Source organism: Bubalus kerabau, chromosome 1, assembly GCF_029407905.1.
Source record: "Bubalus kerabau isolate K-KA32 ecotype Philippines breed swamp buffalo chromosome 1, PCC_UOA_SB_1v2, whole genome shotgun sequence".
Classification (NCBI taxonomy): Eukaryota; Metazoa; Chordata; class Mammalia; order Artiodactyla; family Bovidae; genus Bubalus; species Bubalus kerabau.
Genome location: NC_073624.1, coordinates 74,505,432 through 74,755,178, shown reverse-complemented (window position 1 = coordinate 74,755,178; position 249,747 = coordinate 74,505,432). Strand labels below are relative to the sequence as shown.

General features: G+C 40.9%; 1 protein-coding gene and 1 long non-coding RNA gene across 2 annotated transcripts; one reads left to right on the top strand and one right to left on the bottom strand.

Moving 5' to 3' along the window:
* Positions 1-7,681: 7,681 nt before the first annotated feature.
* HMGA2 (high mobility group AT-hook 2) lies at positions 7,682-152,105 on the bottom strand. The gene is made up of 5 exons (XM_055579778.1): positions 151,719-152,105; positions 149,034-149,120; positions 138,631-138,681; positions 20,935-20,967; positions 7,682-7,784 (listed from the first exon to the last, which is right to left on the bottom strand). Exons 1-5 carry the CDS (start codon positions 151,827-151,829, stop codon positions 7,737-7,739), a joined length of 330 nt encoding a protein of 109 aa, XP_055435753.1. The 5' UTR covers positions 151,830-152,105; the 3' UTR covers positions 7,682-7,736.
* LOC129651059 (uncharacterized) lies at positions 86,295-89,340 on the top strand. The gene is made up of 3 exons (XR_008713984.1): positions 86,295-88,309; positions 88,524-88,584; positions 88,980-89,340. It is a non-coding gene; the product is annotated as an uncharacterized LOC129651059 (long non-coding RNA).
* Positions 152,106-249,747: the final 97,642 nt, after the last annotated feature.

Genomic DNA, 249,747 nt, shown 5'->3' with positions numbered 1-249,747 from the left:
GGGACCCCTAAAGTGAAAGTGAAAGTTGCTCATTCGTGTCTGATTCTTTGCGACCCCGTGGACTATACAGTCCGTGGAATTCTCTAGGCCAGAATACTGGAGTGGGTAGCCATTCCCTTCTCCAGGGCATCTTCCCAAGCCAGGAATCAAACCCAGGTCTCTCGCATTGCAGGTGGATTCTTTACCAGCTGAGCCACAAGGGTAGCCCTAAGACCATTGCTGTAATGCAGCCAATTTGCATCTTGCTGATTTTTCAGGGGATGATTCCTTTAAGTAAACAAATCCATTGAGATCAAATACAATGCAAATTGCAATGGGGAAAAAGGAGTCTGTAGTTATATTAATGATTTCTATGCATGGAATATACAACCAAAATGGGGTTGAAGACTTTGATATATTTTGGACAATGTCTGTGGATATTCTTGTGTGCAAAGATCAAATAGCCCCCTTGCAAAGGTGGTGATGACCAGGGACACAGGATGACAAGATATCCCGTTTGTTTTCCTCTGAGTTCTGGAGGAAAACATGCTAGTATTATGCCCACCCTGCAGCCAGAGGCTGGATAACAGAAATAAGAACCAATCCTGTATAGCATCTTCTATGTGCTGAGTGCTGTTCAGCATTTCACCTATATTGGCTTATTTAATCCTTACAATGATGCCTCTTTTTTTTTTTTTTTTTTTTTTTTGACCATGCTGCATAGCTTGTGAGATCTCTGTTCCCCAATCAGGGACTGAACCCAGGCCACGGCAATGAAAGCACCAAGTCCTAACCAGGGCATCAGGGAACTTCCCCAACAAATGTTTTTAGATGTATGCTGTTACTACTTCTGTTTAAAAATGAAAAAATTGATCCCCAAATAGTTATGTGACTTGCAAATTAGTGACAGAGACAGGATTCAAACCCAGGCAGTCTAGGTCCAGAGTCTGCAGCTCTTGCATCATATGGGGCAACAAGATGTCTTGTCCTGTGTCCCTTTGCATCACCACCTTTGCAAGCGGGTTGACCTACCTGCATCTTTTGGAGTGAAAGTGTTAGTTGCTCAGTTGTGTCTGACTCTTTGTGACCCCATGGATTCTAGCCCACCAGGCTCCTTTGTCCATGGAATTCTCCAGGCAAGAATACTGGAGTGGGTTGCCATTCCCTTCTCTTGGATCTTCCTGACCCAAGGATCGAACCTGGGTCTCCTGCACTGAGGGCAGAATCCTTACAGTCTGAGCCACCAGGGAAGCCCTCTTTTGGAGTGGTGCTGTCTAAACGGCAACTCCCTTCCCTAGATTCCTCTATGACATAGCTGACATGGCCTGCAGACCAGCAAATGCCAGTCAGTGCCATGGCTCGGGAGGTCACTGGAGCTTCCGGGATTTGGAATATTCAGGGAGACGTTGTGGCTGTGTCACAGGGCTCTTCTTTGCTCTGTCTCTCCAGATTCTCAGAGGAAGCAGACCTCTAGGGCTAGATCTGCATCTACTATTTTTCCTCCTATAGAAAGTCTCTTTGTACATATGTACCCGCCTCTCCCCACAGCCAGGTTCTGACATGGAAGCATTTTCAATGTCGTTACTCCATGTTTCTCAGAATATATGCCTAATCTAGGGTTGGGGCAGCCACAATACAGGTGGAATCCAAAAGTGAGAAAATAATTAATCAGATGAGAGAAGGAAAGATGGGACTAACAGATCACAAGGGGTTGGTTCAAGTACAGTGGGAGGATTGGGGTGCTGGGAGGCTTGCAGGAGTGAGGCAGGGATGACTCCTGGAGGACTGGGGTGGAGGTGGTTATTAAGGTTGTGACTCAGGCCTGGAGGCAGAGGACAAGAATCACCTATTGTAAACCGGAGATGCTGTTTACTGACATGGGGGTTTTTCCATAGGCTCTAATGGGACTTGGCTGCCTTAGTGTGGATGGAGTCCCGAATGTACAGAATGAAGGGCGTGGGGACAGGGGATTTTACCTCAGCCATTTCCCACCTCCTTGAGGAAGAGAGCAGTGAGCCAAGTATTATAGATGGCGAAACTACCTCTGTTGTTGCCTTTTGATTGTGGTCGTTGGCTATGTGTGTTTCCTATTTCACAAGTAGTTTTGATTTTTCAATTTCTCTTCCCCTTTTAGACCAGATCTCTTAAATCTGAGAGTAACTGCTCAAGGATGACCTTGCCTAACTTTAAGAATTACTCCTGTTCAAGAAAAAAAATTAATCTTACATAAATAAAACTTGATAAGGAGCACATTCATGCTGCCCTGGTCTCCTCTCTTGGGCTTCCCTTTTCTGAAGCTTCATTCACTAACCTATAGTCTCAGCTTGCATCACATCCCACTGACCAGATTGTTACTTATTCTGTAGTACTGTTTTTATTGCTTCCCAGGCAGCTCAGACAGTAAAGAATCTGTCTGCAGTGCACGAGACCCAGGTTCGATCTCTGAGTCAGGAAGATCCCCTGGAGAAGGGAATGGCAACCCACTCCAGTATCCTTGCCTGGAGAATTTCATGGGCAGAGGAGCCTGGTGAGCTCCAGTCCATGGGGTCGCAAAGTGTCAGACACGACTGAGCGACTATATTTTTCTTAAAAAAAAAAAAGAAAACCTAAACCACTTACCATCCCCGAATTCACCAGAGCGGAGCACACCCAGACCTGTTAGAACATTCCCCTCCCCGTTTATGAAATGCTACCCCAGCTGAGACTCACTGTCCATGAAGACCCGGGATCCGTCTCTAATGGTGGCGCTATAGCCCTTTTGTGGGAGGACCTACGATTTGTCCCTAACATTGGCAGCAAGTTCAAGATGCTTCCAGCCACTTTCAGGGTAACTTAGTAAGGTTCTATTTACACAGCTCTCCCTGAGTCTAGCTCCCTCATGAGAAGTTTTGACTCTTTGTAGGCAGGAATGGGGCTTCCCAGGTGGCTCGGTGGTAAAGAATCTGCCTGCCAGTGCAGGAAACGCGGATTCGACTCCTGGGTTTGGAAGATCTCCTGGAGAAGGAAATGGCCACCCACTCCAGTATTCTTGCCTGGAGAATCCCATAGTCAGAGGAGCCTGGCAGGCTACAGCCCATAGGTCACAGAGAGTCAGACACACTTGAGTGACAAACACTTTCACATACTAGAGGCTCCTCTGAAGTTTGAATATGTTGATATTTTTGGATACCCTCCTTGAACTTATATTTAAACTTATGAGCTTTCACAGGCGTACAACTTATTTTGTAAATGCAATACTTTAAACTTTTCTAACAAGAAACCTAAATAAGAGATCATTAATGAACATCATCTCTAAAATATGGGAAATTTTTTTATCTTGTTTTCCTACTTATCCTATTCTGGACATAATATGTCCTTTTTTAGTCTTCCTTTTTAAAGTCAAAGATTCTCTCTTGGCTTATTTTTGTTTTCAAGAATTAATTTTTTCTTATCTGCTTTTCTATATTAATAAAAATGAAGAGACTAAATATGGGTTCTATTAAATACATTTGTCCTATTATTAGGTTTAACTAATGATCCACTCCAGCAGGAAACAGCTTTCCCTCCTCCAAATTCTTGCAACTTGTTGCCTAAGCAATTTACTTGGGTCTTTTTGCATGCTGCCTGTCATTTCTGCACCTGCATAATTATTTTTTCCAAGGAGATAATATTTTGAAAGGCCTCTTGGTCTGGGATTTAGGCACAAAATAGGCACTCACAAAATATAGGCTGTGAAAATAAATAAATGAAGGAATGAAGTAGTAAGTTTGACAATAAATTTCCTGATAGGTTTCTTAAACTGAGCAAGCGCTTCCTAAAAAGCTAAGCAAAGAGGGCTGTAGCGACAACCGTGGCAGCACAACCTAGAGGACTTAGCTTTTTAAAAAATGCTGGATTTACTTCTAAAAGGCAACAGAGGTGTAAAGATGAACTTGGTGGAATAATTCTGACTCTGCTTATGGGTGTTACAGAATAAAAAGATGCCTGTTCGGCAGACACTCTGTGACTTTCAATTTCTTATTCTTTTCACCAAACTGTTGGACCTCTACAGATACCAATTCAAAGAGAATGACAGATCAGTTACAAACTTTGCAGATGCAAGCCTTCAGTGAAAACCCTCTGGTGTTAAACTATGATTATTCTTCCTTTACATTTCTTTGAAGATTGTCTTTGTGGAGTTAAATGTCAGATTATGAAATGTAAATTTAGGACAACTGATTCAAGAAGTTTGATATAGCTTTCCCTCAGACTCCTGGGGGCATGGGTTTGATCCCTGTGCTGTGCTTAGTGGCTCAGTCGTGTCTGACTCTTTGCAACCCCATGGACTGTAGCCTGCCAGGCTCCTCTGTCCATGGGGATTCTCCAGGCCAGAATACTGCAGTGAGCTGCCATGCCCTCCTCCAGGGGATTTTCTCAACCCAGGGATTGAATCCAGGTCTCTTGCACTGCAGGCAGATTCTGTACCATCTGAGCCACCAAGAAAGCCCATGAACACTGGAGTGGGTAGCCTATCCCTTCTCCAAGGGATCTTCCTGACCCAGGAATTGAAACTGGGTCTCTTCCATTGCAAGATTCTTTACCAGCTGAGTTACCAAGAAAGCCCCAATACCAAAATCCAAGAATGCTCAAGTTCCTTATATGAAATCACTTTATGCAGTCGGCTCTAGGGAATCCGTGGTTGGTTGAATCTGTGGATTGGGAACCCTCGGAGAGCTGTGCTTGAAAACTTTACATTGGTGTGTGCAGAGGTGTGGGTGCGCAGTGTGTAGCAGGTGCAACAAAATGACTTGTGAATGTCTCTCTCCTTCACCTGTTTTGACCAAACTTTATTACTCATTTAATGGAGTCATGACAAAGAGGAGGAATCAAAACACAGGGGGATCACAGAGGCTGTTATGTTTATTGTGCAGAACAGACAGTGATAATCCACTAGAGAAATATTTTCAACAAGCAAGCGATTCAAAGTACAATCATAGACAGCAACTCTACATGAAGAACAAAGTTAGAAGACACTCAAAGAAACAGGGAGAAAGTCAACTGCAGTTCAACGTCTTGATACTTTTCTCCTGGAAACATACCTAACTTCAGAAATGGTAGAAAAGTTAAATGTCCAGTCTTACTTAGCCTGAGACCAACAACAGCAAAGAACAGTCCTATAAAATTTATCTCCCACAAAAATAAACTATATATATAAAAATTTTATGATGTTCTTACTGTTCCATTGGCCACAAGCTTTTTTTCAGTATGAAAAATGAGGTATACTGGGGCTTAAGAGGTAGTAGTGTGTTTTGATTGTACAACGTATAGGAAATAAGAGAGTAACTTCATCAGAGATGGAAATGACTGGGTGTTCTGAGTTTGGCCAACATGAGCAACTGCTTCAGTTGTTGGCCAATGAGGTTTCAAAAGACCCAACCCAAGATAAGGAGTGGGACTTCCATTTTTATGAGCCACTGTTTATTTGCTTATTAAATGCATAGTTAACAGTACTGTTGGGTTTTAATTCTCTCCATAGCTCCTTTGGTGATTCATAACAGTGAGCCCGTCTCAGAGAGGTATGTGGTCTTTGAAACGACCTCCCTGAAGCGGCTGGAAGAGAGATGGTTTTGAGTTTCATTTGGTATCAGTGCTAAAAGCCAGACTGACACAAGCCGTCATGAGAAGCTACCTCTTGGCCCAGTTGATAATACCATGTTAAAAAGTCAGCACACTCACTAGGAGAGAAAGGAATAAAAACTCTACATAAGAAGCGTTTAAAATAAATCTGGTTGAGACATATTACAAAAATCACATTTGTGTAAAATACATGAAAATATCTGTCAAGCATTTTTTCATAGTCAACTAATCTTCAAAACATATTTTTGATTGCATCATGCAAAAGCTGAGCTTGTTGCATCTCACCTACAAAGCTTCAAGTTTCTTTGAAGGTTGGCTTTATTTTATTTGCAAAAAGTATGTAAAAACCTGTTCCTTTCTATCAAAAAAGCCTTTTACAAAAATAGTTTTGATGAGGGTTAGCTGCAGTCTGAAATATTTCAAACATTGACAAAAATGAAGGCTGCAAGTAACAAGTTCATTCCTTTTGAAGTCTGGAGGTAGGTCTTTGCAAGTCAATTAGTCCATTTCCTTAAACAATTCATGTGAGGTACAAACTTGGAAGGTAATATTTAAACATAACAGTCAAATTTTGTGTGATGTGTAGTGTGATGGAGGAAAATTATCCTTAAGAACCTAGGAGCGACTTGGTTAAAAACAAAAATTCAAGTTACTGTAGAAAATCTAGCAGAGAAGCTGAAACAAGTATTTGTAAAATTTTAATTAAAAAAAAAAAATCCCATAGAAAAATACATAGCCATGCTGAAACACAGTAAGGAGACTGCTTCTTTAACTGTAAATAAGTGGACAAAAAAGAACCGTAGATGATTTGTATCACCTACCCATTGCGTTTTCTTTTCTTGCATTGCTTGTGTATAGCAGCATGTAATAAGTACTAAACTGTAAATTAATTGTAACATTCAGAGGTAGTATTGAGCAGTGGGTTTGTATTGCATCTCTGGCTAAAAGTGCAGTTTGAATGAAGAGATGGTGAGCTGAGGTCAAGCACCTCATCCAACCATCCTATGTCAAAACGTATTACTTGACGTAACACATAAGCTTCATTTGAGGTAAGTGGTATTTAGGTCTTTCACGGAAACTGATAAACAATGAAGAGAGAGAAAGATAGGAGAGAGAGAGCCTGCTTTTTTTTTTCTGTCCTTTAAATTGTAGTATAAACTATAGCAAAAGAAATTTGGATTTCGCTCCTCCCACCTCATAATCCAGGTTAAATTCCTCATGCATTATTCTGTTGTACCTTTTCATTAAATTACAAAGAGGATAATTTTACTTGTCTAGGTTCCTTAAAAATGCTTTGAGGCTGACAAGTGTGATTTATTGCTAAATGGCATTTGGCTCTGTAGGAAGTAGATTCTACCCGGATGAGGGTTCCTGAAAATAAAAAAACAAGGGCTGTGAGTAAATTTATTACTCCTGCAGATATGTGGTGGCATCCATAAATAAAGGAGTTGGCAATCAGAGTTTGCGTACTTCCCTTTTTGAAAAGTGAATATCACCTTTTCTGGTTTGTTAAGCTGGATGAACGGATACATCAGCATTTCGTCTCATTTAGAAATAAAAGTAAAAATTAAAAAAAAAAATCATCAAGTAAGTGTCTACAAGGTTATATGAAAAAGAGAGAAGTAGTAGCTAGTCCTATCTTTGGTGTTCTACACAGAAGCTTCACTACTGAGCGGGCTGGGTGGCGTCTGAGGTGGCCAGTGTTTCCCACCACGCCTGGCCTGGAGGAATGCCCGGTGTCACGTGGGTGACACGTTTCTGGTTTGGATGCAGTGCAGTGATTGACTAAACCCGATTCAGAGGTTTTTTTCTCATCCACCCACTCCTGCTTATCAGATCCACAAACTATTAGTAGGTTATGGAAAAAGAAAACAGTAATTAAAAGTTGCATTGTTAAAACTGTGTCCCCTGTGTTTACAGCAGTTTCTCACTAAACCTGGGACTGTGAAGGGATTACAAAGAAGGTGATTAATATAGTCCTTTTTAAGGTTACGTGACTTCTCCCATCCCCACCCCCGCCCCGCCCCCGCCCCACCCCCTCACCCCCAACCCCAGATGAAAGTGGAAAGACCATGGCGATAGAGAGTAAGTGGTCACTGCAGTGTCTTCTCCCTTCAAAAGATTCAACTGCTGCTGAGGTAGAAATTGAATGTTGGCGCCCCCTAATCCTCTTCCGCAGACTCTTGTGAGGATGTCTCTTCAGTCTCCTCCTGGAACACACAAAGGGCACAACCATTACATTGTGTGGTTGCTCTGACTAATGGTTCAGAAGTGACCTGTTTCTACAGCACATTATGCTGGCTTCAAAAGAGGATGCGGATGACTGGCAAGCCCCTCGTTCCCAGGGCTTCTTAAACCATAATTGAGGAATCAAGGTGTTGTTTTTTCCCAGAGCCGTCATTAGCCACTGTTGACTTAAGGCTTGACATCATGGCGGCTGCTCAGCAGATTCAATTGTCTGCCATCCAGAGAATGTCAGGCCCGTGTGAGCTTACTCACCAACGAGAGGGAAAAAAGACATGGATAAATTTTTTCCCGATGGCTCACCAGTCATCAGTTTTAAAAACTAGCAAATCAAGTGGAGGGGATCCATTCCTGAGGCACAAAGGAAACATGTCCTGCAGATATTGGAAATCATAGCTGATGCTCTTAGGGTGCTTACTTGATGCTTTTAGGGACTGGCTGGTATTATTCCCATTCTACAGGTGAGAAAATCAAGGCACAAGAACTCATATACCCAAAGCTGCAGGGCCAGGACAGCCAGGCTTTGGGCAGAGTCAGATGGGTGTTGGCACTCCTGTGTGACCAAAATGCTACCACCACAGTGAGGGAGGCAGCATGAAGGCAGAGCCTGAGAAAGGGCTGCAAGAGCTGAGGACTCACTTCCTTTCCAAATGGATTTCCTCCTTGTATTTATTAAAGCACATTGTAAGACAATGACCACAGTCTGCCATTAACAGCTCAATCTCAGTACTAAATCCACACCAACCAAACATTTAATGGTAGGCTGACCAAACAGAGAAAATCTAATATATATGTTTTTGCAGGGCCTTCTCTTCATAAATCTAATTCTCCCTTCTCTTTCCCTTTTTTGATTCCTTATGGCTCTGGAATTTGTTGGAGTTTCTGCAAGCCGGCTTGAGCTGTAAAGTTCTCTTTCCTTTTGCTTATTTAACAAATGTGCAGTACCTTTCAGGACATGGGTGGTAAAGCGGAGACAATAAACATTTCTGATAAAAGCGTCCTTAGTGACAGGATGATTTTTATCAAATGCTGTACACTGTCTCATAAGACGGCATGTGAAAAAGATCTGGGAGAAGAAGCAAACATTTACTCCTGCAGCAAACTTTAGGAATGGCCAGCTTCAAACAGCTTATAACAGTCTTCATACTTTAATAGATTTGATTTTCCACATGGCTTCATTTTGTCTGGGTGGCTTACTGACACAATTTATACCTCTCTTCCTTTCCCAGGTCACTACAGTACACCATTCAGTAACGCATGCCTTAAAGCTTGTCTGCATTATATGACCAAACTTCCATTCATTAGTGTTTGAAGCACTTCAGCTGTGAAGGAACTCCTAAATGCTACCATGTGTGACGCTTTTGCGTAAAAGCAGCAAAAGGGAGGGGAAAAAAAAAGCCCACATGAAGGGGCACCCACAGGCTCACATGAATGCACACGCACTCACACACTGTATCCTGAGCTTTAATAGGCCACTGCTTATTGCAAACCCTTTGCCAAAGGTTTCCAACATTCTCTTCCCCCTACCCAAGATTGAGGGAGCTGTAAATCCTGGGAATAAACACACATACAAATGAATGGATTACAGCTTAAAAAATATAACCACTGCAGCATCAAGTCATGAGATTTCACACTGGTTTTGTTTAGTCTGCTTTGGGTTATGTAGGAAACGTGGAACGTTTGCAGCCACCTCCCCTCTGCTCCCAACGCCCAAACTGGGCTTCACATATTTAAGCAGCAGGTTTATACCTCTTGATAGGCAACAGGCCAGGATCCTGAGATTCTCCATGTATGGAGTCCTGGCCACAAAGGAGGATGGGAGGGGACGGACACAAGAGTTGAGCCAATGTTCAGCCGCCCTTTGACCTTGTCTTTACACTTAATATTTAAATTCCAGAAAGTCACTTAAGTTGTTCGGCAGATACACTCTTCAACCATCCCCAAAGGACTCACTTCTCATTAGGACAGGAGGTATGGACTTAGGTGGCTACCCTGAAACAGACTACGGCGTACAAGCTGGCAGATAGATTTGATTGCTTCTTGCCCTGGTTAACAAATTAACAGAAGGCTGTCAAGTTGGAAGGCCCCTGGGGCCCCAGATCAACCTGTAATTATTCCATTCCTAACTGTTCAATTTTTCTAGACTATCTGGAAAAAGGTCTTCCGAATCCAGAAGGACATCGAATTTTCAGGCCATGAACTTACAAAGATCTTGCAGTAGATAGGATGTGATCAGCTTCTCAAAACATTCCCAGAAACACTGCTTGATTTGAGTGAGCTCTTGTAGCTCACTCTTGTAGCTCCTGATATGGAAGTGGTTTATTTAGATCCCTTAGACACAATTCAGCCAAAAATGACGGTCCCTCATCCTCATATTGTTTCCTTTACTTAATGGTTCTTAACACAACACGGAGAGTTGTTTTATTTCCATGGACACTGAAATGCCTCTGCTAGTGCTGGCTTTCTAACCAGGATGCCAGAGGGTGGGAGCCTCACTGGGTCAAACTTTGGGAGGTCATGTAGCTCTCACATGCTCAGGATGAAGGTTCTCACAAGTGCTTGGTCTGTGGAGAGTTCTCTCTTCTTGGTATAGCCCTGACTGGCCAACCTCTAAAGGATGACACGGCTGCCAGGGGGATCATGTTGGAGGTGCATGTGAAAGGTGGCAGCTCTCACCTCTGCAAACCCCAGTTCTCACCCTTCCAGTAACTTGGCCTTTTGCTGTGACAGAAAGTATGTGTGTAATTAAGAGAAGAAAAATCTTCAATTTTTTTTTCTTTTTGGTTCCACAGTTTACTGACTGAATTGGGGCAGGTGATTCAATAGCAGATTGCAAAGTAAGGCTGGGAGAGAAGAGTTCTTGCTTTCCTTCTCAGGAACCATCTGGGTCGTGGATGCATGATGATGAAGTCAGAAGACTTCCCCAGTGGCACAGTGGATAAGAATCCGCCTGCCAATACAGGGTACATGGGTTCAATCCCTAGTCCAGGGAGATTCCACATGCTTCAGAGCAACTAAATCACAACTGCTGAGCCCAAGCTCTAGACTCACAGCTCCTGAGCCTGTGTGCCGTAACTACTGAAGCCTGTGTGTCTCAGAGCCTGTGTTCTGCAACAAGAGAAGCCACCACAATGAGAAGCCCTCACACTGCAACTAGAGGAGCCCATGCTTGCCACAAGTAGAGAAAGCCTGAGCTAAGCAACGGACACCCAGTATAGCCAAAAAAAAAAAAAAAAAAAGGATGGGGTCAGAAAATCCATGTTCAGCTGCTGACCAGACTTCATACAGGGCCCTTCTGTGGTGCAAAGAGTGGACAGACAGGAACCAGAGATGAAAGGAAGATGCATCTGGTCCTGACATCCCCCAGGAATCTTATTTTCACAGCAGAGTAGCTGGTAGGAACCCCTGAGATTCAATCCTCCTAAGTAACTTAAAAGACACTGCCATTTGCTGTAGGCAATAGATTGGAACTTGAAGTATTTAATTAAATTGCTTCATGTTCGCAGCATATGGCCAAAAGATCTTTGAGCTTGGGTAGCCCCCCAACGGCAGCTCTGAGGCAATACTGAGTCGTTGAAAGACTGTCGCCAAGCACTCTCCACATCTCATTAGGGGCTAGTTGGCGAGGTGGGAAAGCCAAGCAGCCGCAGTCTGGTCAAGGAGGCTTACTGTTGGAATGGCGCTTCAGGAATGTAGGATAAAAGGACTTTTCAAAGTGAAAGTGCACAGTGACATTTTTATGAGCACCAGCCACTAAGGCCTCTAAACACTGAACAGCCCCCAGCCATCCACTCAGTTACCTTACAAAGACCACTGAGGCTGCACCACACGGGGGTGAAACACGTGGATTTTTTTGGCAGAAAACTGAAGAGAGGGAAAAGAAAGTAGGCAGAGTTGGAGAACTATATTTTTATTATGACTGCTGGAAAAATTGCACTCATTTTGCCTAAAGTTTTTCTTTTGTTCCCCCCAAAAGGAATTTAATAAGTGTAACTCTTTCATTGCTTTCATTACGCTTGGGGGAAAAAACCCACTAAAACCTAGAAAGAGAGTTCTCACCTCTCCCCATTCTTTTGATTTTGTTCAGCATGATGCATTTGGCATATACCCTTGGATGCACTTTTGCTCACTGATTCAAAAGGAGGAAGAAGACATCCCAATATACATCCTGATCCCCTCATGCTGGATGGAATTTTTCAATGTGTTAGGCGTTTAACCATAGGTCTTACCACCACAGGCAAGGGTGAGGGTGTGCACTGGAGGAAGGTTTAAGGCAAGAGCCGAAGCTCTGGGTTTAATTTTCAGATGCAGACTAAACAGAAGATCTGCAGTGGAAAGGAGGCCAGCGAATTTTCAATGAAACTGAGAAATGGAAATACTCTCCCTGCAAATTACAGGGGTGTTGTCATCATCACGCCCCTCTTTGTGTGTAGAAGGAGGGCTAGTCACTGAAGTCCATGTTGCTTTTAATAAACCCTTATTTTTTTCCCCCATGGTTGCAAAGAATTCTGTGACTCTCTTATTAGAAAGTGCTGCAGGCTACAAATGCATCTGTAATTTAAGCTATGTTGCTAGTAAACCAAACAATACCTAGTCTTCCAGAGAGAGTAGTTATGGTTTAGTGACATTCTTTTTGTCATCTTAGTATGTTCAGTTCCTTAAGGACTTGGAATGACACACTCAAGAGTTTTTCATGTTTGTGAATATCTCAAGCCAGTCCCGCTGGAACAAAAATTATGGGTTCCCCTCCTCTGCAGCAGAGACCAGAAACCAAGTTTTCAAGTTCCATCTGCAGCTAAGTGACCCATGAGACCACAAATCGGACATTTTCTATTTTTTGGTCAGATATTTTAATTTAAAATGGATTGGGGCTGTTTAACTTCATGGAAAGTGATTATTTCCTTCAACTAGGAAAACTTTATGTCACATTTTAAAAAAACGTGTTCAACGGAACCTATATAAACCCTATGATCTGGCAAGTGCAAGGCATTCTGGTGGAAATATTTTTCAAAAGGATGCTTTAGAAGTTGGGATATTTATGGTACCTTATCTTTTTATTAATTTTAGTCTTATGTATGTAAAAATATACAAGCGTCTACCTTGCATGTGTTACCATCAACTTAATAAAAGTCAGTTTTAAGATCTTATTGTGTGTTCAGGTGATCAGTCGTGTCTGCCTCTTTTCAACACTATGGACTGTAGCCCCCCAGGCTCCTCTGTCCATGGGGTTTCTCAGGCAAGAATACTGGAGTGGGTTGTCATTTCCTTCTCCAGGGAATCTTCCTGACTCACGGATTGACCTGTCTCCTGCATTGCAGGTGGATTCTTTACCACTGAGCCACCAGGGGAGCCCTTTTAAGGTCTTACTGGAGGATGTTTGAGGTAAAGAAGGTTGATCCTAGAGATCAATGAACATGGGCACCAGCTCTAGCATTAATGTGTGCATAACTTGTGCCTGGTTCTCACTGTGTTACACAATAATGATAATACCCATCAGCAGGGTGTGAGAAAAAAATGTGACAATGAAATGGGAAAACTTTGAAAAAAGAGTAAAAATTCTGTAAGACTACAGTGTGGAGCTATGATGAGTAATTATAGCTACTCATTTTGTGTTTATTTCTTTATCTGTAGTTCAATGATAGGTAGCTGTGAAAGAAAGGGAAAAAAACCTGTTACTAAAGAATGCCTCCCAAAGAAAACAAAATATGACATCTTAGATTTGTAACACACTCCTGTTTGTCTCGTGCATGCCTCTGATCAGAGTTTCATCCCTGAAAATACTGCAAAGAGAGGTAACATTCATCTCTGGGATACTACAAATTCTTTTCTGGGATGGAAGACTATTTAAAAATATCTTCAGAAGGGAATCACATTTTTCAGATAGACAATTCATTTTATATATAAACTAAATGCAAATTTGGGGGGCTTCCTTTGTGGCTCAGCTGGTAAAAATCTGCCTGCAATGGAGGAGACCCCGGTTCGAGTCCTGGGTCGGGAAGATCCCCTGGAGAAGGGAAAGGCTACCCACTCCAGTATTCTGGCCTAGAGAATTCCATGGACTGTATAGTCCATGGAATTGCAAGAGTCGGACACGACTGAGCGACTTTCACACTAATTAACTGCAGATTTCAGGATCCTGTAAGATGATTTCTGAGGATCACAAACTTTATCAGTTTTCCATGCATACCTCCCAAGTTGCTTCAGTTGTGCCCGGCTCTTTGTGCCCCTACGGACTGTAGCCCTCCAGGCTCCTGTGTCCGGCAGTTTCTAATTCTTATTGAAGGAATATCATGTTTAAAAAATAGTTAAAGATGCAGCAAAAAGATTTTTATATGAAGGAATCACTCAGGAAAAGGAAATTCATTTTAACATTTCCAAAACTATTGAGGAATGTTCTTCTTTTTACAAAGTAGTTTTAAAATGGATAGATTAAAGGCTGCTTAATGGTTTTATTCGGGATGTGTTTATTGATGGCTCAGATTAGCAGAAACATTTTCTCTTTGTTTTCTATGTATATAAAATTGTTCATGATTTGTATTTGTTGCCAGGAAACAACATTTCTGAGTTTTAATCATTATTGCACCAAACATTATTTATTATCCTGAGACAAGGACTTTTGAAGATATACTGTTATTATATCAATAACAACAGTAAGTTAAATAATTCTTCAGTAGAAACATTTCCATGTCCAGCAAACATTCCCTCAAAGTTAAAAAAGTTTCTTGGACAAACCAACATACTTCTATTCAAACATTAAGGATTTTCTTAGAAAGACAGTGTTTTAAAGCCAGTTACTATTTATTCATATTAATTTGGGTTTAGATAATAAGAAGAAATCTTACATATTGAATAAATAATAGCTTTTTATACAACTCACATCAAAATGCATAGGAAAAGCACTCTGCAATATGCAAAGGAAAGCAGACAGACACGGCCATTTAATTTTAGCCTAATCCACAGGCTTTACCACACAGTTAAAGGCAATCATATTAAAAAAAAAAAACCTCTTACATGAAATCTGTCAAGTTCAGAAACACTATATTTTGCCTTTTGGAGTTTTATGTTGTGCCCCAAACTGAGTAATGTTCTTTCACTTCCGTTAGACGTTTATGTCATCTCTGTAAGACATCCCATGCCAAGAAACAGCTGACTTCATCTCGCCAATATTCCTTTATTAAAACTAAGCTAATGACTTCATATGTTTACAGTTGATGATCATTTTGATATGCTTCCTCTGCCCTACCCATGTGCTGTATCTCCTTGAGCTACTTTATTATAAGAGTTAAATGCTGCCTTCTACTTGGATCTCTTCTTTTTCCTTGACCTTTGCAATGTCAGAGGTCAGAGGTTAAATCAAAAATGTATTTCCTATACACAAAACAGTCCCACTCAAGGTGGGCTTTGATATAATTCTTTATGTTTTGCCAGTCGATACCGAACATTTACTGGCCCACAAACTGTTTCACCAGCTTGAAAGAGCATAAGTTGGAAAACAAATAAATCAGCACTCTTTATGACTTAAGCAGCATAAATCACTATTCTCCCTGAGTGAGTAGAGAGTGACTCTTTTTTGCAAGTCTGATTTATGATGAACTATTTACTGCACTGGCCAAGATACCATGTAAAAGATGAGTGTTAGAGAACTCTCCCTTTTTCCTCCTTCCTCCTTTGTATGTCTAGACTAAAAGCCCCCAGTAAAAATGCCTTCTTTGAGAACAAGATGCTGACTGCAATTCATCAACCTGCTTGTCCCAAAGTGAAATCTCTCATTTTGCTCCAAACAATGTTTAGGTTGTCTGAAATATAAACATCCTTAAAACTGCCCTTGAAGTCTCTGTAAAAGCATTCAACTTCTTTTTTTTTTTTTTTAAGGGGGGGAAAATCCCATGATAACCAAGGCTTAGATTTCTTTGCCCCAACACACACCACCCACAAATGATGTTACTCGCAGGTAAAAAGCTCTGTTTCGAAACAGAAAGCTTTGTTTCCAGTCTCTTAGAAACTGAAAACTTTCCAGTTCTCTCACTGGGAAGCTGAAAAGGAGCAGGTTTCTACCTGTCTTAATTGCTAGAGGTGTAGCTTGCCACGGCGCTACAACAATGAGGAAACTGGGTTGAAAGGAAGGAGAACGTAGGATTGTTTAAAGCTGTTTTTACCTTCTGAGTAGGGCTCACGTGAGAAAAAAAAATCTGAATTATATATAAGGACTCACTTCTAATTTCAGTTTAAAATTTTAAAAGGCGGAAATCAAGAAACAATAAGATAGCTAATAAATCAATAAAATCTTTTTAGAAATCTGAGATGGAGTGAGATTTTTCTTCTTATGAAAATTAACACTTGAGAAGCAAAGCCCCCTCTATCAGTAATAATAACCATATATCTTATAAGGTTTCTTTTATAAAAAGAACAACAGCAGCAACAAAACCTACCCATCTCCTACTCAAATTGAGAATGTAATCCATGTGGCTGAGAAATCAACTGCTTTTTTAGCAATCAATGGCTAAAAAACTAGGAAATTAGCTAACTTCTTACTTTATCACTTTAAATGAAAATATAGAATTCTCCAGTAAGCTTAGTTTTCAGTGGTTTTGGAACTTATAAATTTAATGTTAAATATTAGAGATTTTCCCCTTTAGATTTTTAAGGTTATTAACTTTCCCATCAGGGTTACGTGACACACATTGAGGTTTGCAGCTGATGGCACCTGGTGGACTTCCCAAGCACACCTCTGCAGAATGGTTTTCCTTAAATTTTTATTCCTCTCTTGATGTATGTACTTATATACACATATGCACATCTAAATTCTGAGATTTAGCCTAATTCTGAATTTGGCTCCTTGGAATGAATTACGACTTTCTTTAATCCATTTTCAAAAAGTTGCATTCCCAAAGTTCTGAGGAAATTTAAGAAGAAGCAACAGTTAGAATCGGACACGAACAACGGACTGGTTCAAAATTGGGAAGGAGTACGACAAGGCTGTATATTGTCAGCCTGTTTATTTAACTTGAAACACAGAGTACCTCATGTGAAATGCCGGGCTGGATGAGTAACAAGCTAGAATCAAGATTGCCAGGGAAAAAAATCAACAACCTCAGATATATGCAGATAATACTACTCTAATGGCAGAAAGCGAAGAGGAACTAAAGAGCGTCTTGATGACAGTGAAAGAGGAGACTGAAAAGGCTTAGAACTCAACATGAAAAAAACTAAGATCATGGCATCTGGTCCCATCACTTCATGGCAAATAGATAGGAAAAAGTAGAAACAGTGACATTTGTTTCTTGGGCTCCAAACTCACTGCGGATGGTAACTGCAGCCAGGAAATTAAAAGACGTTTGCTCTTTGGAAGAAAATCTATGACAAACCTAGTCAGAATATTAAAAAACAGAGACATCATTTTTCCGCCAAAGGTCCATCTAGTCAAAGCCATGGTTTTTCCACTAGTCACGCATGTATGTGAGAGTCGGACCATGAGGAAGGCTGAGCGTCAAAGAATTGATGCTTTTGAACTGTGGCTTGAGAAGACTCTTGAGAGTCCCTTAGACTGAAAGAAGATCAAACCAGTCAATCCTAAAAGAAATCAACCCCGAATATTCATTGGAAGGACTGATGCTGAAGCTGAAGCTCCAATGCTTTGGCTACATAATGTGAAGGGCTGACTCACTGGAAAAGACCCCGATGTTGGGAAAAAGTGAGGGCAGGAGGAGAAGGCGGTGACAGCGGATGAGATGGTTGGATGACATCACCAACTCAATGCACTTGAGTTTGAGCAAACTCCAGGAGATAGTGAAGGACAAGGAAGCCTGCCGTGCTGCAGTCCATGGGGTCGCAAAGACTTGGACATGACTTAGTGACTGAACAATGACAACAAGCATTTGATGGCATTAGATACTGTAGATGAGAGTCTTTGTAACTTCATACACATGGAATTACATTCAAGCCAGGTGCTTTAGTCCTAATGATAATATGTAGAAATCATCATAAAATTTTCCCTTTGTTAAAAAAATCCTTTATTTTAAAAAGATGCAGTGAAAACACTTAAGGTAAATAAAGATAGTAGTTTTGAACTAATTAGACCTTGGATATTTTTGAGAATACAAATCTCTAGAAATGAAAAGCCAAGCATCCAAAAATAAGTCAGAATGTAATAATATTCCCTGGAATTTATACAACTCTTAAAATGTCTTTTGGAGTACATGAAGATGCACTATTATTTTCCCAGTTCATAGATGGATATATAGGGACCAGAGAGATTAATTCATCCATTGACGGGGCCAGAAAGCAAAACCTAGGCCACCTTATACACTGCTGAGTTCTTTTCTTGGATGTAAAATATTTAATTGTCCTAAAATTTTTGCGACCTCAAAACAGGATCTGAATGTAACCCCTCAAAGTAGTGTTAGAAAGGATACGAGTCTGAGTTAATCCAGACTGCCACATGGAAAAGCCATCCAGGAGGGTATTTTGACAGAAACAGATGGAAAAGAGATTCTTTTGAATGTGGTGTAAAATTTACATTATCCTCCACAAACTTCCGTGTAGTCCCCATGTTTATATAATTCATCACTGTGTCCTTAAGACAATATAGATTAGGAAGCCCAGTGAGCTCATGTTCTTTTTTTCTGAGTCTAAACTCGCTTTTCAAGGGCAAATCTGGAGCACGGTCTGTAAGACAGCAAGACTGATCAGTGAGGACCAACCCAATCCATGTGATTTCTTTGATATTCCTGATTTTCTTGGGACAAAAATGTCTGATGTCACTTACATCATTTCTTGGTGTAGTATTGCCCAATTTGTAATCAGTTTCAGCCACGTGGATAACCTCCACCAGTGATTTACCTGTCTCTGCCTCTTTACTTTTGAATATGCCATTCATCTCATCTAAAACATCTTCTATTCTTTCCCTAAAGAATAATCTATGTCTTCATTTTCCCTTCTGCAACTCAACAATAACAAGATCAAAATTTTTCCGAGGATCATCCCCCTTAGGCGACACAGGGCATCCCACTCATTCATCTGTATCACGCTGTGCCTCATACAGACTCTCATTGTGCATTCATTTGCTCAACAAATATTCCAATGTCTTCTCATATGTGTTCACTGGGTATCTTCATCCATGGCTCTACGTTACTCACTTGAGGAGTTCATACAATACTAATGCGTGGGTTTCCAGACCAAATAATCAGTATCACTGAAGGGTGGGGGCCAGTGGTATGCAGGTAAAAGTTCAACAAGTTGCTCTCCAGTAAAATAAAGTCCTGACTTCTAGTATATATCAATTTTCATGGTGTAACTACTCCCACCAAAATGGATTTCAAGTCACCTACTTGACATCACTAAATATAGAATCTGGAAGAGATACAACTGCCTCACAAGGGCTGGCTCCAGCATACAGCACTGGGTAGGGTTCAGGATGTACACACATTTATAGTTGTCTGTTTTTCAGTATCCGAGGTGGGCTGATTCCAGGATTTGCCTTAGATACTCAAGTCCTATAGTTGGTCCTCACTCCATATCTGTGATTTTGCATCCACCAATTAAACCAACTATGGATCCTGTGGTACTGTAGTAGTTAGTGAAAAAAAAATCCCCATTTAAGTTGACCATCACAGTTCAGACCCATGTTGTTCAAGGGTCAACTGCGTATATTAATATATACAACTGGATATACATAATTATATTAATAGTATCTGTAGTTGACTCCAATATGCAGCCAAGGCTAAGAACCTCTGAACTAGATCACACATTTCTCATATGCAGTGACTGTGTTTTTGTTTGCCTTATCTTCCCTACAACCCCAAGAATAGAGACTGAATCAAAGCTTTAACAGACCACCTAAGATGATTAACCTGTCATTCACAGCCCATGATGTAACAGTGAACACTGCAATATACTTTGACCCCAGTGCACAAAATTATAAATTCATTTTCTCTTGATTTCCCTACTAATGAAGGATGAGAGGATAATATATTTGGGATCTCCTACTTAAAAATGTCAAGTTTTTGTTTATATTTTGCTCTGTTTAATATTGCTTAGAAACATCGTGTGCTTATTTTTAGTGTCCCCTACCGCTCTTGGCTTTTAGGAAAGGGAATAGCTATGATTACGATTTTTTTTTCATGGAAACTCTGTTTTTATTATAAAGCACGTGTGTAATTATTCAGATACATTTTTCCTGTATGCTTATATTTGATTAGAAGCTTCAATTCTCTTTCAAGCTGCATTTGCAAAGAACAGTAGATACAGGAGATTGTCTTTCCCGTGCAAACCAACACTGTCTCAAGAGAACAGGGTGAGAGGTACAGTTTTAGAGAACTCTAGGGAAAAGATCCTACAGATAAATTATATGAAAGATCAACAAAGAACTTGGTAACCTGTGATACTGCTTAATAATTTACTTCGGTAGGTTTTGCATGATACACCTAGGTCTCCTGGGCATTTCTTTCAACCCCAAAAGGGAGAACAGCAAGACATTTTTATATTTTATTATTCACGACATACTTTCTCAATAAACATGATTTTTATGCTTCTAAGTACAGATTATAATTGGAACAAGAGGAACCATAAAGATGGTTCCTAATTTTGATGTTGCCAAAGACTTCAGAGACTCATTCAGCTAAGATCGGAGGGTTCATCAATAGCAAAATTAGTATAAAAACTTTTCAATTTCCAAGCCTTCTTTGGGGGGAATAAGTCAATGAACAGGTATGTTTCTAGTCATGGATCATGATATACTTTGCAGCTATTAAGTCCTGTATTGAGTCAATGGGATGTGGATCATTAGAAGGAAAGGACAAAATTTGATGTTTAAGTATGGGCGAAACACCTCAGAAGATTAAGCATTTGTTTTATATGAGGCACTAAAAGGGTTTATTTTTAGAAGTATTTTTATTTGCTTTGTATACTTTAGGTCTTGACGTCTTTCAGAATTTTTGAAAACCTCAGACTATATATGCTTGACTATGTCTGAAGGATACAACCAGTTTTCAAGAACACTACAGTGCTGACATAATCAAAACTAGAGAAAGACTAAATAAAGGTTATTTGGGGTCATAATTTTTTTGTCTTACTTTTTACATTAATTGGGAGAAAAAAATCACAATGACTGTCTCTTACCTGAGCAGGCTTCTTCTGAACGACTTGTTGTGGCTGAGAAAGAAAAAAAAAAAAAAAAGAATTGTTATAATTTAAAAAGAAACACACACAATGAGAATAATTAAGTATACATGTTTTAAATATTGATACTTGTTGCGAAGACGAAAGTTTCTTCAAAGTTCAAATGGTTTCTTTCAGGTTAAAGGATGTTTAAAACAATTCCCAACTAAGGTCTGTAATACATAGCAGTTACATCAAAATAAACTTGCTATTCTATTCACTTTGTTTTAACTAGCATATCACAAAACTTAGGAAGTGAAAGGGCTTAATTTGTTACAATTTTGTTTAAAAAAACTCAGCTTTATTGAGATATAATTTATATACCATAAAAGTCACCCATATGAAGTGTATACATCTAAGCTTTTCAGTATAGTTTGAAGGTAGTATAAATATCACCATTATCCAATTTTAGAAGATTTCACCTCTTGGGAAAGAAACCTGTCCATTATCACCCACTCCCATTCCCTCTTCCCTCTTTAGCCAACCTCCAGTCCCCAATCAATTACTAATCTACTTTCTGTCTCTACATGTGTGTTGTGTTCAGTCACGTCTGACTCTTGCTGCAACCCTATGGACTGTAGCCCACCAGGCTTTTCTGTCCATGGGATTTCCCAGGCAAGAATACAGGAGTAGGTTGCCATTTCCTTCTCCAGGACATCTTCCTGACCCAGGGAAGGAACCTGCATCTCTGCATTGGCAGGTGGATTCTTTATCATTAGTGCCACCTGTAACTTGGCCTATTCTGGACATGTCACGTAAATATACAGTCTTTTGTATCTTTTGTAATCATACAATATATGGTCTCCTTTCACTTAAAATGTTTTCTAGGATTATTCATGCTATAGCATGTATCAGTAATGTATTCCTTGTTAATAATTTTATTTATTTACCTATCTTTTGGTGGTGTAGCATGTGGGATCTTAGTTCCCTGACCAGGGAGTGAACCTGTGCCCCCTGCATTAGAATCATGGAGTCTTAACCACTGGTCCACCAGGGAAGCCCCAGTAATTAATTTCTTTTTATTGACAAATAATATTCCCTTGTATGGATATATTTTGTTTACACATCCATCATTTCATGGACATCTGGGTTGTTTCCAACTTTTGGCTATCATGAATGATGCTACTATGAATTTCATGTATGAGTTTTCATGTGTACAAGTTATTTTGCTTAGGTATACAGCTAGGAGTGGCAATTCTGGGTCATAGAGGTTAACTATTAAACTTTTTAAAGAGCTGTCAGATAGTTTTCCAAAGCAGCCTCATCATTTTATAGTCTCACCAGCAATGTAGGAGGATTCCAATTGCTCCCCATACATGCCCACACTTGCTACTCTTTTTACATCCTGCTGGTGTTAAGGCGAATGTCATTGTGGTTCTGATTTGAATATTCCTAATGGCTGATAATGTTGACCATCTTTTCATGTACCTTTTGGCCATTTGTATATCTTCTTTAGAGAAATGTTTATTCGAATCTTTAAAAACTGTATTTGTCTATTCATTATTGAGTTATAAGAGTTCTTTATATGTTCTGGATACAAATTCCTTATCAGAATCTGATGTGCAATTTTTTTTCCCATTCTGTGGGTTCATTCACTTTCTTGATGGTACCATTTGCAGAATATTTTGTCATATCTGTATCTGCATATCTCTGTCATCTCTATTTAATTCTGGATATAATGCAAAGTCCCCCTTTTTGAGTGAACTATCTGAGCAAACTGTTTCCTGTCCAGCCTAAGTTAGCTGTCCAATATTTAGCATATTAGAAAAACATTTAAGCTATTCTTTGTTGCTATAAAAGGTGGATCTGAAGCCCAGTTTTCTTGTGGGGTGCACCTTGGAGCATGCAGGATCTTAGTTCTCTGACCAGGGATTGAACCTGTGCCCCCTGCATTGAGAACATGGAGTCTTAACCATTGGAGCACCAGGGAAGTTCCATAAAGCCGCAAATTTTTAATGAATTACTTCCAGTACTCACTCTCATGTTTGAATATAAGCCTTATTTATTTATTTTATCTAGACTTCCCAGGTGGTGCTAGTGGTAAAGAACTCGCCTGCCATTGTAGAAGACATAAGAGATGTGGGTTCCATCCCTAGGTCAGGAAGATCCCCTGGAGGAGGGCATGGCAACCCACTCCAGTATTCTTGCTTGGAGAATCCCATGGACAGAGGAGCCTGGCAGGCTTCAGTCCACAGGGTCTCAAAGAGTAGGACATGACTGAAGCAACTTAGCATGCGCACACACACATCATTGAGATTTGCAAATACAACTGAACCACCACCCTGATGTGGGCAATGACATGCTTTTGTGGTACAAATGAAAGAAAGAAACTTGCTACAGTTCTCCCAGATAACAGAAGTTAAGGTAAATTCACTCTTATCGTGAAGGGGTAGAACTTCTATTCATTTTCCTTCCTTTCAGTGATGGTATGATGTCTTACTGCTGCTGTAGTAGACATGTTTTATTAAAAAAAAAAAAATCAGAGCTTTTATTTTTGTAGATGAACAAGATAAAAACAAAAGAAAGGCAAAATACTTATGTTTACTGAAAAAAAAAAAACACAAAACACCAAAAGTTCTTCCCTCTGACTTTAAATCACTGTAGAGATGACATCATAAAGGCCCAGGCTCTGAGATGATGTTTTCTCCAGGTGGAATCCAACTGAGAATGATTAGGACTTCTTTGCCTCTTAGGATTCAAGAATACTCTGAGCGCTCAGAGAGTATTCATTTCAAAAGAGTCATTTGTAAGAACAGACCACTTTTCTTCCTCCCCCCTTTTTTTCCCTGCCGATTACACCTGTACACATGTTTACTCCCAAATCGTTTCAAATCCCCACACATTCTTCCAGGCTGACTGGTTCCTCCTGCTCAGAAGTCCCCCTCCCTTTTTGGCTGAGGAGCCCGCATTCATGTGACTCCTGCACACTGTGGGGCTCAATGAAATCCTCTGAAAGGGCTGCCAGCTCGCCCAATTTTCCATGAATTAGGTCCTGACACTTCAATGAGGGGAAAGACAATGTCTGAAACCCTGCCAGCCCTGGCTCCCGGCCTAGTCCGTGTCACAGAACTTCTTCCAGCTGCCCTTCCACACAGCACTTCATACTTTTCAGACCACCAAACAAACAGACCCTTGAGGACTTTCAATGGTGGTTGGGGCTATGGCTGCCGGGATGTCTGCCCAGCCTCTGGCACCCAGTGGCTCCAGGCTGCGCTGACGACGTTTTCCGTTGTTGTTATTTTGTTTTGTTTTTTATTTTTATGAATGGCTTTGGTAGAAAATGCAGACGGAAGCACAATACTACGGCCATTCATAAAAAGTGAGAGGAAACAAACTGCTGTCTGGAAATCTTCGGGGACACCAAACAAACTGCAAATCTCTTATCTTCCTTGGGGCACCTACTAGCTTAAATACCTAGAAACCAGTTGCCCCTTAGGGTTCTTGTCATTGAAACCACGGTCGAACACTATATTTTAATAAAAACTGACTAATATCAACTGACCACAGGGACCTGGAGTGTGGTTGGCAGTATATTTCCCTGCACCTTAATAAGTGAGTAATATTTTGCACGTGCATTTCCTGTATAGCAACTAAAATCCTGTTTTAAACATCAGCATCATTGTGACTGGAAGGTCCCAGGACTTGTTATTTTTATTCGCTTAGAGGGAAACTAAGGCAGAGGGAATTTAATTAACTCCCCTGAGATCATCTTCTAAAGCTACAACAACCGGGGTTTCCTAATTCTCTTAATCCCCTATATAATGCTCTGAGGAAACTTGTTCTCAACCTTTTCTTTAAAAAAAGAAAAGTCAAATCTGATTCAACCCTGGAGGAGAAGCTATTATTTCACGACTTTGGTTCCCACCTCCAGATTCACTCTGCTCTTTGGGATCTCTCGGGATTCCACACGCCACCACAGCCGGGAAGTCCCCTGGTTTTGTCAGCAGGGCCAGCTCTGACTCTCCTAGGCTACTGATGGAGAGTGAACCCTGGGGAAGACTCAGTCCCACAAGGTCCAGCTGCTCCCCCTCCCCACTTGGAGATTCTTCCGTCATTACCTACTGTGGAGGGTCTGAGGACTTCTCTCTTAAAGGCGTGTGCTATTGAACAGATAGCAAAGCCCTCCAAGTTGCCGGTTTAGACAGTTCTGATGGTTCCACTTCTAGTTAAGTCTATCCATGGGGGGAAGTTTACATGGTTTAGGCGCTCTGCAGACCTGGCATGTCAACCGCGCCTTGCACTGGGATTCTGAGTTCCTTATAAGATGGTTACACCTTTCAAATGGCTTGTAATGAAACTCTCTCATTCCACAGTGGCATTTTAACTTCTGAAATACAATTGGTGGAAGAGAGCTTCCTCCCAGAACAAAAGAATATCAACAACAAAGGACTTTGAAGAAATGCTTTGAATTAAGTTAATGTTAAATAAAACTGTGAAGGCAATTAAAAAACCCATCGACTGAATGAATCATAAAAAGATTAAGCAAGGCCCTCTCTAACCACTGGTACGTCAATGTGCAGTTTTCTGCAGATTAAACCTTGTATCTGACTAGCGCAGCCAAATTGAAAGTACAACCTTTAAGCAAATAAATAGTATTGTTAAAGTCTGTAAATAGCTTAGGAGACAGCACGCTAAACTAGATAATGCAAAGAATGTGAAAAAGGAAAGAACCTATTTTTGGATTTCTGAGATCATACAGCAAACCAGTATTTCTCCAAATGAAAGGGGAAAAATGATTGAATTCTTAATGTCCATAGAGTATTCTGGCTTTTAAAATTTTGTTAAAAGACACTGGTATAGGAAATTTATTTCAGCATAATTAAGGGGCTCCCAGGTCCTCCTGTGAATCCAGACTATGGTTCCAGGAAGTCTAGGTATTTTAAAGCTGATGCCTAGGCTGCTAAAGCCACCCCTTCTAGTAGGTATTGAAAGAAAATCCTTCATAATAAAGAACCTGAACATTAGTAGTTCATCTCAATACTAACCTAAACATTAAATGAAAAGAAGCTTGAATTGGGCTTAACATCTTGATGTTTTAAAAAATGAGGTACAATGTTTAGTAAAGTAAGGATGATCATTATGCAAAGGGTTGTAAGTTGACCTTTGGAAGAAAACAGTCCTTTACTGGATCTCCATGCAGATGGGTCTTTTGGTTTTATGTAAGTAGCAAACTTTTAATCTGATTATACTCTTTGTTTTATTGCCAGCTAGCAATAGATGGTTTTGCCTACTGGCTTTTAAAATCATAAGACCATTGTTCAGTTAAGAGGTACTTCTGTTCCCTAGCACATACTTTTTTTTTTTTTCAAGTTGACCCTTCTTTCATTCTCATAGCAGTACAGGGCAAGACAGATGCATCCCCTAGCTGTTTACTAAAAAAGAATTTTAAAACCCTCATTTCTTTTGTGAGACATGAAAGGCCCCTAAAATATTAACTCTCATTTCTCATTTCTAAATGAAAGTTACATTTTAGGGGCCTTTCACATCTCACAAAATAACAGCTCACAGGATAAGCTCAGTTATTTAAAAATTTTAATTAAATATGGTATCCCGCTAAAAAAGATATTTGTTTTTAAACTTCCTAAAGAGTCCTTTATGGCTTAATTGAAACAGAGGTGCTTATGATTATGTTTGTAACCACACAAGTGCAATCAGATTCATTTTCTGCCTGAGGTGACTTCTTATTGTTGTTTCGTCACTAAGAAGTCCAATTCTTTTGAGCCCCAAGGACTGTAACCTCCACCCCAACCCCCCACCCCCTGCCCAGCTCTTCTGTCCATGGGATTTCCCAGGCAAAAATACTGGAGTGAGTTGCCATTTCCTTCTCCAGGGGGTCTTTACGACCCAAAGATCAAACCCGTGTCTTCTGCATTGGCAGGTTATTTTCTTTACCAATGAGCTGCCGGGGAAGCCCATGGTGGCTTGTAGTTCAATTTAAAAATGAATGGTCAGGACTTCCCTGGCGGTCCAGTGGTTAAGACTCTGCACTTTCATGGTAGGGGGCATGAGCTCAATCTCTGGTTGGGGAACTAATATTCTGAATGGCATGGCCAAAAATAAATAAGTAAATAAAAACAAATTTAAAAATGAATAGTCAACCCTCAGTGACATCACTATAGGGAAGTTGAGTTCAGAGTATTCTCTAACACCAAGTGGTCAAAAAGTTATTTGATTTACCTAAGGAATCACCTCGGGCTTCCCTAGTGGCTCAGATGGTAAAGAATCTGCCTGCAATGTGGGAGACCTGGGTTTGATCCCTGGGTTGGGAAGATCCCCTGGAGGAGGGATCCCTGGGTTGGGAAGATCCCCTGGAGGAGGACATGGCAACCCATTCCTGTATTCTTGCCTGGAGAATCCCCATGGACAGAGGAGCCTGGCGGGCTACAGTCCACGGGATCACAAACAGTCAAACACGGTAGAGAGACTAAGCACTCAAGGAATGTTTCTGTTAATTAGATAGGACGATGTGTCTGAAGTTTGAAGAATTTCAGATCAAATGTTGGTTCAACAATGTGAGGATGAAACTCAGCTGTAGCTATACAAATCCCTCGCCTAATGAATATATTAGCCGCTCAGTTGTGTCCAAACCTTTGCGACCCAATGGAGCCTACCACGCTCCTCTGTTCATGGAATTCTCCAGGTAAGAATACTAGAGTGGGTTGCCATTCAGGGGATGGATCTTGACCCAGGGATTGAACCTTGGTCTACCTGCATTGCAGGTAGGTTCTTTACCATCTGAACCTCCAGGGAAGTTCTGCCTATTGCATATACCACTCTTATTGGGCTGAGAGTCTTTCTGTATTAACAGCTTCTTCAAGCTGAGAAGGATCCTGCCTCCTAGTGGTGGGAGGCCTTCATAAAGGAGAAGATATCCACCACAGTTCAGTAGTTAATGTCAATTTTTCTTCAGCTCAGAAAAAGCCTAGGTTGGATCACAACTTCTATGTCCTGTCCCTCCTGTGTGCACTCAGAGATGACGGTGCCACGTGTATACACATGTAGCCCCGAATGGTTACAATTTGACAGTAACATCTGGCCCTTAGAAAGTAAAGGAGATTTTGTAGTTCTCTGTACAAAGTCTCCTAACAAGTGATAAATCTATGGGGAGTTTTGGCAAAATCTCTGGAATTTTTGCTTGGTATTGGGGGGAAGGGGAGGTGTTCTTTATTTTCCACTCTACTTGGCTTTACTCTTGGACTTAATGCAAAAGACAAAAGTAAGCATCATTTCAAAAGTATTTATTGGATTATTATAGCAAAGTGCCCTCACTGCAGCTGGCCTTGTTTAATCTGTTCAAGGATGAGAACAGTCACAATCTGCTCTAGTTAGTGTTTATTAACATCAGCCTGTGTGTGTATGGCAATGAGCCATTGCAGTTCTCATGAAAACAGATTTGGGAGCTAATACTGGGGAGTTTTTGGTACCTTTCTGACTTCTGGTACCTTTCTGGTACCCTCAGAATGGAGGAGAAAGATCAATAAGGAATTCTTTAAAAACCTCAGTGTCCTGATCAGTTGTAAAAGCCAACCTTTTACAATTTGACCTGATGAAGTTATTCACTAGCTATCAAATTTGAATTGATATATGATAAAGTATACATCAGATGGGGACTGGGTGTACAAAATAAATAAGAAATGTTTCCTAGTTTCAAGAATCCTAGAGTCTAACTGGGAGACAAATGAGGAAATAGATATTAAGGGTATAATGTGCATTTTTAGATTAATTTTCTCCTGTGTTCAATGCAATCAAACATAGAGAACCATGTTCATCACATTACAAAAAAGGATAATTGTAAGAAAGAAGAGCTATTTTCCCTTCTAATGGGGAACATGAGAAAGCAGAGGTAAGTTCACTGAAGAAAAGAAAACACAAGAAATTTGAAGACTTGATGAGTTAAAATATCATTCATCTCTATCACAAAAAAATACAGATAGAAGTAAATTTTCTTTGCTTTCAGTTTGGAAAGTTCAAGATTAGAATTAAGTTTTAAAAAATCAGAAAACAAAACAAAATGCAGCAATGGCAGGAGTGTTGTTAAAATTATGACTAATTTTTAAATGATACTTTGGTATGCTCCTAAGTTGCAGCATTTAACAAGCACTGTTATCTTAGAGAAGATGGCTGCACTTTGGGGATATAAAGCATTCTGAAGTAGACAGTTACATACAGGTGGGGTAAAGGAATACATCGTCTCAAGAGTTGACTTTTCATTTCAATTTTTACAATTCTCCAAGATTTGGGGGGAAGAATTCATCCTTACGCAAAGGAGCTGAGTAAAAATTGCAAGGTTAGTGTTGCTTCACGGAAAAAGAATTACTCTTGTTTCAGATCTATTTCTTCATCCCCAATATTTTTAGACAGAAACGCTAACTATGTATTTTTTAAAGATGCAAATTATTTATTTATTCTCTTTACATATTTCTTGTTTTCTCTCTATAACCATTCACAAAGCCAGTTCATTTTGCAAATGCACACATGGCTAACAGCACCAAAGGAAAATGAATAAATATGTGAAACATTATGCTGTTGGGTTTTGACAAATCAAACACATGTGCATAGATGCTATGGACTAAATTCAAACTTTAGTTAATGTCAACTTTATCCTGACAAATGGAAAACGTAGACATCTATGAGATAATGGAAATTAAATTGTATACTATAGGATTCTGTTGTGTGTTTGTGTTAGTTGCTCAGTCATGTCTGACTCCTTGTGAGGAGATGATCGATAATCAATACTCCAAATCTGTTGGAGACATACTCGAAAGTCTACTTAAGACACAACGTCTTCTTTACATTCAACAGATTATTCAGTGTGATTATATGAAATTGGATTTGGACTTGATGAACTAGAGACACAATTTTTCATATCACATGTAATACCTTTTCTTGTGTGTTTGTCCATGTGCATAGGATAGAATGGAGAAGGAAATGGCAACCCACTCCAGTATTCTCGCCTGGAGAATCCCAGGGACAGAGGAGCCTGGTGGGCTGCCGTCTGTGGGGTCGCACAGAGTCGGACACGACTGATGTGACTTAGCAGCAGCAGCAGCGTAGGATAGAAATCATGTGACTTTTAAGTAGTTCTAATTACTTTTATTTTAATGAGCGAGATTTAGAATCAATACTCAGAAACCTTCTTTGATACTGAGAACATCTGTTGGGGTTGTAGGATAAAACATTTTAAAATGGCTTACCACTACTATACATAAAATAGGTAACTAATAAGGACCTACTATGTGGCACAGGGAACTCTTCTCAATATTCTGTAATGACCTATATGGGAAAAGAATCTACAAAACACTGGATATATGTCTATGCATAACTGATTCACTTTGCTGTACAGCAGAAACTGCACAACATTGTAAATCAGCCATACTCCAATAAAATTTTTTTTAAATGGTTTTACAAAATGATTTGAGGAGCCAGCATTTCCCAGCAGCTATAGTACTTATACATGGAAACCGAATTTAAAAAGCTGAATCATGATTTTAGGCATTTCCTTTCTTTAAGGAAAGAGTCAGTAAATTTATTTGTAATCTCTTATGCTCTCAAGGACTACAAAGGGATAGTTTATGGGTTGAGAGCTCTACGATACTTAACTGAGTCATATCTCTCCTAGAACCCTAATTTAGCAGTATTTTCTTGGCATTAGCCTGGGGCTGACTTTAGCAGTTGAGTTGTTTTCCTTGGAGGAAGTTTCATATTCAGTCCGAGAAATGTTAACTATTCCCGAACATTAGCTTAAATCCTTTAACGTTTTAAACAGTTGTAGAAGTGAGCTCTCTTTCTTTCACATTCTCACACTTTCAGAGTGTACCCAGCACACCCATCTTTCCAGAGAATACCTTCTTCCTGGATCCTCCCTGGAGGTTTTCTCTGGATTAATGTTCCTTTCTTCAGAATCCGTAAATTAAAATGTCTCCCTTCCTTCTTCAGAAAAACCTCACATTTCATTGGGCTTGTCTCCAAAGTCTCTATTTGAAACTTAAGGGAGTTTCAGGCAACCGACCCCCTAAACTACCTAACTCAGCTCAACTGCTCTACAACAGATGACCCTAGCATCGGTATATTCATTCTAAAAACTATGTATTTGTTTTGACCATTCCAGAAATGACTCTCCGAACTTTACTTTATGATCATACCCACTGAATCAAACTTTCTTTCATTACAATTCAGGGTAAGGTCATATGATGCTGCACTTTCTATTTCGATTGATCACAGAAGAACAATAATAAAAATAATACATTTTACAAAGTGATTTAATGTGTACTTTCTGATGTACTCCACAACAGCCATCTGCGGAAAAGTGTTGCTGTTCAGATTTATACATGAGGAAGCAGAACCCTAAAGACACTCAGTGACTTACAAAGGATTACAAAGCCGGTACATAGCGAAGGCACAACTGTAAGGCAGGGCACGTGCTTCCAGATCTTTTGCTCTTTCTGTCATCCCACACTGCTGCAGCAATCTGCTTATTCTGTGCTTCTTTTCTTATTAAAAATTAGTGCTATAAGCAACCATCATCCATAAAAAGAGCACACATTTAAAAAGATCATAAAGACCTAGCTTTCTGGAGCTATGACTTCACTGAGAAGAAAAATGATCAAACAAGAGGAAAAACTGAATTTTAATGTAACAATATTAAAAGATCTTAGTTCATAAGAATGCTTCTAATGTTCTTAAAGGAGAAGTCAGTATCAGAAAACTACTTTCAGTTCTGAAAAGTTTTGTTAAAAGTCTCAATATGTTTTAGAAATATAAATAGCAGCTTGTTTTTCACTAGATTTCTATAAAAGTTGAAATCCTGCCCTGCTATTTATATATATATATGTGTGTACATAAATATATATACCTATATATGTATATATACACACACTTTCCTTTACCCTTTTATTTCCTTTATTCTCTTTGAAAAGTTTATGGAAAAAAATTTCAGGCAGAACTGTGAAAGCTAAGATTTCTGTGATAAATGCTAATAAATTACTTTTGCTTTTTTACCCCATTTATCACATGCTCTATTATGTGATGTGTTAAAAACATTAGCTATAAATTCCATGGTGTCTACGATATAGGAAATAATAGACACAGTTCCTGTCTCTATGGTGTTAACAACTTCATGTATTATTGTCTGTGAGCAAAATGTGAGGAAGAATAAAGATGCCTGGTTCTCATCAGATGCCAGGTCCTTCCATCCAGCTTCTCATCTATATCATCAGACAGCTCTCCTCATTCCTTGTGGCTTTCTTTCTCTTTTTAATATTTACATTTATTTAATTGGAGTATAATTGCTTTCAATATTGTGTTTCTGCCATACAGCAACATGAATCAGCCATAGGTATATGTATGTCTGTTCTCCCTTGAACCTCCTCCCTGTGGCTTTCTGCTCAAGAAATCTCCCTTTAATCCCCTGTCCTGTATGGTCTCTGCATTCACTGGTGGGTGCTTTTGTGCATGTGTTCATTTCTTTGGAATGTGACCACCCGTGGCATGAATTTTTTACCCATGATATATGTAAATACACATTGCCATACAGAAGGAGTCATTTAAAACACTCCATTTAAAGCCGCATATAAATGTATAATATTTATATATATTTACATTAAGGCACAATTACTAGTCAAAGCTATGGTGACCATCCATGCTCCAACCTGAGATGTGTATCCGCAAACACTAAGCAGATCACGCCACCAATGGAAAATTCCCAGGGAAATTGCCCACCCACCTGACTCAGCTCCTAGCATACTTCCTGTCTTCTGCATGGAGTAAACCTTCAACAAAGGTTTTCGACTGATTTCTACGCCTTCTCTTTGCCTGGAGGAGGTCCTCCTCCTCTTCTAGCTTCTCTTCCTCAGGTGGTGGTAATAACCTTTCATAGATCTCATAAAAGAATGCTAGAGAAATGCAGATTCCTGACTCCACTCCTAGATTCAGGACAGATTTAGTAACCTGTTTCATAAATAAGCAACATGGTCCTCTGGCTGGTACTCTGAGAAGTATCATCATAGGAAAACAATGGTTAAACTACAATGCTTCCCTCCAACAAGGCTCCTACAAGGTAGTTGATGTGAGAGAGGTTTTTTTTTTCATGGATCCAAGAAAAAAGAGGAGAGGGACATGCTTTAGAATACAATAGGGGATTTAACCTGCTGAATTAACTCAACTGTCTTCTTAAGGATCAAAAAAAATTTTTTTTTGAGGAGCACCAGTTTTAAAGTCTTTATTAAATTTGTTGCAATATTTCTTCTGCTTTTACACTTTGCTATCTTGGCCCTGAGGCTTGGGGGATCCTAGCTCCCCGACCAGGGATTGAACCCGTGTCCCCTGCATTGGAAGGTGAAGTCTTAACCCCTGGACCACCAGGTAAGTCCCAAGGATGTTATGATGATGAACAGAAAGCCTGGAGATGATGCCTCTTCAGAACTGGTTAATTTAGCAGGTTAAATTCAGTTGGTAAAATCCTTGGGCCATCAGGTTCTTTCTAACCTTCTGCTCTGACACCTTATGTTTGTTCTCAGTGTATCTCCCCTAGAGTTACAAGACCAGTATGACTGCTCCTGGTGGCACTTTCAGGAAAGTTGATGTCTCCAGGAGGAGAGACAGTCTCTTTCCTATGGTCCCAAGCAGACTGCTCTTCTCTCCTCCTGCCAGAGGAATGGAATCGCCCACAAGCTCTGGCAAATCAGACTTACCCCTGAGCAAGGAAAGGGTCACTGTGAACAAAGGAAAAGAGGGACTGGATCTATAACAGCAATCAGTTGGCTTTGAGTATTTTACTCTTCCCCGTGCCTTTCTCTCTGTCTCTGAGCGCTGGCAAGAAGTGCCCTCTTGACTCCGAAATCAGTTGTACAAGATTTTTCTTTGCCCTGTTTGTCCTACTCTAGTGCATAAAAAGCTTTTGTCTTTGTCAAGCCTTTTCACAGGAGATAGAAGAAGAACAGGCCTCTTTGTAGACTGTACACATTGCAGTTTTACGATTATTATAAAGACGGTCATAGGTGGTTTTTGCTTTCCCAGCCTGTTTGGAATTTGCTTTTGGCGAATCCAGATCTGAGTTCATTTCATCGTGGACCGAAGGGTGTAAGCTGTTCCTGACGGCCAATTAATGAGTATGCCGCGCTGCCTAAAAACCAGCTGCAACTCATTGGTCATGTCCAAAAGGGATTCCAGAGATGGGGAGGAAATAACTCACAGGAGCTTCTGCCCATATTCTGGAAGCTGACTAAATGTGGACTTCGAACGAGAGTCAACCGGAGTACTGCCCGGCTGAACGGAAGGGAGCAGGACGTGGGCTGGGGCTCTGCTGGGTGTGCTGGGGGCCTTCGGCTGCCTGTCGGTAACTGCTCTTTGTTGTATGCTGCTCTTGCACCTCCCTGTCACTTCAGCAGGGGAGCGTACCTATTCGGGGAATGAGTTGTCTCTATAAATGCTTCTCTCTCTGTCGGACAGTGGGATTCAGGTCTTGGCTCTAGACAATACATGTTTTGATATGTCTGGGCTTATTGCCAGATCCGTGTGTGTATCTCTGATCTTAGGAGGGACTGTTGGTAGCAGTAGCTTTTTTTTTTTTAAATAAAGGAAGTATGTTTGTAAGGTGCTATCTTTGATTGTAGTTGCTGTTTTCAGGATGTGGAAGCTGCTTTGGAATACTCCAGAGGCAGCTCTTTGGCCTTGAGAAATTCTCCCCCAAGGAACTCTATTTACTTTGTCAAGGTTTGGAGGGGACGTCTTGGTATCCTACAGAGTTTTAGTCCCTATACACACACACACACACACACACACACACACACTCATAGACACATGCATGCAAAGGAAGTTTAAGGCAGTGGTGGAGAAGAAACTTTAGCACCAGAAAGGCCTTTGAAATCAGGTCTAGACCAGTCATGCACAAGCCCTGTGACTTGGTAGCAATTTAAACCTCAATTTCCTAATTTGTCTAATGTGGATACCTTCACTGGGTTGCTGCGGTGATTAAAACTGATTAACGTCTCTAAAATGCATGGCACAATTGCTGGCTGTAAAAACTTCATAAACATTATTTAATAGCACTAGGCGGGTAAGAGTGGAGTAGTACTAATAGTAACAGCAAAGGCAGCAGCAGCAGCAGCCCTCCTGGCCTGTGATTCGAATTGTTCAACATCAAAGAACTGGGTTTCACTCTGGTGAATGATTACCGGATTCTCTGCGATATAAATTTAAAACCCCTCATCTCTGATTTGCCAATGTGTCACTTCTGTGGCCTTCAAGATTCCGGTTTCAGCGGCACAGGAGTATGCATGGCAACCAGAATAGGATTTTTTATGTGCTTTGTTCACCGAACTTGCACAGGACAATGGCAATTTCCTTTGTATTGTGTGATGCAAAGTTCATTGGCATACATTTTACAAAGATGTTATCTAGCCCGATTTCCTTCGTTCAGCTCTCTCCTGGTTATTTAAAGCACTTGATTTGTGGATAGAGATGTCCTCCCCCGACATTCTTATAAGGCCAAAAAAAAAAAAAAGAATGGAACAAAAGATTTACAGAGAGCAGCAAAGTACACATGTAGTCACAATATTAGCTAGTAACCATTACTTAATGGTAAAACAGCTTAATAATAGTGGCTTGCAAGTTGCATCCGATCCCCAGATCCCATTTGTTGAATGGATCCAGCTATATGGACATTAAACTTACATGTGTTAGGCATGTATGAGAATTCCCTGTAGCTTTTTTTCCATAATATTACTGTAATATGACGCTGCATCAAGAATGCAGCGCCTAAAGCACTTAACTGTACCCCTGCAAGATGTCACAGCTTAAAGTACTTCCCTTGTTTGCCTGTCTTCAAAACACCCTGGGCTGCTGGGAAAAAGAGCTAGGCTTTAAAATGTACTATTGTCAGGGATTTCTTTTGAGAGGAACCTATATTTTATTAAATTTGATTAATGACTACCAATGAAGCAGGGCAAAGGCTAATAGAGTTTTGCCAAGAGAACGCACTGGTCAAAGCAAACACCCTCTTCCAACAACACAAGAGAAGACTCTACACATGGATATCACCAGATGGCCAACACTGAAATCAGATTGATTATATTCTTTTTCTTTGCAGCCAAAGATGGAGAAGTTCTAAACAGTTAGCAAAAACAAGACTGGGAGCTGACTGTGGCTCAGATCATGAACTCCTTATTGACAAATTCAGACTTGAAGAAAGTGGGGAAAGACCACTAGAACATTCAGGTATGACCTAAATCAAATCCCTTATGATTATACAGCGGAAGTGAGAAATAGATTTAAGGGACTAGATCTGATAGAGTGCTTGAAGAATTACGGACAGAGGTTCATGACATTGTACAGGAGACAGGGAGCAAGCCCATCCCCAAGAAAAAGAAATGCAAAAAAGCAAAATGGCTGTCTGAGGAGGCCTTACAAATAGCTGTGAAAAGAAAAGTGAAAAGCAAAGGAGAAAAGGAAAGATATACCCATTTGAATGCAGAGTTCCAAAGAATAGCAAGGAGAGATAACAAAGCCTTCCTCAGCGATCAGTGCAAAGAAATAGAGGAAAATAATAGAATGGGAAAGACTAGAGATCTCTTCAAGAAAATTAGAGATACCAAGGAACATTTCATGCAAAGATGGGCTCGATAAAGGACAGAAATGGTATGGACCTAACAGAAGCAGAAGATACTAAGAAGAGGTGGCAAGAATACACAGAAGAACCATACAAAAAAGATCTTCACGACCCAGATAATCACAGTGATGTAATCACTCACCTAGAGACAGGCATCCTGGAATGTGAAGTCAGATGGGCCTTAGGAAGCATCTCTACGAACAAAGCTAGTGGAGGTGATGGAATTCCAGTTGAGTTATTTCAAATCCTAAAAGATGTTGCTGTGAAAGTGCTGTACTCAATATGCCAGCAAATTTGGAAAACTCAGCAGTGGTCACAGAACTAGAAAAGGTCAGTTTTCATTCCAATGCCAAAGAATGCTCAAACTACTGCACAACTGTACTCATCTCACATGCTAGTAAAGTAACACTCAAAATTCTCCAAGCCAGGCTTCAGCAATACGTGAACCGTGAACGTCCAGATGTTCAGCTGGTTTTAGAAAAGGCAGAGGAACCAGAGATCAAATTGCCAACATGAGTTGGATCATCAAAAAAGCAAGAGAGTTCCAGAAAAACATCTATTTCTGCTTTATTGACTATGCCAAAGCGTTTGACTGTGTGGATCACAATCAACTGTGGAAAATTCTGAAAGAGATGGGAATATCAGACCACCTGACCTGCCTCCTGAGAAATCTGTATGCATGTCAGGAAGTAACAGTTAGAACTGGACATGGAACAACACACTGGTTCCAAATAAGAAAAGGAGTACGTCAAGGCTGTATATTGTCACCCTGTTTATTTAACTTATATGCAGAGTGCATCATGAGAAACACTGGGCTAGAGGAAGCACAAGCTGGAATCAAGATTGCCAGGAGAAATATCAATAACCTCAGATATGCAGATGACACCACCCTTATGGCAGAAAGTGAAGAAGAACTAAAGAGCCTCTTGATGAAAGTGAAAGAGGAGAGTGAAAAAGTTGGCTTAAAACGCAACATTCAGAAAACTAAGATCATGGCATCTGGTCCCACCAGTTCATGGCAAATAGATGGGGAAACAGTCGAAATAGTGGCAGACTTTATGTTTTTTAGGGTCCAAAATCCCTGCAGATGGTGATTACAGCAATGAAATTAAAAGACGCTTACTCCTTGGAAGGAAAGTTATGACCAACCTAGACAGCATATTAAAAAGCAGAGACATTACTTTGCCAACAAAGGTCCGTCTAGTCAAGGCTATGGTTTTTCCAGTTGTCATGTATGGATGTGAGAGTTGGACTATAAAGAAAGCTGAGTGCCGACGAATTGATGCTTTTGAATTGTGGTGTTGGAGAAGACTCTCGAGAGTCCCTTGGACTGCAAGGGGATCCAACCAGTCCATCCTAAAGGAGATCAGTCCTGGGTGTTCATTGGAAGGACTGATGTTGAAGCTGAAACTCCAATACTTTGATGAGCCACCTGATGAGAAGAGCTGACTTATTTGAAAAGACCCTGATGCTGGGAAAGATTGAGGGCAGGAGGAGAAATGGACAACAGAGGATGAGATGGTTGGATGGCATCACCGACTGAATGGACATGAATTTGGGTAAACTCCAGGAGTTGGTGATGGACTGGGAGGCCTGGTGTGCTGCAGTCCATGGGCTCCCAAAGAGTCGGACATGACTGAGTGACTAAACTAAACTGAACTGAACTGAACCAATTAGGCTGCAGTATTTTCTTCAAAAATTACCTCCCTCTAATAATAACTTTCAGCAAGTTATGAAGTTGGAATTTCAATAAAAGCAAACTTAATTCTCCTTTTTCAAAGTTACGTGCTGCTTGCAACCTCCATCTAGAATGCTTAGGCTGTTAAAGAGTCAGGAGACAGACTTCTCTTTAAGATACAACAGCATTTATTCACATTATGTCTGCATGAGTGTTGCAGTCAGAAAAAAAACCCAAATCAATCAGATGCCCTTAGGCTATAATGATCATGTATCTCACATTGCTGTTATGCAGTTATTTCTATCAAGGAGATTTGCTTTATTCAACAAAATTTCAAGTAGCTTACTTTGAGCTAAGCTATTCCTGGGTCAGGAAGATCCCTGGGAGAAGGGAGAGGCTACCCACTCCAGTATTCTTGGGCTTCCCTTGTGGCTCAGCTGGTAAAGAATCTGCCTATAATGTGGGAAACCTGGGTTCGATCGCTGGGTTGGGAAGATCCCCTGGAGAAGGGAAAGGCCAACCACTCCAGTGTTCTGGCCTGGAGAATTCCATGAACTGTATAGTCCATGGGGATGCAAACAGACATGACTGAGTGACTTTCACTTTCTACTTTGGGCTATGATGACTACCAGACTATTCTCAAACAACTGTTGAGCAAGGATCCAAAAGATGACATTCAACTACATGTTGACTCCTCAGCAATGCTTTTAATGGTTCTAATAATTGATAATATTCCCTGTATAAATATAATATTAAAATCAAGATAAGTTTCCAACCCACTGTTTGACATCAACAGAATGCAGAGCTGATGTGAAAGTGTGGCCATGTGCACAATCTAATTTTCCTAACATTTTTCCCCTCAAAGACTCAACAACTACAGTATCTTCAGGATGCTAAGCTGTGCACACTCTTGAGAGGTCCCTGCTACTAGCCAGCAGTCAAGCCTCCGCTTCTAGCTGTGGGGACAGGGGTAAATGAAAGCAGAATTCTACAGTACTACTTATGCTTAAAGGACAAACATTAAGGAAACTTTAAAAAAGATGTCTAGCCCGGTATTGTGTCTGGTCAGGTGTTTATCATCTTCTGATACAGGTGATAATAATAAAGGAACGAGATTCTGTGGAACTCTGCAAAGATCTTTCCTATATATCACTATGTTTATGAGGACTGACCAGTGGACCTTGGGTCCCCAAGGTAACCCACGTGCTAATAATGGATGAAACAGACACTGAAATCTATGCTATTCTATTCCAAAAGGCACACTTTGCCTCCAGGTTATATAGTATAGGAGTGTAAGGATGACAAAGTATTTGTACAAATAGAATTCATTTCCCGAAATATCCTGGCCCCAATTCTCAAAGTGGTGAGGAATGTTCCTCTGTCACACCCGAGAACAGACTTAGCCCACGGGGGACAGAAGCACAGGGAATAAACCGGCATGCTGGTGTCTGAGATGTGTGCTGAGGATGCCAAAACCCCAGATGTTTTGAAGGGCAGTGGCAAAGAAAAGTTCATTATTGACTGTAGCTGTTACAACAACTGTTTTTTAAGAAGTGAGGAAACCTTTGGAGGAGATGGCTGCTTTAGGATTCTACAGTCAGTAGCCTTGTCACAGTGCCCAGAGTCTGGTGAACGCACAGATTTCTTCCGATGTCATGAGAAAGTGGTTGCTTTCATGTTCGGAGTACTTTGCAAACATGGAACAGGGCACCATCAGTTTGGTGGGGAACACAGCCACTCCTGCATCCCACTCTTCTGTACCATCATATAACCATCCCCAGTTTCAGCGCGCACTGCGCTTGGTCCTACACCCACAACGATGTTTGCTAAACTGAATCTACCCTTCTAACTACCTACTGAGCTTGTTTACTCATCCTTTTTGTTCCTTCAACACACATTCACTGAGTGCCTTCTAGGACTAGGGTGGCACAGAGTTTGTTTCATACTCAAGAAATGAGAAAGGAAGAAAGGATGAAAGAACATGATCTTTGCCACTTAACAAGTCTAGTGATGCTTATGACAATAACTTAATGGCATCAAGAAACACCTGGAATTTCATCCACTGCATTTATATATGTGGCCAGAGACACATACACCATATCCAATAGCCAGATTTTCATACACGACATTATCAAAATTTCAAGTTAAAAATTTAAAGGTGTTAATATTCAACTGTCTGGAGAATTAACACTTTCTGAGAGTCCAAAGATTAGCTGAACTTTTATAGTCTCTGGTTCTGACTGTAGCTCTCACTTCTTTCTTCTGGGAAAGAGTCGGGCAGTAACAATGAATGTGAACCTTCAGTGAAATTTAATAAGTCTCTTGTTTCACACTTCTTAGGAAGAAAATGGAGATTTCTGGCAGTCAAAAACCTGGACCATGAAGCCAAACTGTGCCACAAACTGAAGGACAGAGATAACTATTTAAGCCAGCTAAATTTATTAGTTTAAGCTATTCAAACAACTCCAATGTCTTGGACTTGATAAATATCCCAGTCCTCCATTGGTTGCAGTGATTTGGCCTCTAGTCACCAATAGGTCCACCCATTCAGAATTTTTAGGAGGAAAAGAATACAAATGCCTGATCAGCAATATATATGTGGAAACTACCGTGCATATTTGGACACACAAAACTTTGTCTATGTATAAGTCTGCCTACACACATGTGTGCACATACATACATATATCTATAAACTTTGTTAGCTCCTGGATTTCATTCTTGTTGTGCTTGATAAACAAAGAAGTTATAACCATATAAAGGATATTTATAGGAGCGAGAACCTCTTAAGTCTTTCAACATTGGATCGCTTTACGTGGTTGTAAGATGATGGTTTCAGGAGGGAGTAAAGAAGGAAATTCCAAAATGTGAATGGTATTTAAACCTCTTAAATTTTTTTCTTCAAAGGCAAAGAAAAAAAATAAAATTAAGTTTTCCTTATTCTACAAGATGGGACACAGAAGGGCTGCTGGGCAGCAAAATAACTAAAAGGAATATAAAGATCTAGTGACTTGAATCCCTTTCATGAAATATGTGAGTTAAAAAAAATCCAATAACCATAAAACAACTTTGTCTTTGATGCTGAACAAAACACAAGCTTGAAATTTAGTGCTGCTGAGCAAATGAATGAAAAATACAGATGTCTTTACCTTCAGTTCAACTCAGATTCATCATCGGAACAGTTCCACGCCTAACTCTTTGTACAACTGACTAAATGTATCACAGCGTTAGTTAACAGCAAAGGTTTAAAGCAAAACTTAAAAGCACATATTTTCCCTTCTTAAAAAAAAATCTCAATGAGTTAGTAAATTCAGCTCTGCCATAGCCCTTCTTTTGTCCTCCATGAATTCAAACCTTAAAATAACCCATAAAAGTGAAACACGTTATGCCTTTTGCTGGTGAATTATTCCAGTCTAATGTTTTCAAATTAACTAAGATGCTGTTTTATTTAAAATGGAGGACTTCGATGCTATTTTAATTTTCCAAAGTCAGCACATAATACCAATTTCCCTGAAGGTCAAAAACAATATATTAAGGAAATACCACCTGCTACTTAGAGCTTCCATAGGAAATTTGCATTTCCACTTTGTAATGTATTATTTAGGGGAGGAAATGACAACCTACTTCATGGTCTCCCATGTGGTTCATGGTCTCCCAAAGCACAGTCTCCCATCCCTGCAAAGCGGCAGACAAAAAGGAACAAGTCCAGTGTCCCTTTTCCCACTGACTCTCTATGGAAATTAAAAATTCAGTAGGCGAAAGCAAAAAGCATGTGTTGAAAGATGTCAGGCCCACCCAAACTCTCTCTTCTGTTTCTATTAAAGCCAGGCTTGCTTTGCCAGCCCACTTGAATGAGGCTAGTTCTGCAGAGAGGGAGGGGATGGGCCCTGGGCACATTTTTCAGTCTTCTGTAAACAATTCTTGAAGGAATAAGGTGGTGGTCATGGCTGTGCCCTTTAAATGGCCTCTGAGAGTGAGAGGGAGCACATGGAGAAGGTCTTTTCAAAGTGCAACAGACCTTTTCTACCGTGTTATTTACAAGCCAAACAAGGTTGAAGATAGATTACTTCCTACTGTCCAGCTCAGAGAGAAAAAGCATTTTGCTTAGGTACATGATATGCATTACAGAACAAAGACACTGCAGAAAGTATCTCCCCTTATTTTATTGGTCACACTGTGAGGCATATAGGAACCTAGTTCCCCAACCAGGGATCGAACCTTCGTCCCCTGCACTGGAAGCACCGAGTCCTAACCACTGGATCGCCAGGGAAGTCTCAAAAGCATCTCCACTTATAAGCATTCAAATATATTGAGGTGTCCAATATATTTTACACTGAGAGTACTTCATAACTTTTCAGCTTTTCTTGAGGTTATCATTTCTTTCCTCTTCCTTCTCATTCTTTTCTATCTTTTACGGCTTCCCTCCCTATATGGTTCTTATCATCATTTACAAAATCCTGCTATTCCCTGCTGTATACCCCATACTTATGTTTATGGTAGTTAAAGAAAACTGTATCTTGATGCATTAGACAAATTTGTTAAATGGATCATCAGTGATTGGATCTGGGCAAGGGCAAGCAACTGGCTTGATCAATTGTTTTTCCCCACTGAGTTTACTATTCTCTTTAAAGTACAGAGTTATTTTCAGTTGAATTTAGTTAAAATTGAGTACAGGGGTATTCTTTGAAGTTACTGATGTATGGTACTTGAAGAACTGATGTAAGGTTTATTGGGTTGTCTACCTGTGAAAATTAACTACTTAAATATGTATATCTTCAGAAAAGATCAAGTTGGTAAGTTTTTTTAAACTTTTAAAGCAAAGGTGAGCTTATAGAGGTCTTTAAAATTAGCAAGAGCTTCCTTTGATCTTCAGAAATGAAATGATTTAAACTGTGTGGTCACAATGCATACAGCTCAAAAAATCACATGTGTTAAAGATACAAAGCTGCAATATAAGAATGTTTTGCTGTTGAGAGAAATGGTTCAACACACTGGCTGAAAGGATACCTAGTCTTTATCTAAGAAGTGGTTTTGAGAGCAGAGAAAGGCAGAATTCACTTACATGAACATAGATACAATATCCAAACACCTATACAAAACCTTGGTCAATTCCTTGAATATTTTCGTTCTGAATCTGAGAGTCTGTTGTGCACAGACTGATAAAATGGTGAAAAGGTTATATATAAAATGGAACTCTCAAAGGAAATGAAAAAAAGAAAACTGGATTGTTTAGTTCGAAGGGGATGAGGATGCTGTCTTGGGGATGCATACATAGCATAGGGACAAATAAGTCTCTCTCTTCCATGAGCACAAACCAGGAAATACTGGCTTCTAACTTCTAACTGGCTATGAGATCTTGGATCAGTCTCTTGAACATCCTAGATTTCCAATGTCTCCATCTTAAATGTCAAATGTCACAATTCTATAAAACAAAGAACTGTTCGTGTCTTTGCCTTCTTTGAAGCTGAAATAATGATCATGTTGGTCTATAACCCAGGCACTTAAAAGTGAAGGAATGTCTTTTCCAGTGTGGTTAATACATTTGGCAGCAAAAAGGAACCCCCAACAGAGGTAGAATGAGAAGTCAAAAGGCAGACGGTTTCTGGTGAAGGAGCAATTCATCTTTTCAGAAAGTTGTGATTTCTTCTTAGAGCCTGGCGTGATTGTGGATTGCAGCTCAGAGAATTACATTTCAGAAAACGCTCTTGGTTTTCCTACCACAAAGGGAAAACATTCAGTTCCTACAAGTAAAGCAATGAATAGGCACCTGTGACCATCCTGCTTGGAGAAAGAAAGGGGCCATTTTGTGCAAACCATGCAGGGCTGAAACTCAGGCTAGTTTGAAAATGGTGTTAAGTTGTGCCTTTAAAATGAGTGATAAAACTCCCACGTGTTGAAAGAAGGCTACAAAACACTGCAACTCTTCCCTTTACCAAAAAAGAAGAAGAAGGAGAAAGAAAACTAGGCCTTTGCCTAGAAGGATGCCATAGCACACTATCCCCTCAGACACTTCAGCAGCAAGAAGAACCCTGTGTATCTCACAGTTAACCATGATCCACAGAGCCAGGAAGAAGATTAAATACAAGAACACTCTTTTTTTTCTTTTGTTGAATGAACACAGGGATGCTTCTAGAATTGGAGGCTGCATTTTTCTTGCCACACAGCTCCCTGGGAGCTGCGTGTGTGTTGGGAAACAGCTGAAGGGGAGCTTATTTCGTGGGACAAGGGGGGCGTTTCAGAGCTCCCTGCTGCTGCTGGTGATCCTGCTAACCTTGCCTTCATGATCTCAGCAGTTAATGAGACTGTAAACTGGCTTCTGAACTTATTGAATGCAGGTTTAAAGGGCAAAAGAAAATGGTAGTTGTCTAATGATCGAAAAAAAAAAAAAAAAGTGAAAGAACATAGGATTTTAAAAGAAAATTGCTGAACATTGAAGTTGTTTTATTTTCATGTTTAAATCAACATACATGTTGATGTACACGGCGTTCAGGCTGAAATAGAACTTCACTGCACTGCTGTGCTCAGGGGGGACATATTACTTTAAAAACTCAACTTTGTAAACCGGCCTTGAAACCCTCTGCTCCACCCCTCCTCCTCCCAGGAATTAATTCCACAGAGACAAAGTTCAACACATAATTTGTAAAACTATTGAGAAGTACACGTCTGATTGTTCAGTAACTGAGAGTGGTTGCCGGATACAGATAAATCTTCACCCGGAGTAGAAGCCCCACACTGTTTAGAGAACAATTCCTTGACTTTTGCCACTGTTGAAACTGACTGAAGGCTCAAACCACCATGGGCACCACTGTGCTTTTAGGGGTGGAGTCCACACTTTTTCAAATATCAGTGGCATCCCTAATAAATAAAGTGATGTGGTGGAAATTCTGATTGTCTTGGGTCTGTGTCCCTGAGAGCAGACGCTTTCATTTATTTTGCTCTAAGCAGGTGTGTAATGAGAAGAGAGGCAGTGTTGATAAGAGAACCCTGGAAGCTGGTAATATATTATCCTCTGTAATTTCTTCCCAAAATAGACTTAATGGAAAGAGGATGCATAATATAACCCCTTCTCAAGGAAGCGTTCCCCAATACAACAGAAGCAGTCATTCTAAAAACAGCTTTATGGCTCTTCAGTCAATAGCTCTATTTTCTCCCCTCTCACAACTTCCTTCCTTCTGCTATGTAAGGATGCATGGGTGGACATAATACACTCTCATCCCTGAACACGCCACCGAGAATGCCCCCAAGATCCGCATCCTCCCACTTACTGAAAATTTAAATCATTATTTGAGGTGATTTAACCTGAGAACTTTCAAATGCTTTTGATTTAATTTCACTTTTTTGCTCCAAATCTGATGGTGAAGAACCGTTTATCAGCTTCGGGTGAAATTCAGTTCAAGGAGCAATTACTAACTGCTCAACTATGAAGCCTTGTGTGGGACTCAAAGGCAAATAAGGGCCCATGAAATAAGATGAGCTGCAAGCAGTACAGTTTCCTAGAGATAAAGACGGCCCGAGGAATAGAGCAGAACTCTGGCATCCAGAGAGCTGATTCTCCATCCTAATCACACCCCTAACTGCAAGTCGGATTACTTTCCAAGGTCTCAGAAGTGAAATTTCCTTGCTCTACCTGCAATGTTTTCCTTAGCTGTACTTCATAAGCTAGAGGACTATTTCTTCCTGCTCATTTGAGCCAATCAAATCCTCATTAGAATAGAAGCAGTCCAACAGCTGAGTTGCGTGTCAAATTTTTTCATATTTGGAAGATGTTTCCCCTTCAATGAAAAAAGGTATTAAGTGGTGGTAAGATTCTCAGGCTATCACTTGGGCAACAGAAGTCTACAACCTAACATGTAGCAGATTTGTAATAGACATGATAGGAAGAAATATTTTTGAGCTGTTCATAATTAATTGAAAGAGTTAAGCAAAAGTTCCTAAGAAAGAATTCTGAAATTCGTCTTGGAACCTGACATTCGAGGAATACCAGATTTTAATAAAAGACAGTGGATGGAAACTTTTGAGGAGGGTCTGAATGGGAGCTTCTAGGCATTTTCAAGGATTGGAGATTAATGGCATTCTTTCTTTATTCTATTAAATTTTACCTCAAAACATATGGTTGCTCTCTCTTTCTTCTTTGATACATGTATTGCCTGGGCCACTCTAGCAATATGACAAAATGGTAGAAGAGACACGGGAGAAAGTGGGAAGGCATCCTTTGAAAGAACTTGGACGAGGTGGAAGAGAGAAGAAAAGGGAAAGTAAATTGATTACTTGTGTGCATGAAAAAATATATATGAGGACATTATCTTGAGATGTGAAGAACCTCTGAACCCCACATTATTCTAGTGCACAGCAAAGTCCTCTTCAGGAGACCTCACAGATATTGTTACTTCGAGTGACCTTCAAGGGGGGTGTGTGTGTGTGTGTGTGTGTGTGTGTGTGTGTGTGTGTGTTTTGGGAGGCTGAACCAAGACAGAGAACAACTGGGATCTGTAACCACAAGCCATTTACAAAATTTGAGTCCCTGCCTTACATCCAATCTACAGCCCAGAAATTAACATGTTGGAGAAGTTGGAGAGTATCTTCAGAGACAACAAAGAGAACAATGAGATCAGAATCAGGTTAGATGAAGTATGAAAATAATTTTATTTGATTTGAAGTGAAGGATCTAAAGCCTCGCTTCAGTAACACTCAGGAGAGTAGGAAGCAGGCAAAGCTTTTCCCCAAATAAACCATGACAAAAGGAACAGGAGAAATTTTAAATAACAGCAGGAGAAATTTTAGTTACTATCAAGTAGTACGTTCCCAGGCAGGCTGAGGTTGCCACTGGGGAAAGATTTCTTAGGGGTGTGAAAGTTTGGCATCTTTGATCAGACAACCTCCAGAGCTCCCATTTGATGCCATAAAACGGCACTTCTATTGGTGTCGTAACACACTTATTCTCAGTTCTCCCTGGCTCTGGGAACCTACGGAGCTTAAGTTATTCACTAGATAAGTCACACAGTCTTCAGTATCCTAACACATCTTGTTTGCCTAGTTCAGGGCTAGGAGTGGGCACCGGGAGCCCACCATGGTACCAGCTTATTCCTTGAAAGCAAGGAACTGAGGGTGACCTGTCTAATACAGGGAAGCCCACTGTGGGTGACAAGTTTTCCTTCATCAAAGAATCCTTCGTCCCACACATAGTCTTGAAACATCAGTCTGTATAAAAATGATAAGGACAGAGGTGCTCTGGTTGTGGAGAAAGCACCCAGAATCTTGTCCTCTTATTCCCCGAGCTTTCCTATAAATATGGCTGTAGGGAATTTTTCCTTCTCTTTTACTGGACCCAGATTTATAATTAAGTCAGCCAGAGGAGCAAGCCACCCTTCTTCAGGGCACACCAGTTACTGAGGAGGAGCAGTTTCCCTTTGATCTATAGCTATGGTCAGACCTTTCCCAAGCCCACGTGGTTAGCAAGAGGGGAACTGGATCTAAAATACACATTTTGCAAAATCTTTTACATTTTGCTTGTGTTTTTCCATTTTCTCTATCATTTCCTATTATATTTTAGTAGACCCTTGATGTTTTTGAGGATTTGGCAAACCCCCAAATTCAGTCTCTAAATTTGGGAATCCAGGAAATATTGTGTTCAGGTTTGGAGATTGCTCTGGATTCCTATTGAGAGGCAAGCCTTTCCTGTGGGAGAGGTAAACTCCCGTTCTAACTTTTACCCAGGAGTAATCCCTCACATGATGGTTATTTTCTCAAAGAAACTGAAACAATTACTTAGTCTTCCTAAAGAGAATGACTAGGCTTCCTTTGTGGCTCAGATGGTAATGAATATGCCTACAATGCAGGAGACTTGGGTTCGATCCCAGAGTCAGGAAGATCCCTGGGAGAAGGGAATGGCAACTCACTCCAGTATTCTTGTCTGGAGAATTCCATGGACAGAGAAGCCTGGAGGGCCACAGTCCATGGAGTCACAAAGAGCTGAATGTGACTGGACAACTAACACTTTAAAAGAGAATGACTACGTAAACTCCAATTAGGGAATAACCAGGTTGCATTGCCATGGAGCTGTTGGCGATGTATCGGCTCCCTTCATCCATAAACTGAGTGGTTTTCTCCCAAACACCAGCTTCCAGGAGCCAGAATTTAACTCTGTGCCTAAGAAAAATGGCAAACCACTCAGAATCATGGATCTCACAGACCACCTCTGGTCACAGAAAACTCAGGTTGTCTGAGGTCCATCGTGTTCCTTTTACAGCTGATTGAAGTAAAACAGGGTCATGTTAAATAAGGCCATAAATAAACAGAGCAGATCTGAACACCACCTGATGAAAATGTTTGGTCCTATGTTGTCATTTATATACATATTCCACCACTTATTTGATTTTACGGCATGTCTTTCACTGGTGTTGATGAAGTCTCAGACATTTTAATTCTCATCAATTTAATGGAAAGTAATAAAACATGTCACACCTTTCCACATTGGTCTGTGTCTTTCTAGGGTTGGGAAAACAGCTAATGCACATAAATGTGGAAGAATTATTGCATTAGCTTTTGATATCATGTTTGGTTTCTGTTTTGTACATTTTATTTCACCTGCAAAGTTCTGCACTCAAGATGCCTGCCCTTATCCATGAAAGCACTTCCAGAGCTGTCAACTTCCTCTTGCTTCCAAAGCTGGGAATTAACTGACTATAGGCACCTGTCTCTTGCAGTGCAGCTCAAGACTCCTCCACAGTCTTAAGAAAGTCTGACAAAAGTGGAAATAGAAGAGTGGATCAGCACATATTTGGCTTTCCAGTATGTGGACCACTACCATCTTCTTATCTGATATCTAGCCTAATTTACCTGAACTTCCTTTGGGGCCAGAAGTCCACGGGCTACTACTGTACTTTCATTAGTCATACTGTCTTACGTGTCACTTAACAAGCATACCACAACCCCGAGTGTTCATATCTTTGTGACTAACGAAGACTGGCTATTGTTCTTCTCAGGGCACCAGTCTATATTTTTATAGTGCTGTCTGTCTTCCATGTTTGGGATTTAGCAAGTCTGCACTGCATGCTGTTCCCACAGAGATGTGGGCTGTAAAATTCATGAGGTCTGATAAACGTTCTTATCTGATATTCATCCATTTTCTGTGGGAACGTTCTATCAGATGAACCAAGACTGTCTAGACCTCCTTTTTCTTTCTTATCCTGAGAGATTTACCAGAGCAGTACCCCTTCCCTGCTACAGACACATTTTTTTAAAGTGAAAGATTCTTTAAATTCTGAGGTACTCATAATTTTCAAAAGTTTCACACATGATTTCATACAATCCCATAATAACCCTTTAAAAAACCCCCTACCCCTACCTTGCATCTCTCCTCTCCCCTGTCTTCACTGGTAACCACCAGTTTCTTCTCCATATCTTTGAGTTTAACTCTTTTTTGTTTTATTCACTAGCTTGTTGTATTTTTTAGATTCCACATATAAGTGATACCATATGTCTTTGTCTGTCTGATTTATTTCACTTAGCATAATACCCTCCATGTTCATCTATGTTGCTTCAAATGACAGATTTTCATTCTTTTTAATGGTTGAATAGTATTCCACTGTGTGTGTGTGTGTGTGTGTGTGTGTGTCTCTATATATATACATCACATCTTCTTTATCCATTCCTCTATTGATAGACGCTTGGATTGCTTACATATTTTGGCTATTCTAAGTGCTCCTATGAACACTGGGGTGCATCTTTTCAAAGCAGTGTTTTCACTTTTTCCAGATATATACTCAGAAGTGGAATTGCTGGGTCATACAGTAGTTCTACACTTTTTTACATCTAGAGGCACTTTGTTACGGTTGACTCACTGGTATTTCTTGCTCCATAGTATCACCGACATCACCCCAAAAAGCCAGAATGACTGCCAGGAAATAAGTGCCAACAACCCTTACAGATTTAATAAAAAATGTAACATCAGAGCATTTTTCAACAGTCTCTTCTTTGGCCTTATAGGAGCACTGGTGATACAGCACTCTCAAGTTACATACAGATGCCATTCCCAAGACTATTTCTAGACTCTCCAGCCTTCTGATATTTGTCAACACTTTCATTTTGATCTCCACCAAAAGGCAAATTTTATTTCTTTTTTTTAAGTTTGAGAAAAATACATGCAGATATTTTTGAATGATAAGAAAACCACATTTTTGATGCTTTCAAAGCCACTTTCTCATTCAGATCCTTGCTGCACACAAATTGGTAGAAAATTAAAAAGCTGATGTTTTCCAGGTGTTGGGATTCTTTAAAGGAGATCTTGTGGACTAAATATGGAGGCATTTCCCAGGTTCAAAATTAATTAACCACCTCCACCAAATTTTCTCACCAGCCCCTACTTATGTTTCCCACGTGTACACTCCACCTCAACATGCCTGAGCTCTCTTTGTAAGTCTTCCTATCACAGACTTACATGGACACTTCATTTCCCTCCAGAACAACACAGTCTTTAAAATTCATCTCCAAATGCTTCGAGTTATTCTTATGGAAACAGAACAAAAATTGGAATGAGGGAGGAGAGAAGCATATTTCAAATCCTTTAGGCAGGTGGGTCCCCATTTTGCTAAGATTAAGAAGGAAGCTTGTATGGTGGGCTCGGAAGGTCATTTCACAAGCAATGTACATTCTTTTAGAGGAAGAAGTTGGAGTAAATGGTTTAGAAAATCCAAGTTAAAAAGTCAACTGTGAATGGAGAAGGGGCGTTTTAGTTTATCAGAATTGGAGGTTTCATATGTGAAATAGATAACAGACAAAGACCTACTGTATAGCACAGAGAACTATACTCAATATTTCATCATAACCTACAAGGGAAAAGGGGCTTCCCAGGTGGCATTAGTGGTAAAGAACCTGCCCACCAATGCAAGAGACATAAGAGACACTAGTTCAATCTCTGGGTCGGGAAGATCCCCTGAAGGAGGCATGGCAACCCACTCCAGTATTCTTGCCTGGAGAATCCCATGGACAGAAGAACCTGACCAGCTATGGTTTATAGAGTCACAAAGAGTCAGACATGACTGAAGTGACTTATCACAAAGAAAAAGAATGTGAAAAAGAGAAAAAAAAAATATATAAAGCTCAGTCATGTCCGACTCTTAGCGACCCCATGGACTGCGGCCCACCAGGCTCCTCCATCCATGGGATTTTCCAGGCAAGAGTGCTGGAGTGGGGTGCCATTGCCTTCTCCAATATATATCTACACACACATATATAAAACTAAATCACTTTGCTGTACACCTGAAACTAACACAACATTGTAAATCAACTATACTTCAAAAAAAGGTTTCCCTTGATTAAATTTCTCAGTAATTACACACTTGTAGGAATGACTGAAAATGTGCCTCTCTTTCTTTCAATCTGTCATTAAGTGTAGAATAAATATTATACTGTATTAGGTACCAGAGAGATAGACAAAAGAAGTTTCTATCTCTGCCAAGAGGCTTAAATTTCCATCCGAGGGACAAGATGAATGTTTGGGAAACAGCTAGAGATAAAAATTAAAGGCCAAATCCCTACATTTAAGTTGTTGACCTCTCCAACTTCACACTCCAGGAATCCCCTGGTCATCTTTGCTCACCACCCATGTCTTCTCTTCTCCTCGGTGATACCTCTCTTTTCTCAACTCCTCTCCTCCCTTCTGCCTGTCTATGTGTTAGGCCTGTCAGTGACTTTATAGGCACTGTTGAGTACTATGCTATTATCCTCTTTTATGGGGAAAAACCCATGATTACTTGTATCCGTTTCTTTGACTGATTCATTTGTTCACTCACTCCCTTATTCACTCAAGATGATCAGACCCAGATTCTGCCCCAAGTTTGCCTCTTCCAGCAGTCTGAGCTTTTGTTCATCCCATTTATGAGCCATCAAACACCGAGGCACTTGACTGAGCTTCTTACCAGTGTCCCAGTTCTAGGGGTCCAGTCAACTAGTCAACTTCCAGAGTAGACTTCCCAACCTCCTCGTGGAGTCAGCAGCATAGGATTCAGGCCATGGGACTCTCAAATATCTCTACTTGCTTCTTCTTTCTTCCCTGACTCCCACCTCCTCCCTCTACCCAGCATTACTTAGTGCCCCCAGAGTTCAGCCCCAGGGTTCCTGGGTCTTCTCTTTCTTCTCTGCTCACTCCCTTGAGCACCCACATGGCTGCAATCAGGACCTATACTCAGAGGAGCCCCAGATCTCCATCTCTGGCCCTCACCTTTCACTTTATCTTTAGTCCCTTATTTCCTAATGAATACAAAAATACACAGACTAGATAGTTCATGGCTATCTAGAGCCAACATGTAAAAACCAGACTGCATGATCTCTTTTCCCAAAGCCTGACTGCTGGCCACCTTCCCATCAGCAAGAAAAGCAGTGGTGTCCCCAGCTCCTCAGATCTATCTTCCACCAGCCTGCTCTGCATTCATGGTCTCCTCTGCCCAGCTCTCTTCCCTCAAGTCTTCTACTGAGCCCTACTAATTCTTTTTCTGTAGTATTTCCTCAGATCCCATCTCTCACCATTTTCCCCACCAAAGAACTATTCCAGACCTTAACTATCTCAAAGTAAAAATATGTATGTATTAACACACTTGGAGAAGTTATAAACAGGCAAACTTCTCAGGATACCCTGCACAGCCTAAAACAGATCAGGAACGGTTTCTATCCCATGTTTTCTGGTGATTTACAGAGCATGAAAGAAATGCTTCCAGCTGAAGTTATATGAATACCTATTAGATTTTTCTATTTACTTAACTTAATGGTGGTTTTATTGTTATGTTCCCAGGCAAACACTGGCCAAACAGGCATGTTAGAAATAAATGAAGAAAGATGAAGGCAAGGCAAATTTAATAATGGCATTCCCAAGCATATCCATCACAGGACTTATCTGCAGTACAGTACATCAAGCTGTCAGGAAAGTGTGTCTCTGGTTTCTCATTTCTTAATTTAATCCCCCCCTTTTTGCACTAAAGTTTTCTTCTACCTTCTTGAGATGAATTTAAAAAGAACCAATAGTTACTGGATATGAGAACAAGCTGGCTGAGACTTATAACTTCACCAGAACTGGTTTGAGTAAGCTTTGGAAAATTTAATTGTTCACTGCATCTACTTACTGTTCTATGCAGCACTTACACAAAGTTGTAAACTTGATGGAAAAGGATCTTCTTTCCTGCTAAGGGAGAGAACAGAGGACTCCTCTCAGAACCTCTGAACTCCCATTCCTGTGAAAGTTACCACTGTGTAGATTATGAAGTCTCTTGGTGAGCCCTCCTCTTTGCCTTCCCATTAATTTGGTTTAGGCCATTTTAGATGTTCATTACAGTCCTCTCCAGAAGAGGAATGGAGAAGAGGCAGAAACAACACTGAAAGGAATGAACTATATTGATTTCACCAATTTGCTTTTAAGAAGAATCATGCGAAGAGTTGACTCATTGGAAAAGACCCTGATGCTGGGAGGGATTGGGGGCAGGAGGAGAAGGGGACGACAGAGGATGAGATGGCTGGATGGCATCACTGACTCGATGGACGTGAGTCTGAGTGAACTCCAGGAGTTGGTGATGGACAGGGAGGCCTGGCGTGCTGCGATTCATGGGGTTGCAAAGAGTCGGACACGACTGAGCAACTGAACTGAACTGATGAATAGAGTGTTGAAAATGTTAGGAACATCTATTTGGCTTAATCCCAAACTGCCTATAATTTAAACACAAAGAGTAACTCCACATGAAGTAAAGGCCACGCAGGTATTCAAAAGTGCAGGTAAAGAAGCAGCTAGAACCAGGAGAAGTAACTGGGGCAAATCTGAAGCAGGGAATGAAATGTTATTATACACTGTACCAAGAATAATAGCTATAGGAAAAGAGGAAGGCCAATGGAATGAGAAAGGAAGGTTAATGTTGGATGACATCAAAGAAACAAGCCAGTGTGTCATGAGCATCTGCCTTCTGACATTAAGCCACACCAGAGCCAGAACTCTGGTTTCTACAAAAAGGTTAAATCTGTACTAGTGTGCCCAAAGTTCAGTCCACCCTCCACCCCTCAGGCCATCCTTCCAGGCATGGCATTATTGCACCTGCTGAGAATGGATGCCTTTTCATAATTTGCACAAGGGCCACATGGATCAGCAGTGAAACTGCATCCTGGGATTCATCCAGACCTCAGGTGGAAACCCAGGAATGAGTAACTCAGTTCTGAAATGATCTGAAGGACATCTGACAGGTCCTGTGTTGGAAAGAGCTGCCAAGAAGCCACATAGAGCCAAACTGGGAAACTCTTCAAGGTGAAATGAAGTCAAGAGCTATCCTAGACTCCTCCAACAGATTAAAGGCAGGAGGAGAAGGGGACGACAGAGGACAGGAAGGTTGGATGGCATCACCGACTCAATGGAGATAAGTTTGCACAAGCTCCGGGAGATGGCGAAGGACAGGGAAGCCTGGCGTGCTGCAGTCCATGAGGTTGCAAAGAGTTGGACACGACCGAGCAACTGAATGACAAAAATGCCAATTCAGTCACTTTTGAGGGTATTGTTTCCTTGGGATGTTCTCTTTTCAGAGCTGATTCTTGGATGTAATTGTCCATGTGGACACAGTATCAAAGGGCATATGGAAATGGCATGAATACCTTGGAGGAAATCTAGTGATGAAACAGTATAATGGGGGGAAAATGAATGCCGTGGGGGATGAGTAAGTAGAATTATTTCAAATTCTATTTAATCCCAGGCTCCAAAGTAGTAGGAAATAAGTGTACTGACGTAGAGGAGAGTCACAGGAAAAGGGAACTCATATTTATCAGAGCACTGATTATACACTAGAAACATTATTTGCATCATCAATTCTGACAGGCATTGTGTAACACAGGCCCGTTAACCCTCTTGATAAATGAGAAAACTGCAGTTCAGACAAGGTTGGTGCTCCGAGTCACATGGCCCAGATTCAAACCCAGGTCTAACTACAAAGCCCATATTCTTCCTCTTCTTTTTAAACATTTATTTGGCTGCACTGGGTCTTAGTTGTGGCACGTGGGCTTAGTTGCCCTGTGGCATGTAGGATCTGAGGTTCCTGACCAGGGATGGAGCCCACATCTCCTGCATTGGAAGGCAAGACTCTTAACCTCTGGACCACCAGGGAAGTCCCAAAGCCCATATTCTTTCAATCACACCACAATACTTACTAAAAGGCTGAACAATATACCTGATGAGAAAAAGTGAAAGGAAGCTCTAGAACTCATGCTTGACAAAAAACACTGAAAAGTGAGATCACTTTACTGAAGTAACGTCTAGGAAGGGTGGACCTAAAGGATGGTAGTCAGCTCCTTTGAAACTTTGAAGAAATAAGAATAGGAAATGGGCTTCCATTGCAACACAAAGGAAAGTTTCCTTCTCAGATGGTTGCATGTAATGGGGTTTAGTGGCTAAGGAACATTGTGGAATCTTCTTCCTGTGCAGAAGTCAAGATGACTGACTCCAGGGAGAAGATGAAAAGTGAGGTTTGCTTAAAATAAAGGAAACCATTGAAGGAACTCACCAGGGAGAAGGAAGAGAAGAAAAGCTGCCACTGAATCAGTTCAGTTCAATTCAATTGCTCAGTCATGTCCGACTCTTTGTGGCCCCATGAATAGCAGCACGCCAGGCCTCCCTGTCCAACACCAACTCCCAGAGTTCATTCAAACTCATGTCCATCGAGTCAGTGATGCCATCCAGCCATCTTATCCTCTGTCGTCCCCTTCTCTTCCTGCCCCCAATCCCTCCCAGCATCAGGGTCTTTTCCAATGAGTCAGTCAACTCTTCTCATGAGGTGGCCAAAGTACTGGAGTTTCAGCTTTAGCATCAGTCCTTCCAATGAACACCCAGAACTGATCTCTTTTAGGATGGACTGGTTGGATCTCCTTGCAGTCCAAGGGACTCTCAAGAGTCTTCTCCAACACCACACTTCAAAAGCATCAATTCTTCAGCACTCAGCTTTCTTCACAGTCCAACTCTCACATCCATACATGACCACTGGAAAAACCATAGCCTTCACTAGATGGACCTTTGTTGGCAAAGTAATGTCTCTGCTTTTGAATATGCTATCTAGGTTGGTCATAACTTTCCTTCCAAGGAGTAAGCATCTTTTAATTTCATGGCTGCAATCACCATCTGCAGTGATTTTGGAGCCCCCCCAAAATCAAGTCTGACACTGTTTCCCCATCTATTTCCCATGAAGTGATGGGACCGGATGCCATGATCTTCATTTTCTGAATGTTGAGCTTTAAGCCAACTTTAGCATGCTACAAAAGAGCACAAAACGGTAGAAGGAATGGAGGAAGAAATGTTGGATGTGGAACAAACAGAAAACAAAACAATCATGCTGACAAAGAGTGAAAACACTTTAGTTTCAATAAGGTCTTTGTGGAACCATGTCCTATAGCCTCCCCTTCTCTGAAAGTGTTTCAAGCAATATAGGTTTTAATGTGAATGGAAGAATTTAAGTGTGGTCCTGCCTCAGAGCAGAAATACATAAGTGCTAAATGACCATATTAGGGGCTTTGGCAATCCTCAAAGCAGCTTATTCTTTTTTTTTTTTTTTTTTAACCTTATATTTATATGGATCTAATGGGACTTCCCTGGTGGCTCAGATGGTAAAACATCTGCCTACAATGCAGGAGATCCAGGTTCAATCCCTGGGTTGGGAAGATCTCTTGGAGAAGGAAATGGCAACCCACTCCAGTATTCTTGCCTGGAGAATCCCATGGATGAAGGAGCCTGGCAGGCTACAGTCCATGGGGTCACAAAGAGTCGGACACGACTGAGCGACTTCACTCACTCAATGGTGGTGCTAGTGGTAAAGAAGCCCCCTGCCAATGTAAGAGATGTAAAAGACGAGGTTTCGATTCCAGGGTTGCGAAGATCCCCTGGAGGAGGAAATAGCAACCCACTCTAGTATTCTTGCCTGGAGAATCCCAGGGACAGAAGAGCCTGGAAGGCTACAGTCCATAGGGTTGCACAGAGTTGGACACAACTGAAGGGACTGGCAATGGCACCCCACTCCAGTACTCTTGCCTGGAAAATCCCATGGACGGAGGAGCCTGGTAGGCTGCAGTCCATGGGGTCGCTAAGAGTCAAACACGACTGAGCGACTTCACTTTCCCTTTTCACTTTCATGCATTGGAGAAGGAAATGGCAACCCACTCCAGTGTTCTTGCCTGGAGAATCCCAGGGACGGGGGAGCCTGGTGGGCTGCCATCTATGGGGTCGCACAGAGTCAGACACGACTGAAGCGACTTAGCAGCAGCAGCAGCAGAAGGGACTTACTTAGCACACACGCAATAGTAATCTCATTTTAGTATACAGAATGCTCCATTTACTTTTCAAATTCAAGTCTATTAGGCTTTATCATTCTATGACAATTTTTATTTTTAGAGTTGTGAAAACTGTGGCCCAGAGGGTTAAGGGACTTATCTAGTTTATAACCAATAGAGCTAAGACTCGACTTCAAGTCTCTGAATGAACCCCCAATCCAGGATTCTTTCCAGAATCTTAACCTGCATTTTCAACCACATTCTGAGGGCTGGCTGTCAACTATACCACCTTAGGTTGTTCCCTTAACTTTGATGTGAATCACTTGTAAACTCTAGAGATTGCTTGCAAGAGTGGCAGGAGAATTGCTGCAAAGTATTTTAAGTGTCAGATTCAGAGAACAATAAAAATGACTCATGTGTCTTGGATACCCACGACCTTCTACAGACATGTTGAGGAAACCAGATTCCTCATGGTTCTAGAGAATGGGAAGCATTAAGGTTTTGTTCTTCTCTTTTTTTCCTTTGAAAAGGAGAAAGGAATCCCACCATACACTTCGTGGTATGTGGGATCCTAGTTCCACAACCAAGGATCCAACCTGTGCCCCTACACTGGAAGCTCGGAGTCTTATCTACTGGACTGCCAAGGTAGTCCCTAAGCTTTTGTTCTCTATGCTGTTGGAAGTTGGAACCCAGAGAACATTCTTTCCATGTGTTTATTCACCCATTTATTCAAAATTAAAACAGAGGAGGTCATCATTTTTCTTTTATCGCAGCTCTGAAAAATTTCACAGTATGTTCTCTGGAGAAATAAATGACAAAATATAAAAAATACGTCAAGTTCACGTTAACATTTAGAAAAGTTTTCATTGTTTAGTTTACCAAAATAATATGGAGAAATTTAAAGAAATTTAAAAATATTTATTATTTAAGAATTATTTTGGGAAATGTGCTAATAAGAATTGCAATTATTGATTGTTTTGAGATTATAAAGAGAAGATAAACAGGAAAGCTAATGGGAAGAAAATACAGTTATAGAAAATGAATTTGAAGAGAGCTATGGTTTCTAAGTCAGGAAGCATGGTCTGAAGCCCTGATTTATACTAGATACTTCATATAATATAGTATCTATTACTGGAAATATACCCAGATCCACAGAGAACAGAATTTGGCATAGAGATGCTACCATAATATAGCCTCTTTCCCGTTGGGACATGCTTGTAAAACAATTTGAAGCATGAGATCACTGATAAATAAAGAGCTCAATGTGATCCCACATCTTGGATATTTAGCAAGACGGAGCCTTCACCATGTACGGTGTTATTTCTATAAAGATGCCCTGGGTTTTAAGGAAGGCGGAGAAGCTACAGCATAAGGGATCCACATACTACAAGTATGACAGATGGAAAAGGTCTCAAATGAAACCGTTTGATATCATGAAAATTCAAATGACCCCGTGCTTATTAGGAGGTTCAGCGTTAGGCCTAAGCTGTGGAATTGACCATGCTACAGAGAAAGAGAAAACTTAGAGCCTCTCACCCAGCCCTGCTTCCTGCGTCCTAATCTCACTGTCATCGCACAGCTTTCCTTGGAGCTCTGCCAAGCAGTGTGCCAACAGAGAAGCTGCTCTGCGGAGCACACGATGTGGACAGTAACTACTCAGTCACCTGCTTCCGGGAAAGGCTGAAAGCATATTAAGGTTTTTAGAAGCCTGATCCTCCCAACAGCCAGCCCCATTATTAAGCTCTCCTTTCATCTAAAATTGACTTTAGAGTCAAGTGATAGTGTGTCTGCTATTCCAAGCTTTGAATATCCGTTTTCGAACAACAAAACCCAGCTCTTTCCCAGACTCAACATTTAGCACAGAGGCATTTTCTAAACTTGCTTGTGCCTTAAACTTGTTAATATAACTTATCATAGTATTCCAAGTGGTCTGGAGTCTTCCAAGATCGTAGAGTCTTATGTTGAAATAAAGAGTTGAGTTTCTATTAGATATACATCAGCTTTTAGGACTAGCCAATGTCTGTCATTGGTGTCATTCCCTGGTGGTTCAGATGGTGAAGAATCTGCCTGCAATGTGGGAGACCTGGGTTTGATCCCTGGGTGGAGATGATCCCCTGGAGGAGGGCATGGAAACCCACTCCAGTATTCTTGCCTGGAGAATCCCATGGACAGAGGAGCCTGGCGGGCTACAGTCCATGGGGTCGCAAAGAGTCCGACACAACTGAGCGACTTAGTACACAATATCTGCATACTTCTGAAGCCTTGTTTCTTGATGCTATTATTTATAAGGTTATTATTCATAAGGATCCATGGTTGCAGAGTCTGGCGGGGGGATCGTACGGAATAAACTTCAGTGGGATAAACGAAAGACGGAAAATCAGATCTCTTAACCAGTGACGTTCAGTGACTACTAATTGCTAGTTGTTCAAGTCTATACAGTTCAAAACTTGAATTGATTTTGCCTTCTGAATTCAGTCAACTCATGGAACAAAGGGCACTTAAGTTTTTTTTTGTTAAGGAAAGGGGAAGCATGTAAGAAAATCAAAAGAAATTGAGGTGTGCATTTCTGTTTGAGTTGGAAAGTGTTCCGAGAACTCATAAGGAACTACTGTAAAAAAGAAAAAAGGAGGGAACTGTAAAAAAGTGTCCCAGGATCCAGCACCCCATGTTCCTATTTGAAGACATCCATGGAAAATCAGAGTCTGCAGCAGAGGGGCAGAGAGAGATGCATATAGCTACAAAGGAAAAACAACAGGCTTTATGTAGAATTATCAATACACGTGTTTATATCCATGCCTATCTTACTGAGTAATCATTTAAGTTGCAATGACAGTATCTATTTTACAGGAGTAAAGACTGAGTAAGATATCAAGATTGTTAAGTAAGATATAAAAGATTTAACACAGTACTTAAGTAAGTGGTAACTATTGTTCATAATTGTAATATCTGACATCTAGAAAGAATACGTGGATTACTGGACAAAAAAGAAAAAGATTGGAACAAAGTAGCTCTTCCTAGTAATGGAGATCTGTTTTATGTGAATGGTAAGACAATGACTGAATTAAGAGATTACACAGAGCCCCCTCCTCCCCCTGGGGGCAGGAAAGGAGCATTTTTTCAGCTGTGGTATCCCACGGATAAGTGCTCAAGGCCAGATTGTGAGCTGAGTATGACTGAATGTAAGAACCATCTGGGGCGCAAAAAAGGGAGGCGCTAGGAGCCAATCTTTAGAGCTTTGCTCTTAGCTTCTCTAATCTTCCCTTCCTCCTTCCTTCTCTGTTTTTCTATCTCCTTTCTGCCTCTCTACATCTCGGTATATCCTCTTTTGTACTATTAACTTTAACCCATCTCTTCTTTTTTTGTTCTAGTGAAAGTGTTTCTTCTACACATTCAACATCCAAGACAATATGCACGCAGCAATCTCAAATCCTGGGCTTCCCAGGTGGTGCCAGTGGTAAAGAACCCACCTGCCAATGCAGGGGGCATAAGAGACATGGGTTCGATCTCTGGGTCGGGAAGATCCCCTGAAGGAGGAAAATGGCAGTCCACTTCAGTATTCTTGCCTGAAAAATCCCATAGACAGAGAAATCTGGTAAGCTACAGTCCATGCAGTTGCAGAGATTAGGACAGGACTGAAGTGACTTAGCACACATGCACACAGTCTCACATATTAGGACCAAATGGTCCCAAACGGCTGACCACAGGACACCAGAGAGGCCAGTCAGGGAGTCACTGAAGATGTGAATGTAACAGGAAGGCCAGAGTGCTCTACTGGCATATCTGGGTGGGTACGTGTTCCTGCCACGTGGTGTAGTCTAACATCTTGGTCCTGTAAGCAGAGTATAAAATTATATGCAATGGATTTATGAATATGGGGTTTATGTTTCCATAACCCTGCCCATGGATGTTCTACTCCTAAATTCATGTCTATGTAGGCAAAATAGAGACATGACATCAGGCTTGAAGCATGGTGATTTGGTTAAGTTAGGTCTAGGGCTCCTAATTTCGTCATTATTCATTTTTTTGGTAGGGCAGGGGCTGTTTCTAAATAGATTCAGATAATGGCATTTCTTCCCTAGATCACCAAGTCAGGCACAGCTTCAGTGCCACTGGCTTTAGACAGTTTTCATTTTCAAGTTAACCTGAGAAAATAAAAGGATTTTTGAATTTGTTTTCCACATGAATGCAAAATTCAAGATATGCTTATAAAAAGATTAAACAGAAATTAGGGATGCTAAGTATCCCATATTACAGGAACAAACAAAAGTTTTTGTTTTTTAAGGCAATCCATAGTTTAAATTTTCTGCCTGCTGGGCATGTTACACCTTACATCCTCTTAAATTCCACAGGTAATATAATTTATATTAAATGGGACAGGTCCCAGCAGAAATTTGTACAGGCGCCAGGCAAAACAATTACTTTGATGTACTCTTTTGAAAGTACTGCAGCTCTTAGGTACAGGGTTTACATGCAAACAAATACTAGAAGACTTAGATGTACTCTCTGCTATTAAAATTATTAAACTGCTAACATGTAATTATTGACTATAATACACAAACAAGCTAATCTATTCACATTTAAAAAAAATTAATCAACGGTTAAAAGTAAGAAAAATTAAAGTCAGACAGTCTAATAGTTTGCTAAGCTACAGTTTCCTAGAAAAGAAAAGCAAAATAAATCCTCTGCCAGCGGATGTGTTCAGAACTAAACCTTTTTAAGATGACGGCAGGATATATGTTGTAAAGGCAATTACAGTGGAATTCAGGTGGGGCCAAAGTACATCAAGATTACAGTTCTGTAACAAAAAGCCTTTTGCTGTAGTTTGACCACAATGCAGGAAGTCCTCAACCTACACAACAGTTGAGCTTCAAAAGTCTGTTTGTAAATCGACTATCTGGAAAGCAGAATAAACTTTCTTACTGAAATTATGGTGGGTAAAAACGGGAGCATTTATTAAGTTCCCATAAGAATCCAAGGGAACTGCTAAAGATGAAAGTCTCTTCAAGGCAGAGACAGATGCATAATCAAACAACTGCAGTTAGTGACCCTGAGCTGTAGGAAAAGCTGTGGATGAGCCAAGAGAAGACCATCTAATGCCACTTCCCAGAAACAATGGAGATCAGAGTCACCTCACAGTGCGATTGCAAAGAGGGAAAGAGTAAAGAGGACAATGGACAGGAAAGAAGAGATGTGGAGTAGGGAAATATGTAGAAGCCAAGAGAGTAAGACTTTAACAAGATAAGTATAGGAATATATGAGCAAGAAGTTACACAGAATAGAACAGACTTAAGAGCAATACTACAATGATGTGTGAGATAAACCAAGTTGAGAGGATGAGTTCATAGCCCAGGCCAACAGTTTTCTGGGCCTGTTCTTGAGCAGGGAGAGGAAGGCCAGGTCATATATAGCTGTCATTGGTATTCAAAGACTGTTTCAAAGTCAGGCATGAGCAAGTCATAGTGCCTTTTATACCGGACCATAATTCATCATAAAAATCAGGTAAGATCTCACAAATTTATTTATACCAAGTCTTTGTCAAATTCTTGGTCCACCTGATTATCTAACTGACCTTTCTCCTCCACAAGGAGAGAATGTAGTTTATTCTAAATGCTTAATCTTAAGTTATCGCTATGGTCTGAATGTGTGTCCCCAAATACATATACTGAAATCCTAACCCTCAGAGTAATGGTTTTAGGAGGGAGGCCTTTGTGAGGTGAGTAGGTCATGAGCAGAGCCCTCAGGAATTAGTGCTTAGAGGCCCCAGGGACTTGCCTGGTGGTCCAGTGGTTAAGAATCCACCTTGTAATGCAGGATGTGGGTTCAATCCCTGGTTGGGGAACTAAGATCCGATCGGCTATGAAGCAACTAAGCCTGAGCACCACAACTAGAGAACCTGGGAGCTGCAACTAGAGAGTTGGTGCACTGCAATGAAGATTCTGTGTGCTGCAACTAAGATGTGACACAGTCAAATAAATTTAAAATGTAAATCAATAAAAAATAAAAGAGGCCCCAGATTTGGCTTGCCTCTTCCACCACGGGAATACACAGAGGGCTCTCACCCAACCACACTGGCACCCTGATCTGAGACTTCCAACCTCTGGATCTGTGAGAAAGAAATGTCTGATGTTTATAATCGACCCAGTCTGTGGGACTGTGTCCTATCAGTACAAACAGGATTAAGACAGACACAGTGTCCATTTAATTTAAAGGAGTAAAAACTGAGAAATTTAGTGTCAAGAGGCAGTCAAGCTACATTTGTAAAGACTGACAAGCTGTGGTAGAAGCTGAAAGGGAATGCCAAAATGGAACTTAGGTCACAGCGGTAGTCCATACCACTCAGGCGCAGTAGGAGGGCTGGAAATGATGTCGGAAACCCAATGACATCATGGCTCTCCAGTGCAGCTGCCTAATCCCATGTCTACCACGTCCCAGAACCACTTAGCCACAACAGGATTGTTACCTAGAAACATCCCTACTGGAAAAATTAAGCGCTTGTCCAATAATTTCCCGTTAATGACCAATTTCCCTAAATGTTGGCTTGTGTATCTCCCCAGGGGCCACTCTATCTTTCAGCTCCCTATTCCCAAACTGCTGTCATTAACCAAGAACTCCCCAAAGGACAGGCCTTCCAGGTGCTTCCAAAGAGGGGCACAGACTCCTCTTTGAATCGCTCCATCATTTTCCCTCCTGCTCGTTAATCGTTGAATGATCTAACATTACACAAATGCTGAGAGGCCCAGAACACTCAGCACAAGACTCCACCAGAGGACTTCATTGAAGTGAACAGTTCACATGCTTGGTTTCCATCATCTTCAGCCTCAGAGACTGCCCATTCACCACTGGAACAAGTTGCTTACGTGGCATGGGTGTGGCACGTTGTAGATGAGCAGTAATTGTGAATGAAACCCAGCTTAAAAAGGTACTGATCTTTAATGTTTGTAGCAATTATACCACTATATTTAATGGTGAGCCTCTAGAATGACTAGGGCTTCCCGGTGGCTCTCAGTGGTAAAGAATTCGCCAGCAATGCAGGAGACCCATGTTCGACCCTTGGGTCGGGAAGAGCCACTGGAGAAGGAAATGGCAACCCACTCCACTGTTCTTGCCTGGGAAATCCCATGGGCCGAGGAGTCTGGTGGGCTACAGTCCATGAGGGCAAAAAGAGTTGGAGATGATTTAGCAACTGAGAATGAGCATGACTAGAATGACTACTAAGACTCTCACAGCAGCTCCTAAGCATATAAAACCTTATAGGCATGCTATTCTGCCCTCAAAGAACTTACAATCTAAACAAAGAATAACAAAAGAAAACTCAAAATCCTTCCCCCATAGGATTTAGTGTTCAGCATCATTTATTCTTAACCTCTTTCCTTTTGATCCTCCTCTTTAATGGCCTCCACCGCTCTGACCAGTACCACCAATTCTGATCAGCATGAAAACAAAGATATCCCCGCCCCCAACATTCTGCGCCAGTTTGAATTCTAAATGTTGGGGGTGGGGAAGACTCCAGAATCTCCTTTTTGCTCCAGTAGGGGAAGCAAAAACCACGTACCACTGAGGCTTCTGCTTAGCTTTTCCCTCCTAAAGCCACGGAGCCCACAGAGAAACACAAAGATGTACTTAAACACTTATTAATGAATATTGCTGGGCTACTGAATCCATTTCTGTAGCAATCACCCTTCAAGGGCTCTTGTGTAAAATGGCAACACATCTGTACGCCTACAAGATGCTGGCGCACACGCACTGACCCCCCAGTAGCCCCTCCCAGTCCCCCTCACCGCTCTCACCAGACTTCCAGAGAACCTCCCTCTGGCCATTGTTCCATGTGACCTCATGGCAACTTCCCGACAAGAGTTTAGCTGTAGGCTGATGTCTAAAAGTTCAGGCACTATAAAAACTGGTTTATTGGATGCAAAAGAGAATTAGGACTTCAAAGACTCTTACTCTGTCAAATTAAATTAACATATGGAACAGCAACTAAGCTATGATTGGTATTCATAGCATCAGCTCTTTAGTAAGGCTCTGGCTGGTTTTTAATGCAGCGTGTTCACTTGTTTTAAGTGAACTATTGCTGATCTACTCTGGTTACTCTGAAGAGTATTTAATGACGTGGGAAATGCTCACAGTATACTGTGAAGTGTAAAAAGCCGAATACAAATTATAGGTAAAGTATTATCCAAATTTTCTAAGTGAGATTGTCTCCATATTACATTTGGTTTTTTAAAACAATTCTTTCCTTTGTCTCTGAAAGAATTATACCAAAATATTAATGCTGACTGCCTCTGGAGAGTTAAGATTAAGGGCAATTTTTATTTGATTTCTTGTACTTTTATGAATTATCCAAAATTTCTTTAAAAAATGCTACTTTAAACAGAAAAAAGAATGTATGTGTTCAAAATACATGTTTAAAGAAAAATATTCCTTATGAAGAAGAAACATGCAAAAAACAGTGACATGTACAGAGACAAGCATTTACATGCACATTATTGCTTTGTGTGGCTATTTTCAAAGCAAGTGTAGTTGAGGACTCATCTGACTGTGATAACAGCAGCATCCAGGCACAGGACAAGTTTTGATATGAAGAATTTTATTTACTTTTTTGTTAATTTTTCTTCTATTCCTCAACCTAGAAAAAAGTAATGATGAACAAGCAAAGTGATAGACGAGTGGTAAGATTTTTCTTTTTCTTTTCCACTGAAAAGGAATTAGTTTCAAAAGCTAGTTAAAGGACATGGAAGAAGCTTGATAAAAAGCCTGATAAAGAATCAGTGGGCTGAAGCTGCAGAAACAGAAAATATCCAACCATTTTTGTCTTATAAAAACATCAGTTTCATTTGGTTTAACTGAAAATATCAACATCACTGATTCTACATAATAATAAATACTCTTTTAGTATTTATCCTTATTCCCCAGTCATAAAAACACACATATGTATTTAAGAGATAAAGTCAATTTGTTAGAACCTCCCCAAATAATCAGAAAGCCAAACCTCTAAGGAGAAAAAGAGGACATGTGCTGCAGAATCTGATGTAAATGATTTTCTATTTAACTGCAAATTTTAATTTTTGTAAAAAATGCTGTCTCACTCCTCAGTTTGCCTAATCAAAAACTCACTAAGCTATAGAATTATACATACAGTACATGCTTAAGAGTTTTAAAGTAAGTAGTCAAACTAGCAGGCAATGTAATCCCCCAAATATCCAAACAATTGTTTGAATTGATTAATAACCAATATTATTCTGAATCATCAGACAAATCAATGATTCTTGGGCATATAGGGATCATTCTCTGTGCACCTTGCTTTATTCATTTACAAAATAGCAAAACTTTACCTGCAAGACCGCAACAAAAAATGCAGTGAATGAACTATTGTTAAGGAACTGAGGGTCAGGAGTGGCTTGCACTGCCATCTTAATTTGGGATTTTCTACTGTGGAAAAATAGGATATGCCACAATTATTTGAAAGAGATTACCTGATAATTGTTACATGCTTGATATCAGAAGCAGTTTTAAAATGAATTGCTCTGCAGCTTGCAACTGTTAGGTAAGTTTATAATCTAGAAGCAGATAATAGTGATTCCAAAGCTTTGATCACTCAGCCAAAGGACAGTAATGCGTGGAAGCAGTAAATCCAGATTCTAGTCCCAGACAGTGACCTTGGAAAAAATCTCCCCAACCTCCCCAGCCCAGAGTTCCCTATAACATGAAACGAATGATTTATCTGTTGGATTAAGCAGTGCTTTGCAAATTACCCGACACATTCAAGGTATTATAATTACTACTCATGATAATCACAATGGGATGTGTTTGGTTTTGTTATTTACTCTTCCTGGCAGATCTAACACCACCTCCCTCAAATGAAACATGTCCCCTTTTCTTCCACCAGGAAATCAAGCTGCTCTAGGCAGTTACTGCGAATGTCAGTTTGTCAGTGTGCGTTCTGTCTCGCTCCAGCCATAGAAATGAATGTTATCTGTTTTCTGCTAATTATGCACAGAAGTCCGCGTCGCACCGATCTAGCAGCCAGAGGACGTGGCTGAACTTTGGGTTCAGAAAATTCTGTGATTTAATCCATAGTCATTTTCAAGGTGAAGAAGCACTGTGCTCAGAACACAAACAGCCTCTTCAGGCCCACCGATGCAGTGTTTGACAGGGCTGTCAGAAACATTTTGCTAACATTTGACCTATATAAATATTCACTGTGACACTTCGAACCTGTTCTATTCGCTCCTTTTTACAGGGACTGCTCCGACCCCCCCCCCCCCCACCCCATGTCTCAGTCTGCTCCTGTGACCGCAGGCTTTCCAACTTTCACCAGAAAGAATCCCTTCCCACCCACACAGATCACTTTTCTGTGTTCTTCAGTATTTCTCCAAAGTTTCCGAATAGACTGTAATTTATATCGCCTCCAACTGATGACTTAAACCAATTAATAATCATAATTTAAAAGACCAACAATCCTACATTCCTCTTCATTTCCTAGGGTACACTGACTATTTCTACATTCAACAGTTTCCCAGGCATTTCTTTAGTGAAGTGTCCCAAGTTTCAGCCTTTCTCATCAGCAAAGCCACGGTTCCAAATTGTGTGTTTTGTGGAAAAGATATAAAGAAAAAAATCCAGACCAATATACAGGGAGATATAAAGCAACTAAAGGGAGACAGTATTTCCAGTGATATCGCATGTCCTGATGTTTATTTCTTTAAAAATATGTACATGTATATATATATATCTTGGATCAGTATTTATAAATAACATATTCTCTCTTCTTTTATATCACACCTCAGTGTGGTTTATTTTCTAACTACACAACCTGGTTTATCTGATCATTTTACTTTAAACAATTGAGATATAAAATACTGGGTTAATGCTTTGGTAAGTAGCACATTGATGGAGAGTGAGGGGAGGAGAAATTGCATTAGACCATACTGTGAGGGGAGTGACTGTATCCTGTGGCATCAGTGGGGCAAAGACTTGGTTGTTATCAGAGATAAACAGCAAGATCAAAATATGGTTCCCCACTTTCCTCTCCATCAAAAAGAGATCTCAAGACTCTGTCTCCTGTTCCATGCTCTCATTCCTGGGCAGCTGTTTTCTCATGCTGTGCTATCTAAGGCAGAAAATGAATCTGGTCATCCAGAAGTTACGTGCTTTTATCCTCTCACTTGTTGAAAAGCATTTCCCCAGGCTCTGTGGGTGTTCAGTAATGATGTAAGAAAGAATATATTTTGTATTTGTTTTGTGTTATTTCTTACGGCCTCAGGGTAAAAACCTTTTCAGAAAAGATAGAGAATTTTTGGATCAGGAAGACCCGAACTCAAATCCCATCTCCAGCAAAAGTGAAGTGAAGTTGCTCAGTTGTGTCTGACTCTTTGCGACCCTGTAGCCTACAAGGCTCCTGTGTCCATGGAATTTTCCAGGCAAGAGTACTTGAGTGGGTTGCCATTTCCTTCTCCAGGGGATCTTCCCGAGCCAGGGATCAAACCCAGGTCTCCCGCATTGCAGGCAGACGCTTGTGTAAAATGTCTCATTTTGGTGTAAAATGTCTCATTTTGGTGTAAAATGGAGATATCAAAACCTCGATCACAGAATTTATTAAAATATTAGTTTTGAGGAATGTGTCTGCTACAGAATACTGCACAAAACCGATGGTCAATAGTGTTGACTTAGTGTTACCAGCGGAGAAGGCAATGGCACCCCACTCCAGTACTCTTGCCTGGAAAATCCCATGGACAGAGGAGCCTGGTAGGCTGCAGTCCATGGGGTTGCTAAGAGTCGGACACGACTGAGCGACTTCACTTTCACTTTTCACTTTCATGCATTGGAGAAGAAAATGGCAACCCACTCCAGTGTTCTTGCCCGGAGAATCCCAGGGACAGGGGAGCTTGGTGGGCTGATGTTCATGGGGTCGCACAGAGTCGGACATGACTGAAGTGACTTAGCAGCAGCAGCAGCAGCAGCAGCAGTGTTACCAGTCTATGGAAAACAAATTCAGATGAACATCGGCCTTTACAAATTCACATCAATTCTCCTTAAGACACTGAGACTGGTTTTTTTAATCTTCCTATGTATTTGGAATGGAAGAAATATCTTTCAAGTGGGATGATCCGTATTGTGAACACACATTTGAGCTTGACCTAGAGAACAAGGACCAAGTCTCCATGGACAGAGTCTGCCACCTAATTGGTTCTCAAAAAAAGAAACTGAAATTTTAAAGAAAGTTCATATAATCATTAATTTTTACTATTCTTGAAACACTATTCTATGGGCCTAACATAAAAGACTTAGTTTTCTGAAATAGTTAAGTGCATTTCAGATATAAGTATTGATTAGATTTTCAAAGATTAAATAGGTTCATGGTGATAGCTTTATTCTAAGGTGCAAATGTGTGTGCGTGTATGTGTGTGTGTGCATGTGTGACTTTTCATTCTGTTTGAAAGTTCCACAGGCGTCCTCGAAATGACAAGGACCTAAAAATAGGACTCAAGAGAAATTTGTGGAGGATTTATGGATTCGGGTCATAAAGCTTCTATTGTCTTCCATTATCTAGTAAATGGTTAACACCAGGCCCTCCAGGTGAAAAAACTGTGTGCACTTTTACACTTACACAAGTTGACTGTAAATTTTGTGATATGAAAAATGTATTGCAAACAATCTCAAATAATAATAATGAGACATATAATACTCTATTTGTTAATTCTAAACACCTGTAACTGTGCTTTGACTTGCTATTTCTTACAAAATTCATAATCACTTTTAAGAATTCTATCACCAAATATAGGGTCACAAAATCAGGCTACAAAGGCATGCTTGATTCCTATTCAATTTAGCGAAGAAAGAGCCATGCTGTTAACAAATGCAGTTCCAACACAAATATAGGTTGATATTTTCACTTATACTAACAAGTAAGACCAAAGTGAAATAATGAACTTCACTCATTCATCAATAATGTGAGTAATTTCTTTGCTGAATTAGATAATAGTTTCTGAAGAGTTGAAGAACATTTCCTCATTTTTTTTTTCTCTATTCACAATGAAGGCTACAGACACAGCATGCTTAAATTTAACCTGAACTGTTAAAATGTTGTCAATGATCGTATCTGAAATCTGGACAATCATCAAAACAATATGTCAAGCTCTATTTGTAGCATTTTTCAGTTTCTGTAACATAAATGTTCCCACTGTGGTCAGTTTCAAGCTACCACACTGTGTCATCACTGAATGTAGGGCTGGAAGAGAAGCATGCGTTACATACTGTTTTCTCCTGATGAACACAATAAACATAAATAACCTCAAGGCATAAATAAAAGTCCAGTAAAAACTTGGAAATAATGATCTTTGTGTATTAACTTTCTTTTTAATATATTTCATTATATGTGTACATACCTTAACTTTTTGATAACTGTTGTGTGTAATAACCAGCTCACAAAATTCCTGATAATTTAATAATCTGCTTCAACTGAGCACATCACAAAATCTCCCTTAATTGCTCTGGCTAGTGTGTGGATTTATCCAGCTTTATCTGTGAGCAGGTGGAATTTAGTGAGTCTCCAGAAATGACTGGAGCTTCTGATACAAAAATGGGGCGGATTTTGAAAGCCACAAAATCGTGGCCGTGTTCTCTGTAGCCTGCTCTGGGCACTCACTACAGTTCACAGAGTCATCAGTCTCCTTTGACCTGCTGGCCCTTGACTGGCAGCTGATGTGATTTCACTGCGGTAGCATTAATGCCATGCATCTGGTTCCTACCTGAACCCTGCACGAGATTCTTGTCTGATAAGCTCTGATCTCCAGTGCTTGGCTATGCCCTGAACAAGGAACAGATTCTATCCAGTTTGATAACACCCTGAGAAGGAATCTTGAGTAGAAGAACTGGAGCCTATCTTGGGCACAGAAATGAATCCCTGGAATTGCAGTGTGAGAAATGCTAAGCCATTTCACATCCGAAGATCTAGTATTTTCACAGCAAAATCTCATTATATAAAATGTGGAATACAGTAAAGCTCTACTAAAGAATGTAGAGACTGACATTTACCGTTCTTCCTATCATATTCAGAGGTAGCAATGACTGAAATAATCGAAAGGGAATTCAATTCAAATTATTTTCATTGTCAATAGAGCAAGTATGACCTGATTTGCTACCAGGAATTAGTAAAATAATCTAAATTGCATATACAACAAAATATACAATGGTGAAATAATTATTTTGTAAGTTGGAGTTTTGAAAAACTCGAAATAGCCAGATGACTGAGACAAACGTTTTCCCCTTTCCTTGGATTGTAATCTTATATATTTATCATTTTATTGAGGTCCCCACATAGCTGCCTCAATGTCTGACTTTGTGAGAAGCTGAAAAACCCAAGTATCAGGAAATGAGCTACTTTGATGGCAGAAATGTTGAAGGGAGATGTGATCATTCATGATGGAACTAGAAATGCCAGCTTTCCTAAGATTCAGTGAGGTGTTTATATATTACAATGAAAACTATCTAGAGATTAAAAAGTCTCCAATTCTCATCATAAAAATAACACGATCTGGGAAATAATCACTTTCCTCCCCAGAATTACAGAATCCTAAAGGCTACAGACCGTGGTAAAATGTCTAGAATGTAGAGAATTTGCTATAGATAGTGAATTAGGCTTTTCCTCAATAAGCATTCAAAACTTGGCCAGAACGCTTTCATTTAATTCCCCAGACCAGAATTCTTCTCATCCAGAGATAAAGTTGATTCAAGCCCTCACCCCCCTCTACTTAAACCTTTTGCAATTCAGAAAATATCTTGCGATTATCACATCATAAGGCAGATTTTCCCAAGTGTGCATGTCTTGTGATGATAAGGAAGAAAGCCAATGAAGTAATGGGGTGAATTCTGAAGCAGGGGAAAGAAGGATATGAGCCATTAGTTGGGGGAGGGGACAGTTAAATGTAGGTGCTATAGAGAATAAATAAACATTGAAAAGGACTTGCTCCCCAATGTGTCATAAACTAAAATCTATGAAACACAGATATTTGGCAACATTTGGATATTTGACCAAATTGTTAGGTTTTCATCTGTTTGGAAGCATGAGCTATAAATGAATGGACAAGAGGGCAGGCGGGGAAGAACACAGCCACTGCAGTTTGCCTGAGGTAGTTGGAATCTGGCTCCATTACCCTCTAACACTGTTGCCACACTCAGCCTCAGGTTCCTCACCTGTAAAGTGGGACTCAGAGGATTAAGGATAATGTGAAGCAAGTGCTTGACACAGTTGGTGCTCAAAATATAGTCATTATGGCTGGGACCCTAGTAGATATAAATGAAATTTATGCCCTTAAAGTACATTGAATATATTCAATAACCATATATGTAAAACCACAGAATATTAAATAAGATAAAAAAGTGAAAGTGAAGTCACTCGGTTGTGTCTGACTCTTTGCAACCCCATGGACAGTAGCCTGCACCAGGCTCCTCCGTCCATGGGATTTTCTAGGCAAGAGTACTGGAGTGGGTTGCCATTTCCTTCTCCAGGGAATCTTCTCGACCCAGGGATCAAACCCAGGTCTCCTACATTGTAGACAGACACTTTATCTGAGCCACCAGGAAAGTCCTTTTAAAAAACAAAACAAAACAAAACAACTTTTTGGCTATACCATATGGCATGCTGGATCTTAGTTCCTCGACCAGGGACTGAACCTGTGCCCCATGCAGTGGAAGTGTGCAGTCTTAACTACTGGACTGTGAAAGAAGCCTCTCATGAAGCTTTCCTTATGGAAAAAAAGAAAAATTCCTAGTTAGCCTTTTGGGAACTGGTGTGATGGGGCTCAGCAGGCAACACTAGCCATTGTAGGTTTCTACTGAGACTTGGAAGCTACACTTTGGAACAGTTGCAAAAGTCATTGAAAACAGATTTGAACACTGGTTTATGATTTCAATAGATTATATTGAACTGACTGTAACAAATACATGCATGCTTAGTTGTGTCCAACTCTTTGCGACCCCATGGACTGTAGCCCGCCAGACTCCTCTGTCCACGGGATTCTCCAGGCAAGAATACTGGAGTGGGCTGCCATATCCTTCTGCAGGAGATCTTCCCAACCCAGGGATCAAACCTGTGTCTCCTGGCCTGCATTGGCAGGCAGATCCTTTAACACTACGCCACTTGAGAAGCCCAAATAGCAGTAATTAAAAAACAAAACCTGAAAGAAAATGAATAAAACACTGATCTACCACAGATAATGATTCTCCATCCTGTTGTGCAGGCTGGCAAACTTTCCCCACTTGAACTACCAGCTGCTGCTGCTGCTGCTAAGTCACTTCAGTCGTGTCTGACTCTTCACGACCCCATAGACGGCAGCCCACCAGGCTCCTCTGTCCATGGGATTTTCCAGGCAAGGGTACTGGAGTGGGGTGCCACTGCCTTCTCTATGAACTACAGCACCTGTATATTAAAAAGCTTACTAAGGGAGGGATCTTTGGGGGCTATGAAACAGCATGACCATATCTTAGTTAGAAAGCAGCCTAATATGTTTGTTTCCTAGTAGGAACTGAGGTTCATAATGGAACACCCAGTTAACCAGGACACATCAAAATTAAAGAATTGACACAAATGGCTTGTGGAAACATGTAACCACTGTGCTGTTCTTTTCTATGGATGAATCATTTAACTTTCTTATTTCTTTAGGAGAAGTGGTAAGCATCGTTCCTTACCTACCAAACCAGGTCCTAACACCCCTTTTTAATTTTATTTTTTATTTTTTTGGCCTTATCACATGGCATGACCAGGGATTGAACCCAGGCCCCCTGCAGGGGTAGTGCAGAGTCATAACTTGTGGACTACATCTCTCCTTCTGAATTTTAAAACACTGTTCAATGCACTTCCTATTCTTTTTTGGTCCTTTTTCCTGGGCCCCAGTATGAAGCCAGAATATAAGACAATGTGTTGAAAATAAACAAGATATCTCTATTAGGATGCCTAAAATTCTACTTATTCCCGAGTTACATCACAAAGATTTCCATTCAAAATAAGACAGTTTTTTTTTTTTCCTGAAAGCTTATAAAATGATGTAGATAACATCACTGCACGTTCTCTAGCTCATGATGTCAGTCTCTTTTCATCAAAAACCAGTGTTGTGTCACCTAAAACAAATCTGATCCGCGCTTTTCACTTCTGTACTATTGCAAGGATCAGGTTTCGACAAACCAGTTCTACATTCCTCTCAGAAGCAAACAGGAACTGCCCTAAAAAGCATGACACTGACAACAGGTTAGAGGTATAACGTGTATCAGGCAGAGCAGCCACATGGAGTCAGATTCTCACTCTAAGTGTTGGTTCCCATAGCCTCATTCATCACAAATCCCAGGACTTAAATGCCAGTGCGTAAGAAAGATCTCTAAACCATATTCTTCATGCAGTGTTCCTCCAATGTTTAATCAATTAGGAAAACACAGACCTCCCCGCAGGCTGCGGGGCTACTGCAGATCAGTTTATAGAACCATCTTACATCCAACAAAGACCTGTAGCTGGCCACTGACTGGTGAGCAACGGCGAAGGTCAGAAGATCTGCTTCTGGAAATGGCCCTGCTGCACACACACAGAAATGTACATTCATAAAAAGAAAGGAAAGGAAAAGACTGAGAGGAAGGAGGAAAAAAAATAGAAAGAGAACGAGGGAGAAAGCAGTACACCTCCGACAAGAGCAGCTTTGTGACCCCTCTGGTAATGTTACCCAGTTTTGTTTATCATGAAAAGATCCCATTAATGCCTCAGCCCCATCAAACAGCAGATCAAGTCCATGAATGGCACCTATCAGAGCCCAGGGTAAATCCAATGATTAGAGGGAATTCGCCAAAGGGCCTTTGTAGCTGAGAAAAATGCCTACTCCAGAGAGGAATGCAGAAAATTCCTGGGAGTACAGGCCTTCCTTTGTTGGCAGTCTGGCGGTATTCTGGAGCAAATAAAAGGACAAAAATGGGACCTTAGATGCAATGAACATTTGAAGAAAATGTTTTTCAAAGACCTCCTTGAAACATTCCTTTAAAAAAAAAAAAACACCCTCAAACTATCACTCTGATAAAGATGAACTACAGAACTTCTTCCCAAAGCACCATTTTATAGGATTGCATAACCTTGGAGATTCTCAACAGGAATAGTGTTTTCGTTAGATCTCCTTTGTCCTGCTGAGTTTCCTGGTTAAACAGTAAGTCCAAGTTAAAACTTGACAGATAAGAAAACACACACATTCCCTCACTCCCCCTCAAACTGATTGACAGAATCCACTGAGATTTAGCATAACATAAAAGGACTGGGCAAGGAAAGAGGAGAACACAGAATACTGAATCAAGGGTATTAACCAAACTCAGACCGCAGCAAAACATACAGGATAATGCTGAGTTATCACGATTATCAAAACATGCGGACAACCAACCAGAAAGAAAATCCACCAGGAAGGCTAAATAGGATGAAGAAGGGACACTAAGGCACTAGCACCTGGACATCAGTAATTCTCCTTTATTCTGTACACAGCGGCAAAATTTTACTGAAAACCTCGTAATAAACTAAAGGATGCAAACATTACAGCCTTACGTTGTTGCTACTCTTCAATAGCCTGGATCTACCAGAGCGGACAGAAGGAATGCAAAGCCAACAACACTTCTCTGAGCAAATTTTCCTGAGGAAAACAGAATCTTCGGGTTTTGTTTGGTGCAAGGAAGCTGGCCTAACAGAAAATGGACCTGAACCTTAGGTACACTTGAGGTAGGCATCAGGCAGGCATTTGGTGCAGCTGAATTTCTCATTTTTCTAAGAAGGTTTTTCCTCTGCTTCTTCAGGCCCAAACAATTTTAATGACTTTTCTGCACAATGCGCCCCTAAGTGTAATACCTTTCCTCATAAATCTTGTTATAGACTTATTTTATGCTCCATTTTAACATTTTCTGGGTTGAGGGAGGAGCAAAATAATAATCATGTACTTCTAGTTGAAGGTTTTCCTCCCCTTTCTCCTGGGCTGAGATCTAATAAAATATTATTTATTTGCATCTTTAGAGAGCCATTTACTAACATTTTTCAAAACTGTAGTAAAGTGGTTGCAAAGGTGGTATCTTTATTGCTTTGCAAATGTTATTCATTTTATTATTTGTTTTAAATGCCATTTTACTGGTACCAGTGGATTTGCATTATAAAGCTTGTATCAGGATGCTATTTGGTGTAGACACAACAAATCCGAGCCTTTGGATTGTGGTTTTCCATCCTCACTTCTGTTTGTCTATGTAACCATATAAAACACTTTCCCCAGACTTCCCCTCCAAATAATTGAGCATACATAATTGTAGGATTATTGCATCACTGTTTATGATCAACTCTGTGCTTTCTAAGAGTTACTCCAAAAAGTCTCTACCTTAGGGTGTACTCCCATAAAGTTTATACATCTGTGCACCAAAGGGGAGAGGTCAATTTTACTTTTGCATCATTAAATATATAGTTTTGCAAGCACTAATGAATACAATAATTTCTCAATGTACATGATAGCTTGAAAAACAACTGGCATACTCTCCTGATGCATTTTGCAAATTTCCTCCTACGTCTGGACTGAAAAAGCTCTATTATTAGAGTACTTATGAATACAATGCTTCATCTCGCCAATGAAGGAAAAAAAAGACCCATTTGAAGAAATATCCAGAGCAGAAATAAATTTAAGCACAGAACCAGATAAACTCTCTCAACGACCCTGATTCAGGATTCCCTATAAATGCAGTGTACCTCTGCACCATTGTAGAGTTCTCTGAAATCTTGCCAAATGCATAAATCCTGGAAACATCTTCTAAAAGATAAGAACGAGCTTGGAAAATAGATCATCAAAGAAGTATGCAGTGCCTATAAAATAAACCACACACATACACACACAATTTTCATTTACCAGATCCTCTTTCACAAATCTAGCAGATGGTGGAGTTCTGAAACTCAGTTTTTCAAAAGGCAATCTGACTTTCTATTTAAACCATAATCTTCAGTATGTTAAAAAAAATGCAGTGGATATAATACAAACACCAGGAGCACATAACTATGCTCCCGTTAAGTTGGCCAAAGGTAAAGAAGCAAAATGAATAAGATCTGGAAGTTCAAAAACATCACAATTGTTGGCTCTGTAACTTCATACTCTTCTATATCATTTCTTCATGGTATTACAATTTTTTAAAAAAGTGAATTAAAGGACTTCCCTGGTGGTTCAGTGGTACAGAATCCGCCTGCCAATGCAGGAGACACAGGTTCGATCCCTGATCCAGGAAGATCCCACACGCCGGGAGCAACTAGGCTTGTCATGCACCACAGCTACTGAGCCCACATGCCCAGATCCCATGTTCCACAAGAAGAGAAGCCACTGCAGTGCAAAGCCGGAGTACCGCAACTAGAGCAACGAAGACCCAGCACAGTAAAAAATAAATAAAATTTTTAAAAAGTAAAATAAAAATATCTGTAGCAACTTTCAACTTCAGCGAGTGGTGTATTTGAGTACTCTGGGCAAAAACAATAACACAATGCTGAGGAAGGGCACTCTAGACTCTAAATGGAGTCAGAAAGGCAGACAACAATCAGTCTTGCTTTTTAGATTTCTTGCTTAGAAGGCTCAAACTGTTCTAACATCTTTCCCTATTGATCCCAGTCCCCCCCCACCGAAATCCAACCAATTAAACTGCCACTTAGTTGCTTAACACTTGAAATCATAGCTCTGATTCAGTTCTTTGTCAGCAGGGACTGTCGTTAAGCTGTAAACCATGAAGGTGCAGATAGAATAGAAGCGGGTTCTAACAAGCCGTTGCTCTGAGATCTACAATGTTCAAAGGACATTGAACATTGTAAGGACAAACAGCTCAGAGAAGGAGGTAGTTGCAAAAACAAATTCTGTTCTGTATCTGTTTGTAAATACTAATATACAGAACCTAAGTGGACTCAATCCTTCTCTTTTTCTTTCACACTTAACACGTGCTCTCTGGAAGAAAACGTCACGTCGGAGATATTAAAAAATGATAACAGAAGAGGTTATTTCTTCTTTGCAAAGGTACGTCTGGCCAGTCCTCAGACAACGTGAGGTTCTGAAGTGCCCTGTCCTGGCAGATCTCATGGTGAGAGTAAATGCCTGGGCTCTCAGGCTTAACCACACAGGGCGGGAAGAGATGGTGGATGGGGCTATGAAGAGAATGCAGCCCTTAAAGGTCCTCCTGTACTAACAGCAATTAGAAAGTGAAGCTGTAATTTCAGCCCTCCTTCCTTCACATTGGACCTTGTCTCCCCGTCTCCAGGAAATGGGGGCCAAGTTAGTGGGGCATGACTATAATAGGGATCTGTGACTACAGCGGGGTAGCCATCAGTATAAATCTGTCATAGACACACTCGCAGAGGAAGAGGGACTTCCATACACTGCAGCCTTTACACTTTTTGATGCAGATACAGATTTATGGCACACGGGAAGCAGAAAGCCTTTGAGCCAAAGGGGCCCTGTGAATCAAGGCCATTTTGTAGGTTTCCGCCGCCTGAAAAAGCTACACATTTATAATTGTGCTTGGAGTCAGCCCCCTTCCAGCCCCAGGAGGCAGCAGCATTTGGTTGAAATAAAACGGAGGACTTTTCCCAACAGCTGGCCAGCTCCAGTTTTAAGTTTTAACAACAGGATGAATGAATTGAGGACGGCTGAAGGGATCAAAAAGCATTATGCCAGACCTTTTTTTTTTCCTTAAAGACCCTTCCCCACCACAACCCCCCCACCCTGACTACGCTGTTCCCATGTATCAGATTCATTCAGAGATGATGAACTCTACTTTGAAGAGTTCCCTCCCATTGTTCAGCTGACACAGATGACTCTTTCACCAACATACTCAGAAATGATCCAGCGGAGACCTTCAGGAAATGTCTTAAAAAAAAAAAGTTTCCGGCAAGAAAAAGAGGGGGTGAAAAAAAAAGGAGTCAGCTAGAAGTAAATTAAAAACCAGCCCGGAGTTGGTGTTAATTAATTAAAAACACAATTTCAAAGCATCCTTAATAGAAGACTTCCTCCCTGCAGCCAGTATCTGATTCAGGGAGTGACTCAAGTAATAAAATCACAGTTGGGACGACTCTCGTGGTGCTGGCAGGCCAAGTTCAATATTTTCCCTATGAGGCATGCCTGTACTATAAAAAGAATGCGATGTTTGAAAATGAGTGTCTCTGCTCTCTGTACGCTGGCATTAAAAGCCTCTCCTAGCCCTCTTGCCACACTTCGCGAGTACAGTATGAATCACAATCATGTGGCGAGCACCTCCTTGCCAAATTCTTTCCTGCTGCTACCACGGTGCGTTCCCTCTCAGGCTCCTGCCAGCAGCCCCTGTCTCCCAGCCAAGAGCATCAGGGCGAGAGCCGATGGAGAGCCAGGGCACTCTACTCCGCAACCAGGACACAAGGAGGCACATTCTTGTACAACTCGGGATTGCTGAATGGAACGAGTGGGCAGGAGGGTACAAAAGTCAGCAGGGGGACACAAAGCGAAGAAGCTGGAGAGAACGGATGCCTCAAGAGTACAGCCTCTGTGCCAGGTGTGGGGCTGGGCACTTTAAATTCATGCTCTCAAGGAATACTCCTGAGATAGGATTGCCTGTTATCAGGGGTGAGGAAGCAAGAGACCCACGGGGATCAGAGAAGTGGCTTCCAGGGTTTCCTAGCCAAGAAAGGCCATGCTTAGGCTGGAGCCCAGCCTAGCGGTCCTGTCTCTTCCCTCTCTACTCTGATTCTGCAGCCCAAACGTGGAGGAGCCAGAAACTACTCTTCTGTCGTCTTGGGCTTTTTAATGTTTAAGCCACTCTCTTAACTATACAGTCCCTAGTTTCTATAGTGTTAGTCGCTCAGTTGTGTCCGACTCTTTGTGACCCCATAGACTGTAGTCTACCACTGTTCCCTAAATAAACACAGTGCCACTTTCAACCACATTTATTAAAGTATGCATCAGCCAGATTAACATCCACTGAACCAACCTTCACAGCTATGGCCACAGAACCACCACCCCCTCAAGCCCAATAGTCATCTCCAAATTCTGCTCTAGGGTCACAGAGGGAACTGGGAGAGAACACGGAGAAAAACATTATTATAGTTCAACATCATGAATCACTACTGATGGAACCACCTAAAGTTTATCCCCTACTTACATCTGCATTTCTTTGTGTTCATTCATTGTTGTGGTTAACTACAGATTAATTGCCTTGCCAGTTTTCTGGCTAAATCTCCCACGAACCTAGCAAGGCTTGGCCTCTAAGAGGCAGAAACAGATTGTGAAACCAGGAAACTTCCTGCGGTAACAGTGCTTCTAAATAGGCTATTAGGTGTAAGGGTGAGCAGCTCAGTGCTCTGTGATGACCTAGACGGGTGGGACTGGGGGTTGAGTGGAAGGTCCAGGAGGGAGGGTATATATGCATATATGTAGCTGATTGGCTTCACTGTACAGCAGAAACTGACAACACTGAAAACTAACTATACTAAACGAAACAAAACAGGGTTGGAAGAAGTTTCTATACTTTGCATTAAAGACAAATTTGTCCCACTGGCTGGGAAGAGGAAGACATGGAAGAGGCAGCAGAGGAAGGAGAGAAAGGCCCAATTCACATCGAAGAGTCTACAGGAGAAGCAGAAAGTGGTCCTTTCAATCTCATCCTAATCCAAGAAGGGACAGCCCCCCCTGGAGTTATGGTCTACCCGAAAGGACAGTGGGAGTGGCCCAACTAGCTAGCTAGCTTGAGTAGGTAGTATAATAAGGCTGTTAAAGAAAGATTTTCATCTTAAGAAATATAATATTTAGAATAATGCCAGGTGACAGTCTTACTCTATGTGGCACTGGCCAAATTCCAAGAATCTATTAATGAAAGATTAAGTAGGAATTTTAAAGGACTCCAAACCAAGACCTATTAATCAGTCCATTCATTATTTATTAATAATTAATTATGTAGATATTATGTCTCAGGCATTGTGTTAAGGCCTGGACATACAAAGATAAAATAAACATGCTCTCTGTCCTACTGGAGTTGAACCGAGTGGGATAATACAATGTGTTAAGTGCTATACTTCAACAGCGGCCTGTACTTAGTAACTACTAACTTCACAGCATAATAACTTCCAAGATCTGGCCGACTCTCACCTTGCTTAGTGTTTTTGCCGATAAAATTAACCTAGAGGAATTGGTAGGATTTTGTGCTAATTACTCTATGAGTTGGTAATGTTGTTGTTGTACGGATCCATTTTCGTAGTAATTGTGGAAGAAATAAAATGAGTAAGAATTGGGGGGTGGGGGGGAGAGCCTGTATTTTCTCCAGTGGAGAAGACAGAAGAATTTTTCAGAGTGATAGAAGAAAATAGGGGGTCAAATAGGACAGCTCTGAAGCTATCCTGTTTTGCCTGGCTCTATCACTTATTCAACTGTTGAATTCTCCAGTAGGTTACTTTACCAATCTATGCCTTGATTTCTTCATCAGCAAAAAGGGGATGATAAGAGTACCACTTCATTGAATTGTACTATTATCTGAATGGATGGTGGTTCATAGGGTAAAGTATCTGCTTGCAATGCAGGAGACACAGGTTTGATCCTAGGTCGGGAAGATCCCTTGAAGAAGGGAGTGGCTACCCACTCCAGTAGAATCCCATGAACAAAGGAGTCTGGCAGGCTATATAGTCCATGGGGTTGCAAAGTCAGACATGACTGAGCGACTAAGCACACACAAACACAATCACCTACCTATCTACCTATTTAAAGTCCTACCATTCTGCAAAGCTAAAATATTCTGTCCTACACTTTTTTGGCTTTGTGTACTGGGTTTTCAGGTAGCGTTCTTGGAATGGAAACTCTTTAAAGTATTCATCTCTTTTTATCTGTGTGTATTGATAGTTATTTACTACTCATGTTTTGGGTTGGTGAAAAGTTACAGCTTATAAAAAAACCCAAACAAACTTTTTGGCCAACCCAACAGGTATAGATCAGGTTGTCTGACCACCTATAGTGCATCTAAGATTATTGTGTTGGGAAAGAGAAGGAAAAAATGCCAGTTAACAAGGCAGCTTGTAGTGCACTGAGGATTGTTTGATCTGTTGAAAGAAAAGCCCTTTTTCTTTCTTGGAACTTGAGGGGGGAAAATAAAAAAACAATGGTGATACTGTACTAATTACAACAATAAATCTCACGAAAATCCAAATTAAAGAAGCCTTAAATATCTAATTGAGATCCTGGAGTTTATATAACAAGAATAATAAAAGTTCAGGAGATTAAAATGAGCACATTTAATATTTCTTTTAATTTAAATGTTTAATACTTTGCTATTTTGGTGTTGACTGGAGTAGGGTGCCAGTAGAATTCAACAGTATAATAAAACAACATATCAGGTGTGTTGTCCTTGCTAGTATGCACGTGGAGGGCAGCTCACCACTGGTAGAAAGAACACAGACTCTGAAGTCAGATAAGCTGGGCTGAGTGCAGCTCTAAAGGGATGTTGGTCCATGGTTCCTTGAGTCTTCTTTGCTAAAAATTGTGTGAGATAATTTGATCAAAATGTCTAGTGCTCTGAGACACTCTATATATACTGGTGAAGGAATCAATGAGTGAAAGATGTAAACAACATATTATTCAGTGTTTTCTTTTGATGAAAATAATCTGTGCCTCCCTTACTCATGCATGACATCTTATGCCCCTAAACCACTATGGAAAAGGTTATTAATGACCTCAGAAAAAACAACTACTATTTCTAGTAGTCTTTGTGAAGGGGTGTGTGCATGTGTCTGTGTAAGTGGGAGAGATCAAGAAGCAGCCATCCAAAAGGCAAAAAAAAGCCTTGTGGGGTTCAAATGCAAGGACGGCACAATTAAAATAATAAATTAAAAAAAATTTTTTTTAAAGCTTATCTGTGTCAGGTTGTACTGTGTACAGATATCTTACCATAGAGGTCCTAGGGATTAAACTCCAGGAAATCTTCACTGTTCAATTATTTTAATTATAAAAGTTAAGATCTGACTATGGTTCTTTGAAACTTTTAGAATTGCACAGAGTCCAAGTATAAAATATCTTTCTTAATATTCTTCCATAGGCTGATTCACTGGAACGCCACCTTTAAAAAGAAAAGTTAAAATTTTCATTGCTTTCGTCGAGCTGGCCTTAGAAGATCAAACTTCAGTCTTTGGAACTCCCCACTAAAATAACACTGATTGCACAGGGACCATTTGTGTAATGAGCTCTTTATAGAAAAGGCATCACTTAAATCGCCAAATAAATAGCGTGAGGTAATTGGCCTTCTATAATTCTGGGCCATGAGAAACAGGCATTACTTTCTAAATGAGCTCAAAGTCATTAAAAATCACAAGAACTGCATAATCTAACCTATTGGTCCAGAGAGTCTTTGCTTACTTATTAAGGGGTACAGGAGGAAGGCAGTGCATGAAACAGGAAATGAGGAATTCAATGGACTGTGCCTTCAAAATGCGAGAATGTGTTCCAGATAAGGCAGAGAGTGAAAGTGACCACTGCCAGTTGGCTTTTGGTTGGCAAACTGAGAAGCTTTGTCTGGAAATATCACTAGAATTCAATGGTATGCCCTGGTTGGATATCCGCCTCCTTCCCCAAATACCTCTGGTGTTGTCTTCTAGCCAACGAACTTCTCAGTAATTCCCTGCAAGAATGATGACTCAAAAGTAACCTCCCATCAGGAGGAGGAAACAGGGACTAAGGATGCCAGAGAATCTTTAACCTTCAGTGAACCGTCAGCTTGAAAACTGTTTGAATTCCTTGCAGCACTGTAACTCATAAAAAATGGCACTCGTTCTAGTCAATGAATCATTTTTAAGAATGGTAACAACAGAGTAACAAAGATATTTACATAAGCCAAGTTTAAGTTGTCTGATCTTTTAACCTAGTAATTCGGTTTTTTTTAAAGACATTTTCATAGTATAGATATTTGATATCATCAGGTCAAATTTTAAGATAATTTTGAAAATGTGGCTCTCAGTTTATAATCAATAGTTATAATAAAAATCTATATATATCATTGTCGTGATTATTATTATTTGAAGCAAGAAATATGGAGAGGCGGTGGCCTTGACATTACTTTTTAACCAGGAAATTGGGTTATTTAAAGTGTACTGTGTGTGTGTGCGTGTGTATATGTGTGTGTGTGTGTGCGCGCACGCGTGTGCGTGCATGCTCAGTTGTGTCTGACTCTTTGTGACTCCATGGACTGTAGCCCATCAGGCTCCTCGTCCATAGGATCTTTCCAGGCAAGAATACTGGAGTGGGTTGCCATTTCCTCCTTCAGGGGACCTTCCGGACTCAGGGATTGAACCTGCGTCTCCTCCGTTGGCAGGAGGATTCTCTACCACTGAGCCACCTGGGAAGCCCAGAGCGTACTGTAAGGTGCATGAATGCTTCTGCTGCCTCAAAGAAAACTTTGTTCCAACACGTTATTTATTCCCAGAGACTGTGCACATTCCAGATGACATCACCAGGGCTGCTAGTGCACAGAAAATAAGCAAATGAGACACACATTGGCTCATGTGGCAAATCACCGGGTTTGCCAAATGGAAAAGAACAAAAACGGGGAGGGAAAACATTTTGTTTTCAATCTACAAGGATATTAATAAAACTCAAACCCAGCATTCTGTGGCTACATTTCCCAGGAAGAGGAGTCTTTTCTGGCCAAAAGAACATAACAACAAACTTTTGTATCTGAGAAATATGTATCTCATGATGTCATTTAAAAACCCACTATTTACCATGACTAGGACCAAAAACATGTTTCTTTGAAACTTGGACACCAAGAAAAAAAATGAGGGCAAATTCTACCTATAATAATCTGCAGTTCAGAGTAAATCAATTCAATGAGTGTAATTTGATGCATTATATGTCACAGTTTAAAGTCAAAAGCTGCTCTAGATAAAATTCGAAGGATAAAATAAACAGTAAGTCACCACTTACTAAAGAGAGGATGAAGTAAAAGAAATATGAAAGTTTCTTAAAAGCCTTTCTAAGTAAATGCAATTTATAGACATCAGTGAGAAATGAAAAAAGCAAACTTTATAATGCTGAATACCAATAAAAACAGAATAAGCTGAAGGCTCATTATGATTGAAAACTTAATGGATACAGTTCTTAGCAAATTTGTTTGGAAATCATCAGTGATTAAAAATATTAGTTACTACTGTGTGTCAGGAACAATCTGGAGCACTTTACAAAATTAACTCATTTAATGCTCTTAACAATCCTTTATAATAATATGATGATCCCATTATAATTCCCATTTTGTGGCTGAAGTAACTAAGGCTCAGAGAGCTTAAGAAAATTGTCCAAGGCCACACAGGTAGTGATTATTAGCACACAGTAATCTCGATGAGGCTGCTGCTGCAGCTGCTAAGTCGCTTCAGTTGTGTCCGACTCTGTGCGACCCCATAGACGGAAGCCCACCAGGCTCCCCTGTCCCTGGGATTCTCCAGGCAAGAACACTGGAGTGGGTTGCCATTTCCTTCTCCAAGGCATGAAAGTGAAAAGTGAAAGGGAAGTCGCTCAGTCATGTCTGACTCTTAGCGACCCCATGGACTGCAGCCCTCCAGACTCCTCCGCCCATGGGATTTTCCAGGCAAGAGTAGTGGAGTGGGGTGCCATTGGCTAACTAACAAAATTTCAAAGATACTGATAAATATTGAGAACTTAGAGGCATAATTCCACTAGAACATAAAAATTTTTGATAGAGAAATTTCCCTTAGTAAAGTAATAATGCTGAGATATCTAGATGGCTTACCTTGGGGATATAAATTATTATAATATGCATGAACACACAGTCTTTCTTGAAATAAAGCCCAGCACAAATAAAGTTTACCGTTTGCTTCTGACAACAAAAGGAGATACACCTGTGCATTCATATACTTATCAGGATTAAACTATTAAACTTATCAGGATCAACTGGGCAGGCGTAATTTCGTAAAAATGTTCCTTTTTCATTAGAGTCACTGGGCTTGCACATATATCAAAATACCACATGACGGTTTTTCCCAGTTTTTAATCCCTTTCTGAATTCTGTAACTTGAATGACACATACATACCAAAAAAGAGGAAAAAGAAAGGCAACTGGTTCTTTGATTTTAATAGGGTAGAATTTATTTGGAAAGTAAGATTCCTTATTATAAACTGTACCTCTTTCTGGAAACATTTAGAATTTTGAAAGAAGTAGCCTTGGCAAGAATGTAGTGCAGTCTTAAATTTACAGGGGAAAAAAAAAAAACGGCGGGCCACAGAGATTCAGGTTAGAAGAAAGGTTACCATTAAGAGGAAAGCAGGGCATGGTACACTGGCTAAGGTAAGAGCATAGGAGCGTTTACTAGCTGCATGATCTTGGGTGAGTTATTTAACTTCTTCAAGCTTCACTTTTCTCATCGCAAAACAGGGAAATATTTCATGTGGCTGTTGTGGAAATGAAGTGGGATTACAAATACACTGTGTTTTTGCACAATACCTGAGACTCCAGTGAGGGCTCAGTACATGGTCACTGTTCTTGTATTGTGATCTCTAACTGATTGCCAACCAGCTGGTGTCAGAACTTGATGTAAAGCACTTTGGGAATTAAGTGTTACAAGTGAAGTGAAGGGAAGCTGGTTCCTAATTCCTTCCTTACACCTGGGCCTAAGGGGGCAAAATCATCTATCATTAGCCTTTTCTGCAAAATGCAGTATTATTCACCACTTCCTCCCTTCTTTTACCCCTAGAGCAATTCCTCAGCTTGTAGGAAGCATTTTTCAGTCAGAATGTAACTTCGAAGCCGACTATTCTAAACTCTCAGTCAGGAAGGTTCAGAATTGGCTTTCACAAAGGGGATAAACCCCGCATTCAGGAAGTCTGACCGGCAACAATTCCAGAGGTCTCACATTACCCGCTTCCTCCTCGTTATTGCAGTTGGGCTCTTCCTGGAAGGGGGAGTCTGCTGCTTGATTAAACATTCCAATCACATCAACACTGAGAAAAATCACAAAATCAGCCTGGTCTTAATCAAATGTGCTTACCTCTCCTTGGGAAAGGCCTTCAAATTAGAAAACGTTTCACAGATCAGATATGTAGGAACAATTCCCTATCTCTCTTTCTTGATTCAGTGGCATCTCAAGTCCCTGATCATAGGAGACCAGCCAACGTGTACCGAGCACTTCCTAACGGCCAGGCACGCCACCAAGTGCTTTTGCTTACACTTCCTCATTTAATTTTCAGAGCGACTCATAGGAGGAGGGAGGATCTAGTCTGATCCCCATTTTATAGATGAGATGACTGAGGTCCGGGAGACTAAATTGTCCAGGGCTGCACTGTCAACCCCAGAGCTATTAAAAATCCAACAGCGGTGTGGATAGGTCCTCAGCAGACCTGGTTCAGCCACTGCCCAGATATTGCTACTTTCTCTCTGGCCTCAGTTTCCCTTCTTGGAGACGATGTGGCCACTCTGAAAGTTCCCTTCTAGCCTGACATTCCACAGCCTGCTGCTGCTGCTGGCGGGCTTCTTTGTTTCCACGCTCAGCTGCTCTGGCCGGGGCCTCCCCCGGCTCTGCCCTGTTTTGTTTTTGCTGCTGGACCTACTACAGACGCACTCCTGGCAGAGCAGCCCGGAGCACAGCCGAGGAGGCTTCCTCTTTCGCTCAGTTCCTGGCCGCTTTAGTATGAACAGAAAAGGTGGGCAGGGGCCAACTGGCAGAAGCCACAGAAATAGCAGCACATGATTCTCCTACGAGCAGCAGAAAGGTCGGCACGCAGGACCCCGCCATCTGCTGAGCTCTCTCATTGACTAAGGTTGCTCTTGGCACGCAGAGCCACCTGGGGTTTCCACGCTCGTTTCCCTCCGGTCAGAGTAGACGGCTTTGCTGATAGACAACTTGGAGGGGGATGCTTCGTGGTCCCGTGCTAGCAACCGGCCAAGGACAGGAGATGGACAGCTTTAACTGCAAAGCCACACAGGAACACCCCCCTGCCACAGGCACACACATCTGAATCTCTCTTTCTGCAGACTGCAATCTCCTGGGGAGGTCCTCCCTGGGTCCAGGCCACCTCTGAGCACACAGGAAAAGGTGTGCAGTTCAAGGATGTGTAAGCGGTGGTGACTCAGTCATCCCAGCACGGGTGGGAAAGGCGGGTTCCCCGGATTAGCAGGCTCCCTCCACCGGCTCCGCGTCCTCATTAGCAATTGCCTGCAGGGATCGCATGCTGGGGCTGTCTGCAGCACAGTTTCTCCTCTCCCTGTCATCCTCCCCCACTCTCTCTCCCTCTCTCTCTCTCTTTCTGAGTCTAGGACAATACTCAGGCCAGGACAGTTCCAGTCATAACTGGATCTTTCCATGACTTAGTAGCACACACGAGGATTTGCTGGAGTGGTGTTTTGTTTTGTTTCACTACTATTAAGCAAGATTGCTTCATAATCCTTTAAGTGTTTTGTAGCCAAGTTTTATTTACATATCCTGGCCAGCAAGCACGTGATTAACCCAAGGATGTCACGGAGGGAAGGCAAATGCTACATCTGAACAAAATCGGATGCTGTTTCGGTGAGGAGACAGACACAGCTGAGCTGTCCAAAGGACAACCGTCTCTCGGGCCAACACTACACAAAACTCTCCGAGCCTGGAGACCCTCAGGGACCAGAAGGAGCTGCTGAGGTAGGGGCTCAGATGCACGTGATTCTGATTCCAATTCCTCTCTTTTTCTTTCACTCTCTCCACTCTGGGGGCACAGTGTTAGGAAAGCCGGATGCCCAAAGCATCTAATACGTGTGAATGGTGGTTAAGCTGTCTGTCCGTTTATCACAAGGTTACTCTTATGACGTGGGGTCTTCCTACAACGCACACCACCCAGAAAACAAGCTGCAATGGCGTCGACAGGAAGGAATTCTTTCAATCAATGTTTATGGAGTGGCTTGATGTGAAAGAATCATGCTAGGAACTATCAAAGAGCTTTTCATATCTTATCGTTCACCCCGTGATAAAGATAATTAGAGCTGGTTATGACCATTCTCATTTCTCAAAAATATATCTGGTGATAAATCTACCAGAAGGTTAAGTGGATGCTGATTTATCAGTGAATTTTTTTTAAAAGTAAAAGAAACTTAAACCCTGGGACCTAGATTCCTTGGTCCCTTCACTAATGAGAAATCCTTAAACATTAAAATAAGCATTTCCCAGGAAGTATTAATGAGGTCTTCACTCTGTATAGCCTGTGTGTGCGAGCATGCTCAGTTGCATTAGATTCTTTGTGATCTCCATGAACTGAAGCCCACCAGGCTCCACTGACCATGGGATTTTGCAGGGAAGAATCCTGGAGTGGGTTACCATTTCCTACTCCAGAGGGTCTTTCTGACCCAAGGATCAAATCCACATCTCCTGCGTCTCTTGCATTGGCAGGAGGATTCTTTACCACTGAGCCATCTCAGAAACAGCAACCTCCTATTTCTAACTCTCATCCCTCCACACTGCCTAGCTAATGCAACTTTAAAACAAGTAATTTATCTTCTCTGATTATACATTTTATTATCTTTAATACAAAGGGACTGTGTTAAGGATTTTTAATTTCTTATCTAGCTTAAAAATCATGTATTTGTTTAATGAAAGACTATTAACACTGTCAATGGCAGTTTTTATTTTAACCTTTAAATACAAAGGCTGTACAGCACAAAAAAAGATCATGTTGCCGTAACCTCCTAGAGAAATATTTTTGCAAAAATTTCCTTGCTCTTCTTGGAAGAAAAACATATCATGCCAGCAGGCTCTGTGATAAGATGCCAGTGATACAGGATAGAAAATAGTCGTTTTATTTGTTTGCTCTGAATGAGCACGGCTCTGAAAGCGCTAGTATCTTCCCCATGGAAAATGTGTTTGCCTCTAATATTATCTCTCGTGATTGTGATCGGGAGTCAGTGTCAAAGGCTTGTGAATGGATTTCAGAATGTGCAAGTGGCACCTCCCATCGTTAGCTGTCTACATTTTTTTATAACCACTTGCATACTTTTGGTCAACCACTGTAAAATAAACAGTCCTTCCCAAATGTTTTTGTTTTCTTTGACAGCACAGCAATAATTCACTTGGAATGCTGTAGAATAGAAGAGCACTTTAATGCTGTTCTAACATGGCTTTTTATGATTTCTATTCATCAAGTTGTTTTTAAGTTAAAAGATGCCAGACTGAAAAGAGCCTAAAAGAGCATAGTCCACTCTGGAGATGTACTAGGCTTATCCCTTCAAAACATACATATGTATAATATACGTGATAATCACACATGCGCACATGCATAAATTGATGAGTATACACATACTCAAAATGGATATGAAAAACAATACTCATCAAAAGCGTTGGCTGTTTTTCTTTCTGCACTTGTACTTTTGTTTCATGCTTGAGAAGTGTAACATTTCAGTGAAGGTATGGATTTGTGTTCATGAAAATTTAGGTGGAAATTAATATTTATTCCTGCCTAGAAAATATTTTAGGAAAAAATGTCCCTAACACACTCTTGGTTTATTTGATTAAATACTTTTGATCTCTTTTCTCCAGACACGCACATACTAAAGAAAGAGTTTAGAAGAAATAAATAGTTTGGCCAAGAGAGCTTTCTTTTCTTTTTTGAGGGGCTGGGGGATGATCATCTCAGACGTATGTAGCAGAATAAGGTATATATCTGTGTGTCAAAACGGAAGGATGGGAGTTAACTTGAGAACGGTGCACGTTTCTGTGTACCACCACATGCATTAGCTTTATATGGGACAACTTTGGACGTAACAAATTGGAGATTGGGCAGCGATCTATTTTCATCTTACCCATCTTCCTCTCTGAGAAACCCGTTCCTAGTCTGCACACCATGGCTTTTCAGCTGTGATCTATGACAAGCATGGGTAAGTCTTGTGTTAAGGTGAATTTCAGAGGCGGGGAGTTTATCAGCTGAGACATCTTACCTGCATTCCTTGCAAATGATTTGAGCCCTGGAAGCCAGGCCTAGCTTTGGGCTTCTCCAGCAGAGAGCAGTGAAACACTGTCAATAAACTTAATTCTGGAAGCCAGAGTAGCTTCTGAGCTAAGAGAAAAGGCAGAAGCAGAACTGGCAGGCTCATCAGCATTGTAAGGAATGGGAGGATCTGGGCTTGTAGATTTTCAAAGCTGGATGTGTGTTAGAGGTTTGATGCCGATGCGGACAGCATTGCATATATTTAGACATTTAAATATTAGTCAAAAAACAGCAGTTCAGAGCAAGACAGATGACCCACACACAAAGTGTATGCCTTCCAAAACTAGTCTCTCACTTTAATCATGCAATCACTGTATTATCATACATTTATTAGGTCACTTTCATTTGCATTCAGTATTATCACAATGTCAACTCTTCAGTCTTATTCTCCGACCACCTACCTTGGCAGTTCTTCCAGCATTCCTTGTTCGCAGCACAGTAACTGCTTGGCAAATCAAGTGCCAGAAGGAGTTTGTACACATGCCTTCTACAGGAAACGTGGTTGCAAGAGCCGTTTTAAGAAGCTGTGGCTCCAGTTCAACATGAGGTTCCTAGCGGGGATGTGTGAATGATGCTTCCAGGTGAAGGGATTTACGACAGGACACATGAACTTGTTAACAGTACAACACAAAAATGCTAAACTCCCTGGACACCAGCCCTTGGCTGGGGTGCGAATCGGTTCTTCTCCTTCCAATCAACAAAAGCTGATGACAGAGAATATTAGTGAATGGACTGTGTTTGTGCTAAGCTGCTCTCAAAGAAAACCTCTTGTTTTCACACAGGAAGTATGAGCACTAAGGATCCCATGAGGTGGTTTATATGATCTGACCTGTTACTTTTCTTGGATAAAAAGAAGTTTAAGCCATTCTGTTTTCTGAAGCAAAGTTATCAGAGAGATTATTCTGCAAAGATCTTTATAAAAAAATAAAAACAAAAGCAGCAGGCAGATCATGCATTTGTTCTGTGGAAACAGGAAGTAATATCCTCTGTATACATCAGTGGCTCTATGAGTTGCTATTCTGAAAAGTTCTACTCTCTTCAAGTGCTGGCCTCAGATGGCAGCCTGTGCGGGCTGCCAAAATACTAAGTGAGGCATGGGGCGCTACACATCAAAGGGGAGAGGTCAGCATGGCAGCATGCCCGAAGAGCACGCTCTACAAAGGATGAACTTCGAAGAGACCGGCTCACATCAAAAGTCACTGCGTGCTTTACATTCCCCAGTGCCCAGGGTCATTTTACCTTCCACTGGCAGCTCTTCTTAGCCAGTCTAGCTCCCATTTCTGAAAGGAAAACTCCCTCCTCTTCTTTACTCCTCCTGAAGCCCCTCTCCCGTCCCATCTCAGCAAAAAAGAGACACCTCACAACCAGAAAACGACTTCCGGGGTGCACCCAGAGCTGCACACCTCAGGGTGAGGCTTCCTGGGGCAGGAGAAGGTGGCGAGGCTGCTCTGCTTGGGAAAGTACAGCCTCGCTGCTCCACGTCAACGTTCCACCCCCTCGGCCTTTCCCAAGGTCTCAGTGAGAAAACTTTTTTTTTTTCATTTTCTTTTTTTTTGGGTTCTTATCGGTTCAAACAAGAACAATGAATTCCTCAAGCCCACAAGAATGTGACAAGGTGTCAACAAAGCCGACCAGGAAGGTGATGTATGGCCCGTGAGCTGCAGATCCCATAAATCACATCACAAACCAGAGCTACAAAGAACGAGCCTTGCAAGTGGAGTGCAAAGGGCCAGCTCCCTGCACCCTCCAACAGGCACCCCCACACTCCACCTCTCCCAGTGGCCTCGCTGGAGCACACCTGTCACCCCCACACCAACAAACTGGCCTACGCAAGAGTTAAGTTCTTTTCCTTCAGTGGCCAACATGGCTCGTACATGGGGAGCACTGTATAATGTAATGTGCTTCAGAGACATGGGTTGATATGGTTTTGTTGAGGGCTGTCTGGAAAGTTCGACGTGAGCCCCCAGCTTCAAAGGTTTATAAATGACAAAAGTATTTGTTCTTCAGTCGAAATTTGATTTAGAAAGTTTGGGCTTTGGTGGTGAAATGATTTTATGGTTTTCAAAAATCAAATGTCAGGAGTGGTTTTGCCTGCTTTGTAAATGATACAAAGAGAAATTGAGAATTACCCAGATAGAATCCTTTTCTGGGTTCCTAGGATGTGGCCTTCTTGAAAGAAAAACTAGATGTATAGTTGAATACAGGTCAAAATTAGGAGAGGAATGGGACTATTTGACATTGCCTTCTACAAAGTAACTTATTGGCAAATAAAGAATTATCAAATAAGATATTTTCCATCACTTTTTAAACATATCTGATTTATATTTGATACCATGATTTGGGAGTGAGTGTACTAATGGGCTTCCCTGGTGGCTCAGACTGTAAAGAATCTGCCTGTAATGCAGTGGGAGACCCGGGTTCAATCCCTGGGTTGGGAATATCCCCTGGAGGAGGGCATGGCGATCCACTCCACTATTCTTGCCTGGAGAATCCCCATGGAAAGAGGAGGCTGGTGGGCTACAGCCCATGGGTCGAAAAGAATTGGACACAGCTGAGCAACTAAGCACAGCACGGCACATCTCCTGAAAATATTGAAATACAATATTTGATGAATTTTGAGGAAATTAGAATTCATTCTATGAAAAACATTATACAGAACTGCTGTTTTATAGGGGGAAAAAAGTGTCTTTAATACATACTTACTTAATCAACAGACCAGCTCAGCTAAGGTGAATTATTTATAAACATGTATTAAAATGATCTCTAGTTGCTACATTCTTATATAGCAAGTAGTTTAGGGAAAAAAGAAAGACTTTCTAAAGAAACAGTGTTATTGAAAAACATGAAGCAACAATAAAAGAATAAATGGAGGCCAGGGGCAGCCTAGTTGAATCATAGTTCTATCGTTTCCATCTAACCATTTTTAAAAAATCAAAGCCTTTAAAAATAGCTGGAGTGGCGATGAGCTCTTTCTCTACTGACGAACCTTGCTCGTTTCTTAAGACAGTGAAGATAATTCAAATGAAAAGCAAATTTAAAAAAGGAAAGTCACTGCTATCACATTGGTAGTTCCACCTCATAGAGAATGGACTTATGACTGAAATAAGCCTTGGAATTAAAAAAAAAAAAAGTACAGTGATTTAAAGAAGGAATTCTCTGCAAGCCAGTGTGATGGTTGAAATAATAAACTGAGGTGTTATAAATGACATGGTCTTCGAGATTATGTCAATAGGTCAACTTGGAATAATACTATTTACTCATTTAAGAACATACAGCTACTCAATTACATAAGGTCCATCTGATATTACTGTCAATTAGATAACCAAAGAAAGCATGGGCTGAGCCACTGTCAACGTGTCTTCCAAGATGAGAATGGAGAAGTGAAAATTCAGTTTGGAGCTACTTTGGAATAATTACCTGCTGCATGAACCCTATTAAGATATAACTGTTCCTTTTTATTTTTACACATGTATAGTTTTGAAAAGTGAAATTCACTATGGCAATAGCATCAAGCTCCAAGATGGTACTTCTACAAGACTATTACTGCGGAAAATCTTCTTTCTGGTTGAGTAAAGAGGGAAGAGAAGACAGGAGTACATGCAGACCTGTGAGATTCCAATTTGCTTGCACTGGAGAAACTTGCAGAAAGAGCTACACCTGCTTCAAAACATGGCTATTTCCATAAGATGGAGTTCCAAACTGGAAAAGGCGAAGAAGAGGGCCTTGGGGATGACCATTTGAAATCCCTAACAGTTAAGCATACTTGTGAAAATATTAGGGGCTTCCCAGGTGGCATCAGTAGTAATGAACCTGCCTGCCAATGCAGGAGATGTAAGAGACTGGGGTTCAATCCCTGGGTCGAGAAGATCCCCTGTTGGAGGAAATGGCAATCCACTCCACAGTTCTTGCCTGGAGAATCCCATGGACAGAGGAGCCTGGTGGTCTATAGACTATGGGGTTGCAAAGAGTCGGAAATGACTGAGGGGACTTAGCATGCATGCACATGAAAATATTAACCTTTCTATATAGATACAGAAAAATAGATGAATTAGAACATGATCATCCATTCTTTTTTTTTTTTTAAGATACTTTGTTAAGCCATAAGGAGGTTCCATGGGTAAATCTGGGCTGCCTGGTAGGTATCACAAATTGGCAAAGATCGAGTGTACACAGGTTACCTGTATTCCACTGCAATGAAGCTGGTGAGGCACCTGGAATCACCCTAAACCTCCTTCTGAAAAAGACTAAAACAACTTCTAGAAGGAACCACATGTTTAGTTGGTTTCCTTCCTATTGGAAACCTACAATTTGTTGTCTGAAACAATTTGCTCCCATTGAAAAGACAACAGTTAAAATTTCCTGAATATTTGCCTCATGTCATTAAAGACTTTACACTTTCACCCAACGTGTTTCAGCAAGACTGACAAAGCCTTCAGTGAAGCAGCAGACTTTACAGAGCTTTAAATGATATACATTTTTATATATTTGTTACTTTTATGCTTTATGTATACACTTATTATTCACATTATATTTTATTAATTTGATTTCCAACTTGTAAAACAAAACTAAGCTTTATCTGAGATCTATGAAAAGCATTAAGGATAAATTCTTACTCTTACGAACAACTAACTAGTGTCAAAAATAGAGCAAGACCCGACTCCAGGTAAATGCAAAATGTGAAGGAAGGACAATTGAAAAATTATTACAAATTTGGTCTGTCCCATTGTCACTTCATTCACTAAGCAAATACTTATTAAACACCCACTGTGTGCACAGAGCTATAGTAAGGTGTTATTGGTGTTTAGTCACTAAGTCATGTGTGGCCCTGTCGAGACCCCATGGACTATAGCTTGTTAGGCTCCTCTGTCCATGGAATTTCCCCAGGCAAGAATACTGGAGTGGGTTGCCATTTCCTCTTCCAGGATACAAAATGGAATCTCATTTATTATTTGCCATTAATTGGCTTACTTTAAACAGCCTTATTACTTATCTTTTTATGTATATGATTTTTGAGTTCTATAAAGCAGGGACGATATGTTTAACCCCACAGGTTAACCCCATGAAGTCCCTTGTGTTTTTTTTTGTTCCTGTTTTTGGCTGCCCTGCTTGGCATGTGGGATCTTAGTCCCCTGACCAGGGATTGAACCCATCCCCCCTACACTGAGAGCTCGGAATCTTAACCACTGGACCACTAGGGAAGCCCCTAAAGTCCCCTGTGTTTATTATGGGGCTTACAATGATAATTTCCTGAGGATGACTATAATAAATTATAACTTATGTGAAGTTGCTCAGTCGTGTCCGACTCTTTGCGACCCCATGGACTGTAGCCCACCAGGCTCTTCCGTCCATGGGATTTTTCCAGGCAAGAATACTGGAGTGGGTTGCCATTTCCTTCTCCAGGAGATCTTCCCCACCCAGGGATAGAACCTGGGTCTCCTGCACTGTAGACAGATGCTTTACCGTCAACTTAGTAATGTTATAAAGCTGACATTTAAATATATATGTACATATACATATATTTAATATTACACATATTCACATACTTTATATGACTAATTAGACACTAAGCTTTCTACCAAGCTCTCTCTGTATCAGTATGAGAAATTAAACTTTAATGTATGTGACTCACTAATAATTACATTAGAAGTCTCTCCTCTTCTCTTTCACTCTGGTCTATTAAAATAAATACCAATCTTCCCACACCTGACTTCTAGAGTGACTATATATAGCCACATACACTCAGCCTAGATTCAACACAAATTAAATATTAAGAGAAGGAAATAAACCTTTTCTGCTGATAACTGGCCTACTTGGATTTCCTAGCACCATTCATTTCTAACATGCCTGGCAACATAACTGCACCCAGAGGACATGGTGTAGATACTGACATGCAGGTTGGACACATTCGTTTCTTGGATGCTTTTCCTGAGATAGACTGTGTGCTAAGAACTGAAAATACAGTGAGGGAGGAGACAGAGTCCTCTGTGTGAAAAAGGGTAAACAAACAATTATAGTACACTGTGAGCTGTGTTCTCCTCAGGGAGTGTGCAAAACTCCAATGATGGCAAAGAGGAGGGGGTGGTCATTTCGGGAGACGGAGAACCATATTTGAACTGGGGTTTGGGAGGTGTGCGAGATTTCTCCAGATGGAGACGAAGGTCAAGAATACAACAATCAGAGCGGAGGCGCGAAATAACCAATAGAGGTTTCAGAAAGACTAGGCTTTCCGTACTAATGGAGCGAAGATAACAACCAGAAGATGATGAGGCAAGATGAGAAACTAAGCCTAATGCCAGAAGCAACATAAGAAATGTAAACTTCTGCCCTTGGGTGAATGGAAGCCATTGGAGGCATTTGGTCTTGGAAACAGCGCTTGCAGGAGTATTGAGGGTGGTTGGAGACAGAGGACTAGAGTCAGCGGGGGAAACTAGCAGGAGACCAGTGCAAAGAGTTCAAGGGAGGGATGATGAGGGCCTGAACAAAGGAAGCAGCAGTGAGAACGGAGGAAAAGAAAACTCAAAACATATGGTACAGTAAATAAATGACAGGACTCTGTGCGTGTTGAAAATGCAGAAAGAAAGGAGTTCAGGGTGATCGGATGAGTGACAGCACACTCATGATAGCTATGGGTACAGTCCCCGAAATGGAGCTAACAGCCGAAACACAGATGTCAGGAGTCTACTCAGAACGGACACATCTAGTGAAACACAGTGGGTTCCACTTGTCTCCCTGGAGACAAGAAATGTGGGAAGGGCAGGTGAAAAGAGAAGCACCTAGCAGCTCCGAGGAGCTTTCGGGAAAAAAGAGAGCAAATGTCAGGACTAGATTTTGTTCTGGGAACCAAGGAGAGAGAGCGTGAAAGAGGGTAGAATGGTCAAAGTCCAGATCCTTCAAAAAAGACATCAGGATGAGGACTGAGACGCATCCCTAGGATTTGGCAGCCAGCAAGTTCCTGATGAAGTCGAGTGCTTTCCGTGGGATGAAGGGGATGGAAGCCAGATCACATTTGCCTCAGGGGTGAATGACAGACCTGACGAGGTGGGAATATTTTTCACTTTGGGTCCTGTTGCCTCCTTGATATTTCAGAATGGCTGCAGCTTTAGGCCCTAAAAGCTCCGAAAGTGATGATGCTGAGAAGTGCAAACAAAACCACAGTGCACAGATGGCATTAACACACCAAACAGGAAGGTGAAATATACTGATCATTATCCAAGGTTATTCCACTATCCCTGAGCCTTTTTGAGGAAAACTCCCCGGGTAAGACACTGGCAGAGGCCTCTGGAAGAGGTTTTCAAGAGATCCTAAAGGGCTTCCCCAGTGGTTCAGTGGTAAAGAATTTGCCTGCCCACGCAGGAGACATGAGTTTGATCCCTGATCTGGGAAGATCCCACATGCTGCGGAGAAACTAAGCCCGTGTGTCACAACTATTGAGCCTGTGCTCAAGAGCCCGCAAGCCGCAACTACTTCAGTGCTCTAACTACTGAAGCCTGTGTGCCCTAGAGCCTGTGCTCTACAACCAAAGAGGCCACCGCAATGAGAAGCCAGCACACCGTTACTAGAGAGTAGCCCCCGCTTGCTGCAACTAGAGAAAAGCTCGTGCAGCAACAAAGACCCAGTAGAGCCAAAAAATAAAAATTAAAAACAAAGAGATCCTAAGCTCATTTGACATTGTTCTGTGGAACTGACAGCCTGAGTGTGAACTAAAAATGGGATATGATTAGAAAAGGAATGCGGCTCTCTAACCTAAAGAGAAAACCATACTTGCAGGATCCCCATAGAAAAGGGATATACTAATGGATAAAACATATTCTATCTCATTATTCTTTAGCTTTGCAAATCTAGATATATATAGAACATTCAAGATTCTCAAGAGAAGGAGGGGGAAAAAAACCTGAAGGCAAAGCTACAAGTTTCTTGCTTCTAATGAACTGAAACTCATTTTCCATTTGCACAGAAAAGGAAGAAAGCCATATAAATGGATTAAGAAGGCCAGAAAGACACAGTCCAGCCAGGGTGAGCAAACTTTTTCTTGAAGGGCCAGAGAATAAATATTTTAGACTGTGTAGGCCAGGTGGTCTCTGCGACAATTGTTGAACTCTGCCACCGTAGTGAGAAAATAGTCAGAGACAGGACACAGGATGTGAGCAAGAGTAACTGTATCCCAGTAAAACTTGGTTTCTGCATAATGAAACTTGGTTTCTGTATCTTACTTGATTTTCACGTCTCAACATATTACTATTATTCCTTTTTTCAATTATTTAAAAATATATAAACCATTCTTTAAAAAAAGTTAATTTGACTGCACTGGGTCTTAGGGCTTTCCAGGTGGCACTTGTGGCATAGAATCTGCCTGTCAGTGCAGGAGACGCAAGAGACATGGGTTCGATCTCTGGGTTGGGAAGCTCCCCTGGAGATGGAAATGACAACCTGCTCCAGTATTATTGCCTGGGAAATGCCATGGATAGAGAAGACTGGTGGGCTATACTCCATGGGATTGCAAAGAATCGGACACAACTGAGAGACTGAGAAAATGGATCTTAGTTGCTGTGTGTGGGGTCTAGTTTCCAGACTAGGGATCGAACCTGGGCCCCCTGCACTGGGAGCTTGGAGTCTTAGCAACTGGACCACCAGGGGAGTCTTAAACCAGTCTTAGACTGCAGGACATGCAAAAACAGGCAATCGGCTGGATCTGGACCATGATTCACTGTTGACTTCTGTGCTAGAAAACCCTCATCCAGGTCAATCTCTTCCATCAGCCTAGATTTAGTGATTTCAAATTTATGTGTGTGGAACCCACTGATATGTAGATACCACGGAATTTCTCTATTTGACAATTTACAGAAACCTGGTTTTCAGAAGGCCCAAAGGCTTTCTCACTGTGGCCCTGGGTTAAGCATTCACCTTGATGCTGAGTGCAAATTACAGTGAAGCTAGGGGCTCTCCATTCAATTCTTCATCCATCCACCAAGTATTCACGAAGTAATAATGGTTTCTGCAGAGCTTGGGAGATATTAAAGAAAGCAAAAACCGCAGTCCAAATCCTCCAAAGTCTACATCTATTGGTGACAATAGACTCATGTATCAAAACAGTGATACAATAAATTCTATCAAGTTTACAAGAAGTAAAGGGAGAGGACTCATTGCTAATACTTAGACCAGATGGCTAGAAGGAGGAAAATTCTTTCAAGATAGTCAAAGCATGTGATTACCAGCTCCTGGCATTAGAAAACTATACAAATCATCTTATAAAATGCTGTGTGTGTGCTTAGTCGTTCAGTCGTGTCCGACTCTTTGCGACCTCAGGGACTCTAGCCTGCCAGGCTCCTCTGTCCATGGGGATTCTCCAGGCAAGAATACTGGAGTGGGTTGCTATGCCCTCCTCCAAGGGATCTTCCCAACTCGGGGATCAAACCCAGGTCTCCTGCATTGCAGGTGGATTCTTTACCATCTGATCCACCAGGGAAGCCCTCATAAAATGTTAATTACCTGTATTTTAAATACCTCTTTTTTAAAATGATGTTTTAAAGGAAATGACTGTAGCAAATAATTCTAATGCATTGGTCATGAGACAATCTATGGTTATTGATATAGGCTTCTGACTGACTTTTTTTCTGAATCAAATCAGATGTATCATTCTCTTATGACAAAGTCTTTAATAGCTTCCCATTTCCTATGATGCCTAATCTCTGGGCATGCAGGGCATGGTCTTCATGACCTATATTATCACTTCCTTCCCACACTATGGGCCTAATTTATACTATCCCATACAAACTATCTGTTCTCACTTGAACACGCCCTACACTTCCCTGCCCTCATTGATTTGTTCCTTCTTTTCACATAGCATGGAAGGCTTTCTCCAGGAACTTCATCTTCCAGCCATCCTATTAAAATCCCAGATACTCTTTAGGGCTCAGCTTGAAGTGCCATTTATCTTCTTGATAAAACTTTCCTTATTTTACCTAGTTGGAATACAGGCCTAATTGATCTTTGTTTACGATTTACATCTTGGCAAAAATATTTATAAAATATCTACTTTATAAGACTCTTAGAAAGATATAATTGTAAAGCAAGATAATGTTTGTAACGCACCTAGCATAGTTCCTGGCTCATAACTGGAGTTCCAAATAGAAGTTTCAAGTGTATGCATATCTACCCTTAGATTTTAAGTTCTTAATGCTAAGAACCATATTTTATTTACTTATGAACCTATTAAGTGCTCAATAAATGTTTATTAAATCTAACTGGAATATTGAGCACCACATTTTTGCAAAGCATAACCAATACTTTTAATCTGAAAGCCAAGTACAAGAAAGACTGAAAATTATAAGATTTTCAGATTTTTCTAATTGGATTGGCCACATAGTATTGAAAAATCATGGGTTTGTGAGTATGATAGATCTGGACTCTAGACTTATTTTGTTACTCCCTAACTTTTGCCAACATCCATTGGATCACAGATAAAGCAAGAGAATTCCAGAAAACTATCTACTTCTGCTTTATTGACTACACCAAAGCCTTTGACTGTGTGGATCACAACAAACTGTGGGAAATTCTTAAAGAGATGGGAATACCAGACCACCTTACCTGCCTTCTGAGAAACCTATTTGCAGGTCAAGAAGCAACACTTAGAATAGGACATGGAACAACGGACTGGTTCCAAATCTGGAAAGGAGTACGTCAAGGCTATATATTGTCACCCTGCTTGTGTAATTTATATGCAGAGTGTAGTGTTAGTCAGTGTTGTCCAACTCTTTGCGACCCCATGGATTGTAGCCCACCAGGCTCCTCTGTCCATGGAATTCTCCAGGCAAGGATACTGAAGTGGGTTGCCATTTCCTTCTCCATTATATGCAGAGTACATCATGCAAAATGTCAGGTTGGATGAAGCACAAGGTGAAATCAAGATTGCTGGGAGAAATATCAATAACCTCAGATATGCAGATGACACCACCCTTGTGGCAGAAAGTGAAGAGGAACTAAAGAGCCTCTTGATGAACCTAAAAGAGGAGAGTGAAAAAGCTGGCTTAAAAACTCAACATTCAAAAAACCAAGATCATGGCCTCCGGTACCATCACTTCATGGCAAATAGATGGGGAAACGATAGAAACAGTGACAGACTTTATTTTCCTGGGCTCCAAAATCACTGCAGATGGTGACTGCAGCCATGAAATTCAAAGATGCTTGCTCCTTAGAAGAAAAGCTATGACCAACCTAAAAAGTAAAGTAAAGTAAATAAAGTGAAGTCACTCAGTTGTGTCCAACTCTTTGTAACCCCATGGACTGTAGCCTACTAGGCTTCTCTGTCCATGGGATTTTCCAGGCAAGAGTACTGGAGTGGGTTGCCATTTCCTTCTCCAACCAGTATATCAAAAAGCAAACACATTACTTTGCCGACAAAGGTCTGTCTAGTTAAAGCTATGGTTTTTCTAGTAGTCATGTATGGCTACTAGATGTGAGAGTTGGACCTTAAAGAAAGCTGAGAGCCGAAGAATAGATGCTTTTGAACTGTAATGTTGGAGAAGACTCTTGAGTGTCCCTTGGACTGCCAGGAGATCCAATCAGTCCATCCTAAAGGAGATCAGTCCTGGGTGTTCATTGGAAGGACTGATGCTGAAGCTGAAACTCCAATACTTCAGCCACCTGATGTGAAGAGCTGACTTCTTAGAAAAGACCCTGATGCTGGGAAAGATTGAAGGCAGGGGAAGAAGGGGACGACAGAGGATGAGATGGTTGGATGGCATCACTGACTCAATGGACATGAGTTTGAGCAAGCTCCGGGAATTGGTGATGGACAGGGAAGCCTGGTGTGCTGCAGTCCATGGGTTGCAAAGAGTTGGACACGACTGAGAGACAGAATTGAACTGTGTATTTGTGCAAATTACTTTAATTTTCCGAAACTCAGTTTCATTTATAAAATTATGTCAATAAGGTACCCTTTGAAGGTTTATTCTGAGGCTTCTAGAATATAACCCGATATTTGGGAGTCATTTAATAAGTATTGATTATGAATATTAAGTGGGACTATGTTTAGATGCCCCATTTACATTACTTACATTGAAAAAAGATGCTCAAATAGTATATACCAGAATGAAATGTGCACTGTATTTCTTGACCATTCTTGTTTTTAAATTGAAGTATAGTTGATTCATGAAGTTGTTAGTTTCTGGTGTACAGCAGAATTATATATATATAATATATGATATATATGCATATATAAAATAATAAATGTATTTCATATATATTCATATATATGAAAATTCATTTCCATGTTCTTTTCCATTATGGTGTATTACAGGATATTGAATACAGTTCCCTGTGCTATACAGTAGGGCCTTGTTGTTTATCTGTTTTATATATAGTAGCTTGTATCTGCTAATCCCAAACACCTAATTTATCCCACTCTGACCCCTTTCCCCTTTGGTAACCATAAGTATGTTGTTATGTCTATGAGTCTGTTCCTATTTTGTAAACAAGTTCATTTGTATCATATTTTAGATTCCGCATATAAGTAATATCATATGGTATTTGTCTTTCCTTCTCTGACTTACTTCACTTCATATGATATTTTCTAGTGAAAGTTGCTCAATTGTATCCGACTCCTCGTGACCCCCATGGACTTGTAGACTTCCAGGCTCCTTTGTCCATGTTATTATCCAGGCAAGAATACTGGCACGGATAGCCTTTCCCTTCTCCAGGGAATCTTCCCAACCCAGGGATCAAACCCAGGTCTACCACATTGTAGGCAGATTCTTTACCGTCTGAGCCACCAGGGAAGCCCATGATAATCTCTAGGTCCATCCATATTGCTACAAATGGCATCATTTCATTTTTTTTCATGGCTGAATGGCTAACATCCCATTGTATATACACACCACATCTTCTTTATCCATTTGTCTATAAATGAACATTTAGGTTGCTTCCATGTCTTGGTTATTGTAAGTAGTGCTGCTATGAACATTGGGGGCGTGTGTATCCTTTCGAAATAAAAGAGTTTGATCATTCTTTCTTAAATACAGAAATGGAACAGGAATCTCTAGCCCATTTATAGGGAGGAGTGGTACAATGGAGGGTAGTTTACTATGATTGCTGAGGACTTACCCCATTGACAGAAGGTAACTTCAACTTCTCCCCAATTATGTCAGCAGATAACAAGAGAGGAGTGTGGTCTACAATGTCAGGTTAGACTTGAGGATTAATCAACCTATCAGTTCAGTTCAGTTCAGTCACTCAGTCATGTCCAACTCTTTGCGACCCCATGAGCTGCAGCACCCCAGGCCTCCCTGTCTATCACCAACTCCCAGAGTCCACCCAAACCCATGTCCACTGAGTCGGTGATGCCATCCAACCATCTCATCCTCTGTCATCCCCTTCTCCTCCTGCCCTCAATCTTTCCCAGCATCAGGGTCTTTTCAAATGAGTCAGCTCTTCGCATCAGGTGGCCAAGGTATTGGAGGTTCAGCTTCAACATCAGTCCTTCCAATGAACACCCAGGACTGATCTCCTTTAGGATGGACTGGTTGGATCTCCTTGCAGTTCAAGGGACTCTCAAGAGTCTTCTCCAACACCACAGTTCCAAAGCATCAATTCTTCTGCATTCAGCTTTCTTTATAGTCCAACTCTCACATCCATACATGACCACTGGAAAAACCACAGCCTTGACTAGATGGGCCTTTGTTGGCAAAGTAATCAGATGAAACTTCAAAAGCTATGATAACTACCATCTGTTGGGTAGGGTCCCTGAAATACAACCATTATGTTTTATTTTCTAGTCACTGCTGTCATCTTTCTCAGTTGCTCTGTGGTCTACCATGTTCCTCCTCTGGCCTTGCTCTGATTTATGTATAGATACATGATGACGATAGCAGCAGTGCCCTACTTCAATTGATAAACATGTGTATATAGCCAAGCTAACCTGGCCTAGGGAACTCTACACAAAAATGAATCCAAGTCTACTTGGTAGTGAGTGGAGTTCAGCAGGAGTGTTAGGAAACAGTAAACAGTTTTCTAGACTCATTTTAGTGAGCCATTTCATCAGCTGAGTGTTTTGCAAAGGTTTCTGCCTCTTTGATTAAGGAAGTGTAGCAGCTTACTGGGCTTCCCTGGTGGTTCAGTGGTAAAGAATCCACCTGCCAGTGCAGGAGATGAGGGTTCGATCCCTGGGTCGGGAAAATCCCCTGGAGAAGGAAATGGCAACCCACTCAGGTACTCTTGCCTGGGAAATCCCATGGACAGAGGAACCTGGTGGACTACAGTCCACAGGGTCACAAAAGTCGGATATGACTTAGCAACTAAACAACAACAACAATAAAGCAGCTTACTAATGTCAATCTCTTAAAATATATGGAACAGGAAATCAATGGTAATCTATTAGACTAACTTGTACACAATGTGTTGGTGGTTTGGGACAGGACTGGCACTTAAAATACAATAGTATCTGTAATTTGAGTTTTGGCACAAATTCTTGAGTTAATTTTTAATTTCCAAATGCCACGATTCCATTAGTTTATCAAGAATAACCAAAAAAGGGGGACTTCCCTGGCGGTCCAGTGGCTAAGACTCTGTGCTTCCAATGCAGGAGTGGGGAACTAAGAGCCCACATGGCTTATGGTGCGGTCAAATTAAAAAAAAAGAATAACCAATAAAATTTTTAAAAAAGAATAACCAATAAAACCCACGAATCACCTAGCTGATAGCATTAAAACTAATATAGATTAATTAAAACTAATCTATGGGAATGATGCTAACATTCCCATAGATTGTAATGAGGATTCAGGTAAAAGAGCTAGGTGAGAACATGCAAGACCAGTACAACCTGGGGTTTTTTCCTGATGAGTATCAGCATTCTATAAACTATCATTTAAGATGTACTGAATTAGATAAGAACCATGGAGAAAATAGTTAAAAAAAAAATTCTTGCCTCGATTTTTCTCCATATTCAAGGTAAAGGGGGCTTTGGGCCCAATGGATGCAACATTGCCTCCATCCTCCCTTTCCTGTTTCACATTCTGACACAGCCAAGCCTGGAACAATCTGACACCTCCCTGATGCTAGTGGACTGCTTCCAGGATGATAATTTAGTTTTCATTCTTCATGTGCTCTGTAAAACCACCTACTGCTAGAAAGGCTCTTTGACGTGTTCTTCACTCTAAGAACAAATGAAAATGGCATTTTGAAAAAACAAAAAAAAAAAAACAAAAAAAAAAACGAAGCCAGAACAAAGAAGTCAGAAACATGATACTGCGAGGTCAGGCACTTATCTGCGCTGCAAGTGCCTCAAAGAACTTAGCAATTTAACCACTAGTTTCCTCCTGAGACTTGACTGTCACAAGAGATCCTTACATTTCCAATGGCATTCAACAGAATTCTCTCCCCTTTCAGTGAGGCCAGCGGCAGAAGGTTACTGGATATTTGTTCTTTCTCAGACTCAGAGATTCCTTTGTGAGCAATGTTGGACGGAGAAGGAGCTCGAAAGCGAGTGGACATAGGAAGACAAAAGGGACAGGACCACAGTGCCCGTGACACTTGTTTCCACTTTGAGCTGTGGCCCGTGGCAGAGTAGAAGGCCAGTCTCTCATGGACTTAGCAACATGGTGCCCAAGTCCCTCATTCCAGCTCTTGGTAAACACTGCTATGGAGTAACAAGGGACCTCAGGGAACATATAAGAAAGAGATACTGCATTCTCAACCTCCAGGTGGTTCCAGTCTTCTTCAGGTGACAAGTTTTATGTATGTTAACTCCAGTCTTGTCCTCACTTCCTCCAAAACTCCGCCCAAAATTCTCCTGCAGGCAGCCTTACTGACCAATTGCTCATGCCTCAACTCTGTGTTCCCTACAAGACTCATATCCTCCCCTTTTACACAACTGAAACTTGGCAGAAGTGTTCTTTGGTTAATTCCTGTGTGCTCAGGCCAACTGATTTGTCAGTATCACGAGGATAGGGTTTTGGTCTTCTCTTTCCTTTGTGTCTACTCACAGTAATTAGCTCTGTAGCTTAAGCATAATAAACACTCACTGGCCAGCCAATTCCAACTCCTCCTGCTCAGACACCATTCCAAGTATTCTGAGTCCTGGCTCTCCCCAGAAGAATAAGTGTCTAGAGGTTCCTCTTCCTGAGAAGATCTCAAGGTTTTCATGCTACCTTTGTTTCCCAAAGCATAGATGTTCTCAACAGAGCAATATGTTCTCAACCTACAAAATATACAACCAACGATGAAGTCTATAACATCACAGAAGATTTCAGAGGAGATCTCAGAGGAAGAAGTTGGAAAAGAATTCAGTGCCTTGGGGGCTAGACCTCTGTTTATCATCAAAACAGGACAAGTCACTTCTTCACAGTTCATGCCATCCACTACCTCATGAGCACCAGCTAAAAACAACAGCAGATCCTAATTCACAGTGTCCACATTTTGTTGTTGTTATATGAGCTGGTAATTCAACCCACAACTAAGGAATCTGCTGCACCGCATTCTACCTCTTTCTTCACATATTCTGTTTCCCCCTCTACTATGTGCTTCTGCAGTGTGTAGAAACCAGAAACCAGAAGTGAGTTCTCCTTTCCCATCCCTAAACACATACTTTCTGTCTCTCTCATTTCTACAGGAAAAACAGCAGCAGAAAGAACAATCTGACTCAGATGGGTTTAAGGGGCACAAGGCCAAGCAGTGCTGATACATGTGGTCTACATCTCAACTAAGTGCCAGTGATTTTATTTTCTGAGTTAGCACTGCTAAGAAGAATGACTATTTTTAATAATGACTGCTTTGATTGCTTTCTTAAATCTGTGCTGAAAAATAAAAGGTGGACTAAGGTGGGAGAGGTAACCCTTATTATATTTTAAAGCTTACAAACGGTCACATAGGTATCACAAGAATAGACAGAGTGAATCCTGTCACCTTTTTCCTGCCTCTTATAATATCTCCAACAAATCCTTGGGTATTCTGACTATTGCATTCTTCATAATCCAAGGGATAAGAAAAATAAAGCTGAATGCTCAGCAAGCCCCTTCTAACCCCCCACCCCTCGTCCCCATCTGCTGTTAATGCCAGCCAGACCACCAGATCTACCAGCTGTGAGGCTGGTTTAGTCTCACTCGGGGCTCTCAGTTCACATGGCACCTCTTCCACGATGCCCACCCAGATTGCCCTATCTAAAGCAGCCTCCCTGACTCCTCTATTACATGAACATGGTTCACCTCTATCCACAACTCTCATCACGGCAAGAAATGATCATCTTGATTCTTGAGTAACTAGGCCGCTGTTCATAGTCCCTCTTTAGAATGTAAGATCCATGAGAGCAGGGGCCTGGAAGTGCTCACCAGTGTGTCCTCAATATCTGGTCGGTGCCCAGGATTAGCACTGATAGGAGAAAGGTGAGCTGAATGAGCAAATAGCTCTCCTTAGGGATGATTCTTGGTTTCCATTCTTTCTTATACATTTCAGAACTTTTTTTCTCTCCAACACAGAGGCCTGCCCTCCTTGCACACAAATCAATTATAACTAAATCTGATGTGATTCCCTAGAATTCACACATTTGATGCTCCATCATTTTAGCCATAATGACAGTTCGAATATTAGTGAAAAATAGATGTGGACTCAGATGCTTAGTGCAAGTGTCTTCCCATCTTGGCAATGGGGAAATGGAAAAATGTCACTCTGGTGCATTCCACATTGTATTTCCATTCAAATAGGAAAACTTTAGAAAGTCTGAGGACTAACTTAGATGTAAATTTAATATAACTATTTTAAAACAGCAGCTATAATATTTTCAGTGCATTCACACTTCATTTATATACAGTGCTTTCATTTCTACTTATAAATGTTTAGTATAAAATAAATTGACATGTACACACTGCTATATTTAAAATAAAATGCCTTTCCATGAAAAAAAAAAGTTCACCATCAGAAAATCAAGCAAAAATACACTAATGTTCAAAAAAACTGAAGTGAGTAAAATGCATCCCACTATTTCTGATCCCAGTTAAATGAGCTAAGAAATAAAGGCCACTGGCAATTGTATGCTGGGGCTCAAGTGGCCAGTGCACACACAAACAAAAGCACATCTACCATGTGTGTTAAATGCAAACACCATAGAACATTTGCAGGGTATCCTAGGGGTAAAAAAGGATATACAAACATTATAATATTAATGTCATTATTTTAAAGCATTTTTCCAGTATGTCAAATATTTCCCTGTCCTTAAAAAAAATGAACATTGCTATTAAGGTAACAAATCTAGCGATCTCTGCCAAGTGCAGGGTGAACACGAGCTACCTACAAAATATACAACCAACGATGAAGTCCATAACATTGCAGAAGATTTCAGAGGTGCAAGAAAAAGCTTTTATTTTCCTAATAATCGTAATTCTGTTGCTAGCTATGGAATTTTTGACTTTGGAGCACTCCTCAATTAAATTAACCCGTGAGTCAAAAATTATCATCTTGGTTGCTATGTGGTATTCTTCAAATCTCAAATCCCTTGCTTAAGTTTGCTTTTCTGAAAAGCACTTACCTACCTCTCTGGGTTGTTATAAGAATTAGGAATCCTGGAGCCCACAGAGTCAAAGTATGGCCAGCTAACAGCACAATGGAAATGGGCTCGACTTAGTTACCATGGATACCTCAGACATAAAGGATTCCTATTGGAGGTATTCATCAGCAACCACTAGCACAAAATCCCACATGCTGCCTGGACCTAAATATGGTCATAAATGTTTACTGCGCATACATAAGACCCATGGAACTAAGACTGCAGAGCTGTGGTGGGGGAAACCGTGTTTCTTTCCTTCAGTGGATTTGAGTATCCCATTTTCCATCTGGAGAAGTGAGCTTTGTTTTGCAATTAGCTCTACAGAATAGAGCCTTTCTGTTGCATTACTGAAACTGTTCAGCCAGTCGTAGATGCGAAGTCTACTACAGGTCAGAGAGACTGTGGTGGGCACAGATCCTGGCATTCTGACCCTTATGATCCTATTCATGTGAAAACCCTTCAGACCTTTTCTTGTGAATGAGTCCCAAATTACAACTCAGTTCATCATCATCTGATCCGTGCAAAGGATATCATCTTGGCGGGCCTTTTTTTTTTTTTTTTTTTGTCTTTGAAATCTAATGATCCTGAAAGCTAAGGCTGTCAGTTTAATCAACAACACCCCAGGGACATTTCTCTCTTCTTTACATTCACATCTACCTCAGAAAGGAAGGTGCACTCAACTGCTGGGGCCAGGACTTGCACTTGTGCCCATTTTGCTCAACAGTATCAGTAAACCAACAAAACCGCTCCATTCTGCAAAGCTAATTGCACAAGAGAATTTAACTTTTCCAGATGGAAAAAGGGATGTCATAGATAGGAGTTAATGATCTGGCCTCCAAAAGGATTCTCCTTGGTCTCATTCCCTTGCTGTCTTTGAGCACTGATGGCATCACCAGGATGCAGGGCTCACTGCTGTCTGTGGTGTGCTTATTTCAGTGAGTCTGTGGAGAACTTAAAGACCATGAGCTGAGCTTGGATGAGGAAGGGGCCAGGGAGTCATACAGACATCCTGTTCATGGTGCAACCACTGGGCCATAAACCATCCCTAGCAGCCTATTTCATCTCCTTTGTGTGTAATGCTCCCATATTCCCTTTCTTCTCCACTTTCTGCACCACCTCCTTTTTTTCCATCACTTTTCTTTTTCCACATTTTCTAGTGATCTTTATCCACAGCCATGGCTTCACTTACTACCACAAATAGCCCTCGTATCTTTATCTGTGGCTCAGCTTCCTTTCTCAAACGTCATCCATACATGACAAGGATATGATTATTTCATCTCTGCTTGGAACTTATCTAAACCCATTCTTCTCCTTCTTGGGTTTTTTGTCTCTTAGCTAAGGGCATATGGCCACCCTCCAAGAAGCACTAGACTCATGCTTCTAGTCCTTTACACTTAACGCCTTCTAAATGTTTGAAGCACATGAGATTTCTAACAACCAGCTTCTGTTTTGTACAACCAGAAGATTAACTATTTGAAAACAGTATTTTAAATGCACTTTCAGGAATAGTTTTTCTTCACTTCTTATGTAACATAAAAATGTGAAAGTACTTCAAATACTTAAGCCTATTGGTAGTCAGGGTGGTGGTGGGCTCCCCAGGTGGCTCAGTGGTAAAGAATTTGCCTGCCAATGCAAGAGATGCAAGTTCAATCCCTGGGTCAGGAAGATCCCCTGGAGTAGGAAATGACAACCTGCCCCAGTAATCTTGCCTGGAAAATTCCATGGACAGAGGAGCCTCGCAGGCTACAGACCATGGGGTTGCAAAGAGTCGGACATGACCAACTTGAATACCACGTGGTCGTGATACTGATTGTGGGAAGCAGAGAGAGAAGTGGGTAGAGAAAAAGCCATTTTCTGTTGTTTGAAGTTGTATAGGGTGTGCATATGTGTTTTGGTAAATTTCTTGTAAGAGTCTGAGAAAAAGTAAACATATCCAATGCTTATTCTTTTGTTACCACCCTTTAAAATCTAAAGTCTCATTGTGCAGTTAGGAACATGCCCATGCATAATTTTTAAATGTCGATTAATTAAATTTTAAAGAACTGTCTATTCATAAAATAGTTGCAATATTTCTTTACTGAATTTACTCTTAAGATTTTATCATTTTGTTTACCATGGACATATAAGATGCTTAAATCAAATATACAGAAATCTAGAATACAGTCAAAAGGTACAAACTTCCAGTGATAAGTCATGAGCATGTACTTACAGCATAGCAATTATAGTTAATGATAGATGTTAACTAGATTTATTATGGTGATCCTTTTGCAATATACACCAACATTGAATCATTATGCAATACACCTGAAACTAATATAATGTTATATGTCAGTTGTACCTTTTAAAATTACAATATAATTTTTAAAAAGAAAACTAATTTATTTTCTAAATTCAGTGTACCATATATATACAGAAAAAGGATTAAAAACAATAAGTATATTCACATATAAATTTTGCCACATGCAACTTTCTTTTGTCCATCCCAATCAACAAGTGTTACTTCTTTAAATGATCTTTTAAAAGTCATTCAAACACATTTTTTTTGGTTTTTATTTGGAGGAAAATCCCCCCAAACAGACACAGCTCTCTCCAGAAGTGCAGAAGAGTAGGCCACCATGTTATCAATCTTGTTTGGCAGTTTCATCTTAGACTGTGTCCCTGAACTAAACTTATAAACTTAGCAAGATTTTCTACATTTTGTTATCTTTGCAGGTATTTTTCTGATGTCTGCTTCTAAGTCTACTCTCTATTTTGTAATCTCACTGAATGCAGTGGTGGAGCTAATGTCACTTATATTTATGTCTCTAAGTATTGGATCCAAGCGATTAATAGCAGCGGTAATTCCTCTGAGTACTATAATTAATGGCATAAACTGTGGAAATACTTGAAAAAAAAATCTTCCAATTATACAGTTTTAAGAAATCATCTTTTGGGAATGACCTAAGTCACCCAGCCATAAGCATTTTAAATTTTATTCAACAAATATGTATTAAGCAACTACTGTATACCCCTATCCTGGGTTTTAAAGAAAATGCAAAACACGTGGTAGCTCTTCTCAAAGAGTTTATAAAACTGCTAAACAAAGATGGGAACTATTCAAAAAGTCTCAGTGCAAAGGAAAATGGATCATGCTTTAAGCAAGGCACTAACAACGTATGTTCACATTCAGGGGTGAGACAGCCCACTTCTGACCAGGAGAGTCAGGGGTTACTTCATAAAAGAGTGGTGTCTAGACTGGATGTGGAAGGCTGGAGAAGATTTTCAGCAGCTGGACATGCGAGAAAGAGATTCCAGTCAAAGTTAAGGTGAGAAAGTGTCTGCCTTGTTCGTGGAATAGGAAGCTTATTCACTTGGCTACATGTATGTGAGGAAAAAAACAGAGCTCAATAGTTCTATTTATGAGACTTGAAAAATTTATAATTGATTCAGGAGCTATTGGCAGTTTCCAAACAGAGGAATGACCCGATAGAGAAGTGACATGAAAGAAAAATCTGGAAGTAGCCTAAGAGCACAAATGCAACAAGATTAGGAGAGGCACAAACTGCATGTGTGTGTGTGTGTGTGTGTGTGTGTATAAAATTTAGGCAGACTGTAGGCAGGGGGATTATAGGATTTACCCTCCCAAGCCGGACACCTTGGAGACTGGCAGGGGTCCTACTGGTAGTTACACTGCAACAGGCAGCATAAACTGAAACTGTACTGAAAAAAACCATGACATACAATCACCTTAATTCTGAGGCACTAGTGTGGTATTTTAAGAGGTAATGGTGTTATACCTTATAAACTACCTCATTTAAAACGGTTTGAAAGTTTCCAACCTTTTTATAAATAAAATCACACTCTTTTGTAATACCTCCCATCTCAAAGCCATAAAGTCCTTCAGGAAAATCCGTAAATGGCTTACTCCTGGTTAATGCTGGATCGTGAGCTGTCTGTTCCCTATAACACAGAAAACTCTGGTTCTTTCTACTCTGTAAGCCCTTAGAGGAGATGAAATGGACTGTTTTCTTTTTTAAAAAAATTTTTGGCTGCACCACGAGGCATGTGGGATCTTAGTTCTTCAACCAGGGCTTGAACCAGCACCCCTTGTAGTGGAAGAGTAGTGTCTCAGCCACTGTACAATCAAGGAAGTCCCTGGACTATGTTTTCTTGCTCTATACTTTCTCCAGGTCTATGCACAGAGGCTTCTCGATTTTGTCATATCGAACTACGCAAGAGACCAAAGGCAGAATATGGCAAAGTTGAGGTTGAAGGGCATTAAGGTCTCCTCCAGGGGAAAAAGACACAATAGAATTGATATGCAGAGTACATCATGAGAAACGATAGACTGGATGAAGCACAAGCTGGAATCAAGATTGCCGGGAGAAATATCAATAACCTCAGATATGCAGATGACACCACCCTTATGGCAGAAAGTGAAGATGAACTAAAGAGTCTCTTGATGAAAGTGAAAGAGGAGAGTGAAAAAGTTGGCTTCAAGCTCAACATTCAGAAAACTAAGATCATGGCATCTGATCCCATCACTTCATGGCAAACAGATAGGGAAACAATGGAAACAGTGACAGATTTTATTTTGGGGCTCCAAAATCACTGTAGATGGTAACTGCAGCCATGAAATTAAAAGATGCTTCCTCCTTAGAAGAAATGTTATGACCAACCTAGACAGCATATTAAAAAGTAGAGACATTACTTTGCCAACAAAGGTCTGTCTAGTCAAAGCTATGGTTTTTCCAGTAGTCACATAGGGATGTGAGAGTTGGACTACAAAGAAAGCTGAGCGCTGACAAATTGATACTTTTGAACTGAGGTGTTGGAGAAGACTCTTGAGAGTCCCTTGGACTGCAAGGAGATCCAACCAGTCCATCCTAAAGGAAATCAATCCCGAATATTCATTGGAAGGACAGATACTGAAGCTAAAGCTCCAATACTCTGGCCACCTGATGTAAAGAACTGACTCACTGGAAAAGACCCTGATGCTGCAAAAGACTGAAGGTGGGAGGAGAAGGGGATGACAGAGGATGAGATGGTTGGATGGCATCACCAACTCAATGGGCATGAGTTTGAGTAAGCTCCGGGAGTTGGTGATGGACAGGGAAACCTGGTGTGCTGCAGTCCAAGGGGTCGCAAAAAGTTGGACATGACTGAGCAACTGAACTAAACTGAACTAAAGGTAAAAAGGACAGATAATGGAGGCAAGGCAAAGATATAATGGATCCAAGATGACTGCACTGACCAATACAGTAGTCACTAGCCATGTGAAGCTATCTAAACTTCAATTAGTTAAAATGAAATAAATCCAAATATTTAGTTCTTCAAATGCGCCAGCTACATTTCAATTGTTCAAGCAGCCACATGTGGCTAGTGACTTCCATATTGGATGGCACAAATACAGAACATTAACATTTCCATCAACGCAGAATGTTCTATTGGGCATTGCTGCTCCAGAAGAACTGGGAGAATCCTAGCACCTTCGACAAAAGTGAAAGAAAGCAGAGGAATAGTCAGAGAGGCAAAGCAGCATCTAAGCTTTCTGTAGATGGCAAAAGTTGAGGAGATGGAGAGAGAAACAGAATGGGGAGACGTAAAGACCTCTGCAAAGTAGGCTCAAGAAAATCTGAGCACAAATGAGTCTACCAACATGAACAATGACTTGTAGGCTACAAGCAAATTTGAAGAAGTGGGACAGGAAATTGCGGGCCAAATAGGACAGGACTTCTTAGCTTGATTCCTATTGCTTTTAGTGCACATCTGTGTCCTGCAATATTTCAAATTCCCCACTGAGTCTGGCCTACATCGGAGGTTTGACAAACACAGAGAGTCACTAACAGGTGAGACAGGTAAAAATGGCCCACAGGCTCATGCCTGCATGATGCTGACCACATTTCTCCATTAGGGCAAGGATGGCAATATTCCAGGACTGTTCAAGTTCTCCCTTTTATAACTTTTAAGAATGTTTCTAGGTTGGCTCTGCTAATAACTGAGATGAAAAACAATGCCAGATGATTAAGATCAGAAGGAAAAATACAAAAAAAAGCTACTTTTTAAAAAGAGAAAGGAGCATGGAAAGCAGCATTTTGACACTTTGGCTTCATTTTTAAGAGTTTTTGGTGTGTTTTTTGTATTAAAGGGTTTCCCATAGTTGCAATATTTAATATAGATTTTTTAAAAACCCTGCAGTGCTGAAAAACTAAGTTGTGCATTGTTGTCTCATGGATTCACTATGGAAAAGTATAAATATAAGCCTGTATCTTATACAAATGACAGCAAAAAAAAAAAAAAATCAAAGCAGCACAGCAATTTATTACAGGGCTTAAATTTTTTTCTTTCAGTGTTTCATTCTAAAAGAAAAAGCATTATCACAAAAATGGAAAATGAACTCTTATTTTTTTTCCTTTCAGCCCATGTGTGAAACCTGAATATTATTTGAAGTTGATAACAGAAACTGATGTTTTCAAATGTCAGTGAAACACAACACTTTGAAGCCTTGAACCAATGTAGAAATTAAGGAGTCAATTTTTTTTTTTTTTTTTGAGCAGGAAAGGTCGAGAACTGTATAACTCCAGTTATAAAACATATGGAATACTAAAGGATGATTCAAACAATCTGACTTACAATTGTATGTATACACAGTCATTTTCTCGAATTAGTACATACCATTGGAAACTGCATCAACCCATAAAAGTAACTCATACGCCTATTATGTTTTTCCATTTTAAGCTTGTAATAGCAGTAACGACCTCAGCAAAAGACATTTCCTCGGAATTAATGGCTGGCTGGGAGGCAGAGCCAAGGGCCACTGGTTCCTCCCAGCTGGTCATTAATCCTCAGGAAATGCCTGCACCTCCATCATTATTGCTAAAGCACCATTATAGAAAATTCTCACAGTTCTAATATATGGAAATTTGAGGCTATTTTGCAAGCCCATGGTATTCATGTTAGTTAATAGGCCACCACTGAGCACAGAGGACGTAATTATCAAAACGACAGAAGGGAAAATGTTGTTCTCCTAGGTCTGTAAGATTATAGGAAATGGGGACTAGCCTTATGGGAAGAAGTCAATTTGAAGCTAAAAGACATTAATTTAAAGAGAGATTTGGAATCACATATATAAAAGTTAATAAAAGACACAGCATAAAAAACAGCATACATTCCCATTACTTGCTTTAAAAAAGACTTTTTAAAAAAATGTACAAATTAAGGTTATATGGACATTTCCTCCAAGATCGATCAAATAGTGCTAAAGAGAATGAGGTCAGGAAGAATGTTTATGAACACAAATGACTGTATTCAACAAGGGACGTTCAGGGGAATGCAAACAGTGGAGAGTGCTGACTGCAGGTAGGATTTCTTTCTTTTTAATTTCTACTTAAAAATTGTACACACACCATGAAATATTTTCAGCATACATTCTGTTCTAGACTTTATTACCACAAAAGTTTTTGAAAAATTTGTTTTTTGTTTTTATTTTTTTAAATCTTAGCTAGAGGCTTTAGCACATGCAAACAAGCATCTAACAACTGAAGATAAGACTAAAGTACTACACAAATACAGTGCTAATGTTCTGTGACACAGTTTTCAATTCTTTACAAAAAACTTTTATTGGCTTCCAGGCTAAACTGAAAATTAGGTGTTTTCAGGTCTATTCATTCCCTCCTTTAAATAAACAGGACCCAACAAATGGTTTCAAAGTGGGGAATTAATCCAATAATCACACCCAAAACAGTCTATAAATCTTTTTAATGTGTTATTGTAACAAACTACAAATATTGGATATGATGCTTTACACTTAATGAAACTCACTACAGTTCTCATGGTGTGTTACAAAGCCTGCCTAGTTCTAAATATGGTTTGGAAGCTAAGTAGACCTATTATGGATTGAACTGTGATCCCCTTCAAAGATGCTGAAGTTCTAACTCTTTGTGCATCTATGGGGAAACAGGGTCTTTGTATATGTGATCAAGTTAAGCTGGGGTCATTAGGGTGGGCCGTAATCAAAGATGGGGCTTCCCCAGTGGCGCTAGTGGTAAAGAAACCGCCTGCCAATGCAGGAGACCTAAGAGACTTGGGTTCGATCCCTGGGTTGGGAAGATTCCCTAGAGGAGGGTATGGCAACCCACTTCAGTATTCTTGCCAGGAGAATCCCATGGACAGAGGAGCCTGGCGGGCTACAGTCCATAGGGCTGCAAAGAGTTGGACATGGCTGAAGCAACTTAAACACAACACAATCAAAGATGACTGGTGTTCTTTCAAGAGAAGAGACATGGGAACACACAGGAAGACAACAGAAGGAGAGACTGGAGCGATGCAGCTGGAAGTCAAGAACATCAAGAGTTACCAGTAGCACCAGAAGCCAAGGAAATGGCATGGAACACAGTGTCTCCTAGAGCCTTCAGATAGAGCATGGCTCTACTTTTTTTGGACTTTTGGTTGCCAGAACCATTAGAGAATAAATCTGTGTTGTGTTAAGGTGCCGAGGTTCACGCTCTTTGTCACGGCAGCCCTAGGAAACGAACACAGGACCTGAAGGAAGAGGTGGCGCCACACGACTGTCAACACTACAAATGGAAAACCAAGACGAGACTGGTGGGGTGACAGGAAGCTGCTCCCTGCAGTGAAAAAGCAATGGACTAGGAATCAGGAAACCTGGTTCTTGTCCCAGCTAACGAGGTTGTATGACCCTGAGCTGGACACTTAATTGTTCTCAGCTTTCATACTGTCACCTGCAGAACATGAGAGAATTCAATTATTTAATCTCTAAGTCTAGGGTTACTGACGGGCAGATAAAGCAGCAGACAGACCAACATTTTCATACTTACAAAAATCACTCTTCTGGCACTGCTTTGACAAGGTCTCAGTGACAGACAACAGGACACAGGACGGAGGACCGCTGGCTCTCGTTTGCCACTTCCATGGTCACACCAGCGGTTTCTACCACATTTATTTGGATTAAGTCAGGTCCAAAGAACTTTGCTATGGAAGTAATAGTAGCCTGTCCTGATACTCTTTTATAACACTTTCTTTTTAATACATAGTTTTTCTGCCTGTCCAAGATTTTCAAAATGTCTCCATCTGATTCAAAAGTAAGCCTGTGTTTAGACAAGATGATTGTTACCACCCAAAATAAAGGATGTCACTTGCAAACCATGATTTTTTAATTTCATTTTGCCAATAGGAAAAGTACTCATCCAGAGAAGAAAATAAGCACTTTATATGCTGTGACTTAGTTGGGATTTAGGATCCAATAGGACAGTGGCAATAAATACAGTACATGTGTTCTCTAAATGGTTACCATAGTGATCAGATTTACAGCTTTTTGCTCATTGGTTTTCATGTCCAAACATCAGCATCATCACCATAAATTCTGGTCATCTAATCAAACACTCAGATTCCAGGAGTGACTAGTGTAACATAACAGACCTTCATCATTCAGAAATTTTCATATTTACAGTTGGAGCTATTTACAATCCAGTTTTTCTCAGATTGGAGTATAGGATACTTAGCTGGTGAGGCATCCTGTTCATCTGCCTACTGTTTGCATCTCAGTTTAGCTTTGCTGTGTGTGTGTGTGACAGGTCCAATCTGTTTTAAAATTAGGGAATGTAATGCTATTGTGAGGCTTCCTAGGTGGGCACAGTGGTAAAGAACCTGCCTGCAATGCAAAAGACCCGGGTTCGATCCCTGGGTTGGGAAGATTCCCTGGAGAAGGAAATAGCTACCCACTCCAGTATTCTTGCTTGGAGAATTCCATGGACAGAGGAGCCTGGTGGGCTATAGTCCATGGGGTCACAAGCAGTTGGACACGACTGAGCACACATGCGCACACACACATACACATCTTACTGTGGCATTCTCAAGTGTATATATTCCTACAGGTCTCACGATAATAGGATTCTACTATAGTTCATTGTAGAGACTGGGCCAGATAGGCAAAGTGCAATTAACAGGACTTCTCCCCCAGTGAATATCTGTCCTCACGGACATCTAAAGATTGTGTGAAGCAAGGTTCTGGGGGTGGGTGGGGGGAAGCATTTATCCACAACCTCAGGTCTCTGGAGACATGTTTCAGTATATCCTACTAGGGCAAACAGGTACTCACGTCAGCCTGTTGTTTGTGGCCTGGGGAAAAGCAGGTGTGTTACACTCCTAGGCCAACTCTTTGCTTCCTGGCCTCTGAAATTGGCAGAACTCTTAATACAGTACAAAAGCGTAAGTTACTCCAGGCAAGTAGTTAGCTGTGTGCCAAGCCCACCTATGATTCTGTCTGGGCCAGCCAGCCCTTTCTAATGAGGGAATGTGAAAGAGTAACTACACAGCCACAGACAGGAGCCACGGGCCAGATTTCCACTCTCCACCTCCCTACAGTCACACAGAGTTCCTGTGTGTTTAGACGAGAAGACACATCTCCATGTCTGTCATCACCGGATGTGCTGAAAACTCTCAAGCAACTGACAGTCTTCAGAAAGAATACCTCTGGTGGTGGATACAGGAATCTGCACAGGTGGTAAAACTGTACAGAGCTGAAAACACACACATACGCACACAAGTGTGTTCACACAGAGCTGGAGAAATCTGGGGGGAATGTACTCATACAATATCCTAGCTGGGATATTGTACTACAGTTTCACAAAATGCCACCGTTGAGGGGGAAATGTGACAACCTGAGAAAGGAATTTTTCTGTATAATTTCTTGTAACTGCATGTGAATCTGAAATTAAATTAAAAAGAAAAATAAGAATATATTTTCTAAAATTTAAGGTCAAGGAAGAAAAGAAGAAGAAAAGGGTCTAATTTTTCTACCCAGAGAAAGAGCAAGAAAGAAATTTTTTGTTTTAAAAATATCTGTAAATGTGTAAAGCTGTCAAAAGCTTCCTTTCCAGTTTGATATTTTCCCTATTTAGAAATTTGGAAGCAAATGTGGGGGGCCTTCCTTCTGATCTTTTTTTGGGGGGCACAGAGTGAGGTCAGAAAAATGTGGAACACCAAGAGTCTCAAAACATGTACCCCCATCAGCTATTTTTCATTCTGATTGCTTTCAAATGTCACAATATTATACATAGTTTATCAATTTTGCATTAAGCTAAAACTCATTAATCCCGTAAGAGGTCTTTTTATGATTCATGAGAAGCCACGCTGTAAACCAGTACAGCCATCTTCTTAGGCTTACATTCCCTCACGACTGCCTCAGCTTTCTCCATGGATTTTAACTAGGGAGTCAGATGCTATGGTGGTGTTCTCAAATTTGGATATTCCTATTTGAGATCCAGGGAGAGACAGGAAAAGTAGCTAAATTTATTGAGCGCTCACGATGTGCCAAGCACTGTGTATTGAGCTGCCGAGACCAGGAAGGGTGGGACCTGTGTGTGGTGAGGGTAGAGGCTCATGCCCCAGACATGACATCACACCACCACTCTGCCCACTCAGAATCTCTGACTTTGGAGGCCAGAAACGATTACATGATTCAATGGCTAAGGTCACAGACAGCCACGGGAGAAAGAACTCCAGGAAGGCAGCATGTACAAATCCGAAAAGGACAGCTGGATCACTGTGGCTAGTTTTCTTAGACTCTCGAGTCATTTAAGTAATCAACAGGGATATTTAACCAAATTCCACTCTCTAGTACCCAAACTTAAGCACATTCAGTTCCATAATTAAACCTGACACCAAACTGAATTGAGGTAACAAAACAAAAAGATGAATCCAAATACAAATATGGGGAAAAGCTTTTGATTAACTACAAACTCTTAACTGTATATTCGATAGATTTAAACAATGAAATCAACAAAACATGTAAATATTTACTTAAATGTGGCTATCTCCTCTACTGCCCAGGTTCCCTCTAACCTCTAAGGTCACTTAGATTCTGAGCAGTCCCAGAAGTCCTAAAGTTCTCTTCTTACTCAGATGTGTTTGCCCACACTGTTCTTCCGTTCGGAACTTCGCAGTGGCTATCTTAAGTCTCAGAATCCTCTCCATTACTGTCCATCGCTGCAGAGATCCCTGCTGCTCATTTCCCCTGTCCTGGGTCATGTCATCTCTTTATTACACCTGGCCCTGTCTTTATGCACCTAACTCTGCTTATTGATTCAGCCTCTCTGTACACAAACTCAAGCCCTGTAATGTTGGAACTGTTTTAATATGTGTCTGTCGTACATCTTTGAAAGTTGTCAGTTTTAGCCTTCCAACCCTAAGAGCTGCTGAAAGTGGAAACAGAAAAAGAGTAAATGTCCTGTAATTGCTCTGCAGGATAAGGGTGAGGCTGAGTTCAGAGACCTATGTTTTAAAAGTTACATAAGTAACAAGACCAATTTCTTTCACCCTATTGTAAAGTATTAAATTTTTTACTTGCTGATTACACTTACGGCTATCATTCTATGATTGTGTGGTGCTTGGTGACTCATAAATGACTTTTTTAATCCTCACTCCAATCCAGTGAGGAAGGTAGAGAGGATAGAATTATTATCCCCATCTTACATATGGGCAAATGGACTCAAGGATGTTAGGTGACTTGTCCAAGGTCATATAGCTAGAAATTCATTAAGTGGGAAAAGAAGTCTGAGAGGCTATTCATTGCAGACCTTGTTCCACTACCATACCATCTGAAGCCTTGTGTAGAACCATGGTTGTGTGTGTGCACGCTTAGTCATGTCTGCCCATGTCTATCTCTTTGTGACCCCAAGGTCTACAGCCTGCCAGGCTTCTCTGTCCATGGAATTTTTCAGGCAAGAAATACTGGAGGGGGTTGCCATTACCTCCTCCAGAGCATCTTCCCAACAAGGCATCAAAGCCCCCACTCCTGTGTCTCTTGCATTGGCAGGCAGATTCTTTACCACCAAGCCACCTGATCACCAGAACCATGATCAGTGGGTTGGAAAAAAGAACACTGTCAGAAAGACCTGGGAATGTTATTACGCAAAATGAAAAAGCTGACAATAAAATTTCACAGATTTTAACAATAACAATACAAGAAACCACATTTTGAGGCTTTACCAGGAATCGGACATGTTAGCTAAAACTGCAAGAGAAGGATGATCAGCCTCACTTTACAAAAAAAGAAATTCAGGATCAGAGAGGTAACAATGGCCTAAGGTTAGTAAGAGATAAGGCCCAGACTCAAACCCACATCTGTTAGGACCCAACGTGTGCACACTTTCTGCTACTCCAAGTAGGAAGGTTTATTTTGAAAAAGGACATACCAGATGTTCTCTATCACCATTAGGAACAAGACGAGAGGAAATGAACTGAAAACCGTATAAGGAGAAATTTAGGTTGAACGTCTTAAGACCTTCCTGTCACAGGCGGAGTGATTAAACTTGCACGCCATTACCAAGGGTCCTCAAGAAATCTCCTTTCTAGATGGCTTTTTCACATACGTAAGTTCTCCCAAAGAGACTTTCATGACTGTAAGGAAATCAGTCTAAACATTTTCTCAAAAAATTCATGAGAAGATATAACCATAAAATAGGACACCTAAATTTTCACGCAGATTCAAAAAGCTGTGTTTGCCTTACGGATATAAAACGTCAGCTTCTCACACGGGGGTCTAAAATCTTATCATAACATATTACTTAAAACAATAGCAAATAGTAGTGCTGAATACACACCATATTTTAATAATCTCAGGCAGAAAATTCTTTATTCATTAAAAAAAAATTGTCAGTCACAAGGGAATTCTTCATACTGTGACCATGTATGGCCAAGTTCTCTCACACTATACAATCTATATATTAATATGATGTATGCAATTAATAGGAAACCATGCGTTGCCAAAGAGTATGCTATGAATGAGTTCTCTGTGAATACTAAGGAATCCTTGAGAGGTTTTGACAATGCAAGTAAGGTAACAGAGATATTTTGTTTCTATAATTTCTAAAAAGGGTCCCAATTGATCAACACTGAGATTAGGGATTTAACAGCAAAGCAGACTGGTTATGCGTTAGACAAAGTTGCCATTTTTCTGCTTATAATATTATAGAGTTCAAACAATTCTGTGTAGCTCATCAGCTGCCTGAATACCATGCAAACAATACACAAAATCCTAAGCCTGGCTGATTCATTGGTCAATTTTAATGCCTACAAAAGAAGTAGATTACCACTGGAGGAAGAGCATGACCAAATAAAAATACAGACTTAATAAACCATTGTTTTGGTTTGATAGCCTGGAAATGAGCACTCTAAATGGCAAATCCAAATGGAAAGTCAGTAAACTCTATACCACTTCTCTGAAAAGAATTATAGGGATGTGAATTAGGGTAGGGAATGAGTTCATTTTCATCCAATCCATATGGGAAATACATGGTCCAAAGATAAGAAAGGAGATGGAAGGATGTAAAAATCAAACATAACCTACTCCTAGAAGAGAAATGGAAAGTTGAGTAAGAGCGCAGGAGAATGTTATGGGATTTCATAAGTGGTATGAAAAGTCCAGTGGTATGAGAAGCACTACTCACCAAATGCCAGTCTCTCAAGAGAATGGGGGGGCCACAGAGGTGGTCATTTGTACTTGCAGTTCCACCCCAGATCTACCAACTGAGAGTGAGCCAGGTCTGCAAATTATGCTTCATCAAAATGCATTAGGGAATTTGTGTGTGGGTGCTCAGCCGTGTCTGATTCTTTGCAACCCTGCAGACTGTAGCTCACCAGGCTCCTCTTTCCATGGGATTTCCTAGGCAAGATAGTGGAGTGGGTTACCATTTCCTACTCCAGGGTATCTTCCCGACCCAGGGATCGAACCTAAGTTTCTTCTGTCTCCTGTATTGATGGCTGGATTCTTTACTACTATGCCACCTGGGAAGTCCATTAGGGAATTTAAAGACCATTAAAGTTGGGCCATCTGAGAGGACAATGGCAGGAAAGAAAATGTATTTTCTTACTGAGATTCTGTAAAGAAGAAATTAGATTCTGGGATCAACTTCAGACACACACTGGGGGATATACGTCTTCTCTGACGTCAGAATCATTTGAAACAGAGAATGATAAAAGACTGCAAAACAAATGGTATTTGATATAGAATAGTATCAGCTATAATCTTTACAATTCCCTGCTCCTCCATACCTCCCTCGGTGTTGGTGCTTCCTGCAATAGGGTGCTCCCTCAAGACTGAAAATATTTGGATTGTCTAGAAACTTGGCCGACCTGCACTTCCTTTATTGGTAATGTTAATGCTTAAACTTCTAAGTTATGTGACATTGCTACCTATGTTATTCCGACATGAAGTCCTTATGCCCACAGTGATGTAAACCTAGGGCATTAGATTTCCCCCCAGTGAATCCCTAGCTATAAACCCCACTGCTATATGTGTCACTTTAAGTGCTTCAAAACAGCCTTAAAAGAAGTCAAAGAAACAGTTATCAACTGATTCTCCTCATCTTTATTTGCAGGTTAGTACTAAAAATCAGGAGGGAAGGAAATGGGAGACAGACAATGAAAATGAGTTCATGTAGAAAAAAAATCCGAAACTATCTTTGAAAATTATCTTGTGACGTTTTGCCAATAAAGCTCTTTTCTGTTTTTCTGATGATCCAAAGCTGTGACAAAAAATTCTTTTAAGGTAGAGTGCCAGAGTCTATTTTGGAAAGCAGAATGCTATTTCCAGGGGTGAGCAAATGGAAACATTAATATAGAGCAAGGCGTTCAAAGTCTGCATTGGGCCTGGCTGATAGCGGCTCACAGCGTACTTCTTAAGTGGAAAGGCATAGGCTGGAATTCAAAATCATGATAAACACTGCTTTGATGCCTACAGGTTGTACTTTTAACCCTTGTGTGGGCTCTCCAAAAATACAAATCCTCTGGTTAAAGAAGGAACTCAATTCAGATCCACACTTATTACTGGAAACAAAAACTGAAAGGCCATGCTTTATGCACACTAATGAAATACTACATTCTGTTCACCAGACATGTATTCAGTCTTGCTATGGACCTGAAACTATACTAACATCTATGCTTATGATCTATTGAGTGCTTGTCTCTTGATGAATACAAATTTTTGAAGGCTTCTCATTTAATTCTTACGAAACAATCCTAAGGGATGAGAACTATTATTAACCTCTGTTTTGCACCCAGGGAGACTGGGCTGGTGACAATGAGCAACTTGCCTTGATAAGCTGATAAGGGAACCAGGCAGTCTGAGCTCTTAATCACTTTGCTGAATTCCTTCCTATGTCCTAGGTGCTGAGGGTAAAAAGATAACTACAATGTGCTCGCTACCCTCCCAGAGCTAATTTTTAAATACAAATGGTAGCACGATTCTGAAACATTAAAATATATAATCAAGTTGTTTTACCACCTAGTGATCTTTAAATTATTTGATAAATATAAATTAAATTCTTTTTGCAAGAACAAAGAGAGAAAACAAGATGAATGTATGCTAGAATGGCAGCTCAAGAGGATTACTCTGGTCTTTCTGTTTCCCTTCTTTTCTTTTCGGAGCCTGTATCTGACTATTTAATACCTATCTTTTTATTGCTGTTGTTTAGTTTCTAAGTCGTGTCTGACTTTTTTGCGACCTCATGGACTGAAGCCTGCCAGGCTCCTCTGTCCATGGGATTTCCCAGGCAAGAAGACTGGAGTGGGCTGTCATTTTCTTTTCCAGGGAATCCTCCCAACCCACAGACTGAACCCGAGTCTCCTTGCAATAGCACATGAATTCTTTACCACTGAGCCACCAGGGAAGCCCACCTAATTATTTTAAGTCTAACTTAACTAAATATAGGCTTCTCAGCTATTGGCTTCTCAGCTAATCCCACTCCAGTATTCTTTCCTGGAAAATCCCATGGACAGAGGAGCCTGGCGACTACAGTCCAAGGGGTCGTAAAGAGTCAGACATGACTGAGCACACATGTAACTAAATATAATTGAACTATTTTAATAAATCATACATCTGATATTAGCCTGGATATGTGCTGTGGTGATAATGAGAGAATATAACTCTGAGCCCACCAGTACAACTAATTCACAAATTATATATATATAGTTAAGTTCAAAGCAACATAATCACTTCTATGGAAGGTCTCTTTAATTCGAAAGAGCTCAAAATATTTGAAATCTGGGCTTTCATTTCCCCGCACGACATCTGAAGCACAGAGCAGTGATCTAATGAGCTGGCATCAGGTTTCCTATTTGGTTGCGAGCACCCCAAAGGCAGCCTCCACCGATTTTGTTGGCCTCTACATTCCCAGGACCTAGCACAAGCCCTGATCCATAATATTGCCAGAAGACTTTGTTAGACAAACGGAAAGTCATAAAGTCAACAGGTCTCAGAATTGAAGCCCTAGCGTTTAAATGGTCAAGCCAAGAAAGACAAAAGCAAACAAACAAGTGAACCAAAGTGCTTAAGTTTCTTCTCTATCCACACTGTCTGTCTTACATGCTGAGCCTTCTGCACAATATTATGTTCAAAGAGACACTCGCAGTGCATTTTTTGGCTTAATACAGTGAAACCACAGCACAACGTGATGACATGGCTTCCCCTGGTCATAGAGGTAGGGTGAGCTCTATGATCTTCTAACACCCCAACAGGGTGCCTCCTGCTTCATAAGGTAATCTCCATTTGCCAGAATTTGAACAACTGTCATTCCCCAACCTGCCTCTAATCCAAGAGTGCACTCAGCAGGTGGTGCTAGTGGTGAAGAACCTGCCTGCCAATGCAAGAGATGTAAGAGACACAGGTTCGATTCCTGAGTCAGGAAGATCCCCTGGAGAAGGAAATGGCAACCCACTCCAGTATTCTTCTCTGAGAAACCCCATGGAGAGAGGAGCCTGGCGGGATTCAGTCCATACGGTTGCAAAATCCAAGAGTAGACAGTGCAATTCCTCTGTCTTTGAACAGGGACAAAGCCTTGCTAAACCAAGCCTGATCTGCAGCCACTCATCAATACTAAGGAAAAACAAAAAAGAGACTTCACTTCCAACAGCATTCTGAAAAAGATATTTTACTTCGAAAATTATAAGAATGAAAATTACAAAGTTTTATAAATGTATTATAAGAATGAATAATGAATAAAAAACAAATTTCAATGTCATAGCTGCACTGAATTTACCCCTGAGGACAGGGTTTGGGGGTGGCTTGGATGTATCAAATCGACAGGTAATCTGAAAACCCTATGTCTGTCATTACTCCCAGCCTCCTTCCTACCAAGCCTTTTACCAGAGTTGAACCCTGTTCCCAGGCCTGCCCTGCATCTGGTGGAGGCGCTAATGAGCAGTGAAATGGCCAAAGGGCAGGCAGCAGAGGGGAGCAGGAAAAACACCACAAAAAAGGGAACAGGAGGCTGAACCTTCTACAAAATCAACAATCAGTCCCTGGATAATAGTGCTGGTAGTAGTAATAAAGGTTTTTATATTTTGCAACCCAAAATGCTTGACAGTCATTAATTATGGATAGACCATTCCTAGTTAAATGGGAGAAAAAGGATTGAGTACATTGAGCAACCTGCCCAAAGGTACATAGCTCATCAAAACCGTCTTTACCTATGTCCAGAAAAGAAACAGTAGGTTTGATTAAATCCCACTGGATTGACATTTTGCCAAAAAGAGTGAAATATTTGTGTCAAATATGGAAGAGTTTAGAATCAAGAACTCCTTGGTTAAAAAAAAAAAAAAAAAACCCTGAAAAACAGATTCCACTCTTTATTAAGAACAAAAACATTCTCTTGACATATGGAGTAATATTTTTACCTATCTTACCTTGTTGAAAAAATATATATGGCATATTAGTGTCATTTATACATGACAGGAGGGTTTCCAGGGTTTTAGAAATATTTACTGCCATCCATAAAAACTCAGATTTGGGGAAACATAAGTAAATAAGTGTATGATAGTATAGATAACGTCTTTAATACATTTACTGTCATATAAAATGATCACTGAATTTTATAGCACCTGCCATTTAATTAGAGTGAAACTGAGATAACTACCTTGGCCAAGATTTCACTGATCTGATTATTTGGGTAGAGAAACGGGACATTTATTTTAACTGCCTCCTGTCTATAACCTGCCACTCAGCCACAAGTGGATAACATATTCTTCCTGGATCATAGTTTAATAAAACCACATGGCCACTGTGGTAGAATCATTTGAGCAGTGGACCCGAAGGTCAATGTCTGAATAATCCTGAATGGTCAGCATCTGGTAGAAGCCAGTCATGCCAAAATGAACTGGATGACCAAGAAGAGCTAGTTATCAATCTCTTTGTTAAAAATATCATTAACTGAAAAATTAAGAACAGGACTTCAGTACTGAAACAAGCAAAAAAGAGACTGGATCAGAATACTAATGATCAAATCCAATTCTTCTATTCTGAGCATGATTTATTTATTAGTGTTTTCATTATTTCTGGAGAAGGAAATGGCAATCCACTCCAGTACTATTGCCTGGAAAATCCCATGGACAGAGGAGCCTGGTAGGCTACAGTCCATGGGGTTGCAAAGAGTCGGACACGACTGAGCGACTTCATTCATAAAAAACCACATGGCCACTGTGGTAGAATCATTTGAGCAGTGGACCCGAAGGTCAATGTCTGAATAATCCTGAATGGTCAGCATCTGGTAGAAGCCAGTCATGCCAAACTGAACTGGATGACCAAGAAGAGCTAGTTATCAATCTCTTTGTTAAAAATATCATTCACCGAAAAATTAAGAACAGGACTTCAATACTGAAACAAGCAAAAAAGAGACTGGATCAGAATACTAATGATCAAATCCAATTCTTCCATTCTGAGCATGATTTATTTATTAGTGTTTTCATTATTTAATCTTGTAATTTAAAATAAGCATTTTAGGGAATTTTGCAATAAGTTATTTAAAAAGAAAGTTAATTTAAATCACTTTCCCCCACAGAGTTCTGTTACGGTTTGCCAAAAAAAACTAAACTCCATTTTTATTACAAAATACTGCAAAGAAGGTAGTTTCAGAAAATATAGTTTATCAATACTGAACACCTTATAAGCATCAGAAAATTTGTACTATAATTACTGAGCATATGTCAAAAACTCATGTGTTTTAGAGGAAGCATCTCTAGGATTTTAAAGCATGTTGTTTTTACATGTTCAAATGAAAAATGGTTTTATCTTCACGTACTCCATTAATAGATGGTTTTTGATGTTCTATCAAAGTCATTTCTTTCCCTCAGTAAAATGTTACAATTATCTGCAATATGCATTATTGGATATTTCTTTCTAATCATAGAAGAAATATTTTCAGTTTAAACAAGCAAGTATTAAATTACAAGTGGCTAAAAGTTTTAAAAAAAGTAAGAAACATCTGGAGGGAAAAAATAATGGAAATGAAAACCCAATGTTTTCAACAGTAGATTTCCAGGTTCTTCAATACATCAATGCTTGGAATATTTAGAAGAAACCCAAAGAGTTTCAATCAGTCTAGTTGTAATAGGTTTTACTCTGATTTAGTTCCTCCCACTTGATTTTAAAATCATAATTTAAGTTTCTAGATTTCTACAAACTCAGAAAAACAAAAGCTCTTGCCACCTATCTAGAATGTTTGACTACAAATGAAATTACATCACTTTCTCGTGATCACAAGTTCTTTTATAAAAGAAAGACAACTGTCTCTCAAAAGAGACGGAACGGAAATGCATATTTTTAAATCAACATACCGCACACCCCATTACCAAAAGAAGAGAATCAGCAATCTGAGAAAACAGCTGGGGTTTGTTAGTAACTTTCTAGTGACCAATTGAAGTTAAGCTTCAGCATCTGGTACTTGGGTCAATTTCTAGGTCAATTTCAGTATCTCCAGAATGATTTTTTTTTTCCCTTTACAAACCATTAATTCATATTGGGGAGTATTTCCCTCCCGTTGTTAATTTCCTTTCTCATAAAGATACTCTGAAAACAAAACACCTAAAAACATCCCTGGTTCCCACTGATTTTTCTTTATTATTTTGTCCTCGCTTCTCTTCCTCCAGAAGCACTAGCTGCTTCACAAAGCAACATCTGGATGGAGCATTTCATACACAAGGTTAACATCTTTATTATCGCCATGTATTCTTGAGCCTTAGCTCCACTCTCTAAAACTTTTGCCAAATATTCTCCATCACTAAATCAGTTGTGTGATGGGCTCCTCTCTAAGGCCAAAATGAAGAAATACAAATAAACACGAAATGCCTAGTTTTACCTGGCAAAAGGATTGACTAACAGATACCTAAATAGGTTCTAAGAAGCCAGAACAGCTCTGCATGTGCCTATTGAGGCAAACAGCAGAAATTCTACTTTCTGAATTGATGAACAACATATGACATCAAACCTCTAGATTAGCAGGCTTATAAGCTGCAATTTAAATTATTTTCCTTAACTATAAGTAGATTTAAAATGTAATTTAGTATTATTTATAGGCTATTCTTAAACTTGATGATATTCAGCAGATATATTAAAGACACCACAAAGGGTACCTGGTGAGTTTGATACATAATTGTCACCTCAGTCCATGTGTAACTATAGGCAGCTATAAGTAATTAGGGTTTAGGCTGTCTGTAATATCTACATGAAAGTGTAGAGTGGAATTAATAATAATGTTGAACATTTATTGAGTACTTACTATATGCCAGACCTTCTATTAAGCCCTTTACATCAAGACCCTATTTAATCCTCACACAACTCTATAAGAAATGTACCACTCTTGTGATCTTTTTAAAGAGGAGGAAACTGGACCTTTAAAACTGAAAACAGAACTACCACATGACCCAGCAATCCCACTCCTGGGTATTTTTCAAAAATATAAAAAATAAATGAAAACACTAATTCAAAAAGATACATGCACCCCAATGTTCACAGCAGCATTATTTATAATAGTCAAGATACAGAAGCAACCTAAGTGCCCAACAACAGACAAATGGATTAAGATGTGTGATATATATAAAATGATGGAATGTTACTCAGCCATAAAAAAGAAAGAAAATTTTGCAGGTTATTGCATTAAGTGGAATAGGGAAAGAGACAAAAGACAAACACTGTATGATATCACTTACACGTGGAATCTAAAAAATAAAACTAGTGATTGTAACAAAAAAGAATTAGACGAATACACATAGAGAATAGGGGCTCCTAGTGGGGAGAGGGTATGGGGGAGGGGCAAGAGAAGGGTAGGCGATTAAGAGGTACAAAATACTGTGACTAAAACAACCTACAGAGATAGACAGTACAACATAGGGAATACAGCCAATATTTTATGATAACTATAAGTGAAATATAATCTTTAAAAATTGTGAATCAGCATGCTATATACCTGAAACAATTAATTACCTAAAATTAAATAATCTTTTAAATTAAAAGATTAATCACATATTTAAAATAATCTTTAAAGTGTTTTTTAAAAGGTCATGTAATTCTCCAAATTCCAGTGAATCAAGTGATGGACCAGAATCTGAACCCAAGCCACCTGAATCCAAATCCTGAGCTCCTGGCTCAAGAGACCAGTAGAAAAGTCAGGTCCCACTTCTCTCTCCTTCCTTTACCTCTCACTTCCTCCATACCCAAAAGATGTGAAAGTCCAAAACAGCTCATCAGAATAATGGATCTGAAATCTGATTCAAACTCACATTAAAAAAAGAAGGCAAAGGGGAATAAAGTAAACAGAATAAGTGAGCTTAAACAAAGTCTAGCTAGTCGTCACTGGATTAGTCAACACTCCATCCCCTGAAGAGCCAAGACTGGCACAAATTCTGCTTCTACAGCTACGTACTTTCGGTTAATCGACTTTGGAGTAACCTACCAAGTACTGATTCCAATCACATCGGATGAGAGGGTTACACTGTACATATCTTCTTCCAGGCCTGTTACAGGACACTATAAAATGTACAAGACTTCTTTTTAAAAGCAAAAGAACTTTTAAAACAAAACAAATGAGGAGAATAAAAGGGGAGCAATTTGTCTTTTAGGTCCTGTACCTAGTAAATCCTGTCAGTTCAAAAACATAGCTCTAATACAGGGAAATCAGTGAATGACACTGTTGGAAAAAATTGAGCTTACTATAAAGTACGAGGCTTATTTCCTATGGAAAATGCAATAATTTATTTCTTTAGTACAAGCTCTCCAGTAAAGAATGCCCTAGAACTGAATGCCTTGCTGTGACCGGCCATGCACACTCTACCCAACAGAATATATATGAGCAAAGAGGAAACACGCTGTCAAGAAAAAAAAATACACAATTTCCTTCTATTTCCTTTTCTAAGTAGAACAACTCTTCTTTGGGGAACAAATCAGGGTCTTGTAACAATTCACTACACAATATTTTCCATTCTCACAGCCAGTAAAAATCAGAAACCAGGAAGGGTCAATGAGGATGGCTCAATTATTCCCAGAAAGGCAGGGGCTTTTGTGGTGGGCGCTTCACATGGGCTCCTTATCCAGCCGGAATATCAGGTGCCTGGAATCCAGATCTCCCTCAAATAAGCAAGAATCCATTGAGAAAATAAAAACATGTAGGTCCTTTAATTATTACATATTTTATTCCAGCTTGGCTGAAACACTGGCTGTGTAAGAATGAGTAGTGGGAAATAAAGGCATAAAGGGAGGTGGATATAGACTGTGGGGACTTCAAAGAGCTAGGGAAGGTTGTAATCAGTTCAGTGCTCATCCAGGGGGAGTTTCCATGAAGAGCAGTGATGTGAGTATACCCTATGCAGGTTAACTGGGAAACACAGGAGAGCCGAAGGTAGAAAAGGTAGGAAGGCCACATAAGAGGCAGGATATGGAACTTAAGAGTCCATCGACAGATGAGTGCCTGAAGGAGATGTGGTAGACACAGACAATGGAATATTATTCAGCCAGAGAAGGAAGTCCTGCTATCTGTATGGATGGACCTTGAATACATTAATGCTAAGTGAAGAAAGTCTGATATTGTTGTGTGGAACCCAAAAATGCAAAATTTATCAAAGGCAGTTAGAATAGTGGTTGCCAGGGGCTGGGAGAAGGTACAGGGGTAATGAGGAAATATTGGTCAAAGGGTGCAAACATCCAGTAATAAGTTCTGGAGATCTAGCGTTGTGATTGGAGTTCACAGTACAGTATTATGGGCTTCCCTGGTGGCTCAATGAGAAAGAACCCACCTGCTAATGCAGGAGATGCTGGTTCGATCCCTGGGTTGGGAAGATCCCCTGGAGAAGGAAATGGCAACCCACTCCAGTATTCTTGCCTGGAGAATCCCCATGGACAGAGGAGCCTGGAGGGCTACTGTCCATGAGGTCGAAAAAGAGTCAGATAAGACTGAGCAACTAAATAACGACAACAATGACAACACAGTATTATATACTTGAAAGTTGCTAAGAGAATAGATCTTAGACGTTCTCACCACAAAAAAAGAAATGGTAATTATGTAAGGGGATGGAGGTGTTAACTAATGCCACTGGGGTAATTATTTTGCAAAAGATAAGTCAAATTAACATGTTGTATTCCTTACACTTACGAAAGGTCAAATGTCAATTGTTGTTGTTCAGTTGGTCAGTCTTGTCTGACTCTTTGCTACCCCATAAATTGCAGCACGCCAGGCTTGCTTCCCTGACCTGTACATATTTTATTCCATAAAATGTTTTGTTTATTCCTGTACCATACTTTATTTATCTCCTGGAGTCTGCTCAAACTCATGCCCATTGAGTCCGTGATGCCATCCAAACATCTCATAATCCTCTGTGGTTCCCTTTTCCTCCTGCCTTCAATCTCTCCCAGCATCAGGGTCTTTTCTAATGAGTTACCTCTTCGCATCAGGTGGCCAAAGTATTGGAGCTTCAGCTTTAGCACCAGTCCTTCCAATAAATATTCAGGGTTGATTTCATTTAGGATTGACTGGTTTGATCTTGCTGTCCACAGGATTCTCAAGAGTCTTTTCCAGCACCACAGTTTGAAAGCATCAATTATATCTAAATAAAGCTGGGTTGGGGCTTTATTTAGATAGAAGCTGTGTGCTGGCTAAGCCTCGTTGTATTTGCTTACAATGCATTTCATTTCGGGAGAAGGCAATGGCAACCCACTCCAGTGCTCTTGCCTGGAAAGTCCTATGGACGGAGGAGCCTGGTGGGCTGCTGCCTATGGGGTCGCACAGAGTTGGACACAACTGAAGCGACTCAGCAGCAGCAGCATTTAACTTCATTTTAGCAACATTAATCTCATTATTTCAAACAACTTATCGATTTCCTATCTTGTTGCCTATAAGAAAGTTTATACAGGTTTTCCTTATTGATGAGTTCAATTGGATATATTCCATTGATGCAGTTTTAGTTCTGATGCTTAGAAAAATGACAAACCTATATTCTCCTTGCTATAGCCAAGGCACCTTTTTGAAACACAATCTGGTCATTTCACCTCCATGAGCAAAATCATTCAAGCAAATAAATAAAATGTATATGATTTTTTAAACCCTTCCTTAACTTGGTAAGCAAAGTTTCCATCCACCTGTCCAGTCTCATCTCCCACCTGCACCCTTTGATCGCTCTGACCCAGTCACACTGGCTTTTCACCCCTATTCAATGTATTCCATCCAGCCACAGGGCCTTTGCAAGTACTACTTCTTTTGTCTAAGGTATATTTCAGCTGGTTAGTCACTACAGATCCCCAAGACCACAGCCAAGGATCACCTCAGGAAAGTGTTTCCCGGTCTCCCTGATAGCGATCACATCATGACTGCAAGCCCTGAGAGCACCCTTATGGCTCCTTCCCAGCACTGAACACAGATGGGAAAGTTACAGTTATTTGCATAACTCTTCAACTAATCACATCTTCCTCCATCAGGGACAGAGTCTGTTGTTCTTACCACTGCATCCCCTGGAAGAAAGTCAATGAATACTTGTTGAGTGAAAGAAAAAATAAAAAATAAAACGGCAGATCTATATTTGATATGTATGCCAACACCAGCTTACTCAATAGTGTGCTCACTAGTGTAATGGAATAGCACTTTTTGACATCTAAGTAAAAAAAGGTTTGGGATTTCCTGGGTGGTCCAGTGGTAAAGACTTTGCCTTCCAATGCAGGGGGTGTGGGTTCGATCCCTAGATGGGAAACTAAGATCCCACATGCCTTGTGGCCAAAAAACCAAAACTTAAAAACAGAAGCAATATTGTTACAAATTCAGTAAGATTCTAAAAATGGTCCATATCAAAAAAACAAACAAACAAACAAAAAAACCTTAAAAGGAAAAAAGAGGCCTTGCTTGCAGCTTTCTCCTCACTGGGGAGAACATGGAAGGCCAGAGTGCATGTTAGAAGATTGATTACCTACCCTGAGACCACCAAGGTGGAAAGGCTATGTGTGTGGATGCTCCAGAGGACACTCTCAGATGCATCCAGACTTTAAGCCAATTCTGCAAAAGCATCAACCCTGTGTGTGAAGATACTTCCCGATTCTGCCCCAAGCATGAAAGGTACCCCCCGCCTGCCCCACACACACATCCAGAGCCTCTTGAATCCTCCCTGCTGAAGTCCCAGACATCCTGAATCAGAAACAAGCCTTTCTGTTTCTGTTGTGCCCTTACCCATATTCCTGACACAAAGAATCCATGACGGTTGTTTTTTTTTTTTTTTCCTTTCTACATTATTAAGTTTTGGGGTGGTTGATGAAACAGTAATAGGTAACTGGAACCATATGTCTAACAAGAGAGGTAATAAACCCACTGGTTATGGAGCCCACACCTGGAATATGATACTAAGTTCTGGGTGACATATTACAAGAGACAAAGAAAACAAGCACACTCAGAGGAGAATAAGAAGAATGTTTCTTTATGGGGAAGAGCTAAAAGGTTTAGAGATATTCAAACCAGAAAAGAGAACAAAGAGTATATATGTTAATTGCCTTCAACTATCTGAGGAGCTATCACAAGTAAAAGTAACAACAATTACTCTGTATATTCCTAGGAGGGAGGCCTAGCAACAGTGAATGAAGTTATAGGGAGTCAGATGGAAGTATTTTCTAATGTCCAGAGCTTTCCAGGAAAGAAGAGGCAGCCTTAAGAGGACATGAGTTTCCTAACATGAGAAGTAATCGAGCAGAGTCTAGATGATCACCACCTGGTGGGTTGGTTTGGAGAGAATTCATTTCTGGACCAGAAGGTTTTGAATGAAATGCTCTTACTTTAAGTTTACCCTGCAACACTGAGATGTTTTTAATCTAAAGATCATCCCCATTTCCTTGTGCTAAGAAATCTAATCCTAATACATGTTGAGCAGAGGGGAAAAAAATACAAGAAGATGAATAAACTGAATGAAAGGCAATACCAAAGTATAAATAGAAAGGGATGCAGAATTCTTGATGGGAGAGGAATGGCAAACTAATAGGAAAATGCAATCCAGCAGAGCAGCAAAGGAACTTTGGAAAAAGATGAAGCATGAAGACGGAACCACAGAAGAGAGAAAAGGAAGGCTAAAGATCCCATCATAGATGATCCTGGGTAGGGAAGATGCCTTCATCTTTCTTGAGAAATGGTTTTATTCATTTTGAGACTTGTCTCCTCTGTCACTGGGAAAGACAGACCAGAAGAGCAAGGTAATGTAGCAGTATAAACAACAAGTTTCAAGTGGTAAAATTAGCAAAGCCATCCCATGTGGCTTAACCAGTAAAGAATCTGCCTGCTAATGCAGGGGACACGATTTCAACCCCTGGGTCAGAAACAGAGTTGTCATTTAGAATGACATCACTCCAAAGGAGGGCTTCCCTGGTGGCTCAACAGTAAAGAATGCAGGAGACCTGGGTTCTATCTAAAATCCCATGAACAGAGGAGCCTGGCGAGTTACAGTCCATGGAGTCGCAAAGCGTTGAACACAACTTAGCGACTGAGCATGCACTTTCAGCAACCAATGAATTTCTGACCTCAGAAAGAGTCAGGATCTGTGTGCCTATGCAGTCAAGTAAGCTTGCCTGGAAGCCACTGTCAGTATGTAAAAATGACCACTAAGGGAAGCAAGAAAATCTGGACATTAAAACCTGGTTTCCTAACAAAGGCAATGTGAAAAGGAAAACACAAACCACCTAGAAAATGAGATACGTCCAAAGCCAAGTCATCCAGGAAATAGTAACAATAAGAAATGAAAAGAAAGAGGTAAAAAGTTATCTCAGACACACATTTCATCTGAATTTTATCACCATTTGTAATCAACTTCCAACATTTCATAATACCCTTTAACCTTAGTTACTCAACCGACGGAACAAGTCATCTCATTGTTACCGCATTTGAAGAAAGAGTGGAGACTCTTTTCATGTTGATAAGAGGTAGAAAAAGGAGACACTCCCAGGAAAGAAAAGTGTTTTGAGTAAACTCCTGGAGCCTGAGGGTAAGGAATGGTGGTAATGTGCCTTAACCCTTTCAAAGATTCATCAAACCAGAAGTTAGAAATTAATGTAATTGATAAAATGAAATTTACTGTACAATGCAGGGAGCTCAAATCTGGTGCTCTGTGATAACCTAGAGGGGTGGGATGGGGTGGGAGGTGGGAGGGAGCTTCAGGAGGGAGGGAACATGTATATAGATAAGGTTGATTCATGTTATGGTAGAAATCAACACAATATTATAAAGCAATTATTCTCCAATTGAAAATAAATAAATTAACAACAACAAAAAAAACCCAGAAATATTTCATTACAAAAAAAGGACACGAATTTTATCTTATTACTCACCCATTTCCTAGGTCTGCCTCTTGGCCGTTTTTCTCCAGTGGCTTCTGCTTTCTGCAAAATGAAAAAGGAAGTCATATCGTTTCCTACCTGACATTTCTTGTAAGTGCTGCACCAAGGACCCATTCCAAGTAAGAATGTTCTGGTTTGCAGATGAGGTATTGACATTGCTTTAACAATCTCAGTCTTCCTGAAGGCTCATCTTCTTCATTATTCATTCCATGATGCAAAGAGAGATCTAGGCAACCCTCACCCTAATAGACTCTCCTGGAATGATCTCTGAAATGCATGAAAATGCTTTTAAAAAGCCATTTTGCAGTAGTTCCCTGGTGGTCTAGTGGTTGGGACTCCAGGCTTTCACTGCCTGGGCCTGGGTTCAATCCCTGGTAAGACAGAACAAGAGATCAAGAGAACAAGGATGGAACAAGGCAGAGATCCCATAAGTTGCATGGTGCAGGCCCCCCCCCCCCAAAAAAGCCATTTTATCCTTATTTCTGACTGTAATAAAAACAGGAATTCCCATATATCCATAATTATGTAAAGTAAGATTTTTAAAAAGTGTTTCTTAAATGATTTTCTTTCCATAGCCAAACTAAAATTATGAAAATTAGCACTATATATTACTGCACAATTTACAAAGTACACTGTTAATCAAAAGCAAATCTAAATGTGAGTGAAAATATACAGGCTTCCAAATCAAAGAAACAAATATTAGCACACCTCTACATAGTTCATTTCCTATTCTTTGCCTCAAACAATCACCTGTCTATCAGTTCACCCAAAGCCGAGAAAGCAAAATAAGCTGGCAGAAATCATCAATGTTTATCTCTGAGATAGAAACTAGGGATGCTAAAAATAATAATTAATAAAGAATGTATATTATTAACAATTTCATACCCAACATAGACCTGACATGAATATATTTCTAACTCCCTTGAGAGTTTGTTTCATTGCTTTGCTTCACTGAAGATTTTTCTGGTATCACAGCTATTTCTTCCCTTTTGAGTAAGATTTTAATACCATAAAGTAATTTCTCTGTTTATCACCCCTACTGTAATCCCAAAATTCACCAACACACACCATCCTATACTCCTATAAAAATACGTTTACAATTTTCATTTCCAGAGCAAAAAAACTTAGTACATACTCTTCTGTGTATGAGAATCTTCTCAAGGCTCTATAAACACAAAAATACAGGGAACCTGAGCCAGGATAACTTGTTTTACATTTTACTTCTGTCACCTGCGTTAGCAGACAGTGTATTTGGTACAATGATACTACAATTTCCTATTGTATAGTATCTGTCTACACTGTCGGATGACTCTCTCTCTCTTCAATCAGCCTGGTAAAAACAGATGGAGGTAGATGATAGATACAAAGATCCACAGGTACATAGGCAAAGTAAGACTTTTACATCACAAGATTTTTCACCAAATCGTCTTGACCTGGCATTAATCTAACAGGTTCCGCGAATTAACCGAAACTTCGTCTGATTAAAATACTAGTGCATATTTATCAAGTATTTAAAGTACCCTAGGCACTGGGCCAAGTCATTCGCACGTGTTACTTTAATCTTTACAACAGCTGTATAGGCAGCTATTGTTATTTTTCTTATTTTGCAATAAGCAATTAAGTCTTAAATAGACAAGGTGAATAACCCAGTCTGCACACAAAGCAGATTTGAACCCAGTTCTGCTGGACTCTAAAGTCCAGACTCTTATTCTCCTAACAATGCTACCTTCCTTTAGCATTCATATATTTGCTACTATAAAAAGACATCTTAGTTAACTGAAATTATCACTGATTCAGCTCCAGCTAAGCATCAGATTTGGGCACTCTGAATCACAGTAGTAGGGGTTACTACTTTGAATGGTTCCACAAAGGAATCATTCTTCTCAGGGATTGGTAGCCTTGTCTTAACCTTCAGTCAGAAGGGCATGAGTTAAGTGAAAACTAGAAGTGCCCAGCAAATCACATCTTCTTTCTGAGTGTTGTCTCCGAGAGAGAGGGAGGAACACAGACCCTGCTCCGGAAAGCTAAGGCTCAAATCTCTGCTCTGCCATGTTGGCTTTATGACTTTGGGCAGGTCCCTGAAAACCTTAATTTGGGTTCAGGTGTGAAATGGAGATAATGCCTCCAGTGAGAAGTGATGTGGCCTCCATAAAGGAGGTGTTCAATAAATGTTCTTTCACTTCTAATGCAATCGAACTCTTAAAGGGAAAGTTTCCCTTCAAGTTAGTCCAATCTCATAGAAGGTTCAGTCAATGCAAATATTCCATTACACCCATCTGTCACCTTAAGAATGAAGCTTTTAAGAAACCCTCTGGTTGGTACATTGTGAGTTATAGGAGTACAAAATTCCCTAATACAGAAGCAGTGTCTGATTTAATCTTTAGGAGTGACTGTAAGATTGCACAGTTTACTCAGTAGTAAATTATACAAACATGGAAGATAGAAATCCTTTTTAATGGGCCTGGGGATGGTAGGTGTGGTTGAGAGCAGGAGTCTGCTTGAGATCTTAAAGGCTAATGGCGCATCTATGCTAGGCTTTTCTGTATGGTGGTTATGCTTCCAGATCCATGATGTGATCGGGTGTATCTAAAATCTGTTGAAGAGGGCTGTTTTCTAAAAGAGGGTTGTTTCACTACATTTCAGAGTTAGAGAAAGCAAATCTCTCATAGAGCGAGAAAGCCCAGCAAAGGAGAAGACTTTAAACCGAGCTTCCCATTTACAAAAAGTCTCTTCAAAAATAAAATTTGCACCATTAACTGAAGGGCAAAGTATCCTGATTATCACTTGAACTTGTTAAAAGTGAACTTGCTCCTTGGTCTTGGGGCCAGTATTACATGTAAGCTGAAACCCTCTTCTGAGACGACATCTAGAAGAAGCACATTAGCTGTGCTGTGTGGCGGCGATCTGGGAGGTTTTCATTGTTCCTTAAAACCCACATTATTTAATCATTCTGATCAAACTTCACAAAGCCTGTAAAACCAGTTAGGATTTTCATTTGTAAACCAGCATAGATCCAGGAATTTTACATATTGGAAAACACTGGCTTTAACATTTTTTTTCCTGTGTTTAATGCTCTTCAGGATATTATTTTTCAATAGAAAACAAACAAAACATTTCGGAGGCCTGTTTTGTTTTTAATATAACAACATATGCAATACTGTGGAAGTGTATATTTGGTTTTCCTTTGCCAGACTGGAATTTGGTTCCACGCTACAAACCCATGTATAATTCAGACAATAACTTACTCTAAATACTTAACTGCTTATCTCAGAGTGGGTGAGTAGGGAGAGAGGGTGGGAATTCTGCATTTGTAAGAACTGAATTTCAGACTATTATCAGCACCGTTACATTAATATTTGCAACTGTCATTATTTTAGAAACGTTATTCGGTCTTGACTTGTCTTCATTCATATTTTTGCCTTTTTAAAGAAGTTCAGATTCAGAACTCTAGATTCATGAGGGTTGGGAAGAATTTTAAGTAGGAAATGTAATTATTTCTGCCCCTAAGAAGTTCTGGTACTCCAGGCTCTTAAATGTATTAGCACTAAAAATTAATTAAGAAAGGAAACTCATCTAGCAAATAGAACTCTTGAACTTGGAAAGGGTACTTAGCATTAGTGTCTGGTGCATAAGATGTGCTCACTACATATTTATTGCATGAAGGAAGGACGGAAAGTCATTCTGGTATTTATATCACCTGTGTGTCTTGTTTCCCTCTTGCCATCAGAATTCTACAGCTTGGGAGGGCTTTAGAAGACATTTCATCCAGCCCCTTCATTTAACAAATAAAAAAACTTCTGGCTGTGCCATGATCTTCAAAGATACAGCCTTCTGGTTTACTTGGGGGCCAGAAATTTGTGAGGATGGGTTGCAGTGGGCCCACACTTCCAATCCCTTTATAAGCTTGTATAGAACTGCCCAGCAAAGGTTTCTCAAAACCTAACTTCCAACCTGTTTCTGGTTACTGGAGAAAACATAATCTACCTTGTAGCAAATATTTCACAAGGTATTTGACAGCACATAATATGGATCGATCCTAAGTTTTAGAACTGGATTTGAACTCAAATCCAGATGCTCCCATTTAGGACAGCTGAATGTTAGACACATCACAGTCTACGTCTCTCAATCAGTTTTCTCATTTGTGGAATGAAGACCACAAAGCCTACATCAGAAGATTAACAGAGCTAAGGTACATGTAAGGTAAGGCTGATAAAAGTTAAAGCACTAGGTAGAAAAGTGTTAGTTGCTCAGTCGTGTCCAACGCTGCAACCCTGTGGACTGTGGCTGCCAGGCTCCTCTATCATGGGATTCTCCAGGCAAGAATACTGGAGTAGGTAAACCGGTGTAATTTCTTAATTCCCTCCATATTTTAAAATGTTACTCTTAAAAAAAATACCTCCCTGGGACTTCCCTGGGGGTCCAGTTTTAAGACCCTGTGCTCCAACTGCAGGGGGCACAGGTTCAATTTTTGGTGAGGAACTAAGATCAAGACCTCACACACCCAAATGAAAGGCCAAAAAGTAGAAAACAACAACAACAAAACCACCCTCCCAATTCTGTAAGTTTCCAAAGAAATGAGTGATTTTCTGAGCACTGTCTTACTTATGTAGGGCAGCTATTACTAACCCCCCAACTTGGCGATTAAGCAATCTATCCATGTGTTTAAGTGGTGGAATTGAGACCTCATCTGATTTTAAGGCAATAAAAGGTCTGTTCTTCTGGGAGACAGTCCCATATAAAGTAGCCATGGGGAAATGTAGGGCTTTCCTGGTGGCTCAGATGGTAAAGAATCTGTCTGCAATGCAGGAGGACCCAGGTTTGATCCCTGGGGGAATTTATATTAAAAAAAAAACAAAACAAACTTCCAGGGTGAAAATGAAATGAGTAGTTAAGACTAAAATATTTCCGAGTTTCCTATAAAGACATAGGCAAAAGCCGAGACTGGGAACCAAGAGCAATATCTACTTCTGACTTCTGGGTCAAATTTAGATAGCTATTAATCTTTTTGTTATTCTAAATGCTCACAGCATACTGTGATAAATGCATGGAAGTCAAAATGCCCCTACTCTAAATCAGTCAGCGAGTCTATACACAAACACACAAAAGAGCTAGAGAAACTATCAGCTTAGTGGTACCCTGCTTTGTTTTCATGTATTTTTACAAATATATGTATCTATGACTAAGACCAACAGACTTAAGAGCAAATGGAGCCACCTAAAAAAGTATAGAAAGTCACATTTATTTCTTTTAGTAGTTCTTTCAAAAATACAGTGTAAATCAATGTGCTGTGGTAATCAAAATCCACTGAACTGACTGTCACACTAAATGATAAGTAATTCTCACTTAACTTTTATGCTAATCTAGTTCGATGAGTTTCCAAACTGTACGTGCAACCATTTTCAGTGTTTAAAAAAAATTACAATCTTTCCATCAGTACATATTTTCGAAGAGGAAATAAAAGTGAATTCTATCATCCATTGTAGTTCATACTCATTTTCCCCAAGGAAGTCCTTGTTGTCAACTCCCATGTCATTATTTACACATGCCTGTCTTCACTTATACAAATACAAAATTAAAGCCAAGGCCAAAATGACAGGAAAAGCTATTTTCAAAGTTTAGGATTCTCCTCTTTAAATGGTTCTTTCTTCCTCTTTTGTAATCAGAGAAATCAACAGCAACGATATGAGAGTTCACAGGGGTGACCTTCCAAGCAAACTGTTCCTTACGTTATCCTGGAGAAAAAAAAATGGCTGTGACTGCTCCTTGCTGAATCAATTAGAAGATGCCATTCAGCAATGTTCAGTAGATTAAAGCAATATAGAATAATAAAGCAGCAGCCTAAAATGGAATCTGTTCTCCATTTACCTTTTTCTCCTGGTTGGCAGAACAAAAACTCAAGAGCTGAAAATTTCAGAATTAAGGATAGTAAAATTCATTGTTCCACCCTTGTGCCAAACTATATGGTTCCCAAGTGAGTTCTGGAAACTGCAGAAAGTCAGGTAACAAGATAAGATAGGTCTGAATGATTTAACTAACATAAAATGTTCTTCAGCACCCATCTAGTCTTTAAAAAGAACTGAAAAGGAAACAGAATACCAATCTGGAGTGTTCTCTTGAGCAAAACGATCTGTTGAGACCTTGAGATAAAAATGAGCCAGAGTTGGAGGTCAGTCAAAGTAATGAGAGGCTTTCGATGAAAAAGTTCGGAATGATAACTGCCAAAGAAAGAGATTTCTGGGTCCCCTAAAGTAAAGGGACTTCAGAAAATAACTCAAATGCATTTGAATCTTCCATATTTGGATCATAATCTACGATGACTCAAAGGCATTGTGAAAGAGAATTTACTGATACATTAAGGCTCCGTCCTCTCTGGCAAAGTGAAGTGAAAAAAAAGGAGGCAACTGTTTAGGTAGGACAGCCTAAAATACCAAGATAATGGAGAAACAACTGGGCTTTATGTAACTCCACCTGACTGGCCTCATCTGTATCCTTGAGCCCTGAGTCGCAGTGGAAATTGCTTGCATATAAAAACACAGAGGAGTTCAAACTAAGTCATATTAGTAACATAGAAGCTATAAGCTGAAATTGTACCACAACTTCCAATACAATCTTTCCCTGACTTACCTATAATGATGCTTTTGGTTCCTGTCTTCAGTTGGACCTACTATATCCTGCAAAAAAATCATGCCCTCACTCAGCATCTGTGCTTGAACATTTGTCTGAAATGATGAGGAAACCCCATTCTTTCCTCCTAAAATATCTGTGCATAGTGTTATTAATCATTTGTGAAAAATCAACCACTTTTCGAGGAAGGAACATGATTAGAAAACGAACAATTTCTTTATTTCTTTACAGTATCGAATTCATATCAGGTTTTCTTTGTATAGGCAAATGGAAAATATAAATCAAGTGTTTGTCTGAATACATTATTTGAAGTACACTTTACCTAAACCCTATTTTTATTTTGTGCTTTTTCTCTTTACTACACCTAAAGTCCAAAGGAAGTTCAGGAACGTCTATGATATGAAGGAAGGCTATCTCACACCTGAGATCTATTTTATGTGCAGTTCTTTCAATTAAGTTTAATTCAATCTCAGAATTTTTTTTTTCCTAAAAGTACCTGAAAGACAATTGGCTTGCGACTTACAGATGACTTTGACTTCTAAGAAACCCTGCCAGTGTTCTTTTATGATTAAAAAGCCACAACAAAAACCCTAAAGATTATATCTTTCTACTTTCCAAACATGAGAAATATGAAAATACAAAGTATTTTCATCCAGCACAAACAGGAGAGGAAAACAAAATAAAACAAAAAGGAAATTAAGAGGCAACTGGTCACAGGTATATCTCAAACTAACACATAAATAAAAGGGTCAAGACACACACATATGCATACTCAACATGAATAAATTATTTATTCAGGAAAACATTAACTTCTGATCTTTTATTAACATAACAATATGACTCTGGTTCAGGGATGAATTATGAGCACTCAGAATGGTGCTCTTGGGAATAACTAGAATTTCTACATAATGGTTATCCATGAGAACTTGTCATAATGGACTAGAAGCAAAGTCAAGAATAGTTACATTCTCTTCCAAAAGTTCCAAGCATAACAAATTGTATTTTCATAAATGTTTGTTTTTTGTATTACACAAATCAATTTTATATTGAATGTGGCCTGAAATTAAAGTGATAGCTAATTTAGTAGTCCTCCATTTGGTCTTTTAACTTTCCACACGCATTGTCAAGTTTCACATTGCTAATTTTCCAACAAGCAGTTTTGTTTTCAAATGCCCCAAGGCCAGTTACTGAGTCCAAACACTTACTTTTCTTTGTAAGTAAAGAAATTTTGAGCAGCAAGAAAATTTAAACACACAGCATCATCAGGATCCCAGTGTACATTGCATCTTCTCTAATTTTAGAGCTCTGTTCTCTTATATACTTACCAGTTTTTGTTATATATTTTCCATTATGATGAGCTTTGGTTTGCAGGAGAATTCCCAATTTATTAATCACAGAAGACTTCTCATCCCTACCCTGGTCAGTCTAGCAGGGTATGTTTATTTTACATGATATGAACAATGTAACTTTTTCAAAAAAAAATTGCTTTTCAAAGTCCTAACAAAAATATGCTTTTTAGAATACCATGTATGTTTGACAAAAAATATGTTTGATAATCATGTTTATATAAGGTAAAAGCAAACTCAATAAATACTGATCTGAAACTGAAAATACCTTAAGTTTACTCATGCCATGAATAATTCATCAATGTCATTCATTATTTTGTGAAGTATTATCTTTTCCAAATGAAGCGTAATTTATAAAACTGAAGAACTATAACAGTCATGTTCTGAGCAAAAATATTTATCCAGTTTTACTAGAAAGGGAACTTTTATAACAGAAGTGTGTGAAATAATTTTGTCTGGAAGAATGAAAGATTTCAGAGAAAACTTTGCTTGGGAAAAAGAAAGCCTACTTCTGGTTTGGAAGTTGTAATGTTATGTGCACACACATGAAGAATCATCAGAAAGATGAGTAGCCTAAGGGTCATTTATAAACACCTATCACCAAAGTAACTAAAAATAAGCTACACCTTACTTGGGAAGAGACCAACTTTCTGTTATTTTGCTTTAAGTGGTAAATTAGGTACAAGTCTCATCTTTCCTTTTGTCAATCTAAGATTTTGTTAGTGGCAAACTTTTCAAAATGAAGAAAAGGTGATAGAAGCATATCTTTAACTCATTCAGAAAATGTAATACAGTTAAATCTGAGAGATAATTTTTCCTCTTTTGTATTAAATTTTAAATAATTTATGATGAGATTTACAGATTTTTTTTCCTGGCAAATGTTATAATGATGCATTTTTCAGGGCAATTACATCATAGTTTAAATGTCTGTCAGCTAGCTACCAAGATATTCCTTTGGCATTCCATTAGAGTCAAATTAAGATAAAATTAACTTCTGCAACAACAACAAAAAAACTTCTTTGGTAAATTAGCCCTTTTAATTTAATTTAATAAAGCAGGTTAAATAAAAAAAAATTATTCATGTTAGTAATACCAGATTACATATTGTCATTTCTAAATGACAAGATAATTTAGAACTACTTCAAAGTGTATTGATTAAATATAAGTATGATTAAATCTTCACTCTGAGAAGCAATTATATTTAATTATATTAGAAATCTGCTCTTTCAGCTCTGTTCAAGACTTAAAACAGACAAGAACTCACAGTTGCTCCCTAAATAACTTTATATGTATCCCTGGTTGCTATGGTAGTTTACAACACTGAAAACTATCAAATATAATATGGTTAGTGCTCACAGTCATAGAGAAAACCACACAAAACATTAATTCCCCAAAGATGAGCATATAGTTATTCTTAACAAACACTGTACATAGTATACTCAAATCTACTGTAAAGATACATCAAAATTGACTTCTGAATTTTGAACCTTTGTTTTTAACGAGTATACAAACCTACAAATAAAATACAGAAACGTTTTTCTGATTTATTTGTAAAGCTTAAAAACTGTGATTTTTGTCTTCACCTTCACTTCTCTGTGTATGCACTGATCCTGAGATATTTCTTCTTTGCGAGTTCAAATACCATCAAACATGAAGTTTTTAAACTGCAGTTTAAAATTTATAAAGAAAAACACTGGAAGTTACACTTGGTTGGGTTCTATTCTGCCCCAAAATGTACAATAAATGAGTCAAACATTTGTTTTAAAACTTTCTCATTGTCCTATTCAGAACATTTCTGTATCACCTGAGATGGAAAGGCTTTTGAGAGACGATGATGTATTATATTGCAGGTTGATGGCAAACAAGCAAAATACTTTATCAGCACATTTAAAACTGTAAAATTCGTGAATTTTTCCCCCAGAATCCTATAATTGAATTTACTTCTAATTATCACCTATTTGGCAAAGTCCTTAACTTGAAGAGTGGGATTTGGTTTTCCAGTAATCATGTAAATAAGCACAAAGTAAATTAATCTTTATTATTTTTTAAGGAAATTGCAAAAACTTCACTGCCAAACAAAATCTATACTTTTTTTTTTTTAACTATTTCACAACTGGTGCAAATCTTTTTTTTTGTTTTGGTGCAAATCTTATTTGTTTATTCTCTACTCGCTTACCTCCCCCAACCCCCATCTCTGCTTTAAGTTTCTTATTATTTGGTGATTGTTTAAAAACAACCCCAAGCAGCTTCATGAACTTTTTATTCTAAGAATATGCTTGGAAATCTCACCAATAGTAAATGTAGGAAATGAGTCTTGGGTTACCCACTTGGGAGAAATCCTTAGGTGTGGATCTAGAATGGGAAAATTACAGGGAGGTTCCTGTGGGTGTTGAGAAAGTTGGGAAGACTTAAGAAATCTCTCACCTTTTGAGCTGCTTTGGAGGGACTCTTGTTTTTGCTGCCTTTGGGTCTTCCCCTTGGTCTCTTAGGAGAGGGCTCACCGGTTGGCTCCTAGTTTCGAGGGAAAAAAAAAATTCTGTTGTGGCAAGAATGTCTGAAAGAAATTGACCCTGACTCTATAGATATATTTTCTGCCTGTGCTGCTCAACAGAACCGTTGGAACACATTCAGTTCAAGCACAAATGGATGATGCTGGTACAGAGTTTACAGAAAGGGGAAATAACTAGACTTTTAATCCAGGGATTAAAAGAGGAAATTCTATTTTGCATATGAAAACTAGATTCTATTTCAACCAGAGAAAGGTAACAAAGGCTGACAAGGTTGCATGTTCCAGAAAGAAAGTTATATATCCTTAAAGTGCAAAATATGCAAGGTTGTGTATTTGGCAACTAGAGAAATAATAAGCATTGTACACAAATACTACTCTCCACTGTACTACCATTTTAAACAACAGAAATATGAAGCTAACATCATAAATATTTCAACAATCTCCCATATTGAAAAGGTGGCTTGTGATCATTCTGTATATCTGCATTGTAAGTCAATTATGACTCAATCAACACATTGAGTAAAATATTGGAACAATTATCCAACTTCTTCAACTTAAAATAACTCCATTCCTCCTAAAATTTCCAAATAATTAGGGTAACTCCGTTGTGGAAGGCTTTGCTTGAATTATCTAGATAATTGCTTCAATTCTTCACTTCCCTTTGGAGATGCAGGCATGGTCTCCAGTCTACATTTAAATATCTTTTGATAAAAATAAGCATTTTTTCCAAAACTTTCTTTTGGGAAAACCCTTATGGGGGTGGACCGAAGGAAACTAAAAGGGGTAGGGGGGGTGGGTGGTAGTGAGAAGGAATGCAAGAGTCTGGGATGGAGAAATTGAAACTATCAATAGGTTTAGCAAAACTTTAAATGGCTTCTATGCCAAGTAGTTAATACTCAAGTGGTTAAGAGAATGCGATGATTAATATTCCAGATCCTAAATATTTATCCAGTGAATCATCAATTTACATTTCATTCAGATTCGGTGATTAAATGAGACTAATTAGCTTAAAATGCATTAAAGTCTTCAATGAAAATTCGCATTCTATTTAGACAATCTGGGAAAGGTTTCCTGCAAGCTTCTGTGGGACCACTAGCGCCAGTGGGCACATCCGGAGAAACATCGGAGACACATTTTTCTTTCTTTGTGAACTCTGCCTTAACTCAAAGGTAAAACCTTCAATCACCTCCAGACCCCGCTGCAATTTTATTTGGATTATTTTTCGGAGGTGGGGAGCAATTAGCAGAGTTTGAGAAAGCTGGGTGGCGGGTGGGAAACAAGGGTGGGGGGAAGGGCAGTGACTTCCTGGGAGGTGTAAAACAGGATCCTAACGCGGTGTAAAGTGTCGCTCAGGCAGAGCGGGAAAACTCTGGGGCCTCTAGATTGGCTTGTTTCCTTTGATGATTTCAAAAAGGTACAACAAACGCAATGGCATGTAAACATTGTTCGGTTTCCCCACCTTGCTCTAGGTAGCTTTGGGACTCCAGGATTATTTTCTGCTCGGCCTATTTGCCCTGAAAGAAGCGCTTTAAAGCTAAAGAACGCAGAAGTAGTTTTAAAGCCCGCGGAAGCGGAGTTTAAATGTTCTCAATAGACAAGTCCCGCTCAAGCCCTACCCGCGAAGGCTTGGAAATTGCCGCGAACAAAACCCCTCCGCCCTGGGCGCTGCGCGCAGCTCTGCAAGCGCCTGCTGCACGCTTAATTGGTTGCATCCGCAGACAAAACCCTCCACTCGGCGGGGTCCCGGGCGCCCCTCGATCGTCCCCTCCCAGACCCCAGCCACTCGTTCTGGAAGGGTACATTTAATGTCTGCAGCGCTGAGGCGCGGGATCCGGAGGCAAAAGGGGGACTGGGCGCCTGGCGAGGAAGTGACCCTAGCTACCGTGCACCCTCTTGGACACTACTTTCCACTGCGCCCTTAGCCAAACTAGTTAATCTTGTCCCGTGGGGACGCAGGATCTCCTGCAGCCCCTTTCCTGGGACACCTCAGCAGCGGCGGCCGCAAATCGGACGCCGCGCCGCATTTAAAGAGCCCTAACAGAACCGGGCGGGCCCACGAGTTCTTTGTCGGGAGGGCGCGAGTCTCAGGCCACCGAGAACTTGGGGAGGGCGCCAAGGGGGCGGCTGCGGCGCGCCAGTTCCCGGCCAGCGAGCAGCCCGGGTTGGCGGGAGAAAGAGCCTCCGGGTCCCCAAGACTTCAGGCCCTCCAACCCTGAACCGCCAGAGGACCCCTGCCTCCTGGGCCACTGTGAAGCGACTAGGAAAGTGCTTGGCGAGTCCCGGTTTGTCGGACCCGGCCGTTTCCCGTCACCAGGAGACACCGCGCCACTCGGGCCGGGCACAATAGCGAAAGTCCGAGGACGCTTCGCCCGACCCCACCTCCTGCTCGCACCCGGCCGCCCGCCGCGGCTCCCACCTCCCGGCCCGGAGCGGAGCGGGGCTCAGCCGCGCACTCGCGCCGCGGACTCCGCAGCCCGCCCCCGCGGCGGCGTGCGGCGGCCGCGGCGCCTGGACTCCCGCGCTAGGGTGGCCGCGCGTCTCGGGGCCCTCGCGGAGGTAGCGGAGGTGGGCTACTGCCCCCACCCCGCCCGCGTACTGACTTGCTGCTGCTTCCTGGGTCGGCCGCGTCCTCTCTTCTGAGGCGCCGGGGCGGCAGGTTGTCCCTGGGCTGAAGTGGACGGCTGCCCGGCGCCTTCACCGCGTGCGCTCATCCTGCCTCCCGCCGCCGCTACCGCTGCCGCCGCCGCTCCTACCGCCGCTGCAGCCGCTTCCCCTCTGCCGCCCCGAATCAGCCCGGCACCTTTCGGGAGATTGCGAGGTAGGGCTGGAGAATGAGGCGGGGTGGGCGAGAGCTGGCGTGCGGCGAGGGCTGCTGCTGCTTAGGCTGCCGCCGCTGCCACCATCAACACCGGACGTCCAGCGGCTGCCAAAAAGAGAGAAGAGGGGAGGAGGAGGAGGAGAGAAGGAGGCGCTGCTGGTGGCGGCGGCAGCGGTGGGTGGGTGCCGGAGGTGGAGGTGGCGGTGGAGGTGGAGGTAGTGAGAGGAGGAGGAAAGCGAAGGAGAAGGAAAAGAGGAATTGAAGTTGGGAGGCTCCCCTCTCAGTTTGGGATCAGAAGTTGCGGTCACCGGGAGCACTTCGGAAGCGGCTTGGAAAGGGAAGAGACTTGGAGTGAATTGTGTCCCTTGAAATGTTAGGCGGGGAAAGAATTCCTCCTCCTCTTCCCCCCCGCTCCGCGCTCGCAGAGCAAGAAAGAGAAAGAGAGAGAAAACAAATAACGCCTTGGGCAGTCGGAAAGCGAAGGGAGGATGGGGAGATTCTGCGGGGATCCGGTCGGGCACTGGGCGCAGGCAGGGGAAGGAGCGGTGGGTGGCACCGTTCCTTCTCGGGTGGCGGGAGCGGGCGGCAGCGGCACCGTAGAGTTGGAGGGGGACGGGCTGATTACTCCTGCGTCCTGCACCAAGCGCGCGCTGCCCAGGCTGGAAGTTTTCTGAGTTTCTACCCCAGAATTCGAGCGGGTTGAGTGTGTGTGTGCTTGGGGAGGGGGCGGCGAGATGGGGGGAGTGCCCACCTCTAATCGTGGGCGGATAAAGGGGAGGGGGCTGCGCTGTAGGAAAAGTATGAGGAGGAGGGAGGCCAGGCAGACCGCCGAGCCAAGGCGCCTGGCCGCGGGCCAGAGGCAGTGTTCGAAATACAACTGCCTCCGCGGCGGCGGCGCCCGGGTGCCACCCGGAGCCCCGCTCACGTGCTCCCGCCTCACGGCGGGGTTAAAGGGACAGGCCGGGAATCCCGGGCCGGCTCGCCGCCGGCCTAGCCCCGCCCGCCGCCCGAGGTCGCTCCTGGGCGGCTGTCCTAGAAAGGCGCGGGAATGTGGCTGCCCCGGAGCCGCGTTTAGGGGCTTGGCCTTTACCTGCACCTCTACGATGCGGAGCCAACACTCTGCAGGAAGCGTCTGGCTGCACGCGCGGCAGAGTTCTAGTTTCCTGGGAGTGGGATCAAATGAAGGGGAGTAGGAACAAGCCCCCACAGCCCTGCTCTGTGTCGGAATACCCTCCTCGCAGATTGCACGACCCATCGAGAACGCGCGCGCGTACACACACACACACACACACACAGACTTGCTCGCAAATCCACACACGTGCACTTAGATACACGTGCACACTCCCACAGACACATGCAGGCATAAACACATGTAAACAAACAGGCGCGCACTTATATGCACACATGCACGCAGAAACACATGCACATTCGCACACATGCACACTTGCAAACAATGTGCACACAGGCACACGAGCGCACCAGCCTCCACTGAGCGTTTTTCTCCGGGTAGGGCTAAAGGCGAGCGAAACCTCCCTTCGACTGGCTCTATGCATCCGGCTTCCAGCGCTCGCAGGGTAGAAGAGTTGCCTACGAGGGGACCTCATGTTTCCTAACTCCACAATTGAGCCAACTGTCCAACTCTCCCTTCAGTTTACCTCGATTTAACCTTCTCCCTAGGAACTCCCTTTCTGCCAAGTCCTAATTTTATAGCCTGGGCTGTTTCTGAGTTATGTGAACATCATAATGACCCCAGTCCGTTTTGAAAAAGGTGGAGTACATTTTAAAATGTACCTCTTTTCATCCTTGAATAACAAAAACTCTGAAAAAATTAGGTTCAGATTTTCACACATCACACCCAAAATTATTTTGGGCCAATTCCAAAATAAAAACTTTTACTCAAGGAAGATTTTTTTCTTTCCCTCAAATACAGACCACCGTGGAATTAAAAAACGCCTACTTTACAGCCCTAAGTAGGGAGTTAGGCACCGCCAGGTTCCTCTGTGCCTGTGGAGGAGGCGCGTGTAAATGTCTGCTTCTGGCGCGGCGGCGCTGATTGGTCCGCGTTGCCATTTTAAATCCATTTCCAGCTGCCCTTTACAGAGCTGGGACACTTAGCTGCATATTGAGTGCCCTGCAGAAACCCAAGGTTTCTCCTGAGTCTGGGAACGCTTAACTGTGATGGAAAAGGAGAGCCCCCATCCCTCCGGATGGAGCCCGGCAGCTGACTCGGGAGGGAGGGGTCTAACAGGAACCTAAGATTTTCTGCCAGGGCTTGGCTGAAAGATGGTATCTTCATCAAAGAGATTGAAATTTCACGTCCTAACGATTGCAGTGACATTTCCTAACTGCCAAGTTTGCACGTATTTTAATGTGATCATATTTACACAGTGGTGTGCAGTTTACATACTCATACAAAATGGGCTTCTGGGGTTTTTTTGCTTGGACTAGAGATAAAATTCTGAGGATGAATGTAGGAGAAATCAACGAAGATTTGAACCAGCCAGTTACAAAGTTGGGTACATCATATTCTTGAATTAAAAAATAAATAAATAAACAGAGCGGGCAAGGAAGGGATTCCAGAATTTTATTTTTGCATTAATCCTTGACTCTAAGAACAGCACAGAAAAAAAATGGGGGTGAGAATCACTTATTTTTGGATCATTGTCGCTTTACTATCAGACTGACCCTTTTTGAATTTATAATCAGAAGGATAGAAAACAAATATTGCATGTAGCCATTTTATATATTTTCATTCCTGGAAGCTATACTTATCTTTTTTCCAGTTTCTATATGTTTTCTGTACTCAATTCTCAACTGAGAAGATTTTAGGATAAATCTGAGATTTTAGGATAAAATCTCTGAGGGTTCTTCCAACTCTAATAGACTTTTTAAATGCATCATATCTTGTTCTTTAATTGTGTCTTGTCTGTAAACTAGAAGTAAATTTCATGGGGATTGGTAGTATTTCTAATGCCTGTTTTTTCCACCATTTGTATGTAGGTAGTATTTAGTTCATAATAGACTTTTGTTTATAATAGACATACTAATTTACTGTTTTACAAATGTACCACAGGATGAGAAAAGCATTACATATATTTAAATATCTTCAAAATTATTCAGAATAATCAAAATTATTCTGATTAAAAGAAAGTGCATCTGTAATGAAGGTATTGAAGTTCTCACATTGTACTTTATCAAATATTTATCCTTTAACATATTCATAAGTTAAAGAATGATGAAAGGATTTTCTCAGATTATAACTGATTGAATTAATCCTATGTGTATTTTATACATAATTAACCAGAGATTTATTAAAGCAAGATACTTTGGAAGTAAATCTATTTAGGGTCACAGAAAAAATTGTGATTAATATTTATTGAATATGATGTATAGCATATATTCATATACATACATGCACACATATATATATACACACATGTACATATGTTCAGTATATAGAAGATCAGTATAGCACAGGGCAAACACATATTTCTTTCTTTTTTTTTTTTTATAGTTCTACCAGTTTATTGCTACCAACCCATCACCCTCTACCCTCATGCACACATGCTCAGTCATGTAACCCCATGGGCTGCAGCCCGCCAGGCTCCTCTGTCCATGGACTTTTCCAGGCAAGAATACTGGAGTGGCTTGCCATTTCCTTCTCCACAAACACATATTTCTGAAAAACACTCCCAGTGTTTTAACATGAACTTATTTGCACCGCTCAAACTCGCAGTTTGAATTTTAGTGACCGTGCCTTTTAAAAGATGTTTAGTATTTAATGAAATGTAAGAATGATAATCTCTAAGAGTTTTCCTACAGTATCACCGAGAAAGAATATACACTACTAAGTTAGCATTTTGATGGGGGTGGGTGAGGTGGTGGTTTGGATAGGCTTTCAAGTCCTGTAGACAGAGGATCACCAAACAAAATTAACTTGTTCCCTCGTTCACTTAACAAATATATGTTGAATTGGCTCTTATTCTCTCAGGACCCAGGAATGTAATTCATTCAGAACTGGAGAGACACTTTGAAAACAGCTAGGTGCTCATTTAAAATCTATTTACCTGTTGGTGAGTCTCTCATTTACTCTTATAAATACTTATTCTCTTCTGTCCAATACATAGGTCCTTCAACAAACATTTATTGAATACCTAAAAGTGTGAGGATTCTCAGAGCATTCTTTTTGTTAAAAGTCATAGAAGTGGAACAGAGGTGGCATAGTTTCATTTCCATGGCTCATCTGTTAACATTATAGCGTCAGCCCCAGTCTTGGTCTTGGTATACTATCCAGCAGCTCTTAAATCAGATATAGGAATGTTTACCACCCTGGGGTGGGCTTTCCCAGTGGCTCAGCCATAAAGAATCTGTCTGCAATGCTGGAGGTGCAGGAGATGCGGCTTCAATCGCTGGGTTGGGAAAATCCACCTGAGGAGGAAATGGCAACCCATTCCAGGATTCTTGCTGGGAAGATCACATGGATAGAGGAGCCTGGTGGGTTACAGTCCATAGGGTCACAAAGAGCTGGACCCTGGTAAATGTGCTGTGTATAATTGATGTATAATTTGATGGCTTTTACTCCCAAGATTAGATTTTGTTAGATGGTACAGTTGACCAGTGGGAATTTGCTGTATGATGCAGGGAGTTCAAATCTAGTGCTCAGTGACAGCTTAGATAGAAGGGTGGGATATGGTGTAAGATGGGAGGGAGATTAAAGAGGGAGAGGATACATGTATTCCTATGGCTGATTCATGTTGATAGATGACAGAAACTAACAATATTGTAAAGCAATTGTCCTGCAATTTAAAAAAATATATAAATTATCCTAATGAGCATGACTTTATTGTATGTGTACTTTCAAAGCAGAGCATGTTCTCTAGCTAATTTTAGGAAAGGAAGTTAGAGATTTAGAGCTCAAGAATGATTTGACTGTCCATTACCTGTTCAGATATGGAGAGGACACATCACAAGACAAGCAGGGGATCTCTAAGAGCTGAGGGCAGCCTCAAGCTAACAGCCAGCCAAGAAATGGAGACCTCCTTTGTAAAACCACTAGGAGCTGAATTCTGCCAGGAAGAATGAGCTTGGAAGTGAATCTTCTCCAGAGCCTTCAGTGAAAACTCAGGGGTCACCTTGGTTCCATCCTTGTGATACCCGCCCCCCAGCAGATAACCCAGCTCTACCTGCTTTCTGACCTATAAAACTATGAGCTAATAAGTGGGTATTTTAATGATCATTAAGTTCGTGGTGAATTATTGTACAGCAACAGAAAACCAATATAGGAGGGATCAGGTCAGGTAAACGTCCCTTTCCTTCCTCCATCCCATGGATTGCTTCAAAAAACACACAATTACTCATACAGTTGTCTGGAGACCACAACCCAAGTAGTTGTGCCACACCTACCAAGCCACCCAACCACATGCTATATGTCTTTGGGCTTGTAGTGAAGCAAGGGCTAGCATGGAACCACATGATCTGTGCTGCTTTCCATCCTTTCTTCTTGCCCTCTGTCTGCCTCCCCTGCTTCCACCTCAGTCTCAGTACCTTGGAATTCCTGAAGCCGCCGTACTGGTGAGACATGGGGAGAGGTCATACATTCATATAATACCCAATCCCCTCAAGCCTGGCCCTAAAACTCCCCAAACTAATGAGAGCAAATCAGAGAGGAGAGAACCTCTGCTGAGCACTGCCCCAGATGCACTTTTATGAGTATAAGAAAAATGTTTTTATTTTTAAGCCACTAAATTTTGAGGTGGTTGGTTACATAACCATAGAAAGTAGCCCATCATATTTTCCTCCAAAGCTGATTTTTTAAATTAACCAATTAATAAGCTCAAATGAATGATTTTCTTAGCTAGAAATCACTCTTTAGTTGGGGATCACTCTAAACCCTCCTCTTCCCACATCAAGTGATCACCAAGTCTGTCCAGTTCTGCCTTAAATTTTGAAAATCCTTTCTCTACAATGCTTCTAGAAGAATTTGTTCCTTTTTTGGATCAGTTATATTTATTACACTAGAAAATGCATTGTAGAAAATGCTTGGGACAGAAAAGCAAAGAAAAAAATTTACCAATTGTCCCATTACTCACAGATAACCCTGTAACATCTGAAGCCTTCTAGACCTTAAATGAACTTAAATGAACTACTATAGGTTCATGCTGCACATTCTGTTTCATAACCTATTTTTATGTAAATAATATGAATATTTTTTTCATGTCAATAGGATGTCCTACATGGTCTTGTAGAACAACAGTATGTATAGTACGTGGAGAAGGTGATGGCACCCCACTCCAGTACTCTTGCCTGGAAAATCCCATGGACGGAGGAGCCTGGTGGGCTACAGTCCACGGGGTCACGAAGAGTTGGACACGACTGAGCGACTTCACTTTCACTTTTCACTTTCATGCATTGGAGAAGGAAATGGCAACCCACTCCAGTGTTCTTGCCTGGAGAATCCCAGGGACAGGGGAGCCTGGTGGGCTGCTGTCTATGGGGTCGCAGAGAGTCGGACATGACTGAGCGACTTAGTAGCAGTAGCAGCAGCATACCATGGAAATACAGTGGAATTAGAACACTTGGAATTAAATAAGCGTTTAATAAAAAATTTTTATGACATCTTTGTGAAACGATGGAGAAATGTGGCTTGAATGTTGTGCATTCTTTTGTGCTGACATCAACTTCAAAGGTGGTCTCTTCTATGAACATTCTGGCATAATACACAAATTTTCAGATACACTAAAGGTAGAAGGAATAGTTAATCCTGTTAATGCCCAAATTAAGATAGAAAAACAATGCAACAAGCCATACTATGATTTAAGACAATGAATATGAAGTATTCATACGGGGGAATTAGTTTCAAAAGGAGGAAAAAAATCAACCATTTTGAGGAAGTAACTTTAGATATATTCCTTACTGCTTCAAGCAGAAGAAAGATGGGTCATCAGGTTTCAGCCAAATATAATATAGAACTTTCTAAACTTAGAGTTGTTTGAAAACACATTGTTTAATCTTATTGCATAGTCAGTGAATTTCCAGATATGGAGATACTTAGGCAAGAGACTTAGCAACTAAGCAGAGACATTGTAATGGTGTTTGGAGTAAGAGGTGAGATTAGAGAAATTGTTTTCACGCCTTCTGAAGATCAGAACCCTTCTTCAAGTGAAAGCCTACTGAGGGCTTTTCAGTGTATCCCCATTCCTGGCAAGACTGGATAGCACTCCCCAGGACACAGCTTTAAAATACTGGCTTAGAAGATAACTGTCACTTCTATTCCAACTCATAATGTTAAAAAACCTGTTACAAATGAATATTTGCCCATGCAGGATTTGTGTCTTTGATACCCAAGAAAAAGTATTGGGAGAAAATAAGACTTAACCATCAGAAAACTCTTAAATAAAAACAAAGTCCCCTATTATATATGTATCATAGATGAATTGCATATTTTCATATGCATTTATCATAGATGTATATTATATAGATGAATTTGCATATTTTAAATGTAACAACCATGTTATCACCAAAGGGAAATTTTAGTCTATGCCATCACTTTCATAAATTTTTATAAAGTGTACAATTAAATTAGTATCTGGGGTCTGTTATAATAGTAATCAGTAGTAATAAATGGTAACAAAAATGAGGGATAGAACACCCATTTGGCACCAAGCTTTATTTCAGGTGCTTTGGGGAGGGAGGTAGAGTTCAAGGAGGAATATTAAGGAGAGAAAAACAAATCAGACATAGGTGTACATTCAGACTTCAAAGAATTTACAAACTGGCCAGAGTTACATGTACGTAAGTCACTATAATTTAAAGCAAAATAAAGATAATAACTCTCAAGTATGTGTTGAGTGAGTTTCAGGGAAGAAGAGATTTCCATGGTGTGGGAATTAAGGGAGGCTACTTAGAAGCAGTGGTGTTTGAGAGGGCCTGGAAGAACAGCTAGACACAGAAGTGGGAGGAAAGGGATTTCAAGCAAAGGGAAGATTATGAGAAATGTAACTGAAATGCAAACCTGAAGCATGTATACCAAGAGAGGTTTTACTGCATTAGTCAGGGGCCAGCTGGAAACAATTCATTGCAGATGGTTTATTTGAAGGCACTGGACTGCAGGGGCCACATATAGAAACTGGGCAGAGTTATAGGAGCAGACAAGGAATGCTGAAGCTGCCAGAAACCAACAATGTTTGGGAGCCATTATCACCTGAGGAAGTAGCATTAAGGACCCTACAGAGAGCTGAAGCCCTGGGAGAGGGCTATCCCATGGGAGCTGAGGTTGGGAGGCTTGTGACCACTGCCAGAGAAGAGGCACTAAAGCAGAGAGTGGACGGGAAGAAATACCCTGACTTCTTTTTCCTTCTGCTCTGCTTATGCCAGTGCCTCCACGGCCAAACTCAACAAAAAGCCAACAAGCAAGGGACCCTGGATGACAAGTCACCAACATCAGCTTCCAGGTAGGTGGGACACAAATGGCTGAGAAGGACAAAGAATGGAAACTGGGTGCATAGGTGGTTGAGAGAGCAAAGAATAACTGAGATGAAAGATTAGAAGTTTATAGAGCATTTCAGTTCAGTTCAGTCACTCAGTCGTGTCCAGTTCTTTGCGACCCCATAGGCCTCCCTGTCCATCACCAACTCCTGGAGTTCACTCAAACTCACGTCCATCAAGTCGGTGATTGCAGCCAGCCATCTCATCCTCTGTTGTCCCCTTTTCCTCCTGCCCCCATTCCCTCCCAGCATCAGAGTCTTTTCCAATGAATCAGTTCTTCACATGAGGTGGCCAAAGTGCTGGAGTTTCAGCTTTAGCATCATTCCTTCCAAAGAACACCCAGGACTGATCTTTAGAATGGACTGACTGGTTGGATCTCCTTGCAGTCCAAGGGACTCTCAAGAGTCTTCTCCAACACCACAGTTCAAAAGCATCAATTCTTTGGCGCTCAGCTTTCTTCACATTCCAACTCTCACATCCATACATAACTACTGGAAAAACCATAGCCTTGACTAGATGGACCTTTGTTGGCAAAGTAGTATCTCTGCTTTTGAATATGCTATTTAGGTTGGTCATAACTTTCCTTCCAAGGAGTAAATGTCTTAATTTCATGGCTGCAATCACCATCTGCAGTGATTTTGGAGCCCCCCCAAAATTTAGGAAATCTTAATTACCACTTTGGCTCAGATGGTAAAAGCATCTGCCTACAATGCAGGAGACCCGGGTTCGATCCCTGGATCAGAAAGATCCCCCTGGAGAAGGAAATGGCAACCCATTCCAGTACTCTTGCCTGGAAAATCCCATGGATGGACAGAGGAGCCTGGTAGACTACAGTCCATGGGGTCACAAAGAATTGGACACAATTGAGAAACTTCACTTTCAATTACCACATTAAAAAATTTCTAAATTATTTGGCAGTCCATGTGGACACTGATGCCTGATTATCAGAGGGTGACATAATATTCCAGAAGCGGGCAGGCCAGGTGGGGCTGAACTTCGTGATGGTATCAGTGTTCCATGTTCCTCCTTCCATTCTGCACCCTGAGTCTCAGCAAGTGGCTTTCATCTATACATGGTTAAAATATAGCCATTTCACCTCTAGTCTCACATCCTTGTCCTAGGTAACAGCAAGGAGAAGAAAATGACAAAGAAACCAAAGTTCTCCAGAAATTCACAGTAGACTTTTATCCCAGGGTGAACCTCAGCTACAAAATGAGAGAGGCTGGGGAAAAAGCACATTGCTACTTGGAATCAAATCAGTTTTTTTTTTTTTTTCTTTTCTAAGAAGAAGAAATATTGGGTGGAAGCTAGCAGCATTTGATACAAAAGAGGAAGAAAGCATGATGGGAGATGGGCGCTCTAATTCGTGATTATTTGAGCTTCTGGTAATTCCTATTTGGATGGTGTTGTCTAGATGGAGAGGTTGGGAGGAGGAGTTATTTGGTTAACAAAAAGGGTTTCTTCGATTTGAGACAGTAAAATTTAATGACAGCAACATATTACATGTAATAGCTAAGCCATGTTAGAAAACAAGGAGGAGGATAGAATTGGAGATAGAGAATTGAGTGGTAGGGTAGACTGGATTATTGTTCCCAGCTTTTTACTTCTATACTTAGTAAACTTATACACTTGTACCTTTTGCCATTGCAAGCAAGTTTACTTACCAGCTCCACTAAAGTTGGGTTTGGAGACATGAATTTTTTTGATAATGGTTTGAGAGAAGTGACTTGTGCCTGTTTTAGGTCACAGGGTATTTCTGTTTGCTGCTTGAGATTCTGAGCTCCCTTATGAGAAGAGAAATCCCTGGTCCTAGGATAAGGACTCATGAAATGGATCAGAACCAATGCCCAGCCAAGCCCAGTGGAGCCACAGTCAATCCACACATGTTAAAGGGAGAAATAGATGCTTGTAGTTAAAGCCACAGAAGTTTGAGGTTGTTTTTATTATGTGATGCTATTGTAGTAGAAGCCTAACTAATGCATGTAGTCATTCTCAAATACACAAGAACATAATGGGAACTGCTGCTTCTTTCCTAAGACTATGATCAAAAAGACAGACAAAATGAGTTTTGGCAAGGATATAGGCACTCACACATTGCTGGTAGGGATGTAAATAGGTAGAACCTCATTAGAAAAGCCTGGCAATTCCTCAAAATGTCAAAAAGTATTATTATCATATGACCTAGTAATTCCACTCCTAGATATATTACCAGGAGAAATGAAAACACAGGTACATACGAAAACTTATGTGCAAATGTGGAGAGCAACATTATTCACAAACCAAAAAGCAGAAACAGCACAAATGTCCATCAGCTAATAAATGGATAAATAAAATGTGGTATATCCATCTAAAGGAATATTACTTAGCGATAAAAATGAATGACATACTGATACATGCAATGGTATCCTTGAAAAAATTTTGTTCACTGAAAGAAGCTAGAGCCAAAAGGTCACATGTTGTATAAGTTCATTTATATTAAACTTCCAGAATAGGTAAATCTATTGAGACAGAAAATAGATCTGTGGATTGTAGAGGATGGGGAGGAGCATGAGGAATGACTGCTAATGGGTAAGGGCTATCTTCTAGAAGTGATAAAAATACTCTAAAATCTACTGTGGTGATGGTTTTGCGACTCTGAACATACTAAATAGTGCTGAATTGGGTACTGTTAATGGATGATTTGTATGATATGGTACGGATGAATTGTATGATATGGTTTAAAACAAAGAACAAAGAGCAGAGCCACAAACCTGCCCATAAGACGCATGCTGAGCTGAAAGCCATAAACCAGTGACACACTCGCACCTGATCTGACTGTTAACAGTGGTATCTGTGGTTGAGAAGACTGGTCTGGGATTAGTAGGTTCAGTCTTTTCCAGACAAACAGAGATACTCCGTCTGTGACACTAACTTGATAATGTAGGGAAAAGGCAGATATTCATGGTTTCATTAGCACCATGATGATCTCAAGCTCTGTAAAAAATGTTTTCTATAATAATGTGCATAAGCTATATTTGGATAAAATCTGAGTGTAGAACATTCAAACAACTCAGGAAGATTTGGAAGAAAATGTGAAAGTGTGACAGTCCTTTTTTACCAGCCTGCCAACCTTACATATTCTCCTCCTAGAGGTAATCCCTAGAAACAATTGATATACTATACCTTTCTAGTCCCTTGTTCTAAGCATTTATTAAATATATAGGTAAGTATGTACTTCCCTAGTGACTCAGTGGTAACAAATCTGCCTCCCAATGCAGGAGACACATTGATCCCTGGGTTGGGTGATCCCCTGGAAAAGAAAATGGCAGGCCATTCCAGTGTTCTTGCCTGGATAATCCCATGGACAGAGCAGCTTGGTGGGCTACAGTCCATGAGGTCACAAAGTGTCAGAGTTGATTTAACGATTAAACAAAAACAACAGTAGGCAAGTATATAACCTTATTTTTTCATAAATTGGACCATACTAAGCACATTTTACTGAAATTTTCTTTTAAAAAACTTAAATGTGTCCTAAAGATCTTTCTATGCATTTTGATCAGCTGTATAGTATTTTTCTATATAGAATGACTATACCATAGCTTGATTATCTAGTCCCCTATTGGAAAGTGTTAGGTTGTTAGTGTTAGGTTGTTCCCAATGTACTGCTATTACAAAGTAATGATAACAGAGTTCTTGATATATAAATCTTGATTATGAGTTCGATTTTTTTTTTCTGCAGTGTAATTTTTTTAAAGTTACATTTCTGAGTTGAAGAGAATACACATTTTAAATTTCAAGTCACTTTGAAAAAAATTAACAGAAACTTTTTTTCCAAATAAGCCTTTACATGGAAGCCCAGTATGTAGAAAGTTAGGAGAGAGAATGGGTTGATCTTGGGCAGGAAAGCAGCACTCTGAATCTTTCACCCCTCAGCCTCACTCTCAGTCTCTGGCTTTCTCTGCCCGAAGGCACCTTCATGGAACCCTAGGGTTCCACAGACAACAGATTGGAAACAGTTACTTTGGTCAACTGAGTTGAAATATAATATTTCAGAATGTAAGGGTGGATTTCAAATGTGATTCTTTTTATAATGAGTTAATTCCAAATCAAAAGAGTGTTAGCTACCTATAAGAGTAGTGTATGATTTTATGTCAGCCAACTGGACCATTGTCAACCAGGATGACTTTTAAAAGCAGTGGAGTTTCAGAGTTTCTAGAGAGGAGAGACTTGGGGGAGATATGCTGGTTGGTAAAAGTAGCTGGCTCCTGCTGCTGAGTTCACATTGCAAGCTGCTTCCCTAGGGTGGCTTTGGGGAGCTGAGGGTATTGTTCAGTCGCTCAGTTGTGTCCAACTCTGCAACCCCATGGACGGCAGCACACAGGCTCCCTTGTCCTTCACTGTCTCACAGAGCTTGCTCAAACCCATGTCCATTGAGTGAGTTGATGCCATCCAACCATCCCGTTCTCTGTCATCCCCTTCTCTTCCTGCCTTCAATCTGTCCCAGCATCAGGGTCTTTTCTAATGAGTCTGCTCTTTGCATCAGGTGGCCAAAGTATTGGAGCTTCAACTTCAACATCAGTCCTTCTAATGAATATTCAGGACTGATTTCCTTTAGGATTGACTGGTTTGATCTCCATGAAGTCCAATGGACTCTCAAGAGTCATCTCCAACACCACAGTTCAAAAGCATCAATTCTTCAGTGTCCAGCCTTCTTTATGGTCCAACTCTCACGTCCATACATGACTACTGGAAAAACCATAGCTTTGACTATATGGACCTTTGGGGAGTTGAGGGTGAGTGGTAGAATAAAGTAACTCCTTTCAAGCTACAACTTGGCTTGACCATATCATTAAATGTTTCATAAATCAAAATTAGATGTCAGGAAGATCGGATGATTCAGACGCTAGATTTTATACATCTTTATTACCTATGGTTTTGTGTTAAATCCCAGGCTTAGAAATATGAGCTTTGAGAATGCTTATATTACCATCAGCTAAAGGAATACATCTGGATAGCAATAAGTCTTTTGCAGTCCGACACAAAACACGAGGTGATGTTACCTAATTCTAATGAAATCTTAAATGAAATTCAAGAGCATACAATACTTTCATAGCAACTTCCTTTCAAATACACCAACATCATTTAGCTTGGAAATCATCAGGAGGATCTACAACTTACAGTCTTCAATTCCATTTTATAGGGAAGAAAAGGAGAGCTAGTTAAAGCTGCCTAGTTCAGGCACTTACTCTCTGAAGCTAAAGTCTGGCTGGTATTTGAGAAAGCAAAATAAAATAAAACCCGCAAATTCAAAAGCATCTTATTCCCAATCCTTGTCACAACCTCATTGAGAGCGGAGGCTGTGTCTTTTTTAATTATGTGGCCCTTGCACAAGATTCAATACATGTTCAATAAATGATTGAAAAAAATGCTTGATCACCACCAAATCTGAAAGGAGAAAGTACATAATTTAATTAAAACATTCTGACCTCCTAAAAGCTGTTCTTAATAAAGGCATAGATCTTTTAAGAAGTAAACCAGTTCTTCAACATTAAAAAAAAATAAGCCCCTTATAAAATTCTCAAATACTACAGAAAGATATAAAATTCCACTCTCCAGAGGTAATGTCTGTTAATAGTGTCTGGATAATTCTTAAATGTTTTATGTATTTGTGAGTATGTGTCAAGAACACCTCTTGCCCTTCTTGGCCACACAAGGTGAGCATCCTCTCCCAGTGCTTTGGGAATTCCCACTTAATACTTAATGACACACAGCTTGCCTCTTAATATAGAAGCTAAAAATGCCAGATATTCTTTTTTTCTGGCATCTCTTACAGCAGAGGTATAAATACACATTCTCACCTCCATCACCTAGCCCCCTGTGGGCTGTGCTGTATTTAGTCACTCAGTCGTGTCCTTGAACCCCTGGATGTAGCATGCCAGGCTTCTCTATCCACGGGGATTCTACAGGCAAGAGTATTGGAGTGGGTTGCCATGCTCTCCTCCAGGGGATCTTCCCAACCCAGGGAGTGAACCCAGGTCTCCCGCATTGCAGGAGGATTCTTTCCCGTCTGAGTCACCAGGAAAGCCCAGTTTCTAGACTTTAGAAATTAGGGACTCAAAGAGCAAGAACCACAAGGAATCCCCGCTGATGAAGGCAGTGGTGGTGGCCACAGTCAGCAGTGGGAAGCGGCACTGAGTTCATGGACACCAGCCCTACGCAGGATTTCCCAGGGCAGCTGCACAGTGTGGTCACTGTGTTTAACTGAGCCCCGTAGTTCAAAGCTGGTTCTGCTAAACGAGTGCATCGTGTTTGTGCCTTGCCCAGATCTCACCAGATCCCCTTTTACTGTTTCGTGTGCTTCATTTTCCCAGCATCTTAAGGTGCTTTCATTCTGAAAGCAACACCTACATCCCGTGCAGCTCCTGGATTAGCTTTCGCCAGAAAGCTAGAAGTCCTCTGAAGTTGCCTTCCTGGGTAACAGCCCTTATCCAGTTACTTGGAGGTGCAGAGTTGGAAAGGCCAGCCCCTAGACCTTGGGTTGGGGCCATACTAAGGTGTAACTTCTGCTACAGTGTTTGTGGAATCAGGCTGTAGCTACCCTGGGGACCATCACTGGAGACTGCACCTTTGCTGGGCTTTCTCCTTTTCCCTGTCCTGCTTTCCCCACTGCCTAACAGGCATCTCCCAGCATCATTTAATAAGTCACTAGTGTACAAATCTTTCAGGGTCCTCTTTTTAGCAGTCTGACAAGATAGCCAACTTCATGGAGATTCCAAACCAGTAAAAACCTTTTTAAAATATTTTTCCTTTCCGCCTAAATCAGCCTGGCATGGCTTCTCTTGCTGCAATTCAGTACAGATAGATACAGGCACATGCATATATACATATGTTAAAATACATGTAAAGTGTTAGTCACTCAGTGACTAACCGAGTGGACTATAGCTCACCAGGCTCCTCTGTCCATGGAATTCTCCAGGCAAGAATAATGGAGTGGGTCGCCATGGCACCCTTCCAGGGGATCTTCCTGACCCAGGGATTGAACCCAGGTCTCCTGCATTGCAGGCAGATTCTTTACCCTCTGAGCCACCAGGGAAGCTTTTAACAAAAATTGAATCATAAAAATATTTTACATTTGGAGTCTTTGCTTTATTTAATAGCTACTTATTAATTTTTATGTCCATTTTTACCATCTCTGCAGTCTACCTTTATAAAGATTTCATTCTTGCCCCCTTTCTAATGGTTCCTTGAGTTTCTCATCAATCTAGTTTGGGTGGAATTGCACCCCCCACCCAAGTTTCAGGGTTAATCTATACTTGGCTTAAAACAGTCAGCAAATTCCTCAGAACTGAGTTTGGTTCATGGGATAATCACAAGACAAAACCTGGCAAATCAGGAAAACAAATTCTGGAACTTTTGTCTGGGACTTTTGTTCCAACTGTATTTCCCCCACCCTGAATTGAGCAAGAAATAAGTACCTCAACTCACAGCTATAGGCAGCTTTTTGAGGATTAGAAAGGGACAGCCTGCTAGGACCTGAGGTCAATAAAATGGCAACAGAGTGAAGAAATGGAGAGAGGAACACATTTTTTGAGCCTTGGATAACAGCTGAATGTTCATTTGTACAACCCAATATATTTCCTGTTTTGTTTGAGATGGTTTAGGTCAGGCTTTCTATGCTTTTCACCCTGTAGGTCTGTCATGCGTTTAAATGATTTAATACAGTGGTTCCTAGTATTTTTGCCACCAGGGACTGGTTTCATGGAAGACAGTTTTTCCACAGACAAGGTGTGGGGTGGGGATGGTTTCAGGATGATTCGAGGGTATAGTACTTACTATGCCACCACAGATCTGACAGGAGGCAGAGCTCAGGCAATAATGCAAGCGATGGGGAGCGGCTGTAAATACAAGTGAAACTTTGCTCACTCACCCACCACTCACCTTCTACTGTGCAGCCCGATTCCTAACAGGCCACGGACCAGTGCTGGTCCGTGGCCTGGGGGCTGGGGACCCCTGATTTAGTATAGGTAAAATGCTTAGGATCGTGCCTGTACATGGCATCCACTAGATTATGGTTGCAGAATTATTAGGCATAGTCTGTCGTGCATGATTCAGAAATCTTCAGTTTATCTTGTTTGTCTCTGGTGCTCACTGCAGCTTTTATTCCATTCCCCATTTCTGTGTAACTCTAAATGCTCTTTAGTAGTCCCACTACTTCCTCACCTCCATTTTGTTCCCATTTTCCTGTCCTCCTCCTCATCATTTTATCTTTCTCATCTTCTCTCCTTTCTCAAAACATGAAGTGGTTTGGGGATGCAGAGTTTAGAATCAGAGAGAGAAACTCTGGAAGGTGATGAGAATGCTTTCTGTGCTTGTTTAAGCTGGATCTCTTTGTCTTGTACTCAAGTTAATTTATCCCTCTTCCCTCTTGGTACCTAGAGTCATGATACTCCAAAGCCTTTGTTTTTAATAAACAAAGAAGCATCAAAAGTTAACTTCATGTTTTACCACACTATCTGGGAAAGCATGCAAGGGCTCCCATACTCCTTGAAAAGACATCTAGTAGAAAGGCAGATCACTTTTCCTTTTATTAAAAAATTTTTTTAACTTGAATTATTATTATTATTTTACTTTTTGGCCATGCTGCATGGCATGTGGGATCTTAGTTCCTCGGCCAGGGACCAAACCCACACTCCCTGCAGTGAAAGCACAGAGTCATAACCACTGGACCGCCAGGGAAGTCCTGTTCACTCATTCTCTTAATCCAGTCATTTACCAAGGACTCTATATTACACTATTTTACACTTTATTCCATATCTTCTGTTTCAGATCAATCTTCCCATCAAGTATTTATAATGTGTAAGTCTTCCTCTTTGTTCAGATGAGCAGCCATGTAGTACAAGGGAATAAAAAATTCATTGAGGTGTTTGGATGGCTTCACAGTATAGACAACTGAATTTTTAGTGGCTTGGCATCAGAAGTTTAGGATAGAATTTCTTTTGTGGCGAAGTCTTAGCCTTAAAATGTACATTTCTCCAAGAAAGACCAAAAAAATGACATTAATACTGATATGGCAAAACATCCTTTTATGAATACAGTACAGTCATGATTATGAATTTGACTTCTCTTGGAACATGTAATGTACACAGACATTTTAAGTGGGAACATTCCAGTTTAAATTTTAATGCAGGATAAAGATATAGAATGATTCACAGGACAAGTATTTTTCTCATGAAGAACTAACTACTTATGATTCAAATTTATTTTTCCCTGTTCGTTTTTCCAGATCATTATTTCAATTATTTAATATTTGGCTTCTGATTTTTTTTTTTTTTTTTTCCAGCTAAATAAAAATCTTTAATGTGCACACATAGACACACGTACATTTTTATGTTATCATGGTTAATTTTCTTGGACTCTTATAAGATTTTTTTTTTTTTTTAATTTTATTTTATTTTTAAACTTTACATAACTGTATTAGATTTGCCAAATATCAAAATGAATCCGCCACAGGTATACATGTGTTCCCCATCCTGAACCCTCCTCCCTCCTCCCTCCCCATTCCATCCCTCTGGGTCGTCCCAGTGCACCAGCCCCAAGCATCCAGTATCGTGCATCGAACCTGGACTGGCAACTCATTTCATACATGATATTTACATGTTTCAATGCCATTCTCCCAAATCTTTGGCTTCTGATTTTTAATCTACTCATCATTTATTTGCTCGTCTATGCAGTCAAAAATTAACTGTGGAGTGTCTGCTATGTGCCAAGCAGTGTGCTAGGGGCTGATCAGGGTGTAAGAAGGGAACAAAAGTAAGTTCCCTCCACTCAAGGGCTTTCAGTTGATTAGGAGCAGATCCAACGTACAAATAACTCTAAAAAATAATAGAAAGAGACTCAACATGGGGCAGGGAGAGAGAAGATGCTCAGGCCAAATAAGGAATGGTTCATCAAAGGGGAACCTAGGGAAGCATGGTGCCTATGTTTGATCTGCATTCTTCATCTAGAAGGCTCTACAAAAAGGAGTGGTGGCAGGTGAGGGCAGAGACCTAGACTGGGCCACACCTAAGCATTTAATGGTTGACAAAAGCCTAAGGTTATGTATGGAGACTCAAAGGATCCAGTCTTGGGGGGGTTTAATTTGGGGGGGGGGTTCATCTTGCAGATCTGTTCAGAATGGAACACAAATGCTCACAAATGAGAGGCACTATCATTTATGACGTCGTGTCGGATACTTCATTTTCCTCAGCTCACCTACCGTTTTCACCAGTGTTGGTGTACCGCTACCTTACATTCTTGCTTATGAAAATTTTGGGGCTGACAGAGAACGAGGAAAGGGAGCCTGAAGCCCAGGTTAATAGCCACAAATTTAGACCCTCTGTGGAACCAGGGATTCTAAACATTTTTCTGAAAATGCTTCGATGGCTCGCTCTATGAGGAACAGGGTTTTCACCACTCCTGGGACATTGTGGATGGAGATGACAAATTGGATCCACCATTCTTTTAATCCTATCAAGTTGCGCCATATGTTTATAAATAGTGTTTTTGTTATGACCCTAATTGAGGGAGATTTAGTGCTGTAACTGGCCTATTTCTGAGTTGCTATTGTCTAAGATCTTGCATTCTTTAAAAAGTTGAAACAGAAAACTAGAGTAAATTACACATATCTGCTGCCTAAAGGATTTATATTTTCCTTTTGTTTGTTCTTAAATACCACCACTGGACTCATCTGCTGACTGTTCAATTGCAGGACACAGTGGCATAAAGCCAGATATCCTGTCCTGTGGTTACCCTTCCCCCACTCATGAGATTAAGAGGGAAGGGGGCGGCGTGGAGGGAAAGGAGGAAAAAGGCAGAGGAAGTTCTGTTTTACTAAAGACCTCATCCAAAAATAAAAGAAAAATATGTTAGTGTAAATACCACTACAAAGACAAGTTCAGATTAGCCGGAGGCTTTCAGTGTAATCGCCAGCACTAGTTCACTTCTACGCAATGAGAAATATAGACTGCGTGAATTTCAGCAGCACGTTTACGCACTTTGTGATGGCACTAAATCTCAGCCTAATGTGCTGATGGAAGGGGCCCACCTGCCTTGCTACCCAGGACTGAGTCTGAGTTAAAGCCTGGGATGACTTGCTGCTGCTTTTAAGAGGCTGGGCTGCTGGCCTCCCTCGCCAATGCTGTCTTAGGGGCTTTTGTATCTTGCATTGGCCAACTGTACCAATTCATTCTGCAGTCAACTAAGAAGACAGCAGAGGTTTGGTTTAACAACATATTCAAGGCAATGGGATTTTAAAAAAAAAGTGGTTTTTTTTTTTGTTTGTTTGCACTGGGTCTTTGTATCTGCACCTAGGCTTTTATCTAGTTGCTGTGAATGGAGGTTACCCTTCATTTCATTGCATGGGCTTCTCACTGCTGTGGCTTCTCTTGCTGTAGACTGAGCACAGATCAAGGCACACAGTCTTCAGTAGTTGCCGCTTGCAGGCTTAGTTGCTCTGTTGCATGTGGGATCTCAGTTCACCAACCAGGAATCAAACCCATGTACCCTGCATTGGAAGGTGGATTCTTAACCATTGGACTGCCAGGGAAGTCCCTGGAACTATCTTTTTGGGGACATTCAACCCACTACGCACTGGTGCTTGTGTGCTAGGTTGCTTCCATTGTGTCTGACTCTTTGCAACCCTGTGACTGTAGCCCACCAAACTCCTCTGTCCAAGGGATTCTCCAGGCAAGAATACTGGAGTGGGATGCCATGCCTTTCTCCAGGGTATATTCCCAACCCAGGGATTGAACCAGCATCTCCTGCACCTCCTGCATTACAGGTGGATTCTTTACCACTGAGCCACTGTGGAAGCCCCCACAGTGAACTGGTTCAGTTCAGTTCAGTCGCTCAGTTGTGTCTGACTCTTTGAGACGCTATGGACTGCAGCACACCAGGCCTCCCTGTCCAACACTAACTCCCGGAGTTTACTCAAACTCTTGTCCATTGAGTTGATCGGTGATGCCATCCAACCATCTCATCTTCTGTTGTCCCTTTCTCCCGCCCTCAATCTTTCCCAGCATCAGGGTCTTTTCCAATGAGTCAGTTCTTCTCATCAGGTGGCCAAAGTATTGGAGTTTCAGCTTCAGCATCAATCCTTCGAATGAATAGTCATTCATTTGAATGGAAATCAAGGAAATAATAAAAGACTGATTTCCTTTAGGATTGACTGGTTGTATCTCTTTGTTGTCCAAGGGACTCGCAAGAGTCTTCTCCAACACCACAATTCAAAAGCATCAATTCTTCTGCACTCAGCTTTCTTTATAGTTCAACTCTCACATCCATATGTGACTACTGGAAAAACAATAGCCTTAACTAGACGGACCTTTGTTCGCAAAGTAATGTCTCTGCTTTTTAATATGCTGTCTAGGTTGGTCATAACTTTTCTTCCAAGGAGCAAGCGTCTTTTAATTTCATGGCTGCAGTCACCATCTGCAGCCATGCATTTCATCACCATGTCACTGCATTTCACCACCATGCAGTGATTTTAGAGCCTCCCAAAATAAAGTCTGTTACTGTTTCCATTGCTTCCCCATTTATTTGCCATGAAGTGATTGGACCAGATGCCATGATCTTAATTTTCTGAATGTTGAGCTTTAAGACAACTTTTTCACTCTCCTCTTTCACTTTCATCAAGAGTCTCTTTAGTTCTTCTTTGCTTTCTGCCATAAGGGTGTTGTCATCTGCATATCTGAGGTTATTGATATTTCTCCCAGCAATCTTGATTCCAGCTTGTGCTTCTTCCAGCCCAGCATTTCTCATGATGTACTCTGCATATAAGTTAAATAAGCAGGGTGACAATATACAGCCTTGACGAACTCCTTTCCTGATTTGGAACCAGTCTGTTGTTCCATGTCCAGTTCTAACTGTTGCTTACTGACGTGCATACAGATTTCTCAGGAGGCAGGTCAGGTGGTCTGGTATTCCCATCTCTTTAAGAACACACTGGTACCTTAAAACAAAAATATCAAAGATACCACAAACCAAATCAACATTTAAGTCAGTAGAAAAGTATCTTTGAGCTTCAGGATTAATCTGAGACTTGTTACTGAACAAAAGAAAAATTTTTTTGTCTAGGAGGATTTCCACTGAGTTTTGTAAAGGGTGTTCTCCCTAAACACTGATGTCAAGTTTACAATCATTTCAGAAACCAAATAAAAGAAAACAAGGTTGCTGTGTCGCTTCCAAAAGTTTTACTAAAAAAATAAAAATGACGGCAAGGAGAGAAACCATGTGGGTGGCTTCAGTAAAGATTATCTTGGGGTTAAGAACTGTGTTCTATTAGCTGAGGCTTGATCTCTCAGGAGACACCATTCAGAGGAAAGTGAAGAATATTACTAATTACATCAATTTAGCTGTTTTAATACAGAAAAGTCATATGGTCAATTTGAATAAAAAAAAAAAAAAAACAACCCTGTCAACTTTATTGTTATAATCCTAAAGTAAATTCACATGGTAGGTTTTAGTCAATCCTTTGCTACCATAAGTTTTTCATGCTTCTAATATTATGATCATGCAATCCCCCTGCCTTAGAGTAGGAAAAAAAAAATAACCCAGTAGCACTAATAGATTAAACATTTCTGTGGACAGACCAGCCAGCACCCTCTTCTGACTGGATAACTCAGTCTTTGCATACTTCTCTGTTGTGTTGACATTTCTGTTCACTCACCCAGTGAAACACATGTGGTACTTTCAAGTGAAAACTCACACCTACCTCCCAGTATTTTTGTCATCTATTGACTTTGCATGCAAAGAAGTCCTTTGAAAAGCAAATACTTAAGGAATTTGATTGAGTGAACAGAAGACTGAAACTTGGGGACTTTGGGCAACTAACTCAAGTTCCTGGGACAAGTAGTATTATTAGAACCTTAACTTTGGAATTTAATTCTTAGAGTCCATATTCAAATATGACAACCACAAATCCTGCTACTGGGGAAGTGGTTTTCCCACTCTCTGTCATTTGGGACAGCCCATACCTCTGTGTCTCTCCAACAAAGTAGGTCATTAAGAGCTGATTTTCTCTCTCTCTGCATTTAGTTCTAGGGGCATTTCTACCTGCAGTTATTAACCAGAAAATGGTTAAATCGATGCTGTAATGTTAGTTCTTTTTTAAATTGCCATGTAGTTGCTTTATAATGTTATGTTCATTTCTGGTATACAGCAAAGTGATCCCGTTATATATATATATATATACACATATATATATGTATATATGGGGCTTCCATGGCAGCTCAGATGGTAAATGTCTGCCTGCAATGCAGGAGACCCAGGTTTGATTCCTGGATCGGGAAGATCCCCTGTAGAAGGAAATGGCAACCCATTCCAGTATTCTTGCCTGGACAATCCCATGGATAGAGGAGCTTTGCAGGTTACAGCCCATGGGTCACAAAGAGTCAGACATGACTAAGCGACCGAGCACACACACACACACACACACACACACACACACATATGAGCTTTTTTTCATATAGTTTTTCATTATAGGCTATTACAAGTTACTGAATATAGTTCCCTGTGCTTTATTGTAGGTCCTTGTTTATTGCTCCTCCACTTTCCCTTCGGTAACCATGTTTGTTTTCTAATCTGTAAGTCTGTTTCTGTTTTGTAAATAAGTTCATTTGTATCACATTTGAGACTCCATGTATAAGTGACATCATATGGTATTTGTCTTTCGGATTTGGTTCACTTAGTCCATCCATGTTGTTGCAAGTGGCAATATTTCATTCTTTTTTATGCCTGAGTAGTATTGTATTGTATATACGTACCACATCTTCTTTATCCATTCCTCTGTTGAGGGATGTTTTGATTGTTTCCGTGTCTTGGCTATTGTAAATGATACTACTGTGAATATTGGGGCACATGTATCTTTTCAGATTATAGTTTTCTCTGGGTATATGCCCAGGAATGGATTTTTAATGTCAATTCTTATGTAAAGGTGACTTTTAAGTTGAGACAGATTATTAGATTTTTGGACTGGAGAACTTGGCAGCAGTTTGGCAAGAACATATAGTAGTTTGGCATTATCTTGACATGACTTCAACAAGAAATACTTGTCCATTGTAACTGCTGGCTCTGTAGACATTTGGGGTTACATATACGCACCATCAGAAACAAAGAATGGGACCCTCTTTTACAGTTGTGTGACTCTTGAGTATATTTATGGTGGTAGGCATTAACACCTGTAAAAATATGTATGAAATATAAACCTTAATTGAAATATGCTCATCGTGCTTAATTGAAACATGTTCCCAGGAAAGCAGAGGAGGTTTTGCCTATGTAAAAATCTGTAGAATAGGAACCAAAGGTAACATGATATTCTTCTATTAGTAGGGGTTTTTATTTAATAAAACTGTAAGACAAATATCTCATGTGCTTGGCTCATTAGCAATACTTATTTTTTATCAGAATTAATATTCTTCCATATTTTCTTTGGAAAAAGCAATATTGATATTTATATAAAATGCAAACGAATGATGCAATGTTTCACATTTTCCAGTTTTTCACTGTGATATATTTATTCTCTAAAATTTTATGTTAGTGCAACAAAAAAAAAGTGCTTCCACAGTTCATTTCAAGATAATATATTGCTCCATTATAGCAAATGTGGTACAGCTTGGGCTTAGGAACTGGAAGCTAAAGCAATTTTGGTACATGTGTTTATTATATCTTGAACAAGGCTCTTTTGGTAGGTCTTGGACCACTGATAAGTTATTAAAAGACATAATTTCCATACAAGTGAGAAAAACCTTTAAAATACATGGATATAAATTTCAGTGCCCTAACTACTAACATATCTTTGAAGAGAACATCCTTCTCAGCAAAGAGAAAATTATAAATTAAAAAAAAAAAAGTGTAATTCTAAAAAGTTCAATTCTTGTTAGAAGAAAAAGGAATATTGATTTGACTTTTTGTGTTTTAATGATTTTGGGAATGATAGAGCTCACTTCACATAATCACATATCTCTAACTTCTACTTGTTTACTTTGACACTAGAGTTTGTGAATGTATGCTTTTATATGTAATTATCTATGTAATATTTCATAAATATTAAACAAATTTTAAAAGATAAGCCTAGTTGGGAAACTCTTAATAAATCAACTTCTTGGAAATTTTTGAAAGGAAAAATGGAGCATGGGCATAAAATTGTAAGTAGCTGGATTGAAACAGACAACACCAGTGTGTAATATATCCTTAAATTTTATTGACTTCTTGGTGTATGCCAAGTATACATACATAAGCTCATTAATCCTCATGAAAATCCTTTGAAATAGTTATCTTCTAGATTTCAAACAAACAAGCCTGAGACTCAGAGAAGTTAGATTACCCAACATCACATCTTTCGTAAGTGGAAGAATCTGCACTCTTATTCATAGCCATCTAAAGATGATTCAAGTTATTCACTATGCATTTCCTAAGAAGATCACTTGCATTCTTAAATAATATGTACTCTATTTTTTATATTTCATTGAACAAAATGACTTTCTCTCCAGTTTGAATGGGAAGTGAGAATATTAGTTTCTTAAAATATCTGAACAATGTACACTGAAGCCAGGTACTAAATAGTGAGAATGACATGACATACTTTCTTAGCAATAAGATCTTTCTGAGAGATCATAAATCTTTAAGCATAAACATACCATAGAGTAGCAACCAGGACAATTCTTGATTTAATATGGAATTTTCCAAACTCTGAGATTGCAAACTACGTAATCTGAATTTCTCATTAATTGACAAATATCCACTTTGCTTTGGAACGTGCAGATCTTTAAGTTAGATCTTAACTTTCAAGATAATTCAACCTCTAAGACCTTGAGAAAGTAACAGATAAAAGGAAATAGCCCACAATCATAGGTTTTTTTGTGTTCTGACTTAATGCAATTTGAATATCTCAGTCCACCACTCCTTCTCATTTTTTGTAATCACTATGACTCAATGGACATACATTTGAGCAAACTGTGGGAGACTGGAGGACAGGGAAGCCTGGCATGCTGCAGTCCATGGGATCGCAAAGAGTTGGGCACAGCTTAGTGACTGGACAACAGCAAAATAACTTACTCTTTTATCAATTAATCACAGTTTTACTTCAAATACACATGCTTCCCTTCTTCTCAGAAAGGGAAGTCCTGAGTCTTAGTTGGACACGTAACTTTCTAGAATAAGAGCTACATTTCTTAGCTTCCCTTGCAATCAGGCGAGACCATGTGAATTCTAGCCTGTGTGTTTTAAGTGGAAGAAAGGAGACAGTGCATGTACCTTCCTCATTCTTTCTTCCGTAGACTGAAATGGAGATACAATGTCTGAAGCTTCAGCCACCATCTTTGAACATGAACTGATCTTGGAATGGAAGTTTCACATAACCAGGCAACCACCCGGAAGGAGTCCCTGTCACTGGGGAATGCCATTCCAACCAAGATCAGTTGTCTTGAGACTTTTTAACCACAGAGAAATATTTCTACCTTGTTTAATCCACTTTTGGAGGGTTCAGTTTAGTTCAGTCGCTCAGTCGTGTCCGACTCTTTGCGGAACCTCAGCATTCTAGGCCTCCCTGTCCATCACCAGCTCCCGGAGTCCACCCAAACCCATTGAGCCAGTGATGCCATCCAACCATCTCCTCCTCTGTCTTCCTCTTCTCCTCCTGCCCTCAATCTTTCCCAGCATCAGGGTCTTTTCAAATGAGTCAGCTCTTTGCATCAGGTGGCCAAAGTATTGGAGCTTTAGCTTCAATATCAGTCCTTCCAGTGAACACCCAGGACTGATCTCCTTTAGGATGGACTGGTTGGATCCCTCCTTGCAGTCCAAGGGACTCTCAAGAGTCTTCTCCAATACCACAGTTCAAAAGCATCAATTCTTCGGCACTCAGCTTTCTTCACAGTCCAACTCTCACATCCATACATGACCACTGGAAAAACCATAGCCTTGACTAGACGGACCTTTGTTAGCAAAGTAATGTCTCTGCTTTTTAATATGCTATCTAGGTTGGTCATAACTTTCCTTCCAAGGAGTAAGTGTCTTTTAATTTCATGGCTGCAATCAGTATCTGCAGTGATTTTGGAGCCCAAAAAAATAAAGTCTGACACTGTTTCCCCTGTTCCCCATCTATTTGCCATGAAGTGATGGGACCAGATGCCATGATCTTCGTTTTCTGAGTGTTGAGCTTTAAGCCAACTTTTTCACTCTCCTCTTTCACTTTCCTCAAGAGGCTCTTTTGTTCTTCTTCACTTTCTGCCATAAGGGTGGTATCATCTGCATATCTGAGGTTATTGATACTTCTCCTGGCAATCTTGATTCCAGCTTGTGCTTCCTCCAGCCCAATGTTTCTCATGATGTACTCTGCATATAAGTTAAATAAGCAGAGTGACAATATACAGCCTTGACGTACTCCTTTTCCTATTTGGAGGGTAACTTGCTGCTAAACCAATTTATCTAAAATGACATACCATTCACAGTCCCATTTGTTATTTACTGCTTATAAAATGTCACAACAATGGCAGCTCAGCTTAGTTTTAGAGTTCTGATAGTAGGCACCAACAAACAGCTCAGGTGATCAGGACTTTGCTGAGTTCTGATTACTTGCAAATTTGCTGGCTGGTTAACACCTCTTTTATTTTACATATTACACAGTGAGTTGTTTGGTTTTTTTTAACTTTGTTCTGAATAATAGCTGACAATGTCCAGTTCAACAGAATTTGCAGGTGACTTGCTTTTTGAAATAACTGCATGTGTGCGCTTACCTTACAGAGTTTTCTGAAATGCTATTTCGGAATTAATTCACATGTAGAGGCCTAGTGTTCTGCACTCCCTGGTTAGGTAGGTGGGTTTCACTGGTGAAGCAGAAGACCCAAAGGAGACCTTGACATCTGAGTTCCTAGGCAGCTGCTGAACTCACCTTTAAAAGACTCTTCTTACTCAATAGAGGCAAATCACCAAAGGCAGAAGGAAATACTACAGAAGTAGCTTTGCCAGCCTTGTCACAGGCCTTAATGGCATTTGAACAGGACTTCCCTGTAGCTCAAATGGTAAAGTATCTGCCTGCAACACAGGAGACCAGGGTTCGATCCCTGGATTGGGAAGATCTTCTGGAGAAAGGAATGGCAACCCATTCCAGTATTCTTGCCTGGAGAATCCCATGGACACTGGAGAATTCCATGGACAGAGAAGCCTGGCAGGCTACAGTCCGTGGGGTGGCGAAGAGTCAGACACGACTGAACAACTAACACACACACACAGGCTGTGATGCGTTATCTTGGCTCCATGACTTTATATAGATTAAACTCTGTGAATGAAATTTCAGTCAAATGTTTAGTCAACTTCAATCCAACTGTAGCTCTTTAAAACCAGTCCTGCTTTTACTCCAGATTTGATATAGCAAATAACATCAAACTTTGTAAAATTCTCAATGAATTTTGTCCCTAATTTTTCATGTGTTTAATAATACCAAAAAGAATAATTGAGTGCGACCTAATTTTACAGAAAATCTTAAGTATTTAAAAGTTTGAGTTTTGAGGTATTTATACTTAAAAACCTTTGAAAAAAGTGGTTGAATAACTATTTCCTTCTTGGATGGAGAAACAAATTTTCCTTTAACTTAAAAAAAAAAAAAAAAATCACATTTGGGAGGCAGCCACCAGGGACAGTTTCACTTGGAAAGAGACTTTTTGAGAAAGTTCCAAGTGACTGAGAAAAGAGAATTATAATGGAATTTGCTCCACAACTTTTATTCTGACAGAGGGGCTATTCATCCTATGGAATTCTTTTAAAATCACTGACCTGAACAATATGCTTCTGAGAATGTTTTCCTGCTTAGCTTATAAAGATATTATTATGTATCTATGATTTAATCACTAGAAAATGCTCCCTCTGGGACATTTGTTGTTTCTCTAGTTATCACAGTTGATTGTAGAACTGATATACCTGACATGCTTAAGGGTATAACAGGAAAACAGATACAATCTTTAATGCCAACTGCACCTTCTGCCTTTATATTGGAGTCTGTGATTATAGGTAACAATTGGATTAAAAGATATCCTATAAACAGATTCTTTTTAAATTTAAGGGACAAGAATTATTGTAACAAAGTTAAAATAATAGTTCCTATAGTTATTTGTGATTTCGATGTCAAGATAAACCTATTTTTAACTGTAAGCTGTGATGCAGTCTACTTCTCTGAGCCTGTTTTTTCCTGTAAAACAGAACTAGAAATATCTCTCATTTCCTAGGACTGTAATGAGGATAAAAACATGATATATGTAAATGGTCTAACACAGTGCTTAACTCACTGCTCTCTGTTTTTTAAAATATTTATTTGGCTGAGCCAGGTCTTAGCTGTGCCATATGGAGCTTTTTTTTTTTTTTTCCTTTTAGTTGAGGCATGTGGGATCTAGTTCCCTCATCAGGGATTGAACTCAGGCCCCCTGCATTGGGAGCTTGAAGTCTTAGCCACTGGACAAACAGGGAAGTCCCTCAGTGCTCTTTATTAATAGCATCATTCTGTGCTACACAGTAATGTTCTTATTTATACCATATATAAAATATATATATAGCAGTGTGTATATGCCAATCCCAGTCTCCCAATTTATTTTTTTAATTGAAATATTTGATTCTTACATTGACTCCACTATTATTCCATTTTTCTTTATTCCTCAATAATCATACTAATATGAACAGTAAGAGTCAAAACTTACAGAGACATGTGACGTGTGCAAGGACTGTTCTAAATGCTTTACGTTTATTAGCTCATTTGCTTTGTGTATATTAACTAATATAATTCTCACCGTAATTCTGTAGGATCAGCACTGCTATTTCCCCCACTTTGCAGATGATAAAATCACATATATTATAACTTCATCTCACAGGCTTACCAGGTGGCACAGCGGTCAAGAATCCACCTTCCACTGCAAGAGATGCAAGAGACGTGGATTCCATCCCTGGGTTGGGAAGATCCCTTGGGGTATGAAATGGCAACCCATTCCAGTATTCTAGCCTGGAAAATTCCATAGCCTGGTGGGCTATAATCCATGGGATCACAAAGAATCAGATACAAGTAGGCAACTGAGCAAATCGTTGATTTACAGTGTTTCAGATGTACCGCAAAGTGATTCGGTTATGTACTTATATTCTTTTTCAGATTCTTTTCCATTATAGGTTATTCTTGTTGTTTAGTCACTAAGTCGTGTCCAGCTCTGTGTGACCTCATGGACTGCAGCATGCCAGGCTTCCCTGTCCTCTATCTTCTGGAGTTTGCTCAAATTCATGTCCATTGAGTCAGTGATGCTATAAGATATTATAGCTCCCTGTGCTATACAGTAGATGTCTGTTGTGTATCTATTTTATATATGTGCATGTGTGCTAAGTTGCTTCAGTTGTGTCCAACTCTTTGTGACCTTATGGACATAGGTTGCCAGGCTCCTCTGTCCATGGGGATTTTCCAGGCAAGAATACTGGAGTGGGTTGCCATGCCCTCCTCCAGAGGACCTTCCCAACCCATGGATCGAACCCGTGTCTCTTATGTCTCCTGCATTGGCAGGCGGTTCTTTTAACACTAGCTCCATCTCAGAAGCCATTTTACATATAGTGTGTATCTATTAATCCCCAATTCCCAGTTTATCTCTCCCCACTGAGAATCCATACAATTCTAAAGTCCATGGCCATAGATAATAGAAATACATATTGTCATTAGTTTCACCGTGGAACTGAAGAAGAGTAGCTCAGTATAGTTAACCAACTATGAAGAAATTGTACCCTTTAACCGTCATTTACACGCGTGCTAAGTCACTTGATGCTTTTGAACTGTGGTGTTGGAGAAGACTCTTGAGAGTCCCTTGGACTGCAAGGAGATCCAACCAGTCCATTCTAAAGGAGATCAGCCCTGGGATTTCTTTGGAAGGAATGATGCTAAAGCTGAAACTCCAGTACTTTGGCCACCTCATGAGAAGAGTTGACTCATTGGAAAAGACTCTGATGCTGGGAGGGATTGGGGGCAAGAGGAGAAGGGGATGACAGAGGATGAGATGGCTGGATGGCATCACTGACTCGATGGACGTGAGTCTCAGTGAACTCCGGGAGTTGGTGATGGACAGGGAGGCCTGGAGTGCTGTGATTCATGGGGTCGCAAAGAGTCGGACACGACTGAGCGACTGATCTGATCTGATCTGAAGTCTCTTCAGTCGTGTCCAACTCTTTGCGACTCTATGGGCCATAGTCCTCCAGGCTCCTCTGTCCATGGTATTTTCCAGACAGGAATGCTGGAGTGGGTTGCCATTTCCTTCGCCAGGGGATCTTCTCAACCCAGGGATTGAACCCACGTCTCTTCTGTCTCTTGCACTGGCAGGAGAGTTCTTTTCCACCAGGGCCAACTTTGGATCCTCTCAATTATTCAGACTATTTGGGAAGATCAGAGATTAAGTTAATATAAAACAAGATCAGAGATTAGGTAGTAAAACTAAAAAGTCTTTACATTTAGCTTTGGAATGTGTTTGGTTATTACATTTGAAAACCAATGCGTCTGGTGTTCTAGAGATTCACTTCAAAGAAAATGATGAAGATGAATTGAGACGTGGTTCAGGCACAGAGAAAGATGCTTGGTCTCCCTACTCAGCCTCTCTATCCAACTATTCCCTTACTGCAATGGCAGAAAATGTCTGCTTTCCCTTAATGGGTGACAATCTGTGCTTTTTCAAAACTTTTTTGTAAAGTAGGGAGGTAGCTAAGTATTTGAGCTTCAAGGGCTTCTCTTCATGCAAAGTAAGTAGAGGAAATTGAAATGTCTAAAAAGCTATAATTAAGCAAATGCCACACTGACTTCATTGAACTTGAAAGCAAGTTTATTATGGAGAACCTAAAACTTTGATAAACCACCCAAGGACAATACTGATTAACCTCAGGGTCCTTTGAATATTTATGAGACATAGAACTGAATATACTGAAAGGAAACCTGCACTGTTAATTTTATTATTTATTTAGAGGTATTAATTCTTTTTTATGTGAACATCTAAAAAGCTGATATAGTAACAACATTAAACTGGAAAGATTTTTTGGTTTGTTTTTGAGAAGGAATTACTCCTAGGATGACTCAGTGGTAGAGAATCCACCTGCCAATGCAGGAGACACGGGTTCAATCCCTGGGTATGGAAGATCCCTTGGAGAAGGAAATAGCAAGCTACTCCAATATTCTTGCCTGGAGAATCCCATGGACAGAGGAGCGTGGCAGGCTACAGTTCACGGGGTCCAAAGAGTCGGACACGACTTGGTGACTAAACAACAGCAGCAACACTTCTAGGAAATGCTTGGATTCTTTTCTTTAGATAAAATAGTTAATACTTAATTTGAATCTGGTAGAAAATAATTTAAGTAAGGCACATTAAAATAATTGAAGTAAGGCACATTCAAACTTCAATACACACTTCAATAATAAAACTTGCAATGTATTTTTAAAGCCACACATGAATTTATGGTTAATGAAAATAGACTATTCTTATAAGTAAAAGGTGGCATTTTAGCAAAGATGTTAAGACTGACCTTTAAAAAACCCAGAGAGAATAGTGTTGAGTATGGATTTTTTAAAATTGATTTATTTATTTTTGGCTGCATTGGGTCTTTGTTGCTGTGCATGGGCTTTCTCTAGCTGTGGCGAGTGGGGACTACTCCCTAGTTGTCGTGTGTGGGCTTGTCACTGTGTTGGTGCCTCTTGTTGCGGAGCATGGACTCTAGGGTGCATGGGCTTCAGCCATGTGGCATGTGGGCTCTAGAGCTCAGCCTCAATGGTTGTGGTGCACAGGTTTAGTTGCCCTGCAGCATGTGGCATCTTCCCAAACTAGAGATCGAATCCTTGTCCTCTGCATTAGCAGGTAGATTCTTAACCTCTGGACAACCAGGGAAGTCCTGACAGTGGAGTTTTTAAAAGTTATCAATTGTAGGGTAATTTAAAAAGGGAAAGAAAGTTTATTTCTAAAAGATTTAAAACCAGCTTCAGAGAAACTTGACAGTATATAATTGTAAAGCGATTTTTCACATTCTAATAAGAGTATGGGCTACAGTGTTGATGAGTACTATGTGGAACAGAGTCCAGGGTCAAACACTGGATTGTGTACAGTTAAACAAGTTTTATTATCCTTTAGTTTTCTATTGCTGCATAACAAACTTCCACCAAATTTAGCAGCTTTACTGGGTGGTTCTGGCTCAGAGTATCTCACAGATTGTAGTCCAGATGCAGCCCAGGGCCACAGTCATCTGAAGGCCTGACTGGGGCTGGAAAACTCACTTCAATAAGGCTCATGTGGCTGTGGAGGGAGGCATTCCTTCCTTGCTGCATGGGCTTTTCTTTGACACACAGCCACTGGCTTCTCCCAGAGTAACTGACCCAGGAGAGAAAACAAGGAGGAGATGGCAAAACCTTTTATGACCGCGTCTTAGGCCTAGGTCACTTCTGTAATCTGCTCATTAGAATTTGGTCACTCAGTTCAATCTTCATGCAGCAGGAAGGGAACTAAACCCTAATTCTTAAAAGGAGAGGTACCAAAGAACTTGTGCCTATCTATTAAACTCCACATCTCTATAGAACTTTTCAGAGTCTTTAATACTCTGATGTAAATCCAACTGTGTGTGTATCATTTCCCAAGCTTATTTGCTCTGGGATTCATTTTTTGTGAATTATTTTGCAGGACTGGTGTTTCATTAAGGACACTTTGGGAAACACTGCTTTAATACTGCCATCACAAGGGAGAATGTATATATTTCTTTAAGGTTGCAATATGTGGTATTGTTAGCTTTTCATAACGGGAATTCATTATCATCCTGGTGCTAGATACAGGTTTCTAGGCGTTACAGTAATAGCTGTAGTCAGCAAGTGTTTATTGTGATCTTCTGCATGTGCCAGACACTATCTAATAGTTGGCTCAGTTCAGTTCAGTCGCTCAGTCGTGTCTGACTCTTTTCAACCCCATGAACCACAGCATGCCAGGCCTCCCTGTCCATCTACTCAGACTCATGTCCATCGAGTCGGTGATGCCATCCAGCCATCTCATCCTCTGTCGTCCCCTTCTCTTCCTGCCCCCAATCTCTCCCAGCATCAGGGTCTTTTCCAACGAGTCAACTCTTCGCATGAGGTGGCCAAAGTTCTGGAGTTTCAGCTTTAGCATCAGTCCTTCCAATGAACACCCAGGACTGATCTCCTTTAGAATGGACTGGTTGGATCTCCTTGCAGTCCAAGGGACTCTCAAGGGTCTTCTCCAACACCACAGTTCAAAAGCATCCATTCTTTGGCGCTCAGCTTTCTTCACAGTCCAACTCTCACATCCATACATGACCACTGGAAAAACCACAGCCTTGACTAGACAGATCTTTGTTGGCAAAGTAATGTCTCTGCTTTTTAATATGCTGTCTAGGTTGGTCATAACTTTCCTTCCAAGGAGTAAGTGTCTTTTAATTTCATGGCTGCAGTCACCATCTGCAATGATTTTGGAGCCCCCCAAAAAATAAAGTCTGACACTGTTTCCACTGTTTCCCCATCTATTTCCCATGAAGTGATGGGAACAGATGCCGTGATCTTAGTTTTCTGAATGTTGAGCTTTAAGTCAACTTTTTCACTCTCCTCTTTCACTTTCAACAAGAGTAGTGTCATCTGCATATCTGAGGTTATTGATATTTCTCCCGGCAATCTTGATTCCAGCTTGTGCTTCTTCCAGCCCAGCATTTCTCATGATGTACTCAGTGTATAAGTTAAATAAGCAGAGTGATAATATACAGCCTTGACGTACTCCTTTTCCTATTGGAAGCAGTCTGTTGTTCCATGTCCAATTCTAACTGTTGCTTCCTGACCTGCATACAGATTTCTCAAGAGGCAGATCAGGTGGTCTGGTATTCCCATCTCTTTCAGAATTGTCCACAGTTTATTGTGATCCACACAGTCAAAGGCTTTGGCATAGTCAATAAAGCAGAAATAGATGTTTTTCTGGAACTCGCTTGCTTTTTCCATGATCCAGCGGATGTTGGCAATTTGATCTCTGGTTCCTCTGCCTTTTCTAAAACCAGCTGGAACATCAGGAAGTTCATGGTTCACGTATTGCTGAAGCCTGGCTTGGAGAATTTTGAGCATCACTTTACTAGTGTGTGAGATGAGTGCAATTGTGCGGTAGTTTGAGCATTCTTTGGCATTGCCTTTCTTTGGGATTGGAATTAAAATGGACCTTTTCCAGTCCTGTGGCCACTGCTGAGTTTTCCAAATTTGTTGGCATATTGAGTGCAGCACTTTCACAGCATCATCTTTTAGGATTTGAAAAAGCTCAACTGGAATTCCATCACCTCCACTAGCTTTGTTCGTAGTGAGGCTTTCTAAGGCCCACTTGACTTCACATTCCAGGATGTCTGGCTCTCCGTGAGTGATCACACCATCGTGATTATCTGGGTCGTGAAGATCTTTTTTGTACAGTTCTTCTGTTTATTCTTGCCACCTCTTCTTAATATCTTCTGCTTCTATTGGCTACTAAAGGGCAAATAAATGGTAGTGAGCCCTGATGAGCCAATAAATGAAGCACAATCTAGAATAGTTACAATGAGGTAATAGCAGAAACATAAAGGATTAATTATGTGCCTTGCAAAGTCCTATGTGCTTTGGGCATATACCTCATTCAACTCCACAATAACCCTATCGGGTGCATGAGTATGGCTAAGTCACTTCAGTCATGTCCAACTCTTTGCGACCCTATGGGCTGTAGCCCGCCAGGCTTCTCAGTCTGTGAGATTCTCCAGGCAAGAGCACTGGAGTGGATTGCCACGTCCTCCTCCAGGGGATCTCCAAGACCCAGGGGTTGAACCCGAGTCTCTTACATCTCGTGCACTGACAGGTATGTTCTTTACCACTAGAGCCACCTGGAAAGCCCAACCCTATCAGGTAGAGCCCTCTTTTACAGATAAGAAAACTGAGACAAGAAAAGGTTAAATAACTTACTCAATGTTACACAGCTATTAAATATCAGAGCTAGGACTTAGGTCAAGGGGGAGTTTGGCCCTCAAGTCTAGCTCTTTGTATTATGAATATGGCCTGCTAAGTACTATACTACCACACACTTGTAGGGAAGAAAAGAAGCTTGCAAATAGCTCTAGTGTAGGGGACTAGAGGAAAGTGTCACCGTGGAGGTAACATTTGAACTGGGTCTTAAAGAGTAAACAAATGGAGAAAGAAGAAAGACAGTTTCAGCCTTAGTACCTAGTGTCCCCAAAGGCATAGAGTTCTGACCCTGAATTGTGGGTTTAGAGAATGCTGGTGTGAATTAAGAGCACATGGATGATAGAGGATTCTGGTAGATGAAGCTGTGAAGTAAATGGCAACTACCTGGAAAGTAAAAATCAGAGCCACAGTGTTATTTGGCTTCTCTCTGCAGATGTTTAAAATGAATAGCCACCTTTGCAAAGAGCGATCCATTGAGCCAGGAATATCTGTCTGAGATAGACTCAAATATGGGGTGTGGTGGACACTTGGATGCACCACCCAGAACCCCTTTCAGGGATGAAGGACTTAACTCTCCCAGATACTGGGAGTTCCTCCAGCAGGGAGCCCTCCATGGTCAGCCCTCTGTGGGGATTGCATGGGCTGAAGACATCTGCCTCACCCAGGGTCATGACCCTTTTTGGGATGCCTGCATGCAATGACTGATCAGTGTTGGGTATAAAGGCTGGCCTTTTCCCCAACTCAAGACAACATAGAAAGGGCATCCTAGCCTTACAGAGCCCTACAGAGTCGGTTGCAGACTTGGTTGAAACTGCAACACAGCTTGACTTATGTCTCTGCTCAGTCCTGCTTTCATCTCTCCTTTTCTGTGGGAAGTGATCCCATGAGGCTCCATAATACTATAAAACTCTCCAGCTCTAATCTCCACCTCGGAGTCTGACTCCTGGGGAACCCCACTAGGAGTACCGGGAATGGTTGAGAAAGCAGATGCTGGGATGGAATTTTGGAACTCTTGGCTGGCAATTTGAATTCCATGACTGGGGTTGCCCAGGTAACCGCTGGTCAAGGCAGCAGTGCAGTTGTTAACACCTTTGACAGCGGTGAACTGGGTTGATATGCTGGTGACCCGTGGGACAAAAATCACTAATTGGCGTGGTGCTATAGGAATTTGAGAAATGTGTGAGAAAGGGTTAACTATGAGGATGGTGGAATTGGTTGGCTCTACCCAAACTCACTGGGCACTCTCAAAAATACAATTAGGACAAAAAAACCAATTCTTTAAATTTAAAAGCTAAGACTGAAAGCCAGAGACCGCCTCCTTGGCTACATAAAGAGGCTCTCATCTTTTGGAGGGAGAGCAGAGAAAGCTGAGGACCAGAGGACTTAATCATGACAGTAGCAGAGCTCAAAAGGAGGTTATGCTCCCAAACAAGACAGATCTGTTATGCCAAGGTCAGAGTCCTGGATGGAGGAGGAAGGAGGGGAGTGACCTTGGCACATGGACAGGACATCTGGATTGGTGTTCATGAGAATCATGAATTCCCAGATTCCCCCTGAACCCACTGAGCCTGCCTGCACAAGGGCCCACCCTTCTTTAAGAGTAGCCCTTCCCCTGGCTTGCTAACGAGGTCAGTAACTAGAATTCAGTCCCAACGTAACCCAGCCAAGGACATATCGGACCTGATGAGGGAGAGAAGGAACTAGATCTCCCAGGGCAGATGGATGGGCAGGGGCCGAAGCAGGTGGGCGTGTCTGGATGCTGTGAGTGCTTGATGAAGGGTAGTGGAAAGTTGAATAAGAAGGTGTTTATCCAGGATCTAGGATGCAGTCCCCCATACAAGCACAGTACCAAGATGCCTCCTGGAAAGGGCAGTGCATCACAATAAGTGAGGTAGTTGTGCCAGAATTGTTGTGATGGGAGGAGAAACTCTTTCTCCGTCAGTGGGTGTGTGGTATAAGACCAGGAAGCCACGAGAAGCCTTTGTTCTACAGGAACAAGGGAGGAGCATCATTTGCCAAGCAACAGGGATATGATGGTGAGAGGGGCCATTCACCAACCCTGCTAAGAAGTTCAGTGGTGCTTGTCCCCTGAACGCCGGGCGGGATGGCAGGAGAGGCCATTTCTGGTAGCAGTGGGGGTGATAGAACCCCTAAATAAACACAGTTACCATAATGAGAGGCAAAGTCAGAAAGGCAGACAGAGTGGTCTATGCTCAGTGTATTATGGACACTATTAAAATACAGTATATCTAAGGGCAAAATAGATGGGCAGCCAAGGAAGATGCTACTCGGACTTCCCTGGTGGTCCAATGGTTAAGAATCCACTTGCCAATGCAAGGGACATGAGGTAGATCCCTGGTCCAAGAAGATCCCACATGCTGAGGAGCAATTAAGCCCGTGAGCCCTCCAGCCTTAACTACTGAGCCTGTGTTCCACTCAAGAGAAGCCACTGCAATGAGAAGCCTGTGCACCACAACTAGAGAGTAGTCCCCGCTTGCTGCAATGAAAGCCCGCTCACAGCAATGAAGACCCAGAGCAGCCAAAAATAAATAAAAAAGTGAATTACTTAAAAAAAATAATTTTAAAGGAGGGTACTACTCAATCCATAAAGTCAAAAGTACTCAAGCGGGGATGATCAGGAAGCTAAGGGCAGTCATCCCAATAAAAGTTTCTGAACCTGAGCCAGTTTTCGAACCTGGAACCCAGTGGTTAAAGAGGCTGAGTCCCCAGGAAGAAGAACCCTACAATACTATAGGAAATGAACACAGTAATGATTCCCCCATCCCTCCCTAAAGAAATCTGTGACTGATTACTAGGGAAAAGGAACACTGATACCCTGGGACCAAAGCGTACCTTAGCTTACTGTTAGCATGTGGTCACAGAGGGGCCAGTTAATAGATGGAGTCCTGGCCACTCTGCAGTGTGCCCACTGGGACTGTGGACCTCTCCAGTGGTCATTTCCTGGTCCCCAAATATAACTGAACTAGATAACTTGATAGCTGACTAATTTCTGCATTGGCTGGTGTGGTCAGAGGTATCAAAATCCAGAGAAAGGCCAAGTAGAAGTCTCTGAAAGTGCCCCTCTCCCCAGCCAAAACAGTAAATCAAAAGCAATATTGCATCCTGGAGAAATGACAGAAATTAGAGAGGGCAAGAATGTTTGAATTCACTGTATGTTTCCTACTGAGATCAATACACTTCCCAGCTATCTCACTTCAGGAATTGGATATCAAGTCTAATTCATCTCCAAAGCCTTGAAATTGAAAACAGTTATTTCTAGTGATGATTTCATTTTAGCCATTATAACCCAATTCTATTATAACTAAATGATTTGGAAAATCTACAGAAACTTTTAAAATGAAATCTTGCCTCTATGTGCTGTCTCTGTAGGTACCCTTAAAAAGCACATTCAGTTAAAGAGTTCTAAAATTGTTTGCTGGGAAACAAAAGCTTTTTTAAAAAAAAAAATTTATTTATTTGGCTGCACCAAGTCTCAGAGAAGGCGATGGCACCCCAACTCCAATATTCTTGCCTGGAAAATCCCATGGACAGAGGAGCCTGGTAGGCTGCAGTCCATGGGGTCACGAAGACTCGGACACGACTGAGCGACTTCACTTTCACTTTTCACTTTCATGCACTGGAGAAGGAAATGGCAACCCACTCCAGTGTTCTTGCCTGGAGAATCCCAGGGATGGGAGAGCCTGGTGGGCTGCTGTCTATGGGGTTGCACAGAGTCGGACACAACTGAAGCGACTTAGCAGCAGCAGCAGCTGCATGCAGATTCTTTAGCTGGGGCATGTGGGATCTAGTTCCCTGATCAAGGATAAAACCCAGGCCCCCTGCATTGGGAACATAGAGTCTTAGCAACTGGACCAGGAGGCAGGTCCCTAAAGCTTTTCATTAAAAGAAAAAGAAAACTATTTTCATTGTATCTTTATGTGTGTTTATTCATTTTTTGACCCATAATAACCTCAGTTCCTAAAATATGAAACCTTAAGGTTGACTTTCCAGAAAATAGTAAAATACGTATTTTCGATCTTCGCCCTTCTCTTTCTCCTCTTCACTTCTTCAGCCTTTTCCTTTTCTCAGAATAACTTGCTTTTACTAACTTTATGTGAATGTTTTAAATATCTCAGAGAATTAAAAAAACTGAGACCATATTATAATATTCAGCATTTGATATACTCTTTCAAAGAAAACTTACTTTTTTTCATTGTTATTATTTACAAAGTTTTCAGTTCAGTTCGGTTGCTCAGTCATGTCTGACTCTTTGCAACCCCATGAATCACAGCACGCCAGGCCTCCCTGTCCATCACCAACTCCCGGAGTCTACTCAGACTCATGTCCATCGACTCAGTGATGCCATCCAGCCATCTCATCCTTTGTCTTCCCTTCTCCTCCTGCCCCCTACCCCTCCCAGCATCAGGGTCTTTTCCAATGAGTCAACTCTTCACATGAGGTGGCCAAAGTACTGGAGTTTCAGCTTTAGCATCATTCCTTCCAAAGAACACCCAGGACTGATCTCCTTTAGGATGGACTGATTGGACTTACTTGCAGTCCAAGGGACTCTCAAGAGTCTTCTGCAACACCACAGTTCAAAAGCATCAATTCTTTGGCGCTCAGCTTTCTTCACAGTCCAACTCTTTCATCCATACATGACTACTGAAAAAACCATAGCCTTGACTAGATGGACCTTTGTTGGCAAAGCAATGTTTCTGCTTTTGAATATGCTGTCTAGGTTGGTCATAACTTTCCTTCTAAGGAGTAGGCGCCTTTTAATTTCATGGCTGCGATCACCATCTGCAGTGATTTTGGAGCCCCCCAAAATAAAGTCTGACACTGTTTCCCCATCTATTTGCCATGAAATGATGGGACCAGATGCCATGATCTTAGTTTTCTGAATGTTGAGCTTTAAGCCAACTTTTTCACTCTCATCTTTCACTTTCATCAAGAGGCTTTTTAGTTCCTCTTCACTTTCTGCCATAAGGGTGGTGTCATCTGCATATCTGACGTGATTGATATTTCTCCTGGCAATCTTGATTCCAGCTTGTGCTTCTTCCAGATTTGCATTTCTCATGATGAACTCTGCATATAAGTTAAATAAGCAGAGTGACAATATACAGCCTTGACGTACCTTTTCCTATTTGGAAGCAGTCTTTTAAATGGGCACAATTTAAGGAAAAAATGACTTTCTAGGACATTTCAGTCATCACTGGATACAGATTTTTGATATTTCAGTGAAGTAGCCTCCGTAGATCTTTTCTACAAGAGTAAACTTGGTTCCTTAGAGTTTTTGCTTCACAGACCAAGATAGCAATACTGCATTTAAAAAGATTCTCAGAAATTACAGATTGTATCTTTCTTCTATCCCTATGTGCTTCCTACAACAAATACAGTGTTTGGTAGAAGGTGATGAAAGGCACACGGCTCTGACAGCTAATAAATAGGTCTGATTTCTGCAATATTTTCATAAATGTTCTCCAGTTCTCTAAATTCATCTTATCAGGGTAGACCATGCACTGTTTGACCTACTCTCCATTCCAGGTGCCTCCTCACATGGTTAAGGATATGATTAGCAGTAATCAAGAGCAGTTATTTAGAATTATTTATGTGTCAATTATTTTTGCATACAAAAAACGAAACCATGACATTTACATTTGACACTTTTGTTACTTGTGTGGTGCTATGTATTAATTTGAATGAAAAAGATTAATATGTGTGAAGCACAGTTCTAGGCACTAGTAAGCACTCTACTAGAATCTGAATAACACCAAATTATTATTTTCAAAAAAATATTTTGATCACATACCATGGATCATAGAACATCCCTTTTTTATCTGCTCAACAGTGTTTTCAACTTTTAAAAAACTGGTTGGTAATATTGAAAAAATTCAGGGCATTGCAGTCAGGGACATTGAATGTCTTGGCTGTTGGATCCACTTTCTCTGAAGGCTCAGTCACCACGTGTCCCGCTGCCGTGGAGTCTCCAGTTCCCAACACTTGTCCCTGCTCCTTCCTGCCCTTGCTCCTGAAGCAAAGTGTCAGTTGCTATTTTCTGCAGCATTTGTCCTGTTGTCTTTTCTCAGAGCTGCTTGCTTTTCTTTCTCTTAATGTTCCTAGTCCCTGTGGGCATTTCAGTTTGCGTGCCCATCAATTTGCAAATTGAAAGGGACCTTAGAGTGTTGTTATTATCACTTTTTCTCCTTCCACTTTTGTCTTCTGTCACTATTCAATTGTTACTACCAACCTGCTTCCTTCTTTAGACAACAGGGTCTGAATGAAAGCTTTCACCTGGGAACACACCTCTCCTGGGAAGATCATGTGTGTGGCCTCTGTGCCCAGTAACCTCACAGAAGTTTCTGGGTTTAGTCATTGTTGCAAATATAATTCCTGCTGGTGAGTGGAACAGACATAAGACTGTTTCATGGAACCTGGGAGCTTATATGTTTGCTCCCAGCCCATCCCCCCCAAATAACTCTTTTATCCTAAAATGACATTTACATTCACGAGGTTGAGTAAATAAATGTTGAAATTCCTTTTAGCAAGAATTCTGGCTGTGTATTCCGTACATTCCCAAAGAAATTGTAATATAGGCAATTCAGAAGGAATTAGTTATTTAGTGTTCTGTAATGGAAAATAATTTTTATTTTCACTTTTTAACTCTTTGTAGTGTTTAGACAATTTATTGAAAATTATATGTACTCCAATTTTTATAATGCAGTTTATCTTTTCCTATTATCCTTTTGGGATTATGATTTACCAATTAGAATTGAGGATGATAAACACCCATTTTTGTGAATTACTTCAGTGTTTAATTTCAAAAGTTACTCAACTTTTTTTGTCTTCTGTTCTCAAAAAGGCTCCATACCAACAAATGTGACTTAACTTGTCATTCTGTTAAGTAGCAATTGTTTATAGTATCGCATTAACATATTTTTAAAAATCTTCAAAAATACAGCTGTAATTGGTTGACAGACTGATGTCACATCTATAGGTTATAAGGAGAAACTAAACTAGCTTTGTTCTTCCACTCCTCTTACCTATCTGGGGAGGACCCCTTCTAAGGCAGTTCCAGGTTGGCTCCCTTTTACATGGTCCACATCTGAGCTCCAGGAGACACTCACTATTTGCCAACATCATTTGAAGTTTGTCCCATTGCAGCCCTCCTTATTCTGTCACCAGACACAGCAGTGTGTCCACCACCATAGCCTTACCATTCTTCACTTCAGTTCAGTTCATTCGCTCAGTTGTGTCCAGCTCTTTGTGACCCTCTGGACTGCAGCACACCAAGCTTCCCTGTCCATGACCAACTCCTGGAGCTTACTCAAACCCATGTCCATCGAGTTGGTGATGCCATCCAACCATCTCACCCTTCATTGTCCCCTTCTCTTCCTGCCTTCAATCTTTCCCAGCATGAGGGTGTTTTCCAGTGAGTCAGTTCTTCTTATCAGGTGGCCAGAGTATTGGAGCTTCAGTGTCAGCATCAGTCCTTCCAATGGATATTCATGACTGATTTCCTTTAGGATGGACTGGTTGGATCTCCTTGCAGTCCAAGGGACTCTCAAGAGTCTCCTCCAACACCACAGCTCAAAAGCATCAATTCTTTGGCACTCAGATTTCTTTATAGTCCAACTCTCACATCCATACATGAGTACTGGAAAAACCATCGCTTTGACTAGACGGACCTTTGTTGGCAAAGTAATGTCTCTGCTTTTTAATATGCTGTCTAGGTTGGTCATAGCTTGCCTGCTATAGGGTCAGGGGCACTGAATGTGGCAGTGTGTGCACAGGACCTTTTGAAGGAGGTCGCCATTATCTTCACTTCCTCTACCATAGTTTGGCCTCAGGTCAAACAACAGGGAGGGAACACAGTCCCACCCATCAACAGAAAATTGGATTAAAGATTTGCTGAGCATGGCCCTGCAGCATCAGAACAAGACCCAGTTTCCCCCTCAGTCAATCTCTCCCATCAGAAAGCTTCCATAAGCCTCTTATCCTTATCCATCAGAGGGCAGACAGAATGAAAGCCACAATCACTGAAAACTGATCAAACTGATCACATGCATCACAACCTAGTCTAACTCAATGAAACTATGAGCCATGCAGTGTAGGGCCACTCAAGACCACGGGTCATAGTGGAGAGTTCTGACAAAATGTGGTCCACTAGAGAAGGGAATGGCCAACCACTTCAGTATTCTTGCCTTGAGAACCCCATGAACAGTATGAAAAGGCAAAAAATGGGACACTGAAAGATGAACTCCCCAGGATGGTAGGTGCCCAATATGCTACTGAAGATCAGTGGAGAAATAACTCCAGAAAGAATGCAGAGACGGAGCCAAAGCAAAAACAACACCCCATTGTGGATGTGACTGGTGATGAAAGTAAAGTCCGATGCTGTAAAGAACAAGATTATACAGGAACCTAGAATGTTAGGTCCGTGAATCAAGGTGAATTGGAAGTGGTCAAACAGGAGATGGCAAGAGTGAACATTGACATTTTAGGAATCAGTGAACTAAAATGGACTGGAATGGGTGAATTTAACTCAGATGCCCATTACCATTCTTAGTGGGGGTAACTGGTAAGATAGCAGGTGCAGTCCTAGTTAGGGCAGCTCATTTCTATATAAAAAGACTGCTTTTTAAGTGCTAACACTTCCTAGGATCAGTAGATTCAGCATGTTCAGGCAAAGTGTGTCTTTCTCGCCAGTGCTTTTAGCTCTTGGGAGATCAAATTGGTTCCTCTTCACAGGTATCCACCCTTAATACATTTTCAAGTAAAAGTCTGAGATTAGAGAAAGAAGCTCCTGCAGCTGCACATTCCTTGGCAGCCCACATCATAAATGCTTTTGCAAAAATGCCTCACCCAATTTTTTAAACTGTTCTGGGCTGCATTTAATAGATGATGAAAATAATGACTTTTAAATATGCCACTGCACAATTAGGCCACTAAAACAACTGAGATACTTTGGGAATCTTAAGCCTAGGAAAGAAGACAAAAATACCTGCAGGAAAAAAAGCAAAGTATCTACAGGGAAAAGGTGGAACTTGGAGGTCAAAATTTGCATCAACACAGTCAAATTGAATAAATGTGAATGACACTGTAAAGAAGCAACCTCTCATTTTTCATTCAATAGTATACATCTGAGCATTAAATAATCTTTCATTTTGTTCTGCTTGAGCAGACTCAGGGAAGAGCTAATGACACCACTGTTTCTCAGAAGTATGGAGAGGATGAAGGATGTTCATTCTCTAATAGTGGAGTCTATTTTAGAAAGAATATGTTGACATGACAGTTGTTGAAAATATGAGAGACTTTAAAGAAAATAATGGGAAAGCCAAACTATAAGACACCCAGAACAGAGAGTTTCTGAATGGAGGTCTCTCCCTCTCTCTCTCTCTCTCTTTATTTTTTTGGCTGTGCCCCATGGCTTCCTTGTGGCTCACACGGTAAAGAATATGCCCACAATTCAGGAGACCTGGGTTCAGTCCCTGTGTCAGGAAGATCCCCTGGAGAAGGGAATGGCAACCCACTCCAGTATTCTTGCCTGGAGACTTCCATGGACAGAGGAGCCTGGTGGGCTACAATCCACAGGGTTACAAAAAGTTGGACAGGAGTAATTTTGACTCAATCCTGTGACTTGCGGGATCTTAGTTCCCTGACCAGGGATGGAACCTGTGCCCCCTGTAATGAAAGTGCAGAGTCTTAATCACTGGACCACCAGGGAAGTCCTAGATCTCTCCTTTATGAGCTCAAATTCCCTCATGGTGACATTGTCCTGGGCTCCCACACATCACTATCTGAACCTGGAGATGCCTTTCCCACCTGCCCTATGAGATATGTTTCCCGGCATGTACCAGTGTGAGCCTATTGCTTCTGGCCAGCATCCTTTCTGACTGGTTGTTAAACATTTCAAATATCACTTAAGATAGCCCTCTATATCCCCCCAAGAACATTAAAGTCCACCTTTTTAGATAAGCTTCACAGCCACTCTATCAAGGAGAAAAGACAAGTATGATTGGGCTCCTCTTTAAAAAATGAAATGACCTAGCTATCTGTTGCTAAGTGTTAAGTTGCTTCAGTCATGTCCAGTTCTTTGTGACCCCATGGACTGTAACCCACCAAGTTCCTCTGTCCTTGGGATTTTCCAGTCAAGAATACTGGAAATGGCAAGTGGGTTGCCATTTCCTTCAACAAGGGATCTTCCCAACCCAGGGATCGAATCTGTATCTCTCTCTCTCTCTTTTTTAAATTAATGTACTTATTATTTATTATTAAATCATATATAGTTGAATACAAATATAAATCACATAGAATTTGAGCCATGGGGAGCTCTTACATGATAATAAGAAGGAAAGAGTAGATACATCAAAATAAAACATGAGAGATACAGAAAAAAATTTTGAGGGGGATTTTGAGGAAAGAATTTTACTCTAAGACCTTCTGATTTGTAACGCAATGAATTTTTACCATATCACTGTCAATAAACATTTTTTGGCATCTAGGATGTAGGAGGTGTCCCTTGGGCTGAGTTTTAAAAGGATAAGAGAAGTGAAGCAAGGAAGCTGAGAGGCAGGGAGGAGACCCCAGGCAGAAAGAACAGTCTCTGCTACCAATCTGCATCTCTTATGTCTCCTGCGTTGGCAGGTGGGTGGGTTCTTTACCACTGATGCCATCTGGGAAGCTCCTAGCTCTCTGGGCTGGTAGGCAAAGAAGGTGCAGGTAGAATCTAAAACTTCTATCTCCTGACTGTGGGTCCGGCTGAGCCTAGTAGAAAGAGTATGTGTTCATTTTCTGTTGCCATGTAACAGAGTCCCATGAACTTGGGTTGACTTGGTTTCTGTAGGTCAGAAGTGCTGATGTGGAAGGTCTGGCTTCCCTACTTGGTGTGTCTGTCTCACAGGTGGGAGTCAAGGTGTTGTCAGCACTGCACTTCTCATCTGGACCCTCTTCCAAGCTTGTTCAGATTGTTGGCAAAACTCAGTAACGCAGGTTGTAGGACTGAAATTTCTTTTCTTGGTAGATGTTGGCAAGGAGAAGGGAACCAGCTAAAAATGCTCCTGAATATTGCCGTCAGGTCTTAACCTACTGCCCCCTCATGACATGGCTGCCTACTTCTTCAAAGTCATCAGGAGAATCTTCCTGACTTCTGCCAAGATGGAGTCTTAAAGGCTATAGTGTAATCACAGCATCGACTTTCCCCTCTGACTCACAGTCCCACCCAGACTCTAGGGGAGGGGATTATATGAAATATGGATGACAGAGGAGTGAAATTTGGGGCCTTCTTAGAAATCTGCCTAACACAAGGCATGAGTCTCTGACACACAAAGAGGACATTTACTGTCAACTCTGTACTAACCAACTTTGTGACTTAAGTTCTCAGAGTCTCTTGTTCCTCAAAATTAGGGCAATGCTAACTCGTCGATTGGGCTTTCTTGGTGGCTCAGTTCAGTTCAGTTCAGTCGCTCATCGTGTCTGACTCTTTGCGACCCCATGAATTGCAGCATGCCAGGCCTCCCCATCCATCACCATCTCCCGGAGTTCACTCGAACTCACATCCATCGAGTCAGTGATGCCATCCAGCCATCTCATCCTCTGTCGTCCCCTTTTCCTCCTGCCCCCAACCCTCCCAGCATCAGAGTCTTTTCCAATGAGTCAACTCTTCGCATGAGGTGGCCAAAGTACTGGAGTTTCAGCTTTAGCATCAGTCCTTCCAAAGAACACCCAGGACTGATCTCCTTCAGAATGGACTGGTTGGATCTCCTTGCAGTCCAAGGGGCTCTCAAGAGTCTTCTCCAATACCACAGTTCAAAAGCATCAATTCTTCGGTGCTCAGCCTTCTTCACAGTCCAACTCTCACATCCATACGTGACCACTGGAAAAACCATAACCTTGACTAGACGGACCTTTGTTGGCAAAGTAATGTCTCTGCTTTTGAATATGCTATCTAGGTTGGTCATAGCGTTCCTTCCAAGGAGTAAGCGTCTTTTAATTTCATGGCTGCAGTCACCATCTGCAGTGATTTTGGAGCCCCAAAAAATAAAGTCTGACACTGTTTCCACTGTTTCCCCATCTATTTCACATGAAGTGATGGGACCACATGCCACGATCTTCGTTTTCTGAATGTTGAGCTTTAAGCCAACTTTTTCACTCTCCTCTTTCACTCTCATCAAGAGGCTTTTTAGTTCCTCTTCACTTTCTGCCATAAGGGTGGTGTCATCTGCATATCTGAGGTGATTGATATTTCTCCTGATAATCTTGATTCCGCCTTGTGCTTCCTCCAGCCCAGCGTTTCTCATGATGTACTCTGCATATAAGTTAAATAAGCAGGGTGACAATATACAGCCTTGGTGGCTCAGTGGTAAAGAATCTGTGTGCCAAGCAGGACACGTGGAAGATCCCCTGGAGAAGGAAATGGCAACCTGCTCCAGTATTCTTGCCTGAAGAATCCCATGGACAGAGGAGCCTGGCGGGCTATGGTCCATGGTGTTGCAAAAGTGTCGGATGCGACTTAGCAACTAAATGACAGTGACAACCACTCTTATATTGTTGAGAGAAGTTAAAATGCTAACGTCTAGACAGTGTTTGACATGAAGCTCATTGGGTGAAAGCTGTCTGCTGCTCCTGCTGCCTCTGGCCAGTGCATGCGCAGCACAGGCAGGTACACCATGTCAACTCTGTATTTCTCATGTTCTAATAGGTAAAAAGCAGTGTGTTGCAGACTACAGTATTCAACCTGGTGCACTGACAATGGAACATGGAAAGGAAAAAAAAAAAAAGAGGACTAGCTCATCTTTTATTATTTTATTTTAGAGGCTTCCTGTGTTATCTCATTAACCACAAGAACCCTGCTCAGTAGATATCACCATCCCCATTGAACAGGCAAGGAAACTAAAGCCTACAATGTTTTCCTGTGCGCCCCAGTGGTACAGTGAATAAATGGCAGGGTTCGTGACTGGAGGTCTCAGCCTGTAACAGGGTATCCCACCAAAGGGCCACTGAGAAACCATGCTGTGTGTGTGTGTGTGTGTGTGTGTGTGTGATTCATCAGGAAGGAATGCAAAGAATTTCCCCTCCCCTCAGGGAGAAGGCTGGGCCCCTTTACCCTCAACAGAGAGTACACAGATTTTCAAATGTTGCAAAGGGCCATCAGTTCCTTTTGTGAGAGGAAAGGATCCGAAAGAATATTTTGCAAATAAGGACTCAAGAGAGAAGGTCTGGAATTAGTGATTGCAGTGTTTTTCCTACTGTTTGGTGCTGTTTTTAAGGTTCAAAATAATCCATTTGGTTTTGTTGTTGTTAGAGTGTCATTATTTCTATTTCTTAGAAAAGCCTCAAAATATGAAACAAGATCAATTACATAATTATTAACTCTCATTTAAAAAGGGAAAAAATAAAAAAGAAACAACTTTCTACCCAGAGGATTATTTACTGAACTAAAATTTCTAATTAAAAAAAAAAAAAAAAAGATATACTCATTTAGATTATGCCAAAGCTCTCAAAAAGGAGCAGAAACTTGATCATTGACCAGGCAAAGTTTATGCCGCAAAAATAGTTCTTGCTTTAGTTTAAAGGTTTTCTGAAAAGGTGGGGTGGTGGGGTGGTAAGAACAGAGCAGTACTGAGGTGGATGCTGGTAACACTTTAATAACTTAGCGATCTACAGTTGGTAAAATGAAAGAAGGGAAAGATGAACTAAAAAAGTTTTCTTTGAAATAATAATTACATCTCCCTAGCAATAAAAAGTTTCTGCAAAAAGAAAAAGCAAAATTGTTCAAAAAGATCTCAGAGTTCTGGAATAGAGATGGAAGTCTTTGAAGCTGAGGCATCAGAGAAAAATATTGGGAGATAGATTATTACCATCTCTTCATCATTTCACCAACTGGTATAAAGTCAGAAAGAACATTTCAACAGCTGGCTCACTTAACTTTCTTTAAAGATGATTTAGTTTTGAAGAATAATGAGTATATTGGATCTAAAAAGATTTTCATAGGCTGAAATGAGCACTTTTTATGATAAGGTTTAGGGTCCTCTGCTTGGGTCCAAATATCTAACTGTAGGTATGAGACAGAACAGACACATGAGTTAGCAGTAACATGCAGAGACTCTGTGTTGACTATCCATTTCTATTTTCTCCTCTTCCTTAATAATAAAACTTTAATTTTATTTGGAGCAACACAGTACCTAGCTAAGACTTATTTTCCAGCCTGCCCCCTAAAAAAAGTTTTGTCCAATGAGATATAAATGGGAATCTTTGCAAATGTTTTTTAAGATAGCTGTTTAAAGGTATTGATTCATGTAGGACGGATATCTTTTTTGCCTTGTGCTCTTCCCTTTCCTCCTGCCTAGAATATAGATATAATGTCTGGAGCTCTAGCAGCCACATTGTGTCATTGATGATGGACACAAGTAAGGGTTTCAGAGAAAAACAACAAGGTAGCACTGGGTTCCTGATGGCATTTTGGAACCTTTATGTCAGCTCTGAAGTATATGACCTCCCAACTCCCTTTATGTGAAAGAATAAACCCTTAATTAGTTATCGTGCCACTTGGATATCTGCTACTAGCAGAGAATCTCAATTCCTGATACTGGTCAGTAGTTCAATGTGATTATGAAAATGGTCCCGATGATCTGAGACTGCGTTTGTATTTTGTGCCTGGGTTCATCAAGACTGTGTTCATTGAAGAAGAACATGAACTTGGGCAAACTTCGGGAGCTGGTAAGGGACAGGGAGGCCTGGTGTGCTGCAGTCCATGGAACAGCAAAGAGTTAGACATGACTGGGTGACTGAAAAATGACAACAAGACTACAAAAGCAAGACAACAACAGAACATCAGCAACAAAAATTGATGCCTCAATTTCCTTCTACCACAAGCCCACCAAACAAGGCAAATTTTATTTTCCTGAAGGCCCCTGGGGGGGATATGATGCTGGCCTGATCCAAAAGTGAGGAAATCAAAGAATATGCTTGGATAATAAAGACAGAAATGCTTGACTCTGCCAGCTTTGTACTTCATGAGTAACAGGAAACAAAGGGATGGTATGCTAAATACAACTGGTTGCCCCAGTACCCATAACCCCCTTTCCTAAAGCAGGAGTACCTCCAAGGTTTAGCAGGGCATATGGCTCCCTAGAAAACATTGCATTTCCCAGCCTCTCTTCCTTAGATGTGCAGGCATGCAACTAAATTTGAATCAATGAAGTATAGCCAAGATTGGCAATTTCTGGATGTCCTTGCTAAGGGACAGTACATAGGCACACTCAGATCTTTCTGCCCCTCCCCTGTCCTGTTGCTTAGAACTTGGATGCTAACACTCAGACCTTGAGATGTAAGCCATGTACAAAAAGAACAAGATGGAAGTCTGTGGTGTTGTACAGGGCCATACTAGTCATAGCTCACCTCCCTGAAATTTTAGACAGAAAACCATACATCTTGTCTAAACCATTATTGGTTAGGTTCTTAGTCATTTGTACCATCGCCTTATAGTACAAAGGTTTAGGGAATTCATATTCATGTCAGGGGGTTGAAAGAGCTGAGTCTGTTTAGCCTAAAGGAGAGATCACTCAGAAGGAGAAGGTGGCTGTTTTTAAAAAACCTGCAACTTCTTGCAGAAGAGGCTTAAGCCTTATTCGGTGTGGCTTTAACAAAGAAAACTCTAGGAAGACAAATATGGATAAAATATAGGACAAATTGAGGCTTCCCCAATAGTTCAGTGGGTAAAGATTATGCCTGCTAATGCAGAAGGCATGAGTTCGATCCTTGGGTTGGGAAGATCCTCTGAAGGAGGAAATGACAACCGACTCCAGTATTCTTGCCATGGACAACAATAGGGGAATCTCATGGACAGAGGAGCCTGGTGGGTCTGGAGTCCAAAGACAGAGGAGTCCAAAGCCTCTGACCTGGATCCTGTCATGGGCTCTATTATCTGAGTGGTTCATTTAATCAAACATTCCTTGGACTGTAAGCTCAGTGAGGGCAGGGACAGCATCCCCCACCCCCACTCAGACTGGCCACAGTGCCCCCTACCCCCAGCCTCTTGCGGGTGCTGGATAAAGGTTTGCTCTGTGGGCCAGAAGACAAAGCAAACCTGGACGGTGGAATGAGAGGCCTCTGTAGGACCAAAGATTTGAGGACGGGCCCTCTCCCAGTAGCCAGCAGACTTACACTGCTTTTTAAATTCAATCCTTTTTCTTGTTTGGTAAAGTTAAAGCAAAATCTACTTTAAAAAGGGAATGCTGGCAAGAGTGGCCATTATCACATAACAGAAGAATGTATGGGACAGTAATGATTCTAGGGAAGAGACAGGGAAATTCTCCACTAGGTCTCTCCAATGTGTGTATACATATGTGGATATATCTAAGGAGAAATACACCAGGAAATACGGTATAAGACCTTCGCCACTACCACTCTCAGATATGTAGACATTTACCATAGTTCTTTTATTCCCTTCAGCTACATTTCAAGCCTTGCCATCTTGATCCCATTCAGAAAATTTAAACTTTGCAAGTAAAACTGTATCAGATGTTTTGCTTACAATTTTCTCTGTATTCCTTTTATCCCCAAAGCTAATTCAGGTGTGCCATGCTTTAAGAAATTCAAGTACAGTATACTACAGTATACAGTTGACAACATATAAATTAGGGGTTGAGAATTTGCATTACAAAAAGAGTCTAAATATATCTTCTTAAGAGAATGACACATATATTAAAACTAAAGCCACATCATTATAATAAAACTAAATTCTCCCTGAGATTATAATGCAAACCAAAGGAAAAATGCTATTTTAAGGACACGAATTCAATTGGCAAATCCCTGTGATTAGGGCATTCATTGTAATAGGATTGATCAGCTATCCTTGGAGTCCAGCAAATAACAAAGGTCTATGACACACAGAAGTGTTGTACAAAGAGAGTTCTCCCTATGTTGTATTGGGGGAATTATTACTTAAAATCAAATGGACTTGCAGAGAATGATCATAATAATGACACTGTGTTTTCCCTGATGCATTTTATATAGCAGCCCTTTGAATCAAATGTTTGGTCCTGGATCATTCATTCACTGAATGTTGTTGTTTGTTGTTTAGTCGTTCAGTCATAACTGACTCTTTGCAACCCCATGAACTGTGCCAGGCTCCTCCGTTCATGAGATTTTCAAGGCAAGGATACTGGAGTGCGTGGCCATTTCCTTCTCAAGGGGATCTTCCCGACCTAGGGATTGACTCCATGTCTCCTACAAGTCTCCTGCCTTGCAGGCAGATTCTTTACCACTGAGCCACCATTACTTAAAGACCACTGCTCCCTGCCCTAGGCTAGCTGCTATTCCTTTAAAGAATAAATCAACAGAGGTACCAGCATGTTGTCCATTCACAGACAAGTACTCATAATGGTTTAGCTTTACAGAGAGAAGTTATGGCATAAGCTACTTCTTGTTCTTTGAGAACAGAATGAATTGATGTATGGTCCACTAGTTCCCACCAGGTTATATCAAGGTCAGCAGATGGGGCTTGGAATAACAGTCATAGCCCCTAAGGACTTCCATTGTCTTCTACAGCAGCCATATTGACTATTGGCTTTGAGACAGTTTTGGTCTTTGGATTATGTGGGCTTTCCTTGTGGCTCAGCTGGTGAAGAATCCGCTCACAATGTGGGAGACCTGAGTTTGATCCCTGGGTTGGGAAGATCCCCTGGAGAAGGGAAATGGGAACCCACTCCAGGATCCTTGCCTGGGAAATCCCATAGGCTGGGATTGCAAAGAGTCAGACACGACTGAGCAACTTTCACTCACTAGCTTCAGTAGTGCTCTGAAGGGAAAATGAGGAATAGCTTTTTCTTTTTTTTAACTTAGGATGTGTGATTTCCTTAGAGAGGAAAGGAAAGATTTATCCAAAAGCTAGATGGACCAAAAGACTACCATAAAGCTCTCTGAGAGAAACTTCCCTTACATTAGATTAGAGATAGGAAATGACAACCATTATTTCTCTTTTGTAGTTGAAGTATAGTTTTTTATATTGTTGTATGGTATTTTATTAGTTTCAGGTGTACAAAGAAACCATTACTTCTTGATTACCTCCTATGTGTTTGGTATATTGTTCCTGAAAAAATTTACAAAAAGTATTCTGTAAGGCAGCTATGCTGGGGCTTCCAAGTGGTGCTGGTGGTAAAGGACCCTCTGGCCAATGCAGGAAATGTAAGAGACAAGGGTTTGATTCCTGGGTCAGGAAGACCCCCTGGAGGAGGGCATGGTAACCCATTCTAGTATTCTTGCCTGGAGAATCCCATGGACAGAGGAGGCTGGCGTGCTACAGTCCATGGAGTTGCAAAGAGTCAGACATGACTGAAGTGACTTAGCACACTTGCACACAAGGTAGCCATGCTATGACTAACACTCCAATCTTACAGACAAAGAAACCAGATCTTAGGTTACACTAAAGAGTTGAGGTCTCAGAGCAAGAAAATGGCAGAACTAGATTGAAAACTCTGGTGTTTCCCCAAAGCTGAAAGTAAATTTCTGTTTCCAAAACGATAGAACAAGACTGATTTTTTTCCTCTGTGATTCTGGAAGTCAGAGCTGGCTGAAGGGACTCCATATGTGTTTTCATATGTTCCTAATCCAGAGAGTATTTCTCCAGAGTCAGATCTTCAGATGGAGACCCAAATGGTGCAAAGAGTATATAGATGAATGGATAAAGCTGGAAGAGATTAAACCTCTGCCCAAGAAAGAGTGGGAAGGAGAGTTAGAGCATCTGACACCCTAACCAGACACCACTTTTGGGTGAGCTTCTTGTAGGCAGCAGGAGCTAGACGTGTGGGGGTGATGTTGTCTGTTGATGAGGTGGGGGAGGAAGGGGGCACACTGATCTTGCCCTTGGTGGGCGTGGGAGAGAAGGAGTGAGCTAAGCAAGCCCCTTCAACAGGAGGAAGAGGACCTTGGTCTCCTTGATGAGTTTGGAAAGAGAAGCTGAGCATGCCTTGGCCAGCCCTTCCTCTTCGTTTTATTTTTGGGAGCCACCTATCTATGAGAATACAGCTTTACTTTTTCATGTTATAGTTTTACAAGAGCAGGGCCCCTCTTGAGGGAGGAGTTAGGATTGCCAGATGCAAACCGTGACTGGGTTGGCAAATCTGTCTCATTCTGGAAGCTAACTTGCTGATAGAGGAAACATTCACCAACACCAGCTTTATCTGTAAAAGTACATTTTGTATTCTTTTCTGCCTTGCTCTTTTGACTTGTTTCTGACTTGGTCCGGAATTCAAGTGAGAGAAAGAAAGCAGGTCTATTGTTGCTTAGACCCCCTTAAATTTCAACCAGGTGAATATGAAGAGGAAGGGGGGCCCAGGAGATGTAATAGCTTAGGGACCACAAGCAGGAAGAATTTGGAGCCACACAACTGAGCTGTGATGCTGCTGCTGCTGCTGCTAAATCACTTCAGTCGTGTCCGACTCTGTGACCCCATATACGGCAGCCCACCAGGCTCCCCTGTCCCTGGGATTCTCCAGGCAAGAACACTGGAGTGGGTTGCCATTTCCCTCTCCAATGCATGGAAGTGAAAAGTGAAAGGGAAGTCACTCAGTCGTATCTGACTCTTTTTGACCCCATGGACCATGGCCCACCAGGCTCCTCCGTCCATGGGATTTTCCAGGCAAGAGTACTGGAGTGGGGGGCCATTGTCTTCTCCGAGCTGTGGTGCTGGCAAGAGAAATATCAGTAGGAGGAGCAGAGAGCTATGCAGACTATGCTGTTGTCAGAAACTCTTCTGTTTTGGAGGGATGAATTCTGTCTGAGGACCTCTCTTACATCAAACAAGCAGCAGTGAGGCTCAGCGTTTTGCTCAGGCATAAGGGGGGCAGGGGACTTTCAGACTGGCCCCCGTTTGGGTCCAAGGTCCCCCTGAGATTGCAGCACTAACTGCTGACCAAATACTTGGAGCTGCCTCTGTGTGCGCTACAAGGTGACGTAAAGGAAGGTGCAGGAATTCAGGATCTGGTTCTTCTTTGTTGGGTAAGTGGACCAGGGAACAAAAAGCAATTTCTGTTTCACGTTTAGAGTACATATTTTCTCCATAGCCATTCTCAAGTATATACACACACATACATATACATATTGCTTTTTTCTAATTATATAAATAGCATATGTTTATTGTAAAAAAAATGGTAAATTGAAAGAAGAAAGTAAAAAATTCTTAGAAATCAGACTTGTGGTTACCAAGGGGGTGGGAGAAGAATGCACTGGGAATTTGGGATTGGTAGATGCAAACTGTTACATGTAGAATGAGTAAACACCAAGGTCCTGCTGTATAGCACAGGGAACTATATCCAATCTCCAATTTTCCCTTCTGGGATAAACCATAATGGAAAAGAATATTAAAAAAGAATGTATATATGTGTATAATTGAGTCACTTTGTACAGCAGAGATGGGCACAACTTTGTAAATTAACTATGTTTCAATAAAAAAATGATAAAACTCCTAAAAATTCTAAATCACATTTGGCTGCAAAAATTAGAAGTCCAGAGAAAGCACTTTTGAGATAGAACCACAGCTACCAGATTCCTGTAGGAATCAGACTCGTTCTGCCTTTCTGTTTCACCATGCTTATCATGAAAGTGTTTGCCTCATACCTGGTACCTCATGGCTACAAGATGGCCGCTGTGGCGCTAAGTTGCATATCCTTCTGAGGCAAAGAGAAGGGAAAGCAAGAAAGGTCACTACCTGTATAAGAAAAAGAAAAGCTTTTTAGAAATTCTCGCTTCAGTTCTCCTTGGCCAATGCATTTCATGTAGTAGTCTCCTAACTGCAGGGAAATTCAAGACAGTGAGTACTTTAGGCTGGTCCCAAGGTTTCCCCAAATGAACTACCATGTGACCCAGCCATCCAGCTATCAAGCATATACCCTGAGAAAATCATAATTCAAAAAGACACAGGTACTGCAGTGTTTATTGCAGCACTATTTATGATAGCCAGGACATGGAAGCAACCTAGATGTCCACTGACAGATGAATAAACAAAGAAGTTGTAGTACATACCTATAATGGAATATTTCTCAGCCATAAAAAGGAATGAAATTGGGTCATTTGTAATGATGTGGATTACCTAGAGTCTGTCATATAGAGTGAAGTAAGACAGAAAGAGAAAAACAAATATTGTATATTGACATATATATATATATATATGTATATGGAATCTAGAAGAATCGTACAGATTGTACCTATTTGTGGGGCAGGAATAGGGATGCAGAGGTATAGAATGGATTTGTGGACACAGGGCGGGGAAGGAGAGGGTGGAATGAATTGAGAGAGTAGCGTTGACATATGTACCCTACCATGTGTAAAATAAATAGCTAGTGGGAAGCTGTGGAGAAGGAAATGGCAACCCACTCCAGTGTTCTTGCCTGGAGAATCCCAGGGATGGGGGAGCCTCGTGGGCTGCCGTCTATGGGGTCGCACAGAGTCGGACACGACTGAAGTGACTTAGCAGCAGCAGCAGCAGCAGTGGGAAGCTGCTGTATAACATAGGGAGCTCAGCTCGGTGCTCTGTGATGACCTAGAGGGGTTGGCTGAGGGGAGAGTGGGAGAGCGGCTAAGAGAGAGGGGATATATGTATACTGATAGCTGATTCTGAGACAAACTAACAGAACATTTTAAAGCAATTATACTCTAATTAAAATGTAATTTATTAATTAATTTAAAAAATCAAGGTTTTGTTGGTAAGGAAGGGGAAGCTGTAAGTGCTGCCTGGGCAGGCTAGTGCTTTCTTCAGTTCTGACTCACCCCATGTTCTGCCTCCTGTGCCTTTCCTGAATCATCCTTCCATTCTCTTGGTACCTCCTGTGCTGTTCATTCACCCAGGTCGGAGCACCAAGCCTTCCTCGAATTTTACATCTGACTGGCAAAATGAGACCCTTCATCTCTCCTAGTTATTATGCATTGAGTTGAGACTATTACACCTTTTGAAAGCATGTGTATAAACTCCCCATACTATTTCATGACCTGTTCTTTTCTCTTGATGATGTGTGTATTGTCAGTCGTCTGACAGTAGTCAAAGTAAGAACACAATAGATCAGATGGAGATAAATATTAAGGAGAAAAATATAGCTGGATGAGGGGGATAGGGAGTGTCAAGAAGGAAAGAGTCCTGTGTTATACCTATAATAGTCAGGTAAGGTTACATTGATAAGCGGAGCTTGAAATAAGAGAGAGAGCGAGTTGTGGGCATTTTTTGAAATTTTCTAGGACGAAGGAACAGCACATGCAAAAGCTCTGATGTGTGAACGTACATGATAAGTTTGAGGAACAGTATCAGGGCCTTGGTAATTAGATCAGGGTTAGCAAGATAAGAGTATTCAGAGATGAGGCAAAGATAGCCCTGGAAATTCTGATATAATCAGAAGAGCATTTTTTTAAGTTCATTGCATAGTATTTAGTCATTTTGTTAGACATTTGAGTTCTTTCCAATTGTTCATATTTATAATTAACAAGATTTTTTAGTAATATGTTACTATGTAATTATATATATATTTTAAAATGCTTATTTATTTATTTGGCTGTGCTGGGTCCTAGCTGCAGCATGCAAACTCTTAGCTGCTGCATGTGGGATCCAGCTTCCTGACCAGAGATGGAACCTGGGCCTTCCACATCAGGACTGTGCAGTCCCAGCTACTGGACTGCAGAGAAATCCCTACAATTAACTATTTTTTTTAAAGGTTCTGGGCCACTGGAAAGAATTCATTGATGCCTACATTGAAATAATAATCACCTTGTTTTTTGAGAGAGTTTTAAGTATAGCTCACCTTCTTCTAAAATAATGAACAAGGAGGAAAAACAGTACCAAAATCGGAGTTCATTTACAAGCAAACAAACATAAAAATGTCTCTAATTATCTTCGTGTAGTGGGCTGTAAGAAAACAGTGAGTAATAGGGGGAGATAGGGGGAGAAAAAAGGAAAGAGCAAAAAGGAAGAAACATAGAAAGGGAAAAGAGTAAAGCTTCCTGAAGTAGAAAGGGGGAGCTGCTAGTTCTGTCTCTTGCTACGTCACCAAGCATCCTTAGTGGGTGATGTGAAGTAACAACCCTTCTCTTAAGCTCATGGTTCTGTGGGTCAGGAGCTTGGGCTTCCATACAACATGGCAGCCTTAGAGCAATTCAACTTGTCAAGGCTGTCAAGAAGCCAAGATGGAAACCTTAAGGGCTAGGCTTGAACTGGTATATATAGCGTTCTGCCATACTCTGTTGGTCAGGGCAGATATAGGCCAGCCAGACCCAAAAGGAGGGGAAATAAACCCCAACATCCAGTGAGAGGGATGTCAAAGAATTTGAAGTCACTTTTTAATTTACCACAGTATTCAACAATGAGATAGCCAGATCCCTACCTTTGGCCCATCTGAGGTTCATGGCTATGGTTACATAGCCACATGACCAATCTCATCAGAATCAGGGTCATTCTGGTCTCCAGTCCTGATTAGGACCTCAGCTACATCTCATATATGATTTATCCTTTTCTAGATCTTAAAAAGCCACCCTTAGTAGATAATAAACTGAAAATTTCCTCTATAATCTTTATTTTTTAATATAAATTGATTCATTTTCATTTCTATAATCTTTAGAAAAATACCATTCTTTTTGTTTTTCACTCTTTCTTGGTGACATGCTCCTTTTTTATTTTTCCTTTTAGTGATCAATTAAGCTCATATGTGTGGCCTTGTAAATGGTAACTTGTCCGAGGTAGCAATTTATGCCAGGGGAGTCTAAGACAAAGTTGATTGTATTTATGTTACTACCTGTGTACTTCCTGAGGGAGGGCGGTATGATAAAATATTACTGTGAAGCTGCTCTGTTTGGGGGTACTTATTTGCAAGGCTACATTAGCTAATTCCCTCCAGACTTCAGTATTCATGTCATCTGGACTCCCTGATTTGTGTACGTTCAGATTTTTCAAGTATTCCTTTACCTGCGTTGACAGAGCATATATTTGACAGAATAATATTAAAAAATATAAGATGGCAAGCAGATGGTCAGAGTCTTGACTGAAAAGAGATCTTACTGAAAATGGTTCGTGAATGCAGACCATGCTTTTGTTTACGCAAATGTCCTTTTAAATATTTGGTTTGATCACCAATGGAGGTCTTGAAAGAGCCAATGCCTGCAGAAATATGTTAGCTGATATCCTCTACCTGAAGTAATGGCTCCCTTAAAAAGAAGAAAAAAAAGGATAGAGAAGTTTTCTGTAACTCCTTGCTGCCAGATGTCTGCATTGCTACCTAAATCATGGAGGTGAAAAAAACCTCTTCCTGATCCCCTATGCTCGATGCAACTCCTTTTTCAGTGAAGAAAGACATAAATTCCATCCAGTGAAAGCAAGAGGAGGCAAAAGAAAAAAGAAATGGAAAGACAAAAACTCATACCAAGAATTTCCAGGGATCTCAAGTTTAGTTTCTTTGTATGGGAAGACAGGTTGGTGAGAAATCCGGATTCTGCACTGATATCTGAAATAAGAAAGCTAACACTTTTATATGTAAAGATAGAGATCTGTATTTAAAATCCTAGACACCTCACACATGATGTAATGGGAAACTTGGTAATGTAATATTTGAGTTTTTTTCTGCAGACCTTTTCTCCCATGGATGCCAGTATCCGAATAACAGAGAAAAGAATGTAGATCAGTCTTTCAACAATGACTCCTAGTACCTTTCATTATTCAAGCAGTCAATTCTAGTACCTTTTCGCCATCAGTCTCTGGCTGTCACCACTGGAAACATCAGTGGAGTGGTTTGTCCAATGGTCAGAATCGACGTCCTGTTTCATAGTCCTTGGATCCCCATTTCAGTTGCTAAGGTATATGGACAACATGAAGTCCACAAAGCAAGCCTGGAAATTGCTTACATCTGTTACCAACTGTTTGTTGCCGAGTGTTTTGGGAAGGTTGACTATCTGGGGGAGGATGAATCTTCTATCTTTAATACACATAACCTTCTTTGTCTCATACTAGGACTCAACACCTATGTATGGAAGCACCCACCAAAGTCTAATGGCTCTGTACCATTTTGTTTCCTCAGGCATATTTCCTCTGTTCCTGATAGCCTTAAGCATTGTTACTCTTTTTTCTACAAATAGTCTTCTCTATCCCTTCTTGTTATGTGTATCCAAGTTTTCCTGTCTTTCATTTCCTAGCCCATACCTCCACTGGAAGTTTTGACAAAGCCATTTTTATGATTAAAATGGAATCTTATCTCTAATGCTATCACATTGAAATGTTCAATAACTAAAAAGATTTTGCATATTCTCAGAAAGACACTTGATGAGAATGTTTCCTTTACCTGGAGTGCAGTGATTTATTTTTCTAAAGCTATATGGCTGGAAAATATGGCAGAAGCTTCCTCCACCCGCTTCTAGATGAGACTGTTTTTGGCAATCCACACAAGTGGGTCTCTCTTGGGAAAGAGAAGATGATTTTATAAGAAGTAGACCAGTGTGCAGAAAATCAATCAAATAGTAAGTCATTGACTACCAATCCATCAAAGAACTAGTTTGCCAAAAGACCATTTTTTTCAATGTTATTGACTCATTAAGAACATGTTGCTTTAGAGTTATTAGCATAATTGCTTGAAAAAATTCCAAACTTAACCCTTGGGCATCTTCACACTGGTGTCTTCCCACTTGCCTTATACCTTATACATATACACCCAAGGATCCCTCCCCATCCATGTATAAAAATATTCCCAGTGAATTGCTTGTCATTCAACTCCTTCCTCTCCCATTCAAGAAAGAAAATCTGTACATTATGATGAGTAGGAAAAGCAATAGAATCAGTTGAAAATATATTGGAAGATTAAAAACTCACCATACAATTTTGAGGTATCATTGAGATTGCTGACAGCATCTTGCCTGATACCAGAATTTTTAAAGACCTGAGAAATTGTCTCTTCCTAAAGTAAGCTGTATATTGAGCAGCCTGACTGAAACACACACCCCTGTTACTTTATTACTTGTTAAAAAATTATGAATCATTAAGTGGACAGATTGATTACTGGACCAACTGATTTTTTGACAAATTGTTATTATGTGAAAGAAATGTTAATGATTCATGTAGCACATTATAGAAATTCTCTTTTAAACATTTCTAGAAGCTATAAATTTTCTCTCCAGAATTTTTTTGGCTTTTGAGCCTAAGTTTGTGCAGTTTTTTTGATTCTCAGTAGATATGCCAATGAGCTGATTGAAACAGTGAAGACATTCATCAATAAATGCTTTTTCAGTACCTAACATAGAATATTTTATTAGACACTTACAGGTGAAGAAAAGAGAGGAAATACTAAAGAAATAGGTGATGAAAATGCTGTTCCTTATTGACTCAGAAGACAAAAGCTTCATATATTGGCTGACTTGAGAACAATTACAAAATATCCTATCAACGAGTTCACAAAGGCACTGTACCCGAGTAACGTGAAGACAGCTCTGGCCTGTTGCTGGGTCATGCCCATAATCCCCAATGTCCACACTTGAAAAGAAATCGTCTTTCCTCTGGCAGGATATCTTTTTTCCACCCAAGATAGGACCTCTTTCCAATTTTCAAATCCTGAGATATTTTTTCCCCATGCAAATAATTCGAAACTCAATAGGTATTTTCACATTGTCTGCTGTTTTACTCACATAAATCTGTCTTGATTTTAAATTCAATGGAAAGAAATTGACTTCAGTCTTTGTATTTCCAAGTATAGACTCTTGAAAATAGACCAAGATTGTATTTTTTTAAGATAGTTATGCATAATGATTTGAAGCTACACATCAGTGATCAGATGTCTGTAAAAATCTACTTTTGACATCCTTCTTATAGGCAGAGAAAGTTTGGCGCAGCTTAAAGGACCAGGTGACTAACTAGTGAGTCAAATGATGAGCTACAGAGAATACAGGAGCCTTAAAAAAACCTGTAATTTCAAAAGATGGGTTTTCTGATGAAAATACACCCTAAGTTCCCAGGGATGCAAAAAGACATCTAGGCGCATTAGGTCCCAAGGAATTGGGCCTCTGACATTATACATAATTTTTCAGACATGCGTCTTAATTATTTGGCACTATCTTAAAAAATAACCAAAACATTATAACAGGTCCTAAGGCATGAGAAGAGAGTCCAGGGATTGAGCAGTGCTGTCTGTCCCAGGGCAGAGGCTGCATTTCCTCTATTGTTTCATGTAGCAGTATATATAAGGTTCCTGGTCAATAAATAAACTAATAAAACATCCTCATAATTACAAGCTTCCATGACTGGAGGGAGTTTTCATCGAAGATACAAATAACATTTTACAAATACCGACAAGCAAAATGGTACAATTATGTAGATGGCTTTCTCCCAGATACTTGATGTCAGTGTAATCAGACATGGCTCACTTCAGCCTTAACTGTCTTTAGAGACTCTTCAAGGTTTAACTAATGTGCTGGATACATAGTTTGCTGGAGTATCAGCATGGTAAGAATTAGCAAAATTGAAATGCCTGTTTTTAACATACTTATTGTCCTCCAAGTCTACATCTGCTATCTTGGTCCTACTTTATATACTTTATGAGAAAATATTTTATAGATACACATGTATATATGGCTGAATTTTTAAAGCCTCAAAGTGCAGGTTTGGAAGAGCCTTTAAAGATGCTCTAGTCCAGCCATCCAAGTCCAAATTCCTCCACATTTTAGTCTAGACACCGAGATTCCTTGCTGGACTGCAACATCCATACATTTTTGTTCTGCCTAAAGCAGGGGTAGGCAAATTGTTTCTGTAAAGGGCCAGAAAGTAAATATTTTCGGTTTTGTGGGCCACGCAGTCTCTGCTGCAACCACTTCCCTCTGCCTTTGTAGTACAAAAACAGCCACAGACAATATGTAAGCGAGTGAGCGTGGCTGTATTCCATTAAAACTCTATTTACAAAACAGGCAGTGGGTCAGATTTGGTCAGGCCCTCATCTAAATAATTTGCTGTGAAGCATGGAGCATGGCGATGGATGAAAAAAAAAAAAGCCTAAATAACATGAATAAAATACTCATGATGAATACTAACAAAAGCTCTCCCCTGAATTCTCAGTCCAGATGACTCAAAACTTTTAAAAGAAATTGATCTTCTTACTAAATACTTCTATTGGTCCCTCTTGAGTAAGGATCACCTCCTTCTACCCCTTCCATCTTGCCAGCTCAGAGTTGAGGTAGATGAGAGAAGCCAGCAGACATTCATGAAGTCACCTTCATATAGCCTGGATATTCTTAAGAGTAACATTATTTAAAAACAAAATTAGATATACTCTGGTTGTTAATCCAAGGATGTTATCACTTTGATGGGGTGCACCCACATGCAGATGAAAGGGTTGATTCAGGAACACTGGATCAGGAAGTGAGCACAGCTCAACTGCCAATGGAAGATTGTGCAGGGAAGCTTATTTAAAATGAAAGCCTGCATGGCCTGATATAAAGCCTATGGGCTTTTGAGTCAGAACCATCTGGATTTGAATTGTTTCTGCAACTTAGTAATTCTGGACCTTAAGACATTACCACTGGACATACTTCATAATTTTTAAGCTTCCAGTGCCTCATCTATGGAGAAGGCAATGGCACCCCACTCCAGTACTCTTGCCTGGAAAATCCCATGGACGGAGGAGCCTGGTGGGCTGCAGTCCATGGGGTCGCTAAGAGTCGGACACGACTGAGCAACTTCACTTTCACGTTTCACTTTCATGCATTGGAGAAGGAAATGGCAACCTACTCCAGTGTTCTTGCCTGGAGAATCCCAGGGACAGGGAAGCCTGGTGGGCTGCCGTCTATGGGGTCGCACAGAGTCAGACACAAATGAAGCAATTAGCAGCAGCAGCAGCAGCAGCCGCCTCATCTATAAAATGAGGATATTAGTATTTATCTTTCAGTCTAGTCACAAGGCTTCCATCAGGTAAGGTCTGTGACATTCCTAGCACATTGCCTGACTCACAAGAAGAACTTTATTTTATACTGAGAGAATAAACAATGAGCTGTTATGAAAAATTGCCAACTGATCACCATTTTGAAAATATCTACCACTGGTGGGATGAAAGCCTAAATTTTAAGGAAATGTTTTTCTTTCATATTTTTCAGGGGCAAATGTCAATTGCTCCCACCATACTAAGTGCCAATTATGATCAAGAACTGATAGAAAGGCATTGAACTTTGCTCAGAAGTTACCGGTTTCTTCCAGTTGTATTTTCCCTGTCACTCTTTGGTTATTCAGACAAGTTTGGGGCCAGATTTAATCACTGAGATTTCTCCTTAGGTGTGAACATAGGGACTCAAGAAATAGATTCCAGAATACAGTCTAGCTCTGTGCTAACCAGGTCCTCAAATGATTAGCAAGGAGAGAAAATCCAACTTGTTTCCCTTTGAAGGCGGCCAGAAGACCACCCAGGAGCTTGCAATGCTCAAGAAAGTGGCAGTGTGTTTACATAGGAATGTGAGCTGTATAGAACATGGAACACCTGTGCTCTGTGGTCTTCACAGACCCAATTAGCTTCTGGAAAGAATTCAGGGTAGAAATCCTTAATGGGATGCCTCAGAAAGTGCCTCAATTCTGAGCACTGAAATAATTTCTTCAGCTCTGCTAGCTGCATGTATAACATATTCACTAATAACTGTTTAGTTACCCAAGTGAGTGCCATAAAAGAATCCTTGACATGCAGAGAAGAGACTCGACTTATTCATAATGAGAACTTATAGTGTTGGTACAGGAAACTGACTTGGGGCTTAATATGAGAAAAGTCTTTCAAAATCCAGAACCATTCATATAAGTAATGGGTTGTCCTGTAGGGTAGCAAATCTCTGTGGTTAGAAGTGATGATCTATTAGAGGTGTTGTGGAAAGTGTTTCTGTAATGAGAGGAAGGAAGATTTGACTGAATTGTTTTATTCTTACATCTTTATTTAACTAGCACTTTTGAGCACCTAATATGAACTAGCAGTTTTTAAGTTCTGGCACACTGATAAAGACTAAGAATGCAAAGATAGATATGAGAACATTTTGCCATTGAAAGACTTAAAAGATGAGGGGCATGGGGAAAAAAGGGAATTCCATGCTGGTCCAGTGGTTAGGACTTGGTGTTTTTACTGCCATGGCCCGGGTTCAACCCCTAGTCAGGGGGCTAAGATCCCACAAACCAGCAATGTGGCCAAAAAAAAAAAAAAAATGAGAGGGAAGATGGACAAGTTGCCAATGATTGCAATAGAGCAAGGTGTTCTAGTAGAGAAATGTGCAAAGGTGGGGCACCTAACTTAGCAGTAAAGATGCGAAGTTTCTAGAGTAGGGGACACTGGGTCTTAAAGGGTTAATTATATAAGTTAGTCAGATGGAGGAAGGAAGGAAGAAGCAATTCCAGGCAGGAGGAACAGTATAAACAAAGGCATGCAGTCATTGAAACACAATAATGCTTCAGCCATTCTAGAGGATTGTCCCTAGTGTGGGTCCCAGGTCTCTGTCATCAACCCAATCCCATTTAGTATTGTAATAAATGCATATGAAGCACCCTGAATCAAATTTGTGAATAATGTGAAGCTGAGATAATATATAATACACTCGAATAGCATGTGTGTATTCGAGTATTAACACCCCCAAAATGACACAGTAGGGATTTAATAAATAATTGTGAAACAGTAATTTTTGATGGTGTGGTTAATGTGGCTGCAGAGCTAGAGTATGTGGGAGATGAAGATAAATACAACAGACATAGGGACTTTACTGGTGGCCCAGTGGTTAAGACTTGATACTCCCAGTGCAGGGGGCCTGGGTTCAATCCTTGGTCAGGGAACTAAATCCCACATGCTGCAACTAAGAGTTCGCGTGCCACAACTAAAGATCTTGCACGCAGCAATAAAGATCAAAGATACAGCATGCTGCTACTAAGACCTAGCACAGCCAAATACACAAATAAATATTAAAATAAACACACAGAAAGAAAAAGATAAATAAGGCAAGCTAACATCATGTATATTGGAGAAGGAAATGGCAACCCACTCCAGTGTTCTTGCCTGCAGAATCCCAGGGACGGGGGAGCCTGGTGGGCTGCCATCTCTGGGATCGCACAGAGTCGGACACGACTGAAGCGACTTAGCAGCAATATCATATATGGATGTGAGAGTTGGACTATGAAGAAAGCTGACCGCTGAAGCATTGATGCTTTTGAACTGTGGTGTTGGAGAAGACTCTTGAGAGTCCCTTGGACTGCAAGGAGATCCAACCAGTCCATTCTGAAGGAGATCAGCCCTGGGATTTCTTTGGAAGGAATGATGCTAAAGCTGAAACTCCAGTACTTTGGCCACCTCATGCGAAGAGTTGACTCATTGGAAAAGACTCTGATGCTGGGGGGGATTGGGGGCAGGAGGAGAAGGGGACGTCAGAGGATGAGATGGCTGGATGGCATCACTGACTTGATGGACATGAGTCTGAGTGAACTCCAGGAGTCGGTGATGGACAAGGAGGCCTGGTGTGCTGCGATTCATGGGGTCGCAAAGAGTCGGACACGACTGAGCGACTGAACTGAACTGAACTGAACATCTGTTGATCTTGGTGATGACTTTGTGGGTATCTGTTTTATTTTCTACATCTTTCAATATTTCATGATTTTAAAAAACACAGGACTCTGGTAACTATAATTCAACAATTGGTCATAATTGCCAAAAACTCAAATGCAATTTTCAGCTAGAGTAACAAAAGTCCATATTGAAAACAGTAAATTGTGTCTGTCTCTTCTATTCTATGCTGACCTGATTACACGTGGAGAACCTGATCGATACTAGGGGCTTATACTTAAAAGAACACATGCTCAGATCTGTTCAGAGGAGAAATACAAAAGAATGAGGGGCTCAAAACCATGTTCTATGAGAAACATTTAAAGGAAGATGATGTTTCATGTGGAGCAGTTTAAAGAGTCCTAATAACTGTCTTCAAAGGCTTTCATTAAACAGATATGGGCTTCCCTTGTGGCTCAGCTGGTAAAGAATCCACCTGCAATGTGGGAGAATTGGGTTCGATCCCTGGGTTGGGAAGATCCTCTGGAGAAAAGAAAGGCTACCCACTCCAGTATTCTGGCCTGGAGAATTCCATGGACAGTGTAGTCCATGGGGTCGCAAAGAGTCGGACCCCACTGAGTGACTTTCACTTCACTTCACTTCATGTAGCTTTAAAAGGCTACAGTAATATGTCATGTATGTGTTTGTGCTATGCTTAGTCACTCAGTCGTGTCTGACTCTTTTTGACCCCATGGACCATGGCCCACCAGGCTCCTCCATCCGTGGGATTCTCCAGGCAAGAATATTGGAGTGGGTTGCCATGCCCTCCTCCAGGGGATCTTCCCTACCCAGGGATCAAACCCAGGTCTCCCCGCATTGTAGGTGGATTCTTTACCATCTGAGCCACCAGGGAAGCCCCGTGTATTGTGTTTAAAGGATGCAAATTCAATTATATGGCTCTGCCAAAATAATCATATTTTAAAGGTAATAACACAGTCTAAACAGTGTGGCAGGCTCCTCCAGCTATCCACTTAATGAGTGCATGTGTGCCCCAAATGTGCAGGAGACAAAAGGTGTGAACCCCCCATCTCAGGACCATTTTGCTTCTCAGAGCATGAACATCTCCCCAGAGTGTACCTCTAGCCTTGAAAGGTATTGATACATTTTTTAAAAATCCATATATGTCCTATATGCAAATCAACTATATACTTTCCTTGGTTCTCAATGAAAGAAAGAGTGATCAGGACTTCCCTGGTGGTTCAGTGGCTAAGACTCTGTGCTCCTAATGCAGAGAGCCCAGGTTCAGTCCTTGGTCAGGGAACTAGATCCCATAAGCCTCAACTAAAAGATCCCAAGTGCCACAACTAAGACCCGGCACAGCAAATAAATGTATAAAAAGAAAAAACCAGGAATCAGTTCCAACACTGGAGGAAATTGTGGCTGAGGACTCAGACTGATGACTATTGGGGTACTTTCCAGAGGAATGTTCAAGACCAAGTTTAGCTATATGCAATTGTTGCCATGTGTTTACTTTAAAACCAAACTCCCCGCAAAATATGCAACTTCACAATAGAACCACAAGTTAAAAACTTCAGCAAGATGATTTTAGTTTAGCCAAAGGAAAAGGTCTCTAATAGCTAACTTCTTTAGGAAGTTAAGAGAGCTCTTTCTGGCATCAAAGATATTTAATCAGAAACTAGATGATAACTTTTCAGTATGTTGCAGATTGGATTCAGAGATTTGACAAGAGTAGTGAATTAGACCAAGTCGAGTTAGCCTCAAGTAATCTTGAGATTTTGAAATTCTGTGATACAAAGATCAGATTCATCCCAAGTACATGCTTAGCTCATGTTCCCTTCTGCTAGCCTGTCCATCCTTTCTTCAGATTCCTCTTTTTCTGATCTTCTGAAACCAACCATCTCTTTCAAGAAGCATTTCTCAGTTCATGTCTGCTGCAGTATAATGGATGATGAATCCTAGGTGCCCAGGAACGGTCATCATTACTGCATTTTTAGTGATGGCTGCATTGGCTCTTAAACTTCTTTTTCTTAAACCTTGGCAACTCATTTTGCATAGAGCTTTCACTTTTTCCTGGGGTTAAGTCTTAGGAACTTAAGATCCTGGGTTACATGACTTCATTACATGTGGATATTTTTATGTTGTGATATTTATAGGATCAACAACAAACTCCCAGAAGGAGGGGAAAGTTCAGGGTTGGAGTTACCTATTGGTTCATAAGAAAAACGCCAAACTTAGTGGCTTAAAACAAGTCTTTTTTATTTGCCTGTGCTAAGTCACTTCAGTTGTGTCCAACTCTTTTTGAGCCTATGGACTGTAGCCCTCCAGGTTCCTCTGCTCATGGGATTCTCCAGGCAGGAATACTGGAGTGGATTGCCATGCCCTCCTCCAGGGGGTCTTCCTGACTCAGGGTTGGAACCCATATCTCTTAGGTCTCCTGCATTGGTAGGCAGGTTCTTCACCACTAGTGCCGCCTGGGAAGCCCCTTTATCTGCTCACAGACCTGCAATTTGAGCAGGACTCTTCAAGGACAGCTCCATGAAGTGTGAGCTGGGGTGGCTCAAATTCTGGGGTTGGCTTCTGGGGGCCGGAGTCATCTGAAGACTTGTTCACACACAGACTGATAACTGATGTCAGCTGACAGGTGGGACCCCAACTGGGTTGTCAGCCAGAACACATACACGTGGCCTGTCTCTGCTTCTGCCTGGCTTCTTCACAGCACCGTGGCAGGGTTCCAAGAGCAAGTGGATCAAGAGAACTAGATAGAAACTGGATCCACTTTTATGGCATGGCCTTTAGAAGTCACATAGTGTCACCTCTGCCATAGTCACAGGCCTCTCCTATTTGAGAGGAGTGGACACAAACTCTACTCCTCTGTCAAAGTGTCCAGGTCAGGTTGTAAGGAGCCCACGTGTAATGGGAGATCTTACTGCCACCATCTTGGGAAGTACAGCCTGACAGGAAATAAATGAGTCATTTGGAAACAAGAAGACCTGAAACCTGCTCAGTTTGATTTTTTGCATCCTCCAGTATGTTAGGAAAAATTGCATATGCTTCATCTTTGCTTCTTTACTTTGACATTACCTTTGAATGCAGGGTTTCAAAAATCTATAGGTTTTTTTAAGATGACATGGCTACTTTATTAAGCAGATGCAAAGACAGTCAAGGTAGGTGTCTGAATTTGAGTAAAGCTATGTTCAGCCATCAATTTGATGAACAGTTCAAGGGGACTACATGATTACATTAGATGACATCATCACTGTCAATAATAGTCTTTTTCTTTTTTTGAAGAATAACTTTTTTTTTTTTTTTTTAGCTGTGCTGTGTCTTCATTGCTGTACTTGGGCTCTCTGGTTGTGGTGTGGACTTAGTTTCTGCGAGGCATGTGGGATCTTAGTTTCCCAACTAGGGATTGAACCTGCAGTCCCCGCTTTGGAAGGTGGGTTCTTAACCCGTGGACCACCAGGGAAGTCCCTGAACACTAGTCTTGGAGAAGACCTCTTCTTCTTCCGTGTGTGGAGATTGTTGGCCATAGGCTGGTGGTTTGTACTCATCCTTAGCAGAGCAAGCAGGCCACAATTTCTTATGTCAGTTAGCACAGGGGGTGCCAGAAAAGAACATTCTGACTGGTTTTTTTCTACTTCTGCTGGTCCCCTAAACCTCCTTTCTACCATTAGGAGTAGAATTTCTAGTCATTGCATTGCTTTCAGTGCCACACCCTAAACTACCCAGCCAACAAAATATGAAAAGCAAACCAAACCAAGAACTTACCATCTAATTAAAGCATCTAAACACTGTTTTGAATGGCATCACAGCTTTGAACAACGACTGGGCTCCTTGCAATGTGTACATATGTGCATGCTCTCTCTGCTCTGCTCTGATCAATCGTGGCCGACTCTTTGTGACCCCATGGACTGTAGCCCACCAGGCTCCTTTGTCCATGGGATTTTCCAGGCAAGAATACTGGAATGGGTTGCCATTTCCTCCTCCAGGGGATCTTCCTGATCCAGGGATTGAGCCCACATCTGCGTTTCCTGCATTGCAGGCAGGATTCTTTACCGCTGAGCCATCAGGGAACCCACATATGTAGATGTATGAATATAAACGGACAATAGTTAAAAAGCTTTGAAAGGATCTATCAGGGACTAAATGCCTTTTTTTTTTTTTTTAATTTTACATTTCGAGGCTTTTAGATAAATGACCATGTGTTGAGTGTGGTAAGGAAAGGAGAAAGCAGAGGAGGGGAGAACAAGGGGACGTGGAAGCGGGGCACTGCTCTAGGTCTCCTAACACTGAACTCTCCCTACATGGACATATTGCTGCTGTTCATTTCTGGTGTTTCTCTGAGTAAAAGTCACAAATGTGTGATTATCATGACATGAATGCAATTCTGCAGCACAAAAGTCAACAAAACTAACATAGAATATGTTCATTCAACTTTCTCTCTGAAAACTATACTGAATTCTTAAAAACTATAATGACCAAAAGTAATTTTTTTTTTGTAAGCAAGAAGCACATAACTCTGCTTCTTCAAAAACTGTGGAGAAATAAGCCAATAAAACTATGATAGTTGGAGTGGCATCTCTAAAGTAAAAGTTGTGCTAGTAGACTGTTCTAGAATGTTTTCTCTTTCTCCCCTCCTTTCTTCAAGAGGACATAGCACTTCTTGAGGTCCCTGCGTCCCTAGGCCCATCTTCCAGGCATCGATGCGGAAGGGCATGCTTCTGAGTTCCTGTAAGGGCAGATCCTAGGTGGTGAGTACAGCGGGGATGACAGTGGAGCAGAGCAGGCCAGCTCATCTCATCAGTGCCTGAGTTCAGCAACCCCCCCTGGTTAAATCGCCCAAGTTGAGAGATACTGATTCAAAATTAGACCATAATGTGAATCATTCCAAACTGCTAAGAGGGCCTGTCTTTCTTTCAGGGTTCAAAGGTTCAAGGGAGGTTTGTGTATGATAAGAGAGTGTTAAGTTTCCTCTCAGAAATGTTTGAGAAGTTACATTTTTTTTTTCAGGCTGAGACTGAGAATCAGGAATATGCATACATTTGATATGAAAAGGGAAGGCACTTCCCCTCAGGGTAGGATTGTGGCTTCGGAATCCCAGTGGTCAGCTGGAGTCAGACCAAACACACACCTTGGGAAATAGAGACATTAATCTGTCTGGCTTGCGGGTGTGAGATGATTCTTTGGAGGCCAAGGGACAATGAGGTAACCAGGAACGAGGAGGAATAAAGGGGGGTTTGTGAACAGAGGGAGAATCGATAAAACGAGTAAGAATTACGGGTTTCTGCCTATGGAGAATACACAAGGGGTTTCTGCTGAGATGGACTCAGGCGCAGAAGAACTTGAAAGATCAGGTGACATCTCGGGCTACATAGGGAAGTCTGTCCTTACCTTTGGTATAGTGTAAAGATTTATTTTATAAGGTGCTAGGTCTGATACTGGGGAGTTGGTGGAATTCTCTCCGAGACATTCCAATGTGGGCTGCATCTGTCTAGGGAGATTTGCTATCAGAACCAGCAAGTATCCCCCCAAATAAATATAACCCAGGGTGGTCTCTGGGCACCCGCCCCCTACTCCCTCCTAAGAGTTGGGGGCTTCTGATAGCTGGCAGGCCTCCCAGCTAAGAGTCATGTGTCCCTGCCACCCTGGCAAATTTACAAGTGAGCTGTGGCAAATTTACAAATTTACAAGAGTGCTGCAGAGCCGGGAAAACACAGGCCTAGTGGGATGACTGAAAGTTCTCCTGTTTCTTCACCACAGAGAGCATGTCCTTTCTCTTTAAGAGTGTTCACTTATTTTTCAGTTCTGCTCAGCCGCTTGAAACAGCCCTTCTCTCCCCGACTCTGATTAAACTGGCCAGTTTTACCAAAAACTCATTTTTCAAAATAAAATTGTGGTACACATTCAGAAAATGAGACTTCTTCAACAGTTGTTTCTCATTAAAATTCTTACCTCTAGGATTCAAAACATGATTTCACAGCCTACCCCCCACCTCTGCAACCCCTGCCCCCCCACCTCCAAGGATCCAGAGTCTCAAAATCCAGTGGAAGCTTGGATGCCTTACATCATTTTACGTAAAGGCAAATACCCTAAATACCCTGTGTTTTCCACGAGCACTGGAAGTGAGAATTGTGCCTGTGTAAGAAGGTGGAGATGAGGCTCCTCAATAAAGAAAAGGTTGTACATGTAGTAGGAGAGAAGAAGGGCCCTTGCTTTGGTTCATTTCTGGGAATCTGACTATTGATCAGAGTCAAGCAATTATCAATACAAAAAACCATGAAGAGTTCAGAAAGAAACAAAACTTTCCATATCTAGGTCACAGAGATTGTGACATTGCTCCCCCTCTCCAAAATAAGCGGTTTAGATGTCCAGGAGCACCAAGTTTTGCAGCAAAATAGAAGTTACATGTTTTCCAATTTTCAAAGGCAAGCACGATATTGATGTCTCAGATGTTAGTTGGATGGACTGCTAGAGGTTGCTTTGTTTCTCAGTAACAGTGGCCCTAAATGTCCTTCTCACTGATGATGGGTTCTGTGGCATTGGTGACTGCAGGAATCATAACAGAATACCTGGAACAGCACTGTTGTAAGAGGCTTCTGTGTGGACACTATAGAGGATGTAACACTGCCAAGTCTCCTAAGTGCAAGAGAAAGTAGGGGGAGGAAGAGATTTGGGAAATGGTACAGTGCCCAGACTTGTTCTTTTCAGTGGTGCTCTCCAGGGGGTATGATCTCAAAGGCTTTGGGGACCAGCTGGTCCCAGAGGATGCCTCAGGAATAGAGGAGAACTCATGTTTGCCAAGACAGTAACAAGCTTCAGTTTCAGAAAATTTGACTTTACAATCCAAGACAAGAATATGTTCAGCTCTTTTTTTAAAATTGAAGTATAGTTGATTCACAGTGTTTCAGATGGACAGCAAAGTGATTCAGTTGGAAGGACTGATGCTGAAGCTGAAGCTCCAATATTTTGGCCACCTGATACAAAGAGCCAAGTCATTGGAAAAATGCTGGGAAAGATTGAAGGCAAAAGGAGAAGGAGGCGGCAGAGGATGAGATGATTAGATAGCATCACCAACTCAATGGACATGAATTTGAGCAAACTCCAGAAGATAGTGGAAGACAAAGGAGCCAGGTTTGCTGCAGTCCATGCAGTTGTGAAGAGTCGGACGCGACTTAGCGAACAACAACCACCACGTTTTCTAGACCTATGTATCTATTTGTTTTGTAAATAAGTTCATTTCTGTCATCTTTTTGGAATCTACATATAAGTGATATCATATATTTGTCTTTCTCTGTTCAACTCATGATAACATGGAATTTCTCTTGTAGTGTGTTTCACCAGAATCTTGCTAGTTTTTTCCTAGATCATGTGGATGCTTTTTGGACAGAATTATTCAATCTATGTAGCTTTGGGAAGCTACATAAAGCAAGGTAAGGAAAGTAGTCCTGGCCAAAGTCATTGCATCTATTGCAAGAGCATGTATGTTGGTTGCTATCTCTCTCCTATATCTTAAGGAATTTCACATTGCCACATGGTTCTGGTGGAAGAGGCTTGAGAGTCAATGGTAATAGGTTTCCCTTAGACAGGACTAGTTTTTTTAATCTGCAAAATGCACCTTGTCTATCTTCAAAGTCTTGTAGAAATTAATGGTTTGATTTTTGAATATTTATTCCTTTTGTCTCTAAACATTTCCACAAATAAGTTGAATTTATGATTCAGTATAAAACTGACCACTTAACTTACTTGGGGCCTAAACATAAAATCAGTTCTTAAAGCCTTGGAATGACTTAAATGCTCATTCAGCTAACAGGATGAGAGTTAAACCTTTAGACTCATGGTTTTATATTCACTCCAGACTCCATGGAGTCCTAGAACCTCACATTTTAATTCACCTTTCATCTTAAGTCAAGTGTGGCACTTACAGAAACTACCACAAATTCTGATATCATCCAATGGGTAATTGCTATATGGAATGAAATATATTTGAAAAATAGATAAAGTCTCTTATGGCTAGTGGATAGCAGTTGGCTAAACATATGGCAGCTTAAAGTACAAGCTAATCCTATATTGTGGTGGGAATCTGCAAAGTAAGCCCTCTCTGTTGGCCTTTGGATGGTGGATGCCATGAGCTAGGGCTCTTTGCTAAAGACACACAATAGCCTTAAGACAGCTTCTTTGGAAACAGTACTACCAACAATGTGGAACTTGAAAATGTTTCCAAGGTTTCCACTTGGACTCTCACATGCAGTTTCAGGTTAGAAAGTATTCATTCAAGGGGGATACTTGTCATCTTCCACAAATGAGTATGAAGTGAAAATGGCCAGTTTTCTCTGTATTGGTCATACCTCTGTGGTGAAAAAGCAACTTTTTATAGTAATTAGTCAATCTGACTGTAGTAATTGGTCAATTTTTGCTTTATAGTTTTTATTTGCAAAGGCGATAAGACTTTACTTTCTTGCTTAGAGGTGACTTGGTAGGCAATAAATCTAGGTTTATATAGGTGTTCTTCAAGTGATGTTTAAAAATTTTATAACTTGACTCAAGCCAAGTTTAAGGTCTCCTGTCTTTAAAGATTTTCTCTCCTGAGATCAAAGGCTTCCACCTCTCCTTCTCCGTCTTCAGTGAGATGCCAGCGCTTTGCGGAGTGCCTCATACACACCACCCAAAGCAGCTCGTGACTTACACGTAACAAGGTCACTTTAGATATAGCTTCCATTTTTGTGGTTGACTTCTTACATTGCTTATATCCCAGCTGACTTAAATATACTTTTGCTTCAGTTAATACCACCAATTCCTCTAACAAATATATATATTGGGAACCCAATTTAATAAGACCAGTAAACATTACTGAACATTTACTATATTCCAGGCATTGCTCTAAGAGCTTTATATATATTTGCCTTCAATCCTTGTGACATCCCTATTGTATAGTTTTATTATCCATTTACAGGTGAAGAAATAGAAAAATCCAAGAGGTTAAGTAACTTGCTTTGGTAGCTGGTGTATTAGTGTCAAAGAAACGACGTGAACCCAGGCAGTCTGACTTTAGACCCTCAAGATTTCATCCCTAGCCTATACTACCTGTGGCTTCCCGGATGGCACAGTGGTCAAGAATCTGCCTGCCAGTGCAGGAGACACTGGAGACATGGGTTTGATCCCTGGGTCATAAAGATCCCCCAGAGTAGAAAATGGCAAAATCCACTCCAGTATTCTTGCCTGGAAAAATCCCATGGACAGAAGAGCTTGGTGGGCTACAGTCCATGGGGCCGCAAAGAGTTGGACACGACTAAGTGTGCATATACTCTACCTGTAGCCCTGTACAGACAACCAAAAAAGGTATGAAAAAATATAAAGCATGATCATCCCTACATGTTCACTCCCTCCACCCACTTCCATCTAGGTCAGATTCCCGAGGGCAGCTCTCCCAGTCCTCCACGTGTACTCAAGCGCTGGCCCTGTATGCTGAGTTCCATCTTTATCCAAATCAGACTGCATTCTTCAAGCACTGTTTAATCTCTCCTCCCACCTGTCCCTTCCCAGCTTCCACAGCCACGCTAGATCACTTCTGTCTCTCCTTTGATCTTATTACAGCTAATCAAACACTGTCAGCGACACTGTTAGCTCCTTGAGGGTAGGTTTCATGCATGTTACTTCCTTAATATTTTCTAGATTAGGTAGTGCAGTCCAGCTGCTTCAACAAGGCACCTTCAAGTCCGCTTCTAGCATCAAGCAATTTCTTCTGTTTGGCTGCCGCACTGTTATTCTTTTCTTCCTCTTCCTCATTGGTCTCCTCCTCTCCCCTCAATATTATAAAAGTAATATTCATATACTCATTGCGTCTCTCCATTGTTTCTAGTGAGAGGTCAGCCTTCTTTTTTGTCATCATTCCTCTGAATATGATTTGTTTTCTTTATTTCTCTGGCTGTTTTTCCCTTTGTTTTTGGTTTTCAGCAGTTTGACTAAGATGTGCTGGAATGTGGTTTTCCTTGTATTTATCTTATTTGGGGTTTGCAGAGCTTCTTGGATTTGGAGGTCAATTTTTTGTTTGTTTATATGGCTTTTTAAAACCAAATTTGGGAAATACTTCCTCAAATATTTTTTGTCTGCTCCATTCTTTCTCTCCTTTTTCTGAGACTCAACACATACATTCGGCTGCTTGATATTTTGCTACCACTTAAAAGTGTTTTCCTCTTTGTTCTGTGGATTAAATAATTTCTATTGATCTGTACTTAGGTTTACTGGCCTTTTTTCTGCAGACTCCAATGTGCTGTTAAGCCCATTCAATGAGTACTTCATAATAGATATTGTATTAATACTTTTCAGTTCTAGAATTTCCATTTATTTCTTTCTGTTATCAAGTCTCTACTAATAATTCTGATCTATTTGCTCTTTTAGACATATCATTTCCTAAGTTCTTGGACATACTTATTATCACTGCTTTAAAGTCCTTGTCACCTAATTCCATCGTATGAGGAATCTCAGTATCTATTTCTATTGATTGCTTGTTTACTTTGACTATAAGTCACATTTTCCAACTTCTTTGCACACTTTGAATGCTCAGTAAATTTTCAGAATAAGCTGGACAGTTTAGATTATCAGAGGAGCCTGGCAGGCAGCAATCCATGGGATTGCAAAGAGTCAGACATGACTGAGCATGCATGTGCATGCACACACACACACACACACACCACACAAATAAAGTGAAGAGAAATCCATGAAAGGGAGAACATTGCCATCATCACAGAAAATTCTATTCAACAATGCTGGTTAAAGTTTTACAAGTCTTCGATGAGGAATCAGGGAAATGTAAATTCAAATGATATTCTATATCATGAGATTGGCGGAAAATGGAAAGTTTGATAATGCTAAGTGTTGTTAGGGATGTCAGAAAGTGGGGGTCTGACGCATTGTTAACAAGCCAGCAGACGGTTATGAGAACTTTGAAGAACAATTTGGCACTATCTAAGGCAATGGCACCCCACTCCAGTACTCTTGCCTGGAGAATCCCATGGATGGAGGAGCCTGGTGGGCTGCAGTCCATGGGGTCGCTAAGAGTTGGACACAACTAAGCAACTTCACTTTCATGCATTGGAGAAGGAAATGGCAACCCACTCCAGTGTTCTTGCCTGGAGAATCCCAGGGACGGGGGACGCACAGAGTTGGACACAACTGGCAGTAAAGATGAAGCTATGTAACCCTACAACCCAGCAATTTAATTTTTAGGGATAGAAGTGAGAGAAGCATTCTCATGAGCAAACAAGCAGACCACCCAGTATGAAGACATCACTGTAGCATTCTTTCTAATAGCAAAAAAAAAAAAAAAGGAAAAAAGGGATCCTAAATATCCATTTTGTGAGAATGAATAAGTAAATTCTAGAATATTCATTTAGTGGAAAACTATGCAATAGTTAAAGATCTATATGTCTCAAAATGAATATATCTCAAAAACTTATTGTTGATTGAACAGTTTTGTCTATGTTGTAAACAATATAGAGGAGGGTATACTGTGTTTATTCCCTGGCATATCCTGCACACTGCCTCTATACAGCCACCATGTTTTCTAAAAAGCTATTAATAATCTTGTTATGTGAACCCTTGACTTTTCTTTAAATAGCATAAAAGCTCTCTCACTGGGAAAAAAAAAAATAGGTTGCCATTTTCCAGATTTGAACAATCTCTATCCAGCTAAGTCTTGTGTTCTCAACTCAGCATTTATATAGAGCTTGAATGTGGGTCAGAAAAAATAACACAATGCAAAGTTGGAGAACGTTACATATTAAGGAAGGTTGGCACTGTTAGCCTGGAAAACAATATGAACTTGAGGTGTTTAATGATGGTTTGAGCGCTTCTGTGATATCATTTAGATGTGCAGGATCTATTTGGTTTAGCTCTGAAGATACAAATCTAACCTGTTTTTTTTCAATGGATCTGAAATTATTCTGGGATTCTGCACCCCCATCCTCCCTTTCGTTCTTGTCTTCTTTCTCTTCTTGGAAAGCTGTATATAACATTTTAAGTGTATCTGATAAAGTGTTAGGTAAGCCTCAGTTAAAAAGATGGTTCCTTCAACATGACTGAAGGCACAGCTACTATTTATTTACTAGGCCCTGTACTAGGGTCTGAAGTGATCCAACTGAGTAACACACTTTACCCTAAAAAAAAACTCATAGTCTAGTTGAATACAGATCAATATAAACTAGTCACTGTACCCCTGCAAGATCAATGTCAAAATAAGACTACTTCAGGGTCTTCTGTGCAAAACGGCCTTTATAGAGTCGAGGAGAAGAATGGCTGTAAAGGGAATCACTCGGTCGCGGCGACCACCCAGGTGGTGCCAGAGTTGGAAGCAGCCCTCCTCCCCCCATCCCCTGCCATCAATGCGGCTCAGAACGAATCGGCTTTTCGCGAACGCAGGGAGCAAAGGAAAAGGCGGCCAAATCTTCCAGGCAGAAGCAGTTCAGATCAGAGGATTAGAGCCTATCAATGAGGGGTGACCGAATTGGAGAGAGGAAAGAAGGAAGGAAATAGGGCTTAAGCTCCGAGGGAGACTCTCTCAAGAGACGGGGTCAGGCACCAAGCATCCGCCTTCGTCGGAAAGTTCCCACCCGCGGAGGAAGCAGGCTCCCGCCGCGGGGCTCTAGCGGCTGCGGCCTGGCTGAGCCCCCGCGCCCGAGCCGCCCGCGATCTGCATCGCTCGGAGAAGGACCTCCAGCGGCCAGGTCGCCTTTGAAGCCTTGGTGGCTGACGGGACGGGAGATGGATGACATGGTGGGGGACAGACACGGGGGAGGGCCTCTGCTCGATTCCCACGATCGATCGGCCAGTGTGATGGGCAGATGCCGGGTGAGGGATGGTTCCAGTGTGGGACGCGGAGTGAGTGCACACACGTGTGCGGGCGGGACCTGCCGGGGGAGAGGAGGCGGGGGTGAGAGTGTGAGGAGTAGGAGGCCTGGTGAACGCGGGCCTGGGGCTCCAGGTCATCAATCGGGACCGTGGGCGGGGCCGAAGCCCGACGGGGAGGCAGCGAAGGACTGTGAGCAGAAGGCCCCTCGGCTGGGTGGCAGACGCCTTCCCTGCCCCTGCCCTCGCCCCGGCGGCCAGAGGCAGGTCGGTGGAAGGAGACTCGAGCAGGAATGAGGTTCCGTTTAACCTAGGAGCGCTGGGAGAGCTATTAACTTGTCACTGGCATCCGCTCATTCTTAAAAGAAAAAAACTCCGCGAGCCAAGGGACCCCTAGAGGGGAGCGCTGGGGGCGTGGCCGTCTTCCCTCCCCCCGCCCCGCTCTATCCCGCCCTGCTCCGCTCTGAGGAGTTAAGTTTCCGAGTGCTCCTGGCCCCGCCCTCGACCACGCCCCTTCGGCCGGCCCCGCCCACCCAGACTGCTTGGCGTCGGCCCGCGAGCCAATGGGAAGCTCTCGACCTCCAGCCCCGGCTGCAAATCACCGCAGGAAGTGTTAGGCGCGCCGCAGCCCCAGACAAAATCGATTACTTTTCTCCGCTCTATGGTCCGGCTGGGAACCCGAGAAAAACCGGTTGGATTTTTGTCGGTCTGCCTTCGGGCCAGGAGGAAACTAGGGCTGATGGCCCCGGGGGCCCGAGAGACTTGTTTCCTACCTCTTCCTCCTGCCTTGCCGACATGGATAATGACGCGCCCAGTTTGAGGCTGAAAAGAGGCTCATTAACTAGAGTACACAATAAAAGCTCTCCTGGAGAGGAAGGCAGTCTTCTCCCCCGACTTCAGATTATTTCCGATGGGGGTCATCGGATAAATCCACAGGTCACATCTGTTCAAAGGGTCCTATTAAAATATTTGTTGAACTAGAGTGAGAGTTACATCAGAGAGGGTGTGTGTATGTGTGCAAATGCACTGTTGGAAGGGGCACCCCACCCACCCGCCAAAATGAACACAATGGGAGGATGTGAAGAGGTCTTAAATAACAACCAGTTCAAATCCCCACTCTCCCCCATTCTTATGTTTGAATACTGTAGTCTCAACGTGCAAGGTAGAACTTTGGGTTGCGAGGGCGTTTGGAATTCCTAAGATTTAGTGGTTAAGGAAAGCTTTTGAGATGAAAATATTGCACAGAAAAAAATTTGAACAGCGAAACCAAAAAGATGGAACGAGAGAGCGAGGGAGAATACAAAATAGATAATAGACACTTAAAAAACAGCATCTGTATTCTTCAATCTCAATAGGGATTCCTAGATATCTCTGCTTTCTATGGCCAATTCAGAGCTGAAATCTTTGGCCTTAGAAAGCTGCAGGTCAGGGTAGTGGTCTTTGCATTTACATTATATATTTCCGTGCTTTTTTGTTTGTTTTCCCTGGTAAAATATAAACTCCCCCAAAGGTGGGTGGTAATTTTGTTTGTTTGCCCAGTGCCTCCGTGTGTGGACATAGTAAGGACTCAGTGAATGTTTTTCCAATTAGAATTCTACCTTGTCTCTCTGACTTCTTTCTTTCATTCATCCTCTGAGCTGCCATCAGAGTGGTCTGCAAATCCAAATCTGCGTCTGTCCTTTCAAGGGCACCCTCCATCTACACCATGAGATCCAATCTCCTTAGCATGAATCGCATAACTGTCAGACAAGGCCACCCAGCTGTCAAGTGGCAAAGCTGCGATTCAAATCTAGGACCTCCCTGGTGGTCCAGTGGTTAAGACTCTGGGCTCCCAATGCAGGGGAAGCAAATTTCATCCCTTGGGGAAGTAAGATCCCACATGCCATGGGTGGGGGAACAAAAACAACAGCAACAAATCAAATCTGGCCCTGACTGACTTCAAGCATCCAAACTCTTCAAAGCTATATTTTCCTGCTTCTTTATTCCAGAAACACAAGGGACTCTGGACTTAAAACACAATGGGCTATTTCACACCTCTGTGCTTTGGAATATGCTAATCCATCTACCAACAATGTTCTTTCTTTTCTTCCTTGTTCACCTTGTAAGCTCCTACTCATCTTTTAAGACCCAGGCCAGAAGTCACTACCTCTTAAACGTCACTGATCCGTCAATCTGAATGAATCATTTCATTAGCTGTCCAACCAAAATACTTTACACTGTCTCTGTTTTTGCGTTATGGCTCCATGTTGCAATTATTTATGTACTTGTTTTTCATCCACACAGTAAGTATTCAATCAATGACTATTGAATACTTTAGATACTTAAGAGTCCAGTTTTGATTTACACTATACTTGAGATGGATGAATATCACATTGGAAATTACAATTTCTTTAGCAGCCTGATCTTCAGCTTCGTTGCTCCTAAGTCTCTTTAGAACCATAACTTAATTGTCTAGTTAGAGAATTTAGAAAGTGTAGCATTTAGGAATTATCTTCAGCTGCTAATGTCAGAGACTAGAAATAGCATTAGCCAAATCATGACAGAAGTTTTTTCTCTTGCTAAAGCAGTCAAAGGCTAGTGTGGTAGCTTCACACCCATCAGTGATTCCTTTTACATTTTTGTTCCAATTTTGTTCCAATGTATTATAGATTCTTGATGCCTCTTGGGCTAGGTTCTTCATGCTCCTCCTGCCAAAGCTCAGCTGATTAATATTGATTATAATTGAGTTAGAACATTTTGCTATGTGTAGTGTTTATTTGGCTTCCCTGGTGGCTCAGAGGTTAAAGCGTCTGCCTCCAATGTAGGAGACCGGGGTTTGATCCCTGGGTCGGGAAGATCCCCTGGAGAGGTGTTTATTTAAAAAGTTGCTTTAGATACTTTGCTACTCTTCTCATTGGGAAGTGAGGTGCATGCCCGCTTAATGCAAATCTGAGCGACTTTATTTTGGCCAATAGAGTATGGCAGAAGTGATGCTCTGTAACTTCCAAAGCTAGATCATAGAAGGCCGTAGAGTGTCCCTCTGGCTCTCCCAGATTTGCTGTAGGTGAAGCCAGTTGCTATGTAAGAAGTCTGAATATCTGAGAGTGTTGTGCTGGAGAAGCCACATGTAATCACTTGATTGGTAGCCCCAGTCAAGCTTTTAGTCAAGAGCTAACATTATCTGTCCACCCATGTTGGATGTTCCAGCTGACATGTCAGTGCAAGAACAGGAGAAACCCCAGGGCCAACTGAGCCATCCCCAAATTCCTGATCCACAAAATAGTGAGCAAAATAAAATGGCAGTTCTAAGCTATTGTGTTTGGGTTTATTTGTTCACAGTAACAACAGCTGAAACAGGATCAGACTGTTCTGACTGATGTGTGCTAGTCTTTACCAGATTATTTCAGACAACGCCTGTGGGAGGATCCTGTTTACACTTACAATGATCCATCAGCAACTCTCTTTATCTCACTAGTTATAAATACAACTGCATTTTTGCATAATTTCCCCCAAACTTTTTCCAGTTTTCTATATTTCTGAAGCTCTCAGGCTGACAATTTACCTAAGGAACCAGTAGGTTACCAATGCAACTACTCTTCCTTAATGTTCAATGATACATTGCCTAACTCCTTGGTGAGAAAGTTGCCTAGATTCTTAGGACAATGTAAGATGGTTTGCAGGTTTCACTGACTTCATGTTGTGGATAAGAACTGGTTATCAGTCAAAAGGCATGATTTAAACATAGATTATTCACAGTCTTTTTAAAAAGGTCTTAAAAACATTATATTACATGACATAAATCAGTCACAAAAGTACAGATACTATGTGATTCCACTTATATGAGGACCTAGAACAGTCAAATACATAGAGTCGGAAAGTAAAATGGTGATTACCAGGGCCTGGGGAAGAGAGGAATGGGAAGTCAGAGTTTAATGAAACAGAATCTCAGGTGCAGAAGATGGAAAACTTCTGACAATGGATAGTGGTAACGGTTGCACAACACTGAACTGGAAACTTAAAAATGGTTAAATGATAAATTTGATATTATATATATTTTACCACAATTTAAAAAATTCAGAAAAACTCTCATTTCTTCATCCCCTATAAAACCTAAGACAAAAAGGAACAGTCTCCTGACAGATCAGAGAACAATCCTTTGAGGGTATGAAACAGGGTGATCTCCCTTGTTTAAAAGTTTCCCTGTCATAGTAAGTTGGAAGAGGAACATTTTCCTCATGTCTGATGACATTGTTTTATTACCATGAACCAAAAATGGCCTCACCAAAAAAAAAAAAAGTAGCTGTTGTATATAACACCCATTGAAAATAATGGCCTAACCAACTATAATAAAATTAAAATCCTGGTTTGTGGGAGCTATTCTCGACTCATTCAATTTCATTTTGCAATGAACTCATACTGGAGTCCCATCAGAAAGCCTTGTCATTCACTCATAGGTACTGATGTTTTCCTCCTGCCACTGTGGGTGATTAGGAAACACCAGCTTTGACATTTTTTCCATGCCAAAACAGTATGGAGCTCCAGGGACTCAATTAAACATTTGTTCAAGTGCTGGAGCACATTCAAAGCAACTTCCTAAGGAAAATGTTGGCTCACCCTTGAGATGCCCCTGCAGTCTACCTCTGAGGAAACCTGGGGTGGTCTTTGTGTGAACACACTGATTTGCTTCTGTAGCGTTAGTAGAAGGATGACAAATGTAGCATTTGTTCAATTGTTTTCCAAACCCTGTGAATCTGTACTCTATGATCCTGAAGTATTAATAATACCAACACTCTGGGCTCTGACCAAAGAGAAGAATCCTAATTTTAAGCTGTTTGGCTCCACTGAGAAAAGTGATACATGGGGAAGGCTGCCCAGGGGATATGTTATTTAGTGATTTAAAGCTAGTATATTAAGTACTGAAGTCTTAATATACTAGCTTAGTCTGCAAAGACTCCGCTTCATTCACGTCTTGATTTTTGTGGAAGATTATTACAAGCAAAAGGGCTTGTGATAGCCTCTTTTCTTTTCTATAAAAGTGCTGTTAGGCCACTGCCTGTTACATCCCTTGGTGCCTTTTATGATACTCTGCAGAATAAATTTCTTTTAAAATTTAGTTTTATTTGAAAATAGGCATTTTATGCACTTTTAAGCAAGATCGCTATCCAGGTTTTTCTCTCTTTACCTTGGCTGCTAAGAAGCTCAACCAAATCTGAAACTTGATTACTAAAATCAAGGCAACCCTACGTTCACTCTGAGGGTTGCCTTATTTCAAGTTTCCAGTTTTTTCTTTTCTGGTTTTCTATTTTGATTTTACCAATTTATTTGAAATGTGGTGTTTTGAGTTGTAGACCACCCAGATTCTTTTTGGAAAGAAAGAATAAGTAAAACATACTTAGCTCATAAATTTTTAACCCCCTTGATTGTGTCACCTCAGCTCAGCCTTGATTTATAGGAACTGACCCTCAAAATGAATGCTTAAGAAACAGAGAAAGGGATGAAGGTGATGGCTTAAAGCTGGTAGAAGGAAACACACTGAAGGTTCTAGAGAGGCAATCCTGTATCCCTTATGAGAGACATTCTTACAGGGAAATGACATTTAGTGAATTCCTTCATTTACTTGGAGCCCAAGACAGAGATGAAGTTTGGCCGGACTCAGTTTAATAAAAGACCATCTTTTAGCTGGGAGTAATCCTGCCTCCACTGAATTCCCTAGTACTTAATTAGAGCCAATCTTAGAGGTCTTTACACTTTCTACCCCTTGTTACCATCTAAACTTTCTTCCTGTCACTAGACTGAATGATCTGTGAGGATAAGAGCCCACATTTATTCCTATTTTATCCTTTTTCCAATTCTTTCTTAACTTATCCTACTAGAAGAGGTTTGTCCAGCTGTTCATTGAGTGAAATAATGTCCTTTCAAAGGTTGCTCTGCCTGTGTTACTCACTTCTGGCTGCACAGGTTTGCCCCTTTCTCTGTAGTGTTGAACACTGGATCTTTGCCCAGACAGGATACCAAGATCTAAGAAGCATGTGACATTCCTGGCATTGCTTTGCTCTCCAGTGATGGTCAGTCATAAGGTTTCTGATAAGTAAGTGGAAATGAGTCTCAGTTGGTCCTTTCTATTCCTTCCCCAAATTATCCTGATCATTAATTTCATTTTCCAAAATTATTAGGCTTATTTGTCTCCTATGATGTCATCTGACAGACTTTGGAATACTTTCCTAGAAGAAGATGCTGCTGAAAAACGAATTTGTATGAGTATTTATTTGTGAGTTTCCTACCAAACATGATTAAAAAAAAATACTAAATAGAAATCTGCTATAAAGAGATGTTAGCCACCTTCTAGTCCGAAGGTGGGGGTGGGGTGGGTGCGGTGGATGGGGAAAGAAAAAGAAAATCTAGTGGCTGAATTCTTGCCAGGGAAGGAGGGCAGAGGGATGAATTAATAAGGGAAAATCTGACAAGCCAACGTGGGGCAAGCACATATGCATAATATTATGTTTGTGGCTGGGTGGAGGCTGTGGTTCATTACTGTTCCTTAGGTGTCCTGAATGACCCACGGCTTGGCTTTTGTACTTAAAATAGCTTTGGGGTGGCATTCCCCTCGCCCTTCACCCACCGCCCTCGCACTCAATAGCGGTTTGCAGCGGCTACCCGCCGCCCCCTCCCCACCCCTCTGGGTAGCTGGCCAGGCTGCTGCGCTGCCGGGAAAGCCGAGCCCGCGCTCCCCGGGGCCACCCGGCCGCCCTCCGCGCGCTCGCTGCCGCCAGGGTTCGGGACGCGCCGCCCGCGCCCCTCCGCCAGCGAGGTCTCGGCCACTGCCGGCCTCAGGGTACCTCTGGCCCACAGACCCGCAGGGAACCCCGCTGCCTGGGGCGCGGAAGTTGCGCTGGGGAGCAATCAGGTTTCCAAACCGAGGGCGGCGCGGAAAACCCGCCGACATCTCCTCTGCCCGCAGGGGGACTAGCTAGGGTCGAGCACAGGGGCGGCTGCTCCCCAGAGATGCGCCCTGGGCGCCCACCTAGGGGTCTCTGCGGTGGTGGCGGCGGCTCCCGGGTCGGCGGCGAGCAAGTGCCCACGACCGAGGCGGAAAGAGGGGTTTTCCATTTCTGCCTCCTCGGTGGCGTCTGGTCCCCGTGTTCTGTTCAGCCACATCCCGGTGCAGGGCGCTTTGACTTTCACCAATTAGGGACAAGTTTTGAGCCAGCACAAGGATTTAAAATTATTGTTATTTTTTTAATTTTTTAAAGCGTTTCCAAGAAGGAGGGGCTGGAGTGAAAGTGGAGGGTAGGAGGGGAGAAGTGTTAAAATCTCTACCAAACCACGAAAAATATAAATGGTTACGAGTTTGTGACAGTTTATTGGCTTTCTCCAAATATCCTCAGATTAGCCTGACAGCTCCTTCCCTAAAAATATTGAGTAAAAGCCCCCGAGTCGGGAGCTGTTAAACGGTGTCACTGAATCCAATCTCAGAGCGATTACGGAGTTAATTCACATAATAAGCAAATCATAGGGTTGACAGATTATTATATGAACACGGACAAATTGTTACATAAAATATTTTGATACTGATTGTTTTATTAGTAATGTTAAGCCTCTTCATGGCTGTTTCTGTTTCTCGGGACTGACATGTTAAACAATACTCCCTGCTAAATAAATAAACCAAATGGTGTGAACTAATTGTCTCTGTCATTTAACTGTACACTTTCATTAACATTATTAACACAATTATTGATAATTCTACTGGATACTTAATCCATATAAGATTTTTCAGTAGGAAATATTACCCATGGAGAAAAAAAAAAATGCTCACTTGAAGGGGACTTGAATAACCTCCAGGTGTGAAAAGTGATCATTTTGATGTTTAAAGATACAGTAAGGTTTTTTGTGTCCTTAGACTAATATGATTTTCAAGTGCACATGCTTCAGATATTAAAGCAATTTCAATTATTAATGACAACAGAAAAGTACAAGGGGAACAATCATAAGTCAAGACCTAGAAAAATATGTTTTGCCTAGCAGAGAAAAGGGAAGTATAATTTATATTTCATTTTATCAAAGAAAACTCTGAGCAGTTTACTTAGTGCTGTGTAATCATGATTTCTAGTTTTAGTAGAGCCGTGCATATAAAATCAAGATGATTGAGAGGTATTTAGCTGATAAAAAGAAACATAGCAATTCAATCTTACATTTCAACTAAAACTTCACTGACAAGGAACATTTTAGCCAATGAAAGGTCTTTAAGAACTTTAGTAGGGTGTTATATATCATAGAATTAAGTGAAAAGTCAAATTTTAAGTTCAGTTGGGGTTATCACTTTCTCCCAGAAACTGGAATCTTACCTGTAAAATGAAGTGAACTTAGGGGAAGGCTGAAACATTGGGAAAGAGGAAGAAGGAAACTAAAGAAATTTTAGTCTGTGAATGACATAAATACATTGGTAAATCATATACATCTTTTTCTTGTAAAGAATGAATGAGTACCATAGTAAAACCTGTTAAAATTTCCTGCAACACAAAGAAAGTGTTCAAGCAACACCATCTATATAGGATTAGAAATTCAAGTTACATCAACTGGAAATGTTAAAGGAGTTAAGTTTATAACCCTGGTAAAGGAAGATTTAAGGTGACTAATAATCATATTCCATTATCTGTGTTATCCTAAGGGCCCTGGAGTTGGGACATACAAAAAGATTTAGCAAGAAGAAATGAGACTTCAGTGGTAACAGGAGAATGGGCATTGATATTTGGATACTTTCCTGACCATATGTTATTGAATAGTAACAAGTCACTAAGCAATGAATTCCTACAAGACTACGGCTCAACTACCTACTTAATGTACCTTAATATTCAGAATCTTCTAGACTCGCTTGCAAGGAAAGAGGAACTCAAGAGATCCTTCTGGTTGTTCATTGTGTAGTACTACATAGAAATAAAACATGTGCAAAACTATCCCATTGAGATAGTTTGATGATAGTTTCCTTTGTTACTTTTTTCTCTCTGTATTCCTGCAATTTATGTACATTTTTATAAGAATGAAAGTCACTCAGTCGTGTCCAACTCTTTGCGACCGCGTGGACTAGAGCCCTCCAGGCTTCTCTGTCCATGGAATTCTCCAGGAAAGAATACTGGAGTGGGTTGCCTGCCATTCCCTTCTCCAGGGAATCTTCCTGACCCAGAGATCAAACCTTGGTCTGCATTGCACGCAGATTCTTTACCATCTGAGCCACCAGAGAAGCCCTTATGATAACATAAATAATTCTTATCTCACAAGTTGTCTTGATGATCAAATATAAAGCAAAAATATTTTGTAAAATTCATGTGATTATTATTCAAAGAAATGCCCTACATGTTTATATTATGGGTGATGACTTTCTATATCCTTATTTTTTTTTACTTTCTATTTTTTTCTTATTGCTGTATTTGGTTGTCTTTTCCCAAAGTGGTTAAAAGAGCAAGAGCACAGTTACCTTTCATTGTTAGGTGTTTTAGCTCTGATTATAATTTTTCTTTTTCTTTTGAGGAGTTAAATGAATACACTAGTGGAGACCTACCCTAATTTAGCATGACTTAAGGAATGAATGACCTAAATCAAATCCCTTATGATTATACATAAGTGAGAAATAGATTAAAGGCACTAGATCTGATAGACAGAGTGCGTGATGAACTATGGACCGAGGTTCGAGACCTTGTACAGGAGACAGGGATCAAGACCATCCCCATGGAAAAGAAATGCAAAAAAGCAAAATGGCTGTCTGAGGAGGCCTTACAAATAGCTGTGAAAAGAAGAAAAGTGAAAAGCAAAGGAGAAAAGGAAAGATATAAGCATCTGAATGCAGAGTTCCAAAGAATAGCAAGGAGAGATAAGAAAGCCTTCCTCAGCGATCATTGCAAAGAAATAGAGGAAAAAAATCGAATGGGAAGGACTAGAGATCTCTTCAAGAAAATTAGAGATACCAAGGGAACATTTCATGCAAAGATGGGCACGATAAAGGACAGAAATGGTATGGACCTAACAGAAGCAGAAGATATTAAGAAGAGGTGGCAAGAATACACAGGAGAACTGTACAAAAAAAGAGTATATGACCCAGATAATCACGATGGTGTGATGACTGACCTAGAGCCAGACATCCTGGAATGTGAAGTCCAGTGGGCCTTAGAAAGCATCACTACGAACAAAGCTAGTGGAGGTGATGGAATTCCAGTTGAGCTATTTCAAATCCTGGAAGATGATGCTGTGAAAGTGCTGCACTCAACATGTCAGCAAATTTGGAAAACTCAGCAGTGGCCACAGGACTGGAAAAGGTCCGTTGTCATTCCAATCCCAAAGAAAGGCAATGCCAAAGAATGCTCAAAATACTGCACAATTGCAGTCATCTCATACGCTAGTAAAGTAATGCTCAAAATTCTCCAAGCCAGGCTTCAGCAATATATGAACCATGAACTTCCAAATGCTCAATCTGGTTTTAGAAAAGGCAGAGGAACCAGAGATCAAATTGCCAACATGCGCTGGATCATCGAAAAAGCAAGAGAGTTCCAGAAAAACATCTATTTCTGCTTTATTGACTATGCCTAAGCTTTTCAATAATCTCAGATATGCAGATGACACCACCCTTATAGCAGAAAGTGAAGAGGAACTAAAAAGCCTCTTGATGAAAGTCAAAGTGGAGAGTGAAAAGGTTGGCTTAAAGCTCAACATTCAGAAAACGAATATCGTGGCATCCGGTCCCATCACTTCATGGGAAATAGATGGGGAAACAGTGAAAACAGTGGAAACAGTATCAGACTTTATTTTTCTGGGCTCCAAAATCACTACAGATGGTGACTGCAGCCATGAAATTAAAAGATGCTTACTCCTTGGAAGGAAAGTTATGACCAACCTAGATAGCATATTCAAAAGCACAGACATTACTTTGCCAACAAAGGTTCGTCTAGTCAAGGCTATGGTTTTCCCTGTGGTCATGTATGGATGTGAGAGTTGGACTGTGAAGAAGGCTAAGCACCGAAGAACTGATGCTTTTGAACCGTGGTGTTGGAGAAGACTCTTGAGAGTCCCTTGGACTGCAAGGAGATCCAACCAGTCCATTTTGAAGGAGATCAGCCCTGGGATTTCTTTGGAAGGACTGATGCTAAAGCTGAAACTCCAGTACTTTGGCCACCTCATGCGAAGAGTTGACTCATTGGAAAAGACTCTGATGCTGGGAGGGATTGGGGGCAAGAGGAGAAGGGGACGACAGAGGATGAGATGGCTGGATGGCATCACTGACTCGATGGATGTGAGTCTCAGTGAACTCCGGGAGTTGGTGATGTACAGGGAGGCCTGGCGTGCTGCGATTCATGGGGTCAGACATGACTGAGTGACTGATCTGATCTGATCTGAAGCTTTTGACTGTGTGGATCACAATAAACTGGAAAATTCTGAAAGAGATGGGAATACCAGACCACCTGACCTGCCTCTTGAGAAACCTATATGCAGGTCAGGAAGCAACAGTTAGAACTGGACATGGAACAACAGACTGGTTCCAAATAGGAAAAGGAATACGTCAAGGCTGTATATTGTCACCCTGCTTATTTAACTTCTATTCAGAGTACATCATGAGAAACGAAGGGCTGGAAGAAGCACAAGCTGGAATCAAGATTGCCGGAAGAAATATCAATCACCTCAGATATGCAGATGACACCACCCTTATGGCAGAAAGTGAAGAGGAACTAAAAAGCCTCTTGAGGAAAGTGAAAGAGGAGAGTGAAAAAGTTGGCTTAAAGCTCAACATTCAGAAAACGAAGATCATGGCATTTGGTCCCACCACTGCATGGGAAATAGATGGGGAAACAGTGGAGACAGTGTCAGACTTTATTTTGGGGGGCTCCAAAATCACTGCAGATGGTGATTGAAGTTAAAAGATGCTTACTCCTTGGAAGGAAAGTTATGACCAACTTAGATAGCATATTCAAAAGCAGAGACATTACTTTGCCAACAAAGGTCCATCTAGTCAAGGCTATGGTTTTTCCAGTGCTCATGTATGGATGTGATAGTTGGACTGTGAAGAAAGCTGAGTGCTGAAGAATTGATGCTTTTGAACTGTGGTGTTGGAGAAGACTCTTGAGAGTCCCTTGGACTGCAAGGAGATCCAACCAGTCCATTCTAAAAGAGATCAATCCTGGATGTTCTTAGGAAGGACTGATGCTAAAGCTGAAACTCCAATACTTTAGCCACCTCATGCAAAGAGTTGACTCATTGGAAAAGACCCTGATGCTGAGAGGGATTGGGGGCAGGAGGAGAAGGGGACAACAGGGGCTGAGATGGTTGGATGGCATCACCGACTGGATGGACATGGCTTTGAGTGAACTCAGGAAGTTGGTGATGGACAGGGAGGCCTGGCGTGCTGTGATTCAAGGGGTCGCAAAGAGTCGGACATGACTGAGCAACTGAAATGAACTGAACTGAAGGAACGAATTCAATATTATTGGTGAATATCAGAATTTCCTGGGCTTTCCCTGTGGCTCAGCAGTAAAGAATCTGCCTGGCAATGCAGGAGACACCAGAGATGCAGGTTTGATCCCTGGGTCGGGAAGATCCCCTAAAGGACGAAATGGCAACCCACTCCAGTATACTTGCCTGGAAAATCCCATGGACAGAGGTGTATAGCGGGCTATAGTCTGTGGGGTTGCAAAGAGTTGGACGCAACTGAACATGCACGTGCACGTCAGAATTTCCTATGATTCCAGTTTATGGCTGTCATCTTCACTCCCTAGCCTCCAGGGAGATTGCAGAGAGCTGATGGCTTCTTTCACTTGTGAACTACTCTGGCTCACACTCCTTCAGATTCAAAAGAGCAGTTAAATGACTGGTCTCCTAGAGATCTCGGATGAGCTTGGGATTTACATCCATCTCTTTGATGTACTCTTAATTCTTTTGGGATAACAGATGTCAATTTTGTCTGCCCTGAACAATTTGGTAGGATATGGTCATCCTACCAAACCTAGACCAGGCTGTCTGGAATCACCCTGGAAGCATCAGAAAGATCTCAGAATGCCTCCCATAACCAAGTGGTAAATCCAGACTCCTTGCCCTGCCCATCCTGACTCAGAGCTGAAAAAGAGGCCTTAGGACGCTTTGGGAGATCAAGAGTAGCCCTGGAATCCAGGCTGCTAGTCTTAAGAAGAAGAGAAATATCTTCCCTGGGAACTCCCCATTCATCAAATGTCATGAAGGCTCATGAGCTCTAAGTCCGTGACCGGCCCCTGCCCACGGCCCCCTCCCAAGCACAGCTCCTCGTCCCTGGTGGTGAAATGCAACTTCTCTCTCCATTTGCTGATCACTTCCTCATTTCCCAGCCTTGTCTGAAAAGCACAAATGTTTTACAGGCCTAAAATAATTAACCTTCTCAGGTTCTTTCTCTTTTTCTAGGCCTTTGTAGTTGTGGAATTGCCTTAATCTTTTGTTTCCACTCTCTCCTATCTGTTGACATTTTCTTCTCTTAACTTTCCTCTTTCCGTATTATTCTATCTGGATGCCATGACAGGAAGCCTGACTAAAGGAAGGCCAAAATTAACATATGAGGACCAGATTGAATGACTAAGAGACAAGGAGATGGTTGAAAACCTTGATCGAGTTTAAATTTTTTAGGAATAGGTGTTCAAGATAAAAAAGCAAGAAAAGGAGGAACACTGGAATCTCAGTGTTAACTTTTGGAAATGTGAGGTTTTGGGTGGTGTGTGTGTGTCTCATTACAGACTTTGTCTTTCCTGAATTCTGAGAACAGCCAAGACACTGTAAAAAAGCCACATCATTCCCAGCTGTTTTTTTAAATAATACTTATTTATTTGGCTGCATGGGTTCTTAGTGGTGGCATTCAGATCTTTACTGTGTCTGTGGGATCTTTCAGTCTCCAGAAGACATGTACTTCAGTATTTGCAGTACACGGATTCTCTCTAGTTGCGGTGCTCTGCCTTCGTTGCTCTGCTGCATGTGGCGTCTTAGTTCCCGACCAGGGATCAAACCCGTGTCCCCTGCATGGCAAGGTGGATTCCTAACCACTTGACCACCAGGGAAGTCCCCCAGCACTTATTTTTGATCATTCAGTTTCAGCAGCAGAGGCAAGAATAAAATACAAAGTCTTTAGAGAACAGTGCTTTGTAATTTTATTTCAGGACCAGATAACAAGAGGGAGAATGTTCAGTAGTCTCTCACATTTAATCTTTATGAAGTTTGTTGCAAAAGTTTTCTTACAACTATTTTAACCTTTCCATGTGTGGATATTTTCAATTTCCTGCTGGTCTGCTTCACTATGTCTTATAAGGTAAGTGCATTATTTCTTCTTTCTTTGTAAACCATGAACTTCCTCTCCATTTCTGCAGATGAAAAAACTGAACTGTCTTTATTTGTAATCCATTTCTGAATTCTCACTAAAGAATGAACCCCTGGGCATTATCACAATACCAACTCCTTGCAAATTACTTCTCCCCTTTTGACTAAAAAATAATGAATGGAGTCTTAGAAAAATAAGGTTAGCTTTTCTAGAAGAATGGTAGGAACATTTCATGTAATACAACAAGAAGGCAGGAAAGGTCACACTGCTGTGGACATCACTCCATACACAAAACATTTGCCATTTTTGTCAAGCTTTTCTACAAATGTGGCTTAGTTGGGGGCACACTCGTGCACTTTTCAAGGTGGAAGGGAACAATCAAGTTAAAACCATAAAAAATCCTATAGTTTCACCTTTCATTTTTAAGATGATTAGAGTTTGAAATAATGAGTTCCAAAATCAAAGGTGCAAATTCTTAGAAAACCAAACTAAAAATAATGGAAACAAAGAAGAGGTTCATCAGACACTACAGCGAGTCACTTCTCCAGCTTTGCAATTTCACCCCCCTGGAACTTTAAGTGTTTTACATAGTTTTGTATCCATTAAAAGTAAAATCTTTCATCTGAGAAAGAATTGTATCATTTTAAGAAATGTACAAGAAAACAGCTAACAATCTTACTGAACCAGTGTGAATGTTCAAAGTTTAATATGGTCTCTTAGAAAAAATCCTTTATGTTTTTAGAACTCTACATCTATGAAAGCTTTTCCAGGAAAGAAGTTTATATTGTAAAATATTTCATAAAAACATACAAAACACAATTCTGACCTTTGAAATTACCATGGAAAAGAAACCCAAAATATTGACATAAGCTGAGAAACATACCTGGGAATTTAAAAACATTTTCCTTCTTTGCTTATCAACTCCACTTAAATTAACAATGAATGAAATACACTCTGCCTTTTTCCTCAATTAACTTTCCATTCATTCACATACACAGTGGGCCTGGGCCCTGGAATTACATCTTTCATTCTTAACTCTGCTTTACCAGTTAAAGTTTTCAGTTAATCAAAGAAACAAAGTGTTAAGTAGCTCCAAGGAACTAAAGCTAGTCTCTTAGGATAGAGATTATCTCTCATCACTGTCAGTCCTGCAAATGCTTGGTGCTCTCCAAGAAGTGAAGATTCCCAAATTTAATTTATCCTTAACTGACAGTTAACAAATCCTGTAAAAAGTTAACTGGAGAGAAAGAGTGAGAGCACATCAAGAGCATCAGATTTGGAAGGAGTTGGTGAGCTCTTCAGGCTTCCCTGGTGGTGCTAGGGGTAAAGAACTCACTTGTCAAGGCAGGAGACATGAGACGTGGGTTCGATCACTGGGTTGGGAAGATCCCCTGGAGAAGGACATGGCAACTCACTCCAGTATTCTTGCCTGGAGAATCCCATGGACAGAGGAGCCTGGTGGGCCATAGTCCATAGGGTTGCACAGAGTCAAACACAACTGAAAAACTTAGCATAAAAAAGGCACACAGAGAGCTTTGCATCCCTATCTATTTCTTCTGTTTATAAGGAAGGAACAGTTGTTAATGAAGATCAGACCAAGTTAGAAACCAAAATCTCTGTTTGTAGGGTCAAACAACTCATGGGCCTTTTAAATATTTAAAAAACAAAACAAGTTGCACAATCAATGTTATGCTTTAAATAACCTACTTAAATAATCTGAGTTGTTTCAGATTTCATTCCATGAAGTAAAATGAAATCCAGAGACATATGCTTTCATCAAACAACTTGCTATGTTTGTAACATATATATACACTAAAAAACAATAAGCACATACACAGATGTCTGACTTTCAGTGTTTTAAGATTACATGCACCTGAGTCATTAAATTAGAGGAAGTGCTACAGGTCTGTTTTAATAGAACATGAAATAAAATCTTTATATACTTCAAGGGGTTGAGATTACTAGTATAGAAATTGATAAATAAAAGCTTAAATCTCCTCAGATCACACTATGTCATCATTCTAAAGGCTGTATGCGTTTTCCTTGGAGAGTTAGTAGAATGGACCATAAGCCTGTCCAGGAACTATGGGCGTCCCTGTATAATAAAGACAGAATGTCTTGAGTGGGAACCATGCGTGGCTATTGTAACCACACCATTTATCACGATAATGAAACTCTGTCAAAAGCAGTGGTCAGGACGAAACATTACATGGCTGAATCATAAGGCATGGTTACCACCAGTACCCAAAGATCTCAAGACTGTGGCCACCTTGCAGGTTGACTTGACATCTGTTCTCTGTGATAGATCCTCTGCATTCCATCAACTGTGTTTACAATATTGCCGTGCTCCCTTGGTATAGATGTCAGGCCAATATGCTTGCAATTTGAGGCAGTATTTTTTAACTCATGTAGTTGACATCTTTGCTCAGTTTAGATTTGTGGGCTGGACCACAGGACCTTCCAGATGACTGAGCAGCCAGCTTGTCGCTGACCATAGATGGATTTTAATTTCGGATTTCAGATACAGCCAGCAGAATATAGAGGACGTGAGCCGCAGATGTGCCTCCTTACTTATAGAGGACCAGATGTGCCTCCTTACTCCATGATCCCTGCTGCAGTCCTTCCCTTTTGTCCCTCAAAATTATTCTGCATCCAGGTCTAGTTTAGCTGTCTCAGAGCTGTGATTTTAAAGGATGCTATGGTGTCTTTTAAACTTCCTCCTTTATCTTGTGTTTATGGCTGCCATTCTTTCCCCCAAGGACTGACATGGGACAGCTTCCTACACCAAAAGTTTAATGTACACATAGCTTTTGGTGAGTTAGCATTTGATTTTAATTCATACTATAGGGTAAAGGCTTCAGCAATATGTGAACCGTGAACTTCCAGATGTTCAATCTGGTTTTAGAAAAGGCAGAGGAACCAGAGATCAAATTGCCAACATGCGCTGGATCATCAAAAAATCAAGAGAGTTCCAGAAAAACATCTATTTCTGCTTCATTGACTATGCCAAAGCCTTTGACTGTGTGGATCACAATAAACCGCAGAAAATTCTGACAGAGATAGGAATACCAGACCACCTGACCTGGCTCTTGAGAAACCTGTATGCAGGTCAGGAAGCAACAGTTAGAACTGGACATGGACCAACAGACTGGTTCCAAATAGGAAAAGGAGTACGTCAAGGCTGTATATTGTCACCCTGCTTATTTAACTTATACGCAGACTACATCATGAGAAACGCTGGGCTGGAAGAAGCACGGGCTGGAAGCAGCACAAGCTGGAATCAAGATTGCCGGGAGAAATATCAATAACCTCAGATATGCAGATAACACCACCCTTATGGCAGAAAGTGAAGAGGAACTAAAAAGCCTCTTGATGAAAGTGAAAGAGGAGAGTGAAAAAGTTGGCTTAAAGCTCAACATTCAGAAAACGAAGATCATGGTATCTGGTCCCATCACTTCATGGGAAATAGATGGGGAAACAGTGGAAACAGTGGCTGACTTTATTTTGGGGGGCTCCAAAATCACTGCAGATGGTGACTGCAGCCATGAAATTAAAAGACGCTTACTCCTTGGAAGGAAAGTTATGACCAACCTAGATAGCATATTCAAAAGCAGAGACATTACTTTGCCAACAAAGGTCCATCTAGTCAAGGCTATGGTTTTTCCAGTAGTCATGTGTGGATGTGAGAGTTGGACTATAAAGAAAGCTGAGCACCGAAGAATTGATGCTTTTG

Excerpts from the sequence above, each read along its gene's own strand:
- HMGA2 (XM_055579778.1), bottom strand. The coding sequence starts at position 151,829 with ATGAGCGCACGCGGTGAAGGCGCCGGGCAGCCGTCCACTTCAGCCCAG. Across the intron at positions 138,682-149,033 it reads CCTCCAAAGCAGCTCAAAAG|AAAGCAGAAGCCACTGGAGA; the intron begins GTGAGAGATTTC and ends TTCATTTTGCAG. Across the intron at positions 20,968-138,630 it reads GAGGCAGACCTAGGAAATGG|CCACAACAAGTCGTTCAGAA; the intron begins GTGAGTAATAAG and ends TTTCTTTCTCAG.